Source organism: Anser cygnoides, chromosome 5, assembly GCF_040182565.1.
Source record: "Anser cygnoides isolate HZ-2024a breed goose chromosome 5, Taihu_goose_T2T_genome, whole genome shotgun sequence".
NCBI classification, from domain to species: Eukaryota; Metazoa; Chordata; class Aves; order Anseriformes; family Anatidae; genus Anser; species Anser cygnoides.
In genome coordinates this window covers 59,743,232-59,957,491 of record NC_089877.1, presented here as the reverse complement: position 1 = coordinate 59,957,491, position 214,260 = coordinate 59,743,232, and the positions used below count along the sequence as shown (strand labels likewise).

Below are 214,260 nucleotides of genomic sequence, written 5' to 3'. Positions count from 1 at the left end.
CACTGGTGTCATAACGTACACTCATTATTTAGGCTGAGTATCCAAAAGTGGCTGTTAGGTGGTTGCAGGATCACAAGCTTGCTTTCAAGGTGGATATCTGAAAGAGAAGACAGCATCTGAATGGTAGAGGAATTGGCCCCATCTCCCCCTCACTGAGAAATGGATTTTCTTTAATGAAAATCTGATTCCTTTGTGCTAAGAATTTTAAATGTTTTCCATTTACATAAGCAATAGGCTAAATCTTAAAAGTTAACGATTTTTCTAAAAGGGAGAAGAAGAATCAGCACATAAAGTCTGGAAACCAAGCCAGACAGCTTGGTTATGGGGAGAGGGATGACTGGTAAGTGATTAGAAGGAAAGTGAGGCATCAGGATTTGGAAGTTCAATACCCAGCTCTGATTCGGTTGGTAATGCATGAAAAGTTGCTTAACCTCTTTAAGCTTAGGTTACCATAATGGTACACCATAGTACTTAGTTATCTTCTGGGCTTTTGAAAGATTTATGAATATGAGGCTTGAAAAGTACATTGCCATCAGAGGATGAGGAATATCACTATCTACAGATGCCAAGAAGTACTTGTAGTCTCAGCACTTCTGTTAAAGGCTGAACAGAGGAAGTGTTCAAAAATAATAACAGCAGAAAAAGGAAGCTGTTAGACTTTGCTGAATCTCCAGCAACACGGGGCGCTCATCCTTGTAGAATTTGTTTTACTGCTGCTGGAGAACAACCATATATTATTATCTCTTGTTATATGCCATTTACAATGCAAGTGCACAGAAACGCAGCACATGGCGAGGTGCCATGCAAATCCCATCAGAGCCCCTGAAACAAGAGATGGGGGAGCAGCACTACTTGCCTCACAAGACAAGCTTGACCCTCAGCAACCTGAGCTAAAGAATTACATGTTCAAGTCTAAAAGTCTTTAAATGAAAAACCATCCCTTTAAAGCTTAGAATTTTAGGCTCTAATTTTAGGTTTGACTGACTTTAGTCAGTACAATACTCCGATTTTAGGTACTGCAGATATTGTAAGTCCTATACTCTTCTAACACCTTGTTGCTAGGAAAAGCTGCATTTGATTTCTTTTCAGACAGTTCAGATAGCAGTGAACAAAGTCAAGCGAGAACCAAATGCTTACAAAGCAGAACTTAACTGAGAAACATCTCCTGAGTCGAACTTGTGCTCTCTGTCCTTTTTTGACTCACAGAAGTGGGGAACAAGCCTAGCTTGGGCTGCAATGGGAGAGTGAAGTAGCAAAGAATAATGTGTGGCTTTGATTACTGCAGGCTGAACAGTACAGATGTTCAGGCCTGACTGTCTGCACAGCAGCAGGCTGCTACTGCAATACGAACAGTTTCTCTTCCAAAGCAGGCAGGTGGAGAAACACACAGAGCTGCAGGCAGGTAGGTGTGCAAGAACAGATCCACTGCTGTAACGGTCCTGCAGCTCTAGGCTACCGAACAAATCTGGGAAGGCAGGACTGCCTCCCAGTTCCCACGGAGGGATCTCCTCTGAGGATGCAGGCAGGCAGCCCAGCTGGTCGAGCAGACCACAGCCTGGCACACAGAATCCATGCTGCACGAGCTAACTGAGCGTGGTGGAAATTCTGCTGACATTAATAACGTAATGCAGAGTTAAGGGAAGCTTTTGGCATACTCCTCCTCATAGGTAGACACCAGAGACATGGAAATAAAAACACACGTGGAAAAGTCAGAAATTGCTTGTTGCTTTAGGCTTATTTTAATTTGTTTCTCGGTAAGGGATGTACCAGCCCTTCATTTTGCTGGTGTAACTAAAATTTCCAGTTCCTCAGCTTTATTTTATTTTTTTATTATTTTATTTTTGTGGTGGCTCTGGGGCTGAGGAACTTAAAATAATGAACGTGCCATCTGTTAGCAAGTTTAACTACTATTATTTAGGTTATAAACAGGAGTGTATGTGACAAAATGAAACAGTCTTCCTAAAAAGGAAGGGGTGGAAGGGATGGAAAAGTTGAGCAGTGCAACAAAAAGAAATAGGACACAGAAGTTGCAGATCCTCTAAGCAAGGGGAGATGCTAAAGCTTTTAAACAAAGATGAGTGTTTGCTTCCTGCATTTACCCTGGTGCAAGGCATGTGTCTCAGCAGGATGCTTGTGAAGGGATTTTTTCCATCACACAAACTTACGTGGAGCCCACGTGTCCATCATGTAAGTTGATACTCATTATGCACCAGAAGACACTTTTCTCCCTTCCCTCCCCTGGGACAAGTCAGCCCCAGGGCCCACTAATCCTCTCTTACCCCATACTGAGAAAACGAACAGCATGAGAAAGGAGGGAGAGGGAAAATCTTAAGTCTTGCTTCAGAAATCCAGGAACAGAGATCATGTTATGAAGAATGTGTTTGTGAACAGGAGTGTCACCAAATCCCTATACATGCCACTTATCAGATCTCAGTTTTTCTCCCTATTTCAACCTGTCAGCTCCACCATTCCCAGAGGTGATCTCTCACCACGCTGTGTCAGGCAATGATCCAGCAGTCACCCAGCAGCTCTGGCTTTTGGTCCTCTGCAAGTGCTAGACAAATGTTCATGGTGCGCACACAGCAGAAATTCTACAAGCAAGGAGAGGTTGGTGCTTTGGGCTCTCTTCTCATGGCACAAAGCCAACCTGTGCAGAGCAGCAAGTGGGGCTAAACCAGCAGCACGTGCGGAGGTGGTCTGCAGCACAAAAGCCAGCAAATCTGACATTCCTCATAGCCAATGTACTACTTACAAGCTTCTCCAGTAGCGTCAACTGGCTAAATCAATTAGTGTCCAGCTAAATCAACATCCTCTAGTGCTTCTCTTTCCAGTTTGTGCAGTGAAAATCACAGTCTGTGTTTCTTCTTCGTGTTCTTGGAGAGCAAATTGCTTTATGCATTATAATTGCAGAGGACGTCTGGCTGAGTAGCAGAATATTGAGGGTGATTTGCTACAGAGCTGGGGCTGTCAGTTCAGGCTTTGCACCAAACTGGGTGGTCATTTGGGCTAGGAAGCCAAAAGTGGCTTGGTTATCATGCAGCCTATTTCCCTCCCTCGTGTCCCATCAGCTTCAGGACACAGGAGACATAATTGCACTGTTATGATGGACTGGCTCAAGTTGATCTTGTTGTATCATTAGTGCTGAGGGCCATTCAGAAGGGAAAAAAATAAAAAGGTGTGAAGCAGAGGAAGCAGGGACTTGATGAGCTGATATCCAGATCAGTAACTGATAGTTTGGGACCACCTGCCCGTCTGCTTTTTTCTCCAAGGAGCTTGGTGAACATGTTTGCAATGGGAGAAGGTGATTTGACTTTGGTGCAATTCCATTTAATTGATGGTGTTTTACCTTCTGTAATTCTGGAGAGCGAAACATCTCATCTGGCTGCTGAAACATCTCATCTGGCTGCTGTGCCCTGCTCTTAAACGTCTCCCTGAGAGACCTCATTCCTCAGATCCAGGAATGTGTGTCTGGAATCAGAAACAAGACAAACCCAAGGGCTAGTTTGGGCCTCTGGGTAGCTGGAAACCAGGCCCAGGCTTGTCATCTCTGCTGCATATCTTCTTGATTTGTAGAAGGAAAGATCAGTCTTAGGTGCACACTTGTCTGTTTATTCCTTGACAAAGCCTTTCTCAAGTGCCCATACATTTTGTATTTGGTGTGTTTGTGCATTTCCAGCACACTCTCCCTGGCTTCTCTTGTCTGGAACAGGCTTTTCAAATTCCTCTGCTCCTGCAGTCATCTTTTAGAGTAAACACAGGTTTTGTGTTAATGTTGTTCACTAGGCAAATAGTGCACAACTTACATGCTCCCTTCCTGCCTCCGGTAGTGGACATCTCTTCATGTGCTCCTTTCCCATTCTACTGGGGGCCACAAGCACCCAGACTGCTTCCCGAGAAGGTACTGCAGCTGGAAGTGGTTTAACCACATCAGGATGATGCTTCAAGGACCAGGACTTGCTGGCTGGGAAATGACGATGTGCCAATGCAGCTCCTAGTTGACATCTCCGTGTGGTGCTGCCCTGTGACCGTAGCAGTGTAAGGCCCCAGTGCCACTCTGCCTGGTGACTGCACTGGCTCTTCGCACAGTGGGGTCTGACCCTGGGTAGCAGACCACAGTGCTGCTGACTCTCTCCAGGCCTAGATGATGAGCACCTTTTCAAAGCAACTTTGACTTCGGACAGTGTCTGCCATCTACAGGTCTACCAAAGCCTCTGGGTTAGGTGTCATCAATCTGTCCATCCCTGCATCATGTCAGCTCCCACAGATCTCCTTCCCTTCCCATCCTATTATGTCTCCCAGAACATCCTCAGTCCTGCAAGGGTATTGAAGCACATTAGGAGTACTGGAGCTGAAAAAACACCATGGATTGGAAAAAGAGCATAAGGTATCTTATTTGTATCTCGTTATTGATTTACGCTGTCACTTCAACAGAGACTTTTTTTTTTTTCCTCCACTGATCCACTTATTTTAGTGGTGCTGGGAAGCCATAAAAGAAAATTAATTCAGTTTAATGTATTTGATGCATTTGTTAGAAAACCCGTCACTGAGTTTTTGAATAATTAGAAATAATTCATTTTATCACCTCTTTCAGGTCTTGACTCTATCAATATGAGTCGATTATAGAAATCTAAAGGTAAAGTTTAAGCCAGTATTGGGCTATATTCTTGTTGGAGCCAAAGCTTGGTGATAAATTGTTCATAAACTGCATCACAGAAGACTGCTTATTATGTCTTTGAGTTACATCACTGTCTCCCTAATTGGCTTTGATATTGCTGTGCTTATTTTAGGACACTTCTGATGAGTGAAGAATATTCTTTCTTCCGCTTTGATACAAATGTTCTATCTGAAGATCTTTTTGCACTCTGTTCAAATTTTATTCTGATGCTGCATAGGACATTAAACCAATTTCATTGCGTTAATTTTTGCCTGTCGGATTGCTGCCCCATTTCTGTGGGCGTGAGGCGAATCATTAGTCAAGATTAAAATGAATAAATTTAACTTATGTGTTAAAACATGTGCTGAAAATAAACATCAGGTTCGTACAGCTAATTTGCCCTCATCTGGTTCAGTGGACTCGGCTCCCCTGAACAGTGAGGTTTGGCCTGGCACCAGCCGAAGATGTGGTTCAGCTGTCAGCATCTGACACAAGGCCTTCGTGGACTGGATTAAACGCAGCCAGGAGAAGATTCGACTTGATCGGTTCCAGACCACACACATCCATCGGAGTGCCCGCACTGGGAAGTTGCAGGCTCTTTCCCTCTAAGGTGCTCCTTGGCTGCTCTGTAATTCCTCTGCTCCTGGCTACAGAATGTCCCAGGGAAATCAGGCAAGTGTCCCCACAACCTCACCCCACGAGTGACCCCATCCCACGGTAGCCAGGTGGCTCTGGGACTCTTTCACAGGCAGCCGAGATGGACTGAAAGCCCTTCAAGCAAAGTCCTACACTTGGGGTTATTTCAGGTTAAGTCCTCTGGCTGTTAAGCTGTTATGTTATAAAGAAAGTGACAACTGTCCTACTGTGAGCGTGTCTTTCACTGAGCATAAAAGTCTGAACCCCTGCAAGCCCAGACATGATAGTTTAGCCAAGAAAGTATTGTCTTTTCCTGTGGAAGCCCAAGGAACTCGCTGGTCACCTCAGAAGACACCAATTTAAGGACTAAGCAGTGCTGGAGAGCAGACAAACTACATCAATACTGGGACCTGAGCCTGGCTGTCACCTGGAGGATCTGACTAAGGAGATAAAAGAAGTGTGCTCCCCATCCATCTCCACCTCTTCCAGGAGCAAATGCCTTCCACTGGGTCATGGGAGGCGACGACTGAAGTCTCAGTGTACTTCAGAGTATTTGGGGATTGAGTCATCGCATGGCAAAGAGGTAAAATATTCAAAAATGAACATAAAAAACATAAAATAATCCTGAAACTACTGCAGCCAACAAGACAGCTGCAGCCAACAACTCCTTAAAAGTTATGGGAAAGTAAGAAAATCCTTCTTGTGTCTGGCTGAAAGTGAGGATGTTCTGGAGACAGCTCAGCCTGCTGAGCTTTAGCAAACAACAGAGACCAAGGAGGGAGCAAGGAGGCAGGAAACCCATGGGTGCCTGTGTTCAATAAGAATCTCCTCTGTCCTGTTGCTTTAGTCACCATTTTCTATGGTCGATGGAGAGCATGGCTGCCTTAGCTCTTAGTCTGTAGTGCCCCCTGTCCTCACTCTTTCACCTGCTGATTCACTGCAGGGTTTTACATGTGCTTTATGTCTTTTATGGCTATTTGAACTCATAAATATGGAGAGCAGTCCTATTCTCCTGAGCCTATTTGGCTCAAATGGTTTGGACAACTTGGTCTGGTGGGAAGTGTCCCCGACCACGGGAGGTGGGTTGGAGTTAGGTGGTCTTTAAGGTCCCTTCCAACCAAAACCATTCTGTGATTCTGTCATTTTATAATTCTGTGATTCTTGGTTCTATGTGATGTGTTGTGAAAGGACAGGAACAGGCTCCTGCACTGTTTTCTGCTACCTTTAATGTCCCTGCACTGCAGATGCTGCAGCTCATGAAAAGCTGAAGAGATGTCCAGTAGCCCACCAAAGGGACAAATGTTGTCATACCTTGCGTTAAGCAAGGCCAATGAAACGTGAGCAGTTTTTAGAGCCCAAAAATGAGTGGGCAGTTGGGAAAGTGAGAGCAAAGTGGGACAAAAGATAATTCTCCAGAGGGCCAGGAATAACATTTCTCTTCGCTCTCTAGAAGAGTAGCATGTCTGTTATGTTCATAGTGCTTTTCTTCATTAAACTGGTATTCTGGCTTCCAAACACCCTCTGTAAATTGAATCTGTGCTGATGTGTGCCCTAGGAAAGCACTCGGGATAATAAATAGGTGGTTTTCAGTGCATTCTTCCTTGTAAATACAGACATCCTGCATTTTCCTTCTGAAAATGATATAGAGTTCAATAGTTCAAATGAATCACAGTGACACTCTCAAATTATTTCTTTCAGCGATGTGAGATGAGCTTGACACAAGATATTAATTACTGAGATCTATCTTCATGTCAAACACATAATCAACAAAGAAATCTGACAAGGGAAAAATGGAAACCATTTCTGGACTGCTCCTCTTCAAGCTGCCTCCCATGGTGGTTTATGGATGTCATTTCCAGTCTGCGTTTCTCACAGCCTCCAAAACTTTCTGGTCAAAAATTCTTGATTATAAGGAGAGTTTAGTTAGGGACAGTCCCAACCCATCACTCTTTGTGGGGAATGATGTCTCACTGAGGAATACACCTGGGGACACAAAAGTGTGTTGAGAGCCATGGCCATTTCAGGGAGGGTTGAGGATCTCAGCCTTCTCGCTGTATTTTAAGATGTACAGAACATTGCAGCACTGCCTGTGTCATCCACTCTTTCATAAATGTAACATATGACTACTTATTGCACAAGCTAGTCCATGAAGATGTTGTACAGATCATTTCTTGAGCTACAGAGACGGGAAGAAGAATGAGAGAAGCTGGTTTCATTATGCTCAGGCTCCTAGCTTTGAGGGAGCACTTCAGTAAGCTATTTATTTTAGTTTTCTTTTTTGTACTGCCGTGTCACTAGAGAGACAGCCAACAGACCCTTAGATTAGCTCCTGGTGAAATTTGTGTTACAGCTGTGAGCCGTTAGCTTGCGGCACTCTGGAGGTCTGCTCTGTGTCATCGCAGAGTGATTAATGCACCTCTTGGGCACCTCCCATTCTGAAATTCTGGTGGAGTTTTGCTTGGAGAGGGGGAATCTCACAGACCAAACTGTGGTTACAGTTGGTCAATGCCAGGTAGGACTCTGTATGGCATTTCCTGCTCTCTGTCTCCACTAATTGGCTATGCATGTTGATAGGAAGTTTTAGCAAGGATTTTGATGTGAGAAGTTATAACGTAAACATTTGCAGGGGAGTTGTCACACATCCTGGACTCTAATGAAATACCTGTGTGCCTTCCTGATGCCTCTGGGTGGAAAACTGGAGCATATCGAGTAAATAAATTACTTTCCACAATTGCCTTCAAGTCTATCTCCTTTAAATGAGCATGGACAAGAAACACAGCTGTGAACCTATGCCACAACATTTTCTTTTTAATTTGTGATATAATCCAAAGCAGTAGTCTTCTGGAAGCTGGCTTCATCTCTGTTCAAAGGTATTCAGCAGAACATTAGCTCTTGCTAGTGTAACTTGTCGGGTTTTCAGCTTGCTGGGAGAGCTGCCTGTTGCTGTTCTGCATTCAGGGCTGCTCAGGCTCATTCCACTTCCTCCAAGATTCATATTTAAGTGGGGTGGTCTCTCAGGAGGAACGCTAAGTTGACTTGCTGAAAAAGCAGAGATTTCTTTTGTTAGAATGAATTGCAAGTCTCCTTCCATCTCAGCTGTTACACCAGGTGGACACCTGATTTACAGTGCTGCCTGATTTACAACTCACTGAGATCATACTTAGCCCAAAGACTTTCTTGACTTAAAGCAAGTGGAAACATAGCTAAAAAAAGACAATGGAAGTGGAAGTGCAGTGTAAGGTTGCTAATGAGAGGAGTAATTAAGGGTAACTGTCAATTCAGGACACAACATGAACGAAGTAAAACATTGACATTTAGATTTGCTAGGAGGTACACTGTGCCTAGGGACAGCAAAGAGAGAAGGGATGTACTCACCTTTAGATGGGTGCTGTGCTCTCTGCTACAAGCTGAGATCGATGAAACCAGGTTGTCCTTTTGTAGTGTCATGAAAAACTTGGCAGTCAAGTACAAACACACCTCCTTTGACGTTGGTAACCTGATGAGAGAAAGGGAAATTCTGTAGTTCTGAAGCTGGGTAATTCTTGCATTTCATTGTTGCTTAAGATTACAGTGAATTGGCACTAAAACCATGATGTTGGGATTCCCAAATTAAGCAAATACATACACTTCAAACACTTTTGTCAAATTTTACTTAACAAAGTCTTTTGCAAATATGTTTTTCTATGAGAACAGATGGTTTCATCTTTTCTGCTTCTGCAGAATGTTTTGTTTTGGTAAGACATAGGCATTATCTTGGTTGTTTTTTTAAGCTTTTGCTGTATGTCTGTTTTCACCCTTATCAAATCTCTGGGTGCATTAGAACCCAACTCTGTAACTGCAATAAGGAGAAAGTAGCTTTACCAATTATTTTCATAATTTCTTAAAGTAATTGTTTTTCATTCCAATTTGGAAAAAAATATCACAGTTTCCTGTCCCTAGAACTTCTAGTCAACTTTAATTTTAAAGTGAGAGGGCAAGGGACACAGTTTAAAGTGCTAGATGAGTAACCTGCATGCACTGCATGCACTGAAAGAAGATGGATTGCATGTAGTTCCCTGTCTTACCTTTCTCTTGTAGACCATCTTGTTTGATGGACAGCCAAGCAAAGGCTGAAATGTGCTAAGGATAGGCTTCAATACCTTTTTGTTTTTTTTTTCCTCCTTCCTGACCAGTGGGATTTAACTTGCAATGTTTAGCATGGAACTGTACAGTCTGGTACAAATTCAACAGCACAATAATTACAGAAATAAATCACCAATATCTGCTCAGTGCTTGTAGAAATTAAGATTATAAAGCACTAGAGAGCTCTAAGTACTAGCAGCTGGAGAAGACAGTGCTGGAAAGTAGTTTGTCTCTAAAGTTACCTCCCTAAGGAAAAAAGTTAATTATCTTAATAATATTCCTATTCTTTGGGAACCAAAACTTTGGAAATGGGTCTGAACTGAGGTATAGGTAGAGAAATCAAGATATGTCCGTGAATATCAATACTGCAGTCTTATATAGGGCATTACCTTCCAAAGAGAGGAAGAGATACTCTTCCTACATATCTCAGGCACCTTTGAATCTTGATCTTCAGAAATATTCCAGCTTTTGGTTTTTTTTGGAAAACAACTTGGCTCTACGGTAAGCTTATTATGGAAAGTCTCTGCATCTTGGGGGATGCAGAAACCTGCAAGTTTGACCAAGAAGTCTTCAATGCTCTCCATCCTTAATGCTGGAAATGTCTCCAGCACAGTTCTTTGACCTGCTTGCCCGTCCTTTTCTTTGTCAAGGTGCAGTGACATCTCTCCACCCATGGGCTTTCTGGTCTAGTTGAACATTCTGCCCTCTGGGACAGCTTCGCTGCTCCCAGTACCTGTGAAGAGTCTCCCACAATAAGGTCCTGTGTCAGACAGTCTCCAGAGATTAGCAAAGACCAAACCAACCATGCTCTTCTTCTGCAAGGGCTGAGGCTAAGGCATGACATGGAGTTAAGTATGTCCTTGTCCTCTTCCCAACCCTCTTTATCTTGTCCTAGATATAAGCATGGCAATACTCAGTATTACAGCAATACACATTTGTGTACAGTCTCCCATATTGCAGCTCCATACTGTACATAAACAAAGCTTTGCAAAAAAAGACTTTCTAATGTGTATACAGACACTGAAACACTGGTTTTGTTTGTTTGTTTTTGTTTGTTTATTTTGTTTTTGGCTTGACATGCACTAAAGCAAGTGGGAGCCCAGCTATTGAGGAGAGGCAAGTTTGTTACAGACAGTTGTTGAGTTCAAGTGCATCACTTCATCAAGCTTGAAGGTTTTTGGAACAGATCCACATTTCCCCACCATTTCTTGGAAGAGTCCTCCCAAAAGGATGAACCATAGGTCCTGCCAGCCCCTGTATGTGGTCTGGCCTCGGTGCTGACCAAGAACTGAGGGTCAGGGTGATAGCTGATAAGGCACAATCATAAATGAGATACCTGGGGAGTTTTTCAGCAGTTCTTGAGTGTAAGGATTAAGTTTCTGCAGCCTTCAGTTGACTTTCACCACATGAGTAGTGCAAATGTCTTATTGGTATTGATTTAGATTACTTTGCTAAGGAAAAGCTTCTTACCTAGGTGGAAGCCTACATTCTGCAAGTAAAACATTTCATAAATGAGAGCAACTGTCTAATATTTATATTAGCAGGCTGGCTTTTTTTTTTTTTTTCTGTGCTAAATGCAGATGTTGAAAGGAAACAAGAAGCAGGGTCCTTTCCATTCTTCAGAATTTTGGGTAATAGGGATTCCAGACCATTTAAATTTGGAACCACTGAAATGCTAAAAAAAATACCACCCACAATCAAAAACAATACAAAATATTCTATAAATATGCTTCAACACCACTCATTCATTTTGCTTTGATTAAAGCAAGAACAAATCACTTCTGACATTTTCAAAACAAAATGGGACAACCTCAATAAGTCATTTATATTTTTTTTTCTATCTAATAATAGTTTGAAAAAGGTATCCAGAGAAACATTTCATGTTCAGTGAAACTTCAAGGAAGTTCTCTTCTGGCTAAAACAGTTCCATCTGCCCTGGGATTTAGAATATCCTGGGTTAACATTTATTTTACAGACAGATCTATTTCCTGGCAAGACCACCTGGCTGGTGATTACCAGAGACTAAAACCAACATACACAAGTCTCAGGATAAAGGTTTCTGTCACAGATAAATCAGTGTCCCAGCAGCACATAAGCAGAAAGTAGGAGAGGAGAGACTGTAAAGCTGTGATCATGTGAATTTATTAGAATTCAGGTCATGCTGATGTATGAAAAAAGCTGTCAGGGAACAGTAATTCACTTTATTTTGGACTAGATAGATTAGGAAATGTGGCATCTTGCCTTCGTTTTCAGAGCTGGTAACTCATATGCATGGGAAATGTGAAATTCACTATTGGTGAGGAATGAATCTGTAGTGGAGAGAAAATCTGAGGCTTAGCCAAAACTTTCAAAGTGACTAGTGGCACCAGATTACTTAATGGAGTCTTATTTTTGGAACAGTAGTCTAGAAACATCTGTATCTGTTTGATGTCTCTTCAAACCTGGACACCTAATAATTGAGAAACACAACCTAACTTAATAAATCTTGGTCTTAGTGATTAATTTTAGACTCTCTCTGGAAAAGAGAACTGGTACCAATACTTCTGTGGACAAAAAGAATTGTGTATTTGTAAGTAATTTAGCAGTTGTCAACACTGGTTTGCAAGAATTGTAGGCAAACCTGAAAAAATTAAATATGATCTTTTCATAGGACTTTTTTAGCATCTTGGTTTCCCATTTTCAGACACCCTATTCTAAGAACATTTGTTTATTGCCCAGAAATGGGCTTGATCAAGTTTATTAGCATGGTGTCAAGTGACATCAAGTGGTCATTTGAAGAAATCATTCAGAGCAGTGGCCATAAAGAGTTCTGCAAACCCCAAAGGGCTGAGGTGCGCAGACCCGTAGTAAGAGCTCAGTATTGGTCCTTGCTGCTGTATGAAAAACATTAATAAATGTGTCATTGTCATCTCTGAGCAATCACCTTTTACAATCCGTGAAAGACTAAAGTCTTCCCATGGTGCCAGTAAATCAGATATTTGAGAAACAAAGTCTTGAAAATTACTTTTTCAGTCAGCTGTATCTGCTGGTATCGGTCAATGCATTCCTTAAATATATTGAAACAGAGCTAGTTTCAAGAAATGTTGTATTTGAACCTTAACAAATCCATGGTCCTGACCATCAATGGTCATCTCACAAGCATCTGAAAACTTTTGTAAAGTGCAGGTGGGCCATGTTCTGGGAGAATGGATGAGTGGAGAACGACAGGTGTATGCTATCTCCCATTGCATTAGGAGACACACCTGGAGCAGATCAAAGCAGGTAGGTGATCCTTACCCTCTGCTCAGGACTGGTGAGACACATCTGGAGTTCTGGCTCCAGGTCAGTGCACACCAGCATGATGGAAACGTGGACGTACTGGTGCAAGTCCAATGAAGGATCACAAAAATATTAAAGGACTGGTGCATCTGTAATATCAGGAGAGGCTGGGACTCAGCCTGCAGAAGAGAAGGCTTGCTGGGATCTTATCAATGTTTATAAATACATTATGAGTAGGAGTAAAGATGGAACCACATTTTTCTCTGGTTCTCAGTGAAGGGACAAGAAGCAATGGGCACAAACTGAAACATGGGAAGTACCACTAAAACATAAGATTTATTTATTTATTTATTACTGCAAATGTTGTCAAGCACTGGAACAGGCTGCCCGGAGATCTTGTGGAGTCTCCTTCTCTGGGGATATTCAAAGCCCAGTTGGAAATGGCCAAGTAACCTGCTCTAGTGGACTCTGCTTGAGCATGGCAAGGACCAGATGGGTGGAACTAGATGATCTCCATGGGTCCCTTCCAGCCTCATCCATTCTGTGAGCCTGCAGCTCTCTTTGATTGCACCAGTATTGAAATACTTGTTTTGAAAACACTTTCATCTGTTGTTTTGTTTTAGTTTGGTTTGTGTTGTTTGTTTGTTTTCCCTCAGTTTGTTCCAGTCTTCTAGGATGTAATTTTCTAGTCTAAAGCCATTTTTTCACAAAACTTTCAATTGGCTGTAGTTCCCAGAGTTGCTGTGTGAAAAAAAAAAAAAAATTCCAAATCCATAATTATTGGCCTGGCTTTGGGGGCAGAAACACCAGTACTTGAAACCTTTTAGTCTAGACTAGTTCTAGATTCCTACCAGGTCTGATGTATTGCTAATAGATGCACAGATTATGTACCTGAGGACAACACAAATGCTGTAAATTCAGCTCAGTTATTCTTATGCAGGTTGCTGCAGTCTCAAAGTCTCAGAGTTCTGCTGATATTTAATTAGAGAAACTTTAAAATTTTCATCTTTACTCTTAGGAAGTACTTTAGATTTTAAAAAATTAACTAGATTAATGTCATCTCATCCACTTGTCTGGCTAGCCTTTTGATGCTCTGGTGGGATTATGCAGCTTCAATCTTTTTTCTGTTGCTAAGGCTGTATTGATAAATATTGTTCACAGAAGTGAATGGTGTGCTAAATGTGTTGTAAAGAAGCTGTAAATCAAGATCACTTGTAGTACCTCTTGGACCATAAGTTTGATCTGTTCAAAGTGATTTGTTTTTCCTCAGCATTTTAGTTAAGGTGTACTGAAATCTTTTTAGTTATAACTATTAGACAAGAAACATCTCTCTCCCTTTAGAGGTATTTACATACAGAGAGACAGACAAAAAAAAAAAAAACAAAAACTGTTTTCCTAAGTAGGAATATGGACACATTCAGACAGCATTTGTTACTTCATAATGTTCATTTTTATGTGCCTGAAAATTTAAAAGAAATGAAGGCAAAAATTTCCCACAAATTTGCAAAAAAAAATATGACAGAGTTTGATTAATGTTCTGTGGTGATGGCATGGCACTAAGCCCATCATAAAAAAGCATTTATACCTTTCTACTGGACCTTGCTTCCAGGCCCTGTGAGAGGGACTCACAAGTGTGAGAGGCTAGAGACAAGTCATAATGTTCTTATAATATCCCATGATAGAGTTTGTTTCCATCATACCAATGTACCTTCTCAATGGTACTATCCTATAGTGATGATCAAGAACATCAGGGGATGAAAGACCTTAATTCCCTCCTTGCAGTGGAGTTAGCTATGACAATTCCCCAGTTCCTGACATGTTACAGATTAATAATAATAATAATAATAATAATAATAATAATAATAATAATAATAATAATAAAAATTGTTTTATTTAAAGGAAAAACAAAAAATGGCCAGAGAATTATAGAATGGATCGGGTTGGAAGGGACCTTAAAGATCATCTAGTTCCAACCCACCTGCCATAGGCAGGGACGTCACCCACCAGACCAGGTTGCTCAGGTCCTCATCTAACCTGGTCTTGAACACCTCCAGGGATGAGGCACCCACAGCTTCTCTGGACAGCCTGTGCCAGGGCCTCACCACCCTCTGAGTGAAGAAGCCATGCCTGGAAGTGTGTGTTAGGTGTGGCTCTGAACATAGCAGGTCTTTCTGGAAAGAGTCACTACCCCCACCTAATTTCAAGATACCTCTTCTAGGTACTTCAGTCTTTGGTAGGATTGAGAAGTCCAGTAGCGAGAAGAGTAGTTTTAGTACTGGGCAGAAGATGTGTCAGAAGGTACCTGGAAGAGGCTGACAGCATGGGGTTGCTGCTGAGCAGAACTTTTCTGACTTCTAATTTTGGACTTCGGCACAGCTTTGAATTTGTCTCCTGCTCTGCTCACCCTCTCCCATAGGAAAGAAGCAAATTTAGAGGTTATTTGAAAACTAACAAACTCACTTGAGAAATTTCCTTCTTTTACACCATGCAGATTCAGACTGTGGGAAGCTTTGGGTCTGTCCCAATGCTAAAGTATGTTTTCATACATCAGTACTTTTATTGCATCTCATCCCATTTCAACGTGGGTAACCAGCTACTGAATCAAAACTCCATAATGTTCCTGCAGTGTTTCCTGTACTGGTGTACACATATTTCCACGTAAAATTATATTTGTATCAGTCATTGAACACTCAAAATATCACTGTCATTTAACATTTTTACATGGTCTCCCTCCTGCGTACTTTCCCTTCCCATCCTTCTCAGACATGAACTCAATGAAACCTTTAGAGGTGTGAAAGTTTCCAGACCTTTTGATCTCTTTAAAACCTTTGTTTTTACAGCAGTGGTAGTGCTTTTCCCTACAGGTAAAACTATTGCCATTCTAGGAATGTATTTGCCAAGCAGTTAATGACTACATCCTAAAAGTCAAATGAGCTAGAGCTTTCTGAAAAGCAATGGAAACTTCTTCATCAGTGAGAATGTGTCAGTATTTTCATTAAATGCAAAATAATACTCATTACATCTAACAATGCAAGTGGAAGAGGTTTACATTTTATCCAAATGAATGAGCAAACAGACCAAGTTCTGAAAGCAACAGGATGAAATGGAATTAAGCTGCCTGAAAAGGTTTCTCCCCTAAAATAATCATTCCTGGCCACTGTATCTCAGGTGCTTCCGTTTTTCAATTTATTTCTTAATTACATTTTCCTATCTGAATTTTCTTTCTCACTTCAAGTGCCATAATTCATCTATCTCTTTTCCTTCCTTTCTAAAAGTTACCTTAGATTCAGTCAGAAATGAAAGTGGAGGAGCAAACTGGAACACTGATTGAAATGGAAAATAGCATAATTTTATTAAGGTACAAAATAACAAATGGAAAAGTTTCCAAAAGGTAAAGAAAAACAAAACCAAAAGCCAGCCATGTCAAAAATTGCCATCAAAGTACGCATGGTTGAGACAATTTTGTCCTATACTTTAAAACATTTCTACAGAAGGGTCACCAAAAGGACTGGCATGTGAAGGGGGTTTGACATGCTTTCAAAGCACAAGGGGATGCATGACAGAGCACTGCTGCATGGGACTGGTGAGCTGCCCAAGAAGGGGGATCCAGGCTCTGAGATCCAGCCTGCTGGCACCTGGTCGGGGCTGCAGGCAGAGGATCCACAGCCAGAAATTCTCTTCTGCAAGTGGAGTCCTGCAGCAGCCCTGTGCCATGAGACCACCCTGTGCAGAGGCTTTGCATCACAAGGCACTCTGTGTTTTTGGAGTAATCCCACCACACAGGAGCAGCTTATCCCTTGCCAGGATTCTAGGGTATATCTATGCTGGTAAATGGAAGATAGCCAGGGAGCCAACTTAAATCCTGGACCCCTATCATCCACACTGCTTAGCTGATAGCTCACTCTCCAGCTCTGTCATAGACCTCTTCAACTCATTTCTAGACGAATCTGGGACAGGGAAGGTGAGCTCTAAACAACACAGATGTGAGCCAGCTCGTTTCCTTTGGTCTAGCTGTCTGAGGCTGTCGCCTTTGCCAGTGCAGATGTGGCCCAGGCAGCTCTCCGGAGGAGCAGCATGGCTGGTGTTTGATCCTCAGGTAGTGCCTGTAGTTCTGCAGGGTGAACAGGTACTGGTGAGGCATTGAGTTTGGAATCTCTGTCAATTCAACGGCTTCACAAGGTGATGTGTGGGATAACTTCTGGTGTCAAAAGGGCCTGGAATGATTGAAGTGAGTGGGAGAACTTCCCCAGGCTCCAGGGTCCCTGTGTCTGACCAGGGTCGCAGAGCAGCGCCAGGGACTGCTGTGGAGACCAGTGGTGGGCTGGCTGTGCACGTGTTTCTAGGAAAGTGTCCACAAGGTTTCTCTACATCAGCAACAGACTTCTGTGAGCTGGCTGTGTTCTGGCCAGTGGGAGGAAAGCAGAGTTTCCGAGCAGTCCGTCATAATGTGTTAGTGCCCCTGCTGTCTTGTTTGCATCCCATAGGCGCTGTGCTCTATTAAGATGTATTTTTGCTAACAAAATCTGAAAGCCTATTAGGAGTGAGCTTTGTGTCTTTATCAGCAAAAATGCAGATTTAATCTGATATGAAAACTACAAATCCATTAGGACTTGGACATTTCATTAGCATGGAGAGAAGCTTTTATGGCCTGCTCAAGCTCATAAACTTGTCTCCGACTGGAAGGGAATGGCATGTAGTTTGAAATCCCAGAGTTGGGTAGTACTTGTACCGAGGTGCCACGTCAATCTCACTGGCCCCAGGGGATGCTTGCAGCAGTTAAAGTCTATGCTTAAAGGTTGCATGAGGAGAGGCTGCTGCTCATCATGTGGCTCTGCAGGCAGGAGCTTTGCCTCTGCAGTCACTGTGCTGGGAGCTGAGAGGTTTCTTGGGAAAGTGCTACTTGAATAGGGATAGTCATTAAGCTACTGGCCAGCCAGCCAAGTTATCCCTGTGCAAGGAAAGGAAAAGTCATTTATTGAGAGTCATAGGTGAGGACTTGTATAGGATTTCCACTCAACAGCATCAATTCCTGTCCTAGAGGGATGAAATAGTGAATGACTCACTGGAAGATGTCCTGCATCCTTTCTTCCCATTGTGACTCTGTACTGTCTCACCATGCTCTGCTCATGGTCCCTTTGGCTCCATATTACCCTCATCAGTGCTCTGCCTCCCTGTCTTCCCCTTTCCCCTTCTCTCTCTGCCTCTGTATATACCTAACTGGACTTTCCTAATCCACTACTCTTCTTCCACGGTTCAGCTAGGCTGGTCCTCCCTTTCCTTTTTCCCAGGCTTAAGAAGAGTTTTTCTGTGCTAGCTCTTCTTCATAAGCTGTCAACAGAATAGATTTGAGCCTTGGATGATGGCATCTCTTCAAAGTGCTCCTGGAGGGGACAAGAACATTTCAGGATGACTCCACTGGGAAAAAAAAAAAAAAAAAAAAAGTTCAGTTTACTGTTTTCTTCACCTGAACCTGAAATTTCACCCAACATTAGAAAAGATTATACGTAGGCTATTACTGTCACAAACATGGTGTAGATCTGCTGCAGGAAAAATGTTGCATAGTATAGGTATAAAGTAGCAAGAAGTAGTCCCTTCTGCATCTTCTGCCACTATTACTCGGGTGATGGAACTGCATTTAGGCTGGCAGGGGAATTTTTATGAATATTGGTGCAACCCCACCCCATCAAAATCTAAATATTTATGCTCTAAGAGCCCCAAGGATGAAAGGTTATTCAGAGAACCATGCATTAAGCCCCTAGATTTGAAGTCCTGTGCCCTGTATTGCCAGTATCCCTGTACTGCCAATGAAGAGACATTTCCTCCCCTTGAGAGAAATCCACGGAGCTGATGTTACCCCTAAAGACCTGCCAAACCCCCGCTTACTATCAGAATGCAAACGAGAGTTGTCTGTTGTCTCTCAGCCTTGTAACTGCCTGCCTCATAAATTGAACTTTTAACTTATCTGCTGAGCAATCTGATAGCTGAAATATGTCACTGAAGTAAAACTCAGTAACCTGATACAGCAAAAAATGGTCCTGGACCACAATATATGATTCATCAGAAGAAAGACAAAATTATCAGTGTGTTTATCTGACCACTTCAGCTGTTACACAATAGCTATTTGCAAATCCAGGGTTATGTCTCACAGCTGGCACAGCCTGGCTTAGATAAATATAAAACTTGCTGTAAGGGAATAGCTCGTAATTGGGTTATGCACAATGTTTTAATTAGATTTACGTAAATGCATACAATGCATTGCAGAAATCAATAGCTTGAAGAGCTTCTTTGCTTTTATTGTTTCATTCAGCAACATCAAGTCAGCTGAATTTAATAGCGTGCTTACACTTACCCCAGCCCTCCAAAATCTGCACTCCTGATATGACTGATGCTGTGCTTGAAATGCTCAGCGCTGTGCTGCACAATCAGCTCCATGGAGCGGGTCCATCGCACGGTGCCTTTTTATTTACCCGTCTGGGCACTTGCAGACGGTACCTCTCCAGTACAAAGGGAGGAGGTAGGAAACACTTTAATTCTAGGAGGAATTTAAGAATGAAACAAAAGCCGTGCCATGAAAAACAGTATAGGTTAACAGTAATTCATCTGACTTGGTTGCCTGACATGGGCTTGCCAGGTGTTGAAGCCACGAGCATCTCTGCAAATGGTAAAAGTGGTGGAGAATGAAGCCAGGCTTTTTGTTGTGACTAGAAGAGCCTATGAGCTGCACATACATTTCATACTCCATGCCAGCTACATGTAAGAAGGATCACACACCTCAGAGACTGTGCAGTCTTCTGAGACTGAAGCTGCAGCCTTCAACAAAGTCAGAGAAATCCACTAAATTGGGTGTTATAACTTGGTGGATTCCACAGCAACAGGAAATGGCAGAGAAGAGGTCACCCCTTCATTAAACTGTAATATGCTTGTTGTTTCTACTGAAACTAAGCAAAACAAAACAAAACTCAAAGGGTTGCCAATATTATTTTAAGACAGCAAAAGAAATATGTTTTCTGTACTCTTTTATCCTTGTTTTGGAGTTATAAACCTTGTTCCCAAATGGGTTTGAACAAAAAAAAAAAAAAAAAAGAGAGAGAGAGAGAGAAAGAAAAGATGAAGCCTAGACAATCCCTGCCGCATATGAATTCTCAGAATGGAAAAATTTAGTTATGGTGTGGCAAAGCTGTAAACAATTGAAAACAGATTCTTTTAAAGGAAGTGTTTTTTAATCAGGCCTTGGGTGCCTGCACACACATATCCTAAATGGCTCTAAGAGTATCTTGCTTTCAGTAAGTAAACAATGGAAGTTGGTGTTGATAAATGTATACCATTAACTGAATTCAAAAAAAAAACCATGTCTATCCTGAACAATTTTGGGTGCTAACACTGATTTGTACCATCGTAAAAGTTAAATTAGAAATTGATGAAAGGATAGAAACCATCATTATCGAGGGCTAAATCTTTCATTCTGTCAGGAGTATAGTTAGAGGGACAGCAGTGGCACATTTATCCTTACACAGCCTGACAAATGGACTATAAAAGGTCTATGAAAGAAGTACTTGTCAATAGAAATAAAACCTTTTGACCAGCTAATTTGTGAGTTTCCATGCTTTCTGTTTATTTCAGTTCATTTTTTGTTCTCTTACCTTCTTTTCGTTTGTCCTTCATCTGGTAGTGCTATCCACAGCAGCACTGTGGTTCCAGAAAAAAATGGTGTGGTCTGACAGATCTGGTGAGACCTGTCTTCGTGTGAAACTTGGGTAAGAGGACCAACAGCAGAGCCAGAAGTATCCAAGTAAATACTGTTTTCAAACAAAAAAAAAAAAAATCCCATGATAAAAACAGCTAATAGAGTTCTGTCCTTGAGCATCTTCGTCGGCCATATCCTGAATATTATCTTGGTTGTTTCCATGGATTGAGAACTGGGTGTCCAAAAGATGTTTTCCAGCAAGGAAGGTATAAGGTGACATTTATACCAGTCCACAATCCTGTGCTTACCAAGAAAAGTTACAGTCACTAGGGCTGTGTGGATCACACTTCAAACCTTTATCAATTAAACAGATTTAAATCAAGGGTGACATAATTAAAATACATGCCGTCACTTTTGCTCTATAAAGAGGACTTGGATCATGACCTGGCCATAGATGCAGAATTTGCATATAACAAGAAACATGCATAAATGCTAATAAAATATTTAAAATCAAATCAAAAACCACTAGGATTTAAAGTAATAATAATTCAGTCTCTGAACTGTAATCTTCAAAATAACCTGGTTCGATATTTGCCAGACAGGGAATGAGGAAGAAAAGCTGAATGTTCAATAAAAGCGTTGCCTGTATTCACAAGAGTGATACAGGCCAGAGTAAGGTAGTTTGAAACATCACAAAGGAACAAACAGGAAGATGGAGCAAAAGACAGTCAAAACCACAAGAAATGATAAATAAGGGTCACTGCTGTGTGGACTTGACAGACCCCTTGAACAAAAAAAAAAAGAAATTGGTTCTGCAGGGCAAGTAGGAGCCAATAACAAGTGAATGATAGGGACAGGAGACTGCGGAAGAGACCAGAATAAAAAGGTCCTTGCACAAAGGAATGGATGCTGGACAGCGTCGCCTACTTACAGCTTGGTTTACTTGAAGTAGTTGGGAAGCATAAGTAGTGTGTCTTCTCATCCTTAAAAATACAGTCACGTGTTGGGTAACTGTTTGGCCTGGTGTATGACTCCTTTCGCGATTAGTTTTGTGGTGAGAAGAACAAGTATTTACACTGCTGGTGAGGTTTCATTAGCCCACCTCCTTTGAGCCATGGCTGGTGCATAGACACGAGGTGTTCTTTCAGCTGACCAGTGTCGGAGGGGAGGGTGAACTTTCCCTCCAGCTGGCCAAAGAGCTGTAGTGGCCCCAAAGTGCAGCAGTACATCATGGGCAGAGCTATCCAAATCTTTCAGCCTCCTACTGTCCTTTTCATAGTTCGTTATTCAGCCCTGGCTCCTTCCAGGTGAAACTGTTCTGACTGTATCGTAGGGCTAGATTTTTCTGTTATATATCTCGTGGAAAATCAAACGGCAGAATTTTCAGAAGAAATGCTATTGGCTTCTAAATTAGACCCTTGAGACTCTAAATGAATCTGAGGACAATACTTTTCTTATGAAATGTTGCCGAGAAAGGAGCCCACATTTCAGTGCTTTTTTTTTTTTTTCCTCTTTTTTTTTTTTTTCCTATTTTAAGAACTCACATAGAAAGTGTTATCAGGCTTTGTGCAGTCATCTGGGTCTGATGGGTTATTCTTGAAGCTGGTCTTGTCAGCTAAGAATGCCCTCAGGAGATGTCTTCTTCCAGGTTTCCAGTGCCATGGAAACAGAAGCTGCAGGTAACGCTGTGGCTAGTGGCTCTTCCCAGGTGTGTTTGCTGTAGGAGTTGCATTCACGTAGTCTGTCAGATGAACCCAGACTTGGGAAAATTCATTCATGGGAAAGGCTGACCACGTATCCAGGGCTGGAAGCGCCCCTTTGCAAGAGGGAGTCTGCCACCCTTTATTCCAATATTAAACCTTTTATTTAATGCCAGTTATTTCAGTGAAACTATCTGCACAGTAAGGTACTCATAAATGTTCAGAAAAGTGATGGAATCCATCTCTACCTCATTATCGCGGCTGTAGTGAAATGGTAAAGGCGGAATAAATTGCCTGGTATAATTATGTATATGCCAGATGTTCTTAATCATTCCACTTCAAGCCTCCTTTGCTAACTGCAATTTTGCGCCTTTTCCAAATCTATAGGAATTGGTAAACATACATAATTAAGAAGAAATTAAATGGATTTTAGAAGTGAATTACTGTAGTTCCTGCAATATTATATAATATAATTGGCACCTCTAAGATCAATCTGGGCTCTAACATGGGCTTTATGTGGCACAATGGCTGTTTCGTTTGTGACTTGCACTAAAAATATAGTCATTTTGTTAGTGTGGTTAAACATCTCAGCAGAACCACACTAGGCAAGGAGAAATTCATTCTTACAGCAGATTTATTAGAATAGAAACAGAAAGCCATATCTCAGCTGGTGTAAATCACAATATTTGCACTGACTGTTGCATGCTGAACGTGCACCAGCTGAGCCTGTGGCCCATCCTCCATTTGGATTCATGCAAGTGAAGGTCCGTTGCTAACCCTATTCATAATAAATGATTTTTGGGTCTGTAGCTAGAAGTCCTCCTTCAAAGTTCCTGTAGCTGAAAACAGAAGATACCCTATTATTGGTTCTTGTATTTTTTTTTGTTTGCTTGTGTTTTTTTTGTTTTTTTTTTTTTGTTTTTTTATCCTGTTGCTATTTTTTGCTTTCCAAACTTCTGAGCGTATGAAGAAAACAGCATACCTGTAGCACAGCTTGTCCCTGAGAAAATAGATTTTAATTAAAGGGCTGCACATTTCTGATCAGAGTTTCCGTAGAATCCTCAATAACACCTGTGCTTTGTCAGCATGTGACAAAACCTGCATTTATCTGGGATAATACGGGTATTACTGACAGAGGAAGTAGGTAAGCGTGGGAGAGCTGTTGGTGGAATCACAGGCATAGCGGTGTTGGTTGGGAAGGACCACTGGAGGTCTGTAGACCAATCACCTATGGGTTTGTCTAGCTGTGTCCTGAAAACCTCCAAGGATGGAGATTATCAGGGAGATAGCATCTCCCTGAGCAGTTTGCTCTAGAGTTTCAGCACCCTTCTGATGAAAAAGCTTCACCTGAACTTCCCAAAAGACAATGTAATTGTTTTTTTCCAGTGTAATATTGCCTGCCCCTACTAAGTTTGGCTCTGTATTTTTTGTAACTGTCCTTCAGGTAGGTGTAGGGTGCCACCTGATCATGCCTTAGCCTCCTATCTGCTAGATTAAACATGCCCAGCCCTCTCACCATCTCATTGTAGGTCACGTACACTAATAACTCATATTTAACTCATATTAAATCTGGTTTTCACCATAACCCTTGCATCCCCTTCAGCAGGACTGCTGCTCATTTAGGCAGATCCAAACCTGCACCAGTGAGTGGGATTAATTCCAAATGCAGAACGTTGCATGCCTGTTGACTTCCAAGAGGCATCTGTTGTCCCATTCACGTTTCTCAAGTTCTCTCTGAACTGAAGAGAGGCATCAAAAGAGGTAAGAATCCCTCTCTGTATATTTTGTGCTAAATACAAGGCACATCCTTGATTTACTCCCAGAAAATTTTTTGCTTGCGCTTAATATCTTCATCCCAAACTATAAACTGTTTATCACAAACTGTGAAGAAAGCAACAGTATTTTTGTTGTTAAATACACAAGATTTGTCAGAAGCTAGGGTAAACACCTAGTTTGCAGAGACCTTTAGATATAGATACAGTTGGTACTTACTGTGTCTGCTGCCTGCCTTCTGACCGTCACAGCCAAAAAATGGGTATTTGCTTCCTTTCAACAGGTTGAAAGGTGCTTTGACCATCCATATGTTAGAAGTATGCACTCTGCAAAAGGAAGCTGCTTGTATCATAATGATGGGATGCTCATCTGCTTCTTTTCAAACATGGTGGACCAGATCTGCTGCTACTAAATTGCCTTTCACGACATCGAAGATATGGAGTTATGCCAGTTGACAACATAGTCAGAGCAAGAGCATTTTAATGGGTTTGGCCTTATTTAAATATTGCTTTTTGTTACAGGATTCTTCATTGGGTGCAGCGTGAAGTACAATTATTTTTGTTGGGTTTTCAGCTTTCCTCTAGTGTTAGAGGAAGGTTCCACTTTCAAATGAATATTAGAAGAATCTTAAAGTCTTAGCTATCCCTAATCTTTATGGCTTCATTGGAGTTTTAAATGTAGCTTTTGGTTTATCCTATGAGCTGGGAGCTATCTGTTTGAGGGACTTAGTCCAAAGATACAGTATAAGCAGATAGTTTGGTTAAGCTGATTTTTGCAATTCAAGTGGGTCTAATGCATATCATGCCTGGGATTATCTTTATACTTCTGGTTAAATTGACAGAATTTGAGCATTCTCTGTGTATTGCAAAGAACAGCTTGGAAAATAAAAGGGAGCCAAGTTAGTGGCTCATATATAAAAGAATATTTGAACTTTGTGTAGATCATCTAAATTTTCATTCTTTTGTACATCACTCAGGGAGAAAGCAAATATTCTGGCAGCTTGGATCATGTGAAAGGGAAACAAGAGACCTCATTAATTCAGATATTTCAGATTCAACAACAGCAGAAAGGAGGGATTATGACTGCCCAATTTGATCCAACTGGAAAAATCTAAATCTAGACCAAGTTCAGGTACCTCACAAATGATGGAACAATATAAAGTGTATTTAATTTCCTGAGAGCTGTGATAAAATTAAGGTAGAAGTCCTGGGAAAAGAGTCTAATATATCACTCTGCCCTATCAAGCCTGACATGTTTACTAGGTGTGTCATAGCTAATTTGAAAAGATGATCTCTAAAAAAAACCTTCAGCATTTTCTTTTTTTTTTTTTCATTCTTTTAAGTGTTCTTGTCTTCTTCAGTAACAGTATTGCTAGAGCCAAATGGTATTCAGTTGTGCAAAATTGCACAATTGAACAATTGCACAATTTAGCAGAAGTGTTTGTACCCTTCATCAGTAAATGGGGACGGGACCACGCTTCCATTTCTTCAGTCATTGCAAAATTCTGCCATAAGCTGTCCTTTCCCTCCCATGCGTTTGCAAACCACTGCACTGCAGTGGGCTTTCCCATCATAGATTTGACATTTGCCCTTCACAGAGTAGAGCTGCTCATGGCAGAGGAGACCCTTCTTGTCAAATAAACAGTGTTACGGAGTTGGTTTTCAACATGGATGCTGAGAAACATTTCCTTCAGCTTGGTTTGCTCCACAGAGGACATAAAGGGGGAGCAGCACAAGCCAGGGGTGTAACAAAGGCAGTGGAAACATTACTTCTTTACACTGTCATCTTGGTGGTTTTTCTAAGAACAGCTTTTGCTTCAGTGGGTGAAACTTGCCATCTTCCTCTTCCTTTTGTTTTTATTCTGTCTTCTGTCCACCTCTTTAATAATTTAATTTTCATGCACATGGGAACGTGTGTGTGTGTGAGGGTGCATGTGTGTGTATATATATATTCTTATATAGGGGTGTGCGTATTCTGTGATTTGTACTGAAATTTTATGGTTCTCTCTCTACAAGGCTCTGTTCTAAACAGTAAGTGTCATGCACTCGCTCCTGCTTGAAAATAACACACAGCATTTTCTTAGCCCTTATTAAATCAGACCTAGGTAACACTGGGAAGGAATTTGAATTGTCCCCCACTCCAGTTTCTCTTTCCCGATTTCACAAAGGTTAAGCAAGTCTCCGAATGCTGCTCATTGTGTCCTGCCCACTATTTTGTTCTCTTCACCCAGGTAATGAAAAATCCTCTGTCCCCATCCAAAGACCACTTGGTAACAGCTGGCTCTTCAGCTTAAGTAACCACAGTCAAGAGCAGAAGAATTTGTGGCTGAGAGTACAATTGATGAAAGGGGAGGATGGCAAAATACCTGCAGGCCACTGAACATTTCCCAGCAATTCAGCTATGGCCAGCTGTGAGTGCTAATTAGAGACACTGCATAGTTGACTTGCTATTAAAGGAATGGAAACGGGCATATTTCCTTTTGTTGTATTTATCACAGAATCACAGAATCATTAAGGTTGGAAAAGACTTCCAAGATCACCTGGTCCAACCACCCCCCTACCACCAATGTCACCACTAAACCATGTCCCTAAGCACCACATCCAACCTTTCCTTGAACACCCCCAGGGATGGCGACTCCACCACCTCCCTGGGCAACCCGTTCCGATGCCTGACTGCTCTTGCTGAGAACAAATTTCTTCTGATTTATTTCAGCTTACTAAAGGAGTGACTGCCTCTCTGGAGCGTGAGAGGCATCCTGGTTTTGCAGCGTTTTGCATGTTTGATGCTGCACCGAGAGCGTGGCTCTGGCAGCAAGTGAGAGGATGCAGCATTGCCAGAGAGCAACGAGGCATCAGCAGTGAGCAGATAACTCAGCTGGACTTTGAGAACGCAACCTATGTCGCTATATAAACGTAGTCAGAGTCCCTCTCACACACACATACATACCATAACCAGATTAAATCCAAGTTTAAAAAGCAATGGAGTCCAAGGTGCTCTCAGAACACCATGTCTGGTGTCACTGCTCAGCAGCCAGCACCGTTAGCACTGCCTGGTCAGAAATCATGGGCCAGGTTTGCCCTGCAGTTCTTGCAGATATAAAGGAGGAACACGCAGCGGTTTGATATTGTAACATCATGTGCAAGTTGGCATGTTATTCTCAAGGGCTGGTGAGCCACACAATTGCATTAAAAAGCTAAGTGATGGCTCTGATATGTTCCTATGGCTGTAGGGTCTAATGGTCTTACATCTGCCAGGTGTCAAGAAATTTTACATAATAATAGTCATAGTAATACAAAATTATTAGTTTCTGTAACCCTCAGCCTCAGCAGTTCTTTGGGCTAGATTAAGCCCCATCTCGCCTCTTTATTCCTGTGTGTCAAAAGCTGCTTCCAAGGTATAGAATTTAAATTTAAAATCTTCAATTATCTTGCCTGATTCTGCAATAGCAAGTCCAGAAGGGGAGAAAGATCTGTCACCCCAAACGCTGTCCCCTTTCCCCTTTCTCTGCTCTCAGGCATCAGAATAAATGAGAGCAACCATTTCTCATCTCATGTCATCAACAGAGACACCCCGGGTGGTTCGTCTCGCCCTAATGCCAACCCCTCAAATGGATCAGCAGATGAGGTGGTCCCATTCAGGCTCTCAGAACCGTGGGACCAGCAAACAGAGACAAGATGTAAGAATTATATTTTCAGATTAAAAAAAACAACAACAACAAAAAACAGACAAACACAAGATGCTAGAACTGATAATTTCATGTTAGCGATATTGATTTAGCTTTTTTGGGGGTTACGTTTGAGGTCACTCTCCATCTTGTCCCTTTGTTTGGGTGGTGCACGCTTCTCTTTTCCCGTTGCCCTGGTTCTTTGGATTCAAATGGGCAAGACCAGTGTTATGAGCAGTGCTGGGCATTGGGTCAGAGCTGATGAGCCTCGGGTGGAGCAGGACATATCCTGAAACAGAAATGGGAGCCCAGGGGAGCCTTTTGAGGTGAAGCCCCAGCTCAGCAGGTTGTGGGGATGCTAGCACTGGCAGCATGATGGATGTAGGTACTGGCCCCTCTTTGTAACTCCAGCCCAGAGCTTGACATCGATTTTTTAAGTATTTGAGAGCACTGAAAGGTTCTCTGCACCTTGCTGTTAATGAGATTTCAATGTAAGATAAAAGGAACCGTGTCTAACCCAGATTAAACTTGCTCCTGAGTTATTTTTAGCTTGCCTAAACTCTTTCAACCCTTTTGGTAAAACTCATCAAAATTCATCTGTACTAAAAGGATGTAACTTCAAAGAAGTCATATGCATTAAATGTCAACATACTTTACTCATTATAAATTACAGTATCATTAAATTTAACATGAGTTAAAATGAGAAAGATTTAATTTCATCATCTTTAAAATGAATGCTTTTTAGCAAGGGAACAAACTTTGCTTTTAAAATGATCTTTAAAGTAAAAGTCAGTATAGAAGCTTTATTTTTACATTGCATCATATTTGTATATAATAACAAAGGCTAAAATGTAACCCTCTACACTTCTTAAGAAGATGTGGGAATAGTAGCTTAATTCTGCTCATTTTACAATCCTCTTTTTGGATGCACTTCTAATTTAAACTGTGGAAACTGAAAAGGTTCCTTTAAAACTGGTTGTCATGGTTATAAAATCCCAAAAGAAATGATGTGCGTCTGCACCTGCTGAGGGAAACATTTATGGTATGATTTAGCAGGAAAAAAAAAATAATAAAAAGCTACCACCCACCACAACCCATTTTCAGGCTTGCTTATTACATTACTTGGTAATAATTCATCACCCTCCCCAAAAAGCTACATAAAGCATTCTTACACATTTTTCACTGCATGGAGTTCATTAGCAAATACCATAGGGTGAGGGGTTAGTTCTGTCAAGTTCTAACAGGTTGGGATTTTTTTGCGTGTTTTCTTTTGTTGTCTTTGTTTTAAACAAGCTTATCTGGAAATACAGAGTGTGCTAGACTACTAGTGTATATTTACTGTCACAATCGATGCGGATACCTTGGGTTCCTTCTTTTTTTTTTTCCTTCCTCTTCCTGCTACAGTTAGAAAGGTGTCTGGCCAAAATGAAAAGCCAGCCTTGAAACTGTGGGTCAAACAGGCCAGAACAAAGGACTGAATTTCTTGATAGAGCTCAAAAGCATAAAGAAAAGGAAAAGGGGAAAAAAAAAAAAAAAGAGAGAAAAGGGAAAGGGAAAGGGAAAGGAAAAGGGGGAAAGGCAAAGGCAAAGGCAAAAAGGAAAGGGAAAGAAGGGAAAGAGTAAGGGAAGGGGAAAGAGAAGGGCAGAAAGGGAAAGGGAAAGAGATAGGGGGAAAAGGGAAGGGGAAGGGGAAGGGGAAGGGGAAGGGGAAGGGGAAGGGGAAGGGGAAGGGAAAGGGGAAGGGGAAGGGGAAGGGGAAGGGGAAGGGGAAGGGGAAGGGGAAGGGGAAGGGGAAGGGAAAGGGGAAGGGGAAGGGGAAGGGGAAGGGGAAGGGGAAGGGAAAGGGAAAGGGAAAGGGAAAGGGAAAGGGAAAGGGAAAGGGAAAGGGAAAGGGAAAGGGAAAGGGAAAGGGAAAGGGAAAGGGAAAAGGTACACGAACATCACCCTACTAAGGGAAAATGGAGTCTTTGTAAAGCTGTAACACCTTCATACATGCCCCGGATGAAATTTCCCTAACTTTTGAAGCTGTAGGTTTGTTAGGAATGGGTCTACACTGGGCCAGTCCTTCTCTCTTACAGGGATGCAGAAGACAGCACATGTCTTGGAAACCATTGCTTGGCATTCTTAATTTTTCACTCAGAAAAGCTGACTATATACGCAGTTAAAAAATTACACTGTAAGACTGGGGTAGCATTTTTTTAATCTTTAGAAGGAAGGGGAAAAACAACAGGTGGGTGATCTATTGGCTGGAGGAAATCACTGCAGCTCCTGGCTCTGCTTCACAAAGTAAATAGAAGATAAGGAGGATAGTATGCTCTGTGTTATCAGATCGTGAACCAGAAATGGGATTCAGCCAGGAGTGCCAACCGTATACTGGGGTGCATCAAGCACGGCACTGCTAGTCGGTCGAGGGAGGTGATTGTCCCGCTCTGCTCTGCGCTGTGCGGCCTCACCTCGAGTACTGTGTGCAGTTCTGGGCACCACAGTACAAAAAGGACATTAAACTGTTGGAGAGTGTACAGAGGAGGGTGACGAAGACGGTGAAGGGCCTAGAGGGGAAGACGTACGAGGAGCGGCTGAGGTCACTGGGCCTGTTCAGCCTGGAGAAGAGGAGGCTGAGGGGGGACCTCATCGCAATCTGCAACTTCCTCGTGAGGGGAGTGGAGGGGCAGGGGACCTATTCTCCATAATCACCAGTGATAGGACCCACAGGAACGGTGTTAAGCTGAGGCAGGGGAAGTTTAGGCTGGACATCAGGAAGAGGTTCTTCACCGAGAGGGTGGGCGCACACTGGAACAGGCTCCCCAGTGAAGTAGTCACTGCACCAAGCCTGTCTGAATTTAAGAAGCGATTGGACTGTGCACTTAGCCACATGGTCTAAAATTTTGGGTAGAACTGTGTGGTGCCAGGAGTTGGACTCGATGATCCTTATGGGTCCCTTCCAACTCGGGATATTCTATGATTCTGTGATTCAAAGTGTCTGCTTATACCCATTGATCCCAGGATTCTCCTGTTCAAAAAACTGCTGCTGGAGAAGGAAGTTTGGTGTCCTAAGCATGAAGCAGAGCTCTTCTGAGAAAGTTTGGAAAATCACAGCAGGCTGAGCTACTTCTGAGAGGCTGTGGATTTTTCCAGACCCTTTGACCTTCCCCCACCAGTGAAACCTGGGATGACATTTTTCACTGTTCTGTTTCAGTGGAAAATTATTTCTAATGAATATTCTCTGCGATCCCAAGAGAATCCAGTAATTTATAATATCTGAAAGGAATAATATAAGAAACTGGATGAGAAGGACGGAATTATGCTTCTTCAATTCCCATCTCAGCAAATGGCTGGAATAAATGCGATAAAAGCGGCCAGGCAGCAGTGCTGTGTCCATCCAGCTCTCCACAGCTGGTCCCACAGGTACCTTCTGTCTTGCTGCAGGGTGCTGCCAAGTTGTGGCATGCTGGAGCTGGGTTTTTGGGTGTTACAACACGTAAATACATGGAAAGCAGACAAATGCTGTGAAATTCTCCTCCTGTGTGGAATAGCCCCTGTGCTGCAGTCATAGATCTTGCACACCGGTGTGCTATTCTTCGAGTAGTGTCTGTAGCACTGATTAGCGATGTCAGCCTAATATCTGCTTTCAAGCAGATGGCAAGATTGATTAATCCATCAAGTCTGTCCATCTACTTCTCGTCTCCCTTCGTTTCTTGCCTGCGCTTTATTTACCTATCAGGCAATAAGTTGATTCAGTCTATCTCCTTTCCCATCCTTTCCTCATTCCCCTGCTAATTTATAGCAGACCTGGTGGCCTCTCAGAGGGTCCCCATGCCATGGGGCAGTGCTCTCCCCTGCTGTCAGCTGGGCTGCACCATCGCCCCTCTCCGCAGCTGCCAGCGAAGCCCTGCTCTCTCCAGGGGCTGGCGACAGGCCGCTCCACTGCAATCAGATTAATTTGGAAGTACGTTACTTTCCTGGAGAAAATGTCACAGAATTACAGAGGCGAGAGATGGAAGAGGTTTATTAAATCGGCCAGTCCATCTTCCTGCCAATCAACGGCAGCTCCCACACACTCCAGGCTTTGTTCCAGCGATGTTTTAGAAATGCCTGGTGATCTGCTGCCCGCCCCTGCCCTTGAGGGCTCTTCCCGTGCCCTCTGGTGGGACACGCTTTGCTGGTTATCAGGAAGGGCACCTCGATGGCTTAGTGGCCAGCTTCCAGCTGATGCAGCCATGCTTTCTACCATGCCAATGGGGAAGGCAACATGCAGACCCTTTACTGCAATGTTTAGCCTGCCACTGACTTTACTTTCTAACCCTCTCAGTGAGAGCGTATTTTAAAATAACAATTTAAGTTGGTCTGGTCTAATGAGAAACAAACCTTTTGTATGCTCTGTTTAAGTTGCCAGTTCCCCTCAGATACCTATGCTGTTTGGGCAGCTTTGAAAGTGGAAGCCAGGCACTTATCTGCCCTTTTGGGAACGTCATTTACAATAGACACAGGTTGTTACTAGTTCTGGCTTTCCCAGCCAGCCCAGTGGTGGTTCACCTCTAGCACCCAGCGACCAGTCTTATGCAAATAGCCTGGATTTGGGTTTATGTGAATACAACAGCAGTTTGTAACACCCGAAATGCCTGAAATCACTGCCAACACTGTGTTTTGGCTAGTGCAGCGGGAAAGAGCTCCTAAGAGAGAACATACTCAGATACTCTGAATCATCACTGAGTTTATTCAGAGCAGTTAGAGTAGAGGCAATCTCTGTCTCCATAAGGCCTCCTTGACTTATCTGGGCCATCTGAACAGAAATAGAGTCTCTAGACTGGGACTTGCTGTGCCACCCTTCTGGGACCAGGCAGCTGGGAGTGGTACGGAGCCAACTGGGTACCACCAGCATCAGTCCGAATGTGATCTGGCCGGCATAGGCAGCTCAGCAGCTGAACTAAGGGGCCTGGCCAAAAACCAGGACGCGCTACTCCCAGCACAGCACCAGGCTAACATGGCCAGCTGCGGCCTGAGCTGAGCACGAGTCATTTTGGTGGTGGGTTTCTGTGAGATGCTCCATAAATTGCTGGTGCCTCCTAAGGTTGCTTTTCCTTCCTGCGAGCAAGAGATGAGCCTTCCCAAAGCGGCAGCCTGCTTGGTTTCAGGCACCTTCACCCTTATTTTAGAACCTCTGAAAATCTGAAGCAAACAGATTTCTAGAGAGAGTTCAGGTTTGGGATCTCTTTAAGTATCTGTCTCTTATGGCTTTTTAAAAGCCCTGCTGTCAGTGATGGGATCTGTTCGGAGGGAGCCAAGCCTGCAGGAACCTGGATGGAGATAGTATATATATATATATATATATATTCTCTCTATATAATGTGTATATATATATATAGTGTGTGTGGTGTGTGTGTGTGTGTATATATATATATATACATATATATATATATAGTGGATGTGTTGCTCTTGAGGGACCTGTGTGATGACTCTAACTACCCCAGTTCACCTGCAGGACCCTGCATGTCCATTTTTGATGGCATAGAAGTTATTATTGCAGGTATTTTGCTAGTGTCTCTATTTACTAATTCTTTATACAGCACAATTTATTGATGTTTAATTCCATAAATATGTATTTCTACTTCCTTGTTTGGCAGCCTTCAAAGAGAAGTGGTTATGAACAGAAGTCACTGATGAATGGCTTGAAAAGCAAAGCTCCATCTCCCACATCTGGGCTGGGCAATCAGGACTTTTCTCCGTCTTTCTGCCTAACCAAGGGCAGAAGGACGCCTCCAGAAAGTCGGGGCTGCTGAGCAGCTTCTGGTGCTGGCAGTCAAAAGCACTCAGCAGTGCTGCCACAGAGGTGTTTGCAGAGGCATGTTGGTCTGTGTGAGCTCAGTGTGGCTTTTTCAACATCTTTGCCCCATGTTGCCCAAAATGCTTCGAACGCTCCGCCCTCGGGCAGTCATTGGGCTGGCCTCCACGGTAGCTGAAATCAGTGGCATACTTCTCTTTATCCATTTTCTAAGCCTCCACTTAACACACTCAGATAGCTTTTGAAGCCTGGCACAATTTGTGCTCTGAAGGGAGCAGATGTTTTAGCTCCATGCAGCAAAGTTAGCCACGGAGGGATTTCCAGCATTAAAGAACTTGCTCACTCTGTCTTCATTACTTTGCCTAACCAGAGGTGTAAGACGATCATTTTAGCCTCGGTCCCTTCCACATAACATCACAGTGGACAAATTATAACAGAACATTTGTAAGAAGCAGCCTGTCAAAGTGTGTGCTGGTGTGTGCTGAAGGAGCCAGGCTGCGCTGAGCCTTGGTCTCTGCCCTGTGCTCCTGGCCCCTGTTGCTTGCACACTTTTTTTTATAGCTGGATCCTAAATTACTGGGAGAAACAGCCCTGGAGAATAAATCTTCAGCCCAGTATGCTGAATGGTGCGTGCGCAAAGCAAATGAGATGTGCATATATATTAACTTGTTTCCCTGGCTCCCAGGGCTCATTTTGGCAGAGGTAATAAGCACAGGTAAATCAATCTGCAAAGTGACATGGGTGCTTCGTCTCCCCCGGGTCTTGGCAGTGTTGGGGACTGAGCCCAGGTCTCATCCTGCATCCTTGCTGTTTGCAGGGCTTACACCGAGCCCTGTCTGGGGGTGCAAGGAGTTTGGGATGCTGGCGAGGACCAGCCCCAGGGATAAGGACAGAAGCTGCCCACCTGCCCGGGCACAGCTGCACGAGCAACCGGCGCCGTCAGACGAACAAACGAGCAAAGACATCAGCTCTCCCCTCATCTCCTGGCAGCTCCCCACTCCCAGGGCTGGGAAGCGTGCCCTCAACATGGTCCCAAACACCCACGTGGAAATGCCGCTGCTCTGCCGCTGCCAGCTTCCCATCTGGTGAGAGCCAGCCCTAATTACAACAAAAGACGAGCAGTGGGAGCGGGTTCCATCGTTCTTCAGCGATGAAAATTACGGCCTCTCCCACAGAGCCTGCCATGGAGGTTTTAGGCTGTCCTCTCTCTCTCATGCTGAGCTTTGGTCTTGCTGCCACAGCTGAGACTGCTCAGACTAAGCTCAGAGTGTCAAGGAAAAGAGGAAAGGTCAGCGATGGGTATTTTTCATCATAAAGAGGAAGCATTTCCTCCCCAGAGAGGTTGTTCATATGGACAACAAAACCTGTGGACAGCTAGGCTTGGATGCTTTACCCTCAGACTGAATCCCTTCCACTGTCTGTCACAGCCAAAATTTCCCCTCTCGCACCATGGTATTGTCACTGGACAAAGCCTGTAGGATCTGGGTCAAAGCCATTGCAGGGAACAGAAAAAAACAAACAAACAAACAAAAAAAAACACTCCCCTGATTTCCACAGGTCTTGTTCTCTGAGCTGAAGAGTGCTGAAACAGCCGTGGTTTCAAGAACATGTCACCAATGCTGTGTTTAACTGTGTCAGAAGAATCCCTGGCACCTTGGCACAGGTGCCCCCCTGGGGAATGCCACTTGTGACAAAGCTAATGATGTAAGAAACACAGAGAGGAATGCCTCCAAAGTTACTGGAACATGCCATTTCCAAGAGAAACACTGCCTCTACCCCATCCTCCCAATCTCTGTTTTTCTTTTGGCATGGAGTTAACATAGGGAATTTTGGGGAAGCAAAGTTACGCATTTACACTAATCCAAATGGGATGTTTTATGAGCAAAAGGCGACAAGCAAATACTTCTTATCCATCTAGATTAAGTATTCGCTCTTCCTCCCAGTTTGCTATGGGGTTGGGGGAGAATTAAATGCTACAAAATTTTATGGATGAGATCTGTGCCCAGCTCAGCTTGACTTATTTCCTGTTGCCTTGAGGTTAATGAGGAGGAAGGCGAAACATTGTACCTCTTGTTTCATATTCAAGCTCTCTTCTAACAACAGATCTATGTGTCACCCCCACCCCCAAGCCTCCTAAAAATAAGATTACATTTTGCTCATTAATCCCAAAAAACCATGTTCTGCTTTGGCCAGGAAACCAGGAGCTATCTTTTGTGGTGCCAGAGCTCATGAGAAGCAGCAACGCAGGAAGACAAGGTCAATAAAATGCACTTTTTATTCTGTATCAATGAAAATATAGCCACATGTAAATAAAGACGTGTGGGAAAAAAAATCAAAGTTGATCCTCCCTGAAGAAGTACAGTTCATTGTGCTAAAACCCATAATCCTTTGGGTTAGAAACAGTTGTCTGCCAATGCTTTTAAAGTGACCCACGTTTTCCTTGACGTTGAAATTCGGCAAAACAGAAAAGTGCAACGAGAAACTTGCTGCGGATTCACCCAGTTCGGCCGACTGCCCGTGGCAGTGTCGGGAAGTGACGGGGCAGCCACGTCCCACACCTTCCTCCTCGGTCAGGGCAGCATCCGCTCCGTGTGGGCTGATGTGAGGTGTCCAGCAGGGAGGGAGATGGGCCTTCCTTCATGCTGCTCGTGATTGCTTCACGGATTTCAGATATGGTAGCAGGGGTGCATTCCTTTTGTAGCTATTCAGTTTCAGATGCTCTATTATTTTTTTTCCCTCTAGGTTTTTATAAGCTTTCTGCTGTCAAAATACAGTTCGTAATTGCTTTTGTAGAAATAATCCTGAAAGGCAGAGGCATTTAAAATCCCCCCAAATCCTCAGTATATTAACAACAGCAAAAAAGAGAGCTGGGCTGTTCAAAAGTCTCGTCGGTAACATGAGTGCTGTTTGCATTGGCTAGTGTACAAAGAGCAGCAAGTAGTAACAAAAAATAATTATTATTATCCGAGCAATAACCCTTTCCCCCAATTTCTCCCTTGCAAAAAAAGAGTTTTCCCAAAATATTTCTCCCCTCAGTCCAGTGTCTGTGAATCACATACATTCAAAAGCTGCAGATACTCTGTAAAAGGAGGTTTTAAAGCCCATGATGCCCCTCTGACTAATCCTCACTCGGGAAGAAAGTCCTGCTAATTTGAACGGAGCCGTTCACACAAACCAGGAATTAGCATTGCAGGACCGGCCAGTTGGGTGCCCAAGGGTGCTGAGCGAGTCAGTGAACGCTGGGCTGGCAATGCACAGCTCCCAAGGACAGGGAAAAAAAAAACCAACACATCTTGGCCTTGTGGCTGCATTTCAGCACAGAAGGAGATGGGGAAGGCAGGTTACGGCTAGGATGGGTGCTCAGCATGGACCATGGGGTGCCTGGTGAGGCTGGGCTGGGCTGGTTTTGGGGTTCTGCCTTTTTCCCCATGTAGGTGAGTGGTGTAGCAGCTCCTGGCTCAGTTTAGTTCTCAGCTGTCATCCAAGGGGAGGGGGGGGAGCCTAGGGGAAAAGAAGCTAGGAAGAGAGTACGATGTTCTGAAGGTAGTGAGGTCCTCTGAGATGACAGTGGTTAGTTAGAAAAGTCTCCACCTGCCACCAAAGGGGAGAACAGCCTGAGCGAGCCTTACGTGGATGCTGTCACCAGACACCACCGGGGAGCCGGGGGTGCACAGAGACAAAGGAACGTGCCCACCCCTCGTCCCCCTCTCCTCCCAGTACCTATTCCCCAGATCTTTCTTCCTTTAAGAGCCTGAGATGACTAGTTGCCTAAACATGAGTGGGAACTCATAAGCATTTCAAAGGGACGGAGGAGGCAGGGGAGGAATCCTAAAATCCGTGCCAAAACTCCTGCGGCATCTCCTGGAGCTGGGAATTCGCCTTTCGAAGCCTGGTTTGGGGAGGGGGCCACACTTCATGAGATCCTACCCCTCCCCTGCATGATGCTCTGCTCCACTCCAGGTGTGGCTGGACACGAGGAAATGCACCAGGACCCAAAAGTTGAGCACTTCGGACCACTTTGAGCCAGCAGCACTGGATACGGAGGAGGCTGGGCAGGATTCAAAGCCTCCCAGCACCGGGTGCACAACCTCCTGCCTTTGTCATTGGCCCTCTCTGTGGCGGAAATAATAACTTTATTTTTATCTGGGCTTCTCCCCAGAGAGAGTTTGCACAGCTGATCTACATACCTGGCATGTGCCAGGATATTTTAGACAGTCATGAATATTGAGCAGTTAATTTGGATGGAGATTACTGACAGTTCAGACACCGAGAATTTGGATTCAAATATGTATTAATTAAAAAGTGCCCTTTCCCTGATCGGTTCAGCTGATTTTATGGCAATTTACCTAGCTGTCCCAAGCATCAAACACATCCTCTCCACTTCTGCCTGCATTTGGCATGCAGCATTTTGTAGGGCATGGAAACGTGGACCTATCTGCACTAAGCAATGGCCTGAAATGAAAATTCTGGTACCAGCAGTTCTCGGTTTTCAGAAAGCTCAGCCCACACCACAACTCCCCGCCTCAGTGCTTCAAACCTGGCTTAGAGAAATTAACAGAAAGATTTCCACTGACCTTAATAAAAATCCTTACACGGGATGCTTGAAGCCTCAAAATATTTACCTCCCAAACGAAGAGCACCATTTAGAACAGCTGCTGAGGCCACTTTACTGAGCCACTGGGCCACCGGCTGGTATTTAAGCAGGACATTAACAAATCAGCCCTGACTGCAGCTCCTATTAGCACGTTATTTCTTCTGAACACAAATAGCAAAACAGATAATTATCTCATTAGATCTGCTGGGGCAGCATAACTTATTCAATCTTCCTGTTGCTACAAGTTGACAGATAGCCCTATAATCAAGGCAAGAAAAGAAAAAGAAAAGGGTCAAGGTAGGGAGGAGGAAAAAACAAAGAAAGAAAGAGAACAAAGGAGAGCACGAGCAATATTTTTACTACCGGGATGTTTTCCTTAAAACTGTTGTGAATCCTCATCTCCACTGCACCCCTGCGAGCTGCAGGTTTCCTGTTGGCTCCCACTTCCCTTATGGGGCCCCAGATTTCTTGAAGAACAAATAACCGACCACCAGTGACAAGCGAGGAAGGGAACAAACCTGCCTACGAGAAACACCACGGTACCATCTGCAGGAACAGCTCTGAATCACTGTCAGACTAGCGGCAGGGGAAGTAGGTTGAGGTTATTTGTGGAACTTGTCTACGCTAGTGAAACAGGGCTAGCTACTCCATTTGGGGAGTCGTTCTGTGTGCGAAATTTTCTGGGAAAGCTGATTAGCCGATTCTGCACTGCACAGCAACAAAGCCTCAGCCCCCCTCCTCTGAGCACAGGGATATTATTGGGACAGTTGAAAGGTACATTTACAGAGTTGCTCTGCACTTTAACGCTAATGAGCTTTTTCATTGGTATCAATAAATTCTCCCGCTCGCATGTTTAGCGTTCCTTTGGCATGCGTTGCCAGATAAATCTTTTATTGTCTTTCTGGTAGCTTGCCCAATTCCCACAAGGCAGATTTTTAAAACCCAAATCCTGCCTTATTGCGAGCTGCTGCCTCTCCCACTCGATAAATTGAATTTACCACTTGATGGAATTATGCAGTCGGTGGCACTCGGCCCTTCTCTTAAGTCAGAAAACAAGGCTGGGAACCTATAGAGCATCAACTGGCAGTAGCAAGAGCTGGAAGGAGCCATCGCATCCTTGCACTCACAGTCCTTTCCTAAGAGCCACATCATGGAAGAACCACAAAGAACAAAAATACACTTTTGCTCTTGGTTTCAGGAGGACATTCACACATTTACGGCATTTCAAACACTGACATGCTGGTGATCCCAAAGCCATGAGATTTGAACATGCGGTGCTGTTTTTGGTGTTCAAAGGACAGGTGTAAGCTACCCATTTAGGTGAGGTTTCATCTCTGTAATTTTTAAGTACCACCAAACAGAGCTTGTTTTAATGCCAGGACTCCTAATTATACCAAAAAAAAAAAAAAAAAAAGAGAAAAGAAAAGAAAAAAGCAAAAAGAAGCTGTGTCCAAACAACATTTGATGATACAAGTGAAGGCAGCAGTAATTAATCCTGCAGGGACACCAGAGGACTAGTTAAAAGCAGAGCACAAATTTTGTTTTGCTTTAGAAAAAAAACACACCACAACACAAAAACAAACACACTTTCCATGAGAGCTTGGGTAATACACCCAATTTACAAACTGAACTGTGACCCTGGAGTAATGGTCCTGACAGCAGCCTCGAAATGCTGCTGGATTCCCAGATATCATCCCAAAAGCAGAGGGTATGGAACCACTGCTCCTCTCCTGCCCCACCAGCTGGAGGAGCTGGACGCCAGCACAAAATATATTTTTTTTTCTCTAGGAAAACCAAATGATGGTAGAGAGATGAGGTGCAACAACTCAGGAAATTCCTCTGAAACCAAGCCCAGGACAGGAAAGGGCCTGAGTGTCCTGGCGTAACACACATGGAAATGTTGAGCGGAGTCCTTGGGTCTGCTGGGGGAAATGAAGAGGACTCTTACTAGAGCTATGGGGCATCAGTTCAAAGTGCCACTGGTGCTGAACTTCACCATAGGTGTAATCGGATGAGGAAAACAGAAAATGGTCACACGTGGCAGGTGCTGGATTGACTGTGCAGCTAATGTCTCATTGGAGTTCCCCTTATCATTAAAAGGACTCAATAAAAAACACAAATGATCTAGTCCTTGCTATCCTTATGGGACACTACAATATTCAAGATAGTACAGAAGAGCCAAAAATATATACATCCAAAAAAAAAAAAGTTTCTTTAATAAAATAACGCACTGAGATGGGTAGAAGGTTTGCCCTGGTGTTCCTGATTTATTTGGGGAATTGCTGCTAAGCCGCCATTTGGAAAGGAGTTTTTGAGTAACCCTGTGAGCCATCATGGACATGCAGGAGGTTAGAGTCAAAAAAAAAAGTTTTCCAGTTAAATCTAACAGGGCCAGGTGTAAGCCTTGGAATGTGGCTGTAATATTACCCTCGGAAAACAGGGGATGAGTCTGGGAGTGGGGCTGGAGCAGCCTGCAGGGATATGCATGGGCCCAAAGATTCACTCAGACCCTATGGACAAACCCAGCCTGTTTGGGCAAAGGTGTCCACACACCGACAGTGAGAGGAGCAGACTGAACCTGGGGGGGTAAGAATAACCCCCAGATCCAGCTGCTTAGGAGAAACCCCCCCCGCCACTGCCCTTCACACGTTCGCTATAACCTTGGATGTGCATCCCTGCCAGTGCAATGCTGAAAACCAGCTCAAATGCTATTGATTTTTATGGCATTGTCAGACACTGTAATCACCTTTCTGTGGGCTGGGGAAGAGGCTGGAAGAGGGAGTGGGTGTTGCTGATGTGCCTATATTAGCCCACCGCTTCCAGAAACTGCATGGTCACCGAGACATCTTTCTCAGCCTTTGGCACCAAGTGTGGATGTTAGCTGATGCCAGTGAAGGGCTTAATTCATTTATCTGCCATAGTTTTAGACTATGCCAAATTTCTCTGGTGTCTGCTTGATAATTATCAGCTCTCAGAAACATTCTTTATCCTGAAAACTGTTAACACATTCCTCAGTATGCTATTTAAATCGAAAACCGGAAAATAATGAGACATAGCTAAGAACCTTCAACCTTCACCTCCTATTTGTGCGATTAAAACCTCCAGAAGCACCAAACGATACAACACCACAGCTCAGAAGGGACCTGTTGGCAATCCTTTGGTCCAAGCCCCTGCTCAAAGCAAGGCCAACGTCAAGGACAGGTCCATTCACTGTGATGCTGCACAGTCCAGACAACGTATGCCCCCTTCCAGCAGGGCTCTGGCAAGCCTCCACTGAATCCTCTACTTTCCCCTATGGACATCTCTCTCTATATCCACATTTAAACAAATTGCATAGCACGAATGGCCACTATATAGAGACTAGTAAACACTGACTTCAGCAGAATATTGCTACCAGTTTTGGACCCTCATTCTTTATGTCCTTTCTTCTCCCCTCCCGCTGCCCAGCTCAGAGCCAGGGCTCTGCTGCAGTCTGGGCAATCACCTGATGCCTGGTCATTCTCCACCTTGGAAGCTCTCTGCTAAAACTTTGGAAGATCTCCACCACATTTTTTCCCTTCGTTGGACATTGCCAAGCCTTGGCGTCTTTCCACAGCATGACACAGCTCAGCTATGAGACTCTTGACATCCTTGGTGTCCCGCAGGGGCCAGACATCCCAAATAGGTGGCAGCCTTTCACTGTCCAGAAGGTGATGGGCGATTCCTGTCCGTGCCTTGCCATTGTGCAAGACATCATGATTGCCATATACCTGTGGAAGCTGGGGACCCTGGACTACCATGACATGGTATTGGGGTAAGAAGTTAAAAAAATGGTCATCACAGGCTGAGAACCGAGCATCTGAGTGTCCTTAGGGAGCTGTCTTAAGCACACTTTGTTTCGGGGCTGCATGCTGAGAAATTTCAACCTTCCCTGTGATGGTCACATCTGTAGAAAGTGCTCTTGTGCTGGAAAGACGGTAAGCTGTACTTTTTCAGGGAACCTTTTTATACAAGCAGGATCAGGCTTGAGTTGTGGGTTGGATTCACTTCACTTACCCTCCAGCAGTCTACAAATCAAGTGTCTAATCTAAAGTCGTTAGTCTACAGTAAATGATGAGAGACTGACACCTCCGGAGCACAATTTATCCCATCTGCCTGAAACACCTGTCTTAAACGGGCCAGCTCTGAGTCCCCATTCCAAACGAGCAGGCATATACACGCAAGATGTGTGTACACATCCTTCGCAGGCAGGCAGAAATACGTAGTCTGACATTGCTTGGTCTGAATTGAATCTGCTCTGACTTGATAACATACTGTCATGTCACTGGGGTGGCTGAACCCAACCTAATACAAAGTCCTTTTTATAGGGCTTGTAATTATGGCTAATTGACATATTCATGGAGGACAGCCAGATACAAAGTTGGTGTACACCAATAGTCTCAGACTGTGGGCCAAGCATGCTTACATCTCCAAGCAGAAAATCATGAAATACACTTATCTTTATAGACGATAGATAGAAAAGTTTGTGAGAATATTGCCCCAGATGCCTGGTTCCACCTGCCTTGCAACAAAAGGTTGATTAACATAACATAATAAATTAATTTAATGTATTTGTTACAGCCTGGACAAGCCCTTTTTGAATGGTTATATCATTTGAGTGTTCAAAATCAATATCGGCAGATATCTTGTCCCACAGTGAAACACAAGGTCAATTTTCTGTACGATTAAATGCACCCTCAGTAAGGATGATTTTATTTTGTTTGTCATTTGTTAAGTATCACAAAGCTGATCTTTGTACAATATTCTTGATGTCAGTAAAAAAATGCCTTGCTTTTCTGCCAAAAGTAATGTGGATTTCTTGTCTCCATCCAGCAATTTGCTTTAAGAATTTACTTCATCTTGAAATACACTATAGCATATTAAAACCAATGAAAACATTTAGAGATATTGTTAACTGCTTGAAAAAATGGAGGGGGAAATTAGAAAGACTGTTCTCAGATGTGGAAATCCAGCCTGATCAAACCTTTCTTCCCTGTGGGCCCCACAGGAACGTGCTGCTCTGGCAGCACAGACACAGGTGAAGGACTGGGGCCATCTGGGAAAACTGACAGCGTCAACTTTTCTGTTTCCGTCCTTAAATTTCCTGAAGGAAATCAGTGCAGATACAGAAGTGCCAAGAAAAATGTGAACTAATGTAAACTACCGCTGTTTGATGCCCACACCTCTGGTTGCAGCTCAGGATTGGAGAGTCACGGAGCGCAGGCTACCACGAAGAGATGTTTTTCTCCAAAGGAACCCCACTTCTCTAACAAGTATGTCAGCAGCAAGACTATAAAGCACTACAGATCCTATAGACCTGAAGATATGTGTTCACAGAGAAGCTTTTGCTACAAAAAAAAAAAAAAAAAAAAAAAAGGAAGAATTGAAGAATTGAAGAAAGCCTTTAGATACAGACTTAAAAATGATAAAAAATCTGTTGAAACTCTTTTCTGCAGCAAAATGGCATTTGAATGCATTTTTTTTTAAACGGGTATCACTTTGATGCCACCTCACTTACAAAAAAAAAAAATTATTTATTTTAACAAACAATCATCTGTCCAGTTCTGACATCCAAAAAGATAGGTTTGGGTTTTCTAAATGCTCAAAATCCAAGTAAAAAAGTGTCAAGTCATCATGATATATCCCACGTCCTCCTCCTCACTCACAAATTGCATATGAAACCTTTGGCTTTTTTTTTCCTTCAGTTCAGGACGTCTTTTCCCCCAAAAGCCTCCAAGCTATTTTGTGATCACAGTATCTGTTTTCTGACCCGTGCAAATGATGATGTCTGCTTAGCGGTCTCAGTTACTTCCAGAGTGACTGCCCGTGGCTTGCAAATAGTGCAACATTAATTCTGCAGCTGCCAGTTCTCTAAAATCGTCCTGGAATCCAAAATACACTTTAAGGTCCAATATGTTCATCAGATTCAAGCTTCAGTTCACACCTGTGTAACGGGATTGCTTTCCGCATGCTGGTAAATGAAGACTGAATTTGGAGCTAGCAATGAGCCCAAACTTCAGTGCCAGCAGCATCAAGTCCCTGCAGTTGTGCTACTTCTCCAGAACAGGGAAAAGAAAAGTTGGCAAAGCTTAAGTTTGTCACTTCCAAAGTCAGCTCTGCTCTAACCCCTGTCCCGTGGCAAAGACAGAAAGATGGAAAACAGGACTTACAAATACAAAATCGGAAGAACTGAGGGATATTTCCCTTCTATATCTTCACTACAATAGTTTTTTTTTTTTTTTTTTCAGCTATTATCCTGAAGTGCTGTTCTATCTCATATAGGTAATATTACACAAAAATGCTATTCAAGGTACTCTAGTTCGCTTGCTCTGGAAAGTGTTTACTTTTCTGTACGCATTTTATTTCTATTTGTATCTTGTCCAGAAAGATAAAATCCACTTGTGTGTGGGTAAAATGCTTTGAACACACAGCGCACAAGGTAAGTGCTACGGCCGCGTTACCAGGTGTTGCAGGAACGTCTGCCCTGGCACGCAGCTCCTAAAGGAAAGGGAAGCATGCAGCCGAGAGCTCCGTCCACGCGGCACATAGCTGCTCCAGTGCTGGCTCAGCTGGAAGAGGCGCATTTGTTCCCCTATTACACTTACAGCTGTGGGTGGTTGCTTTCAGTCAAGCCTGAACTGCACCACGAGGACTCCTGCTTCTTGGACAGAGAAGGATTGCCCCAGCTGGCAGCACGCTTTATCGCATCATGCACAGCCACGAGGACAGGGGAAAGCTGAAAGTGCCCCGGTAACAACTCCATGAAACAACGTGTAATGAAATTTTGGAGGCAAAGCGCTCCACAATTGTACAAGCCGAATTTTCAGAGCAGTAGCCATCAGAGTTGATCGTGCAAATTGGGCCTCCAGCTGCACCCCCAGCACACAGATTGGGGGGGGGGGGAGCCCATCTGCAGCGCGAGTTTATCGCGTTTGTTTGCAAGATGCCATCGCACTGATCCCACTGCTGCCTGGTGCCAGGCCCCAGCTGGTCCCACTGACCTTGCGAGGGACAACACCAGCGTCAAAGCAGCACCAGGACCAGAGAGCTTGGAAACGCTGTGTTTGTTTCATGAACTTGCTATTTTACATTATTTATAGCTTTTAGCCAGTACTCATTTTAACCAGTACAGTTGCACTTGAACCGCAATAAATGTTCTGGACTTGAATAATTTTCAAGGTCAGATGAATCCCGTTACATGTTCTCACGTTGTAAGGTGGCACAAAGTTACACCTGACTGGCAAGGTGAACCTAAACAGAGATCCCTTTGCATGCCATGCAGTTCTATCTAGAATTAACATCAGTCACGGAGAAAGAAAAAAAAGTCCTTGACAAAGGCAGAGGAATGCCATTAAGGCTAAAGCTGTCCAACAGTCACCCCACCACCCTGCTGGCTCTTTTGCAGCACCACCTCACGGCACAGTCCTGCACCAAGGAACTTCACCAAGCTCCAGCCCAGACAGCCTGCAGGGCTCAGCAATCGACTGGGCAGTGGGGTAAGGTGCTGTGTGTCTGTCTGAGCCAGCGACCCCAGCCAGGCAAGAACAGTCAAATCTTCCAAAACTTGGCACTTAAGTTCTACCCACAAGGTCCGTGCATACTCCAGCAGCCTGCAGCAACCCTGCGACTCTTTAACCCCGTAACCCCTGACTCTTTCAGAGTCCCGGGGTAGGGTTTAGAGCAGGACCCCGAAGGTTTTGCTGTCCTGCAGTTTGTCCCTGCAGACCACAGCAGGGCTGCGCGCTTGCAGATTTGTATTCCTGTCAGAAGAGCAGCTGCAAAGCACAGCTGCCTAATTTGACAGCGGCAACTGCAGCTGCAGAAAGCTATAATGAGCAGGCAGCCTCACCGCCCGTCTTTGGGAAGAGTTGTCCCTTTCGGTGACTTTTTATTCTTATTTTTTCGTCTGTAATTTCCTGAAGAAAGGGACTGAAAGAGAGGCAGAAACAGGCCCGAAAGGAACAGCAAATTGGAAAGATCACTGTCTTCTCTCCACGAACAGACACAACAGAAGCAATGACTTCTTTGGCTTTCTTGTGATCTTTTGGGAATTTATGGGATTGGATTTCACAGTAGGAGATACAATCACCCTAAGATGCAGGTTACTAATTGCCACTACTACAAATGTTGCTGTTTTTGTTGTTGTTTGATTTTTATTTTTATTTTTTGGTTTCTGAGGAATTTATTTAGTTTAGCTTAGCTTCCTAATATGAAATGAAATGTCTGGCATTGGTGTCTGGTAAGGATACCCACTAATTAAAAACATGCCTTTTGTTTACCTGATTGATAGCGATGCCTTGTTGTACACGTATGTTTTACTCAAGGCACTTTTGAAGACACGGGACCTTGATGCAAGAGGCCATTGATGTGTGGTGGGGAGATCCTTCTCTGAAGGAGCCAGTGAACTCTGCTGTGCCAGCCTCCAGCTGTACCGGCAGCGGCTCTAAAGCCACAATGGCCATTTCTGCCGTGAGAAACGTGTGCCTGGATTCTCACTCGCTGCAAATGGAGAAGTGAATAACCCACCACACTCAAGTGCAGACCCAGGCTGTGTCCAAAATCTCAGCTTCCAAGAGCAGAAGAATCAGGGGCCCATGCAAAAGCCTGTCTTGCTGCAGCCCTGCAGAGCCATCGTGAGGGACAACACACCAGCCCAGCTGCTGGAGGTGGGATCGTGGTTCAGGAGGGGGAGATGCTGATGGGAGCCAGCCAAGAGGAGGGCCAGAGCACCTGACACAGACCTAAGGGCCTTAATGTGCCCAGCAACTGATGGCGTGGGCACTGGGAGCTGGCACTCGGATCACAACACCCCAGCCACTGAAACCTTCAACGCGTCCAAGGTGTGAACAGCAGGCAGTGCCCAAGGAAGGACTTCATCTCCACAAAACACTCTCCCACCCAAACATCACCATCCAATGCCTCAGGCTAAAGGGAAATTCACCATCACCAGCTTCACATCCTGACTGGTAATTTTCTCTTTCTCAAAGGTAGTTTCAGACTGATAAACAGCCTCAGAAAAGAGTGGAGGGGGATTAACTGCAGCCTTTTAACTTCAGCCTTCCAAATCTGCTCACACGGCTCCGGAGGAGCTGAAGCACAATTGCTCTCTCCCTTGCTCAGATCTCGTGCAAAGTTTTTCTGCCAGGGGCAATGGGGGGGACAGCCAGAGAGCAACCTCAGCTCTACAAAAAACGGGACATCCTAATGAAGATACTGACAGAAGCGGACACTATTGCTAAGTGCTGCAAAGAGATTCTGCATAATGTCACGCTAACAGTTCAGTAAAAATGTCATCCGTAAAAAGGAGGCTTTCGAGAAAGACATTACCCCCAAATACACAGCGCGTGCAGCTGAGAGATGTTCTGTTTGTTTCATTTCGTTACATAAATCATCGCTACTATGTCTTACTTACGATGTTAAAAGAGCAGGAGGATACTTGAAAGAAAAGGCTGTGCATGCACAACACCCACACAAATCAATTCCAGTGATCTACCCCAGCACCCAACACGGTGCCCTTCCCTGGCGACTGAGCTGAGCCCTCCCTTCAAGAGGAGTGGGGGAATTTATCACCAAATATACAGTATATTGTAATGGAATGATACGAGGAAACAGTACTACTTGGAGTCTGAACGTGTCGACCACGTCATGTTAACCTACTGTCTAACGCGGCAGAAGACAGTGAGGAAGTAAAAGCTCAATTCACCCAGCCTGAGATCAAAACTGTCATGGCAATATTGGCAGGTTAGACCCTGATTCTTTAAATAGTACATTGCCTTTGTTAAACAAAAGTCATTCTTTTATTACATAATAGAGATTATAAATAAATGTAAAGTGTGCATGCAGTCAACTGCATATTATACAAGCAATATCTATGTTAATAATTGTTTTCTTTGGCAGGCCAGAATCCAGCTGGACATGCAAATATTTACATATCAAAATCCTTGGTGTGTTCAAGTCATATTGGATGCAAGTGAAAATATATATGTATATATATTTACCTTATACACACACATATATATGTATAAAGGTATATATACACCTCTGCATATATACTGTATACATATATACACATAGGTATATGCTAAAAGTGGATTTCATCTTTTTCTGATTCAGGTGATGCAGGCCTTGAAACGCTAAAAATATCCTGGCAGGGTATCTGGGGGGGCCGCTGGGGTGATAAATGAGACTTGGGGGAAGAGACCTGGGGTACGTTCTTTTCAGACAATATTTTTAAAATTTCTGCCACCTGCTTCTCAAGGGCAGCCATCCTGCTGCTTAGCAGCTGGATATCTTCTTTGAGTTCGTGCTTGACTTCCTGCAGCGTGGTTTGTAAGGCCTGCTCAGGAATAGGGTAGAAAGGATGCCTAGCATCAGCCTGAATGGGGCTGTGCTCCAGGGGGCTGCGAGTCTCACCAGCTTTATCCAAGCGAAGGTCACTTTTTGTTATTCCACTGTCACAAGAGTCTGTTTTCCTCAGTGGGTTTTTATTTACACCGTTCTCCGCGTCGTTGCACTTGGGGTCCTCCGAGAGCAGCCCCATCGACTCAGCCTTTGTGACGTTATTCCAGTCTTCCTTCTTCTCCTCGTGGGTCCCCATCGTGTTCTTCAGCCGAAGCCACCCTTTCCCGTTCCCGTTTTTCATCCGCATGGGGCTGTTCACTTTGAGACATTTTTGGTCTCCATTTCCATTGGGCTTGAGCTCCATCGCATCCCTGTTGTTCTGCTTCACAGCCTCGCTGGTTTTCACGTAAGCCAGGGATGTCTGGATGGGGGTGATCTGAGACACGGTGACCACACTGGTGCCCGTGATGGAGGCCCCGTTCTGCATGCTCCGGCTTTCCACCTGAAGCTGGTTCCTTTCCGGGTCGATGTGGGTTGAGCCTTGATTACGCATCTCCTTTTGCTGTTTGAATTTCTGGAAGAGTTTCCGCACGGGGTGGTCCACAGGGATGCTCAGCGTCACCTCGTTCTTCTGGCGCAGGCGCTCCTCTTCCTCCTTCTTGACATCGCTGATTTTCCGGAAGATGATCTAAGGGGGATAAGTCCAAAACAGTCAATCACAGGACATCAAATACAACAGTACGGCAAATGTTACTGAAGGATGGGGAAACAGAAAGGTCCCTAAGGGCAATCAGGCATTTCTCCCTCCTCTCTGTCACAGTTTCTGACAGTGAATTCAAATGGAACTGAACACAGCATTGTAACCTCTGATATATGCCACTGCATAAACGGTGTACATACATACATACGTACACACGCTTTTTTAAAGGTATAGATTAAGTGTTTTTCACCTGTGTTTTTGATGCAGAAGACATAGCCCTGAAGAACTAAAATTACCCCGACAATGCCAGAAAGAAAGAAACTGAACAAAGAGAAGAAAGCAAGCGAGCAAGAACCCAAACACAGTGATACGCACCTACCCATTACACTCATAGCTGCTCCTTTGCTATCTTTAGTACAGATCAAAAGGAAACAGCAATTCAGCAAAGACTGCATGGCTTTAAGTTTAACTCAATGCACACACCCTTCCAGAGGCTGGAAAATCCAAATGCGTGCACTACATTTTAGCTCTGCTTATTGTTGTAGAGGTGGCTGGAGGGTGCAATTACGTTCCCCGTGTGCCGTGTCGTGTGGCTTCACACAGCAGCACAACAGTTTTTATGTCTAATATGTGGAGGAAGGCATTTGGTGCTGCAGTTATTTCACCCTTCAGAATCTCTCTGTAGCAAAAGGAATTCGAGCCTCAAGCTGTGGAAGGATCCGCAGAATTAAAACCTTTCTGTTGATTTTATGCATGTAACTCCCAAATAATCTTTGGTCCTTTTTTAAAAAACGTTTTATTCCATTTTCTTGAATGTGGGACTGAGGCAGGATAGGATAACTCTCTGTGTCTCTGGATGATGGTACTAAATTGAAAAGGAGCACATGATAAGATGCAAATACGGGCTGTGTAGGGACAGTGTTGGTAACAAAAGTAAAAGAAAGCCCCTGCAATACACAAACAAAACGCTGTGACAGTCAGATGTGGATTTTGAAGTATCCGTTTGAGTACCCATATTTCAGTATCGATTTTCTTTAAGAGAGGCTTCTCACACCTGTCCACATTTGCAAAGAAATAGTTGCTTTCAAGTCTCACATCTTCAGAAGCTGGCAGAGGAGTGTGGCTACATCTCCTTCTCCGCATGAATTTGGGATGAGCTGGACTTCAAAGCTTCATTAGAGAGCTTTCAAATGCCCTAAGTAATATTCTTGTGTGCTGCTGATAGATTCAGCTGCTTATAATAATTTGGAAAGTTAACGTGTTTATTAGAAGCCCAGTTTAAAAAAAAAAAAAGCAGGAAAACATGGAAGATACTTTCATCTGACTCTCTGACCTAGATGCAGCAACACGTACACTCATTTGGCAGCTCCTCTTCATTAGTGCCTACCCTCATGGAGCAACTCTCTCGGGCAAGCCACAGGGGACAGCAAAGAAATGCATGAGAAGTTGCCCTTGATTCGAAAAAGTAAGTAATTAGATTGAGTTGAAGCCACATTTTCTAAATGAAGGTTCGGAAGGTGGGTTGCATTGCTTTGTTTGTGCCTTCCTCTCCCTGGAGGGCATTGTGGCACCTCTGGCAGATGACAAGGCTGTGTCCCCAAGCCGTGTCCTGGGGAAGACGCTCGGTTCCCCTGCTGGTCTCCCATCCTACAGTGCTCCTCTGTGCCAGGCCAACGTGCTTGGGTCCTTGGAAACATCTAGGGGGGGGAAAACATCCTCTACCCAATTTTTCCCTGCTCTGTGGCCATGGCCGTGTTTCATACTTTGAGCAACCTCCTCTCCCCAGCCAGCTCGTGCCCAGCTGGAGGTGGCTGGAGGCGGCCAGGGATGCTGCAGGGCTGGCAGCTGCCTGCAGCCTGGCCGTGCTCCCATGTCCCACACACCAGTGAACACACGGTCAGGAGAGCATCGAGGTAACTTCGATAACTTCCACCCTGCCAGCTGTTTGTAAAGACCAGAGTGATAACAACAAAACCCACAGCAGTGGTTTTTAATTTCCTCTCCAAATGCTTGCATTTCACTGAAAACTATCCTCATCTCCCTTTCTTTTCCCCCAGCCGACTCTTGTTTTTTCATTTCTCCCTTTCCTCCTCTCTGTTCAAAACGTCTCTATCCAGAGGCTATCTCCCTGCACAGAATATAATTGCCCGTGACTGCTGCTGCTGCCTTCTGCAAAAGAAAAGCCAAGACTTTGCTAATTTGACACAGTCTGTACTTCACACTCCTGAAATGGGCCCTTCTGAAAGCCAGGAAATTGCTATGTTTTTCTGTGCCAGAGCCTCACCCCAGAACCACTGAGCTGGATGTCACTTGGATTAGATGAGCCCAGAGGCACGGGGGTCCGCAGCCCAGCGCTGCAGCCCCTCAGCACCGGGGAAGCTAAATGCATCCGTGTCATGGGGGCGGGTGGCTGAGGTGACACCCTGCTGTCACCTCCTTCAGCCTCTTCTAGGACCAAGGGGGGGAGCCTGGCAGAGCTCTTTGGTAAATCTTTTCTTCTTTCTCTGCTTGCGATAGCAATTGCTACACCCTGGAACGATACCAGCAGCCCCTTTGAAGAAGCCAGCCTGCTGAACTCTGCAGCAGCCCAGGGACTGGGTGATCCTGGGGTTAGCTGGGACTCGTGAGCTCAGGACTGACCTTGCTGGAGCTGTACTTCCAATGCAGTCATATTTTCAAGGCAGCAGTGGCTGGTGGATTCACAGCCCCCAGCTTCCCGATGAAAACTGGATGTGTCCATAGGTGATTGCTATTTGCTTTTTCACTCTGAAATGCATTAACAGGCAGACCGTATCCCTCCATGTTTGGACTGGATATAAGGCAGACAGATTTTACATTGAGGATGGTGAGAGCCTGGAACAGGTCACCCAGAGAAGCTGTGGATGCCCCATCAGTGAAAGAGCTCAGTCAGGTAGGATAGGGTTTTGAGCAACCTGATCTAGGGAAAGATGTCCCTGCCCATGCTGGGGGTATTGGACTAGATGATCTTTAAGGGTCCGTCCCAACCCAAGCTATCCAGTGATTCTGTGATTCCACAGTCCCAGCAGACAGTGTGAGATTACAGCACGTTGGTGACCGGCGTCTTGGTCCTCATCCATTTGTTGAACCACTGTCACCAGGAGGAAACCATTTCACCCCTGCGTTGCCCCATGGAGACTGTCCCTATTCCAGGACGTCCACCCCTAATGAAGGGAATGCCAAGCCTAGCACAGCAGAAATCCAGTCTTAGTCAGGACTACTCAATATCAATATCATTAGAATACGTACAAGTAAAAGAAAAGAAAGTTCTGCTTACACAGGCAAAGAACTGGGAAAAAAAAGCTAGGATCTGAATTCTAGCACTGATAGTTATTCTGCACTACAGTTTTCCATATTAGGAATGTTTTCTTGTGGTTGGATTTAATCCACTTCCACAGTGGTTTAACTGAAGCCAAATCAGGATTAAATGTGTTTACACAAAGACTTAATTCTATTAATTGTCTATGAATTGTATTAATTGTCTAATAACTATTGGAGGCTATTTTTCTCTATAAATAAGACCAGAAAAACACCTCCTGCAATCTGACATTTCTCAGTGATTTGAGTGAGACTTATTTTCAAATCTTTAATTGGATGAGCTATTTCAGTTGTCCCTGACCCTTTTCAGAGAGGTTACACATAGGCCTGTCGAAACATATATCCTGGGAACAGACACAAACCCCACAGGAATTAATCAGGAGAAACTGAATTAACTGTGAGCAGAGCACATCTCAAGGAGTAAAGAGCCACACTCGGGTCTCCTGGCAAGGGCTAAATTCATTAATGTGACAGGGACTCAGTGTAAGACTTCATTTCCTTTATGGATGGGATTGTGAAAGAAGGCCCCAGTGCATCACAAATCCTGTCCCTTGAGACCAGGTTCCTGTTTTTCTTTCTTTTAATGTATTTATTTGAGGAGGGAATTTGAGGGGAATGGGGATGACAGTAGTTATTGAGCTGTCAAAGGTTAAGTAAAAGTTAACTAATGGTTGGCCCTGGGAACTGCAGTGGTTGAGTTACCTATGAGGCAGGCAGAGAGGAGACAACCGTGTCCTGAGATTCTCGATTTGATCTTAACCCCAATCTCCCTTCTCTGCACACCTCACTGAGACGTAACTCGCCGTGTTGGTGACCCCAGCCCATCATCACTTCCAAAGACGCACCTTACCAGATGTCAGAAAGTGGAAGCGACGGGCACGTTCCCGCTGGAGCCATTCCCGTGGGGTGCTGACTTGTGTACATGCAGGGGTGGGCAGCAGCAATGAGAGGCTGTGCAGCCAGCTTAGGGCTGAGATGTGCACAAGTCCTCTCATCCCCACCTACTGTGGAATTAATTGGTAAATCTGTGGCTTTTTCAGATGTTTTGAAAAGCACCTGTCTTCAGTTGCCTTTTTTGTACCACTAATGCAAAAATCCTCCCTCCACAACCTTGTTCAATTTGCAAAGACCTCTTAGTAAGTCAGCCCAAGGACAAATTAATTAAAGTACATGAATTAATTAATATTGAAGAATTACAGTAAGTTCATAAAAGTGGCAAATGTTTGAGCACAGATCATTGTGTCCCATTCCTAAAAGGTCCAACTGCTGCTGTTAGTGGTGTACATGCATTCCTCCTCATGGAAACCTGTACAAAAGGGCACACAATTGCGATGGTGATGAACACAGCAGGTGTGCACTGAGGGAAGGAGAGGGGAAGCCACACGAAAGCCATCAATGTAAAGATTTTCCCAGTGACTAATAAACTCTGGGTGCCCAGACTGAGGCATCCTACAAAGGTACCCGATTGGGAAGGGAGGGCAAAATCCTGCAGCAAGGGGACACCTTGTCCTGTGAGAAATGGCCTGACTCAGCTCCAGAAACTGGAACTGAAAGAAGACACCACATTTCAGCACCCCACAGCTACATATGGCCATGTAAAGCAAGACGGGGAGCCCCACCATTCGACTGCGTTGGGGCCGCAGTCATTAATGGGCAGGATGAGGTGGGTGCTGGTCACCACTGAAATATCTCTTCCAGAGGTAACTATCCTGTCTGTATTTAATGTCTTGTAGAAGTCCTCACATCTGGTTACTCACGACCCTATGTATTTATGTAGAACACTCTGATTTTATTCTTATTTAACACAAGAGCATCCTGGAAGGCACTTTAATTCGATATTGTGGCTCTGGAGACAACTATTCACTGTGCCCCTCCCCTGCAGCACTGCAAATCAGATCAGTGAAATGATCCAGGTTAATAAATTTGAAGAAATAAATAGGGCTGTTTGTTACCTGGACCATGCCAACAATCCATCTGACAGCACAGCTCCAGAGCTGAACTGGAAAATGCAGGAGAGGGAACGCGTGGCGTGAATGAGCGGAAACTTTCCAAGATGCCTTCAGCAACACAGACTGTGTTATGGAAATACGCGCATTTTCTGACCACACTGAAGAGCTCGAGGCTTGCTTGCAGCTGGCTGAGGCCCACAGAGCAGCTCCTTGACCAGTGTTCAGATCCCACTGGAGGGATTTGAACTGGTCCACATCCTACACAACCACCTAATTCCCATAGAAAGGGTCAGCGTCCTCACCAGGTGTGTAGGCTGTGACACTCTTTTCTATAGGTTCATTTCTGGAAATAGAAGAGCTGTCCTCCATTGCCACTCTGACCTGAGATTATTCAGAAGAATTCCCCGTTTCTCACTGTCTGTCCCCCTCCTGTCCTCCAGAACATGGTAACTACAAGCCCAAAGCTTGGCAGCGAGCAGGGTGCCTCACCCTTCTTTCTGAGATGGTTTCTCAGCTCAAAAAATGAAGGTAAAATCATGGAAGGTGGTTACAAGACAATATTACTCCTTCCTTCAATATCGTATTTGTATTTTATATTACGTTCCCAACACAAAAACATTTATTTCTGTATATTAACAGCCAAACCAAGATAGCTGTGCAACACAGTAAAGCATGTTTTCAAATGTATATCACTTGCCCTTTCTGTATGCAAGCACCACAATAAGCCCTGTGCCCTCCCACAGGGCAATCCTACTTGGCAGGATCACGCTGAGATCATACAGGAATGCGAGCACAGCCAGATGATCCCCACTGACCAGCCACTCCCGAACACACCGCAAGAACAGCTGAGATCTGCTTGATTTTTCCTTAATGGAAGCAGCAATTTAGATCTCTTCTTCTTTACCCAGCAACAGGGTTTTGGTTTTTTTTTTTTTGAATTTAATTATCCTTGAGATTTCCTCCATATCACAAGCTTAGCTGAAGCAGGCAAGTGGAATTGAAAGTTCCTGATGATACAACCAATAACAGACACTGCAATCACATATACCTCATTTTCTATGGGAACAAATGGTTGAAAAAAACAGCAACAAATACAATTGAAAATAATACAAATGAATGCTTAATTCATGCCTAGGCTGATCAACATAAAACAAACTTCTGCAAAGATGTTTGAAAGAGAAAAAAAAACACTATTAATTTTCACATTTTGGAGTGCATTGTAGAACAGTAATTGCCGTTTTTTCTCATGCTAACGAGGGAGGTGAATTTATGTCAGACCTAGGATTTGGACATAGGACAACCTAATCCATGCTGTGCTCAGACAACTGTGCTATTTTCCTACTTCTAAGAACAAAGTACAAAACGCACCCAGCTTCCAGAGCACGGACCCTCCGACCAGGGTTCACCTAACAAAGCCGGTGTCTGCCACTGAGCTCATCCCTCCTCTGGCAGCCACGCACAGCCTAAGGAAAGAAAACTTGGAGGCTGTGAGTCATTTCACCTGCAGCTCGATGCTAAAACAGGTCAGACACACCGTACCCTGAAATGCCTGTTTGTCTCCTGTGTCTAAAAAGGGAGCTTTGTCCAAGTCACTTGGATTCAGGCACCTTCCACGTGATGCTGGGTAAGAAGCATCTGAACCCCTGCCTCTAGCAGCGCAAATGTCAGGGTTCGGAGCAGGCTTTTCAAAAAGCCTTCCCTTAAAGCTTTTGTGTGTGTGCGCGCGCATTATACCCTTCATCTGATGCTATTTTTACTCCCTCCAGCATGCTGGGGTATTGCCAGTTCCCAGCTGGGATGCATTCCCCACCCAGCCCCAGCCACCCGCCAGTCCTTCCAGATAAGCACTATTATTTTAAAAGCTGCAGAGGGAGGATGAGCGATGACTGCACGGAGGACCAGGCTGGCAGATCCAAAAGCAAAGTGTTTTTTAAACCTAGGCAGGTCACAGAGAACACAATACACTGTTGGTACTTCAAGGGTAAAATGTTCTTAAATATTTTTTTTTCAGAAATTAAAGTTTTTTAGAATGTTACTTTTTAAGATGTTATTTTTTTTCCCTTTATTTTACATGAACTTATATTTTAAAAGTTTAACTGTAGAAAGAAGGGAAAGAAATGAATACACACGAAATAACCTACCATGAGTCCTTCTGTTTGTAGTTCAACAGAAAACAGACCCCTGGGCTAGCAGAGCCGTGAAATGCAGCTCTGTCTGATAGAAGACCATGGGCCTTCTGTATTTGTCCTTCATCTGAAAGTCTGGCCTGCGAGCCTCGTATCACGCCAGAGAAGCCTGAACAGGCAGTGTTCATTCAAATCTTCCTTTGGGCAGGACGTAAAAACTGCTGGAACGCACTGTGGATGGATCCTCTTTCTGGTCTGGTTCTCTGCCTTGAAAACCTATTTCATTGCAGGCTTCCTACCTTTCCAAAATGGAGAGGTCAATGGCAGCACTGCTCACAAGACGCATTTTTGGCTCTTAACACCAGGGTAGACTTTGGAGCAATGCCTCCTCCTAGGTCAAGGCAAAGCAAGGAGGTTTGAGCAGACAGCCCCAATGGGAAGACCAAGCCAGCAAGGCCAGCTAACGCCAGCAAAGAGCCAGCAAGGAGCACTGGCTCCAACCCATCTTCAATTAACAGCTTTTGGGTATGGCTTGTACATAAGAACAGCCTCTGACCGTGGTGTCCTGTGCTGGCCGGAGTCTCTGCAACCAAGAAGCGTGGTCAGAAACTCTCTGCTGAGGCTGACAGCGATGAAAAACCTGGCAGAAATGCAGGGCAGCAGAAGCTGGAATAAGCGAGAGCAAGCAGAGATCAAAGCCAGAGCATCTCTTTCCAAATGTAAACTGCATTTAGGATGCCTCACCTAATTTACTCCTGTAAATCTCCCTGTCCTCTTAGCTCACTTTATTAATCTGCACTCCGACCGAGGATGCAGAATGGATGGCCTGAAATGATGGCTTTATTGTTCTGCTCTATACACTCCTCAGACAGATAGCTTTACTGTGATGTGAAATTCAGCCTCAAAAACAAATTGCTCTAACAACGGTTTTAATTGCTCTGCAGTAAATTCTCCTTAATCCTCCTGTCCCAGGAACTGCTTTTTGTTAAACCACTGCTCCATCTGCATGTGGGAAAGGAATCACTGTCCTTGGCTGTGCAGTGAAAATGACTGACTGTTGAGCAATTAGCTAATCTCTGGGATAGGAATGTTTCACTAAACAGTCTTTCATGCTGGATTTTGGAGGAAAAGAAGATTTCTGTAGGCTGGTCTGCTGGCTGCTTGAAAGAAACAGTAAATAATAACCCTTCTGCAAATTTCTATTGATCTTGACTTCACAGATATGGTAGCATGCAAAAGCAAAAGCTTGCTACCAAGCACATTTTAATTTTCCTATGGAGAAACTGCATTCATGTAGTTTCCTCCTAACTGATTATTGAATTGACTTGTAAGAGAGGTGAGTATTTCCAATACAAATGACAAAGTGATGTCATTTCAGGGCAAGAAGAATTATTTCTGTGAAGCTGAAAAAGCCCTTTCAAGGCAAATTTAATCACATTTTATGGGCAAGAAAAAGGTTTATCTTTTCATCATTACTTAATATAGATCTGTGTTCCCCAAGCTGCTCATCTGAAAAAAAAGCTGGGTACATAGCGAGGGAGAGGCTCTTCAGAAGAGCCCCAAAACAGCAAATTAGCAATTTCCCAGAGCCCAGAACTTCCATCCCCTCGCTACTGCTTGCTCCATGATTTAGAAATTGAATATTGTAGGCCAAATTTTAATCTGGTTCCATTTTGTGTTCGCAATCAATTTGCACGGCACCCAACTACTCTTGCAGAGAGACATCTGTGCATGCTGACAGTCAATTAGGCTGATCTGCATTTGTGAACAAGCATGCATATTAAAAAGAGAGCGGTTGAGAGTTCGCCCCATCTATTTCATATGGATCTGAAGTCATCCTGCTTTACTTCACAAGTCTGGATTGAAGAAGAAAGAGGAGAGAAGCAGGAAGAGATCCAAGTCCCATTTGTCACCTCCCAAGAACATCATGGCCCGACACATACGGCACCAGACTGGGATTCGGGAGAATAGATTATTCCACTGGTCCAGCCTTTGGCCAAGTGGGAGGTCTTGTGCAAATCACACTGTCACTTTGTGTATCCATCCCTCCCGGCGTAAGAGAGGATAATGATCCTGCCATCATTTCTGCAGTTAATTGGAAATCCCTATATCACGGCTAACTATTTACAACCGAGAGACTAGAATTCATAGCTGGTAACAGAGAGAGGCCAACGTTTTGGCTTCTTGCCAAAATTGAGGCAGTTCATTAACAAAAGAAGCCATAAAAAATAGACATTGGTGTTCTTCGGATTTCAGTTCAGGAAGAAGACCTTAAAGTCTCTGCTGTGCTAGGGCAGCGCACAACAAATGTGCAGTGGTACATGTGGGCCTTTCCAATGCCCTGATACATCTGTCAGACCTTGATTCACGGTAGCACTGACACCTGCTTAGCAAGGAGAGATCAGGCAAGTCGCACAGCTTGAGTGATGGGCACTGATTCTGCAAAATGATGTGATTACACATTTAACTAAGTGTATGCTGAGCTTTGAGGCTAAGGAGTCAGATTTCCAAAAGAAACATCAAAGCTCCTTACTCCATTTGCACAACCACATGCATTCACACCATCCACAAGAGCACTTTCTGAGAACAGGTAAGCCTCCTGGATCAGGAGCCTGTCAAGTCACCCAGAACCTGAGCACCTTCGGTCCATACGTTTGGCACTTACGGAGGCTCCCCTTTCTTTGTACGCTGGGGGAAAACAATGCATGGATTTTCTGCTGCTGCAGGCACAGCTGCTATATCTGATGCCAGCTGGGCTCTGTGTTCCTGCTAGGAAAAGGATGCTGAAGAAGGGCACTGAGCACCTTTGGATGTGGGCAGCTTTGCTACGGGTTTTAAACAAGGCCCTGGAATTGAAACTAATCACTTTTTTTCCTGCTTTGCCCTCACTGTTTTCTGTTTTCATCGCTGTAACCAAACAGCAGATGTCTCAGCATGTTGCAGAACAGCCAGACTCAGATCTATTCCTCCAAAGACAGCAAAATGCCTCTTCCACATACAGAAAGTTATTTTAAACAGTGAACCAGCAAGACCGCTTTATTTATGCATTAAGGTATGCTTCAACTAGGACCTACTGCAGGCATAGTTTAGGGTCAGTCTGTTGCAGACAAGAATATGGGTCTGCGCTGCCTCTGAAGAGACTTACCTGTGACTGTGATCCAAAAAGTCACAGTCCCTTCTATGGGGTTCTCATCACAACTCGGGGGCAATGAAACCCTGCTTTAGCCTCCTAATTCTAATCCTCAAATCCTAGACTGAACTCGGTACAAAGACTAAATTCCAAAGAGCTGAAATATTTTGTTGAATCAGCACCTAGTTCATTTTCTGTATAAAATACAGCAGCCTTAGTGCCTAGCTCTTCCACTGGATCTGGAGGAGAACCACAGCAAAGACCACCCTACACCAAATCCCTCCCACAACTTTTTGGACTCCACGTTGATGTAAATAACTGGTGACACATATCACCAAGTGGAGCACCATGACCACGTTGCTGCCATCAATCCTGACAGCACATCACCAGCAGGAGCCCCAGGGCTCAGGAGCTGAAGGGAGCTTCCCATTGCCTCCCAGCCCGGCTGTGGGGCGCTGTGCTCACCAGCAGGCAGTGCCTCTTCAAGAGGACAGCTTCCAACGAGATCAGGCAGACCTGGTCCTCACAAACTTATACTGGCCACTGGATCAATACCTGCTATCGGCAACGACCTAGTGAAATGTCAGCATGCAGCACTGTCAATTGATTCAGGCTTTGCTGTGCTGCAAATGGGTTATGGTCTGTACATTTTAGTACAGATGATTACAGAAAGAAACTCCTCGAAGAAAGCAGCTTTCCCTTTGCCCAGCACAGTATCTCCTAAGAGTGATATGCTTCTGAGCATAAACAGGGAAAGATAGTTCAAAGCCTCCGGACAACAGCAGGGTGGTTTGAGCTCGGGGTGGACTGCAGAAATGGTGCTCTCTGGGATGGGGAAAAGTGCCAAAAGACTTTTCAAGCTGCTCTTCAGCCTGATTTAGCTTGGAACAGAAAATCAATCATCAATAATAATATGCAGTACTAATCCACCCCTCTTCTTTCCCTATATGGGAGAGGATTCATGTTGCTCTGTCTTTTGCCAGACGCCAAAACCAGGGCACAGGGAGGTCATATCACTTGCCCAGGGTCATTGAGCTCCTTGGTGGATGTGAGGGGGATGGAGCAAAAGTTTGCAGCCCAGAGACCCCACAGTAGGAAAATCCATGCTTCAAAAAGATTAAATAAACAAATATAAGGGTCCATATGGTCAATATTGAAACTAAATAAAATACTTAATATAACAATAGACTTTCTTTTCACTGCTGTCCAATTTGGGAACTACAGACCTAGATTTCAAATAGCTGAGAGTTGGAAGGGGTTAACTTTAATTGCAGTTAAATCCAGTCCAGGACAACTTTACTGCTGTTCAGCTTTGTGTTGGAAGCAGGAAGGGGGGCAGGCAGCACTATCTCTGTTTCTTTACTGAACGTTTTCTGAAGGTCTTGCTTCTATTACAATGAAAAATGTCAAAATCTTCATGTTTGGCTTCTGGCCAGCCTTACTTGTGACAGACCCAGTATTCCTGCATATTCCTAGCACAAAGCCACAGAGAATATAAGCCCATAGAATTTGCAGAATTCGTATATTTTTCTCTGTGTTTTTGCCTTTTACTGGTTTTTGTCTGAAGACCAGTCTCAATAAATGCGTAAGAGAGTGTCTCCTTTCACACAGTAACGCATCAGCAAAAGAACAGCATTTGCTTCCTTCCACTGTAAGTGGAAATTTAAATTAATTGGAATCATAATTTTTTCCCCTAAATATTACTTTAACAGACTAGAAAGTACTTGAAATTTAATCTGAAGTCTTCAGACCTGAAAAAGGGTTTTGTGACTGAAAGCTTGTGGATTTTTTCAGCTATATCACTTGGTCTAAAAAAATATACTGTCCCTCCCTATCATCCTTGTTTCTGACAGTGAAGACATTCTAACTGGCTTTCAGAAACTTTGGTTTTATAGGGAATGTACTACTAGCTACCCTATCCATTCACTTCATCATTCTCAAGGTTTTGTTAATTTATCGAAAAGCTTTTACAGTGGGAGCTACAATTAAAACGATGTATTTCCAATGGCATGCATTGTAGAACACCATCAGTTTTGTTTGGAAACGATGAGTCAGAAATGAAGAAATAATTTTAAAGGGCAGAACATACGAACAACAGACCCGAATGAAAAGGACAATGGGAAGCCTATGTACCTCAAAAAGCCAAGGCATCAGACCTTATTGCATCTACCCATATTACAAAACAGAGACATCAAATGTGCTGCTTTGTCACTGTCAGACATTCCTCACCTCAGCCAGATCCAATAGTGGAGGCTAGTTTTATGGGGAAAGCCACTGGTTCCAGATTCAAGCTAATTCACAGACATGGTAATACTCTTGAGTGGAGCAGATTTAGGCTGGTGGCTGGACAATCGTTTGCTTGTTTCTGTTCTGCTTCTAGAACCCAGTCAAGGACCTGATCTTTTAAACACTTGTAGGGTTGAAGGGAGTGTAACTATGCCACCTGACAGAGAAGGGTACAAAGATCCCTGGTGGAGCATAGTAGTATCTGTCCTGAGGAAGGGCAGGATAAATTAGCTTCGGTGCAGATCTGCTCTATCTGCTTTCAGGTCCAAATCTCACAGTAGTTCTGCTTTCAGACAGCCAGACATTACTTTTTTTCCTTCTTGACCCATAAATACAGCCTATTGCTCTACCAGAGATGACTGAATCTGCCAGTCAACCAAGTCTAGCTGTTGGGTAGTGGAAGGTAAGTGGTACCGGTGCTTACTCCCTTTCCACAGATCTTTTGGATGAAGCCCAAGCTCAAATGACTGCTGGACATATCCCCATGCTGACCTCTCCCATGGGACACCCTGCAAATGAAGCCACAGGGACACTGCAAGGAAGAATGAGTTGGGCAATTCACCAGCCCATGCTTCTGCTTCTCCATGCAGAGATGCCAGAATGAAACAAAACGCACTGCCAGTGGGACCTGGCAATTCTTTTAAGCTGAAATCAAGACTCAGCAAAGATGAACACCTCTGGCAGATCATTCACTAACTGAAAGACAGGGTCAGCCCACTGCATAACAGACACAAAATAACTTATTTAAGCCACTGGGAAATCTCAATTTAACAGAAAAAAAAAAGACCAAAAGGTTATTTAAACTTTTAATATCTACCTCGTTTAACTACAAAATGCGCTCTGAAATAACCTTAACAAGTATCCCTGGGATTCTTCAAGTGAAACATCTCACTCAGCAAGAGCTAAAATTTTCCCAGCTGAGAGCTCTCAGTTGGCAGCATGTGAGTAAGGAGTGCTGGTTGTTGAAACATGCTGTAATTGCCTTTAATATGCTCTCAGCCAGTGCTTCTGTGGGGAGGAATCTCTTGGGGGAGAAAAAAAGACCCAAGACATAAGCACACAAACATTGAAGAGTATCCAGCCAAGAAGAAATATTCTACGAGGAGGATGCACAGCCTACACCAAGGATAAAATCTCCCTTCAGCCAAAAGTGGTTGGTGTTGAGCGGCCACTGAAAGTGTTTTAGCTCAAGAGATTAAAGGGAACTGTTTTTCAGAGACATCTGTAATCATCAGCAGACCAGGGGCCTACAATTTACGGCATAAGCAAACAAAAACTTTTTAAAGAGCAAATACTCCATTTTGATGATTTGGTAATGTTTCTTGGTAGCTGAATCTGAATGAAGTTGCTGATGACAGTCATATCAGAGCTTCTTGCAGGCAAACCCAGTGGGTTGCCTACATGGCAAACACGCAGGACCAACTGCTCCGACGATCCCCAAAGGGACCATTTCTAACCTCAGAAGATGTGACTGAGGAACACAACAAGCGGTGACTCTTACGAGCTTTGTATTTATTTCTGAACATTATGAGCAAAAGGAAGAGACAGCACAAAAGAGTTAACTAGTGGGGGTATGGGGATGGGATAAACAGATGGTGTGGTGAAGAGCCATTTCCTTCCCATTTACATGCTGACTGCATTAAATCAATCCCTGGGCTTTCATGTCAGTAAGCTAAGGCTCTGCTGGGGAGGATTTTAGTGATCTGGCTATATCCTACTTGTGGGTATCATTCTATTGTGTCCCAGCATTTAGCTTATTTCTCAGGGAAAAGTTCCTTCAAATTTCTTCGTGTGATTCTTGGTGATCTTCCCTAATACCAACATCACAGTCACTGCCTCTTTTCTAGATGTGGATCTCTGCAAAGCTCATCAACACTGTTTTACACTCCTATCCATGCATTTAGGTACTAACACAGGATGCTCCTTAGGGGCTGAGCCTGCTGTTTTTGCAGCCTTAGCTTATCTCATTGCTCCAGACCCAAACAAATTAGTTTATAATCCTCAGTATTGTATACTTTGGCAAATCTGGCTTTAAAAGTGATCAGAAATGACCTCCTCCTGTAAAATTGGAGTCAGTCCAGTTGATTTGTCCCCTATCCCTGACTAGGGCTAGTAAAAAAAAAATACAACTGTACTTGGACAAATAACAGGTCTTTTCAATCAATAACATTGATGACTCTGTAGTTCCCCATTAGTGACTATGCTGCACCCTGTTTACACACTGTATCCTTTCTACCACTCCCTGTGCACACACAATTAACAAAACACCAGCTGCTACATGATAGATGCTGCTGCAATGATGCGGAGCGACACCAGACAGAAGTAGTACAGATCTCTGGCTCTGTTACCTTTTCATCTCAGATGCTGCATTCATTTCCCGGTGCTCCTTGTGACCTCTGGGACCTTGGCTAAAGCATCCTCTGTTTTCCTCTGAGTTGCTATTTCTCTGGCACCTGAAAATGCAGCTATCCCCTAATCTCCCACACTAGACACCAGTTCTTCAGTCATCTTCTTCCAGGAAGATCTTGCTCAGACACTACTAGGAGGCTGAACCTTCTCAGTGGGGTCTGACACCTGCCCTTGGGTGCTGGAGAATGCCTAAAGATGTACAGCTGTGCCAGATATTCCACCCATGGGGCAGGGCTGATCCATGGGACACAAGCATCTGCCCACAAGCAGGTTAACAAGGTTAAACGAAGCCTTTGGGGATTTTGCAAGGTCAATCTCTGTCTCAACAGAGTCCTTACCTATTAGCAGCTATCTGACATGTTGGGCTGAATTTGAGCACAACCGGTCTGAGAGGAAGCTCTTCACAGGGACGCGTTACTGATGGACCACAGGGCAAGCAGTGCCTTGTTTCAAACTCTGTGACAAATGCTTTAAGTTACAGCTTTATGGTTCATGTTGATCAGTCAGGCATCTGTTTGGTATATTAATGCGTGGCTGGGTTGTGCTTGTAAATTATTATTCATATACTTTTGTAGAACATCTTGAAGTTATTGGCTAAGTCTTTTTATAAATGGAAACAGGGACAATTAATAACACATGAAAAGCATGCATGATTCAGTTCCTCCATTTACCTTTCTACTGCAGCCTTCTTTGGCAGGAGGGCTAATACAGCCTGGGAGAAGGATGGAGATCATTCATAATTGAGCTGCTCTGAACTACCAACAACTGTTCCGTTTAAAAATGGATTTGCCTTAGACACATGGTGGAGATTGACATTCATTACAATGGCAGGAGTCAAGGAAGGCAGAATCGATGAAAATGGTGGGCTAGACCTAGAAATGAAGTGCTGAGAAGCCAGGATGCTCTGATAAGGAACAAGGATAAGGAAACCTGGATGCCCATGCACCAAGGGACAGGTGATCGGTACAAATGGAAAAGCAAAGCTTATCTTGATAAAAATGCTACACTTCATCTGACCAAAAGAAATATCCCACTTAGAAAGTCTTCTGGGCTGTCAGACAAAGCCAAAGCCTACTCCTGTGGGAACAGGAGCATCCTCCATAAAAAAACAAAGCAGAGGCCAACAGACTGTTTCCAAGAGAGCTGTGTATTCAGAGAGGGTGGAGAGGTAAGCTGCCTGCCCCAGATATACAGTAGACCAATAGAAATATTTAGGTAGAAAGCTCTGTACAAAATCTTTCCACCAGCTGAAACGTCTTCTGCAGAATACCAATAAAACAATCTAACCATCAGCTGAAAGTCCAAGGGGAGGCCCAAAGTCCAAAAGATCACTGACAGTTTAATTAATGGAGTTAAAAGAAACAAAGACTTTAATCACTGAGTATGCTATGCTCTAACAGCGTCTTACATCCGAAAATTGTATTCCGTTTTGTTGCCTTTAAGAAGGGAAACAAATTAAGACCAGGGGCTGTGGAAACTGAAAAGTGAAAATAGGAGGAAAAAACATGGATTAGTAATAAGTATTCTTTCCTAAATTCACTAAACTTTCTTTTGCCTTTCAGCAAATTGCTCGGAAGTGCAATAACAGGGGACTCAGCTTATTTCAGGTTCTTCCCAGAATACCCGTCCCTACTGACAACCATTCCCACCTCTGGCATATATGTAAATCAGCTCCTCAAAAAATCGCTCTTCCAGACTTCCTTTTCACAAGACCTTAACCAAGGCAGCTTGCTAATCACAGCGACTGGCTGACAATTAGAAAAGGCAAAGTCAATCAACTATCATTAAGTTGAAAGTGACAGGCTGGGGGTTATTTTTAACTAAAACAAGTGGGATTCATAATTCTCCACCAAGTTCCTCTTGCCCTCTGTGTACTATTTAACTCTTACCTACAGGCAAAGTTTCCTTGCCATCGAAGGTAGCCCCAAAATAGCATTCAAAGCAAGGTAAATCTAGGAACTGCAGTCCTGCAATGATTATCACATGCTGAACCAGCATGTTTGGGTATCATCGCATTTGTGAAGTGTTTGCTGAAAAACAATAGATGGATGGATTTATAATTGCACAGAAAAGAAAGACCTTATGCAGGGAGTTTTATTTAGCATTTCACAGCATTTCAGGGGCTTCATGGGGAGCCTTTTTGTGCAAGCCAAGACAAAAACCTGTTTGGACAAGGGGAGGCAAAAATAAAATTAGTGCTATCTCCGGTGCAAAACAGCTGTGACATTATTACTGTTATTTCTAGACTGGATGAAACTGATCCCATTTTGGGCTAGGAGAGAAAACTCCCTCTTGGGTGAGTGCTAAAACTCTGCCTGCTCCCTGTGAAGCCTATGGGCATCCATTCATATGATCCCAATGAACTGGCAGAGGTTCTCTCTACCCAGCTATGGCTTTGGGTGCTTTGCAGCTGGCATCCCCAGTCTTGTCGAAGAAAGATTTGAGGGAGTGAGAATTCAGGTGCAGAAACTCGTTTTGATATTTGAAAGTCATGCTGAGTTACTGAAACATCTGGCAGTCAGCTCCAGCAAGCAATGATGGAAGCCACCAGAGAACTTGGGGTTCAACATCTCAGCTTTGTAACACTTCACCCTCTTTCTGCAGTCGTTGTGTTGGAGAAGATGTAGATCTATGTGGTAATTAAGCTCAGCAACTCACGCAAGAAATCCATTGGTCTGGGTGAGCTGTTTGGAGGGTGTGTGAGATAACACAACAAAGTCTCTCGCCACTTTCTGTCCAAGTCCCACTTGCTAGAGGTTACCTGCAGTGGCTACCTGCAGCAGCAACAGCTCCCAGGACACACTGAGGACATCATGGAATAAACTGGCTACTCTCAGCAGTACCACAAATACAATACTCCCAGTCAGCCCGTGGCTGGGCTCATGGCTTATTAGGCACCAGGGGAGCCATACAAAGCCACGGGGAGAGCAGCTTCATTAGGACGCCTGCCCAAGAGAGCCTGCTGCAGAGCTAAGCCTGGCAAAGTAAGAGCCCACGAGGGAAACTCGGGCACTTAGGGACGGTGATCAGCTCAGGTCTGCTGCGGGCTGAGCTCCCATGCCTACGTTCATCACATCAAAGCTCAGAGGGGCTGATGATAAAAACTTTCCTAACTGGCAACTGAAAATGACACGGCAGTGTTGCTTCTTGTTGCACCATGCACATTCCCTCCCTTTCTTTAGCGGTTGGAAGAGATTAGAAGCATCAAATTTAATCGATGAAGGGATGTGAACACAAAATATTTATTTTTTAATATTTACAGGATTAAAAATAGTAAACCTTTGATTTATTTTTATCATCATTCAAGTCCTGTGCAAGCAACACTACCCTGAATCAATATTAACAGACAGCCTGCAGAAAGCTTTCTGAGTGAACTAAGGAGAGTCTCTTAATTATGGCAGCTTTCTAAACAAGAAAATGGTATTAATCCACAAAGAGCACATTAGCAAATCACTCTCAGTCTAGATCTTCCCTCTAACATAGCCAGTTTACACTTTTGTTTTCCTATGGATGCTGCTCATCCCTGACATTTCCTGATGAACGATCTGTCTGCACACAAATAAATCACTCCATCTGCATTTCCCTGGCTGCACGAAGAAGAGATGCCAGCACATTTAGCTGGGGTAAATCAGCAGAGTGCCTTGTGTAACAGCTGCTGAGTCTCTGTGCGCAGAAAGCAACACATCAGCACATACAATTTTCTTCTGCAGCCGTACTGTACTGTTCAAAGATCCTTGAATGAAAAGTATACTAAATTGCCTTGCATTTCCCAACAACAACAACAAAAAAAAACCAGTTAAATAATGGTCTGACAAATGAGATCTAAGCTATTTTGATTTAGATTTAGACAGAGAAAGTAGCTGCATGCCCATGAAAAAATAATTCTACCTCTGTAATGCCAAAGGATTATTAGGATTGGGCTCAATCCCACTTCTAACAGAGTTGGTGGTGCTTTGCCTCTTGTTCTTTACAGAAGCACAACCAGGACCTCAGAGAAAGGTACTTAACTTAGAGATTATATTCAAAATAGAATAGGGGTCTACTGGTACCTTGTGGGATTAACGTGGCTCTGAAACACTATTAAAATATTGGTTAATCTCTGCTTTTGCCTTCAGTCTGAAAATCCAGACTGTGCCATAAATCTGCACTACCCCAGACATCCCAGAGACCCCAGGTGATGCACAGTGCCCTATTTTCAGGTAAGTATTTAAGTGCTCGCTAAGAAGCCCGAGCCCTTGAGGTGGTAGGGAGAGGAGAGACTTCAGGTTTATCATCCACTCCCCCACCATCTACGAACACGGTCGCAGCCACGGGAGGATGCAGAGAAAACCCCTGTGCTCCCTCTGTACCTGCAGGGAAGGGCTCAGCGGTGCAGTTGCTCCCACACCCCCAATTCCCCCCCCGTCTGCATGACCCAGGCTGCGCCCAGAAGCAAGCCTTGTAAGGGAGATGATGAAGTGGCAAACGGGAAAGGGAAGGGAGTGAGGCACGCAGGAAAGTCACGTTCACAGCTACCATGAAAAGTGAGAGAGCAAACCCCCTGACAGCTTTTATACAGCAATCTCTCTGCTCAGGGACAGCCATCCCATGCCGGATGACAGAGAGGCACGGAGGGGTAAAGTTAATGCTGCTGCAGCTTTCTCTCCGAATTTTTACGCTGCTCTTCTACCTAGCAAAGTCACGCACGGCTCTCCAAGGACTTACTTCCCTGCTGTGACCGCCTCAAATTCACATCCCTGTGCCCCTGAAGAGGAGGCCAAGGAATGACTCGGGGGAGCAGGAGACAGGAGCAAGGAGCAGCAGAAAAACTCTGAAGCTGAGGTCTGGCATCCCTCCACCCATGGGAGCATGTGGGTTTTTCTGGAGCAGGAGGGGCAGCGTGGGTGCACTGCTGAGGCCACGCTGGGTCCCGTGCACATCCAATACACACCTGGACACCTGCAAAGGTGTTGCCAAATCTACGTCAGTGACAGTCCTTCAGGAAATACAGCAGTGGAATAATAGCATATCTGGAGATAACTGAATACAATAAGGTCAAACAATAAAAAAAAAGAAAATTGTCTTACGTGAAAGCTTCTTAGAGCATAATGGAGGCTGCAAGGTCTGCTAAGATGCCAACAAAATGAAACCATATTGATTTTGGAGGGTGTAACTTACTTGGTCTGTGATCGTGCTAAACTGTAGCTACAGCTAAACTATAGCTATAGGACTTCATTTTCTGGAACAACACTCTCACATAAAAAGAAGAAAAAATACAAATAACAAAAGACCAAAGAGGGCCTGCAGATGCTTTGAGTCCCCCGGAAGGGCACAGAAAAGAAACATGCCATATGCTTTGCCATCAAGAAGTGGATCAAATTAATTTCCAATAAGCTTGAGCAAGCCACTGAGCCGCAAACAAAACTCTGAGTTAACAGTCATGCCAAAAGCCTGCTAGCTATATAAACCGTAATAGAAATTGATCTGTTGGATCTGCCCTTCCAGAGGCTTGATCCTGAGCTCACAGGGACCCTTGCCACTGGCTTGAACCAGCAAAGGAATAAGCTCTACACACAGAAGAAAAGTACCAGGACTGAGAGATGGATGAGGCCTGGGGGTGGACACGTTCCCCAGCACAGGACAGGGGCCCAGGGCCCCACTGGAGCCCCCCCAGCTGATCTGATCTCCATTACTAGTCACGGCTGCTCCCCAAGCAGCACATTCTTCTCCCTGCTTCTCTTCAGCAATAATGACAGAAAAACTTGCTTTGCCCAGATAGGTTTTGTCACCACTGCTGTCTGCTGTCCCCACATGGGGGAAGATCCCATTGACAGTGCAAAAAGGGGTGGCAATGGATGATGGACCTACCAGTGCAGATGGACATGGGGCACAGGAGGTGCTTAGCATGCTCTGCTCCACAGTTACCCCTTAGTTCTGTTTGCCAGTGTTACCCAAGGACCATGGTCTGATCCCATCCTATGTGAGCAAGTCAGAACTGAGCAGGAACACCAGCTGGCAAAGTGCAAACAGCTCTGAGTGAAGCTGCCTTAATTTAATTGGAAATGGCTTTCAGAGCTCAAAACTGGCGAAAATCTGCAAGTTCACCAGCACAAGTGCAACCTTCAGGAGCAGGGGCCAATGCACAGAGCAACATCTGCCTTTGATATTGCTTCTGCATCAGGACACTTGCTAATGTAGCATGACATCCAAGGAGTCTTAAAGGTGACAAAGTAAGGGGATCCCGAATGAGCCTTGGTACAACCTTCACTTTTAGGAGGCACGAACGCAGAATTCAAATTGAAATAAAGCTTTTTCAAAAATTACGTGACACAGAAATGATGTGTGATTCATTCAAGAAACAACATATGATTCATTAAAACCTCAAGCAAAAACAGAAAGCCAATTTAAAAAGAAATTATTCTGACCTGAAATGGAAAGACAAACAGGACATTTGTATTAAGAGAGTGTGATGGCCTCACCTGCTTTTTCGCCTCAGAGCTTCACACTGTGCTGGAGGAATTAGATAACATCAGTCAGTCACAGTGTTGTTCCTGGCTTTAAGAATATCACTGGGAAGAGAACTGAACCTCTCCAGAGGGTATTTCACTGCCTTAAAGACACTTGTTTCTCTTTGCATTTCCTTGGCTCATTCCTAGCACACTTTCCAGGAGCAAATGCGCCAGAGACCCTCTATGGCCAATTGTCCTCTTCCTCGGCTGCTCCAGGTTCATTTAACACAGCTCATTTTGCTCACAGTAGTATGTGACCATATGAGGGGAAAATGCTTACTTTACTTAAGCACAGAATTTCAGCTTGGATTTCAGAAGGGTGAAATTTCAGTTTGATTTTTTCCTGCACTTCCACAGACTGCGGTGGTCTAGCAGTTAGCTGGAGATGGTGCATTAGTTGGTGTAAATGGAAGAAACGATGAGAAAAGGAAAAAAAAAAAAAAAAAAAAACCTTTAAAAATATCTCAGCCGAAGACTTGTTTTCTGTGGAAACACAGCTGGTAGCTCAATGCAGGCTTTCCTTCCTGATTTTGACCATCAATATAATGTACATGTATTTGTATGGGTTTGGGTCTCTTGGAAATCTGTCTTGGCTCCCCTTCCTTAGGCCAAGCTTGTAGAGGCCCTCACTCCAGCTGTGTGAAATCGTGAAAGGCACTTAATGAATTAGGCATTATTAATATTCTCTTCCAACATCAGAAGGCAGTAATTAACTCTTTGAAGACTCATCCCAAACTCTGCTTTATAACTTCCAGTCTTCAGAGGCAGCTATGTAATCTCATTGTGATTTTATAGAATAACTTTCCAGATTAATTATTTTCCTTATTTGGGAAAAAAAAAGTTCAAAGTCCTGGTTCTGCCTTGGAGTGTACATTAGTGATGTTAGATGTGCCATAAAGATTTCAGAGCACGAAACAAGATACGCTGCAATACTTTGCAATTACAAATTAAAAGTCACTTCGTCACCCTGAGCAGGAGAGAGGACTGCAGGCTGAAAAGCTAGCAAGCACACTCACTTTATGGGCTCATAAATGCAGTGTGATGGCTGAGCTACCTAATGCACGGAAAAAGAAAAAAATCCAGAGTTGATAATAGCATGCTGAGAAGATGCCTTAAGTAGGTCATTCAACATGCCAAGCCTCTAAATGTTATTCGGGAGTGAGAAAACATTATTTTCCCACTTCAGTGTGACTTTCTCTTCCCTGTCATGTGGAACTAACCTTTCCTGCTCAGTACTATTATTAATTTATTAGCCTTTTGAACGTTTAAATTGTTTCACAGTCTATAGACTACACCTAAGCGGTTGTTGAGGGACAATGCAACACAAATACACATGTGTGTATGCACCCACACGCACGCATGCATATTTGGAAGAGCAGACCTGATGAAAGAGCAATTCTCTCTGTCTATATATTTTTGACAGTGAGAACAAACAGCCATTTTCTTGAGCACAGAACTGCAAGGAGCGTATTTTTGTTATAATTAAATGTCAAACCTTACAAGTGATGACTACGTAGAAAAAGCGTTAAGTATATTTCTATTGAAATCAATTAAAGGAGACAAAACATTTTCTTTCCATTTAGATTACGTGACTTCAGCACAAATTGCTGCAGTACAGTGCAGCTCTGTCAGCCCGCTCTCACTGCTTTCTGTTTGCCTGATGAAACTGTCCTGGATGGCATGGCTTTTACTAAAAGATGAACTCACAGTCAAACACTTCTGAGCCCAACTAGTAATCACATATACTTTCCGCAGATATAAGGTTTGAAACAATCTCCTGAATAATTTTATGTAACAGGACTTGGGTTGCATCCCCGGTGTTGAAAGTAGTATGATCTATTTTGTATCTATGAATAGTACCCAAAATTTCTGCAAAGCAGGCTCTGGCTCAGCACAACGTACTGCAATACTGGGAGTATGACTTTTCCTGTAATAGGTCTTGACTAACACTACAGGAGATATCATAGATGGAGTTCATCTTATGTATCCTAGGTATTTAAAAGTTAGCAATCGAGGACTCCCTCAAAACCCAACATAAGGAGGATGATGCCACAATAGGGATCATCACTGAAGAGGAACCAGATGATTGCCCTCTAGAAGAACCGCTCCACATGGGCTATAAAGGTGATGTGATTACCTTGAATCACTGCCAGCATGGCACAATCCATGTACCCAACACTGAGCTGTGCACTGGGGATCTGAACTCCCTGAGTGTTTTTCCACTTGTGTGACTCTCTCTGCCAGGGCCCCGCAGGAAACCAAATTGTCCAAAACAAGGAGCATGGTAGAGAAGAAAATCCATGGAAAAACAGCCAGGTGATTATTCCCCATATGCATCCCAGGACTGTAGACTTGGACTCCAGCACATTGCCCTGTCAGGAAAAGCTCTCTATGTGTTTTTTGCTGTGCACAACCTTGTCATGCTAATGTGGGCAGGGGATTCCCAGGAAGCTAGCTGAAGTGACAGGTTCATAGTTTTAAGAAAGAAAGAATACATTCTGGCAGCGTATGTGGCATTGTCTTGTCCCATGAAATCACAGTCAGGAAGGCCTGAGCAGAATTGTCATCTTGGGACTGGAGCTGGTGGCTTGTCACAGGTAGGTGAGATGGCAAGGGAAGGATGTTGATGTCACAGCTTGGACAACATCTTATCAACAGAGAAGCAAAAAGCTAGAAACCCCAAACGAGCTTTCAAGCCCCAAAGCCCTTCCTCAGGTCTGAAGCAGAGTTAACAAGCTTCAAGTCAGAGGTAAGCTGACAAGCTGGAACCAAACCTGATTATAATTCAGCTCTTTCAGACTCCTGCACAGGCAGAGTGGGACTGTAATCCCATTGCATCTACTTTTTGCCAAGGGTATTTAGTGCCATACTTGGTATATTAATGAACACAAGGAATGCACCAAAAAATGAATCTCCTTTGAAAGAAGCATTTGTAAGATGCTCCAGTGACCAGGGAGAAACTATACTCAGAAAAGTACAATTCTAGTTCTGTTTAATTCCTGTTGCTTCAGAGGCTGAAATTATCTTGTAAAATACCAAGGTAGCCTCAATATATTATTAGGTGAGATGCCCTTAGGTACAGCTGTAGAAAAATGTTTCAGCAGCTAGAGGATCTCAGTTAATGCTCAATAATCTATAAATCATTGTTATGAGATTTCTCTATGCAAATTAAATTTATATAACACTCATCAATCTTAAAAAAAACATCATAAAGATTAAATTTTGCAGCCGCAATGCGAATTAAAGAATCCCTTAACCTGTTTTCAAGATACGTCCTTATAGCTAATTAATTTTTAGATGGAGTGCTCTTTGAAAGGACTAATGGATAGTGAGCATTGCTGATTGATTATAAAATGAGCAGGAGGATTTAAAAAGTGAGCTGTGAATGTAAAATTGCTACCAAGCTTTATTAACCTTGCCATATTAAAATTTTCAACTACGCAAGTGAGAGAAGCAGGTATTAAAATAATACTTTTGCTGAGTACATTTTATTTATTTAACATCAATAAATTTCTCTTAGTTGGTCTGTACCATGCAGATCCATTAGGCTGTTCTCTTCTGACCTATATCTTGGCAGGTGAGAGACTGAACCTCACCTCTGAGGAATCTAGATTCTCTCATACTGTAACATATAACTTCATACATTATGTAACAGAAAGAAGAAAAAAAAGAAAAAAAACCGGCAGAGAAAATGAAAAGAAAGAGTAATTCATGTCACCCTGCCTGGACTGCTTCTCAGGGCTGCAAATCTATGGCTAACTTTTATTGAGCAATCATTAACAAAGAGCTACAACATTTATTGAAAGGCCAGTTAATCTGCAATGACCTGAAAACATCAAGAGTAAATTGGGGGTTGTTCAGCACTGCAAACAGTCTGCAGGAGTGTGCAATCTCTTGGTGGAAGAAATGGGAAAACAAGAGCAGCTGCCTTACCCGTTTCCTCAAATTGCAGGTGAGTGTGAGATTCCTTGAGAATGAGTTTGCGAAAGCAGTGTAAAAGTCCAACACTTTAAGCAAGGCTTCTCGTTTAATAATATGTAAATCGCAGTATGTCAGAGCCCGCACATTGGCACACGCATGGGCCAGGCTGGTTTCCTTCCAGAAGATATCACCAAACACATCGCCTTTACCTGAAAAACAGCAGCACAAATTTGTTAAAAGGTAACACTTACATGGTGTTCTTCAGCACATGCATCATTTCTTCCTGAACTCTCTTATGCTTTTGATTAAGCTAACATCAGCTCCCAGCTGTGAAAACCAATACAAGTTTTAAAAATATCTGAGGTACTTGAGCATCCTTAGCAATAGCCTCAGGTTTTTAACTTATTTATAGACTGCCCTGAGAAGTGTCACTAAGCATAAAAGCCAGATTGTAAAGGTCTTGGTGTAGCTGAAGATGCTGGTAATGGATTTTCCAAAAGTTCCTGAACTTAGAAGTACTTAACTAATGGTCAGGTTACTACATATTTCTGAGGATCTTTCCTAAATTATATAGGAGCTCCACTCTCACTGAAAGCTGATGCCATTTAGTGTTGTTTTTTTTTTTTTTTTATCACCATGGCTTTGCAGCGCTGTGTAAGAGCCAGCTTCCAGGGACCGAGGATCACATTTTAAAGACAGTTTAAACACTTCTACTTCAGCATGAAAGGCAACGTTCCTTCAGAAAATGCACCCAAAATTTCCAGAGACTTTTAACCTCTGAATACCTGGCTCTAAATCTTGAGCAGATCCAAAAGCCTGTTTCTAAATCCAAACACATCAACTTAAGTAGAGGGTTATGCTTATGTCTGTATTTAAATATTTGCTGACTACGAAAGGGTTTGACCCCTTAGACACCTGCGTATTTAAATAGCTACAACCAGAGGGGAGGTGAGGCCTTGGCTGAGGGCCACGATGTGTGGTTGGTGGCTGGCACCTCAAATTCTGAAGCATGGTACGTGGAAAGACATTTGCTTCAGTTCCCAATGATATTCAAGCCCTTTATTTCAGTAGTTATTAAGAAGAAATGAAAATCAATCGGTCAGTGGTATTATCTTTATTGATTTCGGGTACCTCAAGCAGCCCCTTGGTGAAGGTTAGTGATTTTATAGTTTGGGGATAGAAAAGATAATATGTTTTTGTACTTCTTCCTTTAAAGACTAGCAACATTTCACTCTGCTCTATTTTGGGAACACAGACTGGAGTTATAATTTATCCATCTTATTACTCTTCAGAGTCAAGAGACTATTTCCCTATTTTTGCCCCTGGTATCATATTCAGTTAAACAGGACCAACATTTCTCATGTAGAGTAACATGTGATCTGCGAGTCTCTATCTTCATTTCCTTGTTTTCATTTTGTAACAGAAGTCTGTACGGCAGAATCATCCCTCAGAAAGGTTATAGCATTTTCATTGAATTGCTTTTGAATAATTCCACATATTTGGATGTAATTAAAATGAACTGCAATATATAATATTGCTGATAAAATTTATAAAACAAGTTGCCTTAAAACGCTCTCCTTATCGCAGAGCATTTCTTGCTACCATATAATTTATCTAATGTACTGTTTTGAACCCCTTTGCTGTTAATTGTCCTTGTCTATACCCACAGTTCAAAACCTGGTTTACAGGCATACTCAGCACAGTTACATAATTTATAGAAAATAGACCATTTCTGAAGTGCACAAAAATTGCGTAATGGATTTGCTCTCTGAGGTGGACACAGGACGGAACTGAGTCCTGCTTTCAGCAGCTGCAGACGACTACAGTTAAAAAGACAGAATTCAATAACAGGGACTACTATGATTCTTCCACAGAAATGAGAGCAAAATACTTGTTTTCTTTCTAAATTTAAAGTAATATATAACTAATTTAAGCCAAGAAGCTGGAAGCAGTGGATGCTGACTCAGAAACTCCATAGGATGTCGTGCTACAGAATATACCCAAATTACATACAGATAAAATCACCATTCATAAAACTGAGATCTCTTCATCTTTTGCAGTTCAGTGAGGCAGGAATGATACTGGGTTCCTCTGAAAGAGTCTGAGTCAAGATAAACTGTACCTCTTCCCTCTTTCATGGGTCATCACTCAGTGGTCTTGAATGGTGAAATGGTTACTTGAAGAGATGACTTAAAAGGTAAAGTTGGTATTTTGTCTGCTGCCAACGCTCATTGATTCGCAGGAGGTGACTATAAGAGGCCCATAAGCTCCCTTTATGTTGCAGTTTATTCTCTTCAGTGAGTATAAAATCTTGGAAGCACTCGAGGCTTTTTGAATTTGATGTTTCCCCACACACTTCCAAGTCTCATTTGCCTGCTATAAATGTACTAAGGAACGTCCTGGATGAAAACAAAACCAACCAGATTCTCCAAAACAATGTGCGTTTCCTCATAAATACAGAGATTAATGTACTATACTTTGTCCAGATGAGCTGTAGCTCACTGTGTGGAGAGCAGTAATTATTCATTCAAGTTTTATTTAACACAGTGCAACTAATTGGAAATAAAAAAATCTTAGAATTACAATAAAAAATGTAGCTGGTAGGTCTTAAACCCCAGCTACTTGGAGGCACATCTGCAGTGCACACCGGCATGATGCGCGCACATCTCCAGGGACAGCCCAGGGCTGGGCTGGTGATGAAGAGGCACCTGGGGCTGACACAGCCCACGGCCTTCTCAAAGTCTCTCTCTTGAGATTTTTCAAGGCCCCAGCACGTTACCTCCCACATTTGCACTGCCCCAAGTCCTGAGCAGTCCCAATACTCCTCCTGAACTGAGGAAGTCCCCTTGTGCCGTTGCTCTTGCAGTGCCTGAAGCATAGCTAAAACAGGGAGTGCTGTAAAGCTAAACTGGGGGACTCTTGTGTACACTTTGCACTTGCTGTGAAGAATTACACAGAAAAAAGGCAAGAGGAGAGTTGGCAAGAGGAGAGTCAGGATGTGGATGTTGCTGGCTTAAAGGTGGCAGGAGCATGGATGGAAGGATCCGGGGACCAAAAGAACCACAGAAACCAGGAAGATGTGTGCAGGGTGTTGGTCATGAGCATAATTTTTGCTGAAATAGCTCTACTGGTATCACCCTAAAGACAGACAAAAATTTCCAGGTGTATTATGCATACATGCCTGTACATGAAAACATACATATGGATCCATGCATGTATATATATATATATATATATATTTGGAGAGAATTATACAGCATGTAACTATGTAATGGATAATTATATTCCTATATATTACTGAAATTTTATATTCTGGGTAACTCTCCCACACAGAAGGGGGGGGCTGATGCTCTCCACAGCCTCGCACCATGGACTGAGTTGCCAGTTTGTGAAACAGCAGCTCATGGTTGGACCTTTCAGGCAGAAAAAAATCTTATGGGCCTTATGAAACTCCCCAGGGGCTCGAAATGGGAATGAAAAAGTCCTTGGATTCACAGAGGAAACACCCTTGTAAAACAGAACCCCTCCGAACTCGTTATCTACGAAAAGAAAAAGAAAATATATCTTTCTCCAGATAGGGAAAGAAACAGCTAAAAAATATCCTAGTACACATGATAACCTGAGAGGGCTTTTGGAGAAGGTTTGGGCAGGCAATGAGGGAATGAATTCCTGGTGGAAAACAGCACTGGGAAGAAAAACATATAAAAGGGGCCCAGGCTTTTTCTTAAGGTGATAGCTCTTATGGATGAGAGCAAATTTGGAAAATATATTCTGTGCAGTCTTAGCAAATAGGCCAGCTACCCTACCCCCCATTTTAAAACATCTCCCAAGACCCATCAGTCACACTAGCAAAAGCCAGACACAATGAATAATGTAGGCTTTCCATCAGGATTCGCTTAAATCTTCTGTTGCTTATGGAACACAGAGGCAATACAAAACAATTTTGTTGCAGAATCGGTAGAACTGTATTACACACAGAAAATGTTCACCTAATTTGCCCAGGTACAAATAGCCATGAAGGATGCACAGACGTGGAGGTCAGGAACCGAATATCAAGTCCCTGTAGCCATAATTACATTGCTACTGGTACAAGTATTCATACACATACATTTGTCTGTGTGTATACATCTGCAGTGAAAGCTCTGGCTGCCAGACAGACGTATCTCAGGCTGATGTAGATCTCTAACGAGCAAGGAGAGAACCTGCTCCCTTACTCACAGCAGCCCACAGCTCTGTAATGGTTTGGCAAATAGGCCAGCTCTGCAGCTCCTTGCCACAGGACATCAGGGTTGCAGAGGTTTACAAAATAACAGCATGGATTTGTGGAATAAAACCCACCTGTGGCTACTAAACACAAGAATTTCCCTTTGGGTGAGGGAGATCTTGAAGCACAAGTTAATGGAGGGTTGGATAATGTTGGTTGCTTCATCTTCCTACTTTCTCCTGCACGTCTGCTATTGCCCAGTTTTGGAGACAGGGTACTGGGCTGGCTGGATTTGTGGATTTAGCTGATCCAGCTGCCTATACCCAAAGAGGGGGTCTGGAGTAAAGCAAGCTCACCAGCTGCCTCCTGCCCTCCGGGACATCACTGCTGCCTGTAAGCACAACCTACCAGACCAAGAGAGGGCTCCTTGCCTCTGGAGGTTTTAGCCAAAACTTCAGCCTTCCCTAGGGCATCCCAAGGAGCCAGAACTCCCTTGAAAACCACTTAACACTAGTCAGACATCCAGCTTGACTGTACATTAACCTGTGAAGGGGTAGAATGAGCAGAGAAAACAGCATTTTTAGTGTCTGAAAGACTGTCAAAATAGCCAGCTAAGAAACAATAACAAGAGACTGTGCCAAAGATTCAAGTCCATGCTTGCAAAAGCACTTTGCATTATTAAATACAGTGCAACCTTCCCCATCTGCACCTAAATACTGGAAATAAATTTACCTTTCTTCCAGCACACAGGACTGCTGCAAGAAAAGAGAAAGATCTGTAGAGACATTCTCCTGTTAATGAAGACTTAGCGGTCCCCATCTCTCACACTTCAAACACAAGTCACCTAATACTTCATATTTTTCTAGAAGCCCCAGCTCCTCATGATTGGAAACCTCAGTTTTGATTTGATACAAAAATAAGTATCCATCCTTCCCGACTGAGGGAATAAATGTGAAAGCATGACCATTCCCACCATCTTCAATATTCGTAAGGCAAATCAGATTGCCTCAAACTGTTAGTGTGATTTAAAAGAAATATATCACATTATTTTAAAATATTTTTTCTTTTCTTGCACTGCCAACACTTTTGAGCTCCTGGGTTTGGCAGTGAAGCATGCAGGTCTAATTCAAAACCATTTCAATTCAGTGGAAGGAATCTTTCTGACATTGGAGGCTGCAGATCACATCTATAACACACCAGCTGGCACTAAATTAAGGTTGATGCTTCTTATTATAGTTAACCATGGTGCAGATAGAGACAAAAATATTTTAAACTTACAAAATAACGTGAAAAAATGAACATTCCCTTTAATTCTGTCAGTAAGAGATGATAACACCTTTGAACACACATCAGTAGGACTAAACTTTATATGGTGCTATGCGTATTAACCCCAACGTGTAAGACAGGACTCATTCCAAGGAACGTGTTTAGGCATACTGCACAGTGCAAAGCTGCATCTCAATGGGTCTCAGATCAGTACTCTGAGTATTTTGCAAAATACTTTGAGATTCAGCACTTAAAAAACAGCCTACATCACCTTAATTACTGCAGTCCTGCTAACTGAAAAAAACCGCTTTCCTTTATGAATCATTTCCCTGTGAGTTAATTTGGAGCTTTAACTCACTGCAACAAAGGAGACTTTTCCTACAGATGCAACAGGACACAGGCTGTTCTACAAATTCCTGCCAGCTGCACGTTACTAAGCTGGGGAAACTCTCACAGCTAGTTTGCCTTGGTTTACTTCACATGAAAAACAAACAAACAAAGTTCACTACACAATATCAAGCTGATTTTATGTGAAGACAAATTCTGCCACCTTCCTTCCACTTGAGAAGTGACCCAAGCTGCGATTACATTAATTAAAATCAAGGAATGAGGTACTAATACTATGAGATGGAATTGGACTGCCAGTTTTTCACATCATGCAGTGCATCGCACACGGTCAGTCTTGTCCTGCACAAAGCGTACATCCACCTGTGTGCCACCATGGGAATTCAAAGTGTTGATGAATGGATCCCAAATACCAAATTACAAACACCCATGGATGAGAGTGAAGGAGCCCGGGATTCCTGCTCACCTAAACGGGAGCTGCTTCTTGCTCAGCTCATAAAGAACTTTTCCCTGTGTGATTTGGTAGGAAACTTAACCTTTTGACGTTCAAACACATGTAAAATTTAGGAGTAGAAAGATACTCTTCCTTGTTTTCATTTGAATTACCAAATTAGAGAAGACATGCCACTTGTGCTCCTGCTTTCCTTAGCTCCTCTGTCACAGTGCAATGCTCTCTTCACAGCCCAAATCTTTAGAAACAAAGTCATGAAGGAGACCATTAATAGGTGAAACTCTGGCTTGCCTAAGAACAATAAATCCAATAAACAACACCATTGCACTGGGACTATATGCAGAACATGCTGAGAATTAACGTGCAACACAAAGACAAAGAACAACTTAATTGAATACATATGGGATCAAGACCCTAAGTGTGGCTGAAACATGAGCTGTTAAATCTATATTCAGCCTGGCTTGACTATCAAAATTGAATTCGTTCAGCAGCAGCCCCCCGCTAGGATTTCACTGCTCAACATATTTTTATCGCTACACAGTTTGAGCAATATTTTTGATCAATTCCTACAATCAACATTTGAACACCGCGAGTCATTAGTTTTTTGCTGGCAAAAGGACTTCTCTCAGCCTTGCTAATCAATCTGCCCGGTTTAAGTTACTGTACAACTTCCGTGGTCAGCTGTGCTAATTGCAAGAGCTGCAAAGCAGCTTCCAGAGACACTGGGTCAGCATCGCCCCTCACACCAAACTCCTCGCCAGGAGCAAAATTCAGGCTAACTGTGGCAGGGTGAGTCGCTAGGTGCCCTCTGCTAGCAGATGACTTCTTTCATTATCCTGGGGGATTTCAAGCCCCCAGTGTTTCCTAAGACATCTGCACTGATACTGCCTCTCCATGCAGTGCAGTGGCAGATTGTTTACTCCTGCTTGAGGTGGTGGAAAATTACTGATGTGCCTTCCGAGGGTCACCTCCCTGCCTAAGAAAGTTTTGATAATTAGAGAGAAGACAGTTTGCCCTTCTCCACTATCGTGGCAACTACATATGAGCTACATTAAAATGACCAGATCTTGTTTTTCCCTTCACACCAACTCTGAGAGCACTGCGTGGTCTGCTAGAGTTGGCACCTGTGAAAGGGGGGAGGTTGTCCCCAAGAAATGAAGACACCTAGTGAGGGGAACATAATGGGGCAGCTGGGTACCTTCATTAATGAGTCCTATAAACTGCAGCTCTCTGGGCTCAATTGGACTCGTTCTCTTACTGTACCGATTTCTGTAATGCTGATTACTGCAGCAGATGTGCATTTAATAACACACAAATGAGAACAAAACCAAACCAGGGGAGAACAAAAACGTCATGGCGTGGCAAGTTGCCCTGTCAGTCACTGGGTTTCGCCTGTTTTCAAGCACAAGAAATGCCAAGGCCTTTGATCCAGCAAAACTGATACTATGCAAAAGGATGTTTTTCTCCCCAGTATAGCCCACGGAGAGCAGCTGGGTGGGATGTCCAAGCTCTTGAGGACACTGTTTCAGCAGGCAGGGAGGCTGGCCACACCAACCTGCTCTGGCTGCAAGGGAGAGAGATGTGGTAAGGGAAGACAGAGAAAGAAAGAGCAGAAACATCACAGAGCAATTCACACTGGGACCTGAGGGAGGATGAAGCCCTGCCCTTTGGACAGAAGCATGAATGCAAGCGATGGAAGATGCATGCTCTTAATGCATTTTGGTGTCCCCTCCTGCTGATTTTTTAGAACACACCAAAAATTCTCTCTATAGGCAAGCATGGAAAAAAAATCCTTCTCTCTCTCTCTCTGCAATGCAAATAACACTACACTTGGATGAAAACAACTATTAAAATATTAACTGCAAAATGCCAAGCTTAGGAAACGGATAACTCTGCAAGGAGCTAAGGCTGGCAGACAGTGTATCCTGCTATCCTCCTGCTCCCACAGCAGAAGTTAATGAGGACCAGTTCCAAATGACGCTTATCCCATTTCCACTACAGATTACTGCTGGGGGAAGGGGAAGATGGACAGACTGGCAGTACAACCCCGTAAGTCATCTTTTCCTAATAAAACAGTGTGAATGTAGTTGCTTGGAGTATTCGAAGTAGTCTATATGGGTTTTCATGTTTGGAAGAAGTTTTTAAACCTGATCTCCACCTTATGCAGAATCATTTTCCTTGTGCTTGAACTTCTCAGGGCAGAACAGGTTGATGAAAATGATGCTCTCCACCATCTGATATGCAGTTGGTATTTCAGGGGCAATAGCTCTCACTGTAAATGTCTCTGCAACTACATCCGAGAGAGATTTCCTTCCACGAGTGAATTTTTAGGATACGACATCTCATAATTACTCATTCACTATTCTGTTAAATAACCTGTCAGAACATGAGAAAACTCTTCGGTGTGCCTATGACTAAAAGAAGCAGTTTATCTCACTCCAAGTCAGCTTTACACATTCTGCCAGTCCCTGTAATACACAGTGAACATCTCTCCTAGTCCCTGAATCGCCTGTCAACAGCCATGGCAGAATCAAAATCACTTCTGGTAATTCATTTTAACTAGATATGGTTAAAGGTTTCTCTAGCCAAACGGAGAATAACATAGGTACTGGGTTTACAGTATATACAAGTTAGAAACAAAAAGTTCTCACTGTTATTCCAAATACAATATTCATTAGTAAATACAATAAGGTTTGGCATGTAATCCACTTAGTGATGTCTTGCAGTTTAGTAAATTACATATTTATTGTTTCATTGTAGTACCCTGAAAACCATTTATTTGGTTAAATGCTGCTACTTACTCTTAAAGCTTTTCTTATTTTTAAATAGCTGTAAGCAAACATAAGAGATTCTTTCGTCACTGAGATTAATAATAAAAACAAAACAGCCCAGTGAACTGAAGTACAAGGAGCATTTTGCTATGGAAATTACAGATTTAGGAGCTTTCACCATAATGATTTCTCATCTGAATATGAAAACAGATTCATTCTTACATTAAATCTCCTTTGTTAAAAACCTTAACGTATTCCAGGGTACTAAAAGCTGCAGAAGGTAGCCTGAAAGAGTGTGGATGTGCATAACGTGAGTACACACACTCCAGCTGGGAGCACTAGAGTTACGCCCTCAGAAAGCCTCCCCCAGCAGTCCTATACACACCTGGACATGAGTCCAGTCCCTCCCCAGGGTGGTGTACGTGTACAGACTGTCTCCTTCCACATGCTTGTCCTAATTTCTCCTCTCCTCCCTCTCACTGCCAGCTGGGAAAGAGGCGAATCACTGAACCACAATCAGTAGTGACTCCCCGTATCTGCCCTGTTCCCGCATGCTGGCACAATTCCCAAGTGCAGTCCTGACCCTCATGTCTCAGCAGTCGTCCTCATGAGGCACAAGAGGGACCCAAGGAGCCCTCTGGATTTGCCCTTACAGGGAAGAAGTAGTACAGAGGTTCAGTGACATGCATGGCCGTCTAGGACAGGGCCAGAACCCACGTCTGCCTTCAGAGCCTCGCCTCCAGTTTAAGAGAAGGCAAATAGCTGATGTGAAACCAGAGATGAATTCTACAATTGACAGGTTTATTATAGACAGGTATGATGGACTCTGAATGATTTTCAAGGAGAGCCACCCATTTTCATTTATCTTGTCTTGCCTTTGAGGATGATTCCTGCCTCAGCACTGGTGCTGACCACCCAGTCCCACCATCTGCTACACAATTCCCAATCCCACACAAGTTAGTGAGGGGTCTGCATGAGGCTCCTTCCCACCTACTGCTGGCAAACCAGACACAACAGCAGGGTGGTGGTGGGATTAACCTGGAGCTCCCCCAGTACTCAGATTTCTTATGACTCAGGCTGGAATAAATGGTGCATCCCTATCACTTCACATACTCAGATTGAACCATTTATTTTCTCTAGAGCAACTTCACTAAAAGCAACAGTTTTGCTTCCTTGAAGACACTGTTTGCAGGTATTCTGGGCTAGAATACAGACAACTGAAAAACTCAGAGCAAAGGTTAATGTGGAAATCCTCCTGAGAGACTGATATAAAACAGTGTGCATTTCTTCTAGCAGACTATTTAAAAGATGTCAAGCTCACATTCTCTTCTGCTCAGGGACACTGGAACTGTAACCAGTGAGCCACACTAGGCAGAAAGAGCATGCTCAATTGAATAAAAGATGAAGCATTTCCTCCTAGAGTGATATCTCTGGAAACGTGACATCCTCATCTTATGAAAACCACTAGCCTCCTGTAGTCCCAGCTGATGTTAGGCAAGACCAGTTAATATTCAAACCTCCGCAGAAGGCTAATATATCCCAAGCGCCACCATTTCAATAGAGATCACAGTACCTAAAATAGCCACCACCTCGTCGTCCTGGATGACTTCTAGGGATCCTGAGACCACAAAGCAAAGCGCATCAACGCTTTCCCCAGCATGATAGATGAGGTCCCCCGGGGCACAATGGATGGTCTGAAACTCCACAGCCAGGGCTCGCAGGCAGCCGTCGCTGGCCAGCCGGAAGGCAGGGTGCTCATTAAAAACTTTCCGGTTTAGGTGCACGCAAATATCTGCTCTCATGTCCTTTGGGCAAATTGAGAGAACCTGAAGGAAAGAAAGACGAAAAATAATCAGCTAAGAACATGACACCGCAGCAGTGCGTGCTTCATGAAATAAGTGAACGGGTGGTTTCGCCTGGGTGGATCTTAAGCTTCTGGTGGGAGTTTTATCTTGAAATGGGGTAGTATTATCTTTCTACCCATCTATCACTTTGAGAACAAGTGGAAGGGTGATGTGGAACAGAGGGACTATTCTGTTATTCTTTCACACTTGCTTTCCAGAATTGCAGGTGGCACTACCGTGTCCCTTTTGTGGGTATCCCTCCAGACTCGGTGCCCAGACCATCCGCCCACTGCTATGCTCGGTCCCTGCAGGAGCACAGGATGGACACTCAGAGCTGAAGAAGCTTGAAGACATGCAAAGGCAGATCGCTCACAATCAAAACCACCAGATTTTGATTTCCCATCTGGAAACCTAGTCTTCAGAAGCATTGATGTAGGTGACCACTTACCAATGCGTATCCGAACACACCTAGGGTTTAGTTTCAGCACTGTACAGACAAATAATAAGTAACCTGCCCTGGAGGGCTTACAGACTAGAAAATCCAAAGAGTTTGAGACTAGAGTAAAAAGAAAGTACTAGGAAACCGTACGAAACGCAAAGTAAAGGTGAGTGAAAACTGCCCTGTGAAGGTGAATATGTCTTTACCACAGATCAATTAAATAAGGCCTTTAATTAAGTTCTTACCTTAAATAGCTTTCCCTATTGAAACAGTAACACAAATACACCTGAAGAAAGAAAGTGAAAACCTGTGGATCTTATTAGACATGTAAAATGAGTGTTTAATATTTGCACACCAACCTAAACACACTAGTGTCCTTATAATCCTAGAACGCATGTCCCTCGCTGTGTGGTAGCTAATTTCACTGAGAAACATATAAAGCCTTGTAAAGTTTTGCTAAGATAAATAATGGAAAAAGGAATAAGATGAAGAGTGCTTGGAAGACTCATGTAAAGAAGAATGCAGATCAATCATACTGATTAATTTCTTACTGTATGGAATTAATCTGGCAGCTTGCTCTGCAGACAGTGTGGAAGAGAGGGACATTGGGTCAATGCACTGGCTACCACTGAATAATAGCACGTAGAGGGAGACTCTCGTAACCCTGAATAAGCTTTGAGGCGAATAGTCATATTAACTCAGAAGTAAAGCCATGACTTTCATTTCTGTTTAATGCAGAAGAGGTATAAAACATATTATGGTAATGTATTACTTAGAGATCCGAAAGCATAGAATGAGAAAATAATAAACAATTTCTAGTTTAATTAATAACCTTTAGTCTCTTTCTTACCTCAATAGATCAATAGACAACCCAAGTACCTGTTTGCACATAGATGCACAGATTCCCAGGCTAGAAGGGGTTACTGCAACTATCTGCACTAACCTCTTCCATTATGGGTCAACTCAGACTTTTCATATCAATCCCAGAATACCTGGTAAAATTATTAAAATTATAGCCTAGTAGGCCTTGATTTAATGCCTTCAAATTATATGGGTTAGTTGTTCCAATGGAGAGCTACCCTCTCTTTTCAAACTTGCTGTTTCTAAACTGATTTTTTTTTTTCATCTAACAGCCAGAGGACCATATCATATTGTTCTGATAAAAGGCTTGCAAACACCAGAAATCTTTTCCACATTCAGTTGTTTATAGAATCCGGCCAAGTTATCTTGAAATCTTATCTTGAATAAACGAGAGACGACGCTTCCTGTGTCTAACACTGTGAAGCTCAGTATCTCTTTGGAAACTTCCCCATAGCATGAGGTTTTCTCACTTCAAACCACCATCCCAGATCTAACAGCTAATTAGTTCACATTTGCTTTGATAGAGACTAGGTTAACTTTGCTTAAAGCTATTTTTCTGTAATCAAATGGTGTAAAGAACAAGTTCAAATACCCTGCCTACATCTGTTTTATCATAAAAACTAGTAATAAACACATCTGACAAGACATATTCTCCATAAACCATTATTTGCATTAGTAATAATGTCTTGTCTGAGTCACTGGTGACCATATCCCTTATCATCTTTTCCATAATATTATTAGGGGCAAATGTCAGTTTTACAAGCTTACACTTACCTGAGTCATTCCATTTACCATGAGAAATATGGAGACACCTTAGTTTTTTCAGTTAAAAAAACTACTTCTGGATCAAAAACTTCTGGATCAAACAGAAAGTTCATCTTTGTTTTAAAATATAAAAATGCCACCTTTCTTCTTAGTAATAATTGAATGAAAAAATGTGCTTTCTTTGGCATAATGATGGATGATTTTTAACATTTTTATCTACTGTTGGGCCTAAATCATTTTTAGGAATGTTTTCACTAATGTAACTGCTTTTGACATAACAAGGCCACGAGCCGTGAATTCTCAAACACTGCTCTTAGGAAAAAATATGTGTATTTGATTTACAAATTCTGTCTTTTAAGCTTCCAAACTACAGGAATAACAGTTGAAAATTTTCTTAAATGCATCCAAAATTGATCAACCGTTGCAGAGGATGTTACTGTAAAGTCCAGACATGTTCCAGGACCCTTTGTTTTTTTTTAAGTGTAAATTAACTGTGTCCCTGAAGAATAAAAGCCACTCGGATGCAAAGTAGCATACTGTTTCCTCACAAATACAGAGGTAAGTACAGGGAACTAGAAGTGAGCAATCAAAGCATTACTCTTTTTGTAGCTACAGCAAACGTATTCATCATCACATCTTGTAAAAGGAAGAGTCAGAAAAAAAATCCATTGCACAGAAAAAGCCAGTCTTTAGCATACTTCAGGAATTCACTGATGTCATGATGAAATGATTCTCCTAATGACATATTACCGTATGGAGATTTAACTTATCAACAAGTACAACAGTAAATGAGGAATGACCCAAGAGTTAGCCACAGATGAATAGTTTTTATTTCAGTTTTATTGTCTGCTACTCTGCTAGTACTGAGATCTGAGAATGAAAAGGATGACAACTAAAGAAATATTTAATATTGAAAGACTTGGCAAAGGGGCTTTGACTGATCAAGACAAATGTAGATATACACAGGGGGCGGGGGAGCAGGACAAAGAAAGACAATCTCAATATTAAGTTATGTGTTTTCTGTATGCTCCAAGGACAGGACTTCATGAGCTCCAACCTGACTTTGCAGCACTACTTTTTGTGTTTACAAATACCAACATCATGAATTCAGGAGAATACTCACAGACGCCATCGGCTTCTCTGACTATTAGCTATACTGTAAAAAGGGATCGTGGGTGACACAGATTAGGAGTAATTTTCTTGCTTCCATAAAAGACATAATGTGATATAGGATCACACAGAAGCATTTGGAAGCTAACGATAAACATTCCAAAGATCATAAGAGCAGAAAATGATAAAATGAGCACCTCAATTTCAGATAAACATGCTTCTGAAAATGATCCTTTATTGGTAACACAAGAATTAGACATTCCTCTTGTGAAATGCTTACTAAGATCTCAGCATTTTTAAGGCAGCATGCAGCTAAAAAGACACAAACTAGTAGCAACTTGGTTGTAGGTAAGTCTATATGGTGAAACAAATGCAACACGTGGGTGTAAAGAAAAATTCAGTTTAATGGAGAAGATAAACTGTAATGCCCAGTTGATTGTTTCACTGTTAGGGAAATGTCTCTGGCATTTATGTTAGCAGAGGGAAAGTTCAGCTGGGACTTTTGCTCAAGTCTGTGTATTCTTTCAGCAGCATATCAAGAAACCACCAAGACAAGTTTCTGAAGAGAAAATTTCCTTAGAGGTTTCAAGACCTTTCTCAGTGAAAGCTGTAGTTTATAAGTAAGGAAGGATATGAAGGTTGCTGACTGCAATGCTTTTACTAACTGATGGTTTTGGAGCACACGACTTGGAGCAGGCTGCCTGCAGGGACCAGATGCTTGTGCTGCTACAGAAATTGCTCCATAATAAATCTGTAGCCACAGACTTTGCAGTCAGCTTTCCCATATGCATCCAACCATCATAAAAGAACAGAACCTGCTATGTTTTGAAACAAAATCAGAGGAGAAAGCTGAAGCCTCCCCAGAGGAAAACCTTCTCTGTCTGCATAAGCTGCATGTATTTCTAACTGAAAAGAAGCTAGGCTTCATGCCACATGTGAACAGTGCACATGTATCCACAAAGATCTGAACCATTATAAAGCTGAGAGAAGAGAAAGCAAAGCACAGAATAACACTTATTACATCCCTTATCTGTGTAGAATTAAGCCTCCTCAAAGTCAGTATAAAACAACTGCTGGGCTTTGCCACCAGCACTCTCCTGCCTGGCACCCAGTTGATACAAACCCCAGCACAAGGGGACTCAGTGCAGAGATACAGCACTGGCATCATCTCCAGAACACCCTACAGAGTATGTAAAATGCTGGTGGTGAGTGAAAAGCTTGTGGTCGATGCAAGAGATGGGGAAATGCAGTAACCAGCTCTGGAAGACTCACAGGAATTGGCACAAAATGTCTCACTATCTTTTCTACTTAAGATCTGGAAGGGGGTGGGGTGTTAAAATTCCAAAGGAAGTTCAATCTGATTTTTTTCCTCTCCCATCCATTTCCTCAGCATGCTCAGGCAGTTTAAGATAAGCCCCTTGAACAGTTCAAAGAACTCCACAGGGAGCAGAGATTATGAAGAACTCAAAGAAAAACAAATGAATCGAAACAAAAACTGTACAGATTAAGAATGTGTCCAAATAATAGCTTTTAGGAAGGGTTTAAGTATTTTTTTTTAAACCTTCCCCAGCTAGAAAACACTACGGGATGGCTTAAACAAATATTACAGAATCTGTTAAGACTTGTTAACAAAGAGGACAGGGACCAGTGAATCATGAATGATATCTATTTGCAATTCTCTTTCAGCACACAAAATTCTCACTTTCTCGGGGTTGTAGCTAGGAGATATATTGACTGATGTTCAAATGAAGAGCTTAGGCAGTCTTAGCAGAAGAATAACAAGGACCATTTCTTAAATGAGTAACAGTAGCAAGTATCGGAGACATTTTGCAATGTCAACTTCAATAATAAACTCTTCTGACTTCTAACCTGCTATATATTCCACAGATCTCTCTTTTTATTTTGCGGAGAAAGGCCATTCTGGGTTCTCAGACATATTCAGCACTTATAATCAAGGTCAGACCTTTAAGGAAAAAAAAAAAAAAGAAAAAAAGCACTGTTTTCTAGGCACCTGAACGAATTATTCAGATTTTTAGAAGGTTTTGGCTCATTTGAGCATTGAATTCTTTTGCAGACATGGCTAAAAGTGTTACATTTGGCACTGAACTGGAGCCAAAGAGACAAAGGTAAGAAAACAGCTGATGAGCAAATCACAGAACATTTTCCTGTAATAATCAGATAATTTTGGAAGTAGATCAAAGGTGATGTATGCAACTGAGCAGTTATTAACCCTGCATGCATTAGGGTAATCTTTAATACATCATTGAATATCTTGGCACTAAGAATTGAATCTAAGCAGCAATGGTGTGTTCCATTTTAAATGCACTGCCTAACATCCAAGGTCACTTGGATTTAGCTGCTCAGATCTGAAAATCAAGCCTAGTAAGGTCCACTTGTTTTTCTTATTGATGATACATGACCTGAACCAGTGATCAAAATGCTTAGATTTAGTACTACAGTAATAAAATTAACCACATTTTAACTGAGTAAGAAGTTAGAGACATTCAAAAAGTCCTAGAAACTGCTCTAGATCATGTTAAATTCAGTATTGTCAACACAGATGGAGTCTGACTAAAGGTCTGAAAAACCATGGAAGGATGAGAAGCAGCACAATGTGTTTTAAGAATTCAACTGGTTCACCAAGACAGTACCTGTTGTATAATGCACTGAGAAATGTAGCAAGAAGCACACTAAAAAACATCCATTGATGACACAGTAGCAGATCCCAGGTTGTCTAAGTTTCAGAACAGTTAAGGATTTCATTGTGTTCAGTTTTGCTATAACACAATAGTTACATGACCTTCTGATGGGGCAAAGGATAGCAGACTAAAGGACTTTATCATACAAATCTGCTTTTTGGGTAACAGAAAGCAAAATAAACATCAAAAAGAATATGGCTTACATCAAAGCATCTCTCAAGATCTTCAAGATTGTTTGGATTGACAACTTTTGGCACAAAGGTCACCCTTGGAAGAACGGAGTTGATCAATGGGTTTTATTTCATGCTTCTGCTGACAGTGGCTTAATTTTTTAACATGCAGCATTATGTAAAGATATCATTCAAGGGTAAAAGTATTAAGAAAACAGATCAGAAGAAGACAGAATCACAGAACGGTTGAGGTTGGAAGGGACGTCTGGAAGTCCCTTAGATGTGGTCATTCCCCTAAGATGTGGTCTCCGGAACTGACAGCCCCCTCTGTCAGTTCCATCCCCTTGGTGGCCGTGCTTAGGAAAACATCCGACCCATCCAGGCAGGTATTTCTTCCCCCAGGCAAAAAGTTCATGAGCTGCTCTACAGCCATGGTTTATAGACTTGGTGTTTCCTCAAGTATGAGAGGTTCATAGTTTAATCTCTGTCAACCCAAACTCAACACATCCAAGAGGAAGAGATCATTGTGGATAATCTTTCCTGGCTCTGCACAGTGCATGCTCTATGTAAATGATCCATACCATCCATTAAGGTGAAACAGAAAGCCCCAGTGGTGCACAGGCCCTGCACTTGGACCTGTGTGAAGAACAGTGAGACCCTGACCATCTCTCCTGCAGCCCGCTCTCCAAAGAATTGTGGATTGCAACTGTACCTGGTCCTAGCTCAGCTCTGTGAGGTGAAGGGAGACTTCTTGTTCACCTCGTCCCGATCTGCAAGGAACGACCAACAACCCCGCCTCTACAACGAAACAAAAATACTTGTCCAAATGGTTTTTACCTTCCCTCTTCAGCAGGGGATTGTATGTAGCTGTCACACCTAATTTTGTAGAAGTTCTCTTTGGCCATGAAGCTTGGAAGCCTTCTACCCCGGTCATCCAGGAGAAAATCCAGCCAGCACTTACAGACACCTCTATGTGATGGGGCACTGTAGGAATGGCAGCCTCATTCCACTAGTTTTCTCAGGGTAATGCTAATTCTTACTACAGCTCTTGAAGATCCTATTAACAGCAAACACAACTAAACTGCACTGTACTTATGTAGATTAAATGTTTAATAAAGTTACAACCTGAGTCTATTTACCATAAACCTATCCCTCCTGAAGGAAAGCTTAGTGGGTCAGCAATGAATAGTTTTAACACTGTGTTGTTTTCCCACGATTTCTATTTCAGTCATTTCAATGTGGAATTGGCTCTCATTTGAATCGACATTGATGCTTAGGTTCATACTAAATAGAACCTTTTTTTTATTTCAACCTATGGCTTTTCTGAACAAATTGACTGTTAAAACATGACAGACATTTATTTAATTGCTTTCTGAGCAAATCCTAAGCCATACAACAGCATGGAGGTCAAGAAGGAAAAATCTTTGGGTTTTACTGACATTTCAGAACATTATCATTAGATGAGACCTTGAGACATCTGCATGTAAGTTAATGGTTGTTCTGCTTTCATGTATAATGACCTATTTCTCACAGAAGAGCTAATACCTATAAATTTTTCATTTGCTGCCTAGTAGATTTCAATAAAAACTTAAGAGGTTTGAATTCAGTGTGTGTTTCATAGATTATTACTGTAAAGAATTTTTTCCTGCTAAAAATTGGCCATATACAGAGAATGCACTGGTTCCTTTTATAACTCTCTCTCAAAAAACATATTCTGCTGTGTGATAAATACTGTTTAAGTATATAAAGGCATCTTAGTTTTCTCATGTTCTTAGTTCTGCTCATTATTAGATGAATAACTCTGAAACCTGTAGCATTAAACATAAAAATAAACTCCATCTTGTCTGAGCCACTGTTAACTGCAGGAGATAGAGTCCATGTGCATGTACTACATACATCATCCCAGCTGTCACAGGAGGGCTCTAATGTTTAAGTGATTTAAGATTATGGATCATAGGCCACTTGCTTCCTCTTAAGTAATAATAATAAATACACTAATGCTTTTAGTGTCATTGTTAATTCCTTATTTGTGAACACTCAGAGACACGCTGAAGTGCTGTGGTTTGAAGATGGGATTTGAAGATGAGCTATTCCCAAGAGGAACAGGGAAGCCTATGCTTAAGGCACCATTGCTCCAGTGTGGGAGAACAAGACCTCTTCCACGTAATGACAACCAACGGGGGCTTTAAAACAAAGTTCTGTTTGGGACAGCCTGTTCTCACGAGCAGCAAGGACTAGATCCTCATTAAACTTTCTCCATGTGTAACTTCTGCTTTGCCTTCAGTGCATATCTGATAAAGGATTCATCCTTCCTGATTTTAGCCAAGATCGTCTTTGGGACTACACACCGAATGTGTCGTTCAAAGATAGATATTTGAGTTCTGACGCAAGAAATCTACACATGTTAAATGGTAGTAATTCCAATTAAGTTATGAACTATATTTTAATTTCAAGCATATGAATTTAAAATCTTTAGTTATCAAAGAAACACGTACACGTATCTATTTTTAGTCCTTCAAATTGCTAGGATGGTTCATCACCATAGGAACCTACTGTAACACTCGTACAAGAAATTTCATTCTTGCGTACGTTAATCTTCTTGTCCTTTGAATTTGGATTTCAAAACAAAGCCATTTCAACATGCTGAGTGACTGAATGAAATGTATTATAAATTTGTGGCAAATGATGTTGCAAAACACCTTCCATTGTGACAATGCAGATGTATTTGGAACAATTTAGGATGTAATAATGTATGTTAGGTTGAAAAACATCCATTGATGGTGGAAACTGTCTGAGCTGTCTGATGGAAGCTGAAAAGTTTAGAAATTCCTCACTAATTACCATGTGTCATGAGCACACGTTTTGCAGCATAATACGAAGCTTATTGAAAGGTTCGTAAAAATTAAGGAGAATGGGAAATTATTTGATGCAAAAATATCCAGACAACAGACAGGTCAGAGTCTCATTATTGGAGCTCTGAAATCCAGACTGGAAGGAGCCCCTAAGGTCATGTCCAGACTGTCAGACAAAGCAGTGCAGAGAAGCTAGTCAAGACCTGGGGCAGTAATCCCCTTTTCCAACATACACTGAAGCACTGTCTGGATTTAGCAGCTGAGCTGCAGGTACAGCGTAGTCCTGCTAGCCCCACTGTGTCTATGGGAATAAATCTGACTCTACGCCTGTGTACCCTGGGGGTCCCTATAGTGTGCTCTCATCCCCTTGCTGCTCTAGGGATTGTACAGATGGTTTCAACTTAAATGCAGAGGGTTTTACAACAGGCTTGAAGGGCTAATGAAGGAACTAATGCGAGAGGAAGGATCCACTCTACATGACTAGTCTCTGGAATTGTATCAATGTTCCCATCATTTCTCAGCTAGGATTTACAACATTTTCTAATTTGTTTTGGTGAAGCACATCACAACACTGTCCTGAGTGGAGATAAACATAGGAAAGCTGCCCTTTTACATAACAGCCTTCTTTCTACCCTTACCCTAAAACAAATCCTCACTTTGACTAATGTTCTGAAGTCAAAAGCAAACTGCTACACTTGTACAGACTTGGGGATGCTCAGTGCGGGCACTAAAGGCTGCTGGTGCTGTTGCTTTTGCAGACTTGCAGGCTGTAGGGGATACAAAATACCAACATATTCAAACCGGTGCTCAAGTTCTTACGTTTATCTTGTCTCTGTTCTTCTGTAACATTGGCTTTTCTGGGAAGTTCGATTAGATGCAACTATTGATGTCCAGATGCAGAAGTTCCTGAAATCCTTCCACTGTTATAAATAGGTTTTGGATCCACGCCTAAGCTTAGGCAAGTCTTTACCAAGGGAAAATTGTTAAAAACCTAAGTCACAGATTTTACAGCCATATTAATTATCTAGCTAAGCAGCCATTACTATCTTACAGACCAGAGAACACTGCTTACCACAAGCTGAAGATTACGGCTCTAACTGCATTTTTATAATCTATAAAACCGGACATGCGGAAACTATGGAAGGAAATTTCAGTAATTAAAGCATAGGTTTTCCTCATTAACTGCAAAGCATCATTAAAATCTAATGAAACTCTAGCAGAATAATACAGTATACTGGCTCAACTGCAAGGAGATAAATGCAAATGAGAGTTGAATTTTCACATGTTTTTGAGTTTACACAAAAAGGCTGAATGCATTTACAGTAGTTTACAATAGAAAAGCTCACTGTTAACATTGTATGAATCAGCATTTGGAAGTTAGGGTATTAGTGTATAAGAAATTAACATATTAAAGAATGTGGTACACTGAAGTACAAGAACCAAAGAAATCAAAATCTGTGTTGCTTAACACTTTTATATTTGCGATGGTAAACTGAATTTCATTGCAGAAAATGAGTATGATAACTGTCGTTGCATCAGCATGATGTAAGACTAAATTTGTCGGTGTAGCAACTTATCTTGGCATATCCGAACAAGCTGCATCATCATCCCACATTATACAAGAGATTCGGCCAAAGCAAGAACTTCAAAGCTCTGTGAACACTATTCATTTTAGGACATTAATGTGCTATGACACTTCCTCACCCTCCCTCGGAATATTGCCTTCTAAGTTCTCAGACGTTAAATCTTCATGGAAACTGAAGCCTGAATGCCTTATTTCAGCTGATGTGTATCAGCTCCATGGAAGTCAAAGGAGCATCCCCAATCTCCACTGAACAAAAAACTAGACTTAGATCTGTCATATCTTACCTACATTCAAGGTATTGCAGGTGGAAACCCTCCCATCTGACTTCAGCTCTCTAAAATATCCAGTCCAAGGCTAGACAGACTCCACTACACAAGTCTTGGAGACAGAGGCCCTGAGGACAATTCACTAGGTCTGTCCTGGAACAGAATGGATGAATCACTCTGAAGACAACTTTTTCCTTTACTTGACTTTCGATGACATCTAAATGACCAGTCCTTTCTGAAGGCTAAAGTCAAGTAGGACCCAGCACAGATGTCAGCAGTAATACGTTTTTAGTATCTCCCTACCAAAGGCCTTAAGTTCTAAGTGAGAGATTTCAGCTCAAGAAGATCAGTCACTACTGCCATTAAATCCTATACTAATTAGGTTGATGACGATGTCCTGGGCATCAGCAACAGGTCCAAGCCAATCAAGCATTTCATTGCAACTCACAGATACCAATACTTTTCAGAATAATACTGATGTAGGTTTGACATTAAATTATGTCCTCAGACTAATTTGAAGACCAATTTCCTGTTGATTTCAATAGTTAAGTACATTAAAATTGTTTAGTATTTTGGTAAAGTCAAACTAGAAGACAGAAAACATTTACCATAATGAAAAATAAAGGCATATTTCCAAAGCAGCACAACTTTTTTTAAAACATCCATTTTTTGATCCAATGACAACCACAATAATGGAGTAGCATGCAGTTAAGACTTTGTTAGTAAGTTATATGCTGTTATACAGTTCTGTTTCTAAGGAAGTACACAATGGACACAAACTCTTGCTATCCAAATTGTTACCTCATGTACTCATACCTTCTCTGTGTCAATTCCTTTAGACATGGACCAGGTTGAGACAATATAATCCATGACTCTTTCACTAAGGCCTTTTGGGACTTGATATAATTTCAGGAAATCTCTCACATTGTTAAGCATCTCATGGTATCGGTTGGTGTTGGCATACATCTGCTGGAAAATGGTTGTGACATTTCCAAAAATAGTTGCATAAAGAAGAGCTGAAAAAAAAAACCCACAAAGATAATTAAAAATAAATATGCATGCTCCAGTAAAATGCTATTCATAATTAAAGAATAATTTCAAATAAATTGATGCATGGTTACAAATTAATACAAATGTATAGGAGTGAAGGTGTAAACTGAAGATTTCAGTTTATGGACACAGTCTCACATGTGTACACATAGTTATTTATTGAACCTACCCATAGAACTCATATAGCCAGTCAAAGCGTGTTAACTTACAGAATCAATCACAAAGAGAATGTCGACACAAGGAGTTATTCAAAAACAGCTAGCACATTTTTCAACTCTACACCCTGTACTAATCCAAACTGATTTTCAAGTGTAGCTGAAGCCTGCCAATAACCTTGATGGCATCATCCCATCAACGTGGCTCTCACGTGAGATCAGCTAGCACATGCCACATGTGGAGTGGCCTCAGTTCCAAAAAAAAAAGAAATGAAATGGAGGAGAAAGGAACCTGGGAAGCCTTGCAATGGGATACTTATAGAAACAGGCCCTCTGTCAATAGCCAAGGGGTACACAAGACAGACTCGGAGTTGCACTTCATGGTCCAATTTTACAGCCAGTCCCAAGCAGATGACTTGGGTATGTCATGTCAACTCCAGATGTCAGAAAATAATTATTTCAAAAGGAGAAAAATGAGATTAGCAAACAATGGGAAGTCCCATGTGTACCTCACTGCCACTAAGGCAGGAGGAGGACACAGTAAAGTAGGAACCAGTACTTCAAACCCACTCCTGGCATTGCCTCTGCTGGTCTGATTCTCTCTTTTCCAACTGTGCCACCGTAACTGTCAAGCTCAGCCAGCCGAACTGTGCAACACCAAAGAATGACATGCCATATTCAACAAAACCACACGTTTTGAGTAAGCCTTTCCAACTGATAAGGCGTCGTACTCTGTATCCCATTACAAGTGTGATGCACTGAAACACTGATGTAGAATGGTTAATTTCTGAAACCTAAATTCGACAAAGCATTCAAGTAAAAACTTAAATGTACACCTTTGCTTGTATAGTGGTGAATTGAAAGACATTCTTAAAACCAAGCAGGTTTAAATTTTCTTTTTGAGTCACAATATAATTACCCTTGCAAGAAAGCCCAAAATGACATTCTTCCATTAGGTAATACAGGTTTTGCAAAAAAGAGAATTATTCTGATTTCTCAAAATGCCAATGCATGGCACTTTATTTCTGCTCTTGACGTTATCAAATACAAATAAGTATGACTGTCATTTTTAATAATCTTTGCTCAGAGGTACTGTATAGTAGAGTGCAGCTATGCATTTTCACATTGCTTTTTTAAAAAACAACCACAGCCTACAAATGGGAAGAAATAACCTGCTGTGAAAGGAAAAATGCCTTCTCTCTCTCAGCGCATAATGTCTTCCCTCTACACATTTCTGCCTCATTCCAGAAAACTCACTTTGTTTCATACTCATTTACTATTGTTTATCACCCCTACTTGAGAGGTGACATTTTTAAAGAAACATGGTGCTTTCCTAAAACTATGTAATAGAAAAATCGTACTTCCATTTCTCACTGTGCTTTTTACTATGTCAATATAAAAATTAGATGATAGAGTTAATCAGAAATATAACGTTCATTGTTTCATCAAAGTCAAAAGGTTTTTTTTCATCTCAACAGACAAGATTGTATCGAACAAAGTCACACAGCATGAAGTACAGATGAACATGAGGCTTCAGTTTTAGAGAGCACAGCAGATTAATACTCTATGTGATGACCAAAAATAAAGCTCTTTGCAAGGGTTTGGTCCTCCCTCCCCAACCCCTTTGCTTTACTGATTGTTGTCTCATATCTGCTAGCCACTAAAAGGTTTTCTGTACCTCTGTGCCCACTTGGATATATAGCAATACTCACATAGAGAATAAAAACTTAAGGATTATAAAAAATGTAGATGGAAGAATGCCACATGACTTTTTTTTTTTTCCAAGCTTTCTCTGCTCCTTTGGACTTTATAGGAAGACATTCTTGATGAAGTGTCACTTCTGTTAAGTCTGACATCCCTCATCCTTCTGAAGAACGCTTGATGATTTATCTTGAACTCAGCTCAACAGACGTGTGAGTGCAGAGTATCTCCTTCCTTGCCCTCTGATGTCAGATGCAACCCGACACCAACTGTGACTACAAAGGTAAAGAGAGGTCAGGACTGGCCCCACAACCCTGCCTTTCTGCATGAGTAAAATGTGTACAATCCTGTAACTACACCTGGACTGCATATGCAATTGCTGTGCACACAACCCAACTGGACATGCAAACCTACACAGAAGACAGGGGCTGACCGAAAATGTGACATAGTGGCCTGTCACATAGGGGAAAAAAGAGGTTCAACTCTGACATTTGCCAGGTTGGAAACAGCTAAGAATGCCATGGCAAAAACAGCTTGTTCTGAAGCAGCCAGCATACATTTCCTCCTCTACAAACAAACAAAAAAACCCAACTCATTGGCAGAGACAATATGTAGAAAATACTCATCTGGAAGAGAAATTCTGTCTCTGTGCATCTTAATATAGGGCCCTAGAAAGTTGTACCTAAAGAGAGTATGTCTGTTCAAGAAATTAAGAATAGAATAAATCACTGGATCAAGATTACAAAATTGTTGGAAGCATTACCCCGCAGTACCTCACTAAGCCAGAACTCACAAGCCTACACGCCACAGTCTGCACAGACAAAACTGGCATTATCCTTCTGTTGGAAATCAAAGCTTTCCACCAACTCCTATTGGAAATGGTAAAGACACACAGCTGAGTTCATCTACATATCCCACTTCTCTTACAGATTACTGCAAGGCAGAGCAGTGGCAAACATATAAGGGGAACCTATTTAGATCTTCAGAGCTTTGAAGCTGTGCCTCAAAGACTACTTGCTCATGGTGCTTCCCTATGCCAGCACTGACCACCGCTGCGGTGAGTTTGATGAGTTTTGGCGGAGAGCACATTTTTCATAATTCGGTACAAATAATCCACCTCCCTCTGGAAAGCAGCTCCCCATCCCCAGACGATACCTTAAAAAAAAGGGGCGGGGGGGGGGGCACGACACACATGACATTGAAATAGCTAATATTTATATTTTAGCAGGTCTCAGTGTGCAACAAAATGACTTTATGCTGATAAAGAAATCATTTTCACTGTGTTTTTAAACTTGCTGGGGCATTGCCCTCCACAGGGAAAAGCCTGCTTGTCAGCGTGTAACAGAACAAGGTTAATTCCCCTTAAAACCACAAGTTACCTGCCATCAGTCTTCTGCACCCAACTTCTTTAGGCTGGGGTGGTTGCATCAGTGGCAAACACAACAGGGACAGGCCAGAACAGGGAGATGAGCTGGGCCAGCTCCTCAGCTGGCAGAAATGCCTCCGCTCAGGGAAGCCTCAGGGCCTCTGGCACCCTATGGATTCCCCTGCGCAGAGACGCACACCTTGGGGCCTCTCTAACAGGCAGCTAACCCTGCCTTCCCCTCTCAGCCTGTGAGGGTTTAAGGTATCCTCAGCACCTGTAATTAATGAAGATTTCTCCAAGCACCCTTACTTAATGAGCAAACGCCGCAGTGCCAGGTGTGAACCTCACCCCCCTCACCTCTCAAAAACAAAGGCAGAGGAGCACTACCGAGGGCCTTTCTCTTTTTGCTGGATTTTAATTACTTTTGGACGGGGGGAACTTACAGTAAAGATCATTTACAAAAGGTTTTGAAGATTATGAAAATACTGTGCCTCTCTTGATGGCAAGAGGATTTAAACAATCTGTAAAGAAATCTCTAGAAGTATAACACATACTTCAATAGTTTTAATTTAGTCTCTCCTTTTACAAGAAGCTCAGGGGAAACAAGGAAAATTATGCTACACAGGCTGAAGGGGAAATTACCCAATTTCTTGAGATGACTGGTTAGGTCAGACTACATTTATTCATCTTCTATTTAATGAATCGCACATCTCCAGATTTTTTTGTTTCCTACAGTCATGCAATGCTCACCTAATTGTCCTGTGTGTGTAAATCTCATTCTTCACTAGATTTCATGGTGATCAATTTAAAATAATGATGTAGAAATATTTCTTCTCTGTCCCAAAACTGGTTCAACTGCTATTTTAATTTCTATTTTTACTCTTTAGTGTTTACAATAAAAACTCCCCTAAATCAAATACAAGGATCTAAGTGGTATATATTTTTATATCTAAAATGTGTGTTGCTATACCGTATTTGTACATGCATAAAATATTTTTGAACAATTTAGCATAAAATATTTTGAGTGATTTAAATAAATCTTTAAGCCTGTTTAAAAACAAGGAATTGTCTTTAGAAAGACTCAGAGTTACCTAAATTATCCCAAAGCATTTCAGATCTCATATTATCCTGACTGCATGCTAAATAGGTCCAAATAGGGACATCTGCCTTTAGGAACTGAAGGCTTGATTGAGAGATCTAATTTTCCCTACAGTCTGCTACATGCTAGAGTATTATTTAATCTAAGCGTACGCAATATACCTTTAAACTAATTGTAAAGAAGATGAGCCCTTGATCCTGGAAAAATACAGATACTTATTTTTGCATGCTGAGGCTACCTGCGCCTTCTTCAACAAATTTTTGGAATTAGGCATGCATGTAATAATATTTGATTAATGTTCTTCAAGCTACATCTTTCAATAGAGAAATTAGATATAAACCCAGCTATGTAGATAGAAGATAAAATTAGATATAAGCTCAAAATGCAAATGTGTGATTTATTTTAAGTCTGAGCAGTTTTCTGTTATGCTTTTCCACGTCACCTTCATGCATTGGATCATACTGCAAGATGGCTGCAGGCGCTATTCGATGCAACACCTGGCAGCACAGTGCAGTGTCTACCTCCCAGCTGAGTCTGCCTCTGCTACCATAAACACCTTCTTTCAATCCATCAGCATTATTCAACGAAGTTTGTTACATGGAGAAGAAAAATCCTTCTAAGGCCCCTCTCCCACCAGTCCCACCATCTTATGGCAGTTTTTGTCTGCCTGCCCCATCCTGTCCTGAAGACCCAGCCCTCCACCTCCACCCCGTGTTGATGCTCCTGCCAGCCAGTTCTGGCAGTGAAGGCACCGACACAGCCCCATGGTTCTTCCAGTCTGCAAAAGGCCAAAATTGATTTTGTATCCTTGGCCCTTACAAAAATTATGCTGTTAAAATACACTCCCCCATGCCTGCCGTGCTGATGCCAGTTTTACAGCAGTGTTCAATCAGTGTCCTAAATGCAATTGCTTCTGCTTCACAGGAAAGAGACATCAACATCAGAGCACACTGTCTTTCAAATTTTATTCCCAAAATAACTTAGTCCTAAATAAATAAATAAATCTTTCCTCCTATTACACCTGTAGCCATATCATTGCAATTTCTCACGCCACATAATCCAATACATTTATCCTCTCATAAGTCCCACCAAAGCATTGTCACCTCCAGTAACATCTTAATTACCGCACTAGCCTGAATCCATCAGCCCTATAGCCTATTTATTCTACAGACAGTGCCTGCATCCAGATGTATGTTCCACATTGCCAATGCAGGGAGGTGGTGGCCCTCCAACATACCTCTAGCCCACGCTGCAGTTACAGAAGATGCACAGCTCCTCTGCAGGGCCAGGTGATGTTCACCCCTGTTTTTCCAACTCAACATCTTCCTGATACTGTAGTCATGCAAACTCTAAACTATGATAATAATGATAGATCTGTAAAATCCCTGTTCACACTGATGTGATATTTGTTTGACGGAAATTAAATAATTATGTAATTACAAGGATCATCAGTAGTAAACTATAGGAACTGATACTCACTGTTCTTCCCTTTATAGGGGACACTGTTTGCACAGCAGAGTGGAACAGCTGTTTTGGATGCAGTTATGCATTCTGCATACTTTATGCATAAATCCTTATAAAAATAAGGGATTTCAACTGCACTTGTACAGTCACGAATTTTTAAATGGTGAAACTGGGAGCATTTTTGTTTATAAGAGCACTTAGAAAAAGGAAAATATTTACTTTAGAGCTCCGATGCCTCTTCACCATGCAAATGTGATGAGTTATAATTTGGCACACAGTTACAATCTAAGACTGGCCAAATTGGTACAAAACACAGTACCATGCTTTTACTGAGTCTTAAATGAAGGCTATCATTATCCGTAGCTATCAGTATGTTCATCTTCCAGCCCTGAGGAAGCGATGGACATTAGCAGAAGTTGGCTAACGTTACTTGGCAGCAAAGACAAAAAACTCCTGAGGATAAGAGGCCAAGAGCTGCCTGGGTATGATGATGCCGATGCCTAACCAGCTTGAAGTCACAGCTCACAGACAACATCTTCCCTGCTCAGCATCCCCTACCACAGCCACCTCATGCTATTAGACCACTTTGCGCTGGACATCAGACATACAGCCTTGCACGGGTTCAGTGGTCTTCTCTTGGCATTTATACACAATTTCTTGCATTTTCTTTCATCTGGAAAGTGTTGTATGTCTTGGGTCTGCTTCTCCCTCATTGTATTATTCAAGGATAGTAAGTGTCACATGGGCAGGCACAGCCTGAAAAACAGCTGTGGGTGGTTACGCTGCAACAGGCAACAGGGCAAACAGCATTACCCTTTGTTAACTGAGTAGAAAAACTCCACATCGCCTGAAAAATCCATGTCTTGTAGTGAAGGGGCCTTAATTGTGGAAGATTCTTCCTTGAGAGCTCTAGTGTAAGAGGCCGAGAGTTAAGCTTTTTCTACATATTTGATACGCAGTGGAAGTCGCGTCTAGTGGGTCATAGCCTTTGGTGGTGATAAACAAAGGTTGTGACAAGTTTCTATTTATGATAAGAGTATGACATAAATACAGAGAAGAATTACTAAAACGAACCAGACCATTTCTTACACTAATGCTTCACTATTCTTATTTCTCCAGAAATTCATCACCTACGCATGACACATCTAGCATTTGACACACTGGATAAAGTCCTGTGCCATGGTAAATGTTAATTGCAATGCAATTGCTTCCCTAAAGGCATTACAGTAGGTGCAGAAGGAAAGTAGAGAGGAAGATGATGACCAAAATTCATGAGAATTATGTTCACCATGAATGCTAGCAGCTCTATGCCTCCAGCACTTTGCCCCCTTCCTTATTTATCATTTTCTTTATATCGAATATTATTAACATTGTCTCATTTCCATGCAAATCTCTCCAGTATTTCCAAAAAAAAACCTCAGTTGTGTCTGTCAAACAATCACCTACCCATCACAGCAATTTTTCTCATTCCTTTCTCCATCAAAGAAAGAAAGAAGCATCTTTTCCAGAGTGATTGGTCCTTAGTGTTAGTACTAGCCTGCACTGACACCTGTGGATCAAAACCATCCCCATGTACCCTCCTCTGCCTGCCTCGCTGTGTCAGATTTGTCACCAGGAACAAGCATAAGATACACACAGTCTCCCACACTACTGCATGGAAGCATGGGGACCAACAGCATCTCAGAAATGATCATTTCCAGAAAAAAAGTTCTCTGAGTAAAGTAGGCAGCTGTCAGTATTAGCATCTGAAACAAACTGACAGCTTGTTGCTAGATTGGGCCTTTTTTTTTTCTTGCATTTTTTTTTTTTCCTTTCTTTAACATTTTTAAGGAAATTTTTTAATGGGACACCAAGTTCTTGTCACATTAAGATGAACTCAGGATAGCAATGTTGCCGGAGGCACGATGCCAGAACATCACTTGTGCATTGAGGAACACCACCTAAATTGCCTGTCTTGTTAAAATATAATAGGAAATTTGTAAACACACCTTCAAAGTATTGGACTGTGCTGGAAGATGTTTCTAGCTCTTTCCTCCCAGGCTCTTCCCCCGCCTCTCCCCCATGTCAGTGTAAAAAAATTGTACTGTATAGACACGATGTATATTAGAGACTCACAAAGACAAATACATATCCACATGTACAAATATGTATCCACATATATGTATGCACAGGTACAACTGTATTCAAAAGTAAGGTGAACGCACAATATGAATGGGCTCAGACTTTCTGCAGCTGTTAATTTTCCTTTCAGTCTTCTAATTTGCTCATTCTTTTAACTTCTCCCAAATCTAACTTTGTTTATTCATTTAATTAGATGTTCAGTTTTATCTCAACACAATTAATAAGAATGGGTTTGGAACAATTAGACAAATGATCTCAGCTATAAAACACAGACCACACACAGCCTTGAGAGGTAAGGAAAACACAGCTGTTAGCATAACAAGAGTATCGCTTACACAATATCTACCTGAAAACACTAATGAGACAGAGTTCAGGTAAAGCAGTGCTGCTTCTATGCGGCAGTTCCGTCTTTCTGTATTTTAATTCATCAGCCTGAACTCTGTGAGGATAGATTCTGTATGTAATTATAGGGTATTTTTAGAAGGAACAAAATAAAGCACTTAATACCGTTAATATTAAAGGCCTCCGATCTGGAGATGACGCTTACATCCCATTATTTTCAGAATAATTCTGCTCTGCAAAATGACCACGAAACTGGCTTAATTGAACCAAATTACGTTTCTCACTTGTGCAAGTCATCTGCAAAGACTCCTTCCCTCAAATTTTCCCTCCTGCACAGAAACGAGCAAAATTTTGTATCCAACATTTTCTATGGTGATGCTGAAAGTCTGTCTCAAATTAAATGCGCCTTCCCTCAAAAAAGCAAGAGGGAAGAAAAAAAGAAATTCACAAAAAAGTTTAAATAATTCACCTTCTGGTTTTACAATGCTAAAATAACATATCAAAACATTTTTCCTCCTGTCTTTTTGATTTGAAACCTTTGGAATCTGAACAATGGAAGAAAATTCCATTTTGATGCAAAAAACGTATTAAGCGCATAAGACAAAATGGAGCATTCACTACCTTCGTCACCCCCTCCCAAAAACTTATCATGTTATAGAATCATAGAATATCCCGAGTTGGAAGGGACCCATAAGGATCCCTTCTCCTGGCACCGCACAGGTCTACCCAAAAATTCAGACCATATGACTAAGAGCACAGTCCAAACACTTCTTAAACTCCGACAGGCTTGGTGCTGTGACTACGTCCCTGGGGAGCAATGTAATATTTTCCACAAAATGCAAACCCTGAGCTCCTAGCCCACTGCTGTCTATCAGGGCCAAGGCCAAACCCTCTCTCCTGTAGGTTTCCACTTTATCAAAACATTTGTGCCTAAGACTGATGTGACACTTGCTCCTTGCTTCCACTAAGGCCATGCCTGCATAGGCCGCAGAGCAGGGCTAGGCCTCAGCACCACTCCAGATTTGCTGGAATCATTCTGGTTCCATCCAAAAAATTCACACTAACATTTGCAGGCTTTAAAGGTGAATTCTCTTTGCTATGCTTTGATTATCCACTTTGGAAGCCTGTCCTTTATTGCAGTATCGATTTAGCTGTGGCAGATGCTGAACTGACCCTGGGCCCGACAGCTTCTTCAGGGCCTTTCTGCTGGTTGGAAAGCAGTCAATAGCCCAGTGAAGCCTAGCTGCAAAAATGAGCACATTTTCCCCTTTTACAGTCTACACTGCCCTTTGCCAGTACCGCAAACAGTTCCACTGAAGAATAACAGCATGGTAAAATGGCAGGCAATACCCTAAACCTATTTTTCTATTTTTCATCAGTGGAACACAAAGCCAGACAGCAATGTATATGCAGAAGTGGACATCAGCACTCCAAAGGTCACAGACAGGCCTGTTCTCAGACAAAGCAAAAGCTGTCTAAACGCTACATCAAGCACATTTTCTCCACTATTTCCACCAGTCCACCAGCTCTCCAGAGCTCATTTCTCCACAATACCAAGCAAATTGACACTGCTGGAAATACTAGTAGCCATTGATACCGTCCTGGTACAAGGGTTTTACGAGTATTCAACAGAACAGCAAGAGATTGCATACACTAGCCAACCAAAAGAAACAAAACAAGTCTGGCTTTTCACTTCAACCACTGTGCACAAATTGCCAAACACTGCATGACTATGTGAGATGGGAAAAGCGTCTGTATTTCCTGGCAGCCTCTCCTGGAGCGCTCCTCTTCCCTGCTCAGCTCCTTCTGATCAGCACTTGTTCCTATCTGATTACCTCTCTGTTTTCTTGCTCGCTATTCCAGGAAGGAGATGCTGGAATTAAATTTGCTGCATTTCCATTCCAACATTAACACTAATTTCACTGAAGTCAATGAAATTACATTGACGTCTGGAGAGTATCAGAAAGGAATAATTGAGTGTATTTTATCACTTTCCTTTGACTTTTTTGCGGCTGTTTCATAGCATTTTAAAATGTCCCATTTCACTAAAACCCATTGCTCTTGGATCCTGCAATAAAGTTACCCTCTTCAGGACAATGGTGTGCTCACTGTAAAGCTCCAGAAGCTGTGTGGAAGATGCTTGAGATGCATATGGCCCAAGGAGCTGTGTACAGAGACAGAAGTAACGCATAGCATCATACCAACTGCCCACTGAGGCCAAAATCCTTCCCCTGACTGCAGCCCCTTATGGATACTTAGGTTAAAACTACAAGAAAGAAGGTGTGCATGGCATTTCCTTGATTTCCATGAACCCAGAGTCCAGGGACTTTCTAAACTGCCCATTGCATCCAAACTGGGTATTTAGTAGCCACTGACCAGACTTTTGCACTGAGAATACCTAATTCCTTTCCAAAAATCTATTTTTTTTTTCTCTCAACAAAACATTACATGCTGAGGTATTTTGTCATGCCATTCTGCAAGTACTGCTGCCCCAACCTTGACATCAGCCACCCCCAGCTCCCCTTGCAAGAAACAGGGAGCAATTACTCCTCTGCACGTTCTGTGCACCACTCCTGGTTTATGTAAGCCTTTTCCTGTTTTGTTTTTTTCCATCATGAAGAGCCCTCATCTATTTGATCTCTCCTTCTGAGGAAGTCATTCCATGCTTCATTCTTGCCACCTTTTAGATACCCTTTTCAGTCTTACAAAATCTTTTTGCAGAACAGTGCAGTGTGGTGCGGCGTTTTCCACTTCCATTGCAGTTACTTGCCTAGAAATCCTATTTGCCTTTTTTTGACCGGTAGTGAATATTGCACCGATATTTTCGAGGAACTATCTGCAGTAACAGTCAGATTTCTTTCCCAAGTGGCAATTGCTAATTTAGAAACCATTATTATATAGGTATAGCTAGCTATTTTTTGCCTACATGTATTAATTTACATGCATTGACATTGAATTTCATCTGTCCTTTTCACAATTGCTTCTGTGGTGGAATTCATATATCAAAAGGGAAACCCTAATTTCAGGATTAAGCAGAAGAAAGACCTGCTGCACAAGAGAGAAAAGCTGCACTTAAGTAAGACTATGAGGGAAAGAATTAAAAAAAGAAATCAGTAAAATTTAAATTGTTTCTTAGATTTTGTTTTTAGGCTTATACTAGTATCATGGCTTAGATCCCACTAGTTAGGAAGATTTTATCATCTTTCTACTACAAGCGGTATTTACTATTTCCCAGAGCAGGGCAAATGCAAGTAAAGCTGTTCTTTTTTGAATTTTATCCAACAGTGACTAAGCCAATCCTAAAAGTCCATTGAAAATAAAGGAGAGATTTGACTGAATAAAAACATCAAGACGTGACCTAAGCATTTAACAGCTAGGGGATGTCTCTTGAACATTAACTCTTTAGCAGCAAGTAAGCCGTTCGTTTCTAAAATACATGTTCAACCCTCCAGTTTGGCAGGCCCAGTTTCACATCACTTTACCTCCTATTAAAGAAAGATGCTAAATAGCCATATATTCAAGTAGAAATGAGGTTAGTTACGAATGCAATGGATTAATTTAAGTAATCTTGATGCTTTCAATGGTTTTGTTCATATGGTGATGAAATATTTAATACTTCAGGGTCTCTTCTCATGCATTTTTTGCCAATACATTTAGCATTCTCAGTTACTTCTCAGCTATTACAAGGCACTAATAGCTGGGCAAGTATTCTATTAAACTCCTTTTTAGGGGCAATGACATTTTGAATTACACACAAAATACGGAATGTATGTGGAATGGGGGAGTTTGACAGTATTTTGAGGTATCTTTTATTTTTTGTCCCTCTATGTTAATGAACAAATCCTGTTAGTGCTACTAACACCTGCAGGTATCATTCATGTTCAATTCTCCCTCCCACAAACTACTTCTGTGAGTAAGAAGTTGCCATAAGTCTTGCAGGATGAAGTCTACAAACCCAATGGATTTAAAATTCAACAATCCATTTATTAGAGCAACTTCTCAGGCCTTCCAGCCTGCTTGTTCCCAAGTCTTTGTAGAATGGTACATCAATTTTATACTGAACTATTAATTGTAGTTGACTTTGCAAAGCTGTTTTCTTTATATTTTTATTCAGTTTTGCAAAACCAATCCCAACTGAGTTAATGTTATTCCCCAGTTTCTTTGATCAAATTGCAAATATTTCCTTTAATCTTTTAAGACATAGAAATGTATTATCTGAGGAGCAGAGCCTCCTCATTTCCTGTAGTGATGGCTTGGGAGAAACAATCTTTCACATATTTCTCATTTTATGCAAGTGATTATTCCTGTAAGTACATATTAGTAAGCATAACATTAAAACACATTAACCTAACCTAAATAAAAACACTTTGCACCAAATTTGCAAGCTAACATGCCTTGGTTCTTAATGATATTAATCTGAACACATTTTTCCCAGAGGTCACGATCCAAAATTCACTGAGGTCAATAGAAAATATGTGCTGATGTTTGTGAGCTTTAGGGTTGGCAATAAACACATACACATTTATCTTTTCCTTCAAGAAACTGTATGTGAAATTTCCCAAAGGCAGGACGAAAGGCCTTTGGGAAACTATTTGATTTTTTTTTTTAGCGTCTACTCACAGTAAATACATTGCAACGTGGACACTGCATAAAGAAGGATAGATATTGTTACTAAAGAAAGAGGGAACTTAAAATACGAATTAGCTCTCCTCAAAATGTTGTTAATAATAATGTCACAGCCACCACATATTTGACATTTATACAAATATTTTACAAAGAAAGATACATTATTTAATTTTGTTCTGTCATTATCTGTCATTTATTACAGGTCTCCCTGTTCAGAACTGAATGTTCAGAATTGAACAGGGAGAATTCAGAATTAAATATCACATAGTATTGAGACATTTACTCTTTTAAAAATTATCCCATTTTATTATTCAGCTTTTTAAAATTGTGATATAGGGTAATGTTTAGCAAAATAACAGAAAATAACATCTTTGGGTTTTCTTAATCTGAATTTGTAGTAGTAGGTGTTTTAAAGCGAAAGAAGTACAAATCTAGTTCTTTTTTCTTTATTCTAATTCTTCCACCATAAAAGTGAAAAGTTTTTTTAAAAATCAAAGTAACATTTCTGCTCATTTTTAAAACCTTTTGAACAGAAATCAAAGGGAAGGAATTTTCTGCAGTATATTTCTAGTGTAAGAAAGGAGCTGAAAAGGAAAGAAAGAACGAGCAAGAGAGAACTCTTCTGCTATCTTGGAAACAAAGACACATGCAGCTGGAAAGTAAAACAAACAAAGAAACCCCAACAACTTATGTATATTAATTATTTTTTTGCAAAATCTATGTCAATAAAAACACATCTTTCAACAAAACTCAGGTTTTGCCTAAATACTTTCCATGTTATCTGAATAAGTTTCCACCATAAGCTTTTTTTCCATTATTTTGTTAATTCCTTCCATTTTCTTCTCTCCTCAAAGTCTCCTTTCAGCCTCTGCTGAAGTCTTCCAGAAGTGAAACAGCATATTATTTTGCTGAGAAGCTTAGCTGCCTCCTACCCAACATTCTTGTTTCTCTTCACTTTACTCACTGTTGTTCCTAATTATTTAATGTAATTGATAAGATGCCACCTCTGGGTAGAGCTGGTTGCCATGACACTGTAAGAAATCACTCCGTATTTCTCCATCCCTGGATCTTGCTAAAGAATTTATGTAGAATATCTTTCACCAACTTCCAAGCTTCACTCACATCTGTAAAAAAAATTATTAACAATCTAACCCTTGCAGCCAGGTTTTATCAGAGTAATGGGGATAAAAATGTTTCTTCCATAAATAAAGTTTTCTTTTTTTCCTGCTGAAACTGGCTGAGATCCCACAGCTGTAACTCTCTGCCATAGCACCGCATACCTTTGACATACAAAGTGCCATCAGTTTGGCTGCCAAATGGCAATCTGTCATCACTGGGGCCTTATTCCACCAAAGTAACCATAATTAACAGCCTTGTCAGCTTCTGTCCTGTGACTCCTGCTAGAGTTTCTTGGCTTTGGTCTAAGACGTGGGACTTGAAGCATCACTCACAGAGCACCTGAGGGTACTAGCCCAGCTGCTACAAAACACACACAGACAACTTGCATGCACACACACACCACCTGCATGCTTCTCCTCAAATTCAGACAAAACTCACCTTTATCTACCATCATCTTCCACCTGCAACCACCATCACATGTCCAGTGGAGCAGAATGGACTGCTCCCACAGCACGAGAGCTGTAACTGCCCAAATGCTACCCCGACTCCTGCCAGAGCTTTGTCTACACCTGTGCTGCAACATCGGAGTAGCAGCACTGCAAGGCGCAGGCACACTTCCTCCACAACCGTCCAGACAACAAAACTCAAGGAATCAACACAACGGCACTGACTAACCCAAAAGAATGCTTGCTTCTCCCTAGCAGCACGTTTTGAAGGCACTCATGAAGAAGGGAAGTTTTCAGGTGCACTTCTAGTACATTTGTGACCATGTGTAAACCTCAAAACACACAGAACAACATAAGGAATCTTCAGAACATAAGGACCAGCATGGAAGGCGGTACTTCTTTGAAAATTTGACGAATGGCTGCTGCAGGTAGAGGTACAAGCTGCTCGGAGTAGGACCACCCCAACAGCAGAGAGCTCCTGGTCTTAGAAATAAACGTAGGGTACATGCAATGCAACAATGCACTCTGTGGAGAGCAATAAACAGTGGGGTGGCATCGGACTTGAGCTGTTGACACTCTTTTTACTGACTTACATCAAGTCAGTGTCTGGAAAGCTGGTGCCTATCCCTGACGTTTCAGGCAATCTTCTAATTACAGCAACATGCTTTGAGACAGTGAATTACAGAACAGATGCTAATAGCTTGAGATGTTTTAAGAGTCTTGCAACTCACCAAGAGCTTTACAGTCACAGAAAAAGCAGTGCATCGAGGGAACTTTTGGAGGAACATGACTTCACTAGGGAAGAGCTTATACTATTTCAAACATGAGCTCTGGAGGCATCTTCTGTGCTGTTGAATACAAGTGACCAAGCAGCTGGTCTAGATCCATCCATCAAGCCTGGATGGAAATGCACTTGGGGAAGTGTAAAAATGGAAAGCACCCTTATTTGCACTGGCCAGAAATGCCTAGGAGCAACCAAAGGATATTAAAAACATATGGTCCTGGGCTGAGGTTCTCTTCTTCCTCTACTTTTTAAGCACCCAGCACACAAGGTCTCGCAGGGATTTTTTTTCATGTTTTCATGATGCAAGAATCAGTTCGGTTATGCTACCTAATAATTTCAAATGAAATTTTACAGCTTGTTTTCTGGAGTGTTGGAAAACACTGTTTCTATCACATTACCCTGGACAATTAGAAACAATTTAGAGGACCACACTTCATACCTAATGCAGTCTGAAAAGCGTGCCACAGACAACCCACACAGTGCATTTGTCTCTGTAAATGTTGTTAAAGAAACACGGTATTAGCCCTATCAGTTATTTTTATTTATACAGACTACCAGAGCTTCCTTGCTCTTTAAAGCTGTGTATTTAATATTGCAGAACTGGTAAAGACTGAGAATAGCCAAGCTTCTTATCCTAAAAAACATTCATTTATTTTCATTTTTACACTATTAACAAATTTGTTGTGTAAAACATGCTTTTCTTGTTGGTGATAATTCACCAGCAAGGTGAGGGTAACAATGGTGGAAGAAGCTAATGAAATCTTAACTAATGAGTTAGATACAACAACAACTTTGCTGCTGAAGTCCTTGATGGTATCTCCATTTCACACTTCATAAGGCATAAGGCTATTATTAAACTTCAATGTTTTTATTAATATTTTGAGCAGATTCATGCCAGATTCAAGGACTGATTTATGTACTTGATGTATTTGTTTTAATTTGCAAAAGACATTTCCAAGTTATTTAACCAAAATAACAACATGTAAAATTCTCAAAAGCTACACTTTTCCAATTATAATTAATCAGAACTTGCCCATCTCCCATCTCATTTACACAAAATGAATGTACAGTTCACTTCTCAGGTTCATCCTCCACAAGCAATCAGCAAACTCTGATGCTTTACAGAACATATACTGAGACGGACTGAGTAGAGGATGAGAAATGATCCTTTCAACCCTCCACAGAGCCCACAGACAATTTCCCTTAAACCCAGGATACTTAATGACAACACTGATACGTCAGTTTGCCCTATACCAAACTTATCAGGACATGATGGAAGGAAAAGAACACACAGTGCTAACAAAACTTTAAAGGATGTTTTGGCAAGATCAATTAAATGCTTCCCCTTTGACAAATTAGAATCTGCTACTGAAATAATGTTCTCCTTTAAAAAATTTAAGTAGCTTTTACAATATACCAACTTACTTGCTAATACAACATGCCATTGGTATTTACATTCAAGGCATTCAGTCTGAAAAGGGCAACACTGAATACCCTCGTATTGAAATTCATGAGGATGTTCAGACAAGCTACTGTGGTGACACAATCTAGTACTAGGTTATTACAAAGGATTTGTAAGTAATTGCTCATATAGTGTTTTGATTTTTCTTAGTTATTGGAAGAAAATTCTTTTATTTTTGATCTCATTATCCTCACATAGGCTGAGATGACGTTTGGGAAAGGCTATTGTACACATCTACATGATGGATCCTTCCACACGATGTATTTCATTTTCCTTCAGAGAAAAATAAAAAACAGTATTTCTAGTAAAAAAAGGAAAAAAATATTTACTAAAATATATATATATATATATATATATATCACTGTCCTTCAGAAGCAGGTTTATTTCTCACTATATTTCACCTATTGTAGTTCAAATAGAAACTGAATCATTCAAATTCCCTTTTGTTAAAATCATGACAAGGGCAGTACACCCTGCCCTTGGGTGGAGAAGCAGTGACTTTTCCTCTGCATGGAAATAAAATATGACTTAATACCATACTGTTGCCAGTAAACTAGTGGCTCTCTAGGCTGTTTCACTAGGTCTTTGACCATAACTTTTTCAGAATAGACCAGCACTTTTTCAGGATAGATCAGACCCATGGGAACTTGGAAGATAGGGCCAGGACATGCTAGACCTTCCAGGCAGTTTTCTGAGCCAGGGAAGACAGGGATCATCACTAGTGAAGAAATAAGGTTCTCTTCTGGAAATAAAATGAAATATTTTCCATGAAAGCAACCTAACTGTATTTGTGCACAGCTGTGTACCTCAATTGTATTTTGCATTATTTAATAACAGTGAGGCTTTTGTGATGAATTCTCCTGTAAGCCTATAGCACAACCACAAGCTAAGTAACAGCAAAAATTGTCAGAATTTTAATTAGTCTGGCAATATGCACCTCACATAATTTGCAATAGAAAGGCCTTGAGGAAAAAAATAAAAAGTACTTCAGAAAATGTTATCTTCATACAATGAGAAAGGAGAAGGGAAAAAAAGAACATTACCCAGCACTTTATTTTCCTAACTAAAAAAAAATAAAAAAAATAACAGGTTCTAAATTTATGGGTAGTATATTTGAATGACAAAAAGATGAAGAGAATCTATATTAGATGCACTGTCTTCTATTTAGAGAAAAGTGACAATAGACGTTCTGGAGATGTACGTTATATAAATCTGCTATCAGAAAAATCAAGCTCCAACAATTGCAAGAGCCAGCCTCTATAAGCTGACTGAACTTCTTTTCAACAGTCCATTGAAAAGGCAGAAAGAAAAGGTAGACAAAAGATGAGGAATAAGAACTGAGGTTTAATTGGCAATACATAATTTTTCCAGTTGTTGGTAAAACAATGCTGTTTTGGAATCCTTTTATCTTCATTACATAAACATTTCATGATCCACTTGTAATCAATACAGAAAAGCTGCCACCTATTTCGAGAAACAGAAAACTGTCTAAATTGGGCCATTCCGCATTATCTGGCATTACTGTAGGTGCTGAATTAACATTGTTCTGACAGCAAACCTGCAGACTGATTCCTTTGCCTCAAGCAACTTCAGAGACATATTTTGGAGATGGGTATTGATTTGCGCACCGGCAGAAGTAAATAGGGAATGACAGGGAAAACCAAAAGAATTTAAGCAATGGTTTGCTTTGTTACCCTAACACTATTTTTGACTGATGAAGATTAAAAGTGGGGTGACGTAAGACTCAGGAGTGTGGACAGTAGCCTAACCCAAACACCACATCTCAGCCGCAGGCCCACCACAAAAAATGCCAACAGTTCCCTCGCTGCAGATCACTGTAGAGGTAACCAAAATAAAGGATCTACTTTCTGTCCTTTGCCTTAGTATAAAAAGAAAATGGAACAAACAAATGCTCCCTAAATCATTTAGAAAGGAAAAGTGATTACAAATGCAGTAATGTCCTCTCAGTTCCCCATAAAACTGATGGTGCTTTTAAGTCAGTTGCACCAGGATGGGAAATGCAGGTGCAACCTCCTCCTCTTCTCCCAGATCCCCAATAACTACTCAAGACATGACTATTTCCAGATTCTCTTCTCAAGAAAGAAACTCTAGCTACTCCTTTTCCCACTTAAATATCAATTAGCTTACACTGGAAGCCATTTGAGAAATAAAAGCCTATTACATACACTATAATGTATACCTTTTCTAAATATAAAGTATTCTCATCAGTATCTCCTCTCTTCATAAGGAATACAAAATGGCTAACAAAATGGCTACAGAAGTTTCAGATTTTTATAATTACACATTAATGTACTCAACAGTTTTTGCAAAAGTGGAAAAAAAATCAAAAGTAGCAAGCATTCGCACAAATAATACAATTTTCATTATTTGAATTTTTCAAGAAGGAAGACATCTAAAATACCAATTTTGGAAGAAACATTCAATTTAAAAATGTACTTTTCCTCATAATTTGGTTATGTAATTATGTTAAATGCTCTTAGTCATTAACATTTTTTGGGGAAAAAAGGAGAAGGTACTGCAGATGAAACTGGTCTGTAGACACTTTGTACACACAGCTTCACTTTGCTGTCAGAGTATTTCAGCATAAACATTCAGAACAGAGAATTTCACTTGGTTGAGTGCTTTGCAAAGTGAAAAATGGATCACTGTTAGGGTCTTTGGAAATCATGGAACAGATCCAAAGAAGCAGCACTAGCAAAAAACAAAGGTTAAGCAAATTCAGATGCCTTCATCCTTGTGTTGCAATGAGAATTAACCCTGGAATTCCACAATATGTCCTGCTGCTTCTCTTTTTAATCTAAATATTCCTAAGTCACTTTCCATGCTGCTTTTTTCTGCTTGCCCAGAAGTGAACGGTTTCTTGTAACATGGCAGTAGTCTCCCACCCCAGATGTACAGGGACCCAGAAACACATCTGGGTAGTCGTTGGATGCCAACAGACCACCAGACTTGGCAAGGATGAAGGAGGGACTGGGAAGAAGCCTCTTCAAGCAACAGAGTTTGCTGAAGTAGAAGGATGTGGGGAATAGTTTAGGATGGCTAGGCTTGGTCATAGTTAAGGATTGGTCAGGCTTGGTGGTGAGCGATGCAGGCCTGAAATGCCTCAGGCTGTGCAGAGTTGCTCAGGCCCTAGGGAAATATTCAGACAACCATTTTCTCCTCAAATACTCAGGTGAGGGCAGCCACCCTGCTGTGGTGAACCTCTGTTGGCGCCTTTCAGAGAGTAACTAACTACTGGCTCCCAACTGCATTGGTGGTGGTGGGTCTCAAATGTGCAAAGGACCTTGGTAGCCAGCCTGCCTTATAACCAACCATCTGTTACAGGATTTCCAACACTTGGATACTTGTTGTGTTCAACAAGCATCTCACTAGACTATGGCCAACTCATTTGGCTATTTCCATTACTCCTGTCCTGCACTCCCACCTAGGATGCAGGTAAAAAGCATCTAGAATGGATAAGGAGGTTTGTAGCTTCAGCTACTGCTTTGAAGATTTGTTACGAGTGGTGGGGCATTTTTGTAACCTCTGATGTTCACCACCCAAAGCAAACCCTAGCAGAAGAACCTGTGGATCCACTTGAGCAGAGCATGTCTCCTCACACTTGTAACAGAAAAATGGTTATTTTCTGTCTTCAGACAACACTTTAAAGTGGATTTCCTTTCACTAATACACATTTATTAAATTTCTCTGCTAATTAAAGAAGCCAAAACAATAGCTAAGGAATTGGAAAGTGCTCTAATGGAATTACTACTTTGAGGTGGCTTGAATGTCATCATTTCCCTCTCCAACATAGCAAAATCTTGACAATCACGTTAAAGATAAAAAGCTAGAATAAATGCTGCTGGCTTTTTCAGAGGAAACATCATTATGGATATTAACACCTTCTGTGTTAACAGTAATACATAGATTAAATATAGCAGCTTGAGTAACTGAAATGCCTATAAAGCATCTGCCACAAGATAAAGCGTAAAGAAAACTCGGAGGTGAGAAACACCCTGGAGGAATTGAATTAAAACAAGATCTCAAGCATATGTATACTATGATTTCCATCAGACTACATATACAGTCCATTTCAATTTACCTTCATATTTAAGCAATTATCTAAGCTATTTTGACATGAGGCTATGCAGCATTTATGGCTTTGTCATCGTATCACGGCTCTCACTGTAACATCCCTATGCTCCAGAGACACAGGCTTTCCATTTCCTATTGTGCCATTCCAGGGGAGAGGTTAAGTGTTCTCTCCGCTCTTCACAGTGGAAAAACTTCTCCCCAGGCCAGGGAACATGTGGAAAGAGCCAGCCTCCCCACACATGCATGGAGAGCATCTGTATAAGTACTACATACAGCGTCAAATGCATACGTCATATATTATTTTATGAAAGATACATATACGTCCTTTCCTGCCAGTAAAGACAGCTCAGCCCTCCTCCTACAAGCCTAGAGCCCATGGTCATGCAACACATCCTTAATCCAGGACAGCCACAGTGTCAGCACGGGGCATACAAACAGCACCAGTTTCCCATGAACCTCAAGCATCTTCTAAGCACCATTTTCCCCATTCCAGCTTTTGCATACAATGCACATAATACTCTTTTCCTGCTCAAGCCTTCTCCATGCGGCAGTTTCAAAACTGGCAAACAAATCAAGCATCCACAACGTGCAACTTTGCCAAAGAACTCTACAACACAGCTGAACCATTGGTATTTGCTTGTCACACAGCAATAGCGTGAGACTCCTTCAAGGAGCTCACTGTGCTTGCAGTAACATAAAGAACATGTGGGCAGTTTTGTCAGCAGATGAGACCTCTGACTTTAAATAAATAAATAAATAAATAAATAAACGAACAAACTCTGACACTGCTGCTTCGGCATTTAACAGATGAAACACAACTAAGATTAAGACCAAAACACAGGAAGCACTAACATCCCTGGTTTTGGCTAGCTTTTCCAAGGCTTTTTGCATTACAGCTGTTTCAATGCATCATCTTAGAACTTTAATATTTAAATTGCTGAGACTGTTGAGAGGATCCAGAGTTGACAGCTAATTTTTTTTAAAAAAAAGAGAGGAAAAAAGGAGAGGCGGAGGCACAGCAGACAGAATCTGCCTTTTAATTAAATGGTGTTATTTAAATAATAATGGTAATGATAATTTCCACTGATAAGTTTTTACTTAGGATGGGTGAGGTAGCTACTTGGGAATTGAGTCATTGGAAGACAGCAGAAAGGAAGGAGAAGGTGTTCAGAAACAATTTCAGCAATGTATTTCTTCCTGTCTTTTGTCCTGTACTCCTTACGACCTTTTTGCCAGTCTTTTCACCGTGTAGCTATACTGCTTATGAACAACTGGGATAAACAAACAGAAGAGCTGTAAAACAGTCATTTGTGGTTCTGCAGACAAAATGAGAGTAAAAAATAAACCAGCATTTCAAAAATCCCTTCCTGCTGCCTACAGGAGTAATTGCTCAGCAGAAGTTAAGCATCAAACCCCACATTTACTCACAATATCCTTTTTCCTCTACGTCTTATCCACAAGGTGGAACATGAGCTTGATAATTAAAGGGCATAGTAAACATGGTTCTGCAAAGCCCTTAGCTCAAGACTACCCTGAAAACCATCTCTAAGCCACAGCTGCACAACTGCACATCACTGCAACACTGCTCATGTGGATGCTGGGAATCAGCACTGTTCCCAGCTGCCTGTGCTTGTCTCTGCCCTTGGTAAATCAAATCTTAATGTCAAGTGCACAAGGCAAAATAGACATGCCTACATGCCTTACTGTAGCAGCCAGCCAAAGGACTTGCCACAAACAAACGTGAGCAACTTTCAAGCAAACTTCCCAAATAACATGATTATGTCGGCCGAGTAGCTTGCAGAAAGGAACAAGAATAAAGAAAGGGAGTGAGCACAAAGTGACAAAAAGTAAGCAGCAGATGGTTTTACATAACTGGCAAAATGGAAAAAGCAAGGAAAAAAATCCCATCATGAAAGGGGCTAAAATGTTGTAGATTTGTCTCGGTTTAAAAATTAATGCACTGTAGGATACTGAATAGTTCAAAAGAAGAAAAATGATGGGATGCAAGTCTTTCATCTCCCCATCCTTGGCCTGTGCTAAGTGCCGGTCAGTAACTACATTCCTGGCTGGGTTCATATACAAGCAAAGTGCACTCAAACCCTCCTCTTGCTCTGTGAGCCTGCAGACACCTCAACATCCACCCATTTGCAAATCCTCCTATCTTACATCCTCCCCGAGGACCTAATTGCGATGATAAGGTAATCAAGTTCACAAGACCCATCTTAGAGTAGTTTAACGTTCATCTAAGAAGCTGATACCTCCATCAACGTAACTTGCAACTGTTTGCGTACCTTTCCTACCCTAAATATCCCACAGTTTTGGATCATATAAATAACTGACTATCCTTCAGAATATATATGGCTATGTGCTTAAGGAGCATCATATAAATTCTCTTCCCACCACTACAGCCTTTAACCAGAAACAAGCCAAGAATGGCCAATAACAGAGGTCCACTGCTGATTTTAAAGTACCAGCTTCAAAGATATGCTTACACCCCCCCCCCACACACACACAAACACTCAATGCTCAGGAGTAGAATTAGCAAAAGGATTAGAACCAGGAGGTCAAGGAATAAAATTTGTGATGGGATTAGAACCAAGAGGTCAAGGAATAAAATTCTCAAGGAGATTAGCAGTATGAGGTCAAAGAACCAAAGAATTACTGAAGGGATTAAGATCGCTCCCTAGCTATTGCTATAGATGCTTCTTCCCCAAAGCATTTTCTCTTCTGCACTTCAAAATAAAACTGCTAGAAAGAAAGCAGGAAGTTAGAAAATCTGATCAGTGGCACTAGCAATCACAAAGCAGCATATTCTCCTTACCCCAGGTGGTTTCTTCACCTACCAAGATGCTGAGAATATGCTTAGAAATACCTGTGGTTTTTTTTGTTTGTTTGTTTTTACTGTTTAGAGAAACAAATTTTATTCTTTTTTACAGTGAGCATTATGACAAACCCAGTGGCTGGATCTCAGTGAAATCTGGGGAATGCCTGAAATGACTAAACTGTCCTCAAAGTGACCACATGTAGCCCCTGAACAAAATGAAAAGGTCAGTTGCTGTCTGGTTCCTGTCTTCTTGTCCTCCATAAAGATAGCTCTAACTGTTTAGAACAGATTTAATTAGAAAGAGAAAAAAAGATTCCATATTGTACTGAAATCACATTTTACTGTACATTTAAATTTTCAAGAGGCGATCAAACTACTTTGCAGTTTATGATTTTCCTAATGACCTCGTTTCCCTGCTTAGTTCTGTTGAACAAACTTTTCAACGTTGGATGTGGCAACTGCCCTTCCTTTCACCACAAACATTTGTAAAAAAAAAAATCATTAAATTCTTTGAGGTCTTCGTGTGACCACTTAACGCACTATGAAGCACTCTCCTGACGTATTCGGGAGACTCGAGCACTAGACATTTGAAACATCGTTATTCTGAAGTAAAATAGCACGTTACTTCAATCAACTGCTCTTCCAATGGAGAAAGTCAAGTGGAGGAGGCAGGAGACGTCCCACATGGGCAGCAGCCACCCAGACGTTGCGGTAGTAGCACCGTATGCCGTGGTGAGGAGTTCCTCTCATACACATTACCTTCAGGCAGCAGCAAGTGTCAAGTGACAACACTTTCCAAAAGCTATTTTTTGCTTATTCCCAGGAGGATTCAGCTGATCATTTTTCCATATTGCATCTCAGCACATGGGGGGAAAAAGGGGGGAAAAAAAAAAGAGAGAGAGATCCAATGCCTCAGTGGGTGGGTAATGCAGTATGGAGGCCATCTGTCCAAGGCTGACTCTTGCCGTATCTCCAGTAACCAAGCACTGTTACAATCTGATTACACATCTCAGGTATTTCTTCTTTCAAAGACCTAGAATTTCCTGTGTTGCAAACCACAGCAATAATCCTTCATTTTTATGATTGAAAGGTATTTATCAGAAAATTATTGAAATTACAGAAAGGGTTAGGTGCTTAGAGGAAGTGAAACTGCAGTAACATAAGTCTCCTGAATCTATTTTTATTTGTGCTTTTTATTTTTTTGATTCTTTGTCAAGCACATTTGGTCTTGGCAGGCTGAAAAATGAGTTGGTGGTAGAGAAGTACTCATGTACTCAGTCTGTTATATGCTGGATAACCAAAAAAAAATCACGTTTTCTATTTGAAAATTTTATTGCTATTGAAAAATATGCGAACATTTGCAGGGAACTACCTATAACACTTGTACAAATAAGTGGTGTTTTATGTTTATTGCTGCAATGCAACACAACATGCAGGATAATATGGTGCAATGTGAATAATGGTATTCAAATATGAAATACTTAATCATATTTTTATAGGGGAACCAAGCATATAAAATACTAGAAAAGTGACCTACATCATTTGGTATTTCACAGTTCAATTCATCCTGGAAAAGAATGTTTTTAATTTTATTTGAAAACAAGCAGGCTTTGCTGGATTATGATTGCATTGATCGTGCCTTCTGAAGGTGCAGCCCAGAGCACAAACCACAGGTATTGCCTCCGCAAGCGGCAAAACACAATTACTCAGAAAGGTCCTTATTGCAGGTTTCATGCCTCCACTCTCCACCCTTTGGAGTGTATTTATATAACAATTTAAATCAAACACTTCCATACTTCTGTAATTTTAAACTGGTCTTCAGCTCTTTCCGCTCACTCCCCGTGATCTAACAGCCTGTATGGGAGACTGACTGGGACCATTACAGGCATTATAGGAACCCAGTTAATAAACTCTAACAAAGCCATGCTGCCACAAGCGTTCACAGCACTGTCATCAAGTGCCACACATATACAAGCTATTCCACAACCTGGAGAGCTAAATGCTATTTAAAGGAGGTACACCCACCAGCCAGCACACGAACAAGCCACAAGCAGCCAAGCCGTGTAAGGTAACGCTCGCCAGAACTGATGAAACTCATGGGGTTTGGGAGCAGCATGATTTGAGGGGGCTCTGCTGAATTGAAAGGATAGTTATCAATTCCGCATTCACTCCCAAGCCATTTATCAGCTCCTCCATAAGCTGTTCTCCTCCCAAGTACACGGCAGTGCAGTGCCGATGGCCCCATTTGCCTGCAGGAATTAGGCTGGTGGTTATTGTGCAAGGCAGCACGCTCAGCGCTCAGTCATATTTACCATTTCTTAGGAGATTACCAAGTAACAAAGGAAAACATAGGCAAGGCAGGAATTTATCACCGTTCTGCAAATCTGCTAAGGGAGCTCAGCTGCAGCTCTTAATTTCTGTGCCCGCCTTGTGTGATCTGGCTAAAACGAAGCTATTGATTACGAAGGTGCTATCCACAGGCTGCACTGTGCAACTCAGTGCATCCTTTCAAGAGCGGATAAAATAAAGTAGGTTTGCAGCAACACCAAACTACTTCAATTTTCAGGTTTTTGAATGCTCAGAGTAATCTCTCTGAATCACGATTTTATAACAAATGAACCTAATCCAACTCAAAACTGTTGCACTGGTACATACAGAGTAAGCACGTCTCAGACGTGGCCGAGGGGACTCACTTTTGCTCATAGTTTAGACAATTTTAGGCAAAGTGCTTTCATAAGGGAAAGCACAACCGCAGCAATTAATACAGCCCACTTGTGGGGATGGGCTGCACATAAATACACAGAATGGAAAACGAAAGATTCGCCTACGATTGAAGGAATGATAAAAGCACAGCAATTATAAAAACAAAGTATCCAGACATGCACGCCAAGTTTATATATAAATTCACACCCACCCACATGCACTCAATATACATACAAAGAGAAACAGTCCTTTTTGCTTTCTCCTCCTTCCTTTTCCACAAAAATACACTGTTTCAGTTCCACAAACTTTTATGACAAAATATTTACTGGCAATGCGCAAACTCCCATGCTTTATGAAATCCTTTAATCTAAGCACGGCTGCGTAGTAATTACAAAGCTGTATCCGTGTCTCTAAAAAAACTGTGGGATACAGATATCTACATTTAAGGTATTTTTACAATCAGACTGTTTAAGTTACATCTCATTTTAAAGTCCAGATACCTACAATGGGCCAGATATATTGTGCCCTTAAAGCACCCATTTTTTCCAAATTAGTCTAGAAGAAAGCTAAAGGGGCCTAGGAAAATCAGTAATTTTTTATATTGTACATGTTCTCAGTTAGGTGAGATGAATTCTAGCCACAGGGACCATTTTTAAAGCATTCTGAACAACCCACTAAAATTAATATTTTCTTATAAGGAACAACGTGCTTTTTTAAGATGACAGAGAATCCAAGTTTACATCCCCCCATGATACTGCTTTTTACTAGGAAAGTATGCAACCTGATGGCTGTTAAAATAAGAAAAGTCCCACAGCACACTGAAAAACTACAGCCTGAAGTCAAAAAAGAAAATCACATAACTTTAATTAAAAAAGATTATTGCTAAATCGCTGAATTATGGATGTACTTTGAGCCTCTCAAGGGATAGACTCACTTCCTACCTCCACCTAACCCCGTCCTTATACGACATCCGTAAGTTAAGTAACTGAGTCCTGAATTAGCAGAAAAACCACCAGTGGGACAAAACAGAAGCACTAATAGGGCATATTTTTAGGGCACAGACCAAAATGAAGGTCAAATTTTGTGCTGACAGTAGAAATGATTGTCTACAGCTATTACCATAATACATCGGAAACTTGTTGTTGTTGTCGTTCAGTATATTAGCCATTAAGAAAAAGAGGTTTCTCATTAAGGGCAACTTAGAAACAGCAGCATGGCTTCCACTACATGGTTTAATCAGTTCTCTGAATCCCTGGGAAAAATAATCAGCTTGAACAGACATCCATATTGGTTTTGGTAAATTTGGCTCTAAAATTAAGAAGAAAAACGGCAGCAGGATCAAAGTCCAAAATCATTTTCTTCTGTTATTCTACATAGACCTACTGACAAGAGAATGCTCCAAGCAGAGAATTCTCTCCTCTCTTTTACAAACATCCCCCCTCCCCCAGTTTTTTCAGGCCAAGAAAGGAACTGACAGAATAAAAGCTCGGGTACAGCATTTCCATCTGACTATATTGCTTATTTCACTTCACAGAATTTCTCCAAGACCTAAAATAAATAAATAAAAAGTGCCCTGCCTTCTGTGCAGATGTTTCCACTGCAACCAAGCCCCTAGCACAGAACAACTGCTCCACACTTTCACCCCAAGTTTTAACATGAACCCAGGTTCCTAGTGACATCCCCAAAGCCATGCCCTTCTTCTTCCAATAGGTCTGGATGAGAAGAGCCACACGTGTCTGCCATTTCACCCCCAGACCATCTCTGCCTTCAGTTTTGCTCACGTAGCCTTTCCAAGGCAGCTTTGAGAGTCTTTACAGAGACGGAGCCTCTGGGATCCACCCAAAGCACGCAGATATGGGCTCTGCTGGTGCAGTCCCCAGGAGGAAGAGGCAAGCTGGGTCTTCCTCCTTGGAGGATTTAGTGCAGAGATTTAGCATTTCTGGTGTTGCCTTAATCCTTGGAGATTTGTCAAACGGGACACCTTGCATTTTTGGAATAACTTTGCTGCACTCTCTGCTAAGTGCTTGATTAATGGACAGCCGCGTAGGTACCGATTCTGAAAAGGTGGGAGTCTCTCCTTTCCTTGGAAGCATGCATCACATTTTCCAGTGAAAAATGGGAAAGATTAAATCAGAAGCAAACAGAATAACTGCTATGAAATGGGCCCAAAGTGCTTTTTGAATATATTTTTAAATGTCTGCAATATTCTGTACTTAAAGACTTTGACAACATAATTCTGCTTATCTATCCTGCAGAAAGAACACAGAGCACTAACCTCCCAAAGGAAAGAAAATACTTATGCCTATTGTGGTGATAAATGTTTCAGAAGACAGCAGAAAATCTCTTTTCTAGTAGCACGAAGAAACACAGGGATCAAACCTCACTGCCAGCCCTCAGCCCAGCCCTTTATATACCCCAGGTTGGAAAAGAGGCAGCAAAATTCCTGACTATAATTAATTTCAACCTTTTCTAATTTCAGCATGATCCATGCTTATAAATATTTTCATTAACTACTCCATACAACACTCAGCTACGTACTTAGCCTAATTCGATTATGAAGATGTTTTTAATTCGGGTTTAATTAGCAGCAATTATTTCACACGTTATTTCTACTATGTTATGGGATGGCATGGATAATTTTGTAATGAAAAAAAAACACATTTTTCTTACAATTTCACATTCTACTGTGATGCACAACACCAGCTTCACATCCTGCATATACAAATTGATGCTACCAAAAGCCACAAAAAACCCTGAGCCGATATATACTCGCTTTCATGTCTCAACGGTGTAACTACACCCTGACTCAAGCCAGCTTGGCTTTCACATTAAAGTATATAAAATAAAAAAAAAAAAGAGATGGGGGCTGAAGTTTTCCCTGATTTAATGAAAAGATGCCATGTATCCTCCAAGATATTGTGCTCCACGCTCTATCTTGTCACGAAGATAGCGAGCTGAAATTAGTATCAGCAAGACATTGCATGGTTGAGCCTATGGATCCTGCAGGTCTCCCTTCGCTGTCAAAACAGCAGGGGTAAAACTCTGGCTGCATGGAAATAAGCAAAAAAATGATGTCGGGAGTTTACCCTGGGACAACTTAGATGGCCTTATTCCAATTATAGCTGCAAGTAACTATCTAGCTGTATGCCAGGTCAACAGAGTTGTGCCACTTCAGCAATCTTTCAGCGAAAGACTAGGAAAAAAATACATTACCATCTTCATGGAAACTGTTTCAAGAAAAACAGTATATGAGGATAGAGTCCCTGAGGATAACAATGGGGTAATTGTCAAAACATCTTTATCCAACTTATCAGGTAACCAGACTGCATAAACAATTTAGGGAAGTGTGTTGTTTTATACTTGGTTTTAAAAAGAAGTAACAGGATCAAACCCTAAGAGACTGATTTGTCAAAAACTACCTTTGTCCTCATTTCATGACATTTTTCCAAGGGTATATTCTGCCTAGGATATTAACCTTCTTGGTATTTTTAGTTAGGTTTTTTGAATGTGCAGCAAAGGAATAAAACAAAGGAAAGAGAATATTACAAATATAAAACTGATCATAAAATTTTATTTGGGGCAGGAAATGGAAGTAAGGTAATACTGTGTCCCACAAATGTATATTCAGAGGGTTTTTTTCAGAGGGTTTTTGCCAAAATAAGGAAATTTAGTTTAAAGTAAGAAAGGAAGTTAAAATGTTTTTGCAGAGTGAGCAGTGCGTTCCCCAGCCAAAATGGAGTTTCACCTCCTACTTTAAACTTCCTTCCTTTCCTTAGTCTAATTTGTTTTGGCCTGATATTTTTCAGCCCCAAGGTGAATGTTTTTAGGAAACTTGAGGGAAAGTCAGTTCAGCTGTTTTTCATTTGTTGTGGTTGTGAAAAACACATTCTTTTTCATTAAATTCTGGAAGTACATGTAAGAGTAACAGCAGTTACAGTCAGAAGTATCAAACTCAATGTAATTATTGATCACATTAGGATAAAGCACACATACAGACTTCAAAAATAAGCTTTCAATATTAAAAGCAATCAATACATTTTTTGATTTATTTATGGTTGAGTTGAATTAATTATGCTTTTGTCTTAGGTTACTCCAAAATTTTGTAGGCAGAAACAGGTTGCAAGAACAAACATGCAACGAGATCTGGTGCAGAAAGCTCAAACCAAGAACGAGGCATCAAAATTTTAATTAAAAATTTAGTAAGTAGTTTCAATTGGTTGATTTATTTTTTTTTTTTTGGGGGGGGGGGTTTGCAAAAAGTAGATGTATACAATGTTAATCTACTATTAAAATTTAGCTTTTAAACTAGCACTCAGGGAACTAATCTACTACTCAGGGAATTCAAGGTAAGGACTTAATGGTTTACCTTTTTTTTTTTTAAGCAGTTTTTACCTCAGATCTCCTATTATAATTAGTATTTGGGGGTGAAAGGGAGCAGGGAGCAGATCCTAAGCTAGTTTAGTTCAAAAATGTCATATGTTGTTTGAATGGAAAAGGCGTTCAAGATAAAAAACATGCTGCAAAAACCTAGATCTCCCTGAAGATGAACAAGATAAAAACTCCCCGAAGATGTACCAGTATTTTGAATATGATGTCTGATGTCCTAAGCAACTCATATTTCCAGTGTCTATAATGGGGATTCCAAACCTTGTGCAGATTTGTAACAGACAACTGTTGTGGCTTTGTCAAGCTGGCAATGTAAGTCTCGACATTCTTCTTTAGAGTATTGACTCTGCCTTTAACCTGTTGGACTGTTGTGCTTAGGCCTACATACATTCGTCACATGCTTATCAGAGACGTGATAATTTCAGCACAGTTCTGGCACTAATTTCAGCATAACCCTGACCTTTTTCCATGTGCCCTTGCTGTGTTAATCCTGGAACTATTTACCATTGAACATCCTGCTTACGGTAAAAAGAACTGCTTCCTGTCCTACTTGGTAGGCTGCATCCCTCAGAGTAAAAGAACATATATTTTAATTCAGAGTGAATTATGAGGTTCATCTGATTTCTTCCCACCTATGCTGTGGCTCAGATCCACATGAACTTTCGGCTATCCTGAAATATCCTGACTGTAGGCTATTACACTGGCCAGCACAGAGGACAGCATGTTGCATTTACCTGTGCCTTCACCTGAGCTTTTAATATGTAGATTGGTAAAAATTAAATGCTCCTGCACGCTCTGAATTTGACCTGAGGTCTGAACAGTCCACCAGTTACATAAACTGGAGTCCACTACTGGAATTCAGACTAATGCAGTGCAGTCAGACTTTTTTTTTTTGTGATCCCTGGAACATTTTCTTTTGTTTTTGTTGGCTCCCTCTAACTTGGAATGTGGTTTGGTAGCCATTGCCCAAAAACACGTGGAGTTCCTGCCCCAGACCGTTTAACATTTAAACCAATAAATCAGGCGTAGGTTTGGAGGTGAAAAAAGAACCACAAAAATTATCGAACACCAAAGCTCATGATTCTACCAAATGTCAGACCTGGAAATGAAACTAAGGGTTTCATATTCCTAGATGAGAGCCCTAACTTTTTGATATCTCTACCCAATAGCTCTTGTTCCCCTGTTAAATGCTACCAGTTAAAAGAGAGGACAACCGACTCCTTCTCCTTTTCATCTATAGATGAAAGCATATTAGTTAACAACCTCCACATGCTGCCATTACACTGGTACGCAAAATTGCTTTGTTTCTACAATTATAACCTGAAAGACAAACTATGAGAAAGTCTGATTCATTCTGACATTCTCATTGTAGTAACATAAAACCCATTAAAAATGTCATGCCACTGCAGAGATATCTGTGTCATATTGACACAATAACGTGCCTTTATCCACAACATAAATTTGGTTAGAAATATTTGTGCAGCACACAAAGGAGAAAAGGAATAAATATCTTGTGCAGAGATAAAGAACACAGGACTCTGTTTGTTCCCTTTGAATTTATAATCACAAAGTGATATATTTCAGCGAACATCCTCTTTGTTGCTTTCTCAGCTGGCTGAAAATGGATTATAAGGTGAGGATGCGTAACTTCTCTACGGTCCATTATTTCTTATTATCATCCAGATGGAGCTTGGTTATTAGAGCACCACTAAAAACTCTAATGAAGTGAAGTGTTTTAGATTACTAAGTCTTCAACAGCGTGTTTGTATATCAATAACAGACTGTAAAAACAACAACAACCTGACTAATTAAGCTAGATCAAATCTGTTCAACTCTGCTTCCCGTTCCCTCTATTCTGTATGTCCATGGGGTGTTTGCTACTCATGAGGTTTCCATCTTCCAAAGCCTCTAACCACTCCCTACAATACTCCAAACATTTAGAAGTCTTTAGTGGCTTCTGTTGCATATTTAAGGTGTTTAAACAAAAACACATCCATGTTTAAACCATATGAATACTTCTCTAGCTATTCTGTCTATAATGCAGGGGAAGTTTTAAATCTTTCTCCCCTAAGCTGGCTAGAGAGTGTTCTACTTGGGAAGACTCCAGTATTCATCATTAAGGCCTCAGTTTAGCAAAGCACTTTAGGATCTCATTCATTAACACTTTATGATATTCCTCTTTGTGTTTTTGTGTGTGTTTGTTTTCCCAACAGGTTACACAGAAACTTAATTTAAGTACATGCTTTCCTGGATTGGTCCAGGAATATTGGTTACAGAATATGTAATCCACCTGCAGCACTGGCCTCACTCTGAACCTTGGAAAAATAAATATATATTTCAAAAAACAGCCAAAGCCGGCTGTGGGATCTATGAAGTCACTAGCTTCCTAAAACTGTAATCCTGCTCCAAAGCCTGTTAACCTAGCGTAGATAATGTGCATCTGCTACAATCCCTGAAAAATATTAAGGAAGTCCTGCCAACGAAAATGTATTATTTTGAAATGAAGACTAATGCTTCAGATAAATCTCCCTAACTCAGCCATATAAAATCTCATTTAACAGAAATGCTACCCCTCAGCTTCCCAGAAGAGTCAGCAAAGCAGCCCTGACATCAGGGCAACCATGGGCATCTGACTGTTCCTACCCTAGGGATAGAAAGGGGATGCAGAGCTCAGTGGCACCAACGCCACCAGGTCCCACAGGACACCAGGAGGGTCACCTGTGTTTCACTTCTCAGCAGGACCAGTTTTCAGCCCCTGCTAGAAGTGAAGCCTCAGCAAACTGTCACTCATGCTCAAGCACATGCACAGTCCTGCACGTCACCAAACAGACCTCTTCTGCTAAAATGACATAATGCATGGGGAAAAGGGACGTTGGCCAAGGTTGGCCGAAGTCCTCCAAGGGTTGTTACCATACCACGAGTGCTACATGCATCTCATATACTTGTTTTCCTCCTCAGTCCTCCTTCCCCTCATTCATCTTCAGACAACGAGGCTTAATTACAAGCTTTCTTGCATGACCAATCTTCACCCACATTTAATCATCCACATCCTCCAGCTCCTTCAATATTTCCTGACGTGGCACTGATGCCAACAGCTTGTTCTGCACTTCTTACCTTATTGACTTGCTTTGTTGCTTTTTTTCCCCCCTTCCAAGTGTTAATGCAGAAAGATTTTGTTTGATTAACTAGAAAGTTACATTTCCTTTTGGTAAGGTGGGCTATCAATTTGGGCAGGAAATGTCTGCATTAATGAATCACAGTAGTGAGCTTCTTCGTGCCTTAATTTCCTATTCAGAAATAATGGAGTGGAAACATCCATCTGATTTTGTGCTTTAAAATGTTTCTGGTCAAGAAAACAAGAAAAAAGGGCAAAGTCAGTCTTTTCACTGTATAAAGAAATGACAGTGCTCCCAGCTCTTCCAAACAGGTGATCATTCTAACACGTCACGTAACAAATTTTCATACGTGGGACCTCGCAGAAATAGATGGTGACAGTTTACAATGTACCTACACAAATTTTAGGCTTGAGTCCTAGTGACCTTCAGACAGGACTTAGGCTCTTAATTCCCTCTCAACTAGATTTGGAAGTTCAACCCATAAATGTTAAATACCGGAAATGGTCCTTTCATTATGGCTTGTGGCCAAAAAAACACTTAAAAGGTAAGCTCGCATTAAGCAACAATGAGGTCAGTGGGACTATTTCTGTACTTAAAACACATCACGTGTTTAAGGTCCCAGTTCAGGAAAGCAGTGGAGGACCTGACTGAACGTTTTTATAAAATAGGTAAGAATTTATTTAAAAAAATAAAGACAAGGGAGAGGAAAAATAAAATTACCAATATAAAAATATTTTCTTTCTTCAGTGCAACGTTTTATTTTTTAATGAAAGCACCCTGATGAAAACACCCATACAAGAACATTTAGCTCAGAACTATGCTTCCGTAACAAAAACTTTTAAAGCAAGAAAAAGTCAAACTCCTCTACTGAAATTAATTTTCCTGTTTCCTGGAGATAGACTTGATTCAGACAAGAGGTTCTTCTTCCAAAAATAATTGAATCAAGATTTGTCAGCTCAAAATGATACCTTCCAAAACCGTTAGAGAATATGAACACTAATGCACAGCCCTTGTACTCAGGAAAAAAATCCACTAAAACATCATTTTAGTTTTGGACACCCTCATTCACGTGTCAGTGCCTTGCACAATTTGGATGACAGCATTTCCATGGACAACTGCACACCAGTGTGTGCACGCATTCTTTGTAGTTCAAATATGCGATATAGCATGAAGTGCAAGCATGTAGCCACTACATCACTGACCACGAAGCTTCAATAAATGTTAAAAGATGGTCAACTACTTAGAGAAAGTGAGCTTTGCCTTGCAGTATCTCAGAGATGTTGGTTGAGAGGGACCTCAAGGGACTGCCCTGGTTCAATTGCCATACTGAGGCATGAGCAAGTATGCCTGAGGCAAGCCTGAGAGATACTTGTCAATAAAGTGGAGTCTACCAAATCCGGTGGTGGCTTTGCCAGGGTCTGAAATCTCCAACAACTGAAAATCTTTGCCCCATTCACAAACCTAGTCCTTCTTTCCTAACTGACCTGATTATCCCCCAGAAAACACAAGGGAACAACCATTTTTCCCTTTCAAGTGCATTCTTTCCATGGTAGAAGTCAATCTTTGTGTTCCCCTTCAGCTTCCATCAACTTAAACCAAGCAAATAGTTCCCTCAACTGTTCCCCTGAGATCCTGTCTTGTAACAGATTTTTATTGATCTCCTCTATATCTCCAGATGGCCTACAGCTTTCTTAAAACCCCATATCAAAAAGATACCTCACCAGCCCTAATCCCAGGAGAATAAACGCTTTCTTCAGCTTGCCTATTATACTGCTCCTGATGCTTCCCTGAATAAGATTTACTGGTAGTAGCCCAGTGCTGCATTACATTCACTGTGCAGGTGCCTATCACTCTCCTTCGCCCTTATCCTCCAAGATCCTCTCCAGCCTCACTGCAGCAGAGCCAGTTATTCCCTGTACTGTGCTTACGCATTTGATTTGCCCTCCTCACACACGGTGTATTGCTCTTGCCTTGACTGACATTCACCTTGCTGCTTTCAGGATGCCTTTCCCATTTATTGGGATCATTATGGATTCTGATGCTGTCATCTAAGTCACTTGCAACCCTTCCCATAACTCTCCCGATGTACCCCTCTCTGTTCTGCCACTCAACTCTGCTAATGAAAACGTTGAATTAAAAATCACACATGGGACAAAGACATTCCCGGCAATTCCTCCTGGGTTTGACAGTGAAGCCCTTGATTACTTTTGAGAAAGATTTTTCAATCAGTTGTCGTTGACTTTGCTATGATTGTGTTGAGATCGTCTTTCACTCGTTTACTATGAGACTGCCATGCAAAAAAGTGTCAGAAGCCTCTTAAAATGCTCAGATACATCTTATCTACTAGATACTTCTTATTCAATAGGCAGTTATCTTGTCAGAAAGAGAAATCATTAAGTTGCCATGAACTGAACTCTTCTTGACAAATCCATGCTGGCTGCTGGCCAGCAGAAAACTGTTTTTAGTCATTCGTGACCAAAATATTCCTATTGAAGCACAGCGGGATTTTTTGACTCAGCATGGGGTGGGAGGGGTACACACAGCAGGTACCCACAGCAGAGGGGCCATTTGGGATGCTATCCTGTCCTTCCTCCAAATCACAGTGAAAGGGGTAAACGTCTTTAAGGAGGAACCTGCAGTCATACTCCCACGTCAGGTATGCTTCATCCAGTGGGAAAAGTCTTCCTGATTCTAACAAGGTTCTTGCCAAAAAAAGCTGCAGGAAAGATGAATGAAGAAGAAAGATGCGCTGGCTCAGCCTCAGTGCTCTTAGTATTTTCGAGAGAAACACGACATCGTACTGCTTCAGACTACGGAAATGAAGCAATGAGAAACCAACAACTAGTATCTGTCATCTTTTATACAATTACCTGACATCTCTTAGTACCACCAAACATGTTACATTACCACAAGCAGCAGTGCAATAATGAAATCTCCCGGAAATCTGGGCTTTTTATTTTTATTGTTAAAAAAAAGGAAAAAAAATAACAGCTCTTTCAGCCTCTCTGGACATGAAATTTCATCACCTTTTTTCAGTTCTGAAATTCAACACAAGAAAATTTGGGCAAGAAAATCTTTTGACAGATTAAAAATAATTGTATTTTAAGGCCTGATTCACTGGCATGATTCAATTTTTCCATAGTGGGACATTTCCTAAAAACGACTTATATCCTCAGTCCACCCCCCTTCCCAACAACTTTCTATACCCTCTGGTTGATAAACCAAAGATGTTCACTAGGACTCAAGCTAGGCCAATAGTAAGGAGATTTAACTGCAAACATCTGTTTTACTGACTGAAAAGCAGTGCCCACCAAGAAGCAGAGCTCCACTGAAATCGAGCAAGATCTGCTTGGATCAGCGGCCTGAGCCCTTGCAGAGAAGCATTTATACATACTGCAGAGTGCATTTATGCAGCTCTCCCTTTTGAACACCAACCACACCTCTGTAAGTACAAAATCAAGCCCTGCAGATTTGTAAGGATCTCAGTGAGGACACAGGTCTAGATCACTCATTTGTCTTTCTGAAACACAATCTCTTCAGCCTCCTCCGTCCAAGTGGTGTAATACCTTGGGGGTTATCTTTTATCTAGGATTTGTTTACCCCTCTGGCATGACGTGCTATAAAGCTGTGCTGTGTTATGATCTATTTGGATGTATTTGCTGATCTAGTTGGATTAATTAAAACTTTTTGCTTCCTGAGAAATACAGATGTTATAAGTAACCTGGGACAACTTGATAATCCCGAGACAATCTCAGGTGGTTACTTGCACTACGTGAAAGCAAAAGCACAGTGGAAAGGTTGATTTTCCACATTTACGTATTTAATTTATCTAATAGCAATTTTCAGTTATTTTAAATAACAGAGTTCAATAGCACTAAATAACAGTTCTTCAGTCTTACCTCTCCCACTCACTGCCCCTTCTCTCTTGATACCATAAATTCATTTAAATACATCAAGCCAATAATAATAAAAGTGAATTTTATATAAACACGTGCTAGATATAACCTTGCAAAAATTCCCATAAAGCTTCCCAACAAGGCTGTTTTACAGTTTTAAAGCTGTTTATATAAGACACGGTCTTGCCATAAGCTGAATATCTCAAAATCTTACTGCTATGTCAGAGTTAAAGCAAAATAAGTCATCTGTGCCCCCCATGGTGCTTCTGTCAATTAAACTCATTGCTTCTACCATAACCTACCTCTTTGCATCTACCAAACTCTTATATTGAAGTTTCATGAAAAAGTATGTGATGCTACATCTTTTACTAGTTAGTTGTTTTTTTTTTCCTCCCTTTTATTCTTTTTTTTTTCCCCTATAGGCTACTGATACGTTTATACTATAAGCCTTTTCTATGCAGCTGCTTACAGAGAAGGAAGATTGCCAAGTTTGGATGCTGCACTGAGACCATTACCCTGCCTGGAAATCCTCTGCCTGCTCCTGCCGTGAGAAACCACCGAGACTGCAAATAACTAAGAGATCAGACAAAAACCTTGGTATTCTTGCTTTGTAGAGCTAATAGTGTTTGGACTGTGGTCCAGCAGTCCAAAAATGCCAAAAAGCTTTTACACTGGCACTCAAAAGGGCAGATTTCCATTGAAAGTCAACTTAATTTTACTTCGTGTCACTTCCTTCTTTGTGCACTGATGTGCAACCATGGATAAACAATTTTACTTTCTTCTGATCCCAAAGTTAAAGAATTTATCACCTTTCTCATTGCCTCATCTGAAACAGCAGACAAGTGAATTTAACCCAATGTCCACATGGTATTGCTGACTTAGCTGTGCAGAAAGCTTTACCCCTGGTTTTGTAGGTGACCTGCAGCCCTTTGAAAACCTTCCCTCAAGCTCTGAAATATCAAGATATGCTCACTTCAAAGACAAGTGGTAGTGGGGAAGCACAGCTTTACTGTTGGCATTTCATCCAGTGGGATAAAGGTGATGAGGCCAAATGCCAACCTGCCCAGAAGAAGACAAATAATCCAACTCGTCCTTCTGAGGAAAATCTTTGGCACCCAGTCTCAATGAAGAATTGGGAGGGGACTCCTTTGCTGCCAAGGAACTTGATATGTTTTATTTTACAGAGTTCCTAGTACCATAGTATTAGATGCAAACACACCACAGTATCATCTGCTTAAAACCATGTGGGATCAAGCACTCTTTTACTGCAAGGCCATCCCCACATCAACACCTCCTCCTCCATTAGCCCCAAGTCTCTTACAAGGCCAATTAGAAACTGATGGTTTCCTCTAGACAACCTCCGCCTCCTCTAAACAAAATACTCTGTCTTTGAGCCATAGTCATTAATGCACACTTGAGTTTACAGCTTTCTGGGTAGGTGCATGCTTGTACAGAGGAAAAGGAGGGAAGCAGTCACCCACAGAAGAGTTCCTCATTTGGAAGCATCCTCGTGCCCTCCTCTGAGTGAACCTTGAAACGGACCCGTTTTGCCAAACCATGTAGTAGGTGCAGGTTGTACAAGGTGAAAGACCATGAAGGTGTGAGAAGCTGCTTCACTGGTCCAAATTGTGTAGAACACTCAAAACTTTGCTGAGACAACCCCGGCAATAACCTGCAAGCAATCCCTCCCAGGGGTGCAGGCTGTGGCCCAGCCACCCCACCTCACTGCTGCGGCAGCATCCTGCACCATTCTCTGGTTTGGGGGTTACATCTGTAGGCAGTCAAAGCAATTAGAGCTCACTAGCAGGGCTGTGCTGTTGTTCAAACACACATTTCCCCTTCACTGGCTCATATTTTATGAATCTGTAAGGAGCAAGCTCAAATATCAATGCAGGTCCTCTACTTCCAAGAAGGATGAACCCTCCTGCGGCTCCTGGGTGGTTGGTGCAGGGCTGCGTCCCTCCCATGTCCCACATCCCTGAAGGAGAAGGAAACACCCTCGCCCAGCACTGACTCTTGTAGGCCACCCTTAGAGCACAGCTGGATTACACTCAAACGCTCAAGACGATGAATTCCTACCGCTGTAAATAAAGGCTTCTCACGTTACTATCTTCTGTTGTGCAAAATATGATTTCATCTACGCTACTGGTAACGATTTTTGCTAGAAGGTGCTGTCTTACACATCATTTTTCCTCGGAATCAAAAATTAAATCCTATGGACCCTTGGGATTGCTTTGCCTGGAGGTCTGCCAGATAAGCGCTTTCCTACAATTATACACTGTTATGTCAGTGTGTGGGTTTAGCCACTGCTTAACAAATTTACTAGATAAACCTCCGTGATTCATACAAACAGCACTCAAATGGCTAACTGCCACATATTGGCAGGGAACTGACTAATGTTACTTGAACAATGAAAGAAACCATTTGAATAATGAATCGGGCTTTGGCAATCAATGGAGAGATGACTGACAGTCCGTGTCACCACTCCAAAACAAGAGCTGAGCAACAGCAAAGGGGATGCCATGAGCACTCGGCAGCCTTTCACTCGCCCATTGCTCACTATGGGAGGGTTTTGCAAGCCCAGGTGCACCTGATCTCAACAGTAATGAGCATGTCCTGCTCTCTCCATTTAGTAAAATTAAAAGAGCCAAGCAGGGTCTCAAGGGGAACTCACCCACGCTCTCCTTCATCAGCCCTCCCCTGAACAACAACAACTCGGGGTCAAAGCTACAGCAGTCGCGTCTGTTTTCTTTTCCAACCTGCAAATTGCTATCATGAGTACTTTTAAGATGAAAACAAGAAGTCAGCATTTCAAGCCATGAAATTAGCAACTAAGTTTTGGAACAAGCTGCCTGGAAATTGTTCCAATAGCTGGCAGGAAGGACCAATTTTCCAGAGAAGGTATCCTATACAACCACAATAACAAATCCTTCTGCTCATACACAAAACCCATTTGTATTAACAAACCTGTCTTCACCATAATTTAAAACCAGTCATTGAAAAATAACAACTCCCCCCAAACCACCCCCACATAAATCTGAAAGTAAACAGAAGCCAAAGCAAGCTATGTATATAATAGATTTCAGTGTCTCCCTAAAGCAAGAACAAAGCACCATTCCTGAGCTCTTCTGGGGATGGACAAATGACTAAGATTTTTCTGGGACTTTCACATCCTGAGAAATAGTGAAGTATTCAATATTCATCAAATCAATGTTTTTGCCTTTGTTATCTTGTTCTGACCTTCCCATGCAGAGAGAATCATCACAGAATTTCAACCACTGCAGAGTGGAATACACTGCATTTCTGTTGCTGCTGAGAAGAAATATGCTGTGGGGTTCGGCACACTCAACTGGACAAACAACCTCATGTAAATGCCACATTTATGGGGCTAGACTGACTGTGCAATCTGCACTATGTCTTCCAGAGCTATTTCAATATATTGTTGCACATGGTCAGGGCCAAACTCATTGCTCTAGGCTACACACAAAGCGCAAAGTTTAACAGCGACCTTTGGAGTTGCAAGCTGGAAATCTGGCCACTCTTCTCCCACTGGAGCCACAGGAGGGAAGAAGGCATATAGCAGTACACAGACTCCTATGGTTTAAACATTCACATTTGTTTCTTCAGAAAAACTCACCTCTCCCAAGATTTCATCCTTCCACATTACCACCTTCTCCAAGATCACTGTTACCTTTTACAGACTTTTGCTCACTGAAGTGCTTTGTGATGTATTATGAGACAGTAATGATCTATGAACCAAAAGGTTTTTTTCTAGCTTCTTCCACAATATATTCCTTTTTGTGAAAGGCACAAAAACAGTTAGCTTCACATCTACATCTATGGCTGTGTTGCAGTAGCCTAAAGCCTGCCTGTGAACTGAAGCTAGAGCAAAACACAACAGAAGAGACTGACTTTCTTCCTAGAGATGGTGAGCTGACAGAAGCTAATGGGAGCTTTACAATAAAGGTCCTTCCTGAATGATAAATGATTCCTTGGCCATTCAAAGGATCTGACTGACCTACCCGTTTCTTCTGTTCTGTGCAGCAGAGGGGATGAAATGACCTATATCAACACAAAAGGAGCTACAAATCAGATTCTCGATGCATATTCAGCAACTCTAAGCAACAAATGCGGAATAGGTATTTAAACAGTAACCCTCTCCATGGGATGCTTTATGTTTATTTTTAGCTTTTCAAAGTGCCAAAAAGCAACAGAAAAAATACTGCTGAATAGCACTGGATGCCGAGAAATGGAAGGTAGGGTGAAAAGAAAGCTGAAATAAGCCCCACAGGATGAGGTTAAGTTATTCAAAGCCCTCTTTCCTGCAAGACACAAGGTGATATATCACAGTCTAAATATCCCACCTGGTTCTGTCCTCAACGAACAACCAAGTGACAAAATACCTATCAAACAGAAAAGCATCCGCATTCATCTAGGTTTCCCCACCACTGCCCTGCATCGTGAAATGCTGTATCAGCAGCTACAGAGTCCTAATCTCTCTCTTTTTAACAAGCACACCAGTGTGCAGCCCTACCCACCAGAAGGATTTGCAAACCTGTCCAAACCCTACTCCCAAGTCCCGATAACTTTGCCAATGTGAATAGGAAACTTCTGGCGTGCAGAACAAGCCACTGCTAGTTGACAACGCAGCAGAGAATTTCTTTCATATCTGAAGTTTGCATGTGTAGGCAGCTGGGACTGTGATGAATTACTATCTCTGATTCCAGCGCTAAGTATTAGACATTTATTTGGCAGAGTCTGTTAGGAAAGACACTGCCAATATCAACTACTGGTATTAGTAAGCTTCTTCAGAAGAGCTACCAAAGGTGCTTCAGTCTCTTGCTGCTTACAAAAGCAGTTCAGGGACCAGTGTTTTTTCATTGATTGAACTGTAATTGAATTTTGCTGAATTTTTAAAATTAAAGAAAGAAGTTTCAAAAGAAAAACAAGCCTTTTTTTTTTTTTGAAAACAACTCGAATCATTTTCCATTCTTATTTACACCTTTTTGTGGGGCCAAATCCTCTTCCCAGTCCCACTGGCCACTTTGCCTGAGAAATAGCATTTTCCATCAGTTATTTCTTGTGTTTTCCTGCCCTGTTTTGGTGTTACACTGTCATATTTTCAGCAGCTGGCACTGCAAAGCATGTTTACACAATCCTGCAGGTCTGATTTCTCTGCAGAAATATTCCAAGTAAAATGGTATCCACCTGGAAGGTGGCTTATTTCCTAACTAGTATTCAAACAACCAAGCAACTCCTTTATATTTCAGGAGCAGTTAATTCATACATATCACTATGATGAAAATCTTCAAACCTTCATTTATATGGTTATGAAAGATTCAACCATTTGATCACAATTGGGTATATTTACACTTTCAAATAATCTAAAACAACAACAACAGGCAAAAAATGGTGCCTTCCGCTTGTACCATTCTTGCATGCCCCAAATAAGCATGGTGATGGCATAATTAACGTGCAATAAGTAAACTCAGTTTAGTCCTTAACTGTCCTTTTGCCCTGCTTCTTGAATTTCAGACTCTAATCTTGACTTTGCCCAGATGTTTATAAGCTTACTCATGATTTTCCAACCACTAGACTTACAAGTACTGCTTATAAACTGGACATGTTCATGGGCTAATAGGTTTGCAGGTAACAACGGACATCTATTAAAATCAGGCAGTGGCTTTAATATTGGTTGCTGTCAATGTCAACTTTGATACTGCCATGTAATGTGGGATCAAGTGCACTCTCAGCACGTTTGCTGGTGACACCAAGCTGTGGGAAGGGCTGCCATCCAGAGGGGCCTGGGCAGGCCTGAGAGCTGGGCCTGTGCAAACCTCATGGGGTTCAGCAAGGCCAAATGCAAGATCCTGCACCTTGGCCAGGGCAATCCCAAACCCAAACACAGGCTGGGCAGAGAATGGACTGAGAGTAGCCCTGAGGAGAAGGACTGGGACGAGATGAGAAGCTCGACACAATCCAGCAGTGTGCCCCTACAGCCCAGAAAGCCCCCCATGTCCTGGGCTGCATCAAAAGCAGCATGGGCAGCAGGGCGAGGGAGGGGATTGTCCCCCTCTGCTCTGCTCTTGTGAGACCCCACCTAAAGTACTGCATTCAGGTCAGGGGCCCTCAACACAAGAAGGATGTGGAAGTATACGAACAAGTCCAGGGGAAGGCCACAAAGATGATCAAGGGGCTAGAGCACCTCTGCTGTGGAAACAGGCTGAGGGATTTGGGGGTGTTCAGCCTGGAGAAGAGAAGGCTCCAGGGAGACCTTACAGCAGCCTTCCCATAGCTAAAGAGGACTACAGGAAAGCTGAGGAGGAACTCTTTGTCAGGGGGTAGAGGGATAGGGCAAGGAGTAACATTTTTAAACTGAAAGAGATTTAGATTAGAAATTAGGAAGACATTATTTACTCTGAGGGCGGTGAGGCCCTGGCACAGGCTGCCCCGAGGACCTGTGGCTGCCCCATCCCTGGCAGTGCCCAAGGCCAGGCTGGATGGGGCTGGGGGCAGCCTGGGCTGGCGGGAGGGGTCCCTGCCCATGGCACGGGCTGGAATTAGTTGGGTTGTGAGGTCCCTTCCAAACCAAACTATCCTGTGATTCTGATTCTATTCCACATCTTTGGCATGTGCTTCAGAGACAAAAAAAACACAAGAACATAACACAGAACAAATACAAAGCAGGTTACAAGCTTTGTTTCCCTTCGCTTACTGATGCCATGTTACTATTTTGTTATTACTACAACATTGTTATTATGTTATAGCTCTCAACTCACCTTAAATCATTTACCACTGCTGTTGGGACACTCCTCTGCAAGGCAACAGAAGTATCCCAAAAAGCCAGAGGAATAGAGATCATCACATTTTAAATGTTCTAAATGCACCATATTCTCCAAATCCCCAGACTTCTGTGAATACCACCAACCACCTTCAACAAATAACCAATCAGCACCTACAGGTTTTCCATAGCCCAGCTGCAATAGCTCGATAATGATCTAGCTTGGGGATTTGTTTTTTTATGGACTTTGTAATGTTTTGAAGCACATCAAGCCATCATGTAACGATGCTGTTCAGCACAAATTTCATTGCACCACACCACAAGCAGAGTCCTAAAACCACAACCTTGTTTTTAAATAAGTATTTAAAAATCGCAAAATAAATAGCTTTAATCTTCTGAAAATCTAGAAAGACTTTAGCAAGAAAACTTCCTTTTTATGGTTCAGTATTTCTCTGAGATGAATTCAGAGTGTTAGCAGAGATAATTAGAGAGATTATGCAGATCTTATTTTCAAAAGGTTTTGTTTGCTCTCTTGTTACATAATTGCTAAGTACTCCTATGAAGCTTAGAAAACAAAGCATCAGAGAAACATCAAGCATTATTTATTTAAAAGAAAAATAATTTTCCCAAACAATGTTAACATTTTCAGCATTCTTTTCTATATTTTGATATGTTCTGTTAACCTCTAGAGCTTCTCAATCACCTAACCTTGGCAGCACTGGAAATCAGAAATGTGCCTTACTGAAGGCACGCACGACATGGACTCCCGATGGCTCTTGAACAGCAGGACCTTTATTGCCATTTTTCACCACTACATATACTTTCCCCCTAGCCCCACACATTGTCCACGTGCCCGAATCTGTCTTACAATTGGTTAGAGACCCTCAGACGCGCCTTGAGCCAGCCATCAATTGGCTACTGCCCAAAACTCATCTTTAACACTTTAGCCAATTTACTTTATCTCGTCCTTGCTCAAGGTTTTGGTTCTACCGCTGTTTTCCTCATTATCTCTAACTTAGGGACGTGTGAAACAGCGTGAAGCCACCTGAGAATTCCTTTCCCACAAAACAGCACAAAGCTCCCTGCAAATTCTTCTCCCACACCTTACCACTATTATTTTTGGACTGTTTCAGAAGAGCTGAGAAACAGAAAGAAGCAGGGGAAAGGTGCAATATAGCATCTTGTGAGTTCTTTCACTTCTAGACTTGCTGGTGACAAAGGTCACCACAGTCTGGAGACAAAAACAGGTCTTGTTTTAAGTCAAACCAGTGCAATAAAGTACACAGTCACTGTGGAATCACTAAATGTTTTTTGAGAACTGGATGAATCCACTTCAAGCACTTCCAAGCCCGTTCAAGTCTATAAGCAAAACTCAGTCATACTGCATGATTTTGAGCGTTGTAACTTTTAACGAAATTCCAGTCAAGACCTTTTCAACGTGATAGAAACCATGTTTAAAGTATATAGAAGAAGCCCTGTGGTGAAGTAGCTCTTTCTCCAGTTTAGCTACAGTTCAAGATTAAAGTTACGTCATCCCTCTATTGTCAATAGGCAACAGGCATATCAGGTGAGTACGAACAGGCACTCCCTGGTCACGCCTCAGACCTTATGGCCTGGATCATAGCCCAGTCTGAGAAGTACCAGAACTGTACATTCTGGAAGATACCGTAACGGCACAGTTCATATAAATACAAGTATTGCCATATCTGAATTGTAGCCAGGATGGAAATGTACCGATTCATAGTCGACTGTCTAACGGTACCACGAATAATGGTCCCGAGCAAAGAGCCCCTTAGGCTTTCTGAGATCGCAGCGGGCTGTGATCCAGTGACTCCCCCTGAGCTGGGACACCTCGAAGACAAACTTCTCACGGTACATGATCACCCACTAACTAATGCCAACACATAAAAGGTAATTCACTAAGGGGGAAATCCTTAGGCGCGCAACTCACTGCAGTAAGTTTCATGTGAACCTTGCCATTCTCAAATCTTTAATTAAGTCATTGTTTTAATCATAACTAATTTTTGTTAAATTGCTATATCATATCAATAAACCTTAAGAGCTCTTAGACATCACATAAATCCAATTTGTATCAATATATTAAATTGGCAGATCATTAAGTGCTATTAAAATTCTCAAAATCTAATCTCATGATTTATTAACAAATCCTACTTCCTGGTAAGTTCGAGTTTGTCTAAATTAATTCACAACAGGCCCTAGACTCAATACACAATTACCATTGGACACACTTTTGTACCTACTACACTTAGTCTTTCAAACAAGTTAAAAGCTACAAGCACATAGTTTCAACTTCTGTTTTCAGTGATAATTCCAAGTTCATTTCATGATTATTTACAGGTACTTCAGTTTTTCTAGGGTGTCAAGAAAGGCTACCACATGTATTCTATTCAACCATCATACTGCTTATGCAATTATCTTTGGCTTAAGCGCAATAAAATCAAATTCTACTTACAGCCAACCATCATCATGGCCACCGAAAAAATCTTCTCTCCGTCAGTGGTTGGTGCAATGTTTCCAAATCCTATCGTTGTAAGGCTTGTCATGGTAAAGTAGAGAGAGGATATGTACAAGGAGTCTTTACTGGGTCCTCCTTCCCACTGCCCTGAGCCAGTGGTGTTGTATCGATATGGTGTCCCGATACTCAGTGCCAACTGGTAGAGCCAGCTATCTGTTTTGATTGTATTAGTGACTTCGTCTATAACTTCATAGTCCCCAATGCTGTACCATATGCAGGCTAGCCAATGGGCCACCAGTCCAAACACACACACCAACAGTACCAGTACAGCAGCACCATATTCCAAATAATGGTCCAACTTCCTGGCAACTCGACCAAGTCGGAGAAGACGCACCACTTTTAAGGAACTGAAGAGGCTACTGATCCCCTAGAAAAGAATAAAAATAATTAATTCATCAGAAATATCCTGGTGGTTAACAGAGAAAGCTGTGCAGCGATTTCTGCAGCTGCTATAAACCTTTCTGCACAATTTTTTAGCATCCCGGATGACAGATAAGAACAAACTGTTCTCCCCCTCCAGTACTTTTGGCCTCATCAGGGTAAATCAAGTTTGGCATTCAATAGGTGAATAAATTACTTAGATCAAGCTCAGTCTTTCAAAGCAACAAAAGAATCCTGTGAAATCCGACGTGAGAAATGGCATGCATGCTTGTTACAAAAAGGAGAGCGTTGATACTTTGCCAATTTGAAGTAAATGGTAAATTCTGCTTTGACCTCAAAGAGGTCAAATGCAGTAGAGGAGCAGTCACAGAACACCATCCAAGTGGGTTTTTCTCCAAACTTCTCAAAAAACAACAGCCATATATTAAAATTAAAGCCAAGGAGAGGATTGCCACTCTAACCAAAATCAGAGTCCACCTACTTCAACAGCCTGCAGCATTATCCAATGCTCAGCTGAAATCTCAGAAAATAATTTTAAGTGGTAAAGAGAGAAATGTGCGTACTGCTCTTCTCATCTATCAGAGAATAGCTGGGTAACGTCCTCTGGTCCAATAGTCTCCATCTCATAGTGTGCTTCACTACAGCTAATATCTTTATAAATAACAAAATTTCCAGTTATATCTCACTGACTGAGCATGGACCTAACATCTGTAGGCACGTCACCTCTCTGACTGAGCATAATGTAGACCAAAAAGCACTGGCAAGAAAGCTGCATGCCTTTGCAGATAGAATTAATTTCCTTGCCTATCAAGAGACATAGTAGATTTTTTCCTAAAGCAAGTATTTTAGCATTTTTTTCATGCAAGATAAATGAAGTACAAATAAGTGGAAGCACAAATATTTAGGGAATAAAAGCACAGGGACCATCAAAAAGTTAATGGAAACATCTGAGAGGGACCAAGAAATATGTATGTCCTCCTCAGCACACAAACCATTGGCAATGTATTTTAATAGAGTGTATAGATGCAGAAAGAGAAGAAGAATATGTTCCTGATCTATTGCAATCCCATGATATACCTAACTTGTGCATTAAATTAATTAGTGACTCAAAATAGAAACTTTGGAAAGGAAGGTTTCTAATATAAAACATTCAGAAGCTGAAGACATTTAATTTAAAGTAGAAATTAAGACATAGAAAGCAATGAGGCAAACATTCCTAGTTACTGTGCCAAGATTAAATTGCCCTTTTCTATGCATCATTATCAAATCAGTCTAGTCAAAACACTGGCTAATTATATTATCAAACAGTAAAAGACTGGAGTTTCTGGAGTTTTCCATACCAGAAAAAACATTTCTCACTTTTGCACCTCTGTTTCTTTTCACAACTAACGCTTGAAGGGTAACGTGCATCTGATATTTTTAGATGTAATCTGTTCAACAAAGTTCTTGTATGCTTTTCAAATCCTGTTGGAATTTGTTTCAGATCCCCAAATCCTTAATAAATTGAAGTTCTATATTTGCATTGAAGCTGTCATGATGACTAATACCATGGAGGGAAGTGGAATTTTCCCATTTTGATTTCTGTATTTTGCCTTTACACAAGACATGGGTCTTATTTATTGTTCTTATTTTCACCTAAACGTATACCTACTTAGTTGGTTTGGGATATGTGTCTGTGAGCTACTCTGCATGGCCCACTTGTCCAATAAAACTTGGGAAGTTCCTTTTAGGGTTCATTATGCAACAGATTGGGTCCAGTAGACTACTGTATGAGTCAGAAACAGTATCTACATTAAATAATAATAATAAAAAAAAAAAACTATAGAGTAGTTTAATGATCTATTTCACTAAATTAATTTGCAGTGTGTTTCAGTGAACGTACCCCAATTCTGAAAGTTAACAAAAGTTTGCTAGGAAATCAGAGGGAGAAAAAAGGGCATAAGGTTTTTTTTGTAGGATCAGGTCCTCTTGTTTTGGTCAAGGAGATAAGCATTGTTTCCATTTTACTTAGAGAGACGCTGCTCATTATCAGGAGTATGGGTAGGGAAGGAGTTAGAGATCTGGAATCTACACTTGGGAGTTTTTATACCCAGTAGTTTACATTCAACCCAGTGGCAAGGCTTACTTACACTGCACTTTCTACTGTACAAACCCTAGCCAAGAATCAATTCCTGACCAGGAGAGTTTATAACCTGACACTCCGTTCTCCATCCTTATTACATCTTCTCTCCCTAAATTACATGAGCAGTTTAGCAGTTGTATAACTAATATAAAAATACAGCATTTATTTCAAAGTCTGGGAGAAAGTTCTGTTTGCTTTTTTTTTGTGGTTTTTTTTTTGGTGTGTGTTTTTTTTTCTAAGCACAGATAACAGTCATATCTTATGTATAAAACAAAGAGAACATTTCAGCTGACATTCAAGCATATTTTTTCCAAAAAGTAATTGAGTAAAACTTACTTAGAAGTCCTGCAAGTCTTAAAGCCTGTTCAGTCTGACCCACTGCTTTATGGCTAAATAATCAGAGATGTACTTACTGAGCATTCACATTTCATATCTAATCTTGCAAAATATAAAGACAATGTTGGGAGCTTTAAAAGCCTATTCCATAAAACACTATCAAGGAAAGAACAATTAAACACATACTAAATGAACACATGATGCATTGCACTATTAAATACCGGGTGCCTAAAGCTGGTAAGCTGGTATCTTTATACTTAAATTATATCTTGACAATAAAGCCTCAACTGTTAAATACACAAAGTTCTTCCCAAGATTTAGCAGCACTCTCTTTGGTTGAAATTATACTAAAGACTAACTGCTTTGAATTAAATCTGAGCTATTAAGAAACTCAGTTTCTTTAATTCATCTGATTACTGGCTGCCTTTAATTTCATTTTTCTTTTAACTGTATTTATGCTTTACAGTGAATATTTTTGAAACCCTTCTAATAAAGAGTGAACATCTATGGTAAATGAAGTAACCTCAGCACTCAAGGAACATAGAGGTGATTAGAAACCTGAAATGGAACACGTAATCTGGTTTGGTGCTAGCATCATTTAAGTAATGCGTGGTTTTGCTACTGAAAATCCAACCTTCTGAGAGAGGCACGTGTTGCTTTATTGCCATATTTAGTCAATTGGGCCAATAACGTACAGTATTTGCTGCTCTGTGTGTTCTCTGAGAATATCTCATTATGTTATGAACTATCCAAACCTGGCCCTTGAGGTTTTGGCCAATGTATGGGATCACGTCTTAATCAAATGAGGACATTCATTCAGCTTACTCTTCAATCATCTCAGTCACAGAAATCTTATAAGTGGAAAACCAGAAAACTCCAGAACTCCCTTTTGTGTGTCAAGTTTGGAACCTGAAGTCCCAAACCAAATTCCTATCCAATACACACCATCAACTCAGAAGTGTGAGTCATACATCACTGCAGTCAATGGAGACTTTCCCCATGATTTCTGAAGCCACTGGATCAGGAGAGGACACAAGCAATAGCTGTGAACCAGCCATCTTTAAAATACCACTTCTATTTAGCAGACAGCTGAAGCCACTGCAGAGAAAGCGAACAATGTCATGTTTACCCAGAAGGATGCTTTTGGGGAAAGGATGTTCAGCTTTGCAATTAGATTATCCATTCATGATTAAACAAAGCCCAAGTTTATTGACTTAAGCATCTTGCAAAATCTGTTTTCTCAATTTTCTTGATATACTAAGAAAGAAAATTCAGTTTGATAGTGGGGGGCACAAGTGGGGATAGCACTCAGTTTGAAATGCAGAGGGGCCCACTCCTTCCTGATAAAGTTACCCGAATCTTACCATTTCAGATCCTAAATGTCCACATTGTCAAACTCCAGTCTTCCAGAATAAAAAAGTCTCTAAGCTGTGTGGCTGCTTCTGGCTAAACTTTTTTTTCTAACCAAAAAATGAGCAAACCCTTTTCTGGAATTGCAATACGGGCACTAGGAACAGACTTCTGGACCTTGAGCAAGAACAGGGAGCTAGAGTTCTCCTGCACTTAATGAATCCCTGATAAGCCAGGCAATAGGAAGGATAAAGCTTTCAAAGTTACATTATACAGAGGTCATGAGTCAGACATGCAAGAGGATAAAGGGAACATCGTCACCAAAGGAAAATGCAGGTCAACAAGTGCAGGAAATCATTCAAGTTAGCATTAGTACTAGAGATGTTCTCCTAAACTAGAAAACAGAGCAGTAGGGTCTGCTGTACACTAATGGAGAAATTCTCAGCATAGCAGAGCTGCATCTTTGTAAAAGATATAAAAGATTTAATCAGCTGGTTACTTGTTAATCTAATAAATCTTTTCTGCAGTAGGAAATTATTGCATAAATGTTTTAAAATGTAAAATAAAAGCATAAATAGTCATTAGTTTCTATCATCTAAATATACTAAAATCTGCTCAAACTACAAAATTAAATCCCAGTACACTGAAATGGTAAATTCATGCATAGATTTTTTCCCCCTATTAGGGAACAATGTGTTTTTAACTCTAGGCACTTTTTTGATTAGATTTCACTCCATGATTTTTTATTTATATGTTGTTAGCTGTGGGTATATATAAAACAGCAACATAAAAAAAAGAAACTTGCAAATTAAATGTGTTCCAAAACTGAAATCCTTCCAGCTCTGAAAACAGGGATTGGTACTACATCATTTAACAGAAAACACTGTCTTAGAAAAGGCCAGAGGAAAAAAGGAAGACTTTTCACTATGCTTTGATGTTCAACACTTTGCAGTTTTGAAGAATTTATGGAGTGGCCAAGAACCAGAGATGAGAGCCCTTCTATGAAATGTTTTAGGGCATCTCGCCACTGCAAAGGTGTGACCGCAGCACACGCAGACCTTAAGCTAAATTTAAGCTAATAAGCTTAGAGTTGCCGGATGCAAAGCAATTATAGCAACCTGCATTCAGCAAAACTAGCTATTAAAGCCTGATCGAATCTTCTGAGGAGTCTGCAGCCCAGGCTGAGCTCTTTATCTCCGTGCAAGAGCAAAATGGTTTCATGGAAGTTGAGCTCGGGTACACCCACAAAAGCCACAGTGACCAAGCTCTAACCAGCCTCCTGGGGTGGAATCCACCTCCTGTAATGCTGCAACCTTGCAGCCGCCACCCAGTCTATGTTAATTGTCTAGCATTCCACCCCAGTGTATGAGGAGAAGCATGTCAGAAGAGTGATTCACCCAATCCATCTCAGGCAGCCGGCAGTGGGATGAATCACCTCCTGGAGCTGCCCCTCTCCCCTCCCACCGAATACAAAGAGGCTGAAGCCTATCACTTACACAGCTTACGGGAGGAGAAATTAAACCCATCCTTAGAAATCCGGATAGCCCAGATCTGGGCAGCATCCAAACCTGTATTATATTATTACGGAGATGGATATTACAGAGCACTGCCTTACAATGTGAGACTTAACTTTCTCACTATGAGCTTGGAGAATAAATGCTATTAATAACAGTAGGACAAGATTTTCTGCAGATGCAGTAGCATGCTTATTTCTTCATTGTATGGCCAATTACTTCACAGAAAGTGATGCTACACTACATTTGGTTCTGATAGGATTTAGCAGAAGTCCCCATTGGCTTGAAAAAAGGAATTGAATCAGTTCATAGAAAATGAACAATCACAAAGTAAACTGGACTAGGGTTCTTGATTTCCAAAGTGCAATAGCTGATAAATTATAAATGATTTTATATTGAATTGCAGACAATAATAAGTGAAGGCAACTGGAGTGAGAGAGATAGGGGAGTCAGACACCTGGCAGCAGGGGACACTTGGAGGGTCCTTATGTCAAAAAGTACCAAAGGTACAAAAATATCCAGAGGTTGCTTCTCAAAGCAGAGGAAAAACTTGTAGAGTTTGGCATCCATTCTAAACACGAAAATCATTGTCCCAAAGAAGAAAAGTGTAATTTAGAACTGACAATATATGAAAAATAAAAAAATGATGAACAGAAAATTACATCTTAGTGGATAAAATGAATGAAGTGAGAATTGCCAAATGTCAGGTCGAACCTTTTCTTGCAAAGAACATTAAAACAAATATCCAAAGATTCTTCACGCTCATAAATGAAGAAAAAAAAAGGAACAAAAAAGAGATCAGGCTACAATGAAGTAAAAATAATCCAGACCTGGGCTAAAAATTAAATTATTTCTTAGCTTTAGTTTTCAAAGATGATGTTAATGTTTTCCAGAAAACCTAATGCATCAAGAAGGAAACAAACAGATACATTACCTGAACAAATGTTAAGGGAAGGGGTAATTAGAAACATTGAGATAAATCAAAATGCAATCAATGCAGCAGTGCAGGTTTGCTAAGCTTAGGTTAGCTGGGGTCCTGCCAAGTTTGCCTGATAGCTTTCCCTGATAAAAAAACCTGATTTTCTAAAGAAAAGACATGCAGTATTTCAGTAAGGCAAGGGGTGAAAATGTTAGGAAACAGAGAAACAAGAGACTAAAAGAGGAATTGTAAGGTGACTGAGGAACTTGGGAAAAGGATGGCAAAACGGAGACAACTCAGAAGGAAATCTAGTAAGGACTACAAGCCAAAACTCTGATTATTTTTTTTTTTGTTTTCTTTCTTGATGCAAGCAGAAACATTATATGCTCATGAAATCTTCTGGAGGCACAAATTTGGAAGACACTGCCAGTGTAAAGAAGGAGGGGGAATAACTGGGTGGGAATAAAACAGAAATGATAAAGCTAAACAATACAGAGACTAACAGAATCCATTACAGGGAAAAATAATCTAAATTCCTGTTATAAAGAAGTTCTTCAGCTGAAAATGACAGAAAATGAAATATTTAGGTACCCCAGTTAAACACACAGTGATTCAGAGCAATCAGTGGGTTGTGCACTCACAAAAAAAGGTTAATTCAGCTCCAGGATTTATCAGGTGAGCGTTTCGACAGGCAAGAGGAAAAGCCAAACCCCATTACATGGCAGTGATGGATCCCCCAATTAATACATACAGCTCTGCTCTAAAGAGATGCATTCAAACATAACGCCACGCAGGAAAAACCTCATAAAACCTCTTTCATTAAAAAAAAAAAAAGTTTCTAGACAAGATCAGTTTGCTTAGGCTAAGGAAAGGAAAATTGATGTGTGTGCGCGGGAGGGTGACTGTTCTTTCTACGCACATCAAGGAGATAAACATGAGGGAAAAAGAAGAAATATTTAAAGTAACCACGGAGGGTGGCACAGGGACAAATAAGAAGACTGCAAATTAAGACAGATCTGCAGACAACATGAGTTAAGGCAGATTTTGATCAGTTTATGGGAAGAACGATATTATGAACCTGCCCACCAAAGGCACAACTCGATTAAAAAGGTCTCTGTGATTTTTTACCCCCCTCCCCCTTATTTTTTCCATTTGCTTTTGTTTTTATCCTTTGAGCAGTTGAATTGAGGTGAATACAGCCCCAAGGGCAGGCTGCATCTCAACTCAATCTAAACTACACCGTGGAGGGGTCCACATCAGAACAAGTCACTCTAGCGTGCCATTACTGACAATGGTGAGAAATGGACATTTTAGGGCAGGGTGACTCCTCAGATCTACTTTGAAGACACGTTGTTAGGACATTAAGAATCATACTCTGAAAGTGCCGATATATCCTTGTGGAGCGTGCCTAGCTCTGGGTTTCACAGCAAAACATTCATTATCTTTCTCTCAACAAAAGTAACTGCATACAAGAAAAAAAAAAATCGCTCAAACCAACCACTTACTTGATTCTGTAAAGTCAGGGTATAGCTCGAGATTTGCCACTGAAGCAGTAAAGAATGCATTGTTTTTGTAAACCTTAGGCAATCTTCATCGAGCAGTTGTTACATGGCACACAACAAAAAAAGAAGACAAAGTGCCTACAGATTTGGGGAACAAGTGAAATGGTGAGCTCTTGCCTACACGAGCAGGTGAGCCCGCAGGCACATCTCCAGAAGTTATGGCTCTGTGTAGCACAGAGGAGTATCCAGAAGGACGTACAGGCTGTTTGAAATTTAACCAGCAAATCATTCCCAAAAGAAATTTTCAAGCTGAGCTACTTACATAAAGCTTAGCTCTAAAATCCCTGGTTAGCTCCTTAATGCTTCTTTACTGGAGTTAATGTTAAAATAAGTCTTCCAACATATCAAACTTTTTTTTTTCTTTAAGGTAATCAATTAATGCAATAAAGTTGCATAGGTACAAATCAAAATGCTGGAATGAGAAAAATAAAAGTAATTTTTCTGATTTATCACCACTTTAAGAACTGAATTTAGGGTTGGATTCAATTATGTAAATCCACACAAGAGTAAGGGGCATTGCTTCTGAACAAGCTATCTAGTTCATGGCTCCAGGTAGAGGCAGAGTCCATTTAGTGCCTGATCTTGCACCACTGACAGCAGTGGGAGTAGTGACTGCAGTGAGCAGAAAATTGAGCCCTTACAGCACAACGAAAGCAAGTAGGTTTTCTCATGCAGTCTCTGAAAGCACCTCCAAATTTACACTCAAGACTTTATTTTTCTATGAGGATTGGGAGCTTTTGCTGTGTTGTGGCGTGCCTTTGTCCCCCCTGCCCCCCCAATTAGCTCAATAAACTAGAACTTTTTAAATGTACTTCCAGGTAATTGTTGTTAATTGTTTATGGCAGAACCATACAGTGCAATACATTTCAAACACAGAATAAATGAGACTACAAAAAGAAGGAAGACTTCAAAATATTTAAATATTTTAGATTTAATCTGATGGGTATGTGAAATTTTGTACTTTTTTGTTGTATTGCAGGGTGCCTAACTGGGGAACAATATCATTGTCAAAAAATACTATAATTTTCACTTAGGGAAGGTGGATGGAGGATGAAATGGGAGGGAGAGGAAGGTATGTCCCATTGCTCAGGACAGTATCTGAGGAGGATACTGAACTTAGCTGATAGTTTAATGCCAGCAACAAACTACACATTTTCTGTCCCAAATATAGAAAGGAAAAGAGAAGAAATATCTGGATAGAGTAACCTGAGCTGCAATGTATCTGCAAGTACTTCTGGATCTACACATAGCCTTGATGCTGAGGGATATGTGCAACACAGTCTTCAGGATTTAACAAAATGACGACTCACACCAAGTTAAAAGCTCTCTCTCTCTCGGAAAACATGGGTAGTGCTGCTATCAGCCATGCATTTGGTTTCTCCAAGGCTGTATCTGGGATCCATTTTATGCAGATCAACTGCCTGCATCCGTAAGTCTGTGAGTCTTCCTTCAACTCGTGCATTCAGCAATCTCAATAATGTGGATTTGTGCTATTCTCATCAGCATTATTTAATTCAGTATCTGACCAGATTACTTCATTTGCCTCGTCTCCTTCCTAAGCCTCTCCTCCTTTGCAAGAGAGGGCATCTGCAGGACGCGAAACTTCCCTTGAAAGTACTCCACATACAACTTGCCTCAATTAGATTCTTCATTACTTAGCATGGCTCTGACTAAAGATTTGAGTTAAATGGCTTGTACCCAACATCTGCTTCCCAGTGTCATATACAAAACAAAACAAACAAAAAACACACCACGCTGAGACATATAATTAAAGTTTAGTATTCCACAATCCAGATCACGGACTCCCAGACCACATCCAGCTGGTAAGATAACTCTGCCTGCCCTCTCACCACCCTTGGCATTGTCTTGGGTTCAGGGATTTCCTATTACAAGTTTCCCTGCACATCAAGATGACCCTTTTGAATTTTCAGGGAAGAAGCTGTAGAAATACACCAAAACTGTCATCATCTTACAGCAGTTACAAAGTTAAGAATTAAAGAATGGCAGAACTCGAATAAAACCATAGCTCGAATAAAAGATAAAGACAAAAGGTGCAATTTTGCACCTAACTGCAGGAACATAAGTGACAGGGGTGAATATGGTTAGCCATCTATATATCATGCATGCCTAGGGTGGCTAAATTTATATTTGGACATCCTAACCAAGACATTGTATTATTATATTGCAGTAACAGTGTTCTTCATATTTAATTGTCTTCCCACTGCATAACAAAGGGGAAAATGCCAGGTCTCAAGCTTAGCACGTCTGTCATTATGTTGCTAGGAGTTTTCATCATAGTTTTACACTTGGCTGCATCAGGGATTTAGCTCTGGCAATTATTTTCTCCATGTCAGCCACCGAGATTTAGGAAAGGCAGCTAGCAATAGACTGTATTTCAGAGCCAGAGCTACATTCTTGCGACTTGCTGATTCATCTCCTCTTTGCTTATACCACTCAGACTGGGGTCCATAAACCCTTCTTCAAATAGCTTTGGGAAAAAGGAATGTTTCCAGAAAAGCACTGCAGGTGTGAATATGGCTAAACTGATTGTCCTAGCTTGCATTTGCTTTCATTTTACAGACATTGCTGTTTTAGCTAACATCAGTGATGCAAAAAAGTTTCTGCCACTGCTGAACAGATCAATAGTAGTAATTAAAAGTAGATTACACTTACAAGGATTCCATGCCTTAATATGTCCTGCACAGACCACTAAATTTTAAAGGTCACTGGGTCATGTAGTCTTACATTATTAGACGACAGGATTTCAGAGTTTTAGCTCATTTAAATTTGTCTGCTTTCACTTCCAACCAGTGGCTCATGAGAATTAATTTTTGCAGGAAGGATGATCTTGTATACAACTCATTTGAAAACCATCTGTTTATCTATCTATATGTATTATCCCAATATCCCATCCCATTCTTTGCAACACTTGCCATGTCATTCTAGGGCCGTATCTTTGGCAGAGATGAGCTAAAATTATGGGTTTTCTTTCATTATGAACTCATAAATTCATGAAACTAGGAGAAATTTGCCAGGAAAAAAAATGCAGTGCACCAGTCTTTTCCAAATAGCAAAATGGGAAGCTTGAGGAAGCAGTTTCCACTCAGCCAAGAGCCTGTCCATCCACCTAGTCTTGGAACTACTTATGCTGTGCACTAAATTTCAGAAGCTCAAATGCAGCCCCCAGCAGCAGCGTATTGGAGTGCCCTTATGTGGTAGCACCTGGGGTGCTTCTAGCTCCAGGGCACTCTCCTAATTGCACGGCTTCATGTGGGACCAAGAGCCAAACACTTGCACAATATCCTCGTTTCCCTGGGAAGTAAATCCACTCATCCGTTCCCAAAGGGAATTGCAGCATGGCTTGACCACATCTGAACAAACAAAAGGGGCCAGCGTCATTGGGCACACCGTAGATCCAGCCATTACAAATTCAGCCCAGCCTGACTCTGATAAATATCGTGGCTTGTATGGAATGAGTGGTTGCCCACACTGTAACCAACCTTTTGGTAGCACAGGCTGAGAGAGGCTGGATAGTAATCTCTTAAATAGGAAGACCACACAAAAAGGCTAAGCTTCAAGGTAACTTCATCATCTAGCTTCAGAAGTAGGGAGTCATGAGTTTAGAAATATAAGCGACTGTACACACACCAATGGAAAGAATTGTTACATACAGTTAAGTACTCAGGAAAAAAAAACTAGCATTCTTTCATATGACATAGAACTCCAAGACTCCAAGCAAATGGACCAGACTTCCAACTTCTACAGCCTTCAAATCAGCGTTGTAACAACAAGGAACTCACATGACCAAAATCTTGGAATCTAAATGCCTCATCTCCCCTGTTAACCCAAACTCCACCCCTGACCCCCCCCCCCTTTTTTTTTTTTTGTAAAATAAGAGCCAGACAGATAAGAACTTTCAAACTAAACCTGAATTTTCACACAACTCTTTTTCTTTCAAAAAGAAGAAGAAAAAATATGGCCTAGTTTCAGAGACTCTGAGCACACACACCTCATTCTGGTTCATATCTTGAAAACTAGCTGGATTCCTCAGCATGTACCCCTGTATGTGAGAAGTTTTCTGTATGGCTTTGCTTTAGCCAGCATGTATTTCAGTGCAAGTAACGTTTCCCAGTTAGAAAAGATATGCATTTTTCAGATTTCTACTACTACTATCTCATCCTACCAATTTTCTTAAATAAGGCATGTATCCAACTAAGGCTTCCACTTTCCTCACTCTTAGCTTATTTTTCTCTAACCTATTCTACCTTGTTTTCCTACCCTCTCAATACCACTTAGCCACTTAATTCCTTATCCATCACATCAATTTATACCACTCTAAATTGTGCAAGGTCTCTCTCTCTCTCATTACCTTACCTTTCCCCTTCTTTGTCATGCATCTAAATCCCTCGAAGCAGAATATAACAGCCTGGCTCTGTAGCTCTATGCATGGGAACCTACACCTCTAATTCCGCATCAAATCAACATAATTCCCTCGATTCTCAATATGTGTGTCATAATCCTTTCCATCATATCCACCTACTAAGACTCTATGTCCACTCAACAGCAAAATAACTTCGATTTGCAGTCATGTTTACCTCAAGTGGAAATTTCACAAGACTCCAGCTTCAGCCTAATGTTCATGATGGGAATGACACTGCTCCTACTCTGGCCAAGACTTTATTTGGAAAACTCCAACCCTCAAGCAAGGAAACTCACTTTTTTTTCCCCCACATTCATTTGTTTAAACTTTCTATTTTTTCCCTAAGTCTAACTTTATAAAATAGCACTTGAGTGCATCAGGCATCTTACACAATGACCCAGCTTCTGCACGACAAACTTCAAGCACATATACATGAGCACACACTAGCAAACACGTACTCTGAAGTAGTCGATGCTGAACTAGCAGCTTACGTTTTATTATGTCTGGGCCAAAGCCAAATCCACAGGCACTACAAACTGAGAGCGCTACAACAGAGCCACAAACCTCAGCATCCTTGCTGTATTTTTCCTTATGCATTACAGACCTGCTCACGGGGAAGAGAAGCAGCTGACCATAGTGGTGGCCCCCTACCCAGCTGGTTCCTTAACAACTCACACAAGTGCATTTGATGTCTTATGTGAAAAAACAGGAGGGTCTGGAGGTGGGACACACAAGTGGAGCAAATCTGGCAAGTCATCTTTCACTCAGCTGGCTTTTAGGGCAAATCACACTGATTTGGGGCCATCCTTCACCACCACACCAAAAGCTCAAAGACCACCAGAACCTGTCCACAAGATCTGATTTTCCATTAACTTTTTTTGAAGTGCCACATCCACCAACTTTAACGCTGAAGACAAATTCCCTTATCCAACTCACAGTGCCAAGATAAAGTGCAAAAATCTACCAGAATCAAGAGCTAAAAGAACTTCTCTCTCTGACTTGCTTCGAGGAGGAAACACTCACCTTCTAATGAGAAACACTCTCCTTTTAATCAATTTGGATATTTCTTCCAAATTAAGCTTATCAATTTACTTATTCCCTGAATAGCAAGCAAATTGCTGCTAGCAGGCCAAGAATTTAAGTCTCACAAAAGAAGTAACAGTTAAAATAAATGGTAAAAGCCACGCAAAGATAAAGAGCATAACAACTACAACCATCCAGAGCTCACCAACCAGCTTAAAGGACTTAAATGTCACAAATGAAGACATACCGCCCTAAAACCTGCTCTGGACAGAAAAAAAAAAAAAGCAAAATGTAGAGCAAGGAAGAAAGACTGGCTGTTTACATACCTGTTTTCAAAATCACTTCTTTTCAGGTGCTAAGGAAAATCGGGGCTGAAGGGCGTTGAAATCAAAGATACAAGCAGTTAAGCTCCAGTGTCTGGTGTCTGCTTGAGACCCCAGGGCCATAACACACCCTTTCAGAAGAGATAAATGTTGCTGGTGGCTCTCTTATAAAAAGGAGCTGATATTTCATTTTTTTGAAGGTAAAATCATAGCAGCTCCAGGATCACCTTTTTATTGTTACTATATTTTCGTTAAAGTTTGCCACTTGAAATGTGCCTCAATTATAATCCACAACGCCAATGATTCTTTGCTGCCACAAATCTCACAGACGGTTTACCTCCCGTGGATGTTAGAGAAAGAGTTTAAACTTGTCGTTTAAATCTGTACTGCTTGGGCACAGAAATTTTTTGTTTTACATATTAAAACATGAAAATCTGGAGGTAACACTGCATTTTTATAAAAATCAGGTTCCTGTTCATGTGAAACTTAAAAAGGTATCTTAAAAAGCTGTATTATTACAACCTTGGTAATACCACCTCCTTACAATCCTGACTGTACAACCTGATTCCAGACGGGCAGCCCTCATACGATCTTGAATTTAAGCTGCAAGTATTATCACTTCTGTCATATTTGCTATAAATAAAATGGAACAATGTCAAAAGAAGGTACTCGGCACACAAACAGGGATGGAATTTTAAAAGCTCTACAACACCTGCACCAAAGTTTGTATTAGAAAATACTAATGTGGATTTTATAAAGCAAGGATACATAACTGCAGATTTTTTTTTAAGAATTTAAAAACAGGATTCTAAGAAAAAAATGTTTAAAATGTTTTCAAAAAAATGAACAAAGGCTTTTTCATCTGTTTATGGCCCTAAAGATAAAAGGCTCTAGAGAAAAATTAAAACAAGCTCTAATGCCATTATACTTGCATTTTAATAATGAATTTTCTCTGCATTGACTTGTGCCTATATTATTTGCCCTAGTTATTGCTTGTTTCCTCTATTATCTTAGGCTGCAAGCCCAATTTATTAAACATTTATATATTTAGCAGTTAAAAAGTGTTAATTCAGTGTCCCTTTAAGATGTGTTTGTCTCTCCTCAAACAGTTTCTAAAATTCCAGCACTAACTCAAGACTGTTTAAAAAATGGAGATAAGCCTCCCTCTCAACCAGACATTTAAAAACACAACACAAGAAAAAGAAAATTACAGCATGCTTCAAAAAGTAATCCTAGGACAGGATTTTAAAAATGCTCATTCAGAGGCATTCTCTAATTTTGTAAAAGTCAGTGGCAAATTTGCCACCCACTTCAGCCAGAGCAGAGACAGGGTTTTGATTATTTACGTAAAGCTGCTTCAGGCTGTCCTGCAATGGATTAGGAGTGCTTAAAGGCAATCCCTGGGTCTGAGCTGAAAAGGGAGGCTTGGGGGGGACACCCCAACTGGTTCAGCCCATTGGGAAACGGATGTGAGATGATGCTTCTGGAGGAAAAGGAAGTGACTGTGAAAACCATGTTCATTAATGTTCATGGCTGAATGCAACACTGAAATCTTAAGACACCTCTTCTTCTCTAACATGGGAACATCACATAGTAAAGCCCAGCAGCATAATGCCATCCCCACATTTGCACAGGGCTTCCATTGCCTGTTGTTGCTGCCAGATGTCTGGAAGCATGCTCCTAAATTAATTCTTAATTAAAACAACACTTCTGAGGCGGACTGCAATAGCTTACCTCATCCACATTCTCAAAGGCATTGATGATGTCATACGGTAAACAGGACAGAAGATCAATCACAAACCACGTTTTCAGGTAGTTCATCCTTATGAGTTTGGGATCAGATATAACCTCTCCACCAGGGCCAACAAAGGTTGTGTGAAAGTTCAAAACAATGTCAACGAGAAAAATAACGTCCACGACACTGTCCAGCACGAGCCAGGCAATGTTGTTCTGTTTCGTCTTGAAGGAGACGTTATATGGAACCATAATTGCTGTGTAGAAGGTTAGAATTAAGATGACCCAGTCCCAAGTGGTTTTAAAAGCACAATAATGTAGTATAATGTGTGGTGGGGTCTTTGGAGCTTCTTGCTTGTACTGAGGAAGAATATCAGATCCCAGCTGGAGAACCTACAACAGACAGAAAAGCAAATGTTACTGGTTTCAATTAACACGATCCAGTTAGGAGTCTCACAGATCTCTGTAAGGAGAAGCAAAAAGACGGGACTGTATTCATCGGATATTCCAAGTCAACCTACGGTTTCTAAATTACTTGGTTTATTAACCAGTGAGCTCACCAGTGTGCAAGTCACATAAGAAAGAGTGGAGATAGATGTAAGGAGAGCATACAAGGATAATTTTGCATAAAGGCAGATCTTTGCAGATGTACTCAGGGGAAACCATGCCTATAGCAAGAGCAGAAAGGCTCCATACCAACAGGTTGTGGGTATTGCTGCACCGTCTCATGCCCTGCAGTTACAAACATGAATATTCATTCACATTTGGAAGTTTTACAAGGTTAATTTCATGCTTGATCTCCATTTTAAACTGTTGTTTAGCCAAAGCAATACCTATCAAACCAGTCTTCAGCCTTCCTGGCTGACCTCCTTCTAAAGCGAAGTATTATGCGCACAACTTCGGCCCTAACTCCTTGGCAATACCATGCTTCCTTTCCATTTACTTCAAAACGCTGTTGCCCTTACAATCTCAGTATCACCAGTGGGTTCTCTTTTATTTTTCGTAATTACTTTTTTTGCATATGACTGTAATCTCCTGCACACGCACTTTTGTAAAATGTGGAACTGGAAATGTTGCAAAGGAACCAAGCCAAATTCATTCAAGACATTCTTCCCAGCTAATCTAATTACCTCTTATCTCAGTCCACCACAAGAAACAAAAGCACAAAGGAACACACAGCATGGTAATATATTGCACTGACAACTGAAAGATTCATGTGCGTTTTCAAACTAATAACACCTTTAAAATTTAGGGATTGAAGTGCGTAGAGAATAAAATAACTAATTTCAGCAACTTTAAAACTCTTTTCAGCCCTATGACTGCCCCATATTGGAGCTGAAACACCACATTGGCAGGACAGTTAGATGGTAAAGAGCAGCCCCTTACATGTAAAAACAAACAAAAGCAGAATGCTTGCTCAATGAAGAGGAGCGAATGGCTGAATAAATAGCACAACAACTAAGAATACAAACTGAAGGATCACAGATATAGATTCTCCCTTAATTCTTTACAGTCTTATTTTTAAGATGAGAAAGCTGTTACTGAGATCAGACAGTAAAAGTCTGGCTCTACTGGAAATCTGTTATTCAGAAATCACCAAGGGACAACAGCAGCCTCTCTCACTCCGTGCTGGAGGATGTGGTTTCCCACTACGTGTGGCTCAGTGTTATTCTGTAACCTGATGTAACACAAACCTGCTTGTGCCTACCTGTGCCCATCCTCCCTAATGTCAGATTTAGCAATCACAACCTGTAAGGAAAATCAGTTAAGCTGATACAATGAAAAATTAACTCATCCTTACATTAGTTAGCCATTTGTTTTCTATAGCATCGGCTGAGTTGAAGGTCAGAAAACCACTCAACACAATACCTGGGAAGCAATGAAAGCGCAGCAGAAACCTCCAGGAGACCACGACTGTCCCCTTTGCCAGCAGCTCTGGCATAACACAAAGCCACGTATTGAGCTCTGGCTGACCACCAACGCCCACCGAGCAGCCTGGTCCCAGCGGCACTCACCAGAAACCATTACAGACACCAAACTCCTGGTGAGACCCAAAAAGGTGTCAGCCTCCAGGTGTTCCTTCTCCAGTGCCCGGGACAATACCCACGTACAGCACTCCTCTAAATACCCAACAGGCAAGGTTCAAATGGCCATTGTGGCACACTTAACTTGCTCATGGGTCAACGTGTCCTTCCCAGAATAATTAAAAAAAAAGCCCAAAACATTTGTTGTTTTTTTTTTTTTCCACAGTGGTCTCCTTTGTGCAAGCCCATGAAACTTCTTCTAATGCCAAAATTATCCCCTGCACTTAACACACCATTTTGATTTTGAGACATAATCTGGTGAATATCTCCACTCGCCTCTTCTTTTTGCTCTCATCTGTGGACAAGACAGTTCTACGCCTCACTGGCATGATACGCCAGGACAGGATCTTCCATTCTTGGTATCTCCAGGCCTATTTGTTCCCTGTCCTGTTCACTGGGGCAGGAGCTAGGAACAGCCTCACAATAGCTGGAGTAATAAGTTTCTTAGGGCTCAAGCCGAATGCGATGAACATATGCTTGATTGTTCCCTACGCCTCTGGTGGTGAAGTGCTGAGGAGATCCCATGGTACTGTAAAGGCATAATTATTATTCTTAACATAATATCATGCTGAGTTTGACATGGTGTGTGGGTGGCAAATGGCTGTGGAGACCACTGAACTATAATGATTATTTCTTTCATGCTGCATGAATTTTTAATTTTAAACCACTAAAGAATACACAATATCTTGTTAGTCAGCTGCATTCATCACAGACCCTCTGAATTACTCTTGTATACAACTAACAGGCATGGCTGACAGTGGGTAAGTCTGGTAAAGCTGAGCGGTATGTTCTGCCAGTGATGAGGTGGGATGAAAATGCTCCTCCTCAGACACAGGAGTATGGAAAATGGGTCCTGGATGGAAATGGTATACTGCCACCTGGGAAATGCAACCCATTCTGAATTCCTGACAACACTTTGTCTCTAAAGCACTTTGCAGCTTTAAACAACTTGTAAGAGAGGAGATTGCCTGCTCCCCAAAGAACCTATCCCCAGCTACAACCTTATACTTCACCTGAGTTTGTCCCGCTGCCCAATTCACATCTTCCTTGCAGTGACTGAATTTCACTAGTTTTTCCTCTAGCTACAGAGGAGATGGCAAACAATTTCCTTCCTCCTTCTGTGCAGGTGCTTTAGATATGATTGAATATTGTTGCCCTATCTTCTCCAGTCCTCCCTTCTCTAGACTAAACCATTAACGGATATAACTGGATTTACAGAACGCTGAAATGCCATGAATCAGACAAGCAAGAAGTGAGAGTAATTCAGCAGTCAGCCAAGCTACTGGTATGGGATAATTCATGGAAAATGTCACACTGCCAACACATGAAAATTGTAAGCTTCCATTCTGATTTCATTTTAAGTGGAGCTTATATTATAGATTGCCACTAAAACAAGAAAGAAAACAAAACAACAACAAAAACATTTAAAACTGCTGCCAGTTCTTAGCATCAGACACAGGACAAGCTCTCTGGCACAAGCTAGCTAGGGCTGTCATTTTTAGGAGCCTGTGTATTCTGACCACATACTTTTGACTCATATATTTTTCATTACCAATGGACATGAAGACGAAAGCAGTACCTCTGTTTCATCAGTTAACCTGAAGGCATTCACTTGTTGCACCATCTGCACTGTTAAGGAGATGTTTGCAACCTGCCAAAGAGTTTATTTCATCAGTTCTGAAGAAGAAAATGACGAGCAAAACACTTCAGGAATGACTTTTGCAAGGAAGTGGAGGTTAAGGTCTATGTGCAGTCATTGTGCCTGTACAACCCCAAGGACCCAGGCAGGGATACTTCCAAAGAAGAGCACCTGGCTTCTCAAACAACCCATCCGTGATCTCAGCAACCATCCACAGGGCTCAGAACATCGAGCCTGGTTCCAGGTCTCTATGAGACAGCGGGTAGAGGAGCAAACCAGGTACCCCAAGTTAAGCAGCAATGAGAAAACTGAGACTTGCATGCAGAAATGGGGCCGTGTAAGAGTGACCTAGAGACTGTTTCCATAACTGAAAGACCATGACCTGTCCTGGAAACATGCTCTTGGCACACAGTGCTTATTAAGAATGAGCAGAAAAGAGGTTGGAAAAAATCAGAGAATGGGCAATGTTTCACCCTAAAAATAATATTTATTGATGTGAACGTTGGTCTTCCCCCCTCCCACTTCTTCGTGCCTTACAAAGGGCTGGTGCCTGTCCCACTTACCTCAGCCAGGCGGGAGTGCTTGTGCACCACCTCGGCTTTGTTCATCGGCGTCAGCTGCTGCAGGACGCTCCGGCTGTTCGTCAGGGCTCGCGTCAGCCGCGCAAACTTCGTCCAACCTGTAGGGAAGGAGGAAACTGTGTCAGAAGCACTTACGGCCCGTTCACCGCCAGTAAATCTCTTTCATGTTTACTGGTATCAAGTCTCCAGCTTGAGTCGTTTCTCCAAATTGCTGCACAGAACAAGTTCTGGCTCCAGGCTCAAAGACATTGCAATAGAGGAAAAATACCACTGCTTTAAGGCAACCACCAGCAAATCGGAGTAAAATTAAAATGCTCTGGCTTGTCCTTTCTTCTGGCTTTTGGAGACGTTGTGTTAGAGGGATAATGTTGCGCTTTCAGCCTCCTGGGGAGTTGCTCTGATGCTAAAATACAAACCCTCCTGAAGTAAAATCCTGGCCACCTACAGAAAGGCTCTGGCTGATTCAGGACTGCTGGAGCAGCCCCAGAAGTCAGATCCTTAAGTTTTTACCGTTCCTTGCTCTAACTACAATTCAGGTAAATAAAAACTAATAAATAAATAAATAAATCAGCAAAACACATCAATAACCGTGTTTCAAACTAAAATAATTGGAAGACCTTACAGACAGATTAAGCACTGGATTTTAAATGGCATTAAGCAAGACATTTAGCTGTTAAACTAATGACCAACAGCTGCCCACATGGTAGCTTGAGACCCACACACTGGGCCAGCCCTGGGGAATGCTTTTTTGCAGCATTCAGAAAGGAGCAGTCGGGAGTTTGTTGGTGACAGCAGTGCAGAGCAGGGAACGTGACATTAAGCCACTGCTTTTGGAACAATGCCCATAGGTGACAGCTGGTGCAGATGCATCACGGGATGAGGTAGAGCAGAGGTAGGAAAGAAAAAGCGAGGGGTTTCACCGGGGTAGCACCACAAAGCAAGAGAATTAAAAATTCAAATGTTTGCAGGAAGGAAACACCTCCACGTGAGCACTGAAGTAGATTTGACTTCACGTCTTTAATCCTTGTTGTGACATAACTTTGTTTTATTGTGGCATTGCCCGCAATCCCGTCTACTCAATGTTCAGTTCAGCCAGGTATAGCCTGCTATTTTACTGTAGAGATGTGCATAAAATATCAAACAAGTCATGGACGGGAAATGCGTTCAGGTGAAGGTTATATTTTTACCTAACTTGAATGCTGAAAAGGTGAAAAAATAGAATGAATGTCACATCTGAGAAAGGAAACACAACATTTCTATGTTAGCTCGGTTTATTTTTAAATACATGTTGTCTGATAGGAGTCGGGAACTTGAAGAGCTAAAGGAAGCCCTGAGGCAGATAAAATAAAGAGCAGAGACCAGTCCAGGCAATAAAACTTCAAGAAAAAAAATCACTTACCGCTTGGCCTTGCAATACACCACTTATATATCACATTCACCCAAATGTAAATCCATTGTTCATCATTTAGCAATCAGAAGGGATCTCAACATCCCAATACACTACCAGCACAGCACAAACCATGTGTATCTGGTTATTTATGTATGACCTCAAAAATACACATTAAAATGCACTTCAAAAAGATAAAATATAGAAGCGTTTTTATTAACTTTTCAAATCTAAACCATAAGTGTGAACTTCAGCTTTGTCTCATCCATCTCAAGCTTACAGGAATATTCAATTAGGAATATGCACTTTCTGTATTAAATGATATCAAGAGACTACAGTGATCCAAGTATGAACTGTTAACTTCCAGACATTTTTTCTTAGTTATCTATAAAACTGCATCACGGTGAAGTTTCAAACACTTTCAGCATCCTGCTGCAACACCCAGAGAAAAAGAGAAGCTCTCCTTCAGGACGTGGTCATCCACCTCCAGACCCTGGGCAGGTGCCTCAATACACAGCATCCTCTTCCCCTGGAAAGAGGCTTCACTGGGGTCCATGGGGATAGATTAGGGCCAGTCTCTGAGCTTCTGTTTGTCACCTTGCACCACAGAGCTGATATGAGAAGGATGGAAAGACGCTCAGCAAAGCCAAAACCACCACAGCCAAGCTGTTGGATTCAGTCCCAAACACACTTGTTTGTCACATCAAATTCACTATTCTGACCTTCCTGACGGCAGACAGCTAATGAGTCAAGGTTTACTTTATTTTCTGAGGTTAGGGCATTGATCGATGCAGTGATTAGATGAGGATTAGAAGAGTCTAGGGCTGGCAAAGATAGGAGATGATCCTTGTTACTGTCGTGCTTCCCTTCCCCACAGCAATTCCAAGGTGTAGAGATTCCATTCATAAAAACATGGACGTTAAAAATGCTTCTCCTCTTATAAAATCAAAAGTAGTAAGAAAGCCCTTGTCATCATCTTAGGTAAGAAGAATACCTTTCTGACATTTACCACAAGTACAGAAAGCCTGGGGAAGTTGGGAAAGATGTACCACAACATGTTGAAGAAGCAATGTAAGACAGGCAGCAAACCACAGTGACACATCTGCTGTAAAAATAAAAAGCAATGATGAACTACGACTTTTTCAAATACTTCTTTTCCACTTTGGTGAGATCACACAAAAGAAGAGAGCCACGTAATTTAGCATTCAGGTTTACCACTCCGGTTGTTATTTGGCCTGACCTCTTCTCTTAAGGGCACAAACTATTTCATTGTGTCCTTGCTCCACCAAGAGCAAAGCTTTGCATTGAGCTAGAGCAGACCTTTCACAAAAACCCTTCCAGCCTCATTTAGAGGCTTCACATTTTTACATTTCCTTCTGTCCCACGAAGGCCATGATTCTGGAAATTGGAAGTGCATAATACACTAACATGACTTTTTTTCCCCCCCAAAAAAAAAAAGCTCCAGTGCCTTTGTCCTTCAGCACAAAGTCCATCATTATTCTACCCTATCTAACCAATCTGTCTGCAATAGTGTGAAAAAATACCAAGTTCTTTTGTTTCCTATTTACAACCCAACAGAAAAATATAGCAACAGCAAAATGCTAGGGTATGAGTGGGAAGGTGAAAATGTATACAGGCTGCCTCGTGTCTGAAATAATCTGTAGAGGATACATTTCTGCATTCCTTGACCTTGTTATAGACTTGCTAAATTCAGAATTATATTTAAAACCAATTTGTATGTTTAAATAGACCAGACAAAATTTGCATAGCTACCTAATGCTGTCAATGTTTCTTCAAATGATTCCTTCCTTTCTTTTCCTCTATAAATGCTTAAAATGAATGATAATTCTACCACATCTATTAGTGACCTCCTGTCCTCACAGATATTTTCAGTCTGGAAGGAGTGAAGGAATGGCACAAACAGCAGGTGTAAGATGGAAGAAAACCTACTTGCAACAAAAAGCAACACTTCTGATGCTCTCTTCAGCTCATCTGGACTGTGTCTTTCTTCCGTGGTTCCACTTGAAAAATAATACCCTGAACTTGCACTGTCACACTCAAATTCTCAGGAACAAAGGCATCATGGCACCAAATCCCACCAGCAGCTGCTTTCAAAGAAGCCAAACTGGGTATTTCAGAGGAAGATGTGAACTACCGAGATGGAAAATTCTGAATAATGTACACATAAAATGATTGTTTCCCCTGGTTCTCTTTGATTAATTGACAAAAACAGAACTTATATCCCTGTTTTTAAGAAACCTCATGATCTCCATTCATTCTTATGATTCAAAACAAAGGTCAGTTCTTAAATGGAAAGCTACCAAAATAGTTCACTGGCCCTACCCATTACTAAAATTGAAATTCTTGCGTTCTCAAGAAAGCAAAGATGCAGGTTTAACACCTCTATACAGTTATTAAAACAGGACGTGAACAAGACAAGCATGCTGATAAACAAGAACTAAACTACTCTCTGCCTTTGCCCTGCTGTAGTGTTGTTCTTCCAAGCATGTAACTTTCTCTCCTCCTCCGTGGTTTTAGTCACAATTCAATGCTTTACATCAGCAAAATATTCTCCATGTCTTTTGCTCTAATTACGACCGCTGATTTGACAGTCCTCTGAGTTTGGAGTTAAATGCAGCAGGGATGGTTTGTTGTTGTCCCTCAGATAACGGCTGAGCCAAAGGTTTCTTGGAGGAGAAAAAAGAACTTTTATTTTAATTAGTATTTCTTTTTAATCTTAGCTACTACGACAAACTGACACTTAATGTTTTGCCAGGATGTTTGAAGGAGAGCAGGACCACACGCGGGGGTAGGCACTAGTCAAGCAAGGCAGAGAACCCAAACACCTCCTGGCCTTGGAGGGCGAAAAGCTTTCCAGACAGGTCCAGGATGCTTACTCAGCCTCTCATGCACATAGATGCATACACCACTTCAGAACTGATGTAGAGGCTAAGTGGGAAATGGTATTTCAAGTTTTCTTGTTAATGACCCCGTAAGCAGGGATGATACCTTGGAGAGAGGTAATGTAAGGTTACCACCTTAGAACTTGAGCCCATGGCCCTTCCACAGTTGAAAAGTCCAAACTATATTAACTGAAACCTCTTACCAATTATAGCATGTGCCTTTTCATCAGCTACTACTCCAACAAGAGTAGTATTACGCTCACACATCTTTCTTCCTGAGATCCTACATTAATCATTATGTTTTATTTTGGACAGCCAGGATGGGAACAGCTCTGTGGCAGCTGCTCTTGTGGCAGCTCTACTACACAGCCATACTCACTGCTTAATCTGCATTCAGGGACCTTCTGTGAACTGCACCCTTGCACTGCCATAGGGACCTCTATTCCTGCCCTTTTGGTCACCCATCTTCTTCCCATTATCAGACCACACAGATGCATCCAGTATACAAATACTCTCCTCCATCTGCAACACCTGCTCCTCTTTTCTGCTGCCTTCTCTGAGTCAGAAGAAACGTCATCCAGGTCAAAGATGCTGTTGCAGCATTCAGCGAAGCAAAAAAAAAAGGACCAGGATAAAAGCTGTCCAAAGAGAGCACAATAAGGGAGGCTTCCCTTTCTCCTTTCAAACAACGTGCTTCCTGAGAGAAGCACCAGCCTTCCTTTTAGACATTTCTTCAGAAGTGATACGATACAATCATCATTTCCTGATGGCTATCTGGAGACCAAACCTTTAAATCTCTGATTCCTCCCGAGGCCACAAAGTAGGCACAGAATTGCCTATATCCCACCCCAAACTGTGAGCCACCTGCCTGCCAGCACACCCCAAGGAATGGCTCCTGGTGCCCATCACACATGGACACTCCTATCAAGAGGCTGGACGAAACTCAGGCGGGTCCCTCCACCAGGGTGGGATCCCCCTGCAGGAGTGGGCTACGGAGCAAAGATGGCTTTGGGTCTCCTGCCCCCTTAGTGGTTAAACCACCAGAGAGTTTGTGGAATCTCCTTCTTTGGAAATATTCAAAACCCACCTGGATACCATCCTGCGTAACATGCTCTAGGTGACCCTGCTCGAGCAGGGGGGTTGGACAGGGTGATCTCTGAAGCTCCTTTCCAACCTTAACCATTCTGTGATTCTGCTCAGATCTCAGCAATCAATAAGCTTATCCACTGCCTTCAAAGAAGACAACAAATATTTACAAATATAAGTATCTGCAAGTGAGAAAGCCCTTCCAATTCTCCTCATAGTTTAATTAGGAGTCAAAAATTTGCAATATCTGACTGGATTTGCGTACAGGTCCAAATATTGGTTCAGCCACCCATCTCAGATGCACTGAAAAAATATATAATCTCTAGTTCATAAATTGCATTATGTTATTTTAAAGCTAAATTTGTACATCGGAGATTATGAAGACTTTAAAAATTTCAAGGGAATATGTTAACGTTGTCTATTGTGCACTTGCTCTGAAAAATCTAGACATGACTATTTCCCCCTAATAAAACATTAGTGTAGCTCTACTGGGTTGCAATTAACCTTTTTGTCAAGGTTTGTCTGATCTTAAAAGGAACAGAAATAATGAAGGCTTTTAAATCAGTGTTTCAGGAAACTACTCAATATTTTAGATTTCAGTGAAAACACCTGGGTTAACAATGATATTCTGTGTTTAAAAAAAAAAAAAAAAGTGTAATTACAGCAACACTTGTGTAGATTTCTGCCTGCAGGAATGTACGTAACACCTCCAGACCATGGAAAGGTCATTCTTCTCTTGCTGTGGAGCATGAAACAGTTAACAAAGAATGTTGAAATAATATATACTCTATGCCTTTCCCACAGAGCAAAGAGCTAGCACCGCTGTTAGGCACTTTGGATGTCAATTGATAACATCGATCTTCCTTGTACATCAATAATTAGCATCTACAAATCCCAACTATTTATAGACGTTCATACTGTAAGATCATAGCAATGGCTGTCTATCTGCTCTTTATTGCAGGTAAAATGTGGCTGGAAGAGCGCAATCTCTCTTCAGAAAACTTAATCATCCTGCTGTTGCTTTGCTAGAGACAGAGGGATAAATGGGATTCCTGAATAAATAGCATAATAGTCAAACAAACCTAAATCACTCCCATGATACAGTAAAACTATTCATGAACTGAAGAACCACACTACCCATGCAAATGTAATTCAAAATACTAGGATAAATTTCCCTACTTGAAATTCTGCGCCTTCCATTGTCTGCCAGTTCACTGCACTCTTGGGATAATTTTTACACCTGACCTCCGTTCTTGCTCAGTTTTGCACTCCCGGTTAGCATCCACCCACCACAACTACTGGGGAGCTCGAAATGGATGAATTGCCACCAGGTAATCTTGTGCATATCATTTCAGCTTTCTGAGCTTCAGTTTCCTCTCCACAAAATGGAGATAATGCTAATGACCTACTTTGCAAGCCATTTTGAGATCTACTGATGAGAATTGGTAAGATTTATAAACCACTAAGCTACATTTGGTACACAATGTATTTTTAAATTTAATTCTGACATAGCTATAAATTCACAGTGCACAACTACTTAAATTTCATGTTTCTGCAACTAAAACTAAACTTTTTACACATACACAAAGGGCCACCAGGGACTTATTTCCCATAACTACATAAAAACAAATGTAATTTTAGGAAAAAAGCCTGAATAATGTAAATGTCAGTCATCTGGCTTCTAGGAGTTCATCAGATAGCAAAATGATGCCATTAAATGGTCAAGGAAAAGGACTACACCAGACAAAGGGTCAGGGTCAAAAGGAAGGCAGTGGCTAGAAATGGAAAAGCAATATACAATAAAACATACAGGGATAGGAAGAAAGAGGGAACAACTAAGTATGTGCATGAGAAATTATGGCTTATGAAATGGACATTGAAAGCTCAGTACGTATGGAAAAAAATCCTTCAATGGCTGGAGTTATTACAACAATGATAAAGTCGTTAGAGAACTTCCAGAGTATGACCAAAAGGCTTTCTGCACCTAAAAGCAGAAAGGGCAGAGAGGATGATCCAGGTACTACAGGTTGCTTAGCTTGATCTCAGTGCCAGCCAAAATAACAAAATAGCCAAACCAACTTTAAACACGTTTAATAAAGAAGGGAAAGAACATAATGAATGGCTGTCAATATGGAATGATGTAAAATGCCCCGTAATGTATATTTCATTATCTGATAAGAGTATAAATTTGGTCCAGAAAGCTGGCCAAACTCCTTGGCAGAACGAGCTGCGGGACAAATGCAGCAGCCAGACGGCGCCGCAGCACACAGTGAATGTCTACCAGAGAGGCATGAGCCAGGCCAGCTCCACGTACCAGTGCTCCCCTGCTTCAGGCTAGGCTGGGCTGCAACGTGGACCATTGGCTTGATGATGGCCTCAGGAGTTGCTCCCTCCTGCAGCCAAGGAGCTTCCTCCCAACAGCTCCCAGATCCACATGGCCACAGCGCCCATCGTACAGCGTCGCCTCATCTCATTGCTGTATTTGAACCACCCAAGCATCACAGGTTTCCCAAATCCTCTTGTGTGGTAATCATTCCTGAATTGACACAGCATGACACTCTTGACTAAATGTTAAGGCTATGCAGTTCAATAAATTGCAGGTTAAACGGATGAAGAAGTTGGTACCTGTGAGATACCAAGCAAGGAGTTGAGAGTAGTGGAAAGTAGCAAAAACGAAAAATATTACTGAGAGCCTTTCAGACTCCAGTGGGCAGAAAGATTAGAGGTATGTTTAAAAAGTAATGAGGGGAGTCACACAGGATGATGTGTTTGATAAATGGGCATGTGCCAATGAAATGTTTTCTATGAAAATCAGATATGTAAGTGAAAGTAATGCAAACCATATCTACATCGTGGGAAGGGGAAAATTTCCAAGCAAGAACAGTTCTGAAAAGGATCTAGAAGTCTTAGATGCGCAATTCAACGTGTGGTTTGCTCTGGCAAAAAGTCACCTACTCCTGAGATATACAATAGTCAGAGGTAGGCTTGGAGAGGCTAAGCAACAGACAGCATTGACAAATAAGGTGTAGCCAACTAGCTACAATACCAGTTGCAGAAACGTGTATTTGGGACCCAGCAGGCTGAAATCCCTACTGCTGCTAATGAGCTGGATTAAAGTGCAGCCCAAATGTTGGTATCTGCCATCACCAGACATCCAAATTCAGGCTAGACAGAGCTTTAACGAGCTCAGCTCCTTTACTTTATCAAAAGAAGGTTGAGTGATGGTTTGATTACATCCGTAAGTGCCTTAACAGGACTTTTATTTTTTTTTTTTTAGTACAGTGGAAAAAAATGTGTAAGTAGATGCCAGTTCAAGAAGCTGAAGCCAGGTTAATTTAAATCTGATACTTTCTTTAAAGCCATAAAGTGTAATGAAAAATTGAGAAGAATATGAAGGGATGTGGAAGATCCTCAGTCTCTGTTCAGACTTCTAAATCAGTACTGGCTGTTGGTCTGGACGGGTTGGTTTAGTTAAACACAAGTTCGTGGGTTCAACAGAGGAGTAACTCAGAGAAAAGTAATGGCCTGTGACATACAGACTAGAGTCAAACTCCCTAACTTTACTGTATTTATCGTTATTATTTTATACACGGCTCATGAGTGTTCAGTTTTCTACATAAAAAGTGTATCCATCTACAAACAGTTACTGCTTTAAAGATCAAATTCCAGTTTAATTCAATCTCTTGGAAGGTTAGATTTGATTTTAGTGGATATTTTTTTTATTGCACATTAAACTCTAGAAATTTACAGACACTTCATATGTTTTCTGGGTTGCTGATGGAGCACACACAAGCCTCAAAAGGCAATACCAGATTCAGAAAAGTACTTGATTTCTGGGAAGAAAACTAAGCAGTCCTGGATGTGGAAATATTCCATTCTTCATCACAGCAGGTCTCTGACAGTGGCATGCAAGAACACGGGGCAGAAGTAAATCCTGAGAGCATCACAAGTAGGAATGAATTTAAATTGTTAAACTCCAAAAATCTCTGTGACTTCTCAACCTTTGTGCTGTCTGCTAAGATTGCCACTGACATGTCACCAAAGGCAATAATGGGGATGCCTGTCCCACACGAACAGGAACAAGGGCACCTCAGGAGGTCTTCCTCCTTACTCGCAGGCTATGTGCTTCTGAAATGGATGGTTTCAAACACCAAGAGACTGTATCATAGTACCACTCCCCTGAGCTGTCTACTCTTCCCACCAGAAGCCTAGCCGGTGTCCAGGCAAATAACCACTTCTCCCATTACCCTGCACAACAGAGTCCTTCCTCAAGGGGCAGGTGTCCCTGGATGCTGCACGGTGGACCCGGGGGAAAACAGAGAGATGGAGGCAATTTCCTGAGTGCCCAAAGGCATTGGAGGATGCAACTCTGCAGATCAGAGCAATGGGAAACAGCACCAGAACAAAACTGCAACCAGGTCTCTGTAGCACCAAAACCCTTGATATTATAGCCATGGAGAAGTGCAATGAAAACATGGGAAGGATATCCAAATTGTGACCTATTAAATTACTGGTATGGATTACTGTCAAGGCGATGTATTCAACAGGGTACACTGTGCTTCAGCTAAAGGTAGAAACCTCATTTTCATGCTCTAATCCCTCCACCCACTTCTTCTATTATCACCAGGATTGATACCCCCTCAAGGAAAAAAGTTCCCATGTGCAACTAGTTATATATGCTTAATAACTTGCACTTATTAAAGATAAAAAGGATCAGAATTATAGGCTTAGCAAGGATTAGCAAGCATAAGTGCGTATTTCTGCAACTACCACACTTTTTATAGCCCTGTCACACTCCAAGATAGAGTTGTATCATTATATAGAGTTATATAACCATAAAGAGTTATATCACTGGAAGCAGTACAGCATTGTCCCAGACAGTCTTGATTATCAAAGTCTGGTTGTACCAAGTGAAGAAAAACCTTTAGGATACTGCTGTGCTGTCTCCTGGTCCCATCTGTTAACAGCACACTGTCCTGAGTTGTAGAAACCTCATCAGCACATCATTGCATCCTAATCCAGTCTTCCACCAGTATTCACAGGAACTTCCCAACCACTTCCAGCTGCAGAAAAGTCTGATATTTCACTCCAAAGAGACTCAAGACAACCAGTGAGAATCCCAGGCAAATAAACTTTCAAGTTTACCTGGAGGCCACATTTTTTCTTCACTGGTGATAACAAAGGAAATAAAACCATCGTATAACTGGGTGGTGTTTCACTATTATCCCAAAAATGCCAGTCTTTTTTCCATCCTTAAGCTTTCAGTTTAGTATAATCTACAGCACTCTTGGCTTCAAATGGTGTTAAAATTTTAAGTGGCCCAGTTTGCCCTCCTAATAGTTAGGGCCCAGAAAAGTGGCTTCATTTCTTTTCTGGCAAATAAACATAAGATTATTACCACTGTGTGTCTTTGGAGGGACTGAATGCCTTCAGATGCTTTTGAGACAGAATAAAAGCACAGCGAGCTGATAAAAGCATCCAACTGTGACCCTACAATGGTACAAACATAAAAGAGAAGATTCTCTGGGTTTTATTCTCTGGAAGAAAATACCTTCATGTGCTTGTACCGGCCTTCCACCTCTGCTGTGTAAGGCATTCAGGCAGGACGCCTGGAGAGCTGGCCCTCCACCACCACAGGTACGACCTGGTACCGAATCCAGGTCAGACACGTGTTTGTGTCACCGAAGAGGAACAGGAAAAGCAAAGAAAGACCGGAGAAAACACAGCACAGCTCCTTCAGTGGAAAATAAGGCTTTGTCCCAGTGACCACCAGGTGCAGCCAGCAGCTCCTGCAACACCTCCTGCCCCACCACTGGCTCTCAATTTCTGCTTCCACACCAGGCTGCTACAAACCATAAAGCAAATCAACAGAGGGATGTTCTCCCTTCTCTCTGCACCTGCACAACTGTCGGTGGCATCTCCATCCAGGCACACACCAAGCACGTGGCTGATGTCTCCTTTCATTATCATGGCTTTCACTGCTTCTGCCTGAGATGCTGGTTTTGCAGACTTGCATGGTTAGACAGTTTTAAAGTACTTTTCCAGTTAAGAGGATACAACAGTACTTCTTGGTCACTGTAGCTGCTTGTTATACCCAAGCTAACATATTGCTTGGGTCTTTGAGTCTTGTTTGCACTTCTTGTACCTCTTCAGAGCTGTATGCACACTGTTGGCAAGGTGGGGAGAGAGTCAGGAGGAATCCAGGCACTTAACAGCTCTACATCAATGGGATTAACAGAATAACAAATAAAATTCTCTGTGTTTTACAGCAATGTATCATAGGTTTCCTGCACATCACTCAACAATAACAGATACCAGCACGGGTAACAAGTAAACATGCCAGTCAGATCTTTAGTGTCACCCTGCCTATCCCCTCCCCAAACACAAGGCTTTTGATTGATCTTTGACAGTGTATTTTATCTGAGGAGGATAAATATTCCTTTTCTCCAGTCTTGCTTTGTAAGCTTCAGCAGCCTTCTGGACTAAAACAAAATCACAGCCTCCTGGGTGACCTGGGAAAATTTTTCACCGCTTTTGCTCCCTCCTGCAAGCAAAGCCCCCTCTGCCTGCTCCTCCTGCTTTCTGACAGCATTAATGCAGCCAACAGTGAGCACACAGGTAAGCAAACACATACACCATCTGTCACGGAGCCCCAGCCCTCTCTAGCTCCCCTCGCTCCCACGGGGCCAGTCCCCGTGATGCCAACTAGATTTTTGATACCAAGCCTCTCAGCAAGCATGTTTCTGAGCCCATGTTGGGCAAAAATCCCACTCCTCCCTTGCAACATGCTTTGCAGTATGAAAAATATATTCTTTTATTTTAATGCCCTCTTTTCACACACGTGACAAGCTCCCCAATACTTCTGGGCAGATCTGAGTCCCCTGTGCAAAGCCGGCACAAGATGCCAACAGCGTCACAGCCACCGCAAGTGGGCCCAGCAAACACAACCATCTCTTTACAGAAGCCAGGACACGCAGACATCCTGCAGCCTAGCTACACCCATCGTTATGATTTAAATACCAAACCCTTGTACCTCGTAGGAACGTGATATACTGCAGCTTCACAACAAAGCTGCATACTTTCAAACAGTGCAGAATACATCAGTATGGAGAGATTATTGCATAATGGCATCAATATTTTATTTCTGCTGAATTTTTTATCTCAAATTTACTGCTCCCATAAGTAATAGACAGTAACTCATCTACACCATAGTTACTTATGTATTATGTATTGCATGGGCCTGGCAGAATTTCTGAAGAAAAAAAATCTTTTTTTTTTCTTTTTTAAATAGCCCTTTCAATGATAAATCCCAGCAGTATTTTACTGAAATGCTTTCTACAAAAGTTTAAAAATTCTCCCCTAAATTCTAATATCTATGTTTACCAATCTCATAATTCAAGAAGCAAGTGGCCTGACAGCTTCTAAGCACATTGTAATGTTATCTGCAAGGACAATGAATTATGCATGTCTCATAGCACTACGTCTGACAAAACAGTGCTCTGATCCCAGTGCAGTGGGATCCTGCAGATCCACCCAGTTGAGATGCAGAGAATAATGCAACAGTGCTGTTATTCCATCCTTGTAGTAAAATGCTGCTAATATTTGGTTATGTGGTTTTTTTTTTCTTACTATTTTATCAATATAAAAAAACAAACTCAGATTTACACAAAAGGAAAAGGAAAAACATCAGGTCAATGGTTTGTAATTATGGAGCTTGCTGGATGTATTGATCAATGTTAATCCATGCTCTAATCAAAGCATCCTGAGGAAATTCTTAAGACTCCAGTCATATGCCTTGAAGAGAGATATGGCTGGTTTTTTGGTTTGTTTTTTTGCTTTAAGTATGACTTCGACAGAAGTAAGTACTCCTTAAACATGCAGTCAAACCTCTCTCGGCTGCTGACAACAATATTTTGTGGTGTTCACAGTTAATACTTGGCATTGTAACTAACAGTTCCCTTCACCGGAGGACAGCAGTACATGCATTACTCACTTTCCAGCTGTTGCTCTTTCCCATAGGAACAGGTATTGTTCCTGTAGTGGATGTCAGGAGGATCCTGCTCCTCCTCAGATGGGGAGAGGGCGAGCTCAGCTCCCCCAGCACATCCCTCCATCCCCAAAGTACAAATCTCCTAGGCTGTGAATCCAAAGGAACATTTGCAGGACACCAGCTGAATTGTAGAGGCAGAGAGGCTTATGGTGGCTGAGAAGGTTCTCCTACATCACGATCTTACAACTTCACAGATAATACTCTGGAGGCAAAAAAAATCTCGTATTTGATGTCAGCCCAAAGAGAGGCCTTTCATTTTATTTGAAGTCTGCCTTTATAAATCTACTTGTCATTTATCCAAGCACATAAGTGTTATCTATATCATCAGAAAGTAGTTTAAATCCTGTTTGCATTCAAATGACACCGAGTTTTATTCTACACAAGATGGCTTAGAGGGCACATTGCTCTCAGTGACAAATCAAGCCTTCTCCAAGCAGGAACAGAAAAACAGAGCAAGGAATAAATTACCACAAGGCAACTTCCTACAGAAGATGGATATGGATCCCATAGGATAGATGCCTTTCTTTATGGAAACATGCATTATTTTACCCAAAGCAATATACATGTGAACCTGACACCAAAGACATCCTACAACCAAAGGCGAGGATGCTACTGGATCCTTTCCCTACCAATTCTCCCTGTGTAGCACAGGTCATCAGGTGATGAGAGCATTGCACACCTCAGCAAACACCACCAGCAGCAGCTGCTAAATACAAGGCAGAACATCCACTGCCATGCAGACATCACTGCTGGCCAGTAAGAAGAGACCCAGCTGGGCTGTTCTTTCCCATCTCATCTCCAAGAAAGAGAAACGGAGTAAAGACCAACACCTCAGCACAAAGGAGCTGAAATTAGTTTTGATAAATAAAAGACACTAGTCCTGCAGAAGAAAGGTCTCCCAATACAATGCAGTATTATAATGACTGAAAACCATGCTATTTTTAGCAAACATCAGCTGTAGTGAAGAAGTAGTGATATTACAAAGGAAAACGAAGGTTTGTTGCTCTGACAAAGCATTGTAAGGGAATATTCCGCTCATAGTTCTTTATTTTTTAATCAATAATTTGGAAAAGTGGCATCAAAATTCCGACGAAACATTTCCTAATAGCAAGATCACAGCCATGACATCTCCCTGTCACTGGACTCAGCTTGAATATACGATTTATCATTTACAAGAAAATATTAGTATATTTCATATTTACCTTTTGTTGAATCATCTTCAATTGGTTGCTTGAACAAAGTGATATCCTTAAAAGTGCACAGGAACAAAACCACTTTTTCATGCTCATTTCTTATAGGAGCAATTTGCATGTAGAACCAAACTGGGGTTCCTGGAGCAGAGAAAAAGGTGACGCTGGAGTGTGGTGCAACACAACCCTTCCACAGCCCATACACAGAATATTTCATACATCATATGATACACACATCTTTCAGGAGCACATCGAGGTATTTCCACACGTCCCAGACCTTTAATTTCACTTACTCAAGAGGAAACAACATTCTTATTTTTTACAGATTCATTAAAATGGGGAAATGCTACCAAACGGACAAGCTGATAACCGGAAAGAGAACACCCTGAGATAACTGTATTACTCTTCCCCTCTTGCTCTTGGTTTTACCATCATGTCTCACTAACCTGGTATCTGCAGGGTAGTCAGGTGAGAAAAAATAGACTGAGGATTTCTTTGAATCCTTCTTCACATAATATGGAGCTATCAAAACCAAAATTGCTAGACTGTACTGTCAAATGCTCCAAATTTGATGCTACTCTGTTATTTAAGAGGGCCTGAACTAATTCAGACATAAAATTTAAATGTCCTATCTGGACAAATATGGAGATAGGATTTCCTGTTGTGTTTCAGGTCATACCCTCCATTTCCTCGTTGTCTTGCCGAGTGGAACAAATTTGCAATGCGTTTATCTATACTTAGGTTTTGAACTAAATAGAAAATAATTTTCAGATTATACCATTCATCAAATGAACAGCCAGAAAACTGCTTACAGTGTCGGAGTGGTTAGAATGGTTTTATGGTAAAGCCTCACTGCCCACAGAGGGCTCCTGCAAGTGCTCAGGAGCTAAAATCTGGGCTTTCTACCGAGACATTGAAACAAGCTGCTCACCCACTGCTATCCCAGGGCACAGCTGGCCCCTCCAAATCTCCTCTAACACACCGCATCTGGGAGCTGTGCCAGGGATGGATGCCCAGAGGGGAACGAAACCCATTTGGAGCAGGGCTACTGTAGGGAAGGTCAAAATCCACAGGGGTTCATGGCAAAACTCAGCAGTGCTCTGCTGGAATTAAAGCAGTAACTCACTGAAAGTGAACTGGAGAGGTGGGGGAGATGGGGGACTGCTTTCAGTGGTAATTCCAGAGCCATTATGCTGATCACTTGATTATCTCAATTCCCAGTTGCTAACCCAAGATAAAAGGCTCTTTTCAGAACTTCTAAGAAAGAGTGCTGCAGCTCTCAAGAGTGATACTGTGCTTTCACTTGTACCTGGCAACTCATCAGCACCCTTTGAAAAGCTCCACAAGTAAGTAGGCAAAATAACCTGTACAACAGCCCTGAGAAAAATCAGAGAGAGGCAAGGTGGACAGTGCTGTAGAAACAGCAATCTGGACAGGGGCTCAAAAGCAGGCAAAGAGGTTTCCTGAGTATTACCCACACATTTATGCATGTCTACGTGGGTGCTAAATAGCTGGGTGGGTAGAGCTGAGGACCGTATGTGAGGGAATGCAGTAAAGCAGCAGAAATTCATAGCAAACTTGCAGGTCTGAACCTGAAATCGGCTAACTGGGTTAGAGTGCCAAGGGAGCGTGTGAAGCCAGCAGCCACATGGATGCTGCTTGGTAACAACAGCTCTTAAACTTCACCCCTGGGCTGAAAGAAAGGAGGATGGGAAAGCAACCTGAAAATCTCAAGATCTAAATTTGCTGAAAGCATAAAGGAATGAGCAAGAAAGAAAAGGTTGCGATAAAATAACAAAAATACCCAGCACCTCTGGAGCTACAGCTTGGAGATGTGGGTGGAAGTGTGCTCTGCAAGCTCCATGCAGGAGAGAAGCAGCATGCAGGGTGATAACCGCTAGCCTTTCTACAGAATAACTCCACATTTTTCACAAGTATATTCATACCAACAGACACTATTCTTCATTTCCTTATCTGCTCCAATATTCAGCCTGGATGATAAGCATGCAGTTTCTATAAGAAGCTTCTTTCACAAGTACCAGCGTATGACAAATGGAAGCAAACCCAAGGCAAACCAGCTGCTGAACTGGAGCCAAAAGGTGAGGCTGTTAATGTTAGCAAGAGGCTGAAGTGCTGGGCTTCAGGTGATGGAGATGAAAGCTGGCAACATGTTATGGATGGGAACTGGCTCAAGACTGAAAAGAAAAATGAGTACTTTTCCATGAAGTCCTTCTATAATCCTGCGTATCTTGCAGAAAGTACAGACTCGGAGATCTGGGCAAAGGTGAAGATTTTATAAAGGCAACTGCAGCTCAATAAATCTATGAAACACCATCAAGCTCAAGCGGGCAATCCACAGCCCAAAGCAAAAAAAGCAACTGGCTAGTTACAGAACAGTGACAAAGACAAGGCTTTCCTCTTTTTAATATTTAAATAAAATGGAAAGAAATTTAGTTTAGGACCGGCCCATACCAAGCAGGAGCTACCAGCCCATTTAAAAAGGGAAGCCAAGGTAGGGAAAATCCCTGAGTCTCTGGGATCTTCTGCAATCACCTGGACATCAGGGGGTGCTGAGCACTACCACCCACAAAGATACACAACAAAGGTCTGCCCCAGGAAGCCTCCCCACTGCGAGGGTGTGCGCAGGTCACCTGTACAGGATCAGGGGAGAGAGGCAGGAAATCCAGAGAACATCCGCCTGCTGAGGGACCAAAAGGAGGGCTAAGGTTTGGAGGGCTATCACGGGCACCTGCAGGAACAGCTGGACTTCAGAGGCACTCTTACTTCTCTTTTTAATTAGCGTTTACTGAAATGCTTTGAAGCAGGCAGAATTGGAGAAATCTGAAGACAATCCCTATTGTTTAAATGCACATACAGGTAAATTTAGGCAAGAAAGGGGAAGTGGAAATAAAGCATAAGCGTATGAGTACTTTTCCAGACGCTGAGGTATCCTGAATGCTCTCTTCAAAGTCATGAAGGGTTTATGCGAGCTTGCAGTGAGAAGGGGCAGTCAAGTATAGTCAGCATCTCCCCCAGGGCTCACCAGTGCTTACCGCAGGCACACATCGCTGCTGCTGGGAGTAACCACTCACAAATCAGGGTGTGCGTTCTCACCTGCAGACATTTGGGGATGTTTCCTGAGGGGAAATTTCATTCAGAATTTCTTTTCACTTAACCCAGTCAAGATTTCCTTCAGGAATACAACTCCTCAAAATTATTTTTTTTTGGAAGGAGGGATTCAGACCTGAGACACCAGGAAACACCTACTAGCTTTGGCAATCTGAACAGTTGTCCTGAAACATAAGCTCTTTCCTTGATCAGTGGTGAGCAAAATACCCATTTCTTCTCCACAATTTGCTCCAAAATTTACCCCTATGTCAAAATGAACATCTTAGTCTATTAAGTACTTATATAGAGAATCATTAAGGTTGGAAAAGCCCTCCAAGATCATCTGGTCCAACCACCCCCTACCACCAATGTCACCCACTAAACCGTGTCCCTAAACACCACGTCCAGCCTTTCATTGAACACCCCAGGGATGGTGACTCCACCACCTCCCTGGGCAACCCGTTCCAATGCCTGACTGCTCCTTCAGGGAAAAAAATTCTCCTAATTTCCAACCTGAAATATATATATGTACCCATATACTTATAGTATAGAGTTATAATAATATATTACATTTAATACATATAGTATAATAAAACACATTATATATAATATGGTATAATACATAATATGTATATGCACTATATATAATGTTTATAGCATACTATAATATATAATAAATATGCATTATCACTCCCAACATCATAAACTAATATATACATACTGTTTTTCTTGTAGAGGAGAATTTCAAAGCAGTTTGACTCGTAGTTGTCGAAAGTCTGTCTGACTTTTTCAATGGTCTTCTTGTCTGTCAGTTCACCATACATAAAACTGAAAAAGAAAAAAACATTTTTCTCTTTTTGCTAGACAAGCAACAGCTTGTTACAGTCGCCTTAGACTGCATAACCATCGGGGATGCTATTCACAGTCATTTACCAAAGTTTAACTATGATTTACACTTCATTTAAATATTCCGAATGTCACAAGGCTGTTATGAAACCTACAATAGTAATAACCATGGCTGCCTTTTTTCTGTAAAGTAGATGTATTTGCTGTCATCTAACGTTTCATTAAGTGCTTTTCTGAACATATCTTTAAGGGCATATTGTTAGAAAAAGAGCTGATATCCTATAAAGCCATTATTGCCACAGCTGCAGGCCATGAGAATATTGCTGTGAAAATGGAGAATATTAAGCAAAACCTCCAAAAACTCCCAAATTTCATTCAATCCTCCTGAAAAGGCTGCTGGAGGAAGAACAGAACTTGCTACAGGTAAGGGCTGTTGGTTGAATCAATGGATGCAAATCTAATCTTGCCAAGATGCATCTGACAAGATATTCTGAATCCTTCTTCTCAAAAAGCAATTAGAATTGAGGTAGGATTTAACCAGTGAGAACTAATAACTGGAATCCTCTGAAAAATCACACAGAAAGCAAGTGAATGAGTTGGCCCACTGTGCACTACCACCAAAGATAACCAATTTCACCCTCATTTTCCTTACTGTATGTCACATTTCTTTGATACCTCACTGAAAATATGGAAAACATTAAAACACTTTTGAAGACTCGTCCCTTTCCAGACAGAGATTACAAAAGGCTGATTTTAACTCCACTATTTCTTGCTGCTTGACCATCTCATCACCTTTGCACTCTTTTCCAGGTCAGACTTTCAGCTGGTGCAAGTGAACCCAACACCCCGAGCTTATTTTTGAAAGCCTTTGTAAGAAAACAGCCAGGCTTTTCTCGTCATTCTTCCCTGGATTAAAAATAGGTGAAGACTGCCCTGTGCAAATTCCCAATTATAGAACCGAAGGAAAATGGAGCAAGGGATAAAAGCTTTCAGACACTTGGACGAATACACTTTTAATTGATCAGGCTTCTCCCCCAACCCGTTTTCTTTGTTCACGAACAGTGTGAGCTCCAGCTGAAACCTACAACAGACAACCCTGAGAATATGAAAGTGAAAAAGAAAAGCTATCGGTGCCTCCGTGGTTTAAATCCAGCTTCTCTTTTATCGATCCACAGACCTCCAAAGGTTCAATAAACATTTATTTTACGTCTACTGTTCTGAAAGAAACAATAAAACAGCACAGTGGTTAGTGACTTGGCAAGCATTAAAATACTCAATGAAGGCTGGGCGGTGAATCTTTCCTTTAAACAAGTGACCGAGGGAGGCGATGGGGCTGCTCCCAAAATAAGGTGCTGGCCAGGCAGGCACAGGCCGTGGGACCAGTCACAGCACTTGCATGTCTCATCGGGCACTTTGCTGCTCATTTTCAAATGGCCTGCCTTTCTTTCCCTATAGCCTTTTCTACATTTACACGTGAGCTGACAACAAACAAAAATTTGAATGCTGTTTTTTTAATCTAACCCTTTTTTTTAGTGCACTGATGAGGTAAAGCAGACTGCTCAAGTCTGCAAGACAAAATAAGAGCTGATGTTTTAGTTATTCAATTCAATTGAACTCTCTTTTTGTGGTCCTGAGACTTAAAAACAATGCTTCTCTTAGTCCTGAAGGAAAAAATAATTAAAATTTGTTAAAGTGCATGACTTTACATGGCTTATAATACAGAAAGTCATCATTAATTAGCATTAAAATGACAAACCGTACTCAACAGTGGTTGACTATAGCAGTTAGCTCTGCTGAATACAATCAATAAGCTTTACGCTTTAAAGTCAGCTTACTAGTGCAGTAAACCTGTAAAACTCAAATCTTGCATTATTTTCACATATAAACAGACATTTTAAAGGCTTGTGGAAGGATACAAATGTTTTTCAGGGGGCGATTTTTACTAGCAGGCACCAAAGGGACCTCCAAGCCACTCACTGTATAAGTTATATAAGATCTCTGCTTATCACAGGTTTAATTTAATTTAGTCTGTCCTATTTTGTACACATGGAGGGACTCCTACTTCTTCAGTCAATCACTCTGTCTTTTTCTGCCTCATGTTTTTGTTATTTATTGCTTGTCAAGTGCCTTCAGTGCAAACTGTACAAGACATAAATATCAAAACCAGCCTGCTACTGGGGATCTTACTACCTAGAAAATAGACTTATCAAAGAGAAACAAGACTTACTGAAACACGCAGAGAAAGGCACAATCTTAGATAATTTCCCCATCCCTGCAACAGGCTATTCGTCATTTCAGACGCCTGTGCTCCTGCGTCCTTCTGAAAGCACTCCTTGGCACAGAAAAGCCACATCTAAAGCTTTGCATCACTCTCTCCTGTCCTTTGACAGGATCCAAAAAAGTGCCACCACAGCAGCTCCGGGTCTGCAACACGTGCCAGAGAAGTGTTTGTGGCTGTTTGTGAGGCTTTAACCAGGTTAGGGGGCAGATAAAGCACAGAAGGCATACAATCCCACATCCAGTTAACAGCTCTGTTTATCCAAAAGCGTTGGATGGAAAGGCATCAGTTACAACTGACCAGCTACCCAGGAGGAACAGCAAATGCTGATCTACGTGCCAGTAGCTCCAAAACTTTGCAAGCACAGCAGCGGGCACCCCTTCGAGGCAGCACAGGGCAGCTCCCTGGGTCCCACTGGCATGCAGCAAGACTCCTTTGCACAGCTTTGGCAGTGCAAAGGGGTCTTCTCGTACAGGAAAGTATCGTCACAGAGTTAACATCCTGGTACCAAATTTAACTTGTCTCAAGTCTAGCACTCTGTACCCACCACGCAAAACACCATTTCGTTGAGCATGGTGGGGATTTTGCCATGATCTTCACTGGGGCCAGGGCTCTTGGACGTTTTCATCCCGCTCGCAGTGGCAGTAAATCAAAACAAGGGAGAAGGGAGATGCTGAGCGCAGCGCTGCAAGTGTTTCAGTGGAAACACAACCTGTACACAACTTCAGCCAGCAGATCTAAATCCCTCCCTCTGTACAGCTGGAAGGCAACTCGTAAACAGGGCCCCAAAGCAGGTTTCCTCTTTAAAAACAAAACCAGCACCCAGCTACTCCCAGCCTGGTGCAAGGAAGGGTAAGGAGAGCAAAGCCTGGAGCAAACGGCAAGTGCAAAATGGTACTAGGTCTACTACCCAGCCACCAAAGGGTGCCTGCTCTGCTGAGGGCTTGCCAAGAAGACTGAACTTACTGGTAAGAAACAATTTTAAACAATGCTGATATTATTTGCAACATTAAACAGGGTTTTAATGGTTTGGAGACGATTATTCTTTCAATGTATTCATCAAGACAAATTGTCGTGACTGTGGGCAACTGGGCATGAAACAAGTGCTTTTCCTAGGCACTGGTTAATCTAACGGTGCACCTCCAGGCAGGGGCTTTTGCACGGTTAATTGAATGTCAGAGGTGCAGCAATTGCAGATGCCCTCCCTGCTCCCTCCATACTGTCAGCTCATTTTCATTTTGCACAGCAACGCTGCACAAGCACACAAGTTCTTCCACCTAAAAATCTTGTGCGTTTTAGCACTCACTTGTGCCACTTACTCTGTGCATCGGCTGCAGCTACACGTGCCATTTTTGGTGTCGTGCACACCCACGTTTTCCATTCCACACACCAACATTTTCCCTCCCACACAGCTGCAAAGCTCTTCATTAGAGAGCAGCCCCAAAGACACTTCTCCAGAAGGGTACATCAGATCACGCTGAGCACCTCTCCAGCTCTGCTCTAACCTGCGAAGACCAGGGTGAGCCCTAAGAGGCAGGAAATATCACACTGCGAATATAACTCCACCAGCTAAGGTCCACACACAAAACAAGTGCTGGCCATGCTTTCAATGGACAGAGGTACCTCCAAAATCCAGAGCTGGATATGTAGAATGAAGATAAATAAATGAATTTAAATCTTTGTTACCAGCCTCATTTCCCACAATAACTTCTCCTTAGATTTGCATCCATATGATTCACTTGAGTGTGGTCAAAACAGGATGCTCACAAATACCAACCAGAGTCCATCACGTTCATAAAAGGCACTCTGACGTACTAAACCTTTTGGTCCCCTCAGTATTTAAGGCACAGGGGAATTATTAACAGTGAGGTATTGCTAAACCTTCATCTCCCCAACATTTCCCTATAATCCCATTCTGTATATGTAATGACTTAAACATGCACAGACTATAAAAGCGCTGGCTCACAGGGTAACGCATCCAACTCAACATACAGCACAACGGAGAGCAAAGGGGGAAGCATGCAAGCATATTTGGGAAGACTGAGATAACGCTGTTTCTTCCAGCCCCACCTAGTACTTTGATTTTGTTGCTACCATGTGAGTTAATATTTCCTGTCAGCTGCATGTGCCCATCTCTTTTCTCTGCCCAACACAGGACACCTGGCTGCACAGAGCAACCTCAGACCCCCAGGGCTTTCCCCTTTCGGCAGACAAGAGCAGCGACCACACATCAGCGTTTCAGCCCTGTAGGTGTGCAGCCCTGGAGTTGGTCACTGCCTGATTGCGTGAAGGGAAAACTTACACAAACTTGTATCTTGGCCATTTCTTGCTGCCCCTATCCCTGGTTTACTTTGTTCACACACCCACACATGCATTAGGGATTTAGTCTCTCTCCACAGCATCTCCTTTTAAAGGATGCAGCAGAGCAGGCGCAGATGCACATCTAACCATAAATCACAGCTGCCTGCTCCTGAAAGACCACCAGCAAAAGGAAAAAGCCATAAAGCTGCAATGCTCAGAGTAAATACATCATCAGCCTAATCGCCTTCTTGGGAATAAAGATGCAGTTTGCACATTACTGTGCTCTGTGTGTGTGTAAGAACAGGGACCAATATGGGCTCCAGGATAGCACGCTGCAGACCTCCTGGCATGGTAAACAGGAGAATTCATGAAAATCTATTAAATAAAAAAAGCTTTTGAAATGTATCACCTAAATATCCTGCTTTCTTTATTGAATTGTTAGAGCACATTCATACTGATTGTAACAGGGATAAATTTCAAATGAGAGAATAAAGAATAAACCCTCAAAATATTTAAACACACACACCACACCACTCTTTGGGAACACCTCTAGTTCATCCTCATTCACTACTAAAACTTTTAAAAAGTTTTTCCATTGAACAGTCTTTATTCCTGAAACGCTCATTGCATTTATGGAACTACCAGAGGACAGCAGGAACTGCAAAACCAGGCAGACTTGACTTGCTTTCAAAAAATATTTGAGTGAAATATGTTAAATTTGTAGATGTTCTAAATAAAAAACAAAAACAAACAAGAAATCTGGAATTTAGCTTTTTATTATTTAGGATTAAGTCTTGCAGGACTAAACGCTACCCCAGATTTAGCAAAGGACTTAACATTAAGTATTTGAATAGTCTGTTAATCCTGGTGGAACTAACCATTGATACTACCGGATGATAGTCAGCTATGTGCTGAACTGAATGCACATGGTTAAGTGCTTTGCTATGTCCTAGGTAAGTTGCTGGTTTCATTCATTTAAAGCCTGCTTTAATACTTAATTTCTGCAAAACAATGCTTTCCTTATATCAATCCCTTTTTTAAAACCTACTTTTTCTTGCCAGCAGATTATAATTTTGGAAGTGCATCAAGTGGCAATGAAGAGACAGTCGACCTACCTGCAAGTGCTACTTTTCTGCATGACGTCAGCGCGATGATATCCAGAGAGTTTACAAAAACCGTCATTACTATAAACTACAGGCCAGTCCACAATCTGGGCATTTCCCAACAAAAAACTGGATTCTAAAAAGAAAAAGAGAAGAGAGAGAAAGAGCTGCTGTCAGAGGCGAAGTACATTTACATCCTTCATGTTACACAGCAGATGTAGAGTGTTACACACAATGGTAACTTCCATCGTGAAATTTCAGAGAGCACTGAAATCAAAACGGCCATCAGAAAGGAAATCATGATGAAACAGGAGAGCTTTAGAAAAACAACATGCTGATATAAGCACCAACTAGTTCACAATTTAGAAAGGATTCATTTATTCGCAACATCTGGACAAGCTATCATGTTTGATTTTCATTTTCATTTTATGTGCATATAAACATATTTATCTTGAAACCAACCTTAAATTAACTTAAAAATTGAGCTTTAAATGCTGAGCCATATGTTTCTGTAAGACTGTTGATGACACTATTGTATCAGATAAGTAAAATTTTCCTGTTGGCAGGTCCCTGCATGTTCTGCAGGATGCAGCCATCCCTGGGATGAGGGACAGCCAGCGCCAAGAGCTGGGCAGAGGCGAGATGTCCTACTGCACCCGGTGGTGCACCATGAGCCACGTTACACCCAGGAGGGTAGGTATGAGGCGACCCATGCAGAATTTGGTACCAGAAGTGATGAATGCCAAAGGGACTTATATGTTGAAATTACACAAAATGCATCAAACTTCAGTTGCGGTCTACATCAAAATGCAAAAAGGTGGCTTTGGTTCATCCCACTAACATTTTTCTGTACCAGTTGCTGTAAACACACAAATATGGGCAGGGTGTATTTTTAGGAGGCTGAACTCAGGCTTAAATACTGCTTCAATCATATGTTCTTTCAGTCAGTGCCTACAGTTTATACGCACGGACTGGCACCAACATGTTACGAGTTAGTCCTAAAATAGTTTTATTCGCTAGTTTGGAAGGATTCTTCCATCCCTGATTTTAGCTAGGCTTTTCTGAGGAAGGAAGTACCAATTTTGTCAAACACGTTGTGGGATTTTATCTTCATCAACACTGTGAACGTTCCTAATGTTGCTTCAAAAATAATATTCTCACTTAGTATATCGCTTAGTAGAGGTTCTCAAGCTGTAGTCTGTGATGATCTTCAAAGCTTTTTTATTTTGCTTCACTTATTTTTACTTATAATTTTCAGTTTATTTTGATGGTAGCTGTGGAGCTAACTGGTAACGACGCTAAAAAGCCATCACAACTATATAAAATACTATTAAAATCACTGCTGTATAGAAATGATAGAAAAGGTTCCTTTCTGCAGTTTTCATGGGTAAAAAAAAAAAAAAAAAGGAAGAGAGAATTTTTGCAAATCTCATAATAGCTGAAGAATTATTAGGTTATGTCAATTACTTGAGACATACACTCAGGTGCACACATTATTTTTACATAAATGTGACACTGGGTTTCTATGAGCTATATGTGCCCTTTGCAGGGTATTTATAACCATGATTGCAGCGTATATTACTCAAACATTATCCTATTGAACAAGAAAAGTGTACTGAAAAAAGAAGTATTTTCTATCTTTTTTCTTTATAAGCCTGAATTTGGAAAATAATAATCTGTAAATTAATAGATTTTCTGCAGAAAAGCAGATTGAAAAATATTTTAAAGCCACCCAATGTGAGATATAGTTTAGATTTTGTGAAGTCTTACACTTCTAAGCTCAAAGAATTTATCTGAATTCATCATAAACAGTCTTAAACCTACATGCCAACTTTAAAAATTTGTTTTTCTGCCCAAAGGGAGATTCAGTCACTACAGCCAGCAACAGACATGGATTACAGCATCTGCTGGAAACAACCACTATTAGCCCTCTGGTCAAACCAAGGTTTGATTTGGAAAGGGACTTCTTTATAGGGTTATCTTTCACCACAGTTTTGCTCGCATACCCAGATACACTGGGCACAAGGTGGGTGATTACAGGCAGCAGATATCCAAACTCACTCATGGATGCTGTGCACATCTGGGTGCTCCCAGAGGACCACAGTTCATAAGCAGGTTTTGAAACCTCTCTGTCCGATATAATCATCTTGATTGTGTATCCCCACTGCAGAACTCTGTTTCAGGACACAGAGTACACTGCAGAAGATACACGTTGCAGCCACCAGCAGACATTCAGCATTTATTGGTCATCATCTATGGATTTTCTACTTCCTTACACCTAAGGGTCTGAAAATAATTGCTAAGGCATTCATTAAGCTGATCAAATCCAAGATGTTGGGAGAAGATACAACAAAGCCAAACTACTGATCTTTCAAGAAAAAAAAAAAATCATCATACAGCAAGAAAAAAAGATACTAGAATTATGTTGATAAATACTAGTACTTATAAAGTTAGATCACATATATATATATACATAGCATATGTACTAGTAACTTGACCAAATATTAGAATATGTTTTCCTGTGTCCCCACGAACACTCTGTTACTTGACTTCTTTTTTTACTTGTCTTCTAAGCAAATAAGGCTTACTCATCCATGCTCAGCATGTGAATACGAACGTGTGTGCCCTGTTCCACCTGAACAAAAATCTTGAATCAACGTTTGCATCTTGTTAGAGACCAATGAATCTAACTGCAGGCACAAAGCTATAGGAATCCATGTTTCATTAATGCCTCTGTTCAGTGAGCAGCTTGATAAAATTTAAGGATGAGCAGGTCAGCGTCTGACCCTGGGGTTTTATTGTGTGCCCAAGTCTCAGCATCTGCAGGACTCTGTGCCTACCCTACGTTTTATAGGTAGTCATGTTATTTTCCCCAGGACATGTATTATTTCTTCCCTATTTCTAAAATTTGTCCAGATCAAAAACTCCAGATGACTTAACTTCACAGTGGCCAGTCTATAACCAGAATCCTCTGCTGTGACTCCTTGTATAGTCTCTAATATGTCCCCATTTTGGAGTCTAATTTTGGTTAACAACAGTAGAGAAGAGCTTGGAAGAGCTTTGGGTAGTTTGAGGAGAGACTGCCTTATAGCACATCATTATCACTTACCACTTGTGAAAGTCCATTTCTGCAGTCAATTCCTCTAGAGTTGGGCCCTAACAGCCAGTCCTGGGCTAAAATCATCTTCATGCCCAACTTCCATACTACTATAACCCACTTACATGGTTTCCTTGTTAAAAAAAATTCAATTATAGTTGTGCCTCAAATTAAGATTTCTATTAATTCGACTATGGTGAATTCCACTCCATCGGATTTGCTCACAGGGTGCACCTCCATCATCAAACCCCAGGATCCCTCCCGTTCCTCCGCTTGCCCCAGTGGCCCACGCTCTGCAATGGTTGGTTGGCACCAAAGCTCTTGTTTGAGTGACCCAAAAGACTTCTCCACAACCAGTTTTTTCTAGGGTATGGGCATGAGCATACTTCATCGCAGCATACCGAGGACTACCTTTCGCAAGGTAGGCCCAGGCTCAGCCTCCCTCCACGGGAGAGGCAAGTTGTCAACCCACTCGGGCCTTCCGCAGAGCAGACTGGTGTTCTGCACCTTCTTCAGAAGGAAAAGACAAAAAGGAGCCAACAAAAGGTCTGACAATTGCAGATGCAAGGACAGCAGCACTGGGATGTCCACAGATGGACATGCTGTTAGATTCAATACATAAGAGCTATATTCTGAATGCTACATTTTTTTAAAGATTATATTGGAGGTATTCTCAAGGATAAGTCTGTACAGAGTTTAGCTAGTAAATGGACAACAGAGACTTGAGCCAGTATGTCTACACCTGAAGAGGTGAATTTCCTCACTTTTTAAGTATACCATGACTTCACTGAAAGACCAGTATCGCAAGAGGGACTGTCCAGTACAGCTGACATTACGGATGGCAGTGAATAAATGCAGCTCACTTTCCACATCCAGTAAGATATGAGCAACTGAAACTTGCGCAGTGTCAGTGTTACAGCCCAGAAAGGAAAATCTTCTCCTTCCATGTACGGCAGCACCCGATCTCACAAGTACTTCATGGTGGAGGCTGGGAACTTCTTCCCAATCCACCAGGTACTGGCCATTGCTGAAAGCAGTACAGTGAATCTGACAGACCAACAGTTTGATTCGATGTATGAAACAGTATGAACCTGTAAGCCAAATTATCGTGTGGTGATGTATCACACACTGAAGAGATCAACACGCAGCTAACTTCAAAACTTCCATAGTAAGGATTAGCCTGAAGTGTCTCGTAATGCATTCATTCTTGGATTTCTTCAATGCCCTGAAAATGCATATCTACTTTCCATTTGCTTAGAGATAAAAGTCTTTTTTTTTTATTATTTTTAAGCTTGTCCTGATGTCACTGCCTCCATCCACCATTTTCTCTGCCCAATCCCGCTTTCTGATCTATCACACAGAGTCCCCAGCACAAATCCATAAGGTGCATGCATTCTTTTACTAGACCCATCTAAACACCAGTGTCTGCAAGAGAGCAGGGAAGCAGGGCTTAGACAGCAGACGTGCCCTTCTCAGAGCTGCTAGATTCCTTTTAGGAAGTCAGCAGGCTTTTTATTAGCTAATATCACTCTCCTATTTACGAAGTTTAATACAGATGGCAAAGAATTTAGATATTAAAGTCATACCGTTAGCAGAATTTCAGATTTGGAAAACACAATTGAGGTAAACAATCGTTACAGGCACTATATTTGCCATTCCTGTGCTTCTACTTTGCAAAAAGACTCTTCTGTATAAAGGCAGCCTGTGCTTTAAGCAGCAAGCCTTTAATCTTTGTCTATCTTGCACTAGCTAATACTCAACACAGCACTGAGCCTTGTTTTGCTGTTTAAAAAAAAAATGACCACTGTGTGCAAGCAATTTTTTCTTAACCAGTGAAATGCCCAAAGCAGTGTAAAATTCATGTTATGTAATCACAGGAGAGCAAGAACAGCTAAATCATTCCAGGAGATATGTTTAGCCAAGTGAGAAAAGTTGTCTCCAATCATCTTTCCTCAAGAATGCTTGGGTACCACTTGTAAGCAAAATTGCTTAAATCACCATTTCAGAATTCCATCCCTTCCCAAGAAAATATGCAACTAATCATTTTAGAAAAGTCACCATTGAAAACATGCTTAAAAAAATGAAGCAGTAGCAGAACACAAATAATAATAAGAAGCAGCAGTGTTTCCATCTCGGAGTAAATTCCTAACTCAAGCAATCTCACACAGAGCTGTCCTTCAGAATTACTGCCCTTCCTACGCAGAGCAAGTGCAGCACAGACCAGACAGGCTCTGTGAAAAGCCTGGAATTTGCCTTTCTTTTTTTTTTTTCTTCTTCTAATGCTGTCTTTTAAAAGCCCCAAACCACTTGAACTGCTGTCAGGCTGCTCTCCTTATAGAGATCCTGTAGTTACACAGGATCAGCATACTGCTGCAATCTGGTTCAGACCACCTTGTAAAACTCGTGGGTCTCCTGGGTGGGTGTGTTGTGAAGGGGGTATTCTACAAAATATTCTTGGGTGTTGTTTCTTTTAGCTCTTCTAAGCCCTGATTCTATGCATTTCCAATGACATTTGTATACAGCAAATCCGGCTACATGCTCAAGACAAACCTATAGAATATGACAAAACCCTAAGTCCTCTGGCAGACCTGCATGGGCACTGCCCTCTGAAATCAGCCTCGGCAGGCACCAACATCCCTCCAGCTTTGGGGTCGGCTGCAGGCAGACTGCTGTGCTTGAAGCAGCAACCTCTGCCAGCACTTTGTGCTCCTCACTACAAAACCACATTGCTGTTTTCTAACACAGCTATTATTTCCCTGGTGTCTTTAAAGCATGCAAAACATCGGTGTCATCCAATTTATCCAGCACATTAAGTGTTGCTTGCCTGAAAAAACTCTCAAAGGACAAACTCTTTACGTCACCTTTCTGTACCACTGTTGTTTTTATTTAATACTTGTATTATGAAAATGCATGGAGGACAAAACCCAGGGCAAGATACCATACTAACAATGCAAAAATGTTCTAATTCCTGCCCCAATTCGCTTCTCCTCTAATAAAACAAAATCTAAGTAATCTAATGCTGGCTGAGATATTAAATCCACGTGTAAGTCACTTAGCTAGGAGCACAGCAGCTTCCAGCAATTTAGCAAGCGAGCCCAAGAAGAAAGATTAGAGTCTGCCTCGAATTTATCTTTAAAAAAAAAAAAAAAAACTTTAAAATGTAACTTTAATCATTCTGAATGTGAAATCCCACAGACACCCTGGTCCTCCTCCTTTACTGCAGCACAACTTCACTGACTTCAGCAAGAGTTTCAGATCCCTACGGACAAGGGAGCGTCCCTATGAGCTGCCTGAGAAATGGCATTTCGTTCAGTTCTGATCACAGGTTCTCCCCCACACATTCCCTTATCCTAGAGTTAAACCAATCCCCACCTATTCTGGTTATCTTCTAAATGATGATGCTGAAGATGTTCTCTATTAAAATTATACAGAGCACAACGTAGATGTAGCGAGACTGAATTTAAACTGGAGCTGTAGCTCTCATCACAGGCACACCGGCACCCTCGGGGAGCAACCAAAAAAACAGACTTCTAGCTATAGACAAACAAGAGCACTTCCTTCACACTCCCATATGAGAAAATCGTGCCAAGGGTAGATGTTCAGACACGGGGGCTCGCCTTGCAAACGCACAGCCTGCAGCTAGCCATGGCTGCGGCTTCACAGAGCTTGGCCAAATTTCCCCAAACCTGTTTTGGCAGAGAATCGTGCAGCACTGCTTGTGCAAGCATCCAGCAAGGGGCTGAAGCAAAACATGTCAGCAGAACGGGTCCCAGCCCCACAGCAAGGTGCTGCTTCAGGCTTGTAAGGGGCTACGCACAAGGCAACATTCAGATGCCACCAGCACCAAGCGCGGGTGCAGAATTGGGTCCTGGCTACCTGGGTTAGGCAGGGCTTCTCAATCAAAACTGCCAGTCACTGAACGTGCTCAATAAACAAGGGGTTTAAGACCGACTTTTTTCTGCAAAGAAGGTTATTAGGGAGCCGACTCCAAAATCTTCTTCTATTACTTAATTTTGCCAAACCAAAAACATACTATTTTCTTAGCTCACCAGGAGAATAACTTAAAATCCAGGCTAATCACCAAGCAGTATGCTATTAAACAGGCTAATTAAATGTACTTCCACAGCTCACTTAACTTCCTGACATTAGTCTTTGGCTGTATACTCCTTCCAATGGCAATAAAAAAAAAAAAAAAAAACCTAGATGTTTATTCTAAAAATCAATAATTTCATTTTGCTCTTCTCTATCAGATTTCAACATTAACCTGGGAACGCCACAACACTTACACTGACCTCTTGTGGCAAGTGCTCGGCAGCGCTCAGACATCCCAGGGAACATCTCTCCCACCCCATCCCGCTCCCAACGAGATGCACAGCAAGAAATATTAAGAAGATAACACGCAAATTTGACAAAGCTGTAAAGGAGATCAAGGAGCAGCTTGTAAAGATCCAGTTATTCCTTTAACTAATGATACGCCTTTATTTGGGAGGGGTCTACATTAACATGATGGTATGGAGCTGTTGTAATGAAAAACTTAAAAAACTAAAAATTTATATTAAACCACCTAAATCTCCCTCGACTTCAGCAGGCATCAGATTTACCTAATTTCCAGGATTTGGCCAAACTCACCGAAGGAGTAAACAAAACGAGGCCCTTGCAATTGAAAACTACTCACAAATGTCATCTAGTAATGCTTCTTAGTGTAGCACTCCACTTTGCATTGATTTACATATCAGCAGGTCCCCTGCAGCCACAGAAATTGCAAAATCAACCTTGCACCCAAGAAAGCCCCAATAATTTAAGCTCCTTAGTCATCCCTTCACTAACTTCCCCTCAGCCAACAGGACTGGAGGATGGAAACTTTTGCCCCACGATTTGTAGCATCTTTAAGTAGAGATTTAAGCAAGTGCTGAGGTCCAGATTTCTTTGCAGAGGATCCCTAATGACAGACAACCTATAAATTTGAAATAACTTGCTTTAAAGAGCTTTTTTTTCTGCTCCAAATGTAATTTGGCTTGGAGCTGATGAAAATGCAGCTTGTTTTAATTTGAGGGAAAGAAGCCTATATGTGTCCTGTTCAGTGAGAACAACGTTTTTGTAACCCTGCCTACAAGAAATCGGGTATGCTACATGGGGTAGTAGGAAGGATGGGAAAGAGAGCAAACACCTATTTTGTCAGTAATAACAGTCTAATAAAAATGAAGAGGTGTCTTAGTGCTATAGGTGTGATGTTCACGTCCCCTCCTTCCTGGGGGACCTGCCTTGCCAATGCAGTCACCTGGGAACTGGGCTGATCCATTCCCCATCAAACCCAACAGGGTGTAAAGCTCTGTCTGGAGGAGATGATTTGCAGGAACATGGTGCTAAGCCGTGCAAGACCTGGAATTAAATGCTAGCTTCATTAAAGCTTATGGTAAAATTCCTTACAGAGCCAAGATTTCAGCTCAAGTGTCAAATATATTTGCAAAAGACCTGAAAGACGCCTTTTTCCAAGGAAGCTTCTAAGAGTTATTGCAACAGAAACAATAACCAGTAATGATGGCTGCTATCATATTTGTCTTTCGCTAAATTATGCCCCGCTTCCATGCCATTAGCACTTTTTATTGCATATCGCCACAGTCCTAGAGTTAACCTTTTTCCAACCTCAACCAAATTACATCCAAAGCAAATTACGCTGGTAATGCAAGCTTCATGCTTTTGCTGCTACAAGATGTGAAAGTTGAAGGCAGATGGGCAAGACAGACACATATCTCTGCCCCACGCCTGCGTCTCAACTCGCCGTGTCCCTTCTGCAGGCGGGGCAGGACCACGAAGCCCAGCACTGCTCCAGGGATTTGCCCAAATTCCCATTCCACCTCCGTGATGCTGAGCCGAGGTCAGTGCCAGCAGAAGCTCTGACTACACTGAAGGAGCAACCCGTAATAATAATAGTAATAACAGGCACAGAGTGCTGAGAACATCTTAGGAGAGAACATTGCCCCAAGGAAGGGCCTTATTAAAAGCCCAAAATACTAATGGCAGTAGAAAGCAGTCACCTTAATGCGATTTAACCCACTGCTCCCACAAAACACTTTTTCTTTCAGTTTAGCAAAACACCTGGTGTTCTCAAGATCAGTGCACAGCCGAGGCTGGAGAGAGATCGCATCAACCTGTGGCTCCCAACGAGAAGGACTTTACTCCATGCATTTTCACCGTGCTTTAAAAAAGAATAAATTTTAATTGCGCAGAGTGCACTGATCACCCCGAAGATAGGCCTGTGTGCCCGGAGGGCTTGTCAATGTAGACCAAGAGCAGCAGTGGGGCTAAGGAGGGACCCTCTTCCTTCCTGAAGATTTTGTCTGCTGGGAGCAGAGCACAGTTATGGGGTGGCCCGACAACCTGCAAAGAAGCTCGGAGGTTACTGCCCACCCCAAAATTATTTGGAAGCCTCCTGCAAGGTGCTGCCATCTGTAAAGCAGTGTCAGCCGCTGCTCTACAGCACTTGGTAAGCTCCAAGGTCTGAAGTTGCCTTCAAAAGAGCGGCCCCCAGGCAGAGAGCACCCCGGGTCCCCCAGACATCCCACCCTGTGCCACGGCCACCCCGGCTCCTTCTGCATCACTCCTTGGCGCTTCGCTCACAGCTGACCCACAAGGAGCATTTCCCTCGCGATTTTAACCTCATCTGTAGCCAAAGCTGGGGCAAAAAAGGAAATGTTCATGACATTCCTGAACAGCAAAACCCTAAATAATGCCGAAAATGAAACATAGGGCTGCTTTTAACACCAGGCCGGCCATCACGCTCTCTGCGCACACAGCTCCCGTTAGGTCCATTCTGACTTTCTACACTTTAAAGATACTGCAACTTTGTCTGTAAATGCCTTGTTGTTCGGATCCATCTCTGCCAGCTCTGAATAATTTGTCTGCACCCGCATTTCATTTTTGAAATCCACCGCTTCCATTTCAGACCTGAAGAAGAGCCTGTCTGCCAAAATACCTAATTTTTCCAGCTGTGCCTGTTAGCCTAATAGAAGATATTACCTCTATCTACAAGCCTTCTCCTGGTTGTTGAGAAAAGATTTATGGACAAGAAGTGTGATGGCATTGTGTAAGCGTGAGAAATCTCAAAAGAGAGTGTTCTTTAACTAGGACAGACGATGGAAAGGCTTTTTTTGAGGATGCTGAAGATGTATTTTAAAAAACTATCATCCTTCTTTCCTTTATCCTGTTCCTCAACTTGACGATGAAAAATCTCTCTGAAACTGGTGAATCCAAGTATAAAAACAAAACCCAGCACACAGTCAGCAGATCAAATCCTTGCCTTCTACCAAGCACTGGCAGGAGATACTTGAACCAGATTTGCTCTAGTGGATACCATTAAGTTCGGATTAAACAGTGCAGAATCCAATGAAAATTACTATTTCTATAAAGGACAAATAAGGCTATGACCTGGATGACAAAAATAAAAACTAAATCATGTTCCAGGGCACAACACTGACCGCTAACATGAGTTAAAAACAGATTCCCAATCCACCTTTTGCTTCATTGTCCAATGGGACAGATTTGACTCCATAACACCACACTTAAGCAGAGAAAAAGCAGAATGAGTGACCAGATCAGCACCATTTATGCGCCCAAATTAGGCAAGGTTAAAACCTGAGGGGGGCTAATGTGTTTTTAAAGTATAATGTTCAAAAGCCTGCTGAGGTTTTCTAGGTTTTGACATCTCAAAGCTTTACTGAGCTTTCACCAGGGAGGACATGTGGTTCAATCAGAGCACGATACAAAAGCACGGTGCTCCCACACCGTGGTCCCAGCTCTGCCCCCGACTTGCCACAAGACCCTGGGAGAACAACTGCGATGCCCCGAGCCCCTGTTACACCAGTTTCAAGAACATGTTGGCAACACCTTTGTGTGCCCTCTTCCACAAGGAGCTGTAAAGTCTAATTAAGTTCCACTTTGAAACTATCAGAGGGAAAGTGCTATATAAAACCCTATTAATTAAGCTTGCATTCAATATTCTGGTAAATAAATACACTATTGCAGGAAATTTGCTTCTAGTGATTGTGCAGCTTGACAAGAGCTGATGGGGTCAATCAAAAGTTGATGCCTTAATGCAAGGTTTTAAATTCCAGGTCCTCAGCCCACTGCTGCTTCCGTGGAAGTCAGTGGCTCACGAATTCACTACTCGCCATCAAAACCCACTCAAGCCAGCACACCAGACTACGTTAGTATGAACGAGAGGTAAATCCAGGCCAGTGCAGTGGAAAGGTGGAAGGAAACACTTTTCGGCAGCATTTCACATCACATTAGTGTCTCGATTAATAATGCATATGGAAACTTCTTTCCACGCTCTGTTCTGCCCACCTTTCCCATTCCCACTCTCATGCATGGCAGGGTCGGGCTGCCCAAGAAGAAACCTTTCAGCAGGTGCAAAGTTGAGGTCTTTTACCAGACTTCATTCGCACAAGCACTCACGTTTCAGTAGTTCCGTGCCAGTGCAAAAACTAGCTAAAACCAGAAGGTAAGCAGCACAAGACTTGCCTAAAGCCGCGTCTACATTCACACACCTCTAGAGATGCCTGCAGCCACACCGTAACTTTGACGGAGCTGCGTGCAGCACTCTTGGCCAGTGCTTTGCAATGGGCTGGAGGGGGAAAGCGAGCCCCAGCAGCAGGGAATTATTTTCCGCCCGTGTGGTTCTGAACCAGTCCCGTAACTGCTCGCCCAGCACAGGAGCGGCACAGCAGTGACTGCAGGCACTTCTTACAGGTTTCTCCAGGCACAGGATTTTACCATCGCCCCAGCCACGGGCACTGCCTCGTCCTCTCTCCTGGCACCGTCGCCACACGCTTTAAAGTGAGACAGAATTGCAAAGACTTCGAAACGCCGAATGAGACAATGCAAACCCGAACACTGGGCAACCAACGAAGGAGAAAGAGGGAAAAAACCAGCCGGTGAGCGGAGAGAAATGAAAACGGGGAACCCTGACTCCCAGAAGGGGCTCACACCAACACCTGCTAGAGACCCGCTGCCTGCAGCACCGACGGCGGGGTGAGAAGGCAACGAGGGGACAGGGCAGGGAAAGGCTGGGGCAGGGAGCTCCAGGGAAGGATGGAAGGAGGGAGGGATGGATGGACGGAGGGATGGATGGACAGATGGAAGGAGGGACGGACGGAAGGAGGGACGGCCGGAGAAAAGCGGGGATGCTGCTTCTCACCGCTGGAGCGCCGGACGATGTTCTCCAGGAAGGTGTTCTGCGGTGCCACCAGCCCTCTCTTGCCCCCCGGCATCCTGCAGCGCCGGGCTCGGGGGCCGGGGGTGCGCGGCAGCGGCTGCAGCGGCGGCGGCGGCGGCGGCAGCGGCGGCGGGGGGGGGCCGGCGGCGGCTGCTGCGCCCGGTGCCCGTGAGTCGCGCAGGGGCGGCCGCGGCCGCTCATGGTAGTGGCGCCCCCGCGGCGGCTGCAGCGCGGACTGGGGCCGCGCCGCGCACGGCGCCGCCGAGCGCCGCCGCCCGCCCCCCGATCTCCACCCCCCTCCGCCTTCGGTTGTGCCCCCCCCGCGCCTGCGCCGCCCGCCCGGGCCGCCCCGGGCCCGGTATGGATGGGAGGAGCCGCGCCGAGCCGAGCCGAGCCGCCCCGGGATGCTCCCCCCCCCGTGGGGCGTCCTCCCCCTTTGCTCTCCAAAACCCCCCCGTCCAAGTTTTACCCCTGAGCGAAACCCCCCAAAATTAAGCAAGCCTAGCGCGAAATCCCCGGTTTTTCTACTCTCACACATTTATTAAGACGGCGTTCCCGTGCGTTTTGGGGAAACGATCACAAAGTGCCACATCGCATGATTTGTGCGCAAATAATAACCATAAAGTGCACTGAGACGTGTTAAGCGCCAGCCTTGCGTGAAGGCATCAACCGTTTTGGGAGGATTTGTCCCTTTCCCAGGGAGAGCGGGTGTGAGGGGGAGGCAACAGGAGGTGGATTTGGGGCTGGAGCCCTCTTTTTTGTCATTTTATCCAGGGAGCCGTGCAGCTCCTGTGCTGGAGCCCCGAAGGAGCTCAGCGCAGACACCGCACGCTAACTGCTGCGTAAGCTCTTCCCCACTCTTGACCCCGCCGCATTTCTCCCTCCGGCCTTTGCATTACTCACACGGCGTCTTTTCAAGATATGGACAGGAAAATCCTGGAAGGAAATTCTCCACCTCTTGCTTCTGCCTCTGCTCATTTAGCACGCAGCTACAGGCTAGCAAGGATCGCAGAAGGAAGCGAGAGATGGAAACAAGCTATTAGCTTGCCTAGGCAATCCCTGCACAGCGTGTCCCGGTGTGCTGCTCTCTCCCACCTGCTTCCAGCACCCCCCTTTCCCATACTTGGTCCAAAAAAGTTGCACTGAGGTCTCCTGCACCCCTCTACTAAGTTAAGCACACGTTGCAGAGCCAGGACTGCCGCTGCTGCCAGCTCACCCACAGACAGCTGCTGAAAAGCAGAGCTCTGGTTCTGCTTTCATTTAAATCAATGCAAATCAGGAGCAGCTCCATCACAATCACCTTGCAAATGCTGATCTAAAACCAGTTTGCAAGGTGAAGCAGACCCTGTTTGTCAAACACTGCTTCCCCCCAGCTCTGAAATCTTCAGTGCTTTCCTTACAGTGGTGTGGTTTGAAAGATGCTCCTGCTGAGCTCTGCCCCAGATCCCAGGGAACTTGGCTCCTGCTAACCAGTGGGTGGAAGCAGCACCTTCCTTTCTCTCAAGTAAGCAGGAGACATATAAAGACATCCGTGCACAGGCAAATACTGTGTGACTGACCTGTCTGGATAGTGTTGCTTAGACCTCTGCTCACCAGCTCCTGCTGTTCCACCCAATTTGAATTCTTCTACTCATTTACCATCCTTGCTCTGAAACCTAGATTTCCCTTCCTGCCCCAGACACACACCATTTTTTCAATGCATTGACCCCTTTCTTGTTGACCCTTTCTACTAAACATCTCCATCACTTCTATCCAGGCAGCAAAAAGCTACAGAGGGCACCTCATATTTTTTCCTGAAACTCTGGATGAGGCTAAAGATAACCTTGGAAACAAGAGTCTGATAAGGGAAGCGAAGTGGGAACTGCGAAGAGATTCTCATCTACTTGTTTGGATCTCCAGACTGTGCTTGCAGACAGCATTATGCCACCACCGTGCAGGAAGCTATTGGAAAGGTTTGAGGTCAGTGTAAGTAGGAAAGAAGGAGCTTAGCAATTTCTTAACCAAAAATGCCCCAGTCACAACCAGCTGTTTTTAAATATGACAGAAAACCCACTGTGGTTCAAAATGCCTTTTTTTTTTTTTTTTTAACCCAGAATTATTTATGTCAACACAGTTGGAGCTTTAGGGAATTAGTAAGTTTTTAAAACATTTTTAAAAGTCTGACCTAAATGTAACCACACTCCTGATGGAAGATCAGCTGTTTCCCCCCAGCTTTCAAACTTGATTTCTTTAACACAGAAACAAGCTTTCCTTTCCTAAGTGGTGCTAAAACAAAATGAGCGCATTGCTGTACCAGGGTAAAAGAGCAACCACGATTGCCTCCTTTTCTTCTTCACCATTTCTTTTCCTCTGCAATTTCAAACACCTGCTCGGTGTGTTTTAAATCTTTACTTGTACTCCTGCAAGAAGCCCAATACCCCATACCCACCGAGCAGTGGGCAAACATCGACTCGCACAGCGAGCAGAGACAGCACACGCTGCAAAGCTCAGCTACACCTGGTGAAGAGCTGACCCTTTGAATCTAAACCTACAAAACAGGCTTATTTTACTTCAGGGAGTACTAACCATTTCAGAAATGGTTTTTTCACAGAGCTGTGAATGTATTTTCCACAAATGTATGAACGAAGAATCCCCACCTAGGACTCAGGGGGCTCCTAGAAGAGGCAGGAGCCATAGACTGGCACTCACAGGTCAGACACTGTTCTCTGATGAGCCTCCCTGATGCCCTGAGCCATTAAAACATATGAGCTGCTGAACCCCTCCACAGCATCGCTGTTGCTGCCAGTGCTTGTAGGTAACAAGGACTCGGGTTCCCTGGGAGCAGCGTGGACACCCAGTGGGAGCCACCCATGTAGATTTCAATGCCCTGTGAGCAGGACTGAGGGACGGGATGCCCTTGGCAATGCTCAGAGCTGTTTTCTAGCCCAAGTGCACGAAGAAAACTTCCCGCTCTGAAAACAGTAATCATGGCGAGCACAAGTTTTAGTTGTAAGCAATGGGATTCGCACGCATCAGTCTATGAACTCTAAAACTAGCAGTGGCTGGTTTCTGATGGATCTGTGTCTCGTGACTTAGGGGTATATTGCTGAAACACAGACTCAAGGGGGAAGCAGGGAAGAAGTCTGAGGCATGCTATCTGCAGGAAAAGCAGGTAGAATTTGCTCACTGAAGCCCAGAGAATCTGCACATTAGAATACAACAGAAAATACTTTTTGGTGTCTGATGAGGCAGGAGTTCCTCAAAAAAATCTTTCCCTGTACTTAAAGCATGTCTCACTCTAGTACGTGAGAGCAGATAACAGGTGAGCCCACTGTACAGCTTTCTTCTGCTCAGCAGGGAGTAATATAAAGTCATTCTCTTATTTGTCCCAAAAACCTTCCCAAGATCTGTGCATGGGACTCGCTGGAAATCTGTATGAGGCAAGCATCTCTAAGCCCACTCTCCCTTCACCATTCAGGTGAAATCTGAGTTCTGAACTCACCAGGGGGGTGCCAGAGATCATCTTAGACATGTGACAGGATTACTTCTTCTTTTTCTTTTTTTTTGACTACAGACTTAAAAAAAGAGGAAATAACTCTGCACATAGAGGTTTTAAATAGCTGACAATAATCAAGGTAACAGCTGGTAATACCAAGAATACTTAGGAGGGAAAAAAAAGTGAGAAGAGGGAATACATTACAGTTTCTTTCCTATTTCTTTATCTTTTGTTTCTTTTCCCTTTAGAAATTTGAAAAAGTGGTTTGACAGACAGGAAATCAATAAAAGCCCAACATTTTGCTTTTGATATAAAAATAAAAATTGACGGAAAATATTGATGAAAACTCAGAGCCAAAGTACTCGCTGGAATCTGATTTGGCACCGGTGAGAATTCTTCCTTCTCTGTTGTGTCGTACAAGTTAAGTCTCGACAACTTGACCCAGAGGTTATGGATCTCCCAATCCCTTAACATCTTTGGCAGTCCAAGGCTAAGGGATGCAGAACTGAGATGCACCCAACATTCAGAGAGGGTTGGGTAGCTGAGGCAAGCACGCAGGAATTTGGAAGAATTAAGGCTTCCTGTGTATCGTGCATCCAGGATGCACTCAGGATGGTGCTCAGTGAATGGTTAACTCAGTATTTCCCCTTTACATTTCTCATTCAGCATGGTCCCATGCCATATTGCTGGGATCCCAGCCAAACTCTGCTCAAACACTGAGTGATTCATTTCTTCGTGGTGCTCTTCACTAATCTCCTGGTGCTTGGTAGGCATCGGTGAACTTCTGCATTTTTCCTTGTCATAGAGGGGTCAGACAGGAAATGGGCACAGTGAGATTAAGGTCAAAATCAACCCGTGTCCAACCTGAGACATCCATGAGCTTATGAAAAAGACCAGAGGAGGGGGCACCAGGAGACACCAGGCTTGAGTGACTCTAGCAGCTTCATGGAAGAGCCTTGTAACAGATTCAAATATTATAGGTTTCACTTTTAACATGAGACTTTTTAAGGACCTCGCCTTATTGCTTCCTACCTTTAATTTTCACTAGCATGCACACCGAAGTTGTAACAGGCCAAAGGTGCAGAGACATTGCAAGCAAGTGGGGAAGATGTACATACACACACATACACAAAACTGTGTGGAATGTAACTGGAAACTGTGTCACAATGAACATACACAAGGGAAGAAGTAACCGTTATATAGGTATTGCCTCTCTTTGGAGTACATGACTTAGAAAACCCAACTTTACTTTTCCACAATCTTTTCTTAAGACAGAATCTGAGGCTTGGGAAGAAAAGCCCGAGGAATATTCTCATTTTATGGGCATTGTTTTTCATATTCCTTCACCTGCAAAGCCTGCGCTTCTGTTATCATCAGACCAGCTGTGCAGTCACAGGGAGCCATTAGAGCTTCTGAAACGACCTCAAGTAACTTCTAATTTAACGATGCCAAAACTTTCAAAGTCCATTATCACAGCACCAGGCAGGTTCTGCAAGGTCCAAACCAAGACGCCTGTGGAGTTTCTCGCAGGAAAGCAGGGAATTTCCTTCTCTTCAAGGGCACAGATTTCATATTTCTAACCCTGTAAGGAAAATTTTGCAGATGCTGCAGCACATTCACTGCTAGAGAAACAGGTACTGTTAGAGGAGTGGAAGCTTTCCACGTTCTTTAGACCTTCAGGAAGAAAGAGGTAGGAATCTCAAATTTCTGTTTGGAAAGGTGAGGAGGACAGAGTCCTCTGAGGTAACCTAAAAAAAAAAAAAAAAAAAAAAAAAAATTAAGACCAGTACCACAGGATGGCAGCTTGCAGCTGCCTAAAGTGAGGTTTGAATAGATTGGATGCAGGCACAGAAGTCAATGGTGTGAATGGCTCAGTAGGTCAAAAGGGCACATGGAATAAGGGGAGGAAACGTTACTCCAGCATAAGGACAGCGAGTGTCAGCAGTGAGGTTAATCACAAGGGGCTCTTATGGGCCCACGCAATTTCCTCTTCCAGCCTTTCTTCCTGAGAAATAAGGTGATTTGAATCAATAATTTATCGTCTGACTTCGCAGAGAGAAATCACTGGATTAATTACAGAAAGCCAAGAAAAACAGACTGATGTCCTCCACTTGCCTTTTTTATTTATTTATTTTTAGGGGAAAATATTTCTTTCCACAAATGGGTAATGCCTGAAATAACAACCTTCTGAAGACGTGATTACAGAAAGTCCCTTTACCTTAAAAATCATACTCTTTATTTCTGCCAATAGCTGAATCATCACAGAAAAGGTTCAGGTTGGGAAACAATCCACAGTTGTATCTCCAAAGAGATGTTTTGCACTCAAAGTAGCGTCCAGCTAAAAAACACCTCATGGGGTAGGGGTTGGACTGCTTGGACTAGCAATAAACCCCAGAGGCCTCATGGGTGGGAAACACAAAAAACGTTATCCTAACAGCAGAAATGGAGAAATTGTCAGGCAGTAGTGGGTGAAAGTCTTGGTTAAGTCTAACAGAGACCCCAAAGAGCATAACGTCCCCTTTTGCACTCCCATGGGTCTCAATCCCACCTGCAGGGAGCTGGGGTGCTATTAAATGAATAGCTGGAAATACACCACACTCTTCTGCACCCAGTACCCCCCCAGTAGGGACAGGGGTTTGAGAAACACTCCATAGCCAATAACTTAGGCTCAGGCGAGGATCTCAGTGAAGCAGTAATTTATTCGCGATTGCAATGGTGGGTGTCCCACAAGCAGGAGCGCACCTACTGGTTCCAAAACACAGTTTATATACTTTCTGATGACCAATCATTGGGAAGGGCCCTACACTCTAATAACCTGGGGCCGAGGTTGTGCTTGTGTTTTAACAGGAGCCGGTCCTAGATGGGTGTCAGCACGATAGGTCCATCCGGCCGTTTCATCATCTGCCTTAACATGATCACAGCACTCTCCTCCGCAGTTTGTACTCCAGCTCAAACAAAAAACAACGTATGGGAGGGTCCCGCTGGCATATGCAGGACCCACAAACAAGGACTCCAGGAGCTGGAGGGGCAGCCAGAGCCCCCCCAGCTGGGCAGCACTCAGTGCCTGCCTCTCCTAGGGGTGTGGTTACAAAGTCTGCTAAAGATAGAATTAGTATGCCTGGTAGTTTTTCTCTGTGTTTTAGTTTGTGTTAATCGTGCTTTCCTAATTTGCGTTAATCGCGCTTTTTTATGTTAATAAAGAAGAGGGAGATGTGGGAGTGTGGCCATGGGGGTCGACAAGCCCCATGGTTGGTGATAACATCAGACTCTTAACGATGAGGCCATCAGGAATGTAGAGTTTAGAGGGAACAAAGAAGGGGGATTCAGGAGACGCCTTGCCTTCTCCGGTTGCTTGTTCTCCAGCCATTAAGGCATGGAAGTTGCTGGGTGTTGACCAATGAATGGTTAGTGGAAAAGAACTGCTGTGGGGCGAATGGTATGAGAAGGGAGCCTGTCCTCAATATGGGGATGCGACAAGGATAATTAAGTTATGTCCTCAATATGAGGGATGAAGTTAGGCCCTCAGTAAGAGAGAGCTGATGTTATGTCATCAATAAAGTAGTGGCAGTTCCTGATCCTAAAAGCACCCTGGTGTCCGTGTGGTCTTTATGCCACATCGGCTCCCTTGGTGCTGGCCTCGGAGCCTGTGGACGTGGGAGTGCTCTCGGTGCCTCCGTGCCACTGGCGGCTGGGTCCTGGTGGCTGTGCTGGTGGTGGAATGGGGCCTCTCCTCTGGCTGGGCCGGCACAAGAGCGCAGTGCTTCGAGGGAGACAGTTCTGAATGGCAATGAGGGTGTGCGGGAGGGGAGGTGCCCAGCGCTGCCGGACGCTCACTCCTCCTCTTCCTGCCTTAGCCCCACCTCCAGCTCTTGGAGACGCTGCTCTGCGTTGGCTTGTGCCTGAGGCTCGTACTGGTGCAGCAGCCAGTGCAGGCAGAGCCCCAGTGTTCCCTGATGGCACTCACCCCTGTGCAGGGGGCTCCCCACCTGGAGAGCGTGACCTCTGCCTCCCCGCGGTCATCCTGGGCAATGCCGTTGGACTCCCAGGGCATGGTTTGCCTCAGGTTGCACAAGTCCCCCCTTTAGACTCCACACAGCACACCAGCAACAGACGGCACTGTGGAGGGTGCTGAGCTATTCTCATTGCCCTGCTGGAGGAACAAGGACAGGCAGCAGAGCTTTAGCTCCGAAAGGAGCGCAGTTGGAGCCCACGGAATCAGCTCCACAGCAAAATGCTCCCCGATGCTGTGGCAGCCCAGCTGTCAGCACCTCATGCCTGCCTTTCCTGACCAAGTGTGGTACAGACACTCACAGACAAAACATTTGTTCAAGCAAGAAATATATTAGCATTTTTGTAGAGGCCAAGCTCCCGGAGTGAGTGGACACGGGGCAAGAGCCAGATGGTCACCGTCCAGCTGGTAAAGAAGTCTCTGCTTCAAGCCTCCCTGCAGTGGCCTCTTCAGCTGCATGGGGTGTGCCTCCCCCAAGGGTGGTTTGGCTGTGGAGAGAACACGGACGAGCAATTCCCACTGCCGACTGAGCAGCATCTTCTCCATGTCCAGCACGCTCAGCTCTGCAGCACGTGGCAAACAGTTATCTTTGTAGCCACCGTAGTCATCACTGGTTACTACGCTTGGTAGACTGTCCATACAAGGACCTTGCCGCACTTGGCAGTGGGTTGCTGCACAGAGTTTTCCCATCCTTTTCTGTGTCCTGCGTTCTCCCGTCTTCTTTCTGTGGTGGAAGGTCATTGCCTGCTGTCAGCAGAGCGCCCCGCAGAGCTCTGTGCATGAAGGCCTCTTTCAGTTCCCAAAGGTCAGCATTCTTGTGAGCCGATCTTGCAGCTCACGGAATTCATGCATCGCCTGGGAGTAGGTATTCCCGTCCTTTGCCATGTGCTGGAAGAGGTTGGGTGGTCTGGATGTTTGGAAATCTGGGGGCAAGATGATCTCCTCAGGCATTGCCTCGTTTCCAAAGAAGAAGTGGTCCAGGCGTTTCTTCCTCAGGCACAAGCGCAGGTACTGCATGATGTCATCCATCCGCTGCAAAAAATCCCTCCTGTTCCAGCTTTCCAAAGGGATGGTGGTCAGCAGGTGCATAACAACTGTCTTCAACATATAGGTGGTAAAATCATTGCCCACCAGGATCCGGGCACAGAGCTGCATGCATCTGAGGTGGAAACTGTCCTGCTGCGCATTCGCGGCTATGTGCCGGAAGAACTTCATCTCTGCCACAGCGCAGCTCTGTGGCCATATTGTGTCTGGGGTAAAGACAGCCTCTGTCTTCTGGCTGCTCAGAAAAATGTCTGAATCGCCTTGTTGTACCCCAAACATTATCTCAACGAACAGGGTTGATTTGATGTCATCAATCAAATGAAGCCTGCAAGAGCGGCTGGATGTCAGCACATTTACCTGCCATGCACCTGACTCAGGCAGAGTTTTCCAGGTTGATTTCACCAGTTGCTGGAACCAGTAGGAGGTTTTACGCACATCCAGGTAGGAGCCAGTGCACAGAGTTTGTAGGAGGCTGGGCTCCGGATTTCTTCTCAGCTCCTCAGGTTGGTGAAGGAAGCACACCATGTTCCCAAAGTCCTGCTCCCTCGCGCATGTGCACTCCAGCTTCACGCGAATGCGAGAATTCCTTGATGGCAGCTCCCGTATGGAGTTCTGCTCCAGGTGGAAGGAGTGCCCATGAGGAGCCGTCATGGGCGCAAGGAAGCGGTAGACAGTATCATCCTCACGGGGACTCCAGCCTTCAAAGGCACTGCCCACTCCAATGGGTGAATGCAGCACTGGAAAGAAAGTGTCTGTCAAGATCCACTCAAACACAAAGAAAAAGCCGTGCACCAGATCCTCCACAAGCTGGCATTTGGTGGTCAGGTCTAGCTGTCGCCATTGGATGCTCTGTGCAATAAACCTGCCTGCATCCAATGCATCATTGATCACTGGTGCTTGTCCTCTCCTGTCCTCATCGTTGCTGGAGCTCTCCTCATCGCTGCTGTCGTCAAGCTCCTCGAGCTTTTTATGAAGCAGAAAAAATAGCCAAAAGGAGAGGAGAGTAACACCAACACAGGCCCAGAACTGCCAATTCTGCAATGCAGATAAGAGCAGGGCTCCCATATGCGCCCAGCTCTGCTCCTTCTCCGTCTCCTCCATTTCCAACAGGAGCTGCATCATGCGTTCTTGCAGCTCCTCCGCATACTGCCGTATGCGCTCATTTGTAGCGTCATCCAATTCATCGCCGACCTCCTCTGGGCTCTGGATTAAGCCCAAGAACGTCAGGAAGAAGAAAGTTGCCGAAACCATGGTCTGAAAGAGGTGAGAGAGAAGCAGGTCAGTGGGGCTGGGTGGGAGATGGATGGCGGCTGAGGGAGCTACGGCAGAAGCCACAGGCCCCTGGGGTCAGGTAGGAGAGGGGGTGAGGGAGCTGGGAGGCAGCAGAGACTGTGGCCAGTACTGGCGGTGACAGCCACGAGCCCTGCCCCAAGCGGGTGGGCCCTGGCTGCAGGCTTAGCAAGCCCTCAGGGGGCAGGCGATTGCGCCCCAGCCCTGGCCCATCCCAGTCTTCCCCCTGGTACTGCACTCACCGATGGCTCAGGCCAAAATGCAGCAGCGCTGCCTGCGGCTGCCTTAAAAGCCGCCCCCCCATTGTGACACGTCTTCTTCCCCCATTGTGACACGTCCTCTGATGTCACCTGCGCCCCCGCCCCGTCACAGGACCCCCGCCCCGCCCTCGGTCCCCACCGCACGTCCCACTGGCAACTGAGCAGCATCTTCTCCATGTCCAGCATGCACAGCTTTGGGGCCTGTGGCAAGCAGGATGTCTGTCAGTCGTCTTTGTAGCCACCACAATCATCACTGGCTGTGGGGCTGGAAATCCCTCCTGTGCTTGCTTGCCAAGGGGATGGTGGTCAGGAAGTGCGTGACAGATGTCTTCAAGGCATGGGTGGCAAAGCTGGCGTCTAACATGCTGGGGGTAAAGATGGCCTATGCCCTCTGGCTGCTCAGAATCGCCTTGCTGCACGCCAAATATTATCTCAATGGTGAGGTTTCTCCTGGCAGCATTTCTCAGCTGGAGCTTGCACGTGCGGGTGGAGGGCAGCACATTTACATTGTAAACCTCCGACTGAGGGATAAGCACCCAGGCTGTTTTCACGAAGTTCTGGAACCACCTTGCAGTCTTCTCCGCATCTAGGTAGGAGTCGGTGCAGAGGGTGTCTAGGAGGCTCAGGTCCTGTTTTTTCAGCTCATCCTCAGAATGGTGGAGGAAGCACAGCATGTCCCCAAAGTCCTGCTGCCTCGCGCACGTGCACTCCAGCTCCACATGGATAGAGGAGTTCCTCACCAGCATATCCTCTTCATTGCCCAGCTCCAGGTGGAAGGAGTGCCCACGCGGGGCCGTCATGGGCACAAGTAGGCGGTAGACAGTGTTGTTCTCACGGGGACTCCAACCTTCAAAGGCACTGCCCACTCCGATGGCTCGTTGCAGCTTCGGAAAGAAAGTATTTAGAATGACTGAGTCAAAGACATGCAGGAGGTCCCCCACAACCTCCTCCACCAGTGGGCATTTGATGGTCGGATCCGGGAGTGGCCAGTAGATGCGCTGAGCTACAAATTCACGCAGATCTCTTGCATCATTGGGGAGTGGTGGTACTCTTTCTTCCTCTTCCTCCTCTTCTTCACTGCTGGAGCTCTCCTCCTCACTGCTGCTTTCATCTTCCGGGATATCTCTAAGGAGCAGCCACAAGTTCCAAAAGAACAGGAGAGCAACACCAACACAGGCCCAGAAGAGCCAGTGCTGCAACGCAGATAAGAGCAGGGCTCCCAAGTGCGCCCAGCTCTGCTCCTTCTCCCCCTCCTCCATTTCCAACAGGAGCTACATCATGCGTTCTTGAAGCTCCTCCGCATGCTGCCGGTGCTCCCCAGAATCCCTTTGCATGTCCCACAAATGGCGCCCAAACAGGGACAAAACCAAAAAAGGAATGAATAGGGACAGGCTAGCAGAACAGGCACCAGGACAGGAACAGGGACATTGATCGCCTCATGAAGATAGGTTCGGCCAAACTCAGCAAACCGCTCAAAGAAGCTCGTATTGAAAGTTGCTGGAAATAGGCGCACTGGAGCTGAAAAGAAGCTGAAGCTGAGAGAAGCGGACCCGCACACACAACTGCCCCTCACTGGCCGAAGGTAAGCAGTTGCGCGCTATGGGGAATCGTATGACCTTAGAAACAAAAAATGTCCTGGTAACCTTACAGCTTATTCCCTTTATTACGAATCAGACAGTTTATGATCCTGAAACATGGGACCAAACTGAGGTCAAGCTGTGGGACTCTGCTACTAAAAACAATAAGGTTGCGGCAGGATTGCTCGGCACCTGGCGAGCAATATCTGAGGTCTTAAAGAGCCATGTGGGACCACAATCAGGGACGTGTGGCCAGATAGCGAGGGAGCTGCGGGCTCATTTACTGATCCGCCTGCTATGCCATCGGCCCCTCCGCTGCTACAGCCAACGCAGGCCTTTGCTGTTACGCCCCATGGTGACCTGAATGTTCCTTTTGATCCAGGCTCTATAGGCCCCGAAAAGGAGCCGGATCTGTTTCCCTTCGATCCAGGAGGAATAGGATACATAGGGCCCGAAGGCTGAGTTGCTTAACAACTTAAAGCGAGATATATTGTTCCCATGACTAGCCCTGGAACTCTCCGGTGTCTGTAATCAAGAAAAGGAATGGAAAATGGAGACTGTTATATGGTCTGAGAAAAATTAATGAAGTCATGGAAGATATGGGAGCACTTCAACCGGGATTGCCATCTCCAGCTATGCTCCCCCACTCATGGACATTAATAGTAATAGACTTAAAGGATTGTTTGTTAAACACTTGCCAGAATTTGGAAAACTTTGCTATGTTTATGTTTCAATTGATACCTTTTCTGATTGTATTTTTACATCTGTTCGTGCAGGAGAAAAGGCAAAGGATGTGTGTAAACATCTTCTGTCAGCTTTTGTGAAATTAGGAGTTCCAAAAATGATTAAAACAGATAGTGGGCCAGGATATGGGGCCCATGCACCCCACTTTTTTTTTTCAGCAGTGGGGTATTCAACATCTGACGGGTATACCTCATTCTCCCCACGGGTCAAGCAATTATTGAACAGGCCCATTGTACCCTGAAGCTATGCTTCTAAAACAAAAAAGGGAGGGTAGGGGTGTGACCCCCAGGGAAGGATAGCTAAAGTATGCTATGTTCTTAAATTTTTAAATTGACGGACAGAAGAAAGTCCTTGCATCTGTCCATGCAGGAGAGAAGACAACAGACAGATCTGGGAGACAGATCTGGGAGAAACTCATTTAAGGAAAGGACACAAGTGTAAGGAATGGTCCAGCAATTCGTGTCAATAAGGGATTTGAAGGGTTAACATTGAGGCCCGGGTCTAGGTGATAAGAGAACAAAGGGGGTTTTCAGAGAATACTGCTGACTACTGCACGGGATGTGGCGCAAGTTTCTGAAATCCGGCCCAGAGGCTACCAAATAAGGAGGAAGGGGGAGCTGAAGGACGACTGAAGGACAAAGTCTGGAAGGAAGACCACGAGCCTTCAGCCTGAGTGACCCCCGAGAGACCACCAGAGACTGATACGCAGGTGCCCCGGGAGGGTTTCGGATTCCGGAAACCAATTATAATAACCCTGCCTCTTCTAGAAGTAGTAATGAATATGTACTAGCCTAGGAGCATAAAAACCAGCCGCCTTATGTAACAGGTGTGCGTCTTGGTGGAGCAGAGACTCCCGGCACACCCAGCGCTGTTTGCTTGCTTCTATTCGTTTAATAAATTGTAAACTTTGATTGCAATCCTATTTGGGACTCAGTCATTTATAACGACTGGGGGCTCGTCCTGGATGTTCTTGGTTCCTGAATTCTGACTTGATCTAGGAGGGGCGCCCCCACCATTTGGTGGCTCCTGTTCGAGTCGGGTC

General features: G+C 42.4%; 2 protein-coding genes across 3 annotated transcripts; both read right to left on the bottom strand.

The window, feature by feature from the left end:
- Positions 1 to 46,918: 46,918 nt before the first annotated feature.
- Positions 46,919 to 201,075, bottom strand: KCNH5 (potassium voltage-gated channel subfamily H member 5). 2 transcript variants are annotated; one of them, XM_013183072.3, is made up of 11 exons: positions 200,802 to 201,075; positions 188,521 to 188,644; positions 182,702 to 182,808; positions 178,885 to 179,013; positions 164,239 to 164,354; positions 159,953 to 160,345; positions 144,206 to 144,635; positions 97,013 to 97,212; positions 85,179 to 85,431; positions 74,581 to 74,777; positions 46,919 to 48,911 (listed from the first exon to the last, which is right to left on the bottom strand). In XM_013183072.3, exons 1-11 carry the CDS (start codon positions 200,872 to 200,874, stop codon positions 47,964 to 47,966), a joined length of 2,970 nt encoding a protein of 989 aa, XP_013038526.2. In that variant the 5' UTR covers positions 200,875 to 201,075; the 3' UTR covers positions 46,919 to 47,963. The 2 variants fall into 2 exon arrangements, with proteins under 2 accessions (XP_013038526.2, XP_047922096.2); XM_048066139.2 differs by lacking the exon at positions 46,919 to 48,911 and adding an exon at positions 67,188 to 69,097 and having other exon boundaries at positions 200,802 to 200,958.
- Positions 201,076 to 206,564: 5,489 nt separating this feature from the next.
- Positions 206,565 to 211,000, bottom strand: LOC136790993 (inositol 1,4,5-trisphosphate receptor-interacting protein-like 1). The gene has a single exon (XM_066998472.1). The coding sequence runs from the start codon at positions 210,596 to 210,598 to the stop codon at positions 209,096 to 209,098; it is 1,503 nt and encodes a 500-aa protein (XP_066854573.1). The 5' UTR covers positions 210,599 to 211,000; the 3' UTR covers positions 206,565 to 209,095.
- Positions 211,001 to 214,260: the final 3,260 nt, after the last annotated feature.

Excerpts from the sequence above, each read along its gene's own strand:
- KCNH5 (XM_013183072.3), bottom strand. The coding sequence starts at position 200,874 with ATGCCGGGGGGCAAGAGAGGGCTGGTGGCACCGCAGAACACCTTCCTG. Across the intron at positions 164,355-178,884 it reads TGAAGATGATTCAACAAAAG|GTTGGACGAAGTTTGCGCGG; the intron begins GTAAATATGAAA and ends CCTTCCCTACAG. Across the intron at positions 74,778-85,178 it reads CGAGGTGGTGGCTATTTTAG|GTAAAGGCGATGTGTTTGGT; the intron begins GTACTGTGATCT and ends GCTGTTTTTCAG.
- LOC136790993 (XM_066998472.1), bottom strand. The coding sequence starts at position 210,598 with ATGGTTTCGGCAACTTTCTTCTTCCTGACGTTCTTGGGCTTAATCCAG.